Source organism: Phacochoerus africanus, chromosome 4, assembly GCF_016906955.1.
Source record: "Phacochoerus africanus isolate WHEZ1 chromosome 4, ROS_Pafr_v1, whole genome shotgun sequence".
Taxonomy (NCBI): domain Eukaryota; kingdom Metazoa; phylum Chordata; class Mammalia; order Artiodactyla; family Suidae; genus Phacochoerus; species Phacochoerus africanus.
Window position 1 is genome coordinate 51,135,267 of NC_062547.1, and position 288,358 is coordinate 51,423,624.

The 288,358-nt window shown below is 42.1% G+C and overlaps 2 protein-coding genes, 1 non-coding gene and 5 pseudogenes across 8 annotated transcripts; 3 read left to right on the top strand and 5 right to left on the bottom strand.

Annotated features, from left to right (window-relative positions):
- Positions 1-6,630: 6,630 nt before the first annotated feature.
- On the bottom strand, positions 6,631-141,642 carry SWAP70 (switching B cell complex subunit SWAP70). Of its 4 annotated transcripts, XM_047776313.1 has the most exons (14): positions 141,454-141,642; positions 126,912-127,050; positions 90,087-90,277; positions 64,745-64,885; positions 47,574-47,747; positions 33,183-33,410; positions 31,249-31,395; positions 29,364-29,472; positions 25,708-25,889; positions 18,567-18,674; positions 16,229-16,395; positions 9,702-9,900; positions 8,347-8,443; positions 6,631-7,808 (listed from the first exon to the last, which is right to left on the bottom strand). In XM_047776313.1, the coding sequence occupies exons 4-14, from the start codon at positions 64,775-64,777 to the stop codon at positions 7,702-7,704; spliced, it is 1,551 nt and encodes a 516-aa protein (XP_047632269.1). In that variant the 5' UTR covers positions 64,778-64,885; positions 90,087-90,277; positions 126,912-127,050; positions 141,454-141,642; the 3' UTR covers positions 6,631-7,701. The 4 variants fall into 4 exon arrangements, with proteins under 4 accessions (XP_047632269.1, XP_047632271.1, XP_047632270.1 ...); XM_047776315.1 differs by lacking the exon at positions 90,087-90,277; XM_047776314.1 differs by lacking the exons at positions 126,912-127,050; positions 141,454-141,642 and adding an exon at positions 91,845-91,965.
- On the top strand, positions 51,100-51,206 carry LOC125126646 (U6 spliceosomal RNA). The gene has a single exon (XR_007134741.1). It is a non-coding gene; the product is annotated as a U6 spliceosomal RNA (small nuclear RNA).
- LOC125125384 (40S ribosomal protein S4, X isoform-like) lies at positions 98,971-99,704 on the bottom strand (annotated as a pseudogene).
- Positions 141,643-165,018: 23,376 nt separating the features above from the next.
- Positions 165,019-179,074, bottom strand: WEE1 (WEE1 G2 checkpoint kinase). Of its 3 annotated transcripts, none has more exons than XM_047776316.1 (11): positions 178,216-179,074; positions 176,577-176,782; positions 176,051-176,114; positions 175,698-175,870; positions 175,098-175,219; positions 170,775-170,921; positions 169,052-169,147; positions 168,868-168,953; positions 167,608-167,778; positions 167,370-167,515; positions 165,019-166,331 (listed from the first exon to the last, which is right to left on the bottom strand). In XM_047776316.1, exons 1-11 carry the CDS (start codon positions 178,789-178,791, stop codon positions 166,178-166,180), a joined length of 1,941 nt encoding a protein of 646 aa, XP_047632272.1. In that variant the 5' UTR covers positions 178,792-179,074; the 3' UTR covers positions 165,019-166,177. The 3 variants fall into 3 exon arrangements, with proteins under 3 accessions (XP_047632272.1, XP_047632274.1, XP_047632273.1); XM_047776318.1 differs by lacking the exon at positions 178,216-179,074 and adding an exon at positions 177,555-177,988; XM_047776317.1 differs by lacking the exon at positions 178,216-179,074 and adding an exon at positions 176,959-177,083.
- A 72,726-nt stretch (positions 179,075-251,800) lies between these two features.
- LOC125124137 (ferritin heavy chain-like) lies at positions 251,801-252,677 on the top strand (annotated as a pseudogene).
- Positions 252,678-255,795: 3,118 nt separating this feature from the next.
- Positions 255,796-256,769, top strand: LOC125124138 (olfactory receptor 5T1-like; annotated as a pseudogene).
- Positions 256,770-265,043: 8,274 nt separating this feature from the next.
- Positions 265,044-266,312, bottom strand: LOC125124512 (olfactory receptor 10AG1-like; annotated as a pseudogene).
- A 1,230-nt stretch (positions 266,313-267,542) lies between these two features.
- LOC125124513 (olfactory receptor 5F1-like) lies at positions 267,543-277,575 on the bottom strand (annotated as a pseudogene).
- Between the last annotated feature and the right edge of the window lie 10,783 nt (positions 277,576-288,358).

Genomic DNA, 288,358 nt, shown 5'->3' on the forward strand with positions numbered 1-288,358 from the left:
CTTAAATGAGAAAGAGAAAGACAAATTCCTTATGATATCACTTATACATGGAATCGAAAATATGACACAAACTTATTTACAAAACAGAAACATACTCATATATATAGAAAACAAACTTATGGTTACCAAAAGGGAAAGGAAGTTGAGGAGGGATAAATTAGGGAGTTTGGAATTAGCAGATACAAGCTTATATATAAAAGAGATAAACAATAGGGTCTTAACGTATAACACAGGGGACTACATTCAATATCCTAGATTAAACCATAATGGAAAAGAAAGTGAAAAAGAACGTATGTATAACTGAATCACTTTGTTGTACACCAGAAAGTAACACACTAGAAATTAATTACACTTCAAGTCTAAAAGATTTTTTTTTTTTTTTAAATGTTACTAGAGCTCTTCCAAGTCCTTGCCCAGAAACTTCTAACCCCTACTTCTACCAGGAGTGAACAGAGATCTTAAGTTAAAGGGTCCAAAGATAAGAAAGGAAGCTACCAAAACCAAAATAAATAAAACTCACACACACACACACGACACCTCAGATGGAACCAGCTGGGACCAAGATGGAGATGAACCTGACCGGCGACAGCTGAGCCTCATTATACATTTTTTTACTCTATTAGCATATTGGATAACACTTACCAACGACCATGAACAGACATTAAGGATGAATAAGGGATAAAAAGGGGGTGGTACCCCACTCCCAGGAAAAGGCCCTGCCGCTTCCCCAGCAGACTGATGTATAAGCTTCCCCATCATTAACCTCACTCTTCCTCCCTTTGTCTTTACTCTTTAAAATCTAACCCCTCTTGCCGAGTGGGTGAGAAGTTGACTGTGAAACTCCCGCTTTTCCTTTCTTTGGCCATTGAAAAAAGCTTGTGCTGTGTCAATCTCAGCTTTGGTTTCATTACTGGCTGCCCCAACCAGAACAGACAAAGAACCTCCCCCTGCCAAGACAGAGAGCCTCAGCCACCAAGCGGGGGCCATATGACTTAATTTGGTAACAGAAGGAACCACAACACAATGGGTCTGAGGAGGGGAGCCATGATTTAATCAAACCCCATACCTCCCAGATGGACAACCCACAAACTGGAGAATAATTGTATTGCAAAGATTCTCCCACAGGAGTAAGAGTTCTGAGCCCCACATCAGGCTCCCCAGCCCGGGGGTCCGGCCCTGCGAATATAAGCCTCCAAAGCATTTGGCTTTGAAGGCCCTGAGCGGGGTGGGGGCGGTAACTGCAGGAGCTGCACAGGCCTGGGGGAAACAGAGACTCCACTCTTAACAGGCGCACAAAATCCCACACGCAGCAGGACCCAGGACAAAGCAGTAATCTGAAAGAAGCGTGGGCCAGACCTACCTGCTGGTCTTGGAGAGTCTCCTGGAGAGGCCGCTCTGGCTTGCCCTGGGGACACAGCAGTGGCAGCAGCCTTTCCTATGAGCTGCTTCTACAGCCTGGACGTGAATCCAGGGCTGGCGGGCGCCATTTTGAAAATCTCCCTCCAGCTCATTAGCCCAACAGCCTGCAGGTGCTGGGATGCTTCAGGCCAAACAACTAAGTGGGTGGGGACACTGGCCCAGCCTTCGGCAGGCAGGCTGCCTAACAGCCTCTAGAGCCCACAGTTGCCTCTAGACAAAGCCTATACAGGGCCCTACCCACCAGAGAGCCAGGACTGAGCTCTACCCACCAGGAGGCAGGCACCAGCCTTTCCCACCAGGGAGCCTGCACAGGTTTCTAGACCAGCCTCAGCCACCGATGGGTAGATACCAGCCACTGAGCCCACCGCTGGCAAGATAGGCCCTACCCTGGGACAGCTGGGCCCTGGCCCTGCCCACTAGCAGGCCAATGCAAACTTTGGGATACCCAGGATCCTATCTCCATCTGCCAGGAACTGGTACCCATCTCCCCCCTCCACCCCCCGCACCAATCTAAAACAAGCTCTGAGATCCCTGGGTCCTGCAGCCAGACTCCAGGAGCCAGCTCTGCCTGCCAGTAGCCCAGCACTAGCCCCAGAATATTCAGGACCCTGGCTCCACCCACCAGTGAGCCAGCACCAGCCCCAAGGTCCCCAGAATTCCAAAACAGCCATGTTATAACCAGGCCCCACTATACAGCAGCCAGCAGCATCCACACAAGGCAGAGCATGGCAACCAAACAGACCAGGCACCCACCAAGCCTGCCAGACCACCCACATGGTCAGCCTGCTACAATGGAAGGACCCACGCCACCCTCTTAGGGGGATTCCCTACAGCATATAGCTTAGGTGACAAGAGGGGAGTGCACCATTGGGACACATAGGACACCTCCTACAGAGGCTACTTCTCCAAGATCAGGAAACATAACTAACCTGCCACAGACGTAAAAAATACAAATAGCAACGGAGACAGAACGAGGGGGCTAAGGAACATGTTCCACATGAAGGAACAAGATAAAGCTCCAGAAGAACTAACTGAAGTGGAGACTGGCAATCTACCCCAAAGAGTTCAGAGTAATGATTGTAAAGATGATCAAAGAACTCAGGAGGAGAACAGATGCAGAGAGTGAGGAGTTAGAAGTTTTTAACAAAGAGTTAGAAAATAAAAGAGAACAGAGATGGAGAATACAAATCTGAAATTAAAAAAAAATACACTAGAAGAAATCAAAAGTAAACTAAGTGATTGAGAAGAATGGACAAATAAGCTGGAAGACAGACCCATGGAAATCATTGCCAAGGAATAGAAGAAAAAAAAAAAGAATGAAAAGAGGACTTCCTGCTGTGGTGTACTGAGTTAATGACCCAGCTTGTCTCTGTGGCGGTGCAGGTTCCATCCCCAGCCTGGCTGGTTTAAGGATCTGGCATGGCTGCAGCTGTGCCTTAGGTCACAGCTATGGCTCAGCTTCGATCCCTGGCCCAGGAACTTCCATATGCCATGAGTGCAGCAGCAACAACAACAACCAAAAAAAAAAAAAAAAAAAGAAATGAGGACAATTTGACATCTGAGATATCAAATGCACTACTATTCATGTTATAGGGGTCCCAGAAGGAGAAGAGAAAGGGCCTGAGAAACTATTTAAAGAAATAATAGCAGAAAACATTCCTAACCTGGGAAAGGGAATAGTCACCTAAGTCCAGGAAGTGCAGTGTTCACACAGGATGAACCCACAGAGGAACACACGGAGACACACAGTAATCAAGAGATCCATCGTGGGCTGTTTGCTGGTCAAAGCAGAGAGTGTTGGCGGAGGGGAAGGGGTGGGGGCAGGAAATGAGAGATTCAGATGGGGAGGAGGGACAGGCTGCTGGGCTCAGAGTTGTACAGAAAGGGAGCTGCTAGACAAAGCCCCCCTCTCCCCACTGCTCACATCCTGCTGGCCCTCAGCCAGGCCCTGAGGACTGCCGTTGAGGAGGTGGACAGAAACAGGGAGGAAGGCTGTCATTCCTGTGGGTGCACTCGTGTAAGTGCCGTGTCTATGTGGCAGGCATGGAAAAGAGTCTGAGGCTAGCCCTGGAGGAAATTTAGAGTCCGCCACAGATGTGCCCACTGCCCAAGCCCAAAAACTCATCAACCTCAGGAAGGTCAGCGGAAGCTGAGCACAGGACTAGATGGAGTCAAGGCTCCCCCCTCCCCACAGGGTGAAGCAAGGACATGCGACCCCCTGGGTGTTGGGACATGGCAACATGATGAGGTAAAAACATGTGACCTCAAATACAAAGGACCCATGAGGAGGACAGTTCTGCTGGCACAACCACGTCCCAGAAGAGGGTCAGGTGTTCCTGAGTAGATGTGGCTCAACCCTTTCCAGGTCCTTCTCTGCAAAGTGAAGGCTTAGTACCAGTGGGCCCCCAGGGACAGGGCAGTCCATAGTTCTAGAGGCACAAGTTACAAACAGCAAACTGTACACATTTTGAGTGTAAAGTTGATATATTTTACTTATGTAACCACTGCCCACTTCCGGGATCTGAGAAAGTTCCCTTGTTTCCAGTCAATCACCACCCTTCCCACCCTGAGGTCACCACAAGCCTGACTTCGAAACCCACAGATTAGCTTTGCGGGTTCTGGAAATTAATATCAATGGTATCACAGAGTATGGTCTGTGGCTCCTTTGCTCAACATCCTATCTGTGAGATTCATCCATGATGCTGCCTCTCTCAGGGACTGTATTTTTAATTAAAAGTATAGTATCCGGAGTTCCCGTCGTGGCGCAGTGGTTAACGAATCCGACTAGGAACCATGAGGTTGCGGGTTCGATCCCTGGCCTTGCTCAGTGGGTTAACGATCCGGCGTTGCCGTGAGCTGTGGTGTAGGTTGCAGATGCGGCTCAGATCCTGCGTTGCTGTGGCTGTGGCGTAGGCCGGTGGCTACAGCTCCGATTAGACCCCTAGCCTGGGAACCTACATATGCCGCAAGAGCGACCCAAGAAATAGCAAAAAGACAAAAAAAAAAAAAAAAGTACAGTATCCTTGGTCTGAATATTCCACATTCATTGATCTATTCTCTGCTGAGAACTTGGGGTGTTGCTGGCTGGGGCCATCCTGAACAAAGCTGCTGTGAACCTCCTTGCAGGGTCTTCTGGTGGCCAGGTGCCTCATTTCCCCAGGGGGAACTGCTGCCCCGTAGGGTCTTTAGCCTGAGGAGCTATCATCATATAGCTTCCTAAAGTTGAGGGGGGACTTTACAAGTCTCAAAATGAATATAAAAGCAGAGAAAGAAGTAGAGAGAGAGCAAGAGGAAAGAAACAGATCTTAAAGTATTCACGAGACTGATTCTTTTACAGAGTCCCTACTATGAAGCAGCAAAAGCTAGGCCATGCCTCTTGTCCATCTCTCTGAGGCCTGAGGTCACCTGATCTCTGCTCCAGGAGGGCAGCTGTGCCTCGCTGGCATGACCCCCAAGGCATGAAGGAGGCTTTGCCAAGTGGGACAAGGCACCAGAGCTCCACGAAGCACATCCCAGCAGGGCCATAAATCTAAGCGCTCCTTCCTCACCAGCTGCCGAATGGTTCCAGCGGCCCCTCCCTGAGCTGAGCCACTCGTGGGAAGAAATCAAGGTCACGGCAGCTTTCCATTTCATGCCTCAGAAACCTGCATCCCAGGAGGATGTTAAAGCACATCCAAAGCAATTCCCTTCGCACCTATGTCAAAAAGGCACTTAAGAGAGTTTCTTTTTTTTTTTGTCTTTTGTATTTTCAGGGCTGTGCCCAAGGCATATGGAGGTTCCCATATGCATAGGGGTCCAATTGGAGCTATAGCTGCCAGCCTACAGCACAGCCACAGCCACACGGGATCTGAGCCTCGTCTGTGACCTACATCACAGCTCACGGTAACGCTGGGTCCTTAACCCACCGAGCAAGTCCAGGGATCGAACATGCATCCTCATGGCTATTAGCTGGGTCCGTTAACCACTGAGCCATGAGGGGAACTCCTAGAGAGTTTCATAAGCACAAGGCCCCACACAGGGTGAGCCAGGGCTCCTCCCACTTGTGCCCCATTTATACCAAAGAGGTCAACTCCTGGTGCTGCTCCAGGGAAAACCCTGATTCCAAGAGCCTACTGCTTTCTGGACCTAGAACTTGCCTTTCTGCAGAGGCGGCTTTCTCAGCCTGGGCACTATCCACATCTCAGGCCAGATGATTCTTTGTTGCAGGGACTATCTCATGAATTGTAGGATATTTAGCAGCATCTCTGGCCCCCACCCTCCAGGTGACAAAATCACTCCCTTTAGTGACAACCAAAAATGTCTCCGAACACCGCCCTTCCAGACATCTGCTAGGGCGAAGGAAAGGCAAAACCATCTCTGGTTGAGAACTACCACATGAGAGAAACAAGTTAGCAAAACACCAACCGATGCGTTCTCTCCTCTAGAAGGAAAAGATCAGCTTTCCAAGACACAATCAGGCTGGACTGAGTGGGCCTGCTTGGTCCACAAGAGGCATTATAATCTTGGCAACTGTATAAAACCCAAACAAAAAAAACCGCACTGTTTACTCTGGGAAAAACCAAAAGAACAATCAAAAGGAATAAAAAGAAGATTCGGGGAAAAGCAGAGGTAAGAGGATTTGGAGGTAAGAGCAACAATGAGGGAGAAGTCATTTGTAAGTTCCCGTTTGTGAGCTGACACATCCGCCATGGTTTCCCACAGGAGTGACTCAAACACCAAACTTGAGGCCATAACTAACGGCGTGATGGCCTTGGTTTGGGGGTCCGAACTGCAAACCCAGTGTTTTCAGGAAGTGTCCCTAAACCCAAGTCCATCTCATTATGTGAAAATATGCACACAAACACACACACTTATCCTCCTGTTCTATTAAATCAGGTTTTGTGGGGTTTTTTGTTCTTTTGTCTTTTTAGAGACACATAGGGGTCGAATCGGAGCTATAGCTGCTCACCTACACTACAGCCACAGCAATGCCAGATCCAGGCCACGTCTGCAACCTACACCACAGATCATGACAATGCCGGATCCCACTGAGTGAGGCCAGGGATCAAACCTGTGTCCTCATAAATGCTAGTTGCGTTCATTAACCACTGAGCCACAATGGGAACTCCTCCTATTAAATCTGTTCAAAATGTATGCTCTCTGGTATTTTTTTTCTTCTTCTTGAGTTCATTTTGCTAAAAAAGAAGAAAAAAAAAGCAAAAACAAAACAAAACCCATACAAAAGATTTTTAATATATCTTAGAAAATGAGCCAAAAAATTAAGGAAGTTCAGCATATTACATTGTACAATATTTAGGTAGAAATGTTTGAAAAATTATAAATACTTGTTCCCTCTCAACACAGCATGTCACAAAAATACATTTTAAAACTTTTCATGTGTAATTCCTAGAAATGATCAAATCCCTATTTATGAAGGAAAAGGCCTGATGAGGACCAGCGCTCACACACTCCTGAAACGTTCTGTACAGTAACTACAAAACTAAAATCAAAGGGTCTGCCAGCCTCCTGACAGTTGACACCACTTTAAATATTAGGAAGAATTCGGTTAGTATCAAAACATCGTTCCAAAGGGGATTTACTTCGTTCACCTCTGTGTCCTTTGATTCCTAAGTATCTATCTCAGCCAAAGCACTATTTAAAAGACTTCTGCCTCTTTGAGATAGTGCTGCTGGAGCCAGGATGCCAATCAGTCACACTGCACTAGAGAGAAACCTGCACAACCAAACACACAGATTGCAACCACTCAGAGCAGGCTCCACGTGTTGGAGAAGGCGCTTCTCCAGCCGAGCAGCAATGGTCCGAGGCATTCCAGGTCAACCGTGGCCATGGCAGGCAAACCGGCCTCTTTAGAAACAATCACTCGGAGGAGGAAACAGCTGCCAAAAAAGCAACTGCCCCAGCCTGCAGGGGTTCTGATACCCAGGGACCGGAGCACCTCCCCGCTCCTGGCTACACGCTGCGACGGACGGATGGATGCGGGCACCACTGTACTGTCTGTGTGCTGCCTCCTTCCGACAAGAATCTGCAGGAGCTAAGGGGCATCTTCAGAAGCTGAAGTTTTCAGAGAGAGAGGAAAGAAAGAGCTTGCCGAGGTTGCCTTTTTTGTTCTTTTCAGGTAAGCCCTTATTTGCAGGCAGATAAATAAAAAGCCTTCTTTACTATACTGAGCCCATAGGAGGCGCTGGAGGAAGAAGAGTTAGAAGCAGCAAAGCCAGGTCCTCTTGCCTTTAGCGTAAAGCTTTCCAGCTACACTGGAACCTACATAAGTGACGTGACTTCTGCTCACTCCGTGGTCTTCTTTCCTTTCCAGCTCTTCTCTCTCTCTTCAAGCTCTGCCTGAGTGAAAGCTGCAGGGCCCCAGTTAGTGATCAGGTGAGGGTTTTTTGAACCTAAGAGGCAAACATGCATTAGACACAGGAAGAATTATATTCTTCAGTGAACATTACTATTTTCTCACAGACAAAAGATTACTTTTTTTGTCTTTTTTTTTTTTTGTCTTTTTAGGGCCATACCCAAGGCATATGGAGGTTCGCAGGCTAGGGTTCAAATCAGAGCTACAGCTGCCAGCCTACACCCGAGCCACAGCAATGCCAGATCCGAGCCACGTCTGCAACCTACACCACAGCTCACGGCAATGCCGGATCCTTAACCCACTGAGCGAGGCCAGGGATCGAACCTGCAATCTCATGGTTCCCAGTCGGATTCATTTCCATTGTGCCAGGACTGGAACTCCCCCAAAAGATTAACTTTATGACTTTTTTTTCTTCTCTATGAAACACCCATAAAGGTCATGCAACTTAAGATGTATACAACTGAAGATGTATACAACTGAAGATGTATACAAAGGAGATTAACCAGGCCTCCTTATCTATCAGAGGGCAGGTTTTTCAAGAAAAACTTATCCAAGTGCTTCCAAGAGTGTGTTACCTGGTTCTATCAATCGAATTAATCCTTCATGCTGGGCCACTTTGTCCTTCCAGCTCTTGGTTTTATTTGTCGCCAACTCAAGCTTCTTTTTAACCCCCTGGAACAAAAGCAGCTTTTAGGTTAGGCAAATGCACAAGCAGTTTAAGACCCAAGTTATAATGTCTGGGCACTTCCCATATACACTTGGGGATTATCTCATTAAATCGTCACTGCCACAAGAAGCAGGAACTATTGTTACCCCCAACTGACAGATGTGGAAGCTAGGGCTCAGAGCAGTTAAGTAAACTCCCCCCCCCCACCCCCGGTCACTCAGAGGACCTAATTCACACAAACTGTAGATGAATGTGTAAGATCCCTGTGTGCTAGTTACGGTTTACTGCCTCTCAACTCCCAATCCACTCTTGGCTGTCCTGCCTGTGACGCCAGGACAGCTCTCCCTTGCCAGCTGGCACCATTTAGGCTTCACCGGTGGAGGGGCTGGCAGGACCCTGGAGGAGGCAGGGGCTTTGCCCCTGGGTTCCACGGTGCTCTTTGCGGCAGCTCCTGTGACACACGGGACACCTGTGGTACCCACTCCAGTGGGTTTTCTCAGCACCACCCCTGTGGGGAGCTTCCATCAGTGCCCCAGGGGGTGGATTCTGCGTCAATGGCACCTCGCTGAGCTTTTCTGCCATTCCCTAGGCCAAGGCCATACCCTCTGCAAGGAAGACTGGATCACAGAGCTGGACCTAAGGGGCGCAGAGCCAGGGGGACCCTCTTCCAGAGGCGTTTCTTCCCCGGGTACTTGGCCTCAGCCCTCCAGGCAGTGGCAGCCTCCTGGGCCTGCCCTCCCTGCATTCTTAGTTTTCTTTGCTGCTTAGCAGGTAATTCCCTGTGGTAGTGAACTGTTGTTTAGATTAAACGTTCCCTGTTTAAATGACCATGTGGTTTCAGTCTCCTGGATTGGACTCTGACACCTCAATGCCTGTAAAAACTTCTTACTTAGAGCTAAGCAAAATTCTTACACAGCTTCTTACAGCAAACCAAACATTCCTCTGTTTTAAAACATGTGCGTTGGAGTTCCCTTCGTGTCTCAGCAGTTAATGAATCCGATTAGAATCCATGAGGATATGGGTTCAATCCCTTGCCTCACTCAGTGGGCCAAGGATCTGGCATTGCTGTCAGTGGCTGTGCAGGTCGCAGACGCAGCTCGGATCCCGCGTTGCTGTGGCTGTGGTGTAGGCTGGTAGCTGTAGCAATTCGACCCCCAGCCTGGGAACTTCCATATGTCTCAGGTGTGGCCCTAAAAAGCAGAAAAAAAAAAAAGTTTGCGTTAAGAATTTCCATGTACAGGTTTGCAGGGACTGGTTAATGACCTCGTACTGCTCCAGTGCTTGTTTCCGCTCCAGCTCGAGCTGCTGCAGCTGCTCCATGGCTTCCTGAAGGGCCTGCTCTTTGATGACGCGCTGGTTCTCCAGCTCCTGCTTCTCTGCTTCCGTTGTCCGAATGGCCTGCTGCTGCTCCAAGTGCCACTTCTCCAGTTCAGCCCTCTTGGACGACTCTTCCTCCAGCAACCTGCAATGCAGAGAGATCAGGACCAGACCCACCCAGTCACCACACCTGGCCAGCAGGTGACAAAGCCAGTCAGAGCAGCAGAGAAGGCTGTAGGTCATCTAACCCACTTCTCATTTTTTTTTCCCCTTTTTTGATCACCCCTAAGGCATATGGAGCTCCAAGGCCAGGGATCAAATCCAAGCCACAGTTGCAACCTAAGCCACAGCTCTGACAACACCAGATCCTTAACCTGCATTGCTGGGCAGGGGACTGAACCTGCGTCCCAGCATTCTCACAATGCCTCCAATCCTATTATGGGAACTCCCCACCTTTCATTTTACAGGAAGGAAACTAGGAGCTGGAGAGGCCCATATTCACAAAGCAGGCAAGGTTCCACTCTATATTCTGTTTCACCCTTTATTGGAAAAAAAAATTATAAACATAACATTTATGGATGCCTTAATGGGCCCAGAGCAAAGTGTATTTTCTCCATTAATCCTTAAGTACTATGATTATTATTGTTGTTATTATTTTTGTCTTTTTAGGGCTGCACCCATGGTATATGGAGGTTCTCAGGCTAGGGGGCAAATCAGAGCTATAGCTGTTGGTTTACACCACAGCCACAGCAACTAGGGATCTGAGCTGCATCTGCAACCTACACCTCAGCTCACGGCAATGCCAGATCCTTAACCCACTGAATGAAGCCAGGGATTGAACCCACAACCTCATGGATACTAGTCAGGTTTGTTAACCACTGAACCATGATGGGAGCTCCTCCTTAAGTACTATTATTATTATTATTATTATTATTATTTTGTCTTTTCTGGGGCCACACCAGGGCATATGTAGGTTCCCAGGCCAGGGGTCCAATCGAAACTGTAGCTGCTGGCCTGTGTCAGAACCACAGCAATGCCAGATGCAAGCCAAGTCTGCAACCTACACCACAGCTCACTGCAGTGCTGAATCCTTAACCCACCGAGCAAGGCCAGGGATTGAACCCGCAACCTCATGGTTCCTAGTCGGATTCATTAACCACTGAGCCACGACAGGAACTCCTTAAGCACTATTATTATTCAGTTGAGAGGTGGAGAAAGTGAGGCACAAAGGTTAAGTGACCTGGACTAGGTCATTCTCCTGACAGGCACTTCAAAAGGGCCACTTTTGAAGTTTGCCTGGCTGCTACAACATTGAAACATTTTTCATCTAGTAAAAACCTATTACCAAAGAAAAAGCTGACAATTTAACTACAGTGAGAGAAGAAGGAGCTGATAAGAGATAGAATAAAACCAGACACCATTTACTGACCAAGTACCGCATATCAGGCTGTATATCTTCATTAGCGCTAACCTCTCACTATTCTGCAAGGTATTATTATCCTTACACAGATGAAGTCCAAGGGTTTAAAAGTATGACGCACAGGTAATAGCGGATTTCAACCTAGGCTTGTGTGACTTCAACATACTATCTTTAATAACAAGCTACCTATCTGAGAATATCTAGCTATGCAGGTATTAAAAAAACTAACATGCAGCCCAAGTTGTACCCAAAGTATAGACAACCCCCCCCCCACCGCCCCCTGCTCAGGACAGGACATATCTCTGCTGGCTTGACAGTCAGAACTACAGTGACAAACCAGTTACCACTACCCAAGAGCATTTGCATTTCTAAAACCAACACCCAGAGAAGTTAAGCACCAGACTCTACAACCTCTATTTGACTCCCTCAACTCCCCACCACTATAAAAATCCCCTCTGCAGCATCCTGCAGGGTGGTTCTCCAACTCTGTGCGATGGGCTACTGCTTCACAAACCAGGCTGGTTTTATTTCTGGGAAGGCTTGATCCTTACAAAGTTCTTCCTCAGCTAAGATGCACTCTCCCTCCCTTTATCCTGAGCTCCACAAAGGGCCAGTCTGCTCCCTTGGAGACATCTCTCGGAGCGTGACATCCACAGTGAACACGACTCTGCCAGCACAGGCTGACCAGCACACAGGGCATTCACTCACTCAGTGTGTAAATAATCTGTACCTTTCATGTGCTTTTCTTTTTTTTCTTTTTTTGCCTTTTAGGGCTGCACTCACGGCATGTGGCAGTTCCCAGGCTAGGAGTCGGAATCAGAGCTGCAGCTGCCAGCCTACACCACAGCTAGAGCAACACAGGATCTGAGCAGTGTCTGCGACCTACACCTCAGCTCCTGGCAATGCCAGATCCTTAACCCACTGAAAGAGTCCAGGGATTGAACCTGAATCCTCATGGATCCTAGTCGGGTTTGCTAACCGCTGAGCCATGAAGGGAGCTCCCCCGTGTGCTTTTCTACACTGAACAGAGACTGGAAGGACCCCTGTTTCTGGAAGTCTGAAGGGCAGTGGACATTTGCAGGAGGTTAGGCTGCCCAGCACTGAACCCCCCTTCATGTGTCTGGGGACTCTGCCACCAGTGGGAGTCTTGATGGAAAGTAGTGCCCATCTCCCACCCCAAAAGCCAGAGGCCAGGAGTTCCCATTGTGGCTCAGTGAGTTAAGGACCCAACATAGTGTCTTGAGGATGTGGGTTCAATCCCTGGCCTTGCTCAGTGGGTTAAGGACCCAGCATTGCCGTGAGCTGTGGTGCAGGTCACAGAGGCAGCTTGGATCCCGCATTGCTATGGCTGTGGTATAGGCTGGCAGCTGTAGTTCTGATTTGACCCCTAGCCTGGCAACTTCCATATGCCACAGGTGCGGCCCTAAAACAAAGAAAAACAAAACAAAACCACAGGCCAGACCCCTGCCCTCCTGCCCCAGGCAGTCAGGGTGTGTGGAAGTCTGAGCTAGGCTTGGCTAAGCAGGTGTCCTTCCTGGAACTTAGAGTCCAAAGCAATCAACACAAAGCAGCAGAGACAGTGGAGAATTAATCTTGCTGGCGTCAGCAACATCTAGTGCCAAGTGATGGCAGGAATGACCAGCCGACTGCTGGTGCCCAGCATTAGTGGCACCCTGGCTGGACTCCTCCTTGTGCCCTGGTTTGGGCTGCTCAGCTCCCTTGGCTTCTGCCTGTGTTCAAGGCCTGGCCACCTGCCTTTCTGAGGAACTGGCAAACTTCTCAAGAACCATCCAACAAATTCTTTTATTGCTTTAGCTAACCCAGCTAATCCAGTTTCTGTGGCTGGCAAACAAGACCCCTGACTAAAGACTTGAACCTCTCTGCCTCAGTTCCTCATTTATGGTAAAGGAACGAGGGACTATGACCACCATCAAAGGTTTACTGATCCATTAAATGTGATGATGCACATAAAGTACTTAGAAAAATGCCTAAAATGTTGTAAGTGCTGAACAATATCAGCTGGTATTATTATAGGGGTATTATTACCGCCTTTGCTCTGGATATTTCATGAAGGCTGCTTGAGAGTATATGAGGATGGATAAGCAATGAGATCCTGCTGTGTAGCACTGGGAACTATATCTAGTCACCTGTAATGGAGCATGATGGAGGATCATGTGAGACAAAGAATACATATATGTATGTATGACTGGGTCACTTTGCTGTACAGTAGAAAATTGACAGGACACTGTAAACCAGCAATAATGAAAAAAAAAATCATTTAAAAGAATGACCGCTAGAGGGGGCACATCTCCATTTCAAGTTCCAAACACTAGGCGGAAAGAAAAACAATTTAAAGTACTAAAATTCATAAAATGGCCTTACTGCACCAAGAAAAAGTAGTTCGTTTTCGTGCAGTAATTTCAGCTTATTGGAGCAGAGCTGTATGTAGTAATTACACTTGCATTCAAAAGGTTGACACCACTTTGCCATTTACTTAAATTGGTGCACAAAATAATTAGCCAGAGCTTTTTAAATGACAATACTCACGCCTGGACTCCTACCCACAGATATTTTGATTCAGCAAATTTGTGACAGGCCCTACCTATGTATTTTTTTTAAAGCTTTATAGGTGATTCTGATATTTACCACTGGTTAAAAACTATTGGTGTCAATTATCCAAAACTGTCTTACTCAAAACATCACTCAGGAGTTCCTGCTATGGCACAGGGGGTTAAAAATCTGACTGCAGCGGCTCAGATCTCTGTGGAGGCATGGGTTCAACTGCCAGCCTGGTGTAGTGGGTTACAGGATCCAGCACTGCCATAGCTGCAGCTCATATTCAATCCCTGCCCTGGGAACTTCCACATACCACAGGTGTGGCCATTAAAAAAATTTTTTTTTAATAAATAAGTGCAGTGGTATATGTATACAGTCCATTATTATTAAAAAATTCAGTCATTCTGTGAACAGGAGATACTAAAAGTTTAATCCAATTTCTACAGTTAATTGGTTCTCGCTGTGATCTAATTTCTGCTGTCATAATTAATCTCCCTCAAAACTTCAGAGAAGTAAATATATATAGTGAATTCTGTGAATTCCCTGCATAATGGCCATCTATAAACTCTTGACATGGAGTTCCGGTCATGGCACAGCGGTTAACGAATCCAAATAGGATCCATGAGGACGAGGGTTCGATCCCTGGCCTCGCTCAGTGGGTTGGGGATCCAGTGTTACCGTGAGCTGTGATGTAGGCCGGTGTAGGCCGGAGGCTACAGCCCTGGTTTGACCCTTAGCCTGGGAACCTCCATATGCCTTGGGTGTGGCCCTAAAAAGACAAAATAAATGAACTCTTTACACATCACAGATGATGAGAAGGCTCAAAACCATCTAGTGCCCCTCGGAATGTCTCTCTTTAGAAGTCACATGGGATCAAACTCTCCTGGGCAAAGGATGATGTGTGAACATCGCTGCCCAGGAATGACTGGGTGGTGGTGCCCAACCACGGTTTAACACCACAGGACAGAAAACGCACACTCGTGGGACCCATAAGTGCCAGGCAACAGGCCAAGCATTTAATTTTCTACCTAGAAGATCATTTTTTCCTTAATAGAATAAAATTAAAATGTTCAAAACCTAGGTGATTTATTTTTGAAGTCATTTTTGGCAACATATGTAATGAAGAAACCTTCTTCCTCCTTCCCACCTAAAGATTCAAAGAACATTTTTTGCTGCTCCCTGTGTGGAACTGCAGCCACGGAAAATCTACCCCAGGTCATCCCATAGCTGGTCCCCAAACAGGGGGCACAGCTCAAAGCCTAAGCTGTGTCTGCACTGACAGCTGCTGCCTAGGGGACACAGCTTTTAGTGCTGCCTCCCTTGACCAGATGTCTGGAAAAAAGCAAGTGGGGAAGCACATTAACTGGGAGAGGGGGGAGTTCCCGCTGTGGCTGGTGGGTTAAGAACCCAACTAGTATTCATGAGGATGTGGGTTCAAGCCCTGGCTTCGCTCAGTGGGTTAAGGATCTGGCGTTGCCATGAGCCATGGTGTAGGTTGCAGATGTGGCTCGGATTCCATGTTGCTGTGTTTGTGGTCAGGCCGGCAGTTGCAGCTCCAATTGGACCCCTAGCCTGGGAGCTTCTGTACGCCACGAGTTTGGCCTGAAAAAAAAAAACTGGGAGAGGGGAGATCAAATTTGTTCTTTGGGGAGTTCCCATCGTGGTGCAGTGGTTAACGAATCTGACTAGGAACCATTAGGCTGCAGGTTCGATCCCTGGCCTTGCTCAGTGGGTTAAGGATCTGGCGTTGCCGTGAGCTGTGGTGTAGTTGCAGATGTGGCTCGGATTCCGTGTTGCTGTGGCTCTGGCATAGGCCGGTGGCTACAGCTCTGATTCGACCCCTAGCCTGGGAACCTCCATATGCCGCAGGAGTGGCCCTAGAAAAGGCAAAAAGACAAACAAATAAATAAATATTTAAAAAAAAATTTGTTCTTTGGGGTCTTCTTTCTACTTTTTCCTCCCTGCTGCGCCAAAGGCCAAACACTGGGTCTGCTCATCTGAGATCATGACTATTACATAGTACACCTGACTTTAAAAGCTCTAAGGAAAAAAAGAACCTCTTTCAAGGAATAATTATTTAAGGCATGTCACCAATCCTGAAACACCAAATGGAAACTGATTAGTTCTTCCTTATCCCGCACAGTGGCTGCAGCTCTGGCCTAAAGAGGGCCCTACCTCCACACAAGGGCCTTCTGGGGCCTGGAACGTGTGGAAGAAAGCAGGTTCTCACCAGGGCTGAGCCTGGGTCCACGGACATTCTAGAATATGACTAAGGGTAACCCACCAAACATCCATCTGACTGCTCTGAAATAGATTAGAGGCCTTTCTTTAGCCCAGAAGTAACGGAGTGGGAATAAATAACCCAGCCAGCCCAGCCTCCGGGATCTCTCCAATCTGGCAGAGCTGCCCCTCCCTCTCCAGCAGAGTCAGTCAATCTGAGAAAGTGTAGGAGCCCAGGCAAAGCACACAAAGCACAGCAGACGGGCTGATCCGGCACCTGGCCTGAAGCTTTCGCACAGTCTCTTCATCTTGCCGGGCCTGCCTCTCATCTTCGAGGGCCTCCTGCAGCTTGAGGTACATGTCTTCCAGCTCCCGGACCCGCTGCAAATACTGTTCCAGTTCAGAGGATTTCTGGGCAACCTGCTCTTCCATCTGCTGCCTGATCTGATGGTATAAAAGGGTTTGATGTTTAAGCTGGGGTTGACTTTGCCCTCAGGGAAAGCCTCCCGCTCCACCACCGTCCATCATCCAGAGTAAGGCCACAGCCCAGAGCTCCAGCCCATCAGGGTGGGCTGGGCCCTGCCCTTCACTCCTGGAAGCTGAAGGAAGCGAGAGCATCATACCTAAGACCCAAGACCACAACCAAAGAGTCTGGCCACATAAACCACAACCCATACGCTGTTCTCCTGCCCTGGTCTCCCTCTCATCCCCTTCATTCCACATTTCAGACTCAAGAAACAAGTATTTCCCTGTGTAATTTCTCTTTAGTGTCCATCCTGCCTTAAAGCCACAATCTCTTTGCCAGCAGAGTCTTCTCTAAAAGGAATGAAACATTTCCCAGTCAGAACAGTCAACGGGTTAAAACAGAGGGGAAAGGAAAGACTGGCTGGGCTGTAGTGAGTCCCCCTACACTTAGCTGGCTGCCTGACACCCCGTTTTCCCTCCCTAAGGCACCTCCAGCCCTGAGGGACCTCAAGCATGTAACTAGTGTTCGAACAAGTTTATGGTTCCTCCATCTGGATTACGGAGTTCTGAATCTCTGCCTTAAAAGTTAAAAGCCAAAGTAGTTCCTGTTGTGGCTCAGCAGTTAATGAATCCGACTAGCATCCATGAGGACGCAGATCTGATCCCTGGCCTCGCTCAGTGGGTTAAGGATCTGGCATTGCTGTGAGCTGTGGAGTAGGTCACAGACACGGCTTGGATCCTGTGTTGGTGTGGCTGTGGCATAGGCTCCATTTCAACCTCTAGCCTGGGAACCTCCATATGCCGCGGGTGTGGCGCTAAAAAGACAAAAAGGCAAAAAAGAAAAAAAAAAGTTAAAAGCCAACGACATCCTAAAGGTAGTATCATACACAATGTCATATGTCTCACTTGCATTAGCGTACTTTACCCTCATAAGCGACACAAGTAGCCACATGATCATGAGAGATCATGTGGCTACTACCCCCCTCCAATGTGAAAAAGAGAAACTCACGCCCATGAGAAGCAGTGAGGACACGAACCCAGATCTTCTGGCCACACAGCGAGGACCCTCTCCCCATCACATGCAGCTTCCTCTCTCAACATAAACGCCCCTACTTCAAGCCTAAGCAGCACAAAGTTGCTGAAGGAACTGTCACGGCCCCTGCTTAACAGGCCCTGGGCTCAGCCCTCTCCCACACGCTGAACTCAGTGTGAGGCAACCTGGGTTCCAATTGACCAGCTCACCACCCGAAGCAGCCTGGCCCTTGGGTCTCTTGGTGATGAGAACACCTCGGATGAGTTAGAGCTGCCAGCAGCAGCAGTCCCGCTGCATGTGTTCTCATGACTTCAGAACCCCCTCTCTGGCTTATCACAGAGGAGAACTGTCATGGAACTTAGCTTGCTTTTTCCAGAGCTATTGCTTTTCCAAGCCTGGACTCTGAGGGATGAAAGGGATGCTATTAATAATTATACCAGGATGGGAGTTCCCATCATGGCTCAGTGGTTAACGAACCTGACTAGCATCCATGAGGATGCAGGTGCGATTCCTGGCCCCGCTCAGTGAGTTAAGGATCCAGCGCTGCCATGAGCTGTGGTGTAGGTCACAGATGTGGCCCGGATCCAGCATTGCTATGGCTGTGGCAAAGGCTGGTGGCTATAGCTCCAAATGGACTCCTAGCCTGGGAACCTCCCTATGCTGCGGTGTGGCCCTAAAAAGACAAAAAAGACAAAAAAGACAAAAAAAACAGAAAATTATACCAGGATGGCAGGGACGGCCCCAGATAAACCAGGACATATGGTTTCCCTACCCCCATCACATATCACCCCATTCGGTAAATGTCTACTTGGGAGTCTCGAGAGCAAGGTTTACCTTTGCATCCTTTGCAGAATGCCTAGCACACAGCAGGTGCTCGATAAACTGGTAGTGAATGCATAACAAACGTAACTTCCCCAACAGCCCACTGCCAGCCAGCAGCAGATCCAAGCTAGCAACACGGCCTCACTCCAGACTCCCAGGTCTTTACCCTCCCCCAATTCAGACTGGTTTTGGGTGGCTGGCCCCTTCACCCCCACAGGCTGGCCTCTGACCCTCTGCCAACCTGGCTGGCTCTGCGAGTTAAAGCAGCAAGTGTCCCCTGGCGTGTGGTACTCACAAGCTTCTCCCGCTCCAGCTCCGTGCTGAATCTGGCCTGAAGTTCCACTTGAGTCTGAAGGCGTTTCTTTTCTTCTTCTGCTGCCCGAGATGCTGCTTCTTCCAGTTTCTATCCAAAAACCCATCCAAAGAAAAGCAGGAAATGTTACAGAGGAAATGTGTCTGGAGAGAAATGATCACACCTTAAACATTATGGGGGAAACCAGACATTCTCAAGGTTCAATAAAGAGGGAATTAAAAACAGGCGGATCCATTGGAATTCCACTGCAACAATTTCCCCAGTCAACACGCGAAACAAACTGGGTAACTGAATGACTCCTAATAGGTCTGAACATTTTTCAGGGAAAATTTTAGTCATTTAGTACAGTTATTAAGTTACATTCACTTGCAAATCATTTGTAAGGTCGAATCTACTGCTTGAGCTGGTCCTAAACAATTCTGTCATCTTCCGATTACTCCTTAAAACTGTTCCCAGAGCTTGACTTTCCAAAGGGTGGCAAAACAACCGCTTAAAGTTTCTGGGAATTATCTGAACAAGAACATTTTTTGCAAGAAAATCAACTAGATCTCAGCAAGAACAGTAAAAGTCTGTGTCACCTGAGCCACACTGCAGCTCCATCTCTGCCCCTCCCACGTCAGTGAGAAGGAGGCGCCACCCCATGGCCACAGAACCAAGGACACAGGGCTCCCTCTCTCCTCAGTTCTCAGTCTAGGGCTATGGTATCTCGAGGAGGGTGCAGGCAGAAAAATGTTGCCTTCCATCAAGCCACCGGCCACTGTAGCTGCCCCAGTGGCACATGCATCCTGAGGGGAATTTAGGATGGAGAAAAAGAGGATACCAGCCCTAAGTAGTTAAGATGCATACCTAAGAAATAATCTTAATGAGCCCAGATCTGTATCTTCCCAAATACAGAAAAGCACTCAGATCATTAACTCGAAATATCTTCTATGTGATCAGCAGTAACTATTCTTTTTTCCCCAACCAAAACCTCCTATATATCCGGGCTCTCTCCTTACTTCTTTGGAACCAACCATTCCTGGGGGCTGAGGCTGTCTCCCAGACCAGAGTCCTCAGTAAGGTCCCCAAATAAATATAACCCTCAACTTTCACGTTGTGTATATATATTTTTTTTCCATTGACAAAACCAACAAACTAAACCACAGCCCAGCTAGAAGTTTTGACAGGGGAAACCAAGGGAAGGCAGCAAAGAAGAGGCCCCAAGTAGAAACAAGTCTCAAAGACAGTCCTCCAGGACTGCGGGTGGGCCAGAATTTAAATACTATTCTGTGGGGCAAGTTTAGGCTCCAGGGCATTGTCAAAAACAAAAGAGCAATCACTGCGCAATCACTGCAAGATGCACAGCAGGGTGTGATACCAACAAAGGCAGCCAGCTTAACCAAGAGGTCCCAGACAGAGCCCTGCTGCCATGCACAAAAATAAACTCAAACTGGATTAAAGACTGAAATCCAAGACCAGATACTATAAAACACCTAGAGGAAAACATAGGCAGGACACTCTTTGACATAAACCACAGAAACATTTTTTTGGCTTCATCTCTCAGAGTAAAGGCAATAAAAAATTAATAAATGAGGAGTGCCCTTTGTGGCTCAGTGGTTAACAAACCAGACTAGGAACCATAAGGATGTGGGTTTGATCCCTGGCCTTGCTCAGTGGGTTAAGGATCTGGCAGCGTTGCTGTGAGCTCTAGCTGATGCGGCTCGGATCCCGTGCTGTGGTGGCTGTGCCATAGACCAGCGGCTGGAGCTCTGATTTGACCCCTAGCCTGGGAACCTCCACATGCTTCAAGTGTGACCTGAAAAAAACAAAAAAATAAATAAATAAACAAATGGGACCTAATTAAACTTAAAAGCTTTTACACAGCAAAGAAAACCATTGACAAAATGAAAAGACAACCTACTGAATGAGAGAAAATATTTGCAAATGATACGACCAATAAGGGATTGAAGCCAACATTATACAAACAGCTCATGGAACTCAATATCAAAAAACCAAACCAAACCCTTGTACACAGTAAATTGATGAATGTAAGTTGGTGGGAATGTAAATTCGTGAAGCCACTTTGCAAAGCAGTATGGAAGTTTCTCGGAAAACGAAAAACAGAACTATCATATGAACCAGCAATTCCACTCCTGGATACATACCCAAGAAAAACAAAAATACTAATGCATTCCAATGTTCATAGCAGCATTATTTACAACTGCCACGATATGGAAGCAACCTAAGGTGTCTATCAACAGAAGACTGGATAATGAAGATAGGGTGTACACACACACACACACACACACACACACACACACACCAGAATACTACTTAATACACTGTATGATATCACTTTGATGTGGAATCTAAAACATACAACTAGTGAATATAACAGAAAAGAGGAAGGCTCACAGATATACTGAACAAACTCACAGTTACCAGTGGGGAGACAGAAGGAGGGGCAATATAGGGGTGATGGAGTGGGAAATAACAAATTACTGGATGTAAGATAGGCTTAGGGATGTACTGTACAACACAGGGAATATAGCCAATATTCTGTAATAACTGTAAATGGAGTGTAACCTTTAAAAACTGTACTTAAGAATATAAGAAAAACATGGAAACAACCTAAATGTCCATCAACAGATGATTGGATTAAGAAGTTGCAGCAACATGGATGGAACTAGAAACTCTCATACTAAGTGAAGTAAGTCAGAAAGAGAAAGACAAATACCATATGATATCGCTTATATCTGGAATCTAATATACAGCACAAATGAACCTTTCCATAGAAAAGAAAATCATGGACTTAGAGAACAGACTTGTGGTTGCCAAGGGAGAGGGGGAAGGAGTGGGATGGATTGGGAATTTGGGGTTAATAGACACAAACTACTGCTTTTGGAGTGAATAGGCAATGAGATCCTGCAGTATAGCACTGGGAACTGTATCTAATCCCTTATGATGGAGCATGATAATGTGAGAAAAAAGAATGTATACATGTATGTTTGACTGGGTCACCTTGCTATACAGTAGAAAATTGACAGAAAACTATACACTAGTGTTGGAAAAAATAAAAATCATTATAAAAATTTTAAAAAGGAAGAAAAAATCATTTTAAAATCATTATAAAATTAAAAGAAAAGACTATGCAAAAACAAAAACAAAAAGCCCTGCTGACACCTTGGCCATCCCACGGCATTGTGTACATGCCTGAGATTGGACTTCAGAGGACAGACAGAGGCTACATACCATGAGGAGAACAGACTTCCCTGAAAGAGCCCAGCCAAGTCACTAAACAAATGAGCAAATAATGACAACCCCTTTGGGGAGGGAAGGACGCTATGAGTCGCTACAATATACCATCTAAAATGTCCAGTTTTGGAGTTCCAGTTGTGGCACAGCGGAAATAAGTATAACTAGGAACCATGAGGTTGTGGGTTCGATCCCTGGCCTTGTTCAGTGGGTTAAAGATCCAGTGTTGCCGTGAGCCGAGGTGTAGGTCCCGGAGGTGGCTCGGATCTGGTGTTGGTATGGCTATGGTATAGGCCGGCAGCTACAGCTCCGATTAGACCTCTAGCCTAGGAACCTCCATATGCCTCGGGTGCAGCCCTAAAAAAAAAGACAAAAAAATTAAAATATCCAGTTTTCAGAGTTCCTGCAGTTGTCATAGCTGCGGCTCGTATTCATTCTCTGGCCCAGAAACTTCCATGTGCTAAGGGCATGGCCATAAAATTAAAAAAAAAAAAGTCCAGTTTTCAACAAGAACTTTTGAGATGTGCAAAGCAAAAGAAAAGTGACTCATACACAAGGGAAAAAAAGCAAGCAATATAAAATGCCTTTTTTGGAGGGCCGCGCCCATGGCATGAGGAAGTTCCCTGCACCACAGCAATAACCAGAGCTGCAGCAGTAGCAATGCTGAGTCCTTAACCCACTGAGCCACCAAGGAACTCCTAGAAACCGCCTTTGATGGGGCCCAGATGCTGAATTGAGTAAAGACTTCAAAGAAGTTATTATATGTTCAAAGAGCTTAAGAAACCATTCTTAAGGAAGGCATAGTTGACATGATGATATCCCATCAAACAGATGACACAGCAGTAAAAAAAAAAAAAAAAAACAAAACAAAACAAACACATTTTAAAACACACCAAATGGAAATTCTGGAGATAAAAAGTAATTGAAATGAAAAATTCACTAGAGGTCCTCACCCATACATTTGGGCTATAAGAATCAAAGACAGGAGTTTCTGTTGTGGCTCAACAAACCTGACTAGGATCCATGAGGATGAGGGTTAGATCCCTGGCCTCGCTCAGTGGGTTAAGGATCTGGTGCTGCCCTGTGTGGTGTAGGTCACAGACACAACTCGGATCCCTCGTTGCTGTGGCTGTGGTGTATGCCAGCAGGTGTAGCTCCGATTTGACCCCTAACTTGGGAACCTCCATATGCCACACCTGTGGCCCTTAAAAAAATAAAAAAATAAAAAAAACTAAAAAAGAATCAATCAAAGATAGAGTGGTAGAAATTATGTATTCTCAAGAACAGAGAAGAAAGTTCCCTCAGAAAAATGTGGGACACTGTTAAGGACACCAACATTCACGTAACAGGAGTATCTAAAGGAGAAGAAAGAGGGAAAAGAGTAGGAAAAATATTGGAAGAAATAACGACTGAATACTTTTCCAATTTGATTGAAAACATTACCCTACAAAACTGGCAGACAGGATCAGAACTGAGTTCAATTCCCTGACACCCGGCTAGTGTCTGGGGCACCCCCCCACAAACACACATGTTGGAATTGGTACTATGGCCAATTTATATACATAAACCATGAATCTTACTGTTTGTACTGTCTGTACTGATTTTTTTTTTTTTTTTTTTTTGCTATTTCTTTGGGCCGCTCCCACGGCATATAGAGGTTCCCAGGCTAGGGGTCAAATCGGAGCTGTAGCCCCCAGCCTAAGCCAGAGCCACAGCAACGCAGGATCCGAGCCGCGTCTGCGACCTATGCTATACCACAGCTCATGGCAACGCCAGATTGTTAACCCACTGAGCAAGGGCAGGGACCGAACCCGCAACCTCATGGTTCCTAGTCGGATTTGTTAACCACTGCGCCACGACGGGAACTCCCTGATTTTTTTTTTTTTAATTAAAAAGAAAGAAAGAGGAGTTCCTGTCATAGCTCAGTGGTTAATGAACCCGAGTACTATCCATGAGGATGCAGGATGGATCCCTGGCCTCCCTCGCTCAGTGGGTTAAGAATCTGGCAGTTGCTGTGAGCTGTGATGTAGGTTGCAGACTCGGCTCAGATCCCGAGTTGTTGTGGCTGTGGCTGTGGCGCAGGCCAGCACTACAGCTCTGATTCAACCCCTAGACTGGGAACCTCCATATGCTGCAGGTATAGCCCTAAAAACACAAAAGAAAGAAAGACAAAAAGGGGTACCAGAGCTTCTAAAACACTGGCAATAGTCTATTTAACCTGGATTAGACGTTTCAGGGGTCTTCACTTGATAATTATTTGTATATGCAATTTGTATATGTATATTTCATCCTCTCCTCTGTTATGACCTACTTCCTAATTTTTCAAAATCACAAAAGAAGGACACCAAGCCCAGCTCCCCATCCCACTCCTCTCCATAACACTTCTGCTGTATGCACAGTGGATGGAGGAGGCGTGTTTATCCCAGCCCATTAAGGGAGTTTTTAAAGAAAATGTAAGGCAGTGCAAAGAGGCAAGGTGAAAGAGGGGGGAGAGCACAAGACCTGGGAGATGTTTTTAGAAAGTAGGTGTGCTAGACAGGAACCACCGTTTCTAAGATTGTACATCCACATGGCTCCTAAGGCTGTAAAACTAGTAGAAAAATCTCTTTTTGGCCACACCTGTGGCATATAGAAGTTCCCAGGCCAGGGATCAAATCTGAGCCACAACTGCAACCTATGCTGCAGCTGTAGCAATGCAGATTCTTAACCCACTATGCCATGTCAGGGTTCAAACCCATGTTGTGGCAGAAATGCCAGATCCTTAACCCACTGTGTTACAGCAGGACCTTCAGAAAAAGCTTTATTTTCTGGAGGTCCTGCTGTGATCAGCAGTGTTGCAATTTCAGGGGCTGCAAAGGGAGAACCCCACCAGGAATGTGGGGTCTTAAACTATGAGGAATCCCCACATCCCAGGGCACAGGCGCTACACAGGAAGACATAAGAGCATACCTGAGCTTGTGGTTAGCAGGTGCACACTAATTCAAGGCAGACAGGCTCAACCTAAAGGTGCCCCACATAAAGACCATGCCCAGAACCATGACATACACAAGCAAGAACAAGATTTCCCAGTGAATGTCAACTATCCCACACACCCGGTGGTACCTGGCCTACTAGCCCTGAGATGGAAGAAGAAGCTGACCCAGAAAGTATCTCTGACTCCAAATAATAAGTAAAACCCATTATTTCTTCCTTCCTTTTTTTTTTTTTTTTTTGTCTTTTTAGAGCCGTGAGCAAGTCACCGAACCTCTTCTTTTGTTTTGTCTTATGTCTTTTAAGGGCCACAACCATGGCATATGGAAGTTTCCAGGCTAGGGGTGGAATCGGAGCTATAGCCTCTGGCCTATGCCACAGTCACAGCAACACCAGATCCGAGCCGCGTCTGCGACCTACACCACAGCTCACAGCAACGCCAGATCCTTAACCCACTGAGCAAGGCCAGGGATCGAGCCTGCATTCTCATGGATGTTAGTTCCTGCTGAGCCACGACAGGAACTCCAAAACCCACAATTCCAACACTAAGGGTCTTCCAAGATCCTCATGAGTCAAGATGGGAGCTAAGGGGGAAAACTGAAAAAAGCAATCAATCCTGTCCAGTTCACCAAAAGGGATCTTGACATCCTGAGGGGATTATAACTCCTCGTCTTTCTCTGACAAAATTCATATACTGTCTTTTCTGATCAATGAAAGGCTGCCCTGAGACCCTCATACTCTCAAGGGCTGAGAAACCAGTGCGTCCCAATAGTGGTCTAGATACACTTCCTGCGAGCACAGTTTACTCAAAACATCTCCCTACCGCTGTATTAACTAGTCTTGGCAGAACCAAAGCTGGTAGATAAGGCAGCTGTGGCTCCAGCAGTGAAGTGAGAGCCCGGCTGAGGTCCACCCCTACCTTCCTCACTGCCTCCAATTCCTGCTGCTTGTTTTCGTTTGCCACCTGGAGCTCCTTCATTTGTCGCTCCAGCTCCTCCTGCTCAGCCAGCAGCTTCTTCCGGAGTTCTTTTCGACGCTGGCGGGCTTCTTTGTGTGGTGGGGGGCTGCCCAGCTTCAGCAGCTGGATGGTAGACTGGATGGCTGTGAAAGATGTAGAAGAAAAAAGAGGAGGACCCCTTAGTCTCTGTAAGCCTAACAATAAACGGCATAGTGGGAAGAAAATCAAAGCCCCAGGATAGATTCTGATCTAGCCACTGAGCAGTGGTATGGCTGTGAGCAAGTCACAGAACCTCTTTTTTTTTTTTTTTTTTTGGCATATGTCTTTTTAGGGCCGCAACCGTGGCAGATGGAGGTTCCCAGGCTAGGGGTTGAATCAGAACTGTAGCTCAGGCCTACACCACAGCCACAGCAACTCAGGATCCGAGCTGCGTCTGTGACCTACACCACAGCTCATGACAATGCCAGGTCCTTAACCCACTGAGCAAGGCCAGGGATCCAACCCGCATCCTCAAGGATCCTAGTCAGGATCATTAAGCACTGAGCCATGACGGGAACTCCCAAGTCACAGAACTTCTTAACAGAATTGGCTTCTCATCTCTAAAATCAGAGAGATCATCTCTGAGGTCCCTCGTGGCTCCAGGGTTTCATAACTGCCTGTCTGTGCTTAAACCGTTGTTTGATTTGAGAAAATCTGACATACATGTGAGGAACTTAAAACAATACTTTCAACTCCCTTCTCTCAACTTCCCAAAAGGCCAAATAAGAACAAGACGTAGAAAGGACTAGGATTCAGAGTTCCTGGTATCTGATTTGCTACCTGTTGTGTTTACCTGCTTCTCTTCAAAGCCTTATGAAACCATCTGCCTCTACACTCCCTCCTTGAGGTGATAATGATACCTGCAGTTACCATTAGCACTTGCTATCGCCATTCTTCTCCTATCCCCCAGTACTGGGCTCCCCATTCCACAACTAACGCTAAAAATTTCTTGTGTATCTTTCCTGAGATATTTAAGGGCTATACAAAAATGTATACATACACACACACCCCCCCTTTATATGCATTATTTAATTTCTAATGGCCACACCTGTGGCATATGGAAATTCCCGGGCTAGAGGCTGAATCAGAGTTGCAGCTGAGGGCTACACCACAGCCAGGCAACACTGGATCTGAACCACATCTGCAACCTATGCTGCAGCTTGCTGCAACACCGGATCCTTAACCTACTGAGCGAGGCCAGGGATGGCACCCACATCCTCACGGATACTATGCCAGGTTCCTAACTCAGTGAGCCACACTGGGATCTCCTGCATTATCTAATCCTCATACAAAGTCTGATTTCTTTCCTGCTTGTTTCAATTTCTTTTTTTTTTTTTCTTTCCAGTTGTGCCTGAGGCATGCAGAAGGTCCCAAGCCAGGGATCAAATCCGTGCCACAGCAGTGACCCAAGCTGCAGCAGTGACAACACTGGATCCTTAACCTGCTGAGCCACCAAGAAACCCTTCAATTATTTATTTATTTATTTATTATTATTTTTTGTCTTTTTTGCTATTTCTTTGGGCCGCTCTCGCGGCACATGGAGGTTCCCGGGCTAGGGGTCGAATCGGAGCTATAGCCACCAGCCTACGCCAGAGGCACAGCAACGCTGGATCTGAGCCGCGTCTGCAACCTACACCACAGCTCACGGCAACGCTGGATCCTTAACCCACTGAGCAAGGACAGGGACCGAACCTGCAACCTCATGGTTCCTAGTCGGATTCGCTAACCACTGCGCCATGATGGGAACTCCCCTTCAATTATTTAAATAGGGAATAATTTCACACTCTGAATTCAAATTTAAAAACTTGAAGGGACATAGATGAAGTCTCCATTCTACTATCCCCAAGGACTGAACTCCCCACTCCACAACTAATGCTAAAAATTTCTTGTGTATCTTTCCTGAGGTATTTAAAGGCTATATAAATAAACATATGCATATGCCCTCCACCTTCTGTGGACACATATGTTGGCATAACACACCCTCAGACCTTTGCTTTGCCCACTTACTTTATCTTGGAGAGCTGTCCATATCAGCACATACAGCACTAGACATAAAGTACTATGCCTTTCTCCACTGTGTAGCTGTACGAGAAACTGTTCAACCACTCCCCAATTAAGGGACATTTAAGTTATTTGCACTCTATTACAAACATTTTTGCAATGCTGTGTCATTTTTTAAAGATATGCAAGCATATCTTCATTGTCGAATTACTAACCTTCACAACAACCCTAAGAGGTAGCTCCTGTTATTAGCCCCATTCCACAGAGGAGGAAGGCTGCCACAGAAGTCCCAACTCACCCACAGCAACACAGAAAAGAGGATTCAGAACCAGGTAGATTTGCCTTAAACTCTGAAACCACATCAAAATGACCACAATTTTTCAATAGAACAATTTTATCTATGTTCAAGAATATAATATTCAGACTCCCCTTCCATGATGAAAAAAGAAAACCACAAATGCAAAGTTTCATTCTTCTCTAATTTTGGAGTGGTACTTTAGTTTAAAAATCATGAAATCAGGAGTTCCCGTCGTGGCGCAGTGGTTAACGAATCCGACTAGGAACCATGAGGTTGCAGGTTTGATCCCTGGCCTTGCTCAGTGGGTTAACGATCCAGCATTGCCGTGAGCTGTGGTGTAGGTTGCAGACGCGGCTCAGATCCAGCGTTGCTGTGACTCTGGCATAGGCCGGTGGCTGCAGCTCCAATTCAACCCCTAGCCTGGGAACCTCCATATGCCGCGGGAGCGGCCCAAGAAATAGCTAAAAAGACAAAAATAATAATAATAATAATAAAAATAAAAATCATGAAATCAAAAGAGTTTATGTTGATTTGGTTCAATTATTTGAAAAAAAAATTGTTCAATTATTTGAAATAAAAGTTTAGGTAAAAGTTGAATTATTTGAAACTAGTGATTTCTTTTGAAAGCAACAGATCTTGAAAAGTACTTGAAGTAGGTCAAAAGCTACTGCATAATTCCTCTTTTGTTTTACATAATTACTAAATACTCAAAAGGGCCATTTTAAAATTCTTTATGGTCTTTAAAAGGGCAAATTCCGGGAGTTCCCGTCGTGGCGCAGTGGTTAACCAATACGACTAGGAACCATGAGGTTCCGGGTTTGATCCCCTGCCTTGCTCAGCAGGTTAACGATCCGGCGTTGCCGTGAGCTGTGGTATAGGTTGCAGACTCGGCTCGGATCCAGCGTTGCTGTGGCTGTGGTGTAGGCCGGTGGCTGCAGCTCCGATTAGACCCCTAGCCTAGGAACCTCCATATGCCGCGGGAACAGCACTAGAAAAGGCAAAAAAAGACAAAAAAAAGGGCAAATTCCATATTCTTTAAATAGTAAGAGTAAATAAAACCTAAAATGTCCATTTTATAACTTCTCCACAAGTTCATTAGACAAACGATATCGACGAAAAATTTGAGAACTCCTCTCAATTTTTTTTTTTTTTAGCTACTACGTTTCACATAGAAATAACTATAGACAATGAGGAAACAATGCCACATATCTTTAATGAGATTCAAAACCAAGTCAGAGCTCTCAAGTTATATCATGACAAATAATAAAAATTACCTTACCCTGAATCCACTCTTGCTTTTTCTTCTTATCCGAAGCACTGATTTCGAAGGTCTTATCAAGACATTTTATGAGAAAAAGGCACTTCTTTCCATCTCTGTCAGGCAAGGACTAAAATAGAAAGCAAGATGAGTCTTTAGAATTTTTTTCAGGAGTTCCCATAGTGGCTCAGCAGTTAATGAACCCGACTAGTATCCATGAGGACGTGGGTTGGATCCCTGGCTTTGCTCAGTGGATTAAGCATCTGGCGATGCCATGAGCTGTAGTGTAGGTTGCACATGCGGCTCAGATCCCCGCGTTGCTGTGGCTGTGGTGTAGGCTGGCAGCGGTAGCTCTGATTCGATCCCTAGCCTGGGAACTTCCATATGCTTCAAGTGCAGTGCTAAAAAGACCAAAAAAAAAAAAAAAATATATATATATATATATATTAGATTAATTTCAGTCTTGATTATTTACACAAGAAGCACCTAGAAAGGAGTTATTACTGATTTACTACTGCTGCCCCCAGTACATTATTTATAATAAAAATGTCCCCTGGTTAGTATATTACATCTAGACTGGGAGAATCAGCAACACCTGATGGGCCAGGCTTTGGGCCTTCCTGAGTGCAACAACCTTCGTACCTGAGCACACCTCTTACAAGAACCCTGGAGGATACACCCATGTACCTGTCACAGTAGGTACTGACTCCCATGAGAAATGAGGCTTCTAACCCAGGGTGATTCCCACACCTTCCAGATGCATCTCTCCTATCCTTGCACCAGGGCTCCCATGCCATATCCTTATAAGCAGACTGGTACGGCTTACGGTAATCTTGTATGAGTCTCCATGTTTAGCTGAATCTAAGAAGACCCCTGACTGGGCACTGCACACCCTATGACGTTAATACAGAACCACTTCATCCACCAAAATATCTTATCATTTATGAATGGGATCTTAGGTATTTCAAATGTTTTTCAACAAATACAGATGTGGTCATAGATCAGACATAAATTAAAAACTCGGAGTTCCCTTGTGCAGGAGGTTAAGGATCCAGTGTTGTCACTGCAGCAGCTTGGGTTGCTGCTACGGGCGAGGGTTCAATCCCTGGCCCAGGAACTTCCATAAGCCATGGCAGGGCCAAATAAATAAACAAAAATAAAAATTCTAAACTTTATGTTCTTGAGGACTTCACTTCTTTACAGAATTAGCCCCTGCGAATAAAGTATCCTAAAGTCACTCTAACCATTCGAAGGCAACGCTCACATCTTCTTTTATTCTATTTTACACTCAAAAATGGTCCAGATTTTCTGGCATATTCATGATTTCAAATACTGTCTTACTAAAATTTTTCTTTCTTTCTTTCTTTCTTTTTTTTGCTTTTTAGGGCCATACCTGCGGCATATGGAGGTTCCCGGGCTAGGGGTCTAATTAGGGGTCACATCTGCAGCAACACAGGAACCAAGCCACGTCTGCAACCTACACCACAGCTCAAGGCAACACCAGATCCTTAATCCACTGAGTGAGGCCAGGGATCAAACCTGAAACCTCATGGTTCTTAGATTCGTTTCCGCTGCACCACAACGGGAACTCCTGAAATTTTTTTCTTTACTTCCTTTTTTATGACTCCATTTATTCAATAAATGATTCCTTAAATGTACAAATAAATGAGATTAATCACTATACCTTGTCCTCAAGTATAGGACAAAAAAATAAATTCACATTAGAAAAAAAGTTTTTGTCAGGTATCTTTAAGTTTTGGTTCAGAAATTATAGCAACCGTAAGCATATATTATTTTGGAAATGCAAATTTTAAGATTACTTTTAAGGCTCTAGCGTCTAGAAGAAGGAAGATAAACTACTTGAACAGCAGGGGGCAGCACTGGACAGAGGTAACAGTTGACTCACCTCCACACAGCAGTTCTCATCCAAGAGAATGTCTCCCTTCTTATCTTTCAGATCCTCACTCACATAGTAAGAAATTATGTTGGGTTTTAGTACAAACCAGCGTTCGGTCCAGTTTTTCCGTCTATGGCCTTTTTTCATCATGTAACCCTATGAAAGATTAAATCTGATATGAATGCCTGTCCTTTTATTTATAAGAGCTAATACCTCTTCCTTGATATTCTTGCCTACTCCATGATCTGATGTAGGGTCACCAATACATGAATATCAATGGTTCTTACCCTTTGCAGATCATAAACCCTTTGAGGAGCTATGAAGGCAGGGCACTGCACTCAAATTCATGCAAGCACATGCAGAGGCAAACTACTGCATTTGGAGTGGATAAGCAATGAGGTTCTGCTGTATAGCACAGGGAAATGTATCTAGTCACTTGTGATGGAGCATGATGGAGGATAATGTGAGAAAAAGAATATGTGTGTGTATATACATACACACATATATATGACTCGGTCACTTTATTGTATAGCTGAAATTGGCAGGGCATTATAAATCAACTTATAATGAAAAAATAAAAATCTTTAAAGAAAAAAAAAGTTTACAGGAGTTCCCGTCGTGGCTTAGCAGAAACGAATCCAACTAGGAACCATGAGGTCTCGGGTTCAATTCCTGGCCTCGCTCAGTGGGTAAAGGATCCGGCATTGTGTGAGCTGTGGTATAAGTCATAGACTTGGCTAGATCCTGCATTGCTGTGGCTCTGGCGTAGGCTGGCAGCAACAGCTCCGATTAGACCCCTAGCCTGGAAACCTCCATATGCTTCAGGTGCAGCCCTAAAAAGACAAAAAGACCAAAAAAAAAAGAAAAGAAAAGAAAAGAAAGAAAAAAGACAAAAAAAGGTTTACAGAGACTTTTCGACACTCTGAGATAGCCACTCCCCACTTCCCCACCAAAAGCTATACAAAGATAAGAGACTCAGGACTCCGAACATTAATAGCACTGTGAGGGTTTTTTAATTCCTTATCATTTAGGGATACCTACTGGAATATTTATAGATAAAATAAAATGCCTGGGATTTGTTCCAAGATAATAACAGGAGGCAAAAGTAGGTGGGGAGGATTAACTGGGTGTGGCAAAAAACCTCCAAAAAAAAAAAAATGCAACTTTACTATATAAAGGTATTTTTTCCCAAAAGTAAAGGGTACTTTTCTGATTTTACAAAAATAATATATAGCAGTTCCCGTTGTGACTCAGCAGAAACGAATTTGACTAGCAACCATGAGGATGCAGGTTTGATCCTTGGCCTCACTCAGTGGGTTAAGGATCCAGTGTTGCTGTGACCTGTGGTGTAGGCTGCAGACATGACTTGGATCCCACGTTGCTGTGGCTGTGGTATAGGCCAGCAATTATAGCTTCGATTCGACCCCTAGCCTGGGAACCTCCATATGCCACAGAGGTGGCCCTAAAAAGATGAAATAATAATAATAATAAATAAATAAAAATAATATATAATAATTATAACACAATAATACTTTGGCACTCATCCTCTGGGCAGCACTATACACAAGTCACTCCATAAAAGGGGCCACAAGACACTTCCTGCTCCATCTGTTTTTTTCACTCAACAACAACACACTATGGGATCTTTAAGGTGAATGAGTATGGATATACACATGAAATCAAAGTACTTTTAGAAATGCGATCATTTAAGCAGGTCTTTCAAAAGACGAACTTCTCAAAGTTAACTGTACTTGAAAACGGCATTAGTGATTCTTCACAAAGAGAGCCTAACACAAGACAAGGAAAATAAGAAGCTTTATTCCTGTCCTAAATCAGTATAAAAGCATAAGTGACTTATACTCATCTTTGTGATGAAAAATTTGTTTTATTTCAAACATGTCAAAGTCGAAAGGTGAGGAGAAACGGTGTTACAGGACTCTTACCTGTTTCAAAACGTCTAATATAAGCTCATTAAAAACTTCATTAATTGCCATGGACACCGTCTGCCGATCCATGCCTTTGCTAAACTGTCCATTTCCAATGAGCTCAATCAGTTCCCATGCAGAAAGGCCATCTTTACTGTCATCAAAGTTGATTTTATAATGTTCAAATTGTTCTTGTTGCCAACCTCCTCCCATAGCTTCTGTAAGTTTCTTAAGCAGGTATTCAATCTATATAAAGATTAAAAAAGTATTATTTCCTAGCCAAAAAAATTGTTTTAACTTAGGTATGTATCTTTATTATTTATACTGATATGGTGAATTCAGGAAATATTCTTTTATAATTCCAAAATATGTGTCTTTAAAGAATGATGATACTACCAGGGAGAAGGATATGGAAAAAATGCCACTGATTTCTGTATTAACCTCAAGTAAAGGAATTTTTAAAAAGGAGGACCCCTTTAACAGTACCATGTATTGGTATATAGAACTAAAGCAAACCACACACATACACTATCATACATAAACTGATGTGATCTGATTACCCTCTGCTGAATTTCAACTTATCAGAATATTACTTTTACTGAACCAATATTTGTCTTTTGTGTTTTTAGAGCCACACCGCGGTATATGGAAGTTCCCAGGCTAGGGGTCAAATCAGAGCTGTAGCTGTCGGCCTACACCACATCCACAGCAATGCTCAATCTGAGCTGTATTTGCAATCTACACTACAGCTCATGGCAACACTGGATCTTTAACCCACTGAACAAGGCCAGGATTGAACCCTTGTCCTCATGGATACTAGTCGGGTTCATTAACCACTGAGCCACAAAAGGAACTCCCCTGAACCAATATTAACACACTAAAATAAATAAGCATCTCAAAGCAGTATGTACAAGTTAGTCCTCAAATTACAACTTTTTGAAATTCATGTTGCTTCTTCCCACTAGAACACCGACAATGTTGTAAAGAAGGAGGAATTACTAGCCTGGGTTGGAAAGGCTTATTAAATCCCGAAACACACAGCTGTGTACAGTAAAATAGTAGAAAATACTGCTATTGAGGAGTTCCCATCGTGGTGCAGTGGTTAACAAATCCGACTAGGAACCATGAGGTTGCGGGTTCGATCCCTGGCCTTGCTCAGTGGGTTAAGGATCCAGCGTTGCCGTGAGCTGTGGTGTGGGTCACAGATGCGGCTCAGATCCTGCGTTGCTGTGGCTGTGGTGTAGGCCGGTGGCTACAGCTCTGATTAGACCCCTAGCCTGGGAACCTCCATATGCCGTGGGAGTGGCTCAAGAAAAGGCAAAAAGACCAAAAAAAAAAGACAAAAAAAAGAGAAAATACTGCTATTGAAATAATAATAGAGAAAACAGTGAGGCAATAATACTGAAAAGAACTAATTTTCTGAAAAGCCTGGGGTAGTCTACATTGTTCTCTCAAACTCAACATGTCCAAAATTGAAAAAATCATCTCTACCTTCCAAATGGCTTGTCCTATTATTGATTTCAATTGGGAGTAACATGATTCATCCATGCCAGGATCCTTTTCCCCAATCCCTTAAATCAAATCAGTGACAAAAAGCCTCCTGTTTTGACTTCCCCTTCATAAACCCCGCCCTGGTTCCCTACCGCCTAAGGGGCACAGGTCAAGCTTCTGTGTCCTCTGGTCCCTGATGGGCATCCCCTGCCTACTACGTCTAGCATGTTTCTGGCCAAGTTCCACTGTAGATTTCACATTCCCATACCACCATTACCACAGATCCCAAGCATGCTCTGTAAGGGGCTGGCTAGAAAACAGTTAAGCCTGAGGAGTTCCTGTTGTGGCGCAGTGGAAGTGAACCTGAATAGTATCCATGAGGATGCTGGTTTGATCCTTGGCCTTGCTCTCAGTGGGTTAAGGATCTGGTGTTGCTGTGAGCTGTGGTGTAGGTCTCAGATGTGGCTCAGATCCCACATTGCTGTGGCTGTGACGTAGGTCAGCAGCTGCAGCTCAGATTCGACCCCTAGCCTGGGAACTTCCATATGCCGCAGGTGCAGCCCCCCAAAAAAAACAAAAGAAAGAAAGAAAAGAAAATAGTTAAGCCTGTGTGCATCGCTGGTACATGTTCTTCATTTAGGGGTGTTGTTTGTTTGTTTGTTTTAACAACCCTTTAAATGTGTAAGAACTATTCTTAACATGTGGGCTATCGAGAAACAGGCTATGGGCTGCATTCAGCCAGCAAGCTGTAGTTCGCCAATACCTGCTACAGATTAAAGTACTTTACCCATTTAACACACTTTCTTATGTTTCTGTGCCTTTCCCCAAGCTGTCCTGAATGTCTAGATTACCTTTCCCCATTTCTCTACCTGACTAACTGGTTTTTGTTCAAATCCTACATCATCTAGAATATTCCCCCTCAAAGTGGTCCAAAATGTGGAACAGCAGCATTAGCATCACCTGGAAGGCTGTTGGAAATGAAGGATTTCACACTCCCCCAAAGACCCCAAAATGAGAATCTGCATTTTAACAGGAATCCCACGTATTTCCAGATGCACATTTAAGTTGCAGAAGCTCTGTTCTGGTAAAACTGCTCTGACCTAGGTCAGGTGTTCCTTTTCTATGTCACTGCACTCAGCATACTGTATCAAAGTTACTGCTACACTTACATACTGGCCGCTGGCTAATTTTTCCGAATTCCTTTATAGGAGGGATGATGTCCCATTCATTTCTGAATCTCCAGAACTCAGCATTGTACAGAGAATGCAGTGGAGCTCAATTAATGAAACAGAAATAAACTAAGCTAAGCCTCAGTTTTCTCATCTATCAAATGAGCATAACACTCATATAGAACTACTATGGGAATAAAATAGGACAAATACTGAACATTGTGCACAATGTCTGGCCTACTAGGTACTCCATCAATGTTACTTCTTTCTTTCTGGACATTTAAAAGGAGTTCACTCTGTGACAGTGGGCTAAGAATCTGACTACAGTGGTTTGGGTTGCTGTGGAGGTGAGGGTTCAATCACTGGCCCGGTGTGGTGGGTTGAAGGATCCAGCATTGCTGCAGCTGTGGCGTAGGTAGCAGATGCTGCTCAGATCCAGTGTTGCCATGGCTGTGGCGAAGACCTCAGCTGCAGCTCCGATTCAGCCCCTACCCCGGGAACTTCCATATGCTACAGGTACAGCCATAAGAAGAAAAAAGAAAGAAAGGGAAGAGGGGAGAATGGGACAGAAAAGAGAAGACGGTAAAAAAGAAACAGAGAAAAAAGAAAGTCAGTTACATAAATGACCAAAGCAAAACACCTTAGAGGGAGTTCCATCGTGGCGCAGTGGTTAACGAATCCGACTAGGAACCATGAGGTTGCGGGTTTGGTCCCTGCCCTTGCTCAGCAGGTTAACGATCCGGCGTTGCCGCGAGCTGTGGTGTAGGTTGCAGATGCGGCTCGGATCCCGTGTTGCTGTGGCTCTGGCGTAGGCCGGTGGCTACAGCTCCGATTCGACCCCTAGCCTGGGAACCTCCATATGCCGTGGGAGTGGCCCAAGAAATAGCAACAACAACAACAAAAGACAAAACAAACAAACAAACAAACAAAAAAACACCTTAGAGGCATTATGATGCACAGAAGTTCAGTCTCGCAAGGGCCAAAAAGAAGGCCCATGCTGCCTGATCAATAACCTGGAATAAAGGTTGTATAGGCACTACTAGAAGTTTTAGTAGTGAGATCAGGGGTGTGACCGCATGGAAGGACAGGATGACAACAAGTAGGCGTGACAAGCTGTTGCATTCAACCGACCATTAGCAGTAGTTCAAGTCAGGAAATAGCTTTGACTTTTCCTCACCCACCCCTGGGAATGAACTCAGGCCCCTCACACTCAGAGCTTCAATTCCTCGTGGTTTTTCACAAAGTTTCCTGGTAGAAGCAAGCTCAGCTATAGAGGCAGCTTCCCAGGCTCATCCTGAACCTTCTGAAGGTGCTCTCCCCAACCCTTCAGAATCTACCACCAGCACCCAGCATCTGCTCAGCATTCCCAAGGACTGCTGAGCAACTAATCGAGATTCACTTCCTGTTGACTTCAAACACAATCATATACTTATCATAACCAAATAACTTAAGGACCTCTTAGTTCATTCTCTTGGGCCAAGGGGAGACAAACATTCCCATTCTCAACTATTGGAGTATACTAAATAATAAACCACGTGCTGCTGTGTTGGTCTGAGTGGGCTGCATCAATTCTAAGAGCTCATTCAGTTTCAGGAAGCAGCTTACTTCCTCCTTCCAAGGCTAGTTGAACCAAAAATAACAAAGAATAAACTTTGGAGCTGCATGTGGTTTTTCAGCCTCTGGCTCCAAAATTAACTTGTTAAAAGTTCTTTCCCTGTAATGATGAAAGAAGGCCTTTAATGACTAATAACAGTTTGGACTTTATTATACTAAAGATCGCCTAAAACTATTTCAGGTTTTGATATTTAATTGCATAAAGGCAATTCTTCCAAATAAGCAACAGTCACATCCTGTTTTGTTCTTGGCACTGTAGGAAATGTATACTCATGTAAAAACTACACTTCACAGACACGCATTTTCAGGAATATCATTTGACAAAAATTACATAACCATCTCAAATGGTGACATGCTATTTCTTGACATTTGTATAGGAAGTCACTTTATTTATTCATTATTTTTGATACTACTTTCTAGGTGGTGGGAAACTGAATCAAAAGCAAACTTATTTATACCACCTATGTTATTCACATAACTACCACCTATATCTTCCATAGTATTAATTAAAGTTGGAGGATAAAGTCTGAAGTAATGAAAAAAATTAATAAAAATTTATAAAAGAGAAGCACTTTGGACTTAAAATGCAAATGATTATTATGATAAATGACTGAAAACCTAAAAATTGCTTTAAATTAACAAAACCTAAAAATTTTTAGTAATAGGACAAAACAAACTCATGTCAAGTTGAGACATACTTCAAAATTTATTTTTAAATGTATCTGTTTTCATACCAACTTTCATTAAAATCTGTAAGTCTAAAACTAGTTCAAAATACCGTTTTTTTTTTAAATGCTATTAAAGTATTTAGGAAGGAAGCAAAATCTAAGAAAGAATGGATACCTTAAAGAAACACTCTAGTGTTTTTTACAAAATGTGTGACTTTGAATTTTCAGTGATGAGCAAAGGCCAGGAGATGTGCTAAGAGCTCAATAAATACAAGGCCATGTTTTAAACCTTAGGAGGCTGGTTCAACAGCCAGACAAAGCAATTCCACATAAACCTGTTTGTATAATCCCTTCTTTCCTCACAGAAGTACTCCTGAATAATCTCTACAACTCACTCTAATTCCACTTTTTTTTTTTTTTTTTTTTTTTTTTGCTATTTCTTGGGCCACTCCTCCGGCATGTGGAGGTTCCCAGGCTAGGGGTCGAATCGGAGCTGTAGCCACCGGCCTAGGCCAGAGCCACAGCAACGCTGGATCCGAGCCACGTCTGCAACCTACACCATAGCTCATGGCAACGCCGGGGATCGTTAACCCACTGAGCAAGGGCAGGGACCGAACCCTCAACCTCATGGTTCCCAGTCGGATTTGTTAACCACTGCGCCATGACGGGAACTCCTAATTCCACTTCTAATCAGAAGAAATGCTGAAGGAGTTAAGGACTTCAAAACAACAGAATAGGGAGTTCCTGTTGTGGCTCAGTGGGTTACGAACCTGACTAGTATCGATGAGGATGTGGGTTTGATCCCTGGCCTTGCTTAGTGGGTTAAGGATCTGGCATTGCCACAAGATGCAGCTCAAATCCCGAGTTGCTGTGGTTGTGGTGTAGGCCAGCAGCTGTAGCTCCAATTCCACTCCTAGCCCGAGAACTTCCGCATGCTGAGGGTGTGGCCTAAAAAAGAAAAACAAACAAACAAACACAGTAACTCCAAACAATGACATGACAAGGTATGCTCCCCGGCTATCCTGACTAGTCAAAAAGAGGCTATTCCTTTCTCAAATGAGATTAACTTGTTTAGGAGAGGACCAGAAATTCCTGATAGCCTGAAAAGACAAAGGCAAGCAAGCTTGGAGCCTTGGCTTGGGCTCTAGGTGGGAACATAAAGTCATGGCCCACATCAAGTCTCATGTGGGTCTCAGTTTTGCAGGTCACCTGGAGCAGCAATGTTTCGAGTGTCTTAAGCACAGGAGTCAGGAAGCTGATACTGACTGGCTCTCTCCACAGCCTGTGACCAAGTGATGATGTAAAATCAAAGACAAGGAGTTCCCTTGTGGTGTGGTAGATTAAGGATCAGGTGTGGTCACTGCAGTGGCTCAGGCTGCTACTGTGGCATGGGTTTGATCTCTGGCACAGGAACTTCCACAAGACACAGGGGCAGTCAATAAATAAATAAGTAAATAAAGCCAGTGACAAGACCTTCACGTCAAGTAAGGGCTGCTTCAAGGAATAAGGTAAGTCTCCTTGCTCACTAATTTCTAATTCTGAAATCAGGACAAAGTCACTTTCAAGTCCACCATGAATATTTTAGTGATGGAAAGAACCAAAAGATGACAAGAGACCCACCCCATCTCCAGTTCCAAAGAAAACACAAATTTTGAACACTGGGTGTAATTACAAAATGCCTTTAAAAATGGAGTTCCCCTAGAGGTTCAGCAGAAACAAATCTGACTAGTATCCGTGACGATCCAGTTCAAACCCTGGCCTCGCTCAATGGGTTAAGGATCTGGTGCTGCTATGAGCTGCGGCGTTGGTCACAGATGCGGCTCGAATCTGGCATTGCTATGGCTGTGGCATAGGCCGGTGGCAGGGGCTCCAATCTGACCCCTAGCCCAGGAACCTCCATATACCTCAAGTGCAACCCTAAAAAGACCAAAAAAATAAGTCTTAAAAAAAAGACACTAGCAATTTTACTAACGAATTCTTCCAACAGCAGCTAGGTTTTTAAAATACCACTGGTATATCTTTTTCGACATCTAGCAATATTCTATTCCCTTCTACTTCTTTTTTCTTTTTTTCCACTGTACAGCATGGGGACCAAGTTACATATACATGTATACATAATTTTCCTCCCATTGTCGTGTTGCGATGTAAGTATCTAGACATAGTTCTCAGTGCTACACAGCAGGATCTCGTTGTAAATCCATTCCGAGAGCAATAGTTTGCATCTGTTAACCCCAAGCTCCCGATCCCTCCCACTCCTTCCCTCTCCCCCGGGGCAGCCACAAGTCTATTCTCCAAGTCCATGATTTTCTTTTCTGTGGAAAGGTTCATTTGTGCCCTGTATTAGATTCCAGTTATAAAGGATATCATATGGTATTTGTCTTTCTCTTTCTGACTTATTTCACTCAGTATGAGAGTCTTTAGTTCCATCCATGTTGCTGCAAATGGCATTTTGTCATTCTTTTTTATGGCTGAGTAGTATTCCACTGTGTATATATACCATTTCTTCCTAATCCAATTGTCTTTTAATGGACATTTGTGTTGATTTAATGTCTTGGCTACTGTGAATAGAGCTGCAATGAACAGGCCGGTGCATGTGTCTTTTTTAAGGAAAGTTTTGTCCGGATATATGTCCAAGAGTGGGACTGCTGGGTCATATGGTAGTTCTATGTACAGATTTCTAAGGTACCTTCATACTGTTCTCCATAGTGGCTGTACCAGCTTACATTCCCAACAACAGTGCAGGAGGGCTCCCTTTTCTCCACAACCCCTCCAGCACTTCTTATTTGTGGACATATTAATGATGGCCATTCTGACTGGTGCGCAGTGGTATCTCATGGTAGTTTTGATTTGCATTTCTCTAATAATCAGGGATGTTGAGCAGTTTTTCATGTGCTTGTTGGCCATCTGTATATCTTCCTTGGAGAAATGTCTATTCAGGTCTTTTGCCCATTTTTCCACTGGGTGGTTGGCTTTTTTGCTGTTGAGTTGTATAAGTTGCTTATATATTCTAGAGATTAAGCCCTTGAGCGTTGCATCATTTGAAACTATTTTCTCCCATTCTGTAAGTTGTCTTTTTGGTTTCTTTTGCTGTGCAAAAGCTTGTCAGTTTGATTAGGTCCCATTGGTTTATTTTTGCTTTTATTTTTGTTGCTTTGGGAGACTGACCTAAGAAAATATTCATGAGGTTGATATCAGAGAATGTTTTGCCTCTGTTCTCTTCCAGAAGTTTGATGGTGTCTTGCTTTACCTGATGAGTGAGGCCAGGGATCGAACCCACAACCTCATGGTTCCTAGTCGGATTCATTTCCGCTACACCACAACGGGAACTCCTGGCACCTAGGTTTTTAAAATACCGCTGGTATATCTTTTTCTACATCTAGCAATATTCTATTCCCTTCTATACACCTCCGTATTAAATAAGGCAATTTTCAAGAACAAAAATTCCATAGCATATTTTATTTTTTATTTCCCCTTTAACGTAAGTGCATAATTACATCATCATTATTATTAAGCACTAAGAAAACTGTTCTTACCACAGTAGTGAAACTGCCTTCTCCTTGATTGCCAATGACCACCTTACTGTTTGATCTAAGTGCAACTTCTCACTCGCTAATTTTTCTATAGCATCTAATGCCTGTAGCTACTTTTCTGCTTCTTAGAACTATTTCTTTCTTTGGCACCTGTGACTCAACACTCTCCCACCTCAGGCTATTCGATTCAGCTTCCTTTACCAAATTGACTTCCTTCCTCTGTTACAGAAACGGGCCCAAGATTCTGTCCTCAGCTCTCGCTTCTCCCAAATCCATTGCATCCAACCTACTCCCATGGCTTCCCTGCCTCTGTCTCTAGCCCTGGTCCCTCACACCTCTAGACATGCTCTTCCGGTTGAAACTGGGCAGCTCCACTCAAAATCCCAAAGGTACCAAACCCATCAGCATACAGCATATCCCCAAACTGCTCATCACCCTGCCGTTCATTCACATCCACAGACACACACCGTTAGTAACCATTTATCATGAGGCCAGACACTAAGTTAAATGCTTCACATACATCAACTATTTTAGTCCTCACAAGAGTCCAAGGAAGGAAGTGGTTATCCCCAATTTCCATAGGGGGAAACCCAAACAGAGAGATAAAGTAATCTGTTCAAGGTCATGGAACTGAAAAGTGGTTGAGGAGGGATTGAAACTTGGCAGTCTGATTTCAAAGACCATGCTTTAGACAACTATACTACATCAGGGCATCCCACTCACCCAGATCTGAAACATGTCTCTTCTGCACAGCCATCATGTTCTAGTTAGAAGGGACATGCATCCTTCTTTTTTTTTTTTTTTGGTTTTTAGGACCACACTCATGGCATATGGAGGTTCCCAGGCTAGGGGTCTAACTGAAGCTACAGATGCCGGCCTACACCACAGCCACAGCAACGTAGGATCCGAGCCACATCTGCAACCTACACCACAGCTCATGGCAATGCCGGATCCTTAACTCACTGAGCAAGGACAGGGATGGAACCCGAAACCTCATGGTTACTGGTCAGATTCATTTCCGCTGCACCACAATGAGAACTCCTGTCCTTCTTTTTGACTGCTCAGCATCTAACCCCCTTCTCATGTCTGGGGAATTCCCAATGTGGAAGCTAAAAACACAAATAGATTCTTTCCAGGCCTCCTTAGCAGCCAGCTCATGGCACCTAACCTGGGGCATAAAAATTAGATGCACCAGGCCCTGTGACTGAGAAGCAGGCATAGAAAACGATCTGTGGCACCAAGAACAGTTGCAGAAGATCTGAGTTCCTGGGCAGCACCGGTGTGCGAGGCCAGAGGTACAAGTACAGGGTCCATGGTACAAGCATAACATCCATTTTCCCTGTGATTCCTCACTGGAGTCATTCCAGGCTGCACAGCCTCCACACCTGGTTTTTCAGCCATCTTAGCCATTCTGTAAGCTACCCAGTATCTTTTTTTTTTTTTTTTTTTTTTTTTGCGTGTTAGGGCTACACCCCCAGCATATGGAGGTTCACAGGCTAGGGGTCAAATTGGAGCTACAGCTGCTGTCCTACACCACAGCTCACAGTAATGCCGGATCCTTAACCCACTGAACAAGGCCAGGGATCAAATCTGCAACCTCATGGTTCCTAGTCAGATTCATTTCCGCTGTGCCACGACGGGAATTCCTACCCACTATCTTCTTTAAAAAAAATCCTTTTTTGAGTTCCCGTCGTGGCGCAGTGGTTAATGAATCTGACTAGGAACCATGAGGCTGCGGGTTCGATCCCTGCCCTTGCTCAGTGGGTTAACGATCCGGCGTTGCCGTGAGCTGTGGTATAGGTCGCAGACACGGCTCGGATCCCGCGTTGCTGTGCCTCTGGCGTAGGCCGGTGGCTACAGCTCCGATTCGACCCCTAGCCTGGGAACCTCCATATGCCTCGGGAGCGGCCCAAGAAATGGCAAAAAGACAAAAAAAAAAAAAAAAAAAAAAAAAATCCGGAGTTCCCGTCGTGGCGCAGTGGTTAGCGAATCCGACTAGGAACCATGAGGTTGCGGGTTCGATCCCTGCCCTTGCTCAGTGGGTTAACGATCCGGCATTGCCGTGAGCTGTGGTGTAGGTTGCAGACGCGGCTCGGATCCCGCGTTGCTGTGCCTCTGGTGTAGGCCGGCAGCTACAGCTCCGATTCGACCCCTAGCCTGGGAACCTCCATATGCCGTGGGAGCGGCCCAAACAAATAGCAAAAAGACAAAAAAAAAAAATCCTTTTTGGCTTAAATCAGTCAGTCCAGCTGTTTCCAAGATGGGCAATTCAGTCAAGCTGGATACCTCACTCATCTCAGGTATGAGCTCGCTTTGCTTTCCTGCCACATAAAACCTTGCCCACTGTTCCTTCCACCCAGAAATCTTCTCCTCTGCCTTCTCCATTAGTCAAAGTTATTCCCATCCCTTAAAGCCTAGGATAAGTGCTATCTTCCCCTAAATATAACAGCTGACACTTAATGAGCACTTTCTAAGGTCAGGCATTCTTCTCATTTGATCTTCACAAACACAGTAGGAGAGAGACACTATCATTAGCCTTATTTCACAGCTGAGGAAAACTGCAGCAAAAACTAATTAAGTAAATTGCCCAAGGTCACACAGCTAGTAGAATTATGGAGCCAAAATTCAAACCCAAGAAACCTGACTCCATACTCTTACTCTTAATTAGGAAATTCCAAATTACAGCCCATGAGTCAAATCCAGCCCAGCAGCCAAATCTGGCTCTTAGCCTATTTTTATACACCATGCTCTAAGGATAATTTCTACATTTATTTATTTTGTCTTTTTAGGGCCACACCCACGGCATATGGAGGTCAGGCTAGGGGTCGAATCGGAGCTGTAGCGGCTGGCCTACACCACAGCCATAGCAAGGCCAAATTTGAGCTGCATCTACAACATATACCACAGCTCATGGCAACACCGGATCCTTAATACACTGAGCAAGGCCAGGGATCAAACCTGAGTCCTCATGGATAGGAGCCAGATTCATTTCTGCTGAGCCACAGTGGGAACTCTTTATTTATTTTTTGATATGTTTTTTATTTTTTTCGATTATAGTTGACTTACGGTGTTCTGTCAATTTCTACTATCCAGCAAGGTGACCCAGTCGTACATAGATAGATATTCTTTTTCTCACATTATCCTCTATTATGTTCCATAACAAGTGACTAGATATAGTTCCCTGTGCTATACAGCAGGATAGCTTTTACATTTTTAAGTGGTTGGGTGATGGGAGGAGAATCAAAAGAACAATACTTCACAGTCCATGAAAATTATACAAAATTCAAACTTCAACATCCATAAATAAAAATCCTATTAAAGTACAACAATATACTGTGGCCTATAGCTGCTTTCACTCTAGTAATAGCAGAGCTGAGTGTCTGTGTCTGCAATAGACACAATATGGCCCAGAAAGCCCACAAAGTCTCAAAAATTTACCGGCTGGCCCTTTACAGAAAAAGGTTAGGACCCTGCTTTTAACCACTACACTATATTGCCTCTCTCTTTTTTTTTGTCTTTTTTTACTATTTCTTGGGCCGCTCCCGCGGCATGTGGAGGTTCCCAGGCTAGGGGTCGAATCGGAGCTGTAGCCACCCGCCTACGCCAGAGGCACAGCAACGCGGGATCCGAGCCGCGTCTGCAACGGAGCTGTAGCCACCGGCCTACGCCAGAGGCACAGCAACGCGGGATCCGAGCCGCGTCTGCAACCTACACCACAGCTCACGGCAACGCCGGATCGTTAACCCACTGAGCAAGGGCAGGGACCGAACCCGCAACCTCATGGTTCCTAGTCGGATTCGCTAACCACTGCGCCACGACGGGAACTCCTATATTGCCTCTCTTAAAAAGCCTTCCCTGATCCCTGACTTTTCCCCAAGCTGGAATAAAGCCTTCCCTTCTCGGTATCTGCATGGTAGTTCATTTTGCTTTGAAGGACACGACTTTTTTCTTTTCCTTGAGCAGACTGCAGATTCCTTGAGGGCAGGATGTCATCTCTTTCACTTTGTATTCCTCTTGCCTCATTTACTCTTGCTAGTCAATAAATGCTTGCTAATTTGAAATAAAATGCTGCAGTGTGAACTTTTAAATGGATTTTCCTAACCTGGACATGAATCGCAGACCGATTATTGGCAGGATCGGTAATAAAAGGCATCCTCAATCACTGCTCACAGGTGCATAAGTTGGTACAGTCTTTCTGAAGGGCAATGCTGCCTCGTTCATCTCTTACCTTGTAAGTGTGCATTTCTTAAGACTTAGAATTCCATTGTTAGAAATTTATCCTACAGAAATGAGCAGATCAGTATACAAAAATGTATACAATAATATCATAGGAGCTAAGTATATATTACCTGCCAGGAACTAAGCTAAATTCTTCATTTATTTTTTCCCCTCGTCACAATTTTATTTAATTATTATTTTTTTAAAATTTCAGATTTCATATTGAGGCAACACTGGTTTATAATATTATATAAGTTTCGTGTATACAACATTGTATTTCTACTTCTGTATACACTAGAGTGTGTTCACCAAAAATTTAGATTCATCATCACCATACAGCTGACCTCTACCCATTTCCCCCTCCCCACCCCCACTTCCCATCTGGTAACCACTACTCTGTTCCCTGTAGCTACATGTTTTTGTTTGGCTTGTTCAGTTATTTTATTTGTTCCACATATGAATGAAATCATATGGTATTCATCTTTCTCTGACTTACTTCACTTACTGAGTCCTATAAATGCAGAGCCCCACAATCCTTAAACACTGTTATGAGCCCTATCTACTTTTTTTGGCCACACCCGTGGTGTGTGAAAGTTCCCAGGCCTGGGATCGAACCATACCACTGCAGCAACCTGAGCCGCTGCAAGGACAACACCAGATCCTTAACCTATGGTGCCACAGGTGAACTCCAGGAGCGCTATTTCTTTTTTTTTTGTCTTTTTTTGCTATTTCTTTGGGCTGCTCTCACGGCATATGGAGGTTCCCAGGCTAGGGATCTAATTGGAGCTGTAGCCACTGGCCTATGCCAGAGCCACATCAACACGGGATCCGAGCCACGTCTGCAACCTACACCACAGCTCACGGCAACGCCGGATCGTTAACCCACTAAGCAAGGACAGGGATCGAACCCGCAACCTCATGGTTCCTAGTCGGATTCGTTAACCACTGCGCCACGATGGGAACTCCCAGGAGCGCTATTTTATGGAGGAGAAAATTAAAACTCAAGAGGTTAAATAATCTGTCCAAGGTTAGGGGATTACAGATGACTTTTTTAAGGGGAGGACTACAGCTGATTAATCTGTATATTATAGTCTTTTCTAAACTTACTACTGTAATAAGCATGTATTAAATGTATCATTTTTTAGCACAGGAAGGGCACAGAAACTTTACTCCTTTATTTTTTTTTTCCTCCTTTGGAAGCTCAGGGAAAATAACCCAGAACAAAATAAGCAAATGTCCTTTTTGCATTTACTTTGGGAAGTATTTTTAAAAAGTCTTCATCCTAGAATTTGAAACAAGGGTAGTATTTCCTCTTGTAAAGCAGCTTTGGGGACAGCATTTTGGATCCTATGTGTTTCCTATGTAGCTTGACTCAGCCAGCTCTTGTGGTTTTGCCAATATGTAAGTCGACAGAAAATTATGTCGTCTTTTATGCTGAATAAAGACTCCTTGAGCATGACTATGGATTCATCCATAATTATAGACATTTAGAAAGGAAGAGTCCCGCCCTGTCTGCAATCTCGAGGGTTACTGGGTTATTGCATGACCCCAAATCACTAACTTTTGGACTTTTTTGGATTTAAGCTATTTTCCCCTTGATCCCAAAACACTAGTACAGGATTTCCTTCCATAACTACAGTGAATTAACACAAATACTTCGAAGTGAGATCTACTGAATGCTAAGATGGCCATGATAAACTTCCCAAAGTCACATCTTACCTCTTCTGGCACAATCACTAGTGGATATTTGTCTTCAGATAAAAAGTTGAAAATAACCCATATTTTAAATGCATCATCTTCTGTAATGAGCAGGGGACTCTTCGTGAGGTTTTTTTTGACACAGAGGGTCCAACACATCCTATTGAATTCAATCTTGTCAAAATTGTCTTGGACCTAAAAAGGAATGAGGAAAAATTCCAATGAACCAGTCCCGAATAAGCAGTATATAAACCAAGCAAAACAAAAAGACAAAACCAACTACAGGCTTCCATTTAAATCAATCCGATCAACCAATAACCTAGTTGCTTAGGAAATTCCACTTCCAAAGGCTGTGTGGTTAACGAATCTGACTAGGAACCATGAGGTTTCGGGTTCAATCCCCCGCCTTGCTCAGTGGGTTAAGGATCCAGTGTTGCCGTGAGCTGTGGTGTAGGTTGCAGACGTGGCTTGGATCCCGCGTTGCTGTGGCTCTGGCGTAGGCCATCGGCTACAGCTCCAATTAGACCCCTAGCCTGGGAACCTCCATATGCCGAGGGAGCAGCCCTAGGAAAGACAAAAAAAAAGACAAAAAGAAAAAAGAATGTTATATTTAGGAGTTCCCATCGTGGCTCAGCGGTAACAAACCCAACTAGCAACCATGAGGACACAGGTTTGATCCCTGGCCTTGCTCAGTGGGTTAAGGATCCGGCGTTGCCTTGAGCTGTGATGTAGGTCTCAGATGTGGCTTGGATCCCATGTTGCTGTGGCAGTGACGTAGGTTAGCAGCTGCAGCTCCCATTTGACCCCTAGTCTGGGAACTTCCATGTGCTGCGGGTACAGTCTTAAAAAGCCAAAAAAAAAAAATGCTATATTTAGTCTAACACTGAAGCAACAGCTGCCCATATTACTCATCTGGCACATATTTACTGGCTTGTGAAATAGGTATTTTTTTCATGCATAAACATTATCTTCTAAAGAGATCACCAATTCTAGCACAGAGGAGTTGAGAATGTCAATTACTCAATATCAGCCACATGCAGACATCTCATCATTACCTATATGGTAAAGAAGATACCACATATCTTCCCCAAGGAAGATATTTACTTTGGGGAAGAGCTGTTTAACTGAAATTCTAAAAAGACAGCTCTGCCACTCAGTCATTCAATCGTGCATACAACATTCCCTCAACATCAATTATGAGCCAAATAAATCTTGCTACAAATTAAGGCTATATAGATGAAGAAGAACTGATCCCTACTCTTAGAACATTCAGAGTTCATTAGGAAAAACAGACGTGCAAATAGACAAATATTAATATAACAGTGTATAATTCAATAGTTTTCCACTCATTCAGCAGATAACATTTAGACAGTAATTATTATCTACCAGGGACAAAGCAAAGACATTTAATATACTGCTAGCCCACATCACCAAGGAATGTCAGGACAATTACAATATAGTGTGATAAGTATTATAATAGAGGCAAGCAGAGGATTCTGTGGGAACACTGAGGAGCTAACCAAATCTTAAGAATTTGGGGAGGATTTGCAGAAAAAGTGACATAACAGAGCGAAGTCCTAAAGGACCATAAAGAATCAAAACAGTTTGAGAATGGGGTAAAGAACCTTCCAGGTAGAACCGAATAAGAGAAAGCTCATAGGTGGAAGCTCATGGATGGTTTGGAAGAACTGCAGAAAGATTAATGTGAATGGGGCACTTGGTACTGCAGGGCGGTATGACTCAAGGCTCTAAGTGCAAATAATCGAAACTGAAGGTCAACAGAATCTTGAGTTCCTTTAAACAGATAAGGAATTTATTGAAAGAGCAATGGGCGACCTCAAAGATCCAACACCAGGGCTGAAAAATCTAGACTCTGAAACTAAGCCATTATTACCAATCCAGGCTAGGAAGTTGGCACTGCCATTGAAACCACTCATGGGATCAGCGGGGGGGAGGCGCCACTGCCAATATAACACAGTATAATACTGATGCCTCTGACCCAGTCCTTGATCCTCTGTGTCCTCTGTGTCGCTCACTGGAGATTCAAAGTCCCACTGGCTAAGACTGGGTCACATTCCTATGCCCTAGTTGCCAGGGAGCAGGGAGAATGGGTATCTAAACTTTTCAATATCTGAGATGTGAGACAGGTCCTGTCCTCTAACAAGACACTGTGGAATTTCCCAAACACAAGAAAAGAGTTTGGATCCTGGACAGACCCAAAAAATGACAAACGTCCACTGCATGGGGCACAGTGACAAACTGGGTTAGAGAAGTAGGTGAAGACCAGATCATGAAGAGCTTTATAATTCATATTCAGGAGTTAGGATTTCTCTCTACTGAAAGAGTAGAAGGGAGAAACATACACAACCTACACTTTAAAAGCCATATTGAGAGAGTTTCCATTGTGGTGCAGTGGAATCAAATCTGACCAGGAACCATGAGGTTGCAGGTTCAATACCTGGCCTTGCTTAGTGGGTAAAGGATCTGGTGTTGCCTCGAGGTGTGGTGTAGGTCACAGAAGTGACTCGGATCTGACATTGCTGCAGCTGTGGTGTACGTCGGCAGCTGTAGCTCCGATTTAACCCCTAGCCTAGGAACCTCTATATGCTGCAGGCACAACTCTAAAAAGCAAAAAAAAATTAAAAATAAAAAACAAAAGCGACATTGAGGATAATATGGAAAATGTACAGGAGGAGGCAGAGGGGGCGACAGGTCAACATGAGCAAAGCAGTTTCTTTTGAGAGAGAGATGAATAAGGTGTGTGTGTACTATAAGGAAATCACTAGTTGGCTGCAAGAAGTAGTTTCTCTCATTCTCTAGGTAGAATTGGTGGTTGGCAAGCCAGTTCCCTTGGAGAGGAAGCTATCTTTTGTGCTCTGCCTGACACCATTTCCCACGCCACCTTCATACACAAATGACCCCATGAAGATAAAGTAAGCTGCTGCTGCTGCTTTTCTTTTTTCTTTTCTCTTCATTTCCTTTTTTAAAATTAAACATTTTTTTTAATTAAAAGATTTTTAAAATTTTTTTTAATTGTTTTGCTTTTTAGGGCCGCACCCACCGCACATCAAAGTTCTCAGGCTAGAAGTCCCATCAGAGCTACAGCTGCCAGCCTACACCACAGCCACAGCCACAGCCACAGTCACACAAGATACGAGCTGCATCTGTGACCTACACCACAACTCACCTCAACACTGGATCCTTAACCCACTGAGCGAGGCCAGGGATCAAACCCACAACCCCATGGTTACTAGTCGAATTCTTTTCCACTGCGCCATAACGGGATCTCCTACAGGACTAGTTTCAAAAGCCACCATCTTCAACTCTATCCACCCACACTCCTAAGATGCATTAAGTGGAGGACAGGCTACTCTGGGGAAATGACATGTGCACAAAAGCATACAGTCTTGTCCTGAGGAAGAAGTGATTCTATGTGGATTATGTGGTAAATTTTAGAGTTCCTGAGGGGGAGTGGCTGGCTTTATGTCTAGAAAAGCAAACAGATGAAATCACAGAGTTTTATAATTTTAAAAAAATGGCCTGGAGGGTACTCACTTGGCCAGCACATATACTAAAACTGGAACCATACAGAGAAAATTAGCATGGTCCCTGGGCAAGGATGACATTAACATTTGTGAAGCATTCCATATTTAAAAAAAAAAAAATAATAGGAGTTCCCTTTGTGGCTTAGCAGAAACGAATCTGACTAGCATCCATGAGGACGCAGGTTTGATCTCTGGCCGTGCTCAGTGGGTTAAGGATCCAGTGTTGCCATGACCTGTGGTGTAGGTCGCAGGTAAGGCTCAGATCCCTCATAGCTGTGGCTGTGGTATAGGCCAGCAGCTACAGCTCCAACTCCCTAGCCTGGGAACTTCCATATGCCTCAGGTGCAGCCCTAAAAAGACAATCAATCAATCAATATAAAAAATAAAAGAAATATAGCCTGTAGGAAACCCTCAATTTTATTTTATTAAGAATTTATTTTTTGGAGTTCCCGTTGTGGCACAGTGGTTAACGAATCCGACTAGGATTCTGGTGTAGGCTGGTGGCTACAGCTGACTGGACCCCTAACCTAGGAACCTCCATATGCTGCAGGAGCGGCCCTAGAAAAGGGCAAAAAGAAAAAAAAAAAGAATTTATTTTTTAAAATTACTTAATGGGGAGTTCCCGTCGTGGCGCAGTGGTTAATGAATCCGACTAGGAACCATGAGGTTGCGGGTTCGGTCCCTGCCCTTGCTCAGTGGGTTAAGGATCCGGCGTTGCTGTGAGCTGTGGTGTAGGTTGCAGATGCAGCTCGGATCCAGCGTTGCTGTGGCCCTGGTGTAGGCCAGCGGCTTCAGCTCCGATGAGACCCCTAGCCTGGGAACTTCCATATGCCGAGGGAGCGGCCCAAGAAATGGCAAAAAGACAAAAAAAAATAAAATAAAAATAAAAAATAAAAAAAAATTACTTAATGAATTTTATTACATTTATAGGTGTATATAACAATCATCACAACCCAATTTTATAGCATTTCCATCCCAAACCCTGAGTGCATTCTCCCACCCCACAACCTGTCTCATTTAGAAACTACAGGTTTTTCAAGGTCTGTGAGTCAGTATATGTTCTGCAAAGAAATTCATTGTGTCCTTATTTTAGATTCCACATGTAAGTGATAGCATTTGAAGTCAGTCTCATTGTCTGACTGACTTCACTTAGCATGATAGTTTCTAGGTCCATCCATGTTGCTGCAAATGCCATTATTTATTTCCTTTTAATGGCTGAGTAATATTCCATTGTGCATATCTACCACATCTTCTTGGTCGACTCTCTGTTGATGGACATTTAGGTTGTTTCCATGTCTTGGCTATTGCATGTAGTGCTGCAATGCTCAATTTTAGAACAAAGAACAAACAGATCATCTGCAGCCCAGATTAGTACTTTGAAGAAAAGATGGCATTTGAAGCAGACCTTGAAGTATATTGAAGAATACAAGGACAACTATTCCGAAGGATAGGAAAGGAAATGGCATGAGCCAAAGCACAGGAAGAGCAGCATACCAACCACGTTTAGGGAACAGCCACTGGAGGAAGAGGACAAAAAACAAGGGAGAAAGAAAGCTCAGGTGTTCAGTTATGTGAATCTTCAAGCTGTAGTTCTGCTAAGACACAGAGATGGAGGCGTCCAGAGATCATCTGTAACCTAAGAGGAGAGGCAGATTTGTGAATCAGCTACATGACTGAAGCCACGATGGTCAATGAGATCACCGAGAGAAAACATAAAATGAGAAAAGAAATGGAATCAAAAACAGAACCTCAAGGGATTGGCATACTGACAAAGAAGAGAAGGAGGAAGAGGAATTATGAAGACTGGAAAAACAGTCAGAGTGGTAGGAGAACCGCAAAGCCTGAAAACTGAGTGAGGAAACAGTAAGGGGAAGGTTTGATCAACCCAATAGTGTCCACTTATCCATGAGTGGTAAGTTCCAAGACCCCAGTGGACGCCTGAAATCGCAGGTAATTACGAACCCTATACATCCATGTTTTTTCCTGTACATACACATCTAGGATAAAGTTTAATTTATAAATTAGGCCCAGTAAGAGATGAGGGCAATAATCAATAATGAAACAGAACAATTATAAACAATGTAATAAAATTTATGTGCATGTGGTCTCTCTCTCATTATACAAATTTAATGCCTCTTCCATCCTTAAGCACTTATCCATGTGGCCATAACTTCTGCAGTCTCAAGTGCAACAGCAAAACCAGCAGAATTTCCTTTTCCTTCTTCACAACTTTATGGATAGAAGAATCATTCTTACCATAGACATTAGCAATCTCAGCATACAATGTTTTTTCTTTCCTTATGAAGTGGAAGAGTTTGACTTTTCACTTAAAGGAAGCACTTTACAGCTTCCCCTTGGTCTATCCAAATTGGTGGCATTGCTACTCTTGTGCTTTAGGTCCATTTTTAGGTAAAATAAGAGTTACTTGAACACAAGGACTGCAATCCCATGACAGTCAATCTGATAATCCAAGTGGCTGATAATTAAGTGACTAATGGGTGGGAGACACTGAACAAAGGGACAATTCATGTCCTAGGCCTGATGAAACAGAAAGGTACAAGGTTTCCTCACACTACTCAGAATACACAATTAAAAGTTTTATGAATTCTTTATTTCTGGAATTTTCTATTTAATATTTTTAGACCACGGTTGACCACAGGTAACTGAACCCATGGAAAGAGAAACTACGAATAAGGAAGGGTTAATGAAGTGCCAAGTGCTACAGAGACATTAAGAAAATCTTTTAAATGTTTTAAAACATTTAAACAGGTGGCACAGTGGGTTTTAAAACATTTAAACAGGTGGCACAGTGGGTTAAGGATCCAGCATTGTCACTGCTATAGCTTAGGTTCATTCCCTAGCTCCAGAACTTCCACATGCTATAGGCACAGCCAAAAAGAAAAGAAAAGGAAAAGACTGTTGGTGTTGTAATTCAGTGGTCATTAGTTAGTTACCTTCAAGACAGCCAAGAAGTCTGGGTATAAGTCAGACTGCAATGGGATCCAAACTGCAAATTCTCCATAAGCTAGTTTTCCCAAGAAATAGGTAGTGGCTTTTTGATCTAAGTTTTGTCTTACTTGATTTTAATAAGTTGTCTATTCCACTTGTTCTCCAAATTCTAATCTTCTATTCCTTAGTTTAATCATACTCAAAGGTAAAAGCATATTAAATGATGACATTTATACCTTTTAAAAAAAGTACAGGAGTTCCCGTCGTGGTGCAGGGGAAACGAAGTTGACTGATATCCATGAGGATGTGGGTTCGTTCCCTGGCTTTACTCAGTGGGTCAGGGATCCAGAGCTGCCATGAGCTGTGGTGTAGGTCACAGACGAGGACTGGATCCTGATTTGCTGTGGCTGTGGCATAGGCTGGCAGCTATAGCTCCAATTCAACCCCTAGCTTGGGAACATCCATATGCCACAGGTGCAGCCCTAAAAAGCAAAACAAAAACAAACAAACAAACAAAAAACAAAAAAAAACTCCAAAATCAGATCATATATGAAAAGTCCACAACTAACACAACTAATATTATACTCAACAGAGGGAAACTGAAAGCTTTTCTTCTAAGACCAGGAATAATACAAGGATGCTCACTCTCACCATTTCTATTTAATACGGCTCTGAAAGTCCTAGCCAGAGTAACTAGGCAAGAAAAAGAAATAAAGTCATCCAAATTGGAAAGAAAGAAAGAAGTAAAATTAACTACAGATAAAATATTCTTTCTCATGTAGAAAACTCGAGAGATTCCACTAAAAAAACCACCCCCCCAAAAAAAACCTATTACAACTAATAAATTCAGAAAACCTGTAGGATACAAAATCAACACTCAAAAACCAGTGTTTCTATATGCTAACAATGACATTCTGAAAAGAATATTAAGAAAATAATCCCATTTGCAATAGCATCAAAAAGAATAAAATAGTAAGTTCCCTGGTGGCCTAGTGGTTAGGATTCATCACTTTCACTGCTACGGCCCAGATTCAATCCATGGTCTGGGAACTGAGATCCCACATTAAGCCACTGTACACCACGGACAAAATAAATAAATAAATAAATAAATAAATAAATAAATAAATAAATAAAATTTTTTTAAAATTTTATTTAGTTGTTGTTGTTGTTGTTACTATTTCTTGGGCCGCTCCCGCGGCATATGGAGGTTCCCAGGCTAGGGGTTGAATCGGAGCTGTAGCCACCGGCCTATGCCAGAGCCACAGCAACGCAGGATCCGAGCCGCGTCTGCAACCTACACCACAGCTCACGGCAATGCCGGATCCTTAACCCACTGAGCAAGGGCAGGGACCGAACCCGCAACCTCATGGTTCCTAGTCGGATTCGTTAACCACTGCGCCACGACGGGAACTCCCTAAATAAATTTTTAAAAAGAATAAAATACTCAGGAATAAACTTAACCAAGGAGGCAAAACTCATTCATTAAAAACTACAAACCATTACTCAAAGAAATTAAAGACAACACAAATAAATGGAAAGACATCCTATGTTCACAGAGTGGAAGGCTTAATATTATTAAAATGTTCATACTACACAAAGCAATTTACAGATTCAGTGGAACCCCTGTCAAAATCCCAATGACATTTTTTTCTGCAGAAACAAAACAGCTCATCCTAAAATTCACATGGAATTTCAAAGATCCATAATAGTCAAAATAATCTTGAGAAGTATGAGGTTGGAGGTCTCATACTTCTTGATTTCAAAACTTATTACAAAGATACAGTAATCAAAACAGTATGTCACTGGACTAGAGAAAGACATATAGGCCAATGAAACAGAATAAAGAGCAGAGAAATAAACCCTCATGTACACAGTTAAATGATGTTTAAGAAGGGTGCCAAGACCACGCAATGATAAAAGGAGAGTCTCTTCAACAAATTGTGTTGGGAATCCTGAGTATCTACATGCAACAGAATGAAGATGGACCCTTATCTTATACCATATACAAAAATTAAGTCAAAATGGAATAAAGATCTAAATGTACAACCTGAAAGCATAAAACTCCTAGAAAAAAATATGGGGGGGGGAATTCATGACATTAGAATGGACAATGACTTCTTAGATATGATACTAAAAGCATAAGCAACAGAAGCAAAAATAAACAAAACTACATCAAACCTAAAAACTTCTGCACATGAAGGAATAAAAATCAACAGAGTTAGACAGTGGTAAACCAGTTCTTCTCATCACAGAACTCACACTCCTGGGGGATAAGATACAAAACAATACCGCAGTAACACAATCACCTATACGATGAAAATTGTGGTAAGAAGGCAAAGTGTGAAAGGTTGTAAGCATACATTACAGGAAAGCTGGTTAGGTCTGGAATGGGTGGGGTGCTGTGTGGAGAAACCTCCCTGAGAAGTGACAATCAAAACGATACCTAAAGGATGAACAGGAATTAGCTGCATGTTAAAGGTGGGGGAAACTTAACAGCAGAGGAAGAGCATGTCTGAAGGCTGTGCAGCAGGAAGGGTCTTGGTAATCTGAGGAAGGCCAAGGTAGTCTCACTGAAGTAAACAAGAAGGTGAGAGGAAGAAGAAGAAGCTAGAGGTTGCAAAAGCCAAATTGAATATGGCCTTCTGTGCCCTGATAACAAGGGGAGAGGAAGAAGAGGAGGCTAGAGAGGTTGCAGAGGCCAAACTGAACAGGGGCTTCTGTACCCTGATAAGGATGCTGGACTTACTTAAAAACAATAGCAAGCCATTGAAGGGTGCAAATTCAATATTTAATGCTACCTCAATTAAAATAAATCTGTAAATTGAAATGGTCTCCAGGTCCATTCTAACTATAAAAGGTCTAGAAATCCATGATTCCATTCTGCACCTCATCTACAATTACAAACAGTGCTCCGACTTAAAATTCCAGTTTATTTCACACCTATTAAGTCAACAGTCTCATATCTATTAATATTGGCTGCTAGTAGTTTCAATGTATCCAGAAGGAAGATAATTTCCTAGAAAGAAATTCGTCGAGTTGTTTTTATTTTTAACATATAATTACTTGACCTCAAAATCATACATATGAAGAGTAAGATACCACCTCAACTTCGACTCAAAGTACTAAAAGTTTTTACAAAACTAAATTCATTTGTGTCTCTAAAACTAGACATTTCAAGACACAGAGATAATTCTCAGAAGACAGGGAAATTGGCCAATTTGATGCTTTAGAAATTGATTACAGATTTTTTCCCTTAGAAATTATGAATTAATTCTACTTCAAATCATCTATGCTAACAAGAGAATCGGAGTTAAAGATTTACCTAACATACCTGCTATTATTTATAAGAGTGGGGAAAAAATTAAAAGTCCACCAAAAAGGGAATGGTTATAAAGTCATGGTACAAAGCTATTATACAGTCACTGAATACCACTTAGTAGCTGGGTGACCTTAAGAAAGCAAATTAACCCATGATCCATCTCTTCATCTTTAAAATGGTGGTAATGATAATATTTAACTTACAGAGTTGACATAAAGTAGTAAACCAATCTTGCCTCCCAAGGATTTTACTGTACTTGATTGTGATATATTATCATTTTACACATTGTTAGATTCACTGACCTAATAGTTGTTGTGTATTTTTAAATCTATGTTCATGAGGAATATTGTTCTGTATTTTTGGTAATGGCTCATCTCATATTTTCATATCAGGGTTATGCTGGCCTTATGAAACAAATCTGGAATTGTTCACTTTTCCTCGTTTTCTGATGGAGTTTGTGTGAGATAGGTGTCATTTCTTCCTTAAATGACTTAGAGTATTCACCAGTGAAACCATCTGGACTTGGAGTTTTCTTTGCATGAATGTTTTGATAATTAATTTATTTAATAGACATAGGGTTATGCAGGTTTTATATTCTGTCCTGTGTCAACTCTGGTAAATTCTGTTTCTCAAGTAATTTGTCTATCTCATTTAAGTTCTCAAACTGTTGGCATAAATTTGTCCACAGCATTCTCTTACTATCCTTTTAATATCTGTTAGACCTTTAGGGATGAGCCCACTCTAGAAAAGAGACATTATACTGAAAAAAAAAAAAAGTTTCTGTGCTTTTCTTTCGAGTGTGTATATGTATGTTCCCCCCATCAACAAAAAAGCAAAAAGAAAAAAAAAGATTATGTTAGAAAGCAGTGGATTCCCCAATTAGGACTTGGTACTGCCAACAGATTTTTGGTTTTTAATCATATAGCTCAGGCCAACCTTTAATGTGTAGAATCAGGGAAAAGAACTGACAGTGCTTTGGACCAAAAAAGCCTACTAGGCTATTAAATCTCCTGAAAGACTAAGACTGCCTCACAAACATGCAAAAGCATAACAAGTTTTTTATGTAGCCTATTTGGGCTCAACAGCAAAAAGGTAACAATATACCACTTTCCTCAATTATTCATTCTCAGATAATCCAGACATAGTGGGTTTTTTTGCTCAAAAGGAGGTGGGAAAAGCTCACGAAAAAATTCTTCATGGATATTTACAGAATTCCATTCTTTACTAAAGAAGGAATTTAACAGACAAGCAACAAAAAAAGTTAACAATCAGCGGTCAAAATATTTGATACAAAAACTGACATGTTTATCATCTGACATCTCAGGAAAGCCAAAAATAATTCTGTCAATGTGAAGAACAAGAGGAATTATTCTCTGTGAAGAAGCAAATATAGAAACCAAAAGGGAAAATTTACTTTTTGCAAAGCAAGTTTCACTATAATTTTGCTCTTAGTCTCAACCCCTTCAAAGTAATTCTCCTAGGCAAAGGCAGATAACCTTTCAAATAACCTGGGGAAAAAATGACTAAAATAAACACTAAGGAATACCAGGTACTAATTAAGAGGAAAAAAAAAATCATCTTAAAACACTGGAAGTGAGTTCCTGTTGTGGTGCAGCGGAAACAAATCCGACTAGGAACCATGAGGTTGTGGGTTTGATCCCTGGCTTTGCTCAGTGGGTTAAGGATCTGGCGTTGCCGAGAGCTGTGAGGCAGGTCGCAGACTCGGCTTGGATCTGGCGTGGCTGTGGCTGTGGCTCAGTCTAGCAGGTACAGCTCCGATTAGACCCCTAGCCTGGGAACCTCCATATGCCACGAGTGTGGCCCTCAAAAGACAAAAGAGGCAACAAACAAACAAATAAAAAACACTGGAGGAAAAAACTTAGAGAACCAGACAGAAACTCAGATAGTTTGAGATGATCGGAACGGCTCTTAAACCATTCCACCCCTGCCGACACATCCAGGAAAAAAAATATTAATTCTGGAAGGGAGTAACCTAATCCCTCAATAGTACATAGAGTTAAATGAACACTAGGCTAGAAGGTAAATGGCTCAGGTTCAAAATCTATCTGCCCCTTATTAGCTAGGTAACCTTATGCTCTATTTCCTCCTGAGTTAAATGGGGATAAGAATTCCAGTTATGCATCATAGAATTACCATGAGGCTCAAATGAAACACTGTATATATGAAAGCACCTCTTGTAAGTGTTTGATCATTATTTCATATTTTCTTTGCATAACTGATGACAATCACTAAGTTTTATGCTAACATTCTTCAGTTACTCTTGGCATTTTTTTCAACCAAGTTTCAAAACAAGGCAGTAATCTTTGCTCATTTTAAACCCACACCATGGAAACCTTGGCTGCTTTATTTGGATTGAAGGTCTGGCAAAATTCCACTCCAGGTGGCTAAGCAATAATAAACAAGGGCTCACTGTTTGAGCACATCCTTACTCACTCTGTGAATAAGTTTTCCTCCAAATTTAGTGACTAATTTTGGATTTGTTAAATATTGCTATATTTCCCCCCAGTTACAGAACTTTTAAATACCTAAATACTGAAACAAAAGATACTCTAAAACTTTAAAATTCAAGATGTTTAAAGAAAGTGACATCAAGGAGAACAAAATGCGGTATCAGGGTACAGCACTGCGATATATTAAACCATGTTTCTCTGTTCACCAGCCAATACAAATTCTAGCACTGAAAAACAAGCAATTTCTAGACTTCTGAGAAGTTCCCGGGATGTTCCATATATTTTAATAGCAGGTATAATTCTACTTATTGTCCTTAAATTTCTTTTTTTTTTTTTTCTTTTGAGGGCGCACCCGAGGCACATGGAAGTTCTTGGGCCAGGGGCTAAGTGGAGCTGCAGCTGAGGCCCACGCCACAGCCACAGCAACACCAGATCAGAGCCATATCATGACCTACACCGCAGCTCACAGCAACACTGTATCCTTAACCCACTTGGCCAGGGACCAAACCCAGGTCCTCACGCAGACCATGTTGGGTCCCTAAACTGCTGAGCCTAATGGGGACATCAATTTTCAAGATTAAATACATGCAAACAGTAGATCATCAAATAGTTGCTGAATATAAGACATATTTACTGAGTGAACTGATTTTGGTTTTGATTTTAGTTTAAATAAACTGAAGTTTTTTTTAAAAAAAGTAAAAATACAATGAGGTCATAGTATATGTTTTAAATATGTTTTTATATTTTAAAAAGTAGGGAAGACAACAAGTTTTTGTTTTTATTTATTTAAAGTCCATGATGCCAGCATGCTAATACATACCTTAAGGGGAAAAAATTAGGGAAGATGTTATTTATCCTAAAGACAGAGAGAAAAGGAGTCCCTGGGTTTGACACTCCATTGTAGACCGTCTTGTTTCTAGGTCATAGGGTCTAAATTTGATTAAAATAGGTATTGAGAGAAAAAAAAATGGGGATATACCTACTTTTGACCCCTTCTGTGGGATCTTGGCATACATCATGCATTAACCACTTGTCTTAAGGGTTGTTAATAGAGTTTAAATGTTCTCACCACTATGATTGTATTCAAAACTTCTAGGCTTCTATTTAAATTAATGGAGAAATATCAGATGGTATACTCAAGAATTCTGAAGCTGTTATAACTAATCATGTTTAAAAGAATTTCTTTAAGATAAAGACAAATACTATATATTCTCAGTTACATGTAGAATGTATAAAAAAATGAAAGAAATGTGAGAGTAGAATGGTGGTGGTTGTCAGGGGCTGATGAGTAGGGGAAATGGGGAGATGCTGGTCAAAGGGTACAAGTTCTAGCCTTTTTTTTTTTGCTTTTTAGGCCACACCCGCAGCATATGGAAGTTCCCAGGCTAGGGGTCCAATCGGAGCTACAGCTGCCGGCCTATACCACAGCCAGTGCAATATGGGGTCTGACCTGCATCTGCGACCCACACCACAGCTCATGGCAATGCCAGATCCATATCCCACTGAGCAAGGCCAGGGATCAAACCAGCATCCTCACGGTTCCTAGTTGGATTTGTTTCTACTACACCACAACAGGAACTCCAAGTTCCAGCTTTAAGATGAGTAAGTTTTGGAGTTCCTGTTGTGGCACAGTGGAAACAAATCCAACTAGGAACCATGAGGTTGCAGGTTTGATCCCTGGGCTTACTCAGTGGGTTAAGGATCTAGGGCGTTGCCATGAGATGTGGTGTAGGTCACAGACATGGCTCAGATCTGGCGTTGCTATGGCTGTGGTGTAGGCTGGCAGTTATAGCTCAGACTCAACTCCTAGCCTGAGAACCTCCATATGCCGCGGATGTGGCTCTAAAAAGACAAAAGACAAAACAAAAAAGATGAGAAAATTTTAGGGATCTAGTGCACAGCATTGTTACGATAGTTAACAATATTGTATTACATACTTGCACGTTGTAAGAGAGTAGATCTTAAAAGTTATCACCAGTGGAGAAAAATGTGATTAATGGGAGGCAATTTAACACAACTAACTTTAATGTGGTAATCACTTCAGAATACATACATGTATCAAATCATCACATTGTATATCTTATACTTGCATACATACATTGTGTCAATAATATCTCAATAAAGCTGGGGAACACTTTGCTAAATAAAAAGAATTTCTTCACAAACATAATAAAGATGTATTTACTTATAATGCAACCATAGAACACAAATGAGCTACCTAACAATAAACAGCAGCCCAAAGAAGCTCCAAAAAATAGTACAGCATCATGAAACTTTGAAATCTCACACATCAGTATTTTTATAATTTAAGGGTTTTTTTTTACCATGATACAATTCATATACTATAAAGTTCACCCTTAAAGTGTACAATTTAGCAGTTTTTAGTACATTCACAAGATTTTGCAACCATAGTCACTAACGCTAGAACATTTTCATCACCCCTAAAAGAAATCCCAAAGCCATGAGTCATCGCTCACCATTCCCACTTTCTCTCAGCCTCTGAAAACTATGTGTTTGCCTATTTTATGTGAACATGTCACATAAAATGGATCACACAGTATGTGGCTTTTGTGAGTTTGATTAAGCCTTACATTTCATTATGGTGTGGTTTCTCCCTCTGCAATCTATTCTAATTAAAGCATGACCAAGGCAATCTCTGCAGAGGAAATACTTAAAAATATATGTTATACATATGTATGTGTATATATATATATATGTATGACATACATACATACAAAACACACACACACAGACACAAAGAATAATAAAATGTACTGTGAGGCTGATATGGAATAAAAGACCAAGAATACTATCTAAGGGAACGCACTGTAATTTTGATAATCTTTGCTGCAAATTTTCTGAAAAATATAATGTGATTTTTTAAAAAGAATGCTGACCAGGAGTTCCCATCGTGGCTCAGTGGTTAACAAATCTGACTAGGAACCATGAGGTTGTGGGTTTGATCCCTGGCTTGCTCAGTGAGTTAAGGATCTGGCATTGCTGTGAGCTGTGGTGTAGGTTGCAGAGGCGGCTCGGATCCTGTGTTGCTGTGGCTCTGGTTAGGCCGGCGGCTACAGCTCTGATTAGACCCCTAGCCTGGGAACCTCCATATGCTGTGGGAGTGGCCCCAGAAATGGCAAAAAGACAAAAAAAAAATGCTGACCAAATTTTGGCATTTTCCAAACCACTACCTTAAATTATTACTATAAAGTTTAATGACTGTACTTTGCTATTACAAAAAGACAATAAATTATAAAAAGACTTATACGAGTTCCCGCTGTGACGCAGCAGGTTAAGGACCCAATATTGTCTCTGCAGTGGCACAGATTCAATCCCCAGTCTGGCACAGTGGGTTAAGGATCCAGTGTGGCCACAGCTGTGGTGTAAGTTGCAGAAGCAGCTCAGATTCAATCCCTGGCCCAGGAATCTCTATATGCCGCAGGTGCAGGAAAAAGAAACAAACAAACAAAACATATAAATAGCTACAAAAATCCCCAAAAAGATATAGGAAAAAAAAGTCAATAGTTACAGTATTTAGGTGATGGAAAAATAGGCACTTTTTTTTTTTTTTTTTGGCTGCAGTATGCAGCAACTTGATGTGGGATCTCAGTTCCCAGACCAGGGACAGAACACAGGCCACAGTGGTGAAAGTGCTAAATTCTAACCACCTGACCACCAGGCAACTCCTGAAAATAAGCTTTTTTAGTTGTTTTGTTTTATTTTGGCTGCACCCATGGCATACAAAAGTTCCCAGGACATGGATGAAACTCACACCACAGCAGTAACCATGGCCACAGCAGTGACATCACCAGATCCTTAACCTGCTGAGCCACCAGGAAAAAATTAAAATATATTTTATTTTTAATTTTAAAGTATCATCACTGTCGCTTTTTGAAAGCCATTTTTGACAAATATCCAGTACTTCATGCTTGGTGTTACAAATAAGCAAAAGCAGGAATTCCCAACCCTTCACGTCTATCTATGATGACTTTCATATCTAAACTAAATGTACAGGATATGGAAAGATGACACTGATATATCATTCAGTTAAAAAAAATAAGTTGAACTATATGTAGCATGATCCTAATCACACAGAAACAAAATACTATGTATTGTATAGGTATGAGTTTGCATGTATATAAAAAGGTCAGCAAATATATTCATCAAATGGTTAACAGTGGTTACTTCTGGAGAGTCAGACTAAAAAGAGTAAAGACTTTTTCTTTCATATATTTCTGTATTAATTTCCTATTTAGTAACAAGCTACCTTTGGTAATTTTTTCACCACCAATGTTTGTAATTAAATGTACCATCAATTTAGATAAGTTCCTTTAAAAAATAAAAGAACATTAAATTCAACACTTTAATGTGTCAGTTTCTAATTATCCAAACCAAGAAGAAAACTGAACCCAGCAGAAAATGCCAATAGGTTATATTTGACTTCCAAACACATAAGAGGTCTCTGAAGCATCTTTAAATATACCCCAGAGGAAAATCCCAGTGGTACCTGGAAAAGTCTAGGATAAAAACTTTGCTGTATAATATCTATATAAAGACATCACACTTTACCCCATCACAGCTTTAACAATCACTGCCAGTACAGGTGGAACTAGAAATTAAAAAGAAACAAAAGGTCCCTGAGAAAAGAAAGATACAGATTAATACAAAACACAGTTCTATATTTCAAAATATGAGCCAAAGTGCAAAAATGTCAAACCACATTTTAGAAGACACTGGAGAGGGAACTGGGAAGCACTGTCAGTCTCTCATTCTTTCTTTCCTTTCTGATTTATCCTGTGATGCTTTACACCCAAACTGCTTAGTGAACTCACCGACAAGGGGCCATGGGGCCCACTTGAAATGGGCAAATCGAACAACGCTGGAAGCAGGAAGAGTTTCGAAGCATACCTTTTCCAAAATGAACTTGTTTAAATATGGCATGTAGCCCTGATTGGAGACGGGCCCCTCATCATCATCCCTGAAGTGCTCTTCAAGGGCAACGGGGTCATGCGGAACCTTCAGCACCGTGCACAGGTTATGGGAGAGGACCTAAGAGGGAAAGAGAGTAGGTTAGAGGCATCCACTAACCAGCACTAGGCACCGACACTGTCCGAACACAACTGGCTGCTCCCTACTGGGAGAGAGAAAGATGGAGAATGAACTAGCAAACATGGGGAGAGCACTGCTCAGCTGCCAGCTTCCTACTTGTTAGCCACAGTGTCTGTCCTTCCCTCCCCAGTTCTGGTTGACTTCAAACGAGTCTCTCTTACATGCCTACAATGAGCCAGGCTCCATGCAAGACCTGGGACTATCACACTCCTTGTAGTCTTTTATTAATTGGCCCACACTGGAAAGAAAAAGGGAGGAGAGAGCAAGAGAATGTGTTTAAAATTAAATTTCCCCTCAGAGCAGTGTCAGGTGATTAGAGCTGTTAGAGAAAAGAGCTACAGCCAGGGCTTCTGGACAAGTGGCTGACCTGAGCCAGCTACCAGCTCTCTGGGCTTCAGCTTCCTCTTCTTGTTGAATATAAAGAGCCAAGTTAATATAAAAATATATCAAATATTAATTAGGACTCTCTAAACGTCCAAACATCTCTACAATTCTATGACACCAGGTTAGTTTTCAGAATGAGTATAAAAGAGTATAAATATAAAAAGAGAAAGAAATCAAGGGCCCAGTTTAGAACTATGAGAAAAATCAATAGCAGAAATATGTCAGGAGTCACCAAAGTGGCTGAAAACATTCTGCAGAAAATTTGCATTCTTGTATTTCATAAGCCGAGTGCATACTTCAACATGCAGGCAGCCGAGTGTGAGCAGCCTGGGCTATTTCAGGACTAGTCTTGTTTCACGTGAAGTGAAAATTAAAAAATAAAACTTAAATCCCTTCCATTTCATGTGTGCATTCTAAATAGGTCAAATTACATAGCTAAGGCTATACTTCCTCTAACTGAGAATCTTTGTTAAATCCCTATTCAATATTTTGTTAAATCCCTACTCAATATTTCATTAAATCCCTAGGTTAAAAGATTCCCTATTTTTCTTAGCCCTAGTCATTTAAATCGCTTAAGGAGCTACATTCATCTTAATGAACACTTTGAATTCCATTAAGCAAGTCACTTTTTTCTGTACACACACATTTCGGTTAGAGTTTTTTAAGATGAAAAAATAATCTATAAAAAGAACATTTGCATATCTTCATTCTCCATTTGTTTCTCAAAGCTTCATTTATGTAGAGATCTTTTTCTACATGCTCTACTGGTTTTAAGGAAGTAAGTAAAGTGAAGGAAGTAAACTCACAAATGGTTACAAATGAAGTAATGAAGACTTTTATCAGCCCCTACAAAGCCGGCTGTGTTTCTCAAGAAAACCCTCCATTTGCGAATAGTAGAGCACAGGAAAAGGGCACTTGTATTGAATCTTGCACCAGAATCAGCAAAATCCTAAACAGGTATCTCCTTTCTCTATTTAAACTTACAGAGTAAATATCTGCCCCCAAAAGTTTTGTGAGGATCGACTTCGAGAACGTCAAGTGTTTAAAGACTGCAACATACTATAGAAATATAAGTTTTTAGAGAAATGAGGAAATACAGAGCATAGTCTTCAGATAAGGCTCAAAGGCCATTCAAATTTTAAAATTATTTGGGACTTTACCCACATAAAAATTCCCAACCATTGGTTAACCTATGGTACCTCCATAAAACATGAAGAGCAACGAGGAACTCGCTGTGTTGTGATAGAAAAAGATCTCCAAGATAAATTAAGTGAAAAAAGCAATGTCGCCAAGACTGAATAGAGTATCTCAACTTTTATGTAAAAGAAAAGGGAAGAATAAATAGAAGGATATATAAGAAATGAATAACTGGCAGGAAAAGCTAGTTTGAAAAACAGAAGGATATATAAGAAATGAATAACTGGCAGGAAAAGCTAGTTTGAAAAACAGAAGGATATATAAGAAATGAATAACTGGCAGGAAAAGCTAGTTTGATTGCAGGCCCGGAGCAAAAGATTTCTCACTGAGCCTCCCTTTTTATTAAGTTTTTGAAAAACAATTTACCTATGCAAAACATATAATACCTATTTAAAAAACTGAATATATATACATATTTTTTAAATGGCCAGCTCAAGATCACACAGCTAAATCTACTTATCCTCCAACTCCATATTCTTTCGGCTACATGAACTTACTCCCTAAAGATTTAGGTATAAAAGGAAGACTTAGTCCACAGCAAAGTAACATGATTAACAGAGGAGTAAGATGTAAAGGCAATAAATGAGTCCAGAAAGAATCGTGTTGCTACAGTGACTTCGCAGAGGAAGTGAAGTATAACCTAGGCCTTAAAATAAGGAGAACTTTTGGACAGGAAAAGGGCAATGGGAAGGCTCTCCATATAGAGGAAAAACATGAGGAAAGTAATTGATTAATACAAAATCCTCAGGGTACAAAAGGCAGACACCAATCTCTACACCCACCCTCTTTCTCTTTGAGTATCTTAGATCCTCAACTAAAAACATAGTGTTATTCTTCTTAGCCTCACAGATGGTGAGTACTGGCTCAAAGAGATTAAATTGGTTTTTCTCGACTAAGGTTACTTCACAGAACTGAGATTAGAACTCAGGTTTTGTAATCTTTGGCCCAATACTCTCCAGTAGTAAGGAGCATTATGTTTCTAGTTTTCTAAAGTCAACATTGTGATAAGTGCTTTAGTTCAATCTGGTGATCCCAATGCGGACTGAAACTCCAGACTTTAGCCTTGAACAGTTCAACAGCATTTTTTAAAAATTATTTTTATTTTTTCCATTATAGCTGTTTTACAGTGTTCTGTCAATTTTCGACTGTACAGCAAGGTGACCCAGTCTCTCTCTCACACACGCATTCTTTTTCTCACATTATCCTCTACCATGCTCCATCACAAATGACTAGATATAGTTCCCAGTGCTATGCAGCAGGATCTCATTGTTTATCCACTCCAAATGCAACAGTTTGCATCTATTGACCCCAGATTCCCAGTCCATCCCCCACCCCAGCAACCACAAGTTTCTTCTCCAAGTCCATGAGTTTCTTTTCCTAAATAGCACTTTTGTTAAATACAGGGGTAACTGAATTCAGTGATCATTTCCTTAACCACCTTTAGTTAGTTGAGCAAATTGTGAGGAAGGCAGCAGATTATAGTAAAGGACCCTCAAGGAGAAGACCTGAGTACCAGCCCTATTTATGTGGTCTGTTCCTGTGCAGTGGTCTGCCATTTCCCTTTTTATTTTTTTTATTTTTTGTTTTTGTCCTTTCTGTTGTTGTTGTTGTTGTTGTTGTTGCTATTTCATGGGCCGCTCCCGCGGCATATGGAGGTTCCCAGGCCAGGGGTCGAATCGGAGCTGTAGCCACCGGCCTACGCCAGAGCCACAGCAACGTGGGATCCGAGCCGCGTCTGCAACCTACACCACAGCTCACGGCAACGCCGGATCCTTAACCCACTGAGCAAGGGCAGGGACCGAACCCGCAACCTCATGGTTCCTAGTCGGATTCGTTAACCACTGCGCCACGACGGGAACTCCCCATTTCCCTTTTTAAAATACTGGAATATGTCACTCCTTACTGGCTTAGTCTCCGTATCCTCAGTGTAAAATGAAGAGTTGGGGATTTGTCTCTAAAAAAAAAGTTTTTAAGCCCAATCCTTAACTGTCAACCCAAACTCATTTCATGAATTCAGCAGAAAGAACTACAGCTCAGATCAGAAATTCAGCCTTTTTCATCGTTAGTAAGACCTAGAACAAGGAAGTCTTCTTCAAACAAAATAACAACTGAATAACAGCTAATTGGAAAAGGTTTGTAACTAAAAGAGAAAAGAAAAAAAAAACAAAAAAAAACCAACAACTGTGTGCTATCTATAAACACTTTAAACAAAAATTATCATAAATTTTTTAAAAAGCCTAGACAGAATCTTAACTTTTTTTCAAAAAGTAGAGGAGTTCCCTTTGTGGCACAGCAGAAACAAATCTGACTAGGAACCATGAGGCTGCAGGTTCAATCCCTGGCCTTGCTCAGGGGGTTAAGAATCGGGCACTGCTGTGAGCTGTGGTGTCAGCTGCAGACGAGGCTCGGATCTGGTGGCTGTGGTGTAGGCCAGCAGCTACAGCTCTGATTCGACCCCTAGCCTGGAAACCTCCATATGCTGCTGGTGAGGCCCTAAAAAGACAAAAAAAGACGACCAAAAAAAAAAAAAGTAAAGTTGGAATTTCCACTGTGGGTCAGTGGGTTAAAGACCCAACATAGTGTCGGTGAGGATTCGGGTTCCATCCCTGGCCTCACTCAGTGGATTAAGGATCCATGTTGCTGCAAGCTGAGGCACAGGTCACAGATGTGGCCTGGATCCCGAGTTGCTGTGGCTGTGGCTGTGGCCTGCAGCTGCAGCTCCGATTCAATCCCTAGCCTGGGAACTTCCATATGCCGCAAGTGCGGCCGTAAAAAAAAAAAAAAAAAAAAAGTAAAATGTATGAAGAAAAAAATCCTTGAAGCCCAGAATATAAACCAATAACAAGAAGTCAAAGCTCCATAAGCTTATATAGTAGTTTGTGTTTTTTAAAGTAGACTCACATCACCCATTAGTTGGTAGGGTCTCGCCCCTGGAGAGTAGCTATCACTGCTGCTTTATAGATGGTGCGGTTGAGTCAGAGATGAGGTGATGTCCCCCAGTCACAGGGTTTTATGTGCAGTGAAACCAGGAGTAGAACCCAAACCTTGTACTTTGGTGCCCTTTCCATGCCCTGCCACCTTCCTTCTCCTTCTGGAAAAAGAGCCCTGCCCATACAAAAGTGACTGGCCAATCATGCATGTTGCTGCTGAGGTGCAGTGATGGGCTGGCGTCCCCCAGCTCACACAGTCAGCTCTCCAGCACCCAACAAGATGGCTGGAGCTCTTCAGTGGAGCCAAATTCAATCAGTGGTGAAGAACTACTCTGCCTAGAAATCTGGGACCATTCACTTTCTGGAAGCCCTCACCTCCCAGCAGCCACCTTTGGGCGAAACTGTTCCAAGAAACGCACTGGTCTTCTCCCCAGATGAGGATGCTGGAAAGCAGATGAGGAGCAAAGAGGACCTCAAGTTCTTGATTTGTCCAAGGACTGCGCCTGAATCACTCTAATCAGTGTTCACAAGTTTCTTGAGAAAGTTGAATTTATCCCACTTCAAATGCCTGCTCCTCCTCCAAAGGCCATTCTTTTGGCGCCTACATAATTGCTAGGCAACTTTGCTCTCATTCCCCGATTTGAAGAATAAACTATTGTTACTTTAATAAAAGATCCATGTCCATGCCAGACCCTCATTGCTCCAGTTCCTTCACAGCTGTCTGCTACTGCCTTTGCAGGGCCCCCACTGACAAGAGATGACTAATTAACCGCTCGTGTGGTCTGTTCCTGTTCCGTGGTTTGCCATTTACCCTTTTTTAAGCATTTCGCTCCAACTATCGTGAAAAGAAATCAAGGATGATGAACGACTAAACAGTGTTTGAACACATGTGAGTGCATGATGCTTAACCTCCTCCCTCCCAAAGATGTAGAGATTACAAAAGTTTTCTGACATGAGCCCTCCTCCCCAGTCACACGCTGTTTCCCTTTACAGGATGTGCGTAATGGTTAAAACTCAACACTGAGAAAAAGGGGGTGGGGATCTCTATTCCAACGAGCTTATCTGAACCAACACAATTACAGAACTATAATTCATAATGGGCGATGTTTTCTTAAAACGTGAAAATTCCTGTTGGATTCATAAAATTTCAAGCTAATGGCGAATTACCAGAAAACTCTTCCCAACAATGAACCAGAATGACCAATTTCCTACCAGCGCTATGCCCTGCCTTAAGAGCATTGTCTTCATAGAAGTCCCGCCCCTCATCACAGGACTCCTTTTCCCCTTCCCGACAAACGACAAATGCCCTTGTCCTGTCACCACCTAAGGCTTGCCTTCTCTTATGTTATCTTTATTGTATTCAGCCTCAGAAATCTCAAAGTCATCTTTGACTCAGTCCTTGAATGCAGTCACCATCCTAGACACTTTTACCAAATTAATCTGCAAGCATGGCTAACCTATCACCTTGTCTAAGTCATTAGAAGTCTACAGAAGGAAAAACCAAGAAGGTTGAGTTCCCTTCGTGGTTCAGCAGTTAGCAAACCCAACTAGCATCCATGGGGACATGGGTTCGATCCCTGGCCTCCCTTGGATTCCAAGTTGCTGTGGCGGTGGTGTAGGCCGGAGGCTTCAGCTCTGATTTGACCCCTAGCCTGGGAACCTCCACATGCTGTGGCTGTGGCCCTAAAAAGACAAAAAGACAAAAACAAAGAAGCAAAAAACCAAGATGGTATTAATCTCCGCTCTGGAGTTAAGTCACTTGGCAAGCCAGCCCCACTTTACCTTTCTAGCCTTATTTTTTCCTTCTGTCCCTACTGTACAAATCCAGCCCAACTAGTGTATTCACTGCACCCCAAATAAGCCCTGTACCACCCTTCTGCCCCTTCCAAAGCTCTGCTCCAATAAGCCCTACCGTTTCTACCTAATATAAATGCCATCCTTTTCTGACCACCACTCAAAATCAAGATAGTCTGCGTTTCCCAAAAAACACTGTGTTTCAGGTTTTACACCAGCATACAAGATTTTTTTTCTCCCATTAGGACTATAAATTTCTAAAAAGCCCATGGCTTACCTACCTTTGCATTCCCACAGCACCTAGCATGCTACTCAGAATGCAGAAAGCTTTCAATACATGCTGAACAAATTCTTTCTAAAAATTCTCTTTTAACAGTAAAACCATAATATGTTAATAATGACAACAATCTGAGGTAATATCCTACTCCTATCTTCTTATTTCACAGATAAAAGGACTGGGGCCTGAGACTTGCTTCAGGCCCACACTGATAAGTAACAAATCAGAAGCAAGAGCCCAAATCTCCTAACTGCCCAGCCCACAACCTGGCCCTGTGCTTGGAAACATTCTCTTTTGCCTGGAGTCACATCCTTCAAGTCTGGGTCATTCTGCATAAACTCCAGGAAATCTTTATCACCCTCTCTGTCCACTGAATTCCTATTCAACACTTAAGTGAATTCTGTTTCATGTACTAGTAATAGCTCAAATAACTAACTGCAGCTCAGTGAGGAAGGAAGCCCTGCCTAATGCTTTTTTTCCATATCCTTCACAGTGACTAGCATATGGCTAAGAAAAGACTCAGGACCATAACAGTTATAGACACATTAAGGCAGGATATCTAACTTGAAACCATCTGCTGTGGGGAGTTCTCCTGTGGCACAGCCGGTTAAGGATCCAGCATTGTCACAGCAGTGGCTCAGGTCGCTACTGTGGTATGGGTTCAGTCCTTGGTCTGAGAACTTTCACAAGCGGTGGGTGCAGCAAAACAAAACAAAAACCTATCTGCTGTGATGCTATCCACAGAAGAGATGCCACTAAACTACCCTATATGCCACTGGATTACATTTTAAATAGACCACCTTTAATAAGTTATTTTGGATGATTCTCTAATTTAGCCCTCTTTAGGAATCAAAAAGAAAAAAACTGGTAAATTTGACCACATAAAAATTCTTAAATTTCCCTTTAAAAAGAGACACCTTTGGAGTTCCCATCATGGTGCAGTGGTTAACGAATCTGACTAGGAACCATGAGGTTGCAGGTTCAATCCCTGGCCTTGCTCAGCAGGTTAAGGATCCGGCGTTGTTGTGAGCTGTGGTGTAGGTTGCAGATGCGGCTCAGATCCCGAGTTGCTGTGGCTCTGGTATAGGCCGGTGGCTGCAGCTCTGATTCAACCGCCAGCCTGGGAACCTCCATATGCTGCGGGAGTGGCCCTAGAAAAGACAAAAAAAAAAAAAAAAGAGAGAGAGAGAGACACCATAGGGAGTTCCCATGTGGCTCAACAGGTTCAATATCCAGCATTGTTACTACAGGGGCTTGAGTCACTGCTGTGGCAAGGGTTCGATCCCTGGCCCAGGAACTTCTAGATTCCATGGGCATGGCCAAAAAATAAATAAAAAGAGACACCATAGAAAAACAAACAAAAAAGACTAAGAGCTCAAATATTCAAATTATTCCTAGGATAAAAATAAAAGATGAACACCTGATTTTAAAAATGGACAAGAGGAGTTCCCGTAGTGGCTCAGTGGTTAACAAATCCGACTAGGAACCATGAGGTTGCAGGTTCAATCCCTGGCCTTGCTCAGTAGGTTAAGGATCCAGTGTTGCCATGAGCTGTGGTGTAGGTTACAGACGCGGCTCGGATTCCACGTTGCTGTGGCTCTGGTGTAGGCCTGTGGCTACAGCTCTGATTGGCCCTCTAGCCTGGGACCCTCCATATACTGCAGGAGTGGCCCTAGAAATGGCAAAAGAAAAAAAAAAGACAAATAAAATAAATTAAAAAAAATGGACAAGAGATGTGAATAGAAAATTTCACAAAAGAAGCTAATGACTAATAGATATAGGAAAAGATGCTTAACCTCACTAGTAATTAACATAATGTAAATTAAAATAGCTACTTTCTTTTTTTTTTGTCTGTACCCACAGCAAATGGAAGTTTTGGGGCCAGGGGTCAAATCTGAGCCACAGCTGCAACCTATGCCACAACTGCCACCTATGTCACAGTTGCAGCAATGCCAGATCCTTAACACGCTGTGCTGCAGTGGGAACCCCAAAGCTACTACTTTTTGTATGAGAAACAATACCTGGTATTTGAGCAGATATAGGGGAGTTAAAATTGCCAAACCCCCAACACTGGAGAAGGTATAGAGCAGGTTTTCTTCATCACTACTGACATTTTAGGCCAAGTAATTCTTTGTTTGGGAAACTGGGGTGGTGTCCTACCCACTGTAGGAAGTTTAGCAGCAACCCTGGCTGAAAACATCAAAACATCTCAAATATCCGAGAATAGGCAAGTACTTAAATAAAGCATGATTCATCAACACACTGAAATAGCTCTCAGCCGTTATAAAGGATGACGGTGTCTGTATCCATGGGCATTAATATGGAAACATGACCCTAACACTGTTTAAGCGAAGAGGTTACAAAGGCAGATGAAACAGCACCCCATTTACACAAAAGGATATATATCTATGTGTATATACACATGTGTGCATGCATGTGTACGCATGGAGGCAGCAAGGGAGATAAAGGAAAGAGAGGAAGAAAGGATGGGGAAGGAGTGAGAGAAAGATGTTAGCAAGATAATCACTGCAAAGTTAACTGCATCTGCTGTTGGTGGCTGAATTTCAGGTGATAGAATTTATCTTTGTCTCTACACTTTAAAGCGTTGTTTGACTATCCTATGCATTATCTTTACAACTGGAAAAAGTGACGGTTTTATATTTATGAAAAAAAAATGTTTTTGTCTTTTTTTTAGGGCCACCCCTGTGGCATACCAAGGTTCCCAGGCTAGGGGTCGAATTGGAGCTGTAGCTGCCGGCCTATGCCACACTTAACAGCAACGTCAGATCCGAGCCGCATCTGTTACCTACACCACAGCTCACCGCAATGCCGGATCCTCAACCCACTGAGCGAGGCCAGGGATCAAACCCATAATCTCATGGTTCCTAGTCAGATTCGTTTCCGCTGTGCCACGACGGGAACTCCAAGAAGATTTAACTCCAGTAAGCTTCTGTATCTCTTTCTCCCACCATTCTATAAGATGTCTCGTTAGTTAACACTACCAGAACTAGCAGGCATAACTCATTTGACTTGAGATCTAGTAAAGCCGTCCAGTTTCTCAAGATCCCAGTAAAGATTTTTGAGGAAAGGACTCAAGATGAATAACAAGTATATGAGAGAGAATTCTACAGTAGAAGATGGAGAAATTAGGTGGTTTAATTAAGTACACTTTTCTCCAAAAGAAGATGTGAAGCCACAGTGTACACCCAAGGTGATAATAAAGATCACAAGCCTGAGATCTACTTCTGCTGCCCCATCCTCTGACCACTGCCCCCTCGTCCCCTTCCAGTCACTATACCATGGCTGCTTGTTATCCCTATAAATCTCACGAAATTGCCTTTTGAAAAGATTCTGTGGCAGACACAGAGCTGTGCCATTCAAGAAAGGAACTGCTGCCCAGCTATGGGGACGGTTAGCTGAGAACCTCCAGCTGTTGGTACCTTTAGGGTCCACCACAGCCAATGCCTGAGCAAGGTGGTGGTGCCATTTCTCCCCAACACGGGCTTCCTCTAACAGGCCATCTTCCCTCCAGAGCTCCAGGTTTAGTCAAGTCTGCATTACGGTTTGACAGCTCCTTTTCCCAATGCTGCTTCCTCTCTCTTTTTTTCACTTCTTTTTGACCCTTTGGCACTCCCAACTCTATCTCAGCATCTGCTTCCTGGAGAACACAATGTGGGACAAATACCTTCTAAACAAGTCACTCTCCCAAGTCTCCGGCCCTTGGCACTTGGATCATCCCCTCCTCTTAAGACCTTTTTTGGTCCCATGGCATATTATTTTCTAAATACTACAAAGAACTCTGTTCTGCTCCATGAAGGTACCTTTACGGGGTCACCAATGTTAACCTTCATTCTCCCAATCTGGACATTTTCCAAAGCCCAATTTCCAGCCCCTAGTTCTTTCCCCTTATTCATCTTAAAAAGTGTTATAACTCCGGCAATGTTTGATTACCTCTATTCTAATGACTCTCTGGTCTTGACCTTCCAAATGAGCTCTGGTTTACATCACTGAGACTAAAGATTTCTATGCTAAATTTGCCTCACATCCAAAAAATCCAAAGGAGAATCATTACTTTTCTCCCTGAAACAGGTCTTCCACCTGGATTCTCACTTTGGTACCATCATTCCCTTAACAACAAAACTAGGGACTCTCCTCTTCTTGTATTTTTTTAACTTTTAGTTTGTCCTATTTCTGGACCCGATTTCTCTCTCCACTGAGTGAGCTTCTCTGTTTGTGTAAGGCTAACCAGAGAGCATGAGGCTGGGGAAACCAGAGCTCCCTGCCCTCAGCAGTGATCCCATTCTCCCTCCTGAGTCCCTGTATAACAAGCACTCACCAACAGGACCGTCGTAAACACAGCAAGCCAACAAAGTTAAATCAGAAGGCTAAGCCCTGAAGATCTCGCTCCCCCATCTTTCACAAATGAGGAAAATGAGAGAGTTCCCATCATGGCTCAGCTGTAACGAACCCAACTAATATCCATGAGGACATGGGTTCGATCCTTGGCCTCGCTCAGTTGGTTAAGGATCCGGCATTGCCGTGAGCTGTGGGGTGGGTGGCAGATGCGAGTTGGATCTGGGGTTGCTGTGGCTGTGGTGTACGCTGGCAGCTACAGCTCCCATTCGACCCCAGGCCTGGGAACTTCCATATGCCACAGGTGCAGCTCAAAAAAAGACAAAAAAAAAAGGAAAATGAAACCCAGCCAGGAGAAGAAACTGCCCAGGGCCACACAACTAACAGAGCCGAGACTAGTCTCCTGACTCTAACCAGTGCTCTCTCTCCTGACACTTTCCTGTTCCGCCAAGGGATTTACTTTCCAAATCTTTCTTCATAGATGTTCCTAGAGAGGAGCTTCACACACACACAAAAGTCACTGGCAGATGTCCACTCCCGTAAAAGCATTCTCTGACCTAACTCCTCCAATCCTCATCACAGACTAGGTAGGCTCCCTTCTTCTGTGCTCCCCAGCACTGTACACTTTCTTTATCTCACTATATTTGAATTGTTGGTTCGCTGACCTATATTTTCTTTCCTTCTTTCCTTCTTTCTTTTTCTTTCTGTCTGTCTCTCTCTCTCTCTCTCTCTCCCTCCCTCCCTCCTTCCTTCCTTCATCTTTGTTGTCTTTTCAACAAAAGGAGGTTCCCAGGCTAGGGGTCAAATCCAAGTTACAGCTGCCGATCTGCACCACAGCCACAGCAACACCAGATGTCAGCTGCGTCTGCGACCTACACCACAGCTCACGGCAACACCAGATCCTTAACCCACTGAGCGAGGACAGGGATTGAACCTGCAACCTCATGGTTCCTAGTCAGATTCATTTCTGCTGTGCTACAATGGGAACTCTCGCTGGTCTCTATTGCTCACAAGACGTCAAGCTCCATGAGAGTAGGGAGCATATGGGTTTTGATTCCTGCTGCCACCATCCCAGCCTAGCAATCATCAACCTTCACAGCAACCTCCCATTTGGTCTCTCCATCGCCAGCCTCTTACCCACGTCATCAGAATAATCTCAGAGGAGCTCCCACTGTGGCTCAGCAGTAATGAACCCGACTAGTATCCATGAGGAGATCCCTGACCCTGCTCTGTGAGTTAAGTATCCCGAGTTGCCATGAGCTGTGGCGTAGGTTGCAGACATGGCTCGGATCCCACGTTGCTGTGGCTGTGGTGTAGGCTAGCAACTGCAGCTCTGATTTGACCCCTAGCCTGGGGTGTGGCCCTAAACACACACACACACACACACACACACACACACACACACACACACACGCACAGAATAGGAGTTCCTTTGTGGTTCAGTGGAAACGAACCCAACTAATATCCATGAGGACAAGGGCTGGATCCCTGGCCTTGCTCAGTGGGTCAGGGATCCATTGTTGCCATGAGCTGTGGTGTAGGTCACAGGTGGGGCTTGTGGCTGCAGTGTAGACCAGCAGTTCCAGCTCTGGTTTGATCCCTAGCCTGGGGACTTCAATATGCTGCACCTACAGCCCTAAAAAGCAAAAAGCAAACAAACAACAAAAAGAATAATCTCAGAACTCTACCTTTGTCATACATCTACCCAAAAAGTTTTAATAACTTCCCCTCTTTACAAGATCAGTTCTAAACTATTCCTTTTAACATTGTCAACAAATACATATTAATCATCTATTCTGTACAAGCATGAATCCATCTAAAAGGTAACCATATTCCTTTAATTCCCAATTTTCCACCACGCCTCAAAACACTCTGCTCTAGTAACATTTCCAGCTCACAGATACTCTAAGCTTCAGCTCTTGCTCTTACCTACAACACCACCACCACATCTGCCACCCTCTGAGACTGTACCGAACAACACCTGCCCATTCCCTCCAGAAGCAGCAGATTTCTATCTCCTCCAGGAAACATTTTTCTCCTTCCCTCCCTCCCTTCCTTCTTTTTCATTTTTTATTTTTTTGCCACACCTGCATGTAGGAGTTTCTGGCCCAGGGATCAAACCCACACCACAGCTGTAACCAGAGCCACAGCAGTGACAACACCAGATCCTTAACCTGCTGAGCCACAAGGGAACTCCATGAAATAGTTCTTTTTAAAATTTTTTTATTATAGTTTATTTACAATGTCTGTCAATTTCCACTGCACAGCAAAGTGACCCAGTCACACACACACACATACACACATACATTCTTTTTCTCACATTATCCTCCATCATGCTTCATCACAAGTGAGTAGATACAGTTCCCTGTGCCACATAGCAGGATCTCATTACTTATCCACTCCGAATGCAGCAGTTTGCATCCTACATCCCCAAACTCCTAGTCCATCCCATTCCCTCCCCCTTGGCAACCACAAGTCTGTTCTCCATGTCCATGAGTTTGTTTCTTTTCTATAAATAGGTTCATTTGCGCCATATATTAGATTCCAGATATAAGTGATACCACGTGGTATTTGTTTTTCTCTTTCTGGCTTACGTCACTTAGTATGAAAGTCTCTAGTTCCATTTGTCCTGCTGCAAATGGCATTATTTTGTTCTTTTTTATGCCTGAGTAATATTCCATTGTTTATATGTAACCACATCTTGTTAATCCATTCCTCTGTCAATGGACATTTAGGTTGTTTCCATGTCTTGGCTGTTGTGAATAGTGCTGCAATGAACATACAGGTGCATGTAGCTTTTTGAATGAAAGTTTTGTCCGAATATATGCCCAGGAGTGGGACTGCCAGGTCGTGTCATGAAATATTTCTTGTCTACAACTGTATGCATCTTATTCTCTATTCCTTTTAAACTTCTACAGCAGCTCCATCCAATAGAATTATAATGGAAACTACATATGGAATTAAAGAATTTTAATAGCCACTTTTTAAAAAAGTAAAAACAGGTGAAAATTATGTTTACTAATATATCCAAAATATTATAACTACAACATATAACCAATATTTTTAAATTAAAAAGATATCCTACTTTCTTTTCTCATACTAAGTCTCTGAAATCCGTTTATTTTATATTTATACACATCTCAATTTGGGCTGGCCACTTTTCAATGCTCAATAGCCAAATGTGCTTAATGGCTAATGTACTGGACAATGTGGCCTGCAGCACTCATTTTCCACACTTTCTTGAACTTGCTTATACGTTACCTTGTAGTCATTTCATGTCTTAGCTTCTTTACTAAACCATATTCTCCTCAAAGTAAGGGACAATATTATATATTTTTCACTTTCCCATGGTCCCTAACAAAAGGTATAGGTTAAAACCTTCACATTTTTGCACTGTTTTGTAGATCAATTTTCTTCAACATTCAGTGTTTGTAAGAAATAGGTGGCTAATAATTGTCTTGTTGTCACACATAAAGGTTGTAAGCTCCATCCATTCAAGCAAGCATGTTGTTAACATGTCTTATTATTTTCCCACTTAACAGATAATCTTCAACTACAAGAAGCAAAGCAAATTCCCCAAAGTCACCCAAATGAAGAACTTCAGAATTCCAACCTAGTTCAACCTACTAACAGCCTGATTACCTACAAGCCTTTTCTCAAACCATCGCTAAGGAAGTCACTTGAGAGTTACGTCAGCTGCCCACCAGTTCCTGCTCTCAACTCCAATGTAACAGCACATGGCTGAGACAACCAACATCCAGTGAATTAAAAGAACTGGAGTTCTTGGAGTTCCCGTTGTGGCTCAGCAGCAATAAACCCGACTAGGATCCATGAGGATGCAGGTTCAATCCCTGAACTTGTTCAGTGGGTTAAGGATCCAGCATTGCTAGGAGCTGTGATATAGGTTGCAGACATGGCTTGGATCTGGCATTGCTGTGGCTGTGGCTGGGATGTGTAGCTCAGATTTGACCCCTAGCCTGGGAACTTCCATATGCCATGGGTGTGGCCGCAAAAAAAAAATGAAAAATAAAAATAAATAAAAGAACTGGAGTTCCTGATGTGGCACAGCAATGTAATGATCCGGCATTGTCTCTGTGGCAGCGTGGGTTCCGTCCCCAGCCTGGTGCAGCAGTTTTAAGGATCCATCATTGCTGCAGCTGTTGCACAGGTCACAGTTGCGGCTTAGATTCAATCCCTAGCCCAGGAACTTCCATATGCTGTGGGTGCGCTCAAAAAAGAAAAGAAAAGAAAAAAAAAGAACTCATGAGGATGTGCTGCCTCATTACACAGACAGTGCTCCATCCTCCCAGAGCTGCAGTGAAATATGATACCTTCAACACTGTCCATCCAACAGAACAACTTTTATCCTAACTGCTGTCATTTCTGGTTGGCATACCATGGTGACTGTAAAGCCAATTATTCCTAAAGAAGTAAATGGTAGAGAAGGCACGGAAGAATCTGAAGATGAAAAGATTAGTTCTTCCAATATTGCAAAAATCACTTCTTGCTTGAAAGACCGCCTTGGAGTTCCCATCATGGCTCAACAGAAACGAATCCGACTAGCATCCGTGAGAACACAGGTTCGATCTCTGGCCTCACTCAGTGGGTTAAGTATCCTGTGTTGCTGTTAGCAGTAGTGTAGGTCACAGATGCGGCTGAGATCTGGCATTGCTGTGGCCGTGGCGCAGGCTGGCAGCTACAGCTCCAATTCGACCGCTAGCCTGGGAACTTCCATATGCTACAGGTGTGGCCCTAAAAGGACAACAACAACAACAAAAATCTCCTTATATGAAATTTGACTACATGCAGATTTACTCCTAAATATCTTTCCGCAATTAAAAAATGAATCAATTTCTGAGAAGCACAGTTTCAAGCAGACACAGATTTGGGGTTAAAAAAAAAAAAAAGGAATCCAAAGGTAGAATAAAAAGGAAATACAGCAAAAGCAGAGAAGAAAAACAGATTTGTAAAATGAAGCTTTGGGGAACATAAAGGAAGCTGAGGCAAAGGCAACCCTAGACTTAAGTTGCAGGAAGGAAAAAGGACACACATCAGAGGGACTGAGGAGATAAGAGTTCCTAGAGTTCTAACAAGCTAATAATCAGTGAGGGGGGTGGAATAACCCTCCTGTGGGGGGAGGGGGCCGAGAAATACCTACTCTGTGAGGGCAAAGTGAGTAAGTGAGAAAAGGTCATTCAAAGCTTCTTCTGTTTCTAGCTTCCAGCCACTATGTCCCTCTGGGACTGCCAGTAAGACCCCAAAGGAAATACAAAATGGGGATCAGGAAGGTTAAGAGCCTCTGAATCATAGGATGAGAAATGTACTGGCTATTAAGATGGAAGGCCACACACATAAAAGTGCCTCACAGATTGCATATTATCTTCAATAAAGCACAAGTTCACATGCATTCAAAAAACAAAAACAAACAAAAAAATCCGAGCTATCTCATCGAAAAGTTTCTAGCCAGTAAGAAATGGAAAAAGGAAACAATCCAGAATCCATTATTACCATGTTAAGATTTTTTAATGTCTCTTCTACACATTTTATTGGGAGAGCTCTCATTATTGTTTCATTTTGGTGGAATATACAAAATATTTACAGAGAACTTCACAGGCTCACTCATGAGTCATGCTTTGATACTCTAAATGGGGATGTTTTTCAATTAGATTTTTAGAACAGAAACAATTTTAACCACAGGGGTTAACAGAAACATAACACCAAAGATTAGGGAGGGAATACTACACACGCCAAGTTTACAAGAATTAACCAAATCTTTTACATTATGCTTCACACAATAAAAGCCCTTCACTGCACCTGCTTCCTTTTTATGTTCAACAGACCTGGCTCAATTACTTTTCTAGCTAGCAAAGTGAAAAAATTGTTTAGGCTAAATGCCTATATGGGAATAGAACACATGACGTTATTCACAAGATATGTAAACCACCTGCAGGGCAAAAAAAATCAAAAACATTTAGTTGAAAATCTATCATTGAGAAATGAATCAAGAGTCAAACTACTTGTGTTGTTCCTCAAAATTTTTTCATTTAGATCCTCGCTAGTTGTAAGCACTTTTCAAAAGAGCACAATTTAGGGGGTTCTCATGTGGCTCAGGGTGTAAAGATCAGGTGTTGCCACTGCAGCAGCTCAGGTCACTGCTATGGTGCAGGTTTGATCCCTGGCCAGGAAAGGTCTGCATGTTGCAGGCACAGCCAGAAAAAAAGAGCACATTTTTTGTTTTTTGTTTTACTACATTCAAGACATTCAGAAGCTCCTGGACCAGGAATCAAACCCAAGCCACAGCAGTGACAATGTCAGCTCCTTTACCCACGGAGTCACCAGGAAACTCCCAAAAGGGCACAATTTAAAATAGAGGAGTTCCTGCTGTGGCCCAATGGGATTGGTGGTGTCTTGGGAGAGCTGGGACGCATGTTCAAGCCCAGCAGAGTGGGCCAAGGATCCAGTGTTGCCACAACTGCACCTTAGGCTCCATCTGTGGCTCAGATCTGATCCCTGGCCCAGGAACTCCATATGCCACTGGGTGGCCAAAAAAGAAAAAGAAATAAATGAATTAATAAAATAAAATAAAACCGAACAAATCCCTGTCTTTCTTAAAACAACAGGATAAAAGTGCAAAGCCAGTAAGTTTATTTCAAGACATATCTAACACTGACATGTAATTCCCACTGTAACCATAGTTATAAGTTTATAACAGGTTACAAAAATATCACTATATTTTGCTATATTTAATAAGACAACACTTACTGCAACAATAAGAGTTTTAATTTTAAGGTACATTTTGATTTCTGGAGGGAATGTAAAAAAACTAATAATATGGTTTCCTCCAGGGCAGGTAAATAGCGTGAGCCAGGAGTTAGAGGAAACTTACTTTTCACTTTTGTAAATGCCCTTTTGAACTTTATAAAATTTATACCATGTATATATATGAACTTTTCAAAGGGTTTCTTTTACTTTTGTTCAAAAGTAAAAGAATTGCATGTATTTCTAAGTAACACTGGAGATTTAGTCTTTCATCTTTTCATCTTCTTAGAATTGCATGTATTTCTAAGTAACACTGGAGATTTAGTATCTTTCTGCAAAACCATTTAAATTCTAAATAATCTGAATATAATTTTTAAACATCAGTGGAGGATTTCCCACTGTGGCACAGTGGGTTAAGAATCCGACTGCAGCAGCTCAGGTCACTGCAGAGGCACAGATTTGATCCCTGGTCCACACAGTATGTTAAAGGATCCAGCGTTGCTGCAGCTGTGGCATGGGTCCCTGGCCTGAGGACCTCCATATGCCATGGATGTGGCCATTAAAAAACAAACAAAAAACATATAATTGTGTTAAAAAAAAAAAATCAGTGGCGAAGAAAGTAAATGTTGCCTCTCCTTCAAATAACACACGCCCAATACCTTTTTCACTTAGGACTTTTGCAAATTTACATCATAACCTACAAGTAACAATGTATGTTTCACATGGCATATTAATAAAATTTCTTAAATACAAACTCCACAGACAAATGCCCCTCATTAAAAGAAGGAAAAATACAAACAAAAGAAGGGCACAAACATCAAAACCAAGGCGAAAAGTTGGTGAAAAAAACTTCTATCATTAAGCTCAATGATATTTATTACATAGTACTTTCCTATAGATATAAAGAAAAATTTCCATTAAAATCTCTCTTAATAGTTTTTAATCTCTCAACAGCTACTGTAGAGTATACTAAAATTGCATTCAAAATGAATATAGTCTTAAGCTATACAGTTTGTTCTAAGGAAGGAAGGACTATTCAGGAAAACAAGTTTAAAAGCAAGTAAAGAATGTGTCTAAAGATTTCTTTCCCCACCTTTAGCCTATTGCTGTCTACTTCAGCAGCTGAAAAGTAGGTCTCTGCCTACACAATTTGAAAAAGCTTAACTTAAAATACTTAATGTAGTAACTAACCTTCTACATTCCAGGCTGAAAAAAAAAAGTGACAGCAAATCAAAATGACAATTAAAAAAATGAGGAGTTCCCTGGTGTTCTTGCGGATAAAGACTTGGTGTTGTCACCACTGTGGCCCAAGTTTGATCCCTGACTTGGGAACTTCTACATGCTGAGGGCACCCAAAAAAAAAAAAAAAAGAGTTACCTTCTAACAATCCTATTACAAATTAATATAGCTGATGACTTCTACGGGGGTGACTTCTATGACTGTGGCAGTGAAGACCTAAACAGCTGCAATTCAGGTGGGGAGCCTGAAATGCTACAACTGAAGCCAAAGAGACTGAGGACCCCTGGAGAGGGTGCGCAGATTGCCAGGAAGAAGCTCAAGGAGATCACAGGTAATGTGGCTGGAAGAGGGAGAAAGAAACAAGGTCAGGAAATGGGGTAGAGGTAGTTTCCTGTTTTTTGGAGGGCATGAAGGTGGGGTAGGGGCACTTTAATAAAGATTAAGATACTGACCTGCAATGACCTTAAGCCTAGTTGTTCTGACAAGGAAACATCTCTGTGACTACAGGAAAACTCAACAATTGCTTCTATAGTAGCTTATGTAATAAGTCACAAGCAATTTTTAAATTCTGTGCTCTGTATTTTTATCTTTTTTTTTGGCCACACGCAAGGCATGTGTAAGTTCCCAGGCCAAGGATCAAATCCGCACCACGGCAGTGAGCTGAGCCATAGCAGTGACAGCAGCAGGTTCTTAACCACTAGGCCACCAGGGAACTCCTATATTTTTATCTTATTAAGTTTAATGAAAGTCTGTTTGCAACGAATCCTTCCTACATTAATTTTGTCTTTGTATTTTAAGTCTCAAAATTTACACATGTAGTAATTTTTGTTTTATTCAAAATATGCTATTAGTCAAAAACAAAATTTAGGTATAAAAATTAAGCTTTTTGTACTAAACAGAGGGGCCTCAAGGAAAACATTTACTAATTATAGTAGTGACCCAGACACATTTATCTAAATGAGTACTATACTACAAAGTAATCTGTTTAAGAGCAAAAAATAAATTTACTCCCAAGACAATGCTAACACACTAAACTTTTCACATCTTTTTAGAAAAGAAGAAATAGTTTATGAGCTAAGCAGGGAAGAACCATTACTTTACAATCTCCAATTTAATAACAATATTAAATTAACTCTAAAGATAAGAGACCATGTCTTCCTTGAGAATCTCTTCTTCCTCAGCGCCACTGTTGCTCCAAAGTGGTTCTTATCTCTCTTTTCTGGTCCCCTGGGCTCCCACTCTTCCCTTCACCCCCTACTCCAGCCATTCCCCAAGGCCATCATCAAACCTCTTCTTTTTCCAAGCTTCAACTACCAGATCCTGTACCAACAGCTCACATTAACTAAAGGACATTTTCTGCAGCTAAACATCCATCCATCAAGGACCTCACACATCCACCCATCAAGGACCTCAAAAATTCTTTCTTATATATATATACACAAACACATTGATATCCTACACTCCAATCAAAATATAAGCTCCAAAGAAGTCCATATAAATGCCTGCCTAATTCCTGTTGCCTGCAATAGTTCAGAGGGATCCCAGAGAGCTAAGAACAGTCAATAAACATCCACTGAAAGAAAGAATGAATGAATGAATGAAGAGAAGGGGCTTACTCCTATTTCCACATAACCACATCCTAGTTTTCTTCAGAGGTCATGTCAAAGCTTTTTTGCATGAAGTAGTTCCACCAGTAAGAAGTCTGGTCTCATGGCCTCTTACCTTCTGTCACATGCAACATCTTCCTTCCAATAGTATTTCTGTAGTTCTTATCTCTCCCACCAGATCTTACATTTTTAAAGGATGGGGTAATGGTCTGAGTAATATAATCTACATGTATACACAGAGAGAGAGAGAGACAGGGACAGAGAAAAAGAGAAACAGACAGAGAGAGGGACTTCTCTAATGGTTACCTATTCTTTTAGTTTACCTACCAAAATTTAAACCATTTAAAGGCAAAAATTTGTGTTTCCCCCCCAATCCTCACTACCAAATCTGCCTTAAAATTAGGCATAGTGTCAAACACATGAAGAGTCACCACTCACTGCATCAAAAATTATGAAGGAAACTTAAAAAAGACAAGTGTCAAGAGTATTTTAGAATACCCATATAGTTTTACAAAATGCTGGGGTTTTTTTCTTTTTGGCTATACCCGCAGAAGTTCTGGGTCCAGGGATCGAACCACCCCACAACAGTGACCCATGCTGCTACGGTGACAATGCCAGATTCTTAACCCACTGGGCCACCAGGGGAACTCCCCAAGGCAACAATTCTTTTTCTTTCTTTTTTTTTTTTTTTTTTTAATTTTCTTTTTAGGCCCACACCCATGACATCTGGAAGTTCCCAGGCTAGGGGCTGAATAAGAGCTGCAGCTGCCGGCCTAAACCAGAGCCAGAGCAATGCTGTATCCGAGCTGTACCTGTGACCTACACTGCAGCTCATGGTATTGCCGGATCCTTAACCCACTGAATGAGGCCAGGGATCAAACCCACATCCTCATGAATATTAGTTGGGTTCATTACCTGCTGAGCCACAATGAGAATTCCCCCCAAAGCAACAAATTATAACCTCATTTTGGATGTGTAATTTTTAGTTAGCTATTTAATAAATCAGTTATATGATATATTCTCCAAAGAGATATTAACTCTCAAGAGCCTAAAAAATACTAATCTTTTGATAAAATTGCATGGTACCTCACACAGAGCAGACACAAAAGTTTATTTGTGAACAAACAAGTGAATGAACAAATTAAGGCAAAAACTCCACTCCTAGCCAATGGTCAAGGAACACGGACCTTTAGAGACAAACTCTAAAAAGGAGAGAAGTAAATAGAAACTTTTTAATATTTCCAATTCCAGAAATACTGGCAAGATAACCCAAACTGAACTCCAAATCTCTCAGTTAAGCAGACACAGACACAAAACACAACTGCACACTTGCATTATTAACATCTTGTGGGTAAAAGCTATGGATGGGAGTTTAAATACTTCCTCCCAAACCTGCAGTAAAGAATTCTCTGGACACTTTTTCTATATATAGCCACAAAGATGACCTGTACAACAAAAGTAATAGGAAACATTTCGTTTATGTCATTAATTGGAGGAGGAAAAAAATGAAAAAATAGAGAAAATAAACAGAAACCAAATAGTAAAACAGTAGCCTTAACCACAGCAATAATTAAATGCAATTGGTCTAAAACAAACCAATTAAAAGACAGATTGTCAGAATTAATTAAAAAAATAAGACCCAAGCAGGGAGGCGGGCTCTGCTGCTTTCACCACCTCGGACTGTGTGATCTTGGGCTGCTTGTTTAACATCTCTGAGCCAAGGTTAATAAATGAAATATTATTTGTGAAAGGTCAAGGTCTTGCAAGACCCTGAGGGGGTTTGGGTGGAAGAAGACCCAAATACATGCCATCTACAAGAAACTGACTTTAAACACAGTAGTATAGGTCAATCAAAAGTAAAAAAAGTAAAGAGTAAAATGCAACTCTATTCATAATCATCAAAAACTGGCAACACAAATGTTCTTCAAGGGTGAATGGATTAAATATGGCACATCCAAATTGAATACTGCTTCACAATAAAAAGAATTACTGATACACACAACATAGGTGACTCCTAAAGCACTGGGCTGAGTAAAAGAAGCCAGTGTCAAAAGATAACATTGTGTATGCCTCCATTTCAATAACATCCTGGAAAGGACAAAACTACAGCAATTAAGAAGAGGTCACTGATCTGGCATTGCTATAGCTATGGCATAGGTCAAAGCTGCAGTTTAGACTGAATCCCTAGCCTGGGAACTTTCATATGCTCCAGGTTTGGCCACTGGGGGAAAAAAAAAAAAAGAACAGATCATTGATTTTCAGCAGTTGAGGAAGAGGGGGCAGCATGAGGAACTTTAGGGGATGATGGAGCTGATGGAACCCTGATTTGACAGTAGTTATACAAATCCATATATGTTAAAATTCATGGAACCATCCACCAAGTCAACTTTATGTTGATTTAAAAAAAAATAAGTCAAATGAAGATTAAGTGGATGATCTCCATGCATCCTTCCAGACTATAATTTTATGAATGAGAAAAAGAGAGGAGAGTGAAAGACAGGCAGAATGCTAAATCCTACCGCCATAAAAGCCACTAGTCTTAAGAACCTCCTGATTACTGCACAAAATAAAGCAAATTCAATCCTCAGAAATTCACTCCCAGAAGAGGCTAAGAAAACCAGACAGTCAGATCCAAAACGTGTATATTTAAAAATGCCTATGAATGGCTCTACTTGTTCGTTTCCATATTTTACACTTTCAAGAAGGTGCCAATTTCTCCTGGCTAAGTGCCACTTGCCCTGCTTGGGGTTACTCAACTTACAAGCATTTCTTTATTTATACCTTATACTCTCACTTAATGATAAGGTCCCTTTGGCAATCACAGTAAAGGCTCTACAAAAGCAGTTGCTTTTGCAGGGTGCTGAACGGATCAGAGCTCCTCACCCGGAACTAGGGTCCCTGACGGACGCGACACACCCTTCACTCGTTCCAGACATGAGGACGCTAGGTCTTCCTCATTAGTCGGAAAGCGTCCCCCACCGCCAACGCGCCCCAAAAGAGGCGGCCGCTGGGGGCCGAGCTCTGGGGCACTTCTCCCTTCTCGGAACTGCGTGGCTGCCTGGGGTGCAGCTGACCAATTTGAGGACTGCCCCGGGGCGGAACGTGCGCCTTCGAAGGTTCTGCACGGTCTCCTTGGGTAAGTCCCTTCTTCTCCCAGAGTAAGAAGAAAACTCTGGATGGGTTTCCTAAGGGAGCTTCCTACTGCTCTGAGTCTGAAACTTTTCGGGCCTCCCGCTCCAAAAGGCAGCCCGGCTCGGCCTCAGAGCCCTCACCCCCGCAGTGCCTTGCTCATGGGGAGCCCTGAAAGGACTAACGCACCGGCTGGAGCGCACAGCACGAAAGCCAGGAGGGACACACACACACACACACACACACACACACACACACACACACACACACACACACACACACACACACACACACACACACACACACACACACACACACACACACACACACACACACACGTCAAATCCCGGTCTCTTCTCCCTCCACCTCGAGCAGGCCACTCGGCCGCATTCCGGCCTGCCACTCCCTGTGGTCACGCCAGCCTGTCGGCTTCCACCCGGGGGTAGTGGAGCGCGTCGGGGAGGGGCGCATAGGGGACAGGAGGGGGGCGGCACCCACCTTGAGTTGGGACTTGGAAACCTTGCCACTGTGGTCCAGGTCGAGTGCGGTGAAAGCGTGCCAGATGGCCTTGAGCAGCTCGTCCTTCAAACCCCCCATGGCCAAGACCCTGCAATCCCGGCTGCCGCAACTGCCCCGCCAGCCACTTAGTGCGTCTGACGCCCCTCGGCCTCTGCCGCCACCGCCCGCCGCGCAGTCACCTGACCGCGGCAGGCCTTGCCCCCGCCAGGCTCCGCCCTCTGGGCGCCCGCGGGGAACAGCGCTTAGCAGTGTGAGCTCGGGGTCCGGTGCTCTACCTATCCCTGAACCCTGGGAACGCCTGGCCTTCTTTCCCAGCCAGGACGGCAAACGCCACTATGCAACGCTTCAGGGTTCCCAAGACCAGATCAGGCCATTTTCGGAGCTTGCATGCTCCCCAACAAGAGCTCTTACCCCGAGGAAAAATATGAGTCGGGGTAAGCAGCTTCAGCTGGCTTCCAGAAGTGACAAAGAGAGCCCTGGGCCCTCCCCGGAGACGGAGTCACTGTCTGAGAAGACCAGACAAGAACCCCAGAAGCCCCCAGAGAAGGGCTCAAATGCAAGCACAGTCTCTAGTGGGAGGGGAGGGAGGAGGGGAAGCAGGGAAGGGCCTCGAGGGAAGTTGGTTCATTAGTTTCGCAAACATTTCATGATGCCTACTGTGTAGTGGACTCCGGTGACACAGACAAGGTTTAAGGTGGGTTTAGAAGTCAGAGGGTCAGGCAACCTGTTCTTCGTAACCCTCAGCTGTTGAGGGTCTGTTGACAATTTAAGAAGGGTTTGACGTGGATAGTGCTGCTCTTTCCTGGTGTTTTCTGTGCTTGCATAATAGCAGATCTGGAAGGACCCCAGGAAATCACTCCACCCATCTTACTAATCAGAATGGGTGAACCTTTTAAAAGAGCCTATCTATGCCTAGAAGAGCATCCTCCTCATTTTAATGTTCACTTAAATACCTGTTAACAATGATCGCTTGAGCTCTTTAGGCTTCAAATTCTCCCTCCACGTATGAAATGAGCATGGTGCTTTAGATGTTCTGGAAGGTTTCTCCTAGGGCTCACATCCTAGGATATAACTATTGCTGGCTGACTCCAGTCTGATTAAATCACCAGACACAGTGCCTTGCATCTCCAATCCAAGACCAAATCTGGAAAAAATGGAGAGAAGAACAAATACGGAAAGTTTTCAAAACGGGCTGGTTCTCAGATGAACTTTGGTTTTGTTTTACTCTTTTATGTTCCTAAATGCACATATATGCACTATATTAAAAGGAAAAGAGCATCAAAAGAAAGAGTGATATGAAAAGAGCAGAAACGGAAGGAGCTGCTTCAGTGAGCTTGAGGCCAAAGGGAACTTGATGGGGCAAAGAAAAAGGGTGACCCAGTTAAGGGGAAGGGGCAGATGCAAAGGGACATGGGTCTCTCACTGTGAGAGTCCTAGAGGCCCTTCCCACTTCACGATTTGTCAGGGCTTTTCTTGCTCTGCCAGAATCCAATTTCTATCATCGTTCTTCCCCAACTCCAGCTCAAGTCTGCCAGTCAACAAAAACACATGATTTAACCTCTAATTTCTTCATGCCAGTTCAGCTTTCTCTGGGTAGTGACAAAAAAAGAAACCCTCCTAATTCTCAAGTTTCAGGTTAACCACTAGATGACACTCCTCCTTTTCTCTCAGTTTCTGGAAGGATCAAAAAGGTATTTCAAAGCTTTTGGGCAGGGGGAGAGTGTCACATGACCAGTACATTGGGAACTTTCAAATTCCTGCTTCTTTCACAATGCCCATTCTCATAATCTGAGCAACTGTTAAAGCAAAATGATGGAAGGAAATGCTTTGAAACCTAATGGATTCTATCAATTATCTATTGCTGCATAACCAATTAACCCAAAATTTAGGAGCTGAAAAAAATAACATTATCTCATACTTTCTGTAGGTCCAGAATTTAAAAGCCACTTAGCCATATGGTTCTGGCTTGAGAGCTCTTGAGAGGTTTCAATCCAGATATGGGTCTGTAGTCATCTGAAGGAGAGGCTGGTACTATAGAAATCATTTGGAAAAGGCCTCCGCTCCTCCCTATATGAGTCTGCGCACAGGCAACTTGGATGTTTTTATAACATGTCAGCTGGTTTTCCCAGAGCAAGTGGTCCAAGAAAGAGAAAAGGGAAAGCTACAACATCTTTTATGATCCTGCCTCAAAAGTCATTTATCATTATTTCTGCAATATTCTACTTATTACTCAGGTCAGCCCTATTTAAGGTAGGAGGGGAACTACAAAAGAGCAAGAATATCAGAAGGCAAGAATCACTAAGGGCCCATCTTGAAAGCTGGCTACCACACAGATGTAGGGCAGAATCCAAGCTCCAGCACTTGCTTACCTACGAGAAAATATGAGGCTTCGTTTCTTCCTCTGCAAAATAAGGATGCTAATATTTATCCTGCAAAACCGCTGCGAGGCTTAAAAGAGACACTACTCTATATGAGACACAGCATCATGGTACCTAGCAACTGCTGATAGTTGGTTCATACAGTGGTTTTGTGCTGTGTCAATTTAACTAAACTGAAATTCAGTTCCCCATGTTTCCCTCCCCAGTCTGCTTCCAGGATATGATTGGTCATAAGAGAAATTTGTGTAAGATTTGAAAAGAGTAAGTGAAGAAGCTGCTGTTGGGACCTGAAGCTGCTGGATACCAGCTGTGGACTGTAAACTTGTTACTGACCTGCTAGCACACTATTGGGGTAGAGCAGCAACTGGTCCCAGCTCCTCCAGCTCCCACTGCATCTTCTATTTCAGCTTTCCCAAGCCTCTGGGGCAAGGCACATGGGTAGTTCTGTGGAAAAGGCATCAACTTCTCCTGCAGACCACCCGCATCATCAACATGAGAGATAACTATGGATTGCACTTTGTCCCATAAGTTCCAGTTTGTCCTTGTGGATTCCAATTTATCCTCACTTTTCCCCAAGTCAACCCAAGTTGTCTTCCCGACTGCTAGACGTGATGACCTATCAGTTTCAGGCCCATTTCTGGATGTAGAGGCTAGAGCCTTCCATAGACTTTTAACCAGCTTTTCTTTGTATTTTATGGCTGCACCTGAAGCATATGGAAGTTCCCAGGCTAGGGGCCGAATCGGAGCTGAAGCTGCCTGCCTAAGCCACAGCCATGGCAATACCAGATCCAAGCTGTATCTGTGACCCACACTATAGCTTGCAGCAACGCTGCATCCTTAACCCACTGAGCAAGGCCAGAGATGGAACTGGCATCCTCATAGAGACAACATGGGGTCCTTAACCTGCTGAGCTACAACAGGAACTCCCACCAGCTTTCCTTTGTAATCCCTTGTTAGTGATTTTTCTGTTATCCTCTAGCCATCTCCTTCTAGACTTTTTCTTCCTAGCTTTTCCTGCAATTGTGTTGTATCTAATCCCTATGATAAATCCTGTATTCATTAGTGTTGTTGCTTCTCTGAGCAGCCCCTAACTGATATCGACATTTGTGAAGTTAGATACTGCTAAGAAAAAACATGTGCCATTGGCTTTGACCAAAGGGTAGCAGGAGCTAAAAGGATCTCAAGCAAAGGTTTTAAACGACAGTGAGGGACTTGTTATGGGAGGCTGGTGCTTTGAGTTGAACTGTGTCTCCTCAAAATTCATATGTTCAAATCCTAATCCCTAGTACCTCAGAATGTGATCTTTTTATTTTTATTTTATTTTACTCATTCATTTATTTATTTTTTGCTTTTTAGGGCCGCACTCGCAGCATATGGAGATTCCTAGGCTAGTAGGGGTCAAATCAGAGCTACAGCTGCCATCCTACACCACAGCCACAGCAACGCCAGATCCCAGGCACATCTGTGACCTACACCACGCAGCTCGAGGCAATGCCAGATCCTTAACCCACTGAGCGAGGCCAGGGATTGAACCCAAAACCTCATGGTTCCTAGTCAGATTCTTTTCTGCTGTGCCATGACGGGAACTCCAGAATGTGATCTTATTTAGAGATGGAGTTTGTATAGAGGCAAGCCAGTTAAAATGAGGTCATTAGGGTGGGTCCTAATCCAATATGACTGATGTCCTTATAAAAAGAGAAAATTTGGATACAAGCAAACAGGGACAATGACATGAGAATATGAAGATAGAAATTAGGATGATGAGTCTACAAGCCAAGAAACACAAGAGAGAGTCAGCAAATCACCAGAAGCTAGAGGACAGGCATGGAAGAGAATCTTCCCCATAGCTCTTAGACGGGACCAACCCTGCTGGTAGCTTAATTTTGTATTTCTAGCCTCCAGAACCATGAGAAATACATTTCTATTGTTTAGTCCATCTAATTTGTGGTATCTTATCATGGCATCCCTAACAAACTAATAGAGTTGAACAAAAGGTTATAGATGGTAAAAAGTTTGGCGGGACTGTTGCCTGAGCTAATGTAGAAAAATAGAAAGCGTATCTATCTTATGAAAAGTAATAAGGATACTTAATGATCTTGTAGATATAGCTAAGGATATTTCCTTTTTTTTTTTTTTGGTCTTTTTGAAGGCCACACCTAGGAGGTTCCCAGGCTAGGGGTCTAATCGGAGCTGTTGCTGCCAGCCTATGCCAGATCCAAGCCATGTCTATGACCTACGCCACAGCTCATGGCAACGCCAGATCCTTAACCCACTGAGGGGGGCCAGGGCTTCCTAGTCATTCCTAGTCAGATTTGTTTCCGCTGCGCCATGACAGGAACTCCGCTAAGGATATCCCCAATCATAATGTTGAAATTGCCAACTGACTTATTCAATTTGTCCAAGACAAAAATACAAGAATGGAGTTGAACTAAAGATAGAATTGTTCAGTTTTCAAGCAAAATTTAGAAGGACTGTAAAGGAGCCAAGATATGCTCAAAAATAAAAATAAATTAAAAAAAATAAAACTGTTCAAAAATAAACTGTTTTGGAGTTCCCACTGTGGCACAGTGGGTTAAGAATCCGACTGCAGTGGCTCAGATCACTGTGGAGGTGCAGGTTTGATCCCCAGCCTGGCGTAAATGTGTTGAAGGATCTGGTCTTGCAACAGCTGTGGCAGTTGTGGCTCACACTCAGTCCCTGGACTGGGAACTTTCATATGACATGGGTGCAGCCATAAAACTAAACAAATAAAGTAAAATTAAATGTTTAAAAAAATTTGTTTTTAGTTCCCAGTCTCTCCTGATAAAAGATCCTCAAAGCAGGAAATAGCCTAAAAGCAAAGATTAAATCCAGTAACTTCAAGTAAGTATGGGTAAAAATCATCTCAGGATTTTTTTTTTTCAGCTTTGGAAACAGATACAAGATTGAAAGGTATGCTTCATAGACACTCCCAATTAGACAAAAAAAGCTTTAATACTTTTAAGAGCATTATCTTAGAGTGTCTTGATTCCCAAAGAAGAGAGGAGGTTGGCTTTAAAAGACTTTAAGATGTGGCCCAATGCAATTACTAGAAACCCACAATGTTGTTAAGAAAATTGTGTTGGTAAAAACACTATCAACTTGGACTGAAAAGAACAGAGATAGTGCAAAATGAAAAGAGGCGTCATGAATCCCAGATTTATATGCGTGGGAAGCTGGCTGAGAGAGCAATTTGTTTGCAAACACAAGCTATTTCTATTTTCCTATATAAAAGGAAAAATGACTAAGTGCAGAGCCAAAAGCCCAGAGGGAAGAGCCAAGAATCACAGAGAAACATTTATGTGAAGCAGGACTAGGTCTTAATCAAGGAACTAAAACATGTGCCTGGATGGATTTCAGAATTGCTATGGATCAGTGACTCCTACATGCCTCTTCCCTCCATTTTTTTGAATGGGACTGTTTGTGGTAGTTATTCTGTCCCTATATTACTATCACATGTTGGCGAGTATGCAAAAAGAGTTAACAGAGCAGACCTGACTGTTTAACATAAGAAAAATCTGCTTATAATGTTTGCCTTTGGCTTCTAAGTGGGAACATAGATTTCGGGAAGGTTCCTACCATTAATTTAATAGAGTGACTATCTATGCCTAAATTGTTTATACAAACAATAGGGTTTATGTTGAAATCTGTCTTCCTTCTGGGTATAATTTAGGTACAGGACAGACAGAGGCTGCCTACTTGACTAGCTCTCAATAAATCCTGGGCCTTGGGTCTCTAATGAATTTCCCTGGTTGGCAACATTCCACAAGCATCTTTACAATGCCTTTCTGGGGAAATGAAGGACATCTTGTGTGACTCCACCAGAAGAGAACTCTGAAAGTTGTCTCTGGTTTAATCTGGACATTTCCCCATCTGCTTTTTCCCTTTCTGTATTCTTCTGTTGTAATAAATCTTAGCCATGAGTATTACTATATGCGGAGTCCCATGAGTCCTCCTAGTGAATTATCAAAACTGGGGGTGGTCTTGGGAAATCCCCAACACAGGAAGTGATGGGACAAATAACTTTTCTCTCGAATTCACAGTTCTTCAGAGGCAGAAGAGTTGCAGTCACCCTGATTTTTATGATATCCTGGACTTCAAACCAATTCCATCAAAGATACATGAGTTGTGGTGGCTGGGATGAGGTGAAGATTCTGGTGGATGGTCTCCAAGATGATTGCCATTAACACCATCCCTCCCTATAGATGCATATGCTCCTCATAGCAAGAGGTAAAGTCTAATTCCCCTCTACTTGGATATGGGCTGGACTTATGACTTGTTTGACCTATAAGTAGAAGTGACAGCCTGGGACTTCTGAGATCAGAAGTTAATACAGTTAACAATACTGTACTGTATACTTGACATTTGCTTAGAGGCTTAGATCTTAAGTGTTCTCACCACCAAAAAGAAAAAAGAAAAATAAAGTATTTGAGGTGATGGATATATTAATTAATTTGACTGTGGAAATTATTTCACAATATATAAATATATCAAAAGATCCAGTCATACCCCTTAAATATATGCTCTTTTCATTTGTCAATTATACCTCAATAAAGATGGAAGAAAAATCAGCAATGTAAACAAAACAAAACAAAACAAAAAACCTTCATTCTTCACTATCTTCTTTCCTCCTCCATGCCTTCCTTTCTTTCCTTCTACCAATAAGTATCTTGAGCATCTTCTCTGTATCAGGTATTGTGCCAGGCACTGGGAATCCAACAGTGAACATGCAGGCTGACCCCTCTGTTCATGGACTCTGAGTTGGCTGGAGGTCCTGTCCTTTCTTCCGATGAGCTCAGGAGGCCATGCCACATGGACGCTGCTGAGGACCATTCCAAAAGTGGGCAACAGTATCCTCAGAGTAGCTGCCTGCTCCTTCTCAAATTTCCAGTCTTTCTCCATCTCTCCCTTCCTCTAACCTTTGAAATATTAGTAGAATCATCCAAAGATTTTACTTCCAAGAATTCAAAGGATTGAGACTGTGGAGTCAGCTTACTGTCTTTATAATGTCTGACTGAGGCACCATCTTGTAACACATTATCAGACCCCCTTTTTACGTGATTATTATGTGATCATCAGGTTGATCATTTTTTCCTGTACTTAGGACAATTTTTGCTTTTTACATAGTTCTTTGGCTTATTTCTGTTTCCTGTATATATTCTTCCCTCATTATACTGAGAGAAATAGATACTTATACTTTATGCTCTTGGGGAAGGGGAAATTCCTCCCTTTGCCCCTCTTGAATTCCTGTGGGACTAATGATAAAATTGACACAAAACAGGTTAACAGGCAAAAAAAATAAATTTTAAATCATACACATGGAGGTCCCATAGGAATGGGATCTAAGAAGTGGCCAAAGCAGGCAACTTTTATACATTTTAGATGAAACCAAATAAATTTGAGAGGAATTGACAGGTCAAAGAAACTTGGTTTGGGATGCTCAGTTAGTGAAGAATCTAATTGGTCTTGGAGTAGTCAATTAAAGAAGTAACTAGGTTTGTTTATATAACCTTCCTGGTCTGAATGCTTCACCGCTGGTAATAAGGGTGTCCTTCTACCTCCAGAGGCAGGAAGTGTACCTATCACATAGGAGATTTAGTTTCTCCTTTAGGGGGACAGAGGGGAGGATCAGAGTGTCCCTCTTTACATTGGCTCATCCTTAAGTAACTTTACTTCAAAATCATCTACATGCCCTTGAGGCACATTTTGGGGTAGCTTGCCCTGAACCCCAGAAATGCACAAAATATACTTACTACAAGAAACAAAGCAGCCAAAAATACTAAAACTTAACTTCGAAAAATTTAAAAGAATTTAAAAATTTTTTTATATTTAGCCTCCTTTTGTGTTATAATTACCTTTTTATGTAGTTTTTAAAAATGTTTCACTTTGACTCATGGACTTTACAAATGTTATAATTAACTGTTATTACTGGAGTTCCTGTCATGGCTCAGGGGTTAATGAACCTGACTGGCATCCATGAGGACTCGGGTGCGATCCCTGGCCTTGCTCAGTGGGTTAAGGATCCGGTGTTGCCATGAGCTGTGGTGTAGGTCGCAGACATGGCTTGGATCTGGCGTTGCTGTGGCTGTGGCGTAGGCTGATGGCTACAGCTCCAACTGGACCTCTAGCCTGGGAACCTCCACGTGCCCCAGGTGTGGCGCTAAAAGACCAAAAAAACAACAAACAAACAAACCTGTTATTATTATTATTATTCTGCTTTTTTGTCTCACCCTTGGCATATGGAAGTTCCCAGATCAGAGATCAATTCTGAGCTTCAGCTGTGACCTATGCCTTAGCTGTGGCAACACCAAATCCTTCGCCTACTGCACCAGGCTGGGAATAACATCCTCATCTCAGCAGTGACCTGAGCCACCACTCAACCCTGAACTGAAGCAGGAACTCCTCTTATACTTTTTTGATGTTCAAAAGAATCACAAGATGGCCAGTGAGAATCCTGTTTATATTGGCTTCATTGTCCAATCAGCATTATTTCAAATATTTTTGGAGGCATCCCTTTCTTGGATGTTACAAGCCTCTCCTCGTTTTTTGCTGCTCCAATACTTGAAATTGGTACACTTTATTGGGTTTTTTTGGGGGGAGAGGTTCTTTTTTTTTTTTTTTTTTTTTTTTTAGGGCTGAACCCTCTGCATATGGAAATTCCTGGGCTGGGGTCAAATCAGAGCTGCAGGTGCCAGCATATACCACAGCCATAGCAAGGCCAGATCTGAGCCATGTCTGACCTACACCACAGCTCAGGACAAAGCCGGATCTTTAACCCACTGAGTGAGGCCTCATCCTCATGGATACTAGTCAGGTTCTTAACCCGAGAGCCACAATGGGAATTCCTGGAATTGGTTATACTTTAAAAAGACTTTTTTTTTTTTTTTTTTAAAAGGAGCTTAGTAGAATCCAAAATCTAGATGTTGGGTGTACAGATCAATTAGGTAGTGAACGAAGTTGTTTCCACAAGTGACAAACCTGAAGAATATTTTTCTAAGTCCCCATCAGTTTTCTTTCTAAGTCCCCATTAAATCCTTTCTTTTTTACCCAACTCTAAATTAGTCTAATGTAAAAACATAGTTATTTAATATGCCATATACTTCCTTAAATTTTTTTTAATGTAGTAATTTTTTTTCTTTTTGTCTTTTTGCCTTTTCTAGGGCTGCACCTATGGCATGTGGAGGTTCAGTCGGAGCTATAGCCACCAGACTACGCCACAGCCACAGCAGCACCAGATCCGATCCAAGTCTGCGACCTACACCACAGCTCAAGGCAACGTTGGATCCTTAACCTACTGAGAGAAGCCAGGGATCAAACCTGCGACCTCATGGTTCCTATTTGGATTCGTTAAACACTGAGCCATGACAGGAACTCCATAATGCAATAATCTTTCATTAACTAAGTATAAAGACTTTTCCAATCATGTCACCTACAGATCATTTTATCCACTGCTCTATTTGGCTGCCAGTCTCTTGTCTCTCTCCTCATCAATGGTAAGGCGGATACCCTTTCACGGGGAAGAGAGATCCATGGTTTGTTGCCTTTGCTGATAACGAAAATGTTGGAGAGCTGGGTGGCGAAGCTGTTGCCATTGGCATCTTTCACATGGACTACATCGAAAGAACCAGGATGTCTCTCCCTGTTGGTGATCACACCAATTCTTCCCAGGTTAGCACCTCCAGTCACCATGCACAGGGTACCAGTATCAAATTTGATGAAATCAGTCATCTTGCCAGTCTCCAATTTGAATGGTGTCATTCACCTTGATGAGGGGATCAGGGTAGTGGATGGTATGGGTGACCAGGTGAGGGATTCCTTTTGTGCCCACAAACATCCTTCTCACTTTGCATTAACTTGTACTTGGCCTCCTCAGGTGTAATACGATGAATGGCAAAACGACCCTTGGTGTCACAGATCAGATGGAAATTCTCTCCAGTCTTCTCAATGCTGATGATATCCCTAAAACCAGCAGGGTAGGTTATATCAGTGTGGACCTTGCGTTTATCTTAATGAAACGCTGCATGCAGATCTTCTTTACTTCATCTCCTGTAAGGGCATACTTAAGTCTGTTCCTTAGGAAAATAATGAGGGGGAGACATTCCCTCAGCTTGTGGGGACCGATGGATGGGGAGCAAACACACCAGTCAGTTTATCCAGCATCCAATGCTTTGGAGCTGCTACTAGCTCCAGATGTTTCTTGGGACAAGATGTTTCTTGGAACCACAAGCTATGGTTGCGCTAGGTACAAAAAGAGCTACTTCCTTAATTTTTTACCCCCTCACCAAATCTATGATTACAACCTCTTCTCTTTTATAATCTTTATTTTAATCATCTATCACCATTCAGAAGTCTCTTCACTGATGCAAACTTGTTTGCATTCTTTTTTTGGCCCAAAAAACTGTAAAAAGATTTCCTTTCTCTTTTTTTTTCTTTCTTTTTACAGCCTCACCTGCAGCATATGGAAGTTCCTGGGCTAGGGGTTGAATCGGCGCTACAGCTGAAGCCTATGCCTCAGCCATAGCCACAGCCAAGATGCATCTGTGACCTATACTGGAACTTGTGGCAACTCCGGATCCTTAACCCACTGAGTGAGGCCAGGGATGGAACCTGCATCCTCATGGAGACAATGTCGAGACTCCAGGAAAGCTTTTTTTATCCGTTAATATCTATAGCTTGGCTATTTATAAATGACCTGTGTTTTGCTTCAATTTTAACCTTTTGGGGGGAAGATTCTAAGTATAAATATGAGACAAATGAATAGTTTAGTGTAATAAGCAAATAAAACTTGGTAACAAAATTTCCTGGTGGCTCAGGGGGTTAAGAACCTGGCATTGTCACTGCAGCAGCTCAGATTGCTGCTGTGGCGCTGGTCTGATCCCTGGCCCGGGAACTTCCGCATGCTGTGAGCAAGGCCAACAACAATAACAAAAACTGGGTAACAAAGCAAATCTGATATATGAGTTGTTATTGTGATAGTAAGATAATTAAGCACATATGGAGAAGTTTTCATAAACAGTTTTAATTATATACCTGAAGATAGTATGTCAATGGTTTGTTGGTAGGAGAGATGAGGAAAGACTGGAAATGTGAGAAGGAGCAAGAAGCTACTCTGAGAACCCACTGAACAGTTCTGGAGTGGTCCTCAGCAGCGCCCACATGGCATGACCTCCTTAAGTCATCAGGAGGAAGGGCAACCTCCACCCAACTCAGAGTCCACGAGGGGAAGAGCCCACTTGCATGATCATTATTAGATTCTCAGTGCCTGACACAATACTTGATTCAGAGAAGATGCTCAACACTTATTTGCAGAAGGAAGAAAGGAAGAAGGAAAGGAAGGAATGGAGGAAGAAAGGAAGGGAGCAAATCCTTAATATATAAGGCACGTTTATATTTCCAATCATTCCAAAGGCAGTACAACCAAGCATATAATACAAGCATACCTCAGAGATACTGTGGGTTGGGTTCCAGATCACCACAATAAAGAATATATTGCAATAAATATGGCAGCAAAGTGAGTCGCATGAATGTTTTGGTTTCCCAGTGCGTAGAAAAGTGATGTAGACACTATACTGTAGTCTATTAAGTGTGCAACATTCTTATGTCTAAAAAACATACTTGCATTGACTGCAAAATTCTTTATCGCTAAGAATTGCTAACCATCCCTCGAGACTTCAGTGAGGCATAATCTTTCTTCAATGGTGATATCAAAGATCACTGTTCACAGATCATCATGCAAATATAATAATAATGAAAAAATTTGAAGTATTGTGAGGATCATTGAAATGTGACACAGAGACATGAAGTAAGCAAATGCTGCGGGGAAAATGGTGCCGATAGACTCGCTCAACACAAGGTTGCCACAGACCTTGAACTTGTAAAAAGTGCAATATCAGTGAAGCGCAGACAAAGCAAAGTACAATAAGATGAGGTATATCTGTACTAAGCACAACTTTAAAATACATAATTTCAGGAAATCCCCTGTAAAATGTATAGGCATGACAAGTGCCACTGATGGAGAGAATACGTTTAATGATTAAAAGTGTCTCAGTCTCCACATAGCGTATCATTCCATTTGTATGAAACGTCCAGAACAGGCAAATCCTTAGAAACAGAAAACAGACTGGTGTTGCCTGGGGCTTGGAGGAGGGGGGGAGATAGGGAGTGACTCCTAGTGGGTTCCCTAGTGGAATGATGAAAATGCTCTAATTTTTTTTTTTTTTTGTATTTTTAGGGCTGCACCTGAGGCATATGGAGGTTCCCAGGCTGGGGTCTAATTGGAGCTTTAGCTGCTGGCCTAAGCCACAGCCACAGCAATGCCAAATCCAAGCCGCATCTGCGACCTACACCACAGCTCACAGCAATACCGGATCCTTAACCCACTGAGCGAGGGCCAGGGATGGAACCTGCGACCTCATGGTTCCTAGTTGGATTCATTTCCACTGTGCCACGATGGGAACTCCAAAATGCTCTAAAATTTATTGTGGTGATGGTAGCCCAACTCTGAGTAAACTAAAAGCTATTGAATTACATCCTTTAAATGATGAACAGTATGGTATGTCAATATTATCTCAAAGGTGTTATAAAAGATGGGAGGACTGCCTGATGCACATCAGCTCAGATTTATAAGGTGCCACCAAATCTTCTGCTCCAGCCAAGAAGCAATTATAAGTAACCCCAACCTATATAAATTACCTACAACCTCGGCCAGTATGAAATAGCGTTATTTTAATTTGGAGTCTAGAAAAGCTACAGTAACCCTAGAAAAGTATTCAAGTAAATATTACTTCTTAGTAGAGAGGTAATGAAAAAGAAATTAAATCCTTGGTTTTAATATTTTAATGGACTTAATGTAATGATTTTATCTTCGGGTTTCTGTCTGCTATTTGGTACGCTGGGATGTTTGAAATGTGTGAGGAATCAGTCTTATTGGATTTGTGATTATAGTTTGGATTGTTTATGGGAACTTAAGTAAGTCATGTGGGAGTTCCCATCATGGCTCAGCAGTTAACGAACCGGATTAGCATCCATGAAGACATGGGTTCAATCCCTGGCCTCGCTCAGTGGGTTAAGGATCTGGCATTTCTGTGAGCTGTGGTGTAGGTCACAGATGCGGCTCCACTCTGGCATTGCTGTGGCTCTGGCATAGGCTGACGACTATAGGCCCAATTCAACCCCTAGCATGGGAACCTCCATATGCTTGGGTGCGGCCCTGAAAGACACACAAAAATTTTTTTAAAAAAGTAAGTAATGTGATCATCATAATGGCACATTGCACTCTGAAATAATTAGTCAAAGCCAACTGGTGGTCCCATTCTCCTTGCCAGTGATGGGCTTAGGAATAGGCACATGACACAACTCTGGCCAATGAGATGGGAGTTGAAGCCTACTCTGGGGCTTGGGGGAGAGGTTTCCACAGTCCCCCCAAAGAGAAACAAGAGTCCTACTTCCTCTGAATTTTTGCATCTGGATATGATAATATCAATGCAGCAGCGACAGTGCGACAAGCCTGAGGGTGCTGCTGGTACCGCAGAATCAAGAGAATCAGCCCACGTCAGGGCTTCATGTTATGTAAGATAATACATTTCCTTACTGTTTAAGCCATTTTGAGTCAGGGCTTTCTGTTATTTTTACTCCCAAAGAAACAATTTATAACAGGATTGAAATGTAAAACTGCAGTTTAAGAAAACCTTTTTAATGTATTAGTTTTGTTTTTGTTTTTTTGTCTTTTTTGCCATTTCTTGGGCCGCTCCCATGGCATATGGAGGTTCCCAGGCTAGGGGTCTAACTGGAGCTGTAGCCACCGGTCTACACCAGAGCCACAGCAAGGCGGTGGTGTGATCTACACTACAGCTCACGGCAACGCTGGATCCTTAACCCACTGAGCAAGGCCAGAGATCGAACCAGCAACCTCATGGTTCCCAGTCGATTTATTAACCACTGAGCCACAACGGGAACTCCTTAATGTATTAGTTTTTTGATGAGGCATATCAATTGGATGAGCATCTAGTGAAGTCAGCCATACAATGAGACACCAACATCAAATGCTTTCACTGACATGTGGAATCTGAAAAAAGGACAGACTGAACTTCTTTGCAGAACAGATGCTGACTCACAGACATTGAAAAACTTATGGTCCTTCAGAGGAGACAGTTTGGGAAGGTGGAGGGGATGTGCTTGGGTTGTGGGATGGAAATCCTGTGAAATTGGATTGTGATGATCATTATACAACTACAGATGTGATAAATTCATTTGAGTAATAAAAATAATAAATAAATAAATTGGATGAGCATCGGTTAGACTGGAAGTTGTAGAGAATGTTCCTCTGCACAGACAAAAGCCCTCCTGGACTTTGAGGAACCTAGAAACAGAGTGGTGAGGTGAATTTCAAAGAGAGGTTCATACTCTTAACTTCATGTGAGAGCCCACCTGTAACATGATATTTGTCATCACCTGTGGCATTTATTACAAAGTCAGGAAAGACATACCTGTAGGAATCATAAACATTGGCTTCTGCTGGAGAAAGAGAGCTAGAGTGCTCCAAGGAACAGATCATCAGCAGCTGTGCTCTCTATCAATGACCAAAGGGGACTTTATAAGCCAGGAGCCCCCAGTTCAAATGCCTTCAGAACCCAGACAGGGTCCACACATAAAGGAAACTGAAGGGGAGTGAAGCAGGAGGAAATGGTGGTCCATCTACAGGGACCCACAGAGACCAGGTGATGACACTATGAAGAAATGAAGCTTAAGTGTTGCCAGATCTTCCCTCTTTCAAGAAGAGCCAGAAACCTGGATCAGGTAAATCATGTGATGCTGTAGATTAGGGTAACCTACTCAACTTAAACAAAACAACAGGGGGCCAAAGAGAATACATCTACAGGCTGTCTGTGGTCTGCAGGCTGCCAGTTTGCAACCTCAGTGCATAGGTTAGAGCACATCCAGAGAGTGGACATTTGTCAAGTTTGCAAACCTTTCCCTCCTACAGGTGCTTCTTAGACACTTAGATTTGGGGCCACATAGCTGAAAAGATGTAATTCATAGCAATAGCCCAGCAAGAAGGATTAGCTGCCAAATGCACACACAGAGTTTAACAAAATAATCAGTTGTATGGGACTGGTTAGTGTCATCTGCTTAAATGGCAATGATAGATGTGCAATTTTCATTTCAGTCCTTGCTATTAGAGCCAAGTTGCCTGTATGTCATTGGCTACCAACATGATCAGTTCTACTAAATTCTTTTGCCATGTTCCCAGGCTTTATACATTAGGATCAATTATTCATTTGCAACCGAAAAATTAAAAGCGAGGGAGAGAGACTGAGATCACTGGTCCAAACAAGACATGGGTCTCCAGAGATCTTGCCAAACCTCTTTGAAGCTTCCCAGGAGAGCCTGGTCTTTGGGAGTCCCACAACAAATATCCCCTGGTTTCTTAAAGATAAGAGTAAAACCCGAGACCTGTGGATGTTTCTGACTCATAGAAAAATCTGCTCATTTTCATGGGTTTCTTTGTGTGTTATTTTTAAATGATTGTGATATGACACATGGCAGCAGGAGGAACTTAGGCTAGATATTAAGAACAATTTCCTGACTCACAGACTGTGAAACATTAGGGCAGGTTACAAATGAGGAAGTAGAAGCTCCCTCTATGCAGGACTTTTCCGCTACGGTAAACGCCTGATTCTGTTGGTCAGATGCTATCACTGGTGAGGTGGAAGGTGGCGTTTGTGTAATGTGTCTACCTCACCCTGCTCTGCACTCTTCATAACAGCTGCCATTTAAAAGGGTCAACCTGGGAGTTCCCGTCGTGGCGCAGTGGTTAACGAATCCGACTAGGAACCATGAGGTTGCGGGTTCGGTCCCTGCCCTTGCTCAGTGGCTTAACGATCCGGCGTTGCCGTGAGCTGTGGTGTAGGTTGCAGACGCGGCTCGGATCCCACGTTGCTGTGGCTCTCGCGTAGGCCGGTGGCTACAGCTCCGATTAGACCCCTAGCCTGGGAACCTCCATATGCCGTGGGAGTGGCCCAAGAAATAGCAACAACAACAACAACTACAACAACAAAAGACAAAAAAGACAAAAAAAAAAAGAAGCTGAAGAGATGATTAAAAAATAAATAAATAAATAAAAGGGTCAACTTGATCACTATCCTCGGTCCTTCTTCTTATCAAATCCTCAGGGAAACCCAATAAGATAAACTATCCCCATTTTACAGATGAGGAAACCGAATGTCAGAGAAATGAAATAACTCGCTCAAGTGCATGCCGTTAATAAATGGCAGAACTAGGATTAGAAGCCACCTCTGTGTAGCTGCCAAGACCAGGCCCTTTCCCTAAGGTCATGCTGCTGCAGGTGGCTGGGCAGAGCACCTGTGGCTACCTGTGGGGAAGAGAGGCCAAACAGCAGGTTCAGGCAAGGAGAGCATTATGCTAAAAAGTTATTGAGAACATGGCTGAGCCCTGAAGAGGAAGCCAGTGTCAGGAAGAGAGAAGAAATGCCAACTGGGGAAGTGACAGAGACACAAAGGGGAGGTCAGGTAAAGGGATATCCTTCCAGAAATGAATGTGCACTGACTTGGATAGTCCAGGAAGTGCAAATAGTGAATAGGGAGTTCCTTTTAAGCCACACCCAGCTCGGACTGTCAGGCTTGCCAAGGAGCAGGCTGGAGGCTCCTGACCCGCCCAGCTCAGATTTTCCTGTAGTGACTCCTGACCTAACTGTGCCCTTGGACAATTTTCTTTCCCTCTCCCTCACTGGCCCCCCAGCAATTTTCTGTGATATACAGGAGCGGAAACACTGTTTCCGACAACACTGAAATTAGGTCCAGTGCTTATGTCCATGTTCAGAATACCTGTAATCATGTAACTTTCCTTCTCTAAAAAACATATTCCTGTTGTTTCTCCCCTGCTAGTGCCCAGGTTCCTGGATTAGCATCATTGCTACAACAAAAGAGAGTGGAGGTGGAAAATTAGTGGGCCTCTACAGCCTCCATATATTATGTGTTAAGCCACATCACCTTGCCTACTTAACACTCATGGCTGAAAAGAGTTAGTGTCTTTATTACAAAATCAGCCAAAAAGCAGGTCCAGGCCAACTCTGGGGCAGGGGTCACCTGTAGACTATTTCAAGAGGTGTTCTGTATCCTCCATCCCCTCTTTTTTTTAGTGTCACGCCCATGGTATGCTGAAGTTCCTGGGCCAGGTATCGAACCTGAATCACAGCAGCAACTCAAGCTACAGCAAAGACAACACCGGATCCTTAACCTGCTGCAACACCAGGGAACTCCCATCCTCTTTTTTAAGAATTTATTTCCTAAACTCCAGTATGGCCTCAGTAGCTCCAGTCTCTGTGTTCAGATAGGAAATCTAAGGAAATGAATACAACCTTGGAGATACAGGAGACCAGATTCGCTTTCATTAAACTCAAAGCTTCTTGGAACTTCAGGCCTCAAGAAGTGAGAGGGCACACTTTACTGAAGCCCAATCCCCCATAGTGAAGGCAGGAAGAGAAAAATAAACCAGAAATCAAATAAGTAAATAAATAAACAAACCAGAAGGACTTTTCTCTAGAGAGCCTTAGGTTGACCAGGTCAACAAATAATGCAAGGACAAACCTTCCTGAAATTATTTCTCACCCCACCCCCCACCATGAAAAAAAGGTAGGGCTGACTTACCTATGACTGCAGCAAAAGGGTAAAGTTCTCCCAAGCTTTCAAGAGTTTAGCCTAGGGATTAGCACAATTCTGGGGAATGCTTTATATTTTAGGCTCATTCAGTTATTCCACAGTCATTTATTGAGTACTTTCTATTTTCTGGGTGCTGAGTTGGAAGTATTAAAATGTTGCATAGATGACTAGGACTCAGACGCTGCTCTCTATTGAGCACTTCAAAAGAAAAAAAACCATCATGAAAGCCAAAGAAGCAGGTCTTCAAAGAACCTAGATGCCAAAATCCCACTTGCACAAAGTGGGAAGCAGACAAAAGGAAGCTCTGTCTGTGGTATGAAGGCACGGAGCCGCTGTGAGGGGGACCCAGAAGCAGTGCGGGTAGACGGCTCATGGCAATAGTGGAGATAAAGCATGAACTTGATGACTGTAATAAAATAGTGGAGATAAAGCATGAACTTGATGACTGTAATAAAATAAAGTGCTACATGCCACAAGAAAGATAAAACCAAAGAATAATCATCATTTGTATTTGAATGGGACTTTCTGAAGTCACTTTCCCTATATCATTTGATTGTTAGCACATTTGTGGTGGACATCTGCTGTTATCATCAGCATCATTTCCCCCTTCTGATAAGTGTATCCTAACTTCTCATTGAAGAACCTCCACCCACCCACTCCGATCCCATGTGCTGTCAGGGCTGCACCCCAGGGTCTGCAGTAGAATAGTTTCCTGGGCTCTAGCCAATCCAAGCATCAATTTCTCCTGGCCGTAGTGACCACCTCAGGGATGGAAACATGACCTGCTGAAAGCAATGAGAATTTAGTTGGGACTTCTGAGAAAGAGATTCTCAAGTTTGTTTGCTGAATTTGATACACAAAGACTATGAGTCCTGGGATTCCTGCCAGTCATCATGCCACTCTTTGAACCTGAGCTGAAGCACAACAGAGCAAAAGGCAGAGCTGAAAGGAGAAGAAATATAGAGTCTTGATTATACATTGTTTTACTCATTTATTTATTATCTTTTTAGGGCTGCACCCACAGCATATGTAAGTTCCGAGGCTAAGGGTTAAATCAGAGCTGCAGCTGACAGCCTACACCATAGCCACAGCAATGCCAGATCTGAGCCGCATCTGTGACCTACACCACAGCTTGAGGCACTGCCAGATCCTTAACCCACTGAGCAAGGCCAGGGATCAACCCACATCCTCATGGATACTAGTTGGGTTCATTACTGTTGGGCCACAACAGAAACTCCTTGATTATATCATTTAAGCTTTGACTTCGCCCATGCCTGAAGCCATCTCTGCCTCTAGACTTTTCACCTATAAGAACCAATAAATGCCATCTGATAATAGAAGCCAATTTGGGTTGGGTTTTCTGTCACTCAAAAACAAAGGAGTCCTGGAGTTCCCTGCTGGCTAAGTAGATTAAGGATCCAGCATTGTCACTGGTGTGAGGTGGGTTTGATCCCTGACCTGGGAACTTCCACATGCTACAGATGCCAAGAAAAAAAAAAAAAAAGCAAAAGAGTCATAAAAGAAACTTTAGCTCCATGGGGTAGATATTTCCATCTCTGTTTTATATAAGCAAAACTGAGGCTCAGAAAGGTAAAAAGAGATAGCTAAGGAGTAGCAGAGCCAGGTTCTGATATCAATTCAGTCCTTTATACCACAGATGCCTCCCTTAGTGACAGAAATCCAGAGGAAGGACAGATAACTTTAGGCTAAAGATTAGCCAGTTCTTTGTAGGAGCACCACTTGAGCTAGACTTTGAAAGACAGGTCGGGCCCTGAATAGCCAAAGCAATCCTGAGGAAAAAAACAGAGCTAGAGGAATCAGGCTCCCTCCCTGACTTTAGATCATACTACAAAGCTACAGTCATCAAAACACTATGATACTGGCACAAATACAGAAATGAAAGACCAATGGAAAAGGATAGAAAGCCCAGAGATAAACCCAGGCACCTATGGTTAATTAATCCATAACAAAGGAGACCAAAATATGCAATAGAAAAAAAAGACAGTCTCTTCAATAAGTGGTGCTGGGAAAACTGGACAGCTACATGTAAAAGAATGAAATTAGAATATTCTCTAAGAGTCCCCATTAGTTAAGAACCCAACTAGTATCCATGAGGATGCGGATTCAATCCTTGGCCTTGTTCAGTGGGTTAAGGATCTGGCATGGCTACAAGCTATGGGATAGGTCACGAATGTGGCTCAGATCTGGGTGGCTGTGGCATAGGCTGGCAGCTGAAGCTCCAATTTGACCCCTAGCCTGGGAAATTCCATATGCTGCAGGTTCAGCCCTAAAAAGAAGGGGGGGGGTGGGGGGGGAGGGAACATTTTCTAAGACCATGTACACAAATAAACTCAAAATGGATTGAAAACCCAAATGTAAGGCCAGATACTGTAAAACTCTTGGAGGAAAACATAGGCAGAACACTCTCTGATATAAAGAGCAGCAATATCTTTTTGGATCCACCTCCTAGAGTAATAAAAATAAAAACAAAAATAAGAAAATAGGACCTAATTAAACTTAAAAGCTTTTGAACAGCAAAGGAAACCATAAACATGGGATAGAACATGATGAAAGATGAAAGAATGTATATGTATGTATGACTGGGTCGCTTTGCTGTACCACAGAAATTGGCACAATATTGTAAATCAACTATAGCTCAATAAAATTTTTTTAAAGAAATAAAAAAGGATAACAGGAAACAGAGTTAGGAATGTATTTAGGATCAGAATGTTTGAGGAATAATCTGTAAAGATACAGAATTACTATGCTAAACACCCAAAACTGGAGCTCCCATAGAGGCTCAGCAGTAACGAACCTGACTAGTATCCATGAGGATGTGAGTCTGATCCCTGGCCTAGCTGAGTGGTTAAGGATCTGGCATTGCTATGAGCTGTGGTGTAGGTTGCAGATGTGGCTTGGATCTGGCTTTGCTGTGGCTGTGGTGTATCTCTGTATCTCTGATTTGACCCCTAGCCTGGGAACTTCCACAAGCCTTGGGTTCAGCCCTAAAAAGAAGAAAAACAGAAACAAAAAACACCTGAAACTAACATAATATTGTAAATCAACTATACTTCAATTTTTAAAGAAAGAATGTTTGGGGAACTTGAACTTATCCTAAAGGTCAGAAATTCCCAAACCCCACTGTACTAAACATTGGCTTCAATTGACTGAAGGTCAATTTGGGCCAACTTAGTGGTACCAGATCTTGGAGATGAGGTTTATTTATTTATTTTTTAAAATTTTTTTTTGTCTTTTTGCCAATTCTTGGGCCGCTCCCGCAGCATATGGGAGGTTCCCAGGCTAGGGGTCTAATCAGAGCTGTAGCCGCCGGCCTACGCCAGAGCCACAGCAACACAGGATCCGAGCCGCGTCTGCAACCTACACCACAGCTCACGGCAACGCCAGATCCTTAACCCACTGAGCAAGGCCAGGGATTGAACCCGCAACCTCATGGTTCCTAGTTGGATTCGTTAACCACTGCACCACGACGGGAACTCCCCCGGAGATGAGGTTTATTGACACAGGTAAGTCAACCCAAAAGAACCCAGTGAGGAGTTCCCACTGTGGTGCAGTAGGTTAAAGATCCAGATTATCTTGGTGCAGGCACCGCTTTGATCCCCAGCCTGGCACAGTGGGTTAAAGTATCCAGCGCCACTGCTGCTGTGGTGTAGGTCACAGCTCCAGCTTGGATTAGATCCCTGGCCCAGGTATTTCCATATGCTGCAGATGCAGCTGAAAAAGAAAAAGAAAAAAAAGAAAAAGAACTAGTGAGGAGAAAGAGTCAAATTCTTGGCTTTGAGTTCCAAAACAGTGTCTTGAGACCAAGACAAGCTGACAGAACTGAGGCAGGACTCACTGTTTACACAAAGAAAAATGCAGGATCATTTTTTCTCAAGATGCACCTGAGAGTGAGAGCAAGAAAGGGGAATTCCCAGATGCTAGAAATGAAAAGGGAACCCAAAGTTAACATGGCAAATAGAATGTAAAGTTCAGGCAGGACATGTCTTAGAGATCAAGGACGGGATTTTTTTTTTTTTTTTACTTTTTTAAATTTTCTTGGTCTTTTCAGAGCCATACCCACAGCAAATGGAAGTTCCCAGGCTAGGGGGTGATTCAGAGCTATAGCTGCTGGCCACAGCCACAGTCACAGTCACGCCAGATCTGAGCTGTGTCTGCAACCTATACCACAGCTCCCAGCAATGCTGGATCCTTAACCCACTGAGTGAGGCCAGGGATCAAACCTGCATCCCCATGGATACTACTTGGGTTTATTACCTCTGAGACATGTCGAGAACTCCAAAGATGGGATTTTAATGTTGTTGTGACAACAGAAAATGAGGCCTTAAGTCCTGACAAGAGCTGGAATTGGAATAGAGGTATTACCTACTCTCCACAGGAAGACAGAACAACTCTGCTTACCAGCCTGGGGAAGGAGCAAGAAAGTCTGCCATTGGCAGAAAAAAAAGAAGAATCATTGATGATAAACTGAAACCCCAAGCTTGTCCTTGGTGTGGGACTTGAATTCACACTATCCATCAGGTGTGGGTCACAAAATATAAATAAATTCATAATATAATAAAATCAAAATATAAATAAATTCATACCTAGACATCATGGTAAATTGGAAAACATCAAACATAAGAAAAAAAACAAACAAACTGGAGTTCCCCCATGGCTCAGCAGGTTAAGGATCCAGTGTTGTCACTCCTGTGGCTCTGGTTATAGCTGTGGTGCAAGTGTAAGAGTTCGATTCTTGGCCTGTTAACTTCCACATGCCAGAGATGTGGCCAAAACAAAATAAAAATCTTAGGAGTTCCCATAGTGGCTCAGTGGTTAATGAAACCAACCAGCATTCATGAGATTTCGTGTTCAATCCCTGGCCTCGCTCAGTGTGTTAAGGATCCCAAGCTGCTGTGGCTGTGGCTCTGGCTCTGGCATAGGCCAGTGGCTACAGCTCTGATAGGACTCCTAGCTGGGACCCTCCATGTACCTCAGGTGCAGCTCTAAAAAAAGACAAAATGACAAAAAACAAAGCAAAACAAACGAAGCAAAAATCTTAAAAGCAACCTATGGAAAAAGAGAGACTACTTACAAAAGATGAATAGGCTTTAGCAAGCCATCATCAACAGCAATAAATGCTGGAAGACAAAAGTATCTTAAAACTGTGGATCTTCTGAGCTACAAAGGACAATGAAAAGGGGAATTGGTAGAATTCCGGGTAGCCAAAAGAGGGTTTTGAAAACAGAGCAGGCAGTTGTGTCAAAAGCTGCCAAAGAGCCAAGTATGATTAGGACAGAGAAACATCCACTGGATGTGGCAACCTGGACATCATCAGTGGCTTTGACTTTGTGGTTTTAGTAGAGGTGTGGGGGACAGAAAGCAGGTGTGAGGAGACTGATGTCAATACAAGGAAGTGAGTGTTTATCTCCAAAAACCCCTTCACTTCAACCATACAGCCAGCCATGACATTTAAAATATAAAAATGATTCTTTAAAAAGATATAGCTGGGAGTTCCCGTCGTGGCTCAGCAGTAAATGAATCCGACAGTATCCATGAGGATGTGGATTTGATCCCTGGCCTCGCTCAGTGGGTTAGTGATCTGGCGCTGCCATGAGCTGTGGTGTAGGTTCCAGATGCAGCTCGGATCCCAAGTTGTTGTGGCTGTGGCAGAGGCCGGTGGCTGTAGCTCCGATTCGACCCCTAGCCTGGGAACTTCCATATGCCGCAGGTGCGATCCTAAAAAAAAAAAGGTATACCTGGACTCTTACATATTTTCATGAGCCAGAAATGAAACAGAAACACAGTAAGATCAGTGGGGCCAGTGTCTCGCACGTGTGGGCTCCAAGTCTGGAAGCTAGACCTTGGTAGCTGGGTGAGCATCTAGCTCCTTATAGGCATAAAGTACTCACCTCAGTGTGGGAGACTGAAACTCACAGCTTGCTCTCAGAGGCTGATGCAGGCTCCACTGCTTGTGAAAAGAAGCTGAAGAAAACAGCTGTCAATCTGTGGATTCTTAATCAGAACCTGAGGAGATGAGGACACCTTGCTACCAGGAATTGGCAAGTTGTCTACTGGTCCATGACTAGATACACCATATTCCTTATATGTGGAGATGGAGGACTGTAATCCACAGCCCTGACTCTTGGGTGAGATCCAGAGGGCCAGAGGGTAGCATACAGAGAAGGAATGAGAGAAAGTAGAAGAGAAATCAAACAAAAATCTTCTGAATGGATGCATCTTTATGTATAACTGAATCACTCTGTTGTACAGCCGAAATTACTACAACGTTGTGTATCAACTATACTTCAATAAAACTTAAACAAAAATTTTTTTTTCTCACTCAAAAAGAGCTTGCAGGAGTTCTCACTGTGGCACAGTGGGTGAAGAACCGGAGTGGCTTGGGTAGTTACAGAGGCTCAGGTTTGATCCCCAGCCAGGCACAGTGGGTTAAAGGAATTGGCACCACAGCAGCTGCTGTGGCTCAGATGCAGTCCCTGGCCCAGGAACTTCCATACGCCTGAATGTGGTCATTAAGAAACAAAACAAAACAAAAACAAACAAACAAGAAACAGTGGGGGGGGGCTTGCAAACCGTAATGCCAAACCATATGAAAGAACCTACTCTGTGAGAAAGATGGCTTTTGAAATTAACAATCAGATCAGAAATTTTCTCAAATTTCCACTGGAAATTCGTAAAAGAGTATAGAAAGACTTTAAAATAGGATATTGAAAATGTTCATAGATGAATGCACACCTCCCATTTCAAAAGGAAATTAGTAAGCAAAAATAGAGTGACACAAAACAATAACCAAGTAGAAATCCTTGAAATGAAAAATACCCTAATTGAAATCTAAAAGGCTGTAACAGAAGAAACTTCAGACTGAAAACGCTCAAAGAGTAAATTAGAATTGGAAGAGAGAACTCAGGAGCTCACATAGAGCCTGGGATAAACAGAAAGAAACAGTAGTTAAAACATGGAGAACAGATTAAAAAGTTTATATAATAGGTGTTCCTGAGAAAGAAATGGCAGGAAAGAAATGGCAGAAAAAGCAATATATGAAAAGTGTTGGGGAGTTCCTGTCGTGGCTTAGCAGAAACAAATCCGACTAGGAACCATGAGGTTGTGGGTTCGATCCCTGGCCTCGCTCAGTGGGTTAAGGATCCAGCATTGCCATGAGCTGTGGTGTAGGTCGCAGACACGATTCCGATCTGGCGTTGCTGTGGCTGTGGCTTAGGCTGGCAGCTACAGCTCCAATTAGACCCCTAGCCTGGGAACCTCCATATGCTGCAGGTGTGGCCCTAAAAGGACAACAGACATTAAAAAAGGAAGGAAGGAAGGAAGGAAGGAAGGAAGAAAGAAAGAAAGGAGAGAGAAAGAAAGAAAAAAAGAAAGAAAGGAAGGAAGGAAGGAAGGAAAAAAGTACTGGGGTTCTTTTTTCTCCAGAACTGAAGAAAAAGCCTTAGGAATGAAAGAAACTTAGACTTAGTCAAATTAGTATTCAAGTGTTAGGGAAGGTAAAATCTCAGAATGTTAAAAACTAAGACATTCTTACCACTCACAGGCCCTTCCTAATGAACAACTGGATTTTGATTCTAACAGGTACATTTGGTCACATTTTAACAATTCAGAGACTTTATCTCTGAAATCATGATGCATATTATAATCAATTGGCAATTTTTAATTTTAGCTTTGTTTTCTCTTTTTTAAAAATGCCTAGTTTTTTGTTTGTTTGTTTGTTTGTTTGCTTTTTAACTTTAGGGCCACACCTGCAGCATATGGAGGTTCCCAGGCTAGGGGTCAAATTGGAGCTGTAGCTGCTAGCCTATGCCACAGCCACAGCAACGCAAGATCCAAGCCATGCCTGTGACCTACACCACAGCTCACGGCAACACTGGATCCTTAACCTACTGAGCAAGGTCAGGGGTTGAACCTGTGTCCTCCTGGATACTAGTCAGATTCATTTCCACTGAGCCAAGACAAGAACTCCAAAAGTCTAAAATTTTATTTGCTTAGTTGTCTATGTCCTTACCCTGACGTGTCTTCAAGCGTTCCATCAATTGTGTAAATCTTCTCTCAAGCGTAGTTTAGGCAGGCTATCTATCGGATCTCCTTGAACTTTCCCCCGGAGCCTTCTGACTTCTTCCAGAATGAGCTGGCTGTCCTCTAAGCCTGCAGAATCATTTTAATCTTGGATCCTCCACCATCATCTTAGGGATTTCCTTCACCTCTCGTGATGAAGACCAGATCTTGTGGTTCCCATTCATCCTCCCTCGTGTTTTATGCCCTTGTTTTAGTGGAGCAGATTCTCCTGTTGTGTCCCAAGAGTACAATGGAAGTAACATTTTTTTGACTTGGCATGTCTAAAAATATTTTTTCTACCTTCTTTTGATAGCTTGGTAGGGTTAGAATTCTAAGTTGAAAATTATTTTTTCTCAGTAATTTGAAGGCATTCTTCTATTACCTCCTGGCTTCCCATAAGAAAGGTGAGAATTCAGATGCCTTCTGATTTTTTTTTTTTTGGCTTTTCAGGGCCTCACCCATGGCATATGGAAGTTCCCAGGCTAGGGACTGAATTGGAGCTGCAGCTGCCAGCCTACACCACAGCCACAGCAACTTGGGACCTGAGCCACCTCTGCAGCCTACACTACAGCTCACGGCAACACCAGATCCTTAACCCAGTGAGTGAGGCCAGGGATCGAACCCGAATCCTCATGGATACTAGTTGGTTCATTTACCACTGAGCCATAATGCAAATTCCTAGATGACTTCTGATTTTTTGAGGCTTGTAGAAAACTGTTCTTTCTCTCTGAAAAGTTTTAGGTATTTCCTTGTCCACACTGCTGTGAAATTTGTCCATAGAGTACTAATTTTTATTGACTCTGCTAAACTTTTAGTGGGCTCTTTCATACTTTATGATGGGACCTTCATTCCAGCTCAAAGTCCAAAGCCTCATCTCCTGTTGCCATAACAACATTAACATTCGCATCTTGGTACCTGAAACCTATCCTGTCCCAGCTTTGTTGTTGGTTGTCGTTGTTGTTGTTGTTGTTGTTGTTGTTTTTTTTTTGTCTTTTTGCCTTTTCTAGGGCTGTTACCATGGCATATGGAGGTTCCCAGGCTAGGGTCGAATCAGAGCTGTAGCCAACAGTCTACACCAGCGCCACAGCAATGTGGGATCCAAGCTGCATCTGCAACCTACACTACAGCTCACAGCAACGCCAGATCCTTAACCCACTGAGAAAGCACAGGGATTAAACCCGAAATCTCATGGTTCCCAGTCAGATTCGTTAACCACTGAGCCACGACAGGAACTCCTCCTGTCCCAGCTTTGAATTCTGCTCACCATACTAGCATTGGGCTCCTTTTTGATTTCTGCCTCCTGGAAATGTCCCTTTCTTGCTTTTAAGCTACCTTGATGATATCATCCTGTCTCATAGCCTTAAATACAATCTATACACTGACTTAAAAATTATATATCCACACCAGGCCTCTCCAAACCCATATATTGAACTGCTCCTTGATATCTCACTCGTATATTCAATAGAAGTCTCAAATTCAAAAATGACAGGTTGGAACTCCTGACAATCTCTTTAACCCTGCCCCTCCCTCAGTCTTCTCAGTAAAAGGCATCCTTCCAATTGCTCAACCTGAAAACCTCAGAGTGACACTCCATTCTTTCTCACACTTGCATACAATGTCATCAAATCCTCTCACAACATATCCACAAACCAGGAGTTCCCGCGTGCCTCAGCAGGTTAAGAACCAGACATAGTCTCTGTGAGGATGTCGGTTCCATGGCATTGCCACAAGCTGCAGCATAGGTCGCAGGCATGGCTTGGATCTGGGGTTGCTGTGGCTGTGGTGTAGGTTGGCAGCTGCAGCTCTGATTCGATCCCTAGCCCAGGGAACTTCCATATGCTTCAGGTGGGCCATAAAAAGAAAGAAAAAAAAAAAACATACCCAGAAGCCAGTGAATTCTTACCATCTCCATTGCTAACACATGTCTTACTTTCTGTTCAGTGTTGCTGGTCCATCCTTTTGGGACCTTTAGGGAACTAGAGCTCCTATATGCATGTCCTTGAATGGCTTCTCCCCTTGAATCTTTCAATAGGAGAACATGGCACAGTGGATGCCAGTGTTGAGCCTAACCTTTCAGAAGGCCTGCCAACTTTTGCTTCTACATTTTCTTTTTTTTTGTCTTTTTTAGGGCCACACCCACGGCATATGCAGGTTCCCAGGCTAGGGGTCTAATTGGAGCTGTAGCCGAGGCCCTATGCCACAGCCACAGCAACTCGGGATCCGAGCCATGTCTGCAACCCACACCACATCTCACAGCAATGCTAGATCCTTAACCCACTGAGCAAGGCCAGGGATCGAGCCTGAAACCTCATGGTTCCTAATTGGATTCGTTAACCACTGAGCCACAAAGGGAACTCCTGCTTCTATAATTTTGGAAACCCTTCCCTGCCATGTAAGAAGTCTGGCTACTCTGTTAGACAGGCCACATGAAGAGGGAGAGGCTATAAGACCACCTGGAGGTGAATCAAGAAATCCAGCCAACAGCAAGAGCCAAGCTGCCAGGTGTATGACCCCAGCGTGGCTGTTGCAGCCGGACTCTGGCTATTTGTGAACACATGTGAGTGAAGGAGCCATATGGGACATTCAAGGCCCAGAAGAGACTGTTAGCCCTGCTATGCTTTGTCCAAACCCCCGACCCACAGAAGATGAGTAACAATAAAAGTTTGTTGTTTAAGCCTTTAAGTTATATGGTAGTTTATTTTGCCCCATTATAACCTAAATTCTCATGTCCCTGATTCCTCTGTCACACACAACACCCCTCCCTGCCTCATCAGCCTATTGGCCACACAACAGGAGGAGAGATTTTTCTCAAAATCTAAAAGAGGCCCATGAATTCCCTTGTGGAGTAGCAGGTTAAGTGTCTAGGAGAGTTGCTGCAGTGGTCTGGGTCTGTGGCACAGGTTTGATCCCTGGCCCGGGAACTTGCACATGTCGCAGGGACAGCCAAAATAAAATTGAATGTAAATAAATAAATGGGGAGTTCCCATTGTGGCTCAGCAGAAATGAACTTGACTAACATCCATGAGGACACAGGTTTGATCCCTGGCCTCGCTCAGTGGGTTAAGGATCTGGCGTTGCCGTGAGCTGTGGTGTAGGTCACAGTTGCAGCTTGGCTCTGGCGTTGCTGTGGCTCTGGCGTAGGCTGGCAGCTACAGCTCTGATTAGATCCCTAGCGTGCTGTGGGTGCGGCCCTAGAAAAGACCAAAAAAAAAAAAAAGGGGGGGGGGGAGTTCCTGTTGTGGCAAAAATGAATCTGACTAGTATCCATGAGGATGCAGGTTCCATCCCTGGCCTCACCCAGTGGTGAAGGATCTGGCGTTGCCATGAGCTGCTGTGTGGATCACAGATGCAGCTCGGATGCCGTGTTTCTGTGGCTGTGGTTGGCAGCTGCAGCTTCAGTTCAACCCCTAGCCTGGAAACTTACATATGCCACAGGTGCGGCCCTAAAAAAGCAAAAAAAAAAAAAAAAAGTTTTAAAGGAAGAATAGGTATCAGAGACCATGGGTGGCCTGCAAAGCTTAAAATATTCTCTATCTGGTACTTTATAGAAAAGTTTACCAAATTCTGTCCTTCACAATTTGGCTCCTTGATGACTCTTGGTCATTCCCTTTGCTCACCTAGCTCCAGGCCAACTCCTTTTCATTCTTTGCAGTTTCTTGCAGTTACTTCAACCAGCCAGGCATGCTCACGCCCCGAGGCCTTTGCTCCTACTATTTTCTCTGCCTGGAATGTCCTTTCCCGGATATTTGCCCAGCGAGCTCCTCTCTCTCCCTCAGGTCTTCACTCAAATAACCTTCTCAGTGGGGTCTTATCTAACCATCTTATTTGCAATTACAACCCTCCTGGATACATTCCCTAACTCTCTCTGCTTTATTTTTCCTTATATCACGTATCATTTATAGATATATATATTTTTTTCTTTTTTCTTTTTAGGCTGCACTTGTGGCATATGGAAGTGCCAGGCTAGGGGTCAAACTGGAGCTGCAGCTGGGCCCATGCCACAGCCATAGCAATGCTGGATCTGAACTGTGTCTGCTAGCTATGCCGCACCTTGTGGCAATGCCAGATCCTTAACCCACTGAGTGAGGTCAGAGATCGAACCCACATCTTTACGAAGATTCCATTGAGTCCTTAACCAGCTCAACTACAATGGGAGCAGCTCCCATTATATACATTTTTTCCTTCTTATTGTCCTTGTTTATTTTCTATATTCTCCAGCTAGAATGTAAACTCCATGTGGAAAGGAACTTTAGCTTTTTCCCTGATGTATCCTCAGTTCCTGATGCACTATAGGTGCTCAATATGTACTTATTGAATGTCCTTATGAGTCATGAAAACCACCACTTTGCTTTTTTTTTTTTTGTATAGCTCTTGTCACTAGCTCTAAATGCCATGTTTAGGGATTTGTCCATGAACTCATGAGAATGGGGACCACCAAGTAACACTCAACAGATATCAAGTATGCAATGTAATAGTCAGTCAACAAACAAATACATTTCCTATGCATCTTTTCAAAAAGTGAATGGGAAGTGAGGAAGAAGAAACACTTACTATGGTTTCTTTTACTTACAAAACTTCTGCTGTGAATGGGAGAGGAGAAATGTGATAGTGGCCAGGAGACATACAGGATCAAGGGAGGGCTAAAAATGGAGATTAGGAGAGGCGTTCCCATTGTGGCTCAGCAGGTTAAGAACCTGACTAGTATCCACAAGGATGCAGGTTCCATCCCTGAACTTGCTCCGTAGGTTAATGATCCAGTGTTGCTACAAACTGCAGCACAAGTCACAGATGTGGTTAGGATCTGGTGTTGCTGTGGTCGCGGCATAGGCCTGCAGCTGCAGCTTCAATCTGACCCCCTGCCTGGGAACTTCCACAGCCTGCAGGTGCAGCCCGAAGAAAGAAAATGAAAAATAAAAAAAATAAAAATGGGGATACAGGGAAACACCAGATTGACACAATCCGTAGCATAGGGAAAAGGAGGAGATTAAAGAAGCAGAGGTCTTGGAGAGGTGAGGGCAAGAGGATGCTGAGTAGGAGAGGTTTGCTGGTGATAGGTGGAGACCTATCTTTCTATAGAAGAGAAGAGAAGAAGCAGCCTCCATCAGAGTTAGAGCTTTATTAGTGGGAAGATGAGGGAGTTCCCATCTCCTGGCTTCTACTTCCTCAATGAAGTATAAAAGGTTGAGGTTATCTGTTGAAACTAAGGGATGAGGGCATATTGGAGGATTGAGAAGAGAGGAAAGTTAGAGACCTTCTTAGGGAAATGTGAAAGGACAGCCAGACAGTTGTTAAGAGCCCATTGGGCATCTGTAACCACAGATTTAAGGTAAAGCAGTAAGTCCAGATGGTGATTTCTCTCTTCAGCAACATACAGCTACTTGGTTGCAGGTGCAGAAAAGAGGGTTGAGTTCAATCAGGGAGATCATAGCAAAGCCATGTTTCTCAATGTGTGGTCTCCAGACCAGCAGCAACAGAATCACTAAAAACTGGCAAGAAATGTAAAGTCTCGGGCCTCATGGCAGACCTCTTGAATCAGAAACTCTGCAGGTAGGGCCCAGGTGTCTGCGTTTTAACAGACCCTTCAGGTGACCGTTAGGCTACGCCCAGTCAAATCTGAGCAGTACCACAACAGAGGGAAAGAACAAGAGAGCTGAGAGTGCTTCTAAGGGAATAAATATAATGGCAGACCAAAGAGTCTAAACTGGAAAAGACAGGAAGTAAAGACATGAGAGACTGACCCATAATGACAAAGTGGTGGGGATCAATGTCTTTGAATATAATGTAAATCATTGTAGTACAATGTATTCATTTTCTATTGTTGCCATAACAAATCACCACAAACTTGAAACAACTTGAAACAACACCCATTGATTATCTCACAGTTCTGTAGGTCAAAAGTACAGGTACAGTGGGGCTCAACTGGGTCTTCTGCTTAGAGTCTCCTAAAGGCTGAAATCCATGACTGTGTTCCTTTCAGGAAAGTCTAGGGATAAATCTTCTGAGACCATCAGGTTGTTAACCAAATTCAGGTAGGAGGTGTGGATGGCTAAGGAGGAAAATGCTGAGCTCAATCCCACCCACAGGCACACAACTGTTGACAGAGCAATGAGCTGAAGACAAGTAGAAAAGATTTTCCACAACTAAAGATATAAAGGAGGAACTACAATGAGATGGGTGGGGAGGGTGGAGACACAGTGTAGCAAGACCCATGCTCCCAGGGAGGAGACCCACAAATGACAGGATCATCACAAATGCAGACATTCTCCCTAAGGAGTGAAAGGTCTGAGCCACACGTCGGGGTCCCCAGCCCAGAGGTCCTGTACTGGAAGATGAGCCTTTAGAACATCTGGCCTTGAAGGCCAGCAAGGCTTGGGTACAGAGAGCCAGAGGGATGTAGGAAACAGAGATTCCACTCTTAAAGGACACGTGCAAAATCTCACATGCAGTACTTTTAAAGGATCCTGGGTCAGACTACTTGCCAACCTTGAAGAGCCTCCTGGAGAAGCAGGAAGCAAATGGAACTTCCCCTGGGGACACAGATGCTGGCCACAATCAATTTGGGGAGCTTGTTCTATCTCAAGGACACTGGTTCTGGCAGGTGACTATTTGGAGTCCCCTCTCTATCTTATTAGCCCTATGAACTTTCCTGCCCACTAGCTGGCCAGGACCAGTCCTGGAACCCCTGAGCCTCAGAGCCTGCCCCACCAGGGCTGGTCTGCCAACCAGCAGGCTGTCACCAGTCACACAAGGACCCATCCCCTCCTACCAGTATGCTGACACAGCTCACACAGGGGGCACCCCTAGAGCATATAACTTTGGTGACCAGAGGGTAGTGTGCTACTGGGTCCCATAAAACATCTCCAACAAAAGGCCACTTCTCCAAGATTGAGAAATGTACCAACCTACCTACAACATAGAAATAAACACAGAGAATTAGGCAAAATGAGGAGACAGAAGAGTATGTTCCAAGCTAAGGAATAAGACAAAATTCCAGAACTACTAACTGAAACTGAGATAAGCAATCTGGGTAGATAAAGAGTTCAAGGTAATTACAATAAAGATGCTCAATGGAAGTTCCCGTCGTGGCTCAGTGATTAATGAATCCAGCTAGGAACCGTGAGGTTGCGGGTTTGATCCCTGGCCTCGTTCAGTGGGTTAAGGATTGAGCGTTGCCATGAGCCATGGTATAGGTCGAAGACGTGGCTGCGGCATGGATCCTGCGTTGCTGTGGCTGTGGCTAGGCCAGAGGCTATAGCTCTGATTAGACCCCTAGCCTGGGAACCTCCATATGCTGCGGGTGTGGCCCTAGAAAAGCCAAAAAAAAAAAAAAAAAAACCAAAACAAAACAAAACAAAAAAAAAGATGCTCAGTGAACTTGGAGAAGAGTGGATGAACACAATGAGAAGTTTAACAAAGACTTAGAAAATATAAAGAAGATGTAGGCTGGCAGCTACAGCTCCAATTCGACTCGCAGTCTGGGAACCTCCAAATGCTATGAGTGTGGCCCTAAAAAGAAAATATAAAGAAGAAACAAACAGAGCTGAAGAATATAATAACTGAAAAATTTAAAATACACTAGAAAAAAAATCAACACAGATTAGATGACACAGAGAAATGGATCAGCAATGGAAGAGTAGTAAAGATCACCCAAGCTGAACAGAAAAAAAAAAAATTTTTTTTAAATGAGGATAGTTTAAGAAACCTCTGAGATAACATCAAGTGTATCAAGTGTACTGACGTTTGTATTTAAGGGTACCAGAAAGAGAAGAGAGAAAGAAAGGGGCAGAGAACTTATTTGAAGACATAATAGCTGAAAATTTTCCTAACCCGGGGAAGAAAACAGATCCAGAAAACAGAGAGAGTCTCAAATAAGATGAACCCTAGGAGGTTTACACCAAGACACATTACAGTTAAAACGGCAAAAATTAAAGATAAAGAAAGAAAAAAAAGATAAAGCAAGAATCTTTTTTTTTTTGTCTTTTTGCTATTTCTTGGGCCGCTCCCGCGGCATATGGAGGTTCCCAGGCTAGGGGTCGAGTCGGAGCTGTAGCCACCAGCCTATGTCAGAGCCACAGCAGCAGGGGATCCGAGCCACGTCTGCAACCTACCCCACAGCTCACGGCAATGCCAGATCATTAACTCACTGAACAAGGTAAGGGACCGAACCCGAAACCTCATGGTTCCTAATCGGATTCGTTAACCACTGCGCCATTACGGGAACTCCAAGCAAGAATCTTAAAGGGAGTAATAGAAAAGTAACTAGTTATCTAAAAAGAACTCCCATAAAGCTTTCAGCTGACTTTTCAGCAGAAACTCTGCAGGCCAGGAGGGAGCTGCTTCATATATTCAAAGTGATGAAAGATAAAAACTACAAGAATACTCTACTGGGTAAGGTTATCATTCAGATTTGAAGCAGAGATAAAGAATTTTACAGACAAGCAAAAGCTAAGAGTTCAGCACCACTAAACTGGCTTTACAAGAAATATGAAAGGGACTTCTCTCAGTGGGAAAAAAAAAGATCACAAACAGAATTATGAAAATTGTAAAAAGAAAACCTCATATAGTAAAAGTAGTAGATCAACCACTTATAAAGCTAGTAGGAAGAGTAAAAGACAAAAGTAGTAAAATCACCTACATCCACAAATTATAATTAAAAGATATGCAAAAGAAAAAGACGTAAAATATGTTGAAAACATTAAACATAGGAGATGTGTGTAAAAATGCAGGGTTGTTAAAATGTGTTCACACATAGATTATTAACGTTAAATAATCACATATATTCATAGGTCATTATATATGAACCTCATGGTAACCACAAACCAAAAGCCTATAATAGATACACATACAGAAAAAAAGAAAGGAATCCAAATATGACACTAAAGAAAGTCATCAAATCACAAGGGAAGAGAGCAAAAGAAGAAGGAACAGAAAAGAGCTACAAATACAGTCAGAAAACAATTAATAAAATGTACAAGTACATACCTATCAATAATTACTTTAAATGTAAATAGACTACACTCCAATCAAAAGACACAGAGTGGCTGAATAGATAAAAACACATATATACTGCTTATAAGATACTCACTTTGGATCTAGAGGTATGTGCAGACTAAAATCAAAGTGACTGGGAAAAGGTATTCCATGCAAATGAAAAGAAACAAAAAAAAATGCTAGGGTAGCAACACTTATATCAGACAAAATAAACTTTAAAACAAAGACTGTAAGGAGAGACAAGGAAGGACATGACATTATGATAAAGAGACAGATCCAATAAGATGTAACCATTGTAAATATATATGTGCCCAACATAGGAGCACCAAATACATACAGCAAAAATTGGGAGAATATAAGGAAAAACTGACAGTAAAACAATACTAATAAGAGACTTTAACACCCCCACTTACATCAATGGACAGATTATCCAGACAGAAAATCAATAAGGAAACTGTCACTGTTTATAGATGATATAATACTATATATAGAAAACCCTAGATTCCACCAAAAAAAAAAAACCTGTTAGAGCTAATAAATGAATTCAGTAAAATAGCAATTCATCTACAACAAAGGAGGTAAGGGTATTCAATGGGAAAAGACAGTCTCTTCAATATGTGGTGCTGGGGAAACTGGACAGCTACATGCAAAAGCATCAAACTAGACTACTCTCTCATACCATGCACAAAAATAAATTCAAAATAAAGGCTTAAATGTAAGAACTGAAACTTTTGTAAAACTGAAAAGAAAACATAGTCAGTAGTTTCTTTGATATAAATTGTAGCAATTTTTTTGGCTATATCCCCTCAGGCAAGAGAAACTAAAGCAAAAATAAACTAAAGCAAACAAGACTACATCAAACTAGGAATTCCTGTTGTAGCTCAGCAGTAACAAACCTGACTAGTATCCATGAGGACATGGGTTTGATCCTTGGCCCTGCTCAGTGGGTTAAGGATCTGGTGTTGCTGTGAGCTGGGGTGTAGGTCTCAGACACAGCTGGGATCCCAAGTTTCTATGGCTGTGGTATAGGCTGGCAGCTGCAGCTCCGATTCAACCCCTAGCCTGGGAATGTCTATATGCCCAGGTATGGCCCTAAAAAGACAAAAAAAAAAAAAAAAAAAGACTACATCAAACAAAAAAGCTGTGCACAGTGAAGGAAACTATAAGCAAAATGAAAAGACAGACTTGAATGGCAGAGGATACCTGCAAATGATATATCCTCTAAGGGGTTAATATCTAAAATATATAATAGGTATTCCCTTCATGGCTCAATGGTTAACCAACTCGACTGGGATCCATGAGAATTCAAGTTCGATCCCTGGCCTCACTCAGTGGGTTGGGGATCCGGCATTGCCGTGAGCTGTAGTGTGGGTCTCGGACACTGCTGGATCCTGCATTGCTGTTGCTGTGGTGTAGGCCAGTGGCTGTAGCTCCCATTTGATCCCTGGCCTGGGAACTTCCATATGCTGCAAGTGCAGGTCTAGAAAACAGAAATAAAATAAAATAAAATATATAACAAACTCCTACAACTCAATATTTTTTTAAAATCCAGTTAAAAAATGGTTGGATCTAGAGGCACGTACAGACATTTTCCCAAAGAAGACATATAGGTGGCCAAAAGACACGTAAAGACGCTCAACATCACTGATCATCAGGAAAATGCAAATCAAAACCACAAGAAGATATCACTTCACACCTGTCAGAATGGCTATTATCAAAAAGATAACAGATAACAGGTGTTGGTAAGGATACTGAGAAAAGGGAACACTTGTGCATTGTTGGTGGGAATATAAAATGGTATAGCCCTATGGAAAACAGTATGAAGTTTCCTCAAAAAAATTAAAAATAGAACTACTGGAGTTCCCTTCGTGGCTCAGTGGTTAACAAACCCTGACTAGGATCCACGAGGATTCGGGTTCAATTCCTGGCCTCGCTCGGTGGGTGGAAGGATCTGGTGTTGCCGAGAGCTGTGGTGTTGGTCACAGATGTGACTTGGATCCCTCATTGCTGTGGCTGTGGCACAGGCCAGCAGCTGTAGTAGCTCTGATTCAACCCCTAGCCAGGGAACTTCCAAAAAAAAAAAAAAAAAAGAATAGAACTACCATGTACTCCAGCAATTCCATTTCTAAGTATTTTTTCAAAGAAAACAAAAACACTAATTTGAAAAGATATATGCACCCCTATGTTCTCTGCAGCATCATTTACAATAGGCAATATAATGTGAGCCACTTGTGTCCATTAATAGGTAAGTAGATAAATGAGGTGTGATATATACATATATGTGTGTGTCCCTCTCTCTATATATATAATATAAATATATAGAGAAGCAGCAATAGGATTGCTTTATGGTAGCCCAATGTAATTGCTACAATTGCTTCACAGTAGTCTAGCTTATACAGTAATGAATGAATCACTATAAAGTTTCTATGGCAGAGCGTATTACAGTCACATTCATAATACAGTACTGGAAACATTGTTACTTAAAAAAAAACCCACTTACGTAGGATGGTATGCTGATATCCAGGTTCTACAATTATGAGAGAGACACACTATACAGGGAAATGACTCTTTGAAAGCAGCTATAAAACAGTAAGAAAACTAACACCTTATGACTTTTATATGAAATGTCACTCACCTTATGCCTACGTAAGGACAGGCTGTCCTCTTCAGTACTGGTCTTGCCCACAATGTTCTATGGGATGGACACATAGGCGATGAGGACGATGACACAAAAAAATCTCCAACGGTTCTTGCTGTGCAGCTTTTAGATTTTCCTACAAAGACACACATACACAACAGATAGTGCTTATTAACTGTACAGCATGATGATTATTTACTATTCATTAAGTGGAAGCAGATCATCATAAAGGTTTTCATCGTCTTCCCATTGAGTCGGCCGAGGAGGAGGAGGAAGAGAAGGGGTTGGTTTTGCTGCCTCAGGGGTGGAAGAAGTGGAGGAGGTAGAGGAAGTAGAAGAGGTGGAAGGGGAGGCAGGCACTCCGTGTAACTTTATGGAAATACAATGTATTTGTCTGATATTTTTGTTTTTTCATTTCTCTAAAAATGTTTCTATATGGTACCAATCCTTTTTTCACCAGTTGCTCTAGTTTCAGGCTTCTGTCATACAAGGGTCAAAAAAAGAAGTCAGAAGCAGTCAATTAATCAGAACCCTTCTGCCAGATTATCTAACGTCAATTTGTTTTCTGGCACTGCTTGTTCTATTTTGTCTTCACACCATCTGATGCTGGTTTAGAAACAATCTCCATCAAGTCATCTTCTATCAGTTCCTCTAGTGTGATGTCTATTAGGTCCATTTTTTTTTTTTTTCTTTTTAGGGCTGCACCCACAGCATATGGAAGTTCTCAGGCTAGGGGTCGAATCGAAGCTACACATGCTGGCCTACACCACAGCCACAGCAACTGTGGGATCCCAGCCACATCTGTGATCTACACCACAGCTCATGGCAATGCCAGATCCTTAACCCACTGAGCAAGGGCAGCGATCAAACCTGCATTCTCTTGGATCCTAGCCGAGTTCGTTAACCTCTGAGCCACGAAGAGAATTCCCTCTATTAGCTCTTGAATTTCTCCAAGATCCATAACCTGATACCCTTCACTCCTCCCCCACCCTTTTTTTGCCATATCCACAATCTCTTTCATGATTTCCTTGATTGGCCCTGTCATAAATCTGTGAAGTCATACACAACATCTGGGCATAGTTTTCTCCAGCAAAAATTTATTGTTTCAAGCTTTGATGGCTTTCACAGTTTTTTCTATAATAACAACGGCATCTTCAATGGTATAATCCTTCCAGACTTTTATGATGTTCTACTTGGGTTTTCTTCCATAGTGTCAACAATCCTTCCCACAGAGCATCATGCATAATGAGCCTCAAAGGTCTTTCTGGACCCTTGATCTAGAGGCTGAATTAGACACGCTGTGTTTGAGAGCAAGTAGACTGCTTTGATGCCTTCCACGAGTGTTGAACTCATGGAGTTTTGGGTGGCCTGGGGCATTGTCCAATATCAAGATAACTTGAAAAGGCAATCCCTTACTGGCAAGATACTTCCTGACTTCAGAGACAAGGCATCAATGGAACCAATTCAGAAAAGGTGTTCTCATCCAGATTTTGTTGTACAAGCAAACAACTGACAGCTGGTGTTTATCTTTTCCCTTCAAAGCTCAGGGAGTAGTATCACCATAGATAATGGCTGTCCTGGTTATAATCCTCACTGCATTTGCACAAAAGAGACAGGCTCAAGAGTCAGCCTGTCTCTTCCTGCCTTAAATTCTGGTGCTCACTTCTATTCCTTACTAACAGTCCTTTGTGGTATCCTGCGCACCCCCACCCCCCACCAGAATAGGGCAATTTCATCTGCATTAAAAAACTGTTCACCTCCAACACAGCTGGTAGGAAGGTAAATTGGTGCAGCCACATGGAGAGCAGTATGGAGTTTCCTTTAAAAACTAAAAATAGGAGTTCCCATCGTGGCTCAGTGGAAAGGAATCTGACTAGTATCCATGAGGACACAGGTTTGATCCCTAGCCTCTCTCGGTGGGTTAAGGATCTGGCATTGCCGTGACCTGTGGTGTAGGTCACAGATGTGGCTTGGATCTGGTGTTGCTGTGGCTGTGGTGTAGGCCAGCAGCTGCAGCTCTGATTCGACCCTTAGCCTGGGAATTTCCACGTGCTGTAGGCATGACCCTAACATGCCAAAAAAAGAAAAGCAAAACATCTAAAAATAAATCTCCCATGTGATTTAGCAATCCCACTCCTGGGCAGCTATCTGGAAAAGGCAAATACGTTAATTTGAAAAGATACATGCACCCCAATATTCATAGCAGCACTGTTTACAATAGCCAAAACATGAAAGCAACTTAAATGTCCATCGACAGAGCAATGGATAAAGAAGATGTGGTTTATATTACAATGGAATATTACTGAACTATAAAAAGGATGAAATAATGCCTATGGACAGGAATATGGATGGACCTAAGGATTATCATACTAAGTGAAGAAAGACAGATAAAGACAAATATCATATGATATCACTTATATGTGGAATCTAAAAAAGTGATACAAATGAACTTAATTACAAAACAGGATAGAGTCACAGACATAGAAAACAAACTTATGGTTACCAAAGGGGACAGAGGTAAAATTGGAATTTTGGGATTAACAGATTCACACTACTGCATATAAAATAGATAGATAACAAGGACCTACTTTATAGCACGGGAACTATAACTAGTATCTTCTAATAACCTACATTGGAAGAGAATTGGAAAAAGAAGATAAATACATAAAACTGAATCACTTTGCTGTATACTTGAAACATTGTAAATCAACTATTTTTAAAAATAAAACAAACCTGTTTCTCATGGATATCCTTTTTCCTCAGTGATTTTCTTAATGCATCTGGGAATTCATCTGCTGCCTCTTGTTGCCAGAAGATGCTTCTCCTGATGTCTTGGCATTTTTAAAGCCAGATAGCTTTCTACATTTATCAAACCATCCTCTGCTGGCTTTAAATTCTCCAGCCTTGGATCCTTCACCTTCCATTTGCTTTATTTATTTATTTCTTGTCTTTTGTCTTTTAGGGCTGCCCCTGCAGCATATGGAGGTTCCCAGGCTAGGGGTCTAATCAGAGCTGTAGCTGCCGGCCTACACCATAGCCACAGCATTCTGGACCCAAGCCTCGTCTGGGATATATACCACAGCTCACAACAACACCGGGTCTTTAACCCACTGAGCGAGGCCAGGGATTGAACCTGCAACCTCATGGTTCCTAGTCAGATTTATTTCCTCTGCGCCATGATGGGAACTCCTCCTTTTGCTTTAAATTGTCATGTAATGACTGCTTTTTCTTGAATCATATTTGAGTTTTTAGGTATGATTTTCTTATAGTAATCTTGCACCCATGTAAGAGCTGCATCTTTAATACAAGATAAAACCTTGCAAAAAGTGCAAGGTTTTTGCTCCTACTGGAGTCATTGCAGTGATGAGCTTCACAGAAAAGAAATCGCTTTTTTTTTTTTTCTTACAACGGTCCTTACACAAGATTCATTTGTCTTGAAATGGCGGGCAACTGCAGCTGCAGACCTCAATCTATGGTATGTTTCAAGAAATTCAACTTTTTATTGTGATGTCATGACTTTGCTTCTTGAGAGCACTTCCAGCATCACAGCATACTTTGTATGAGTCCTATGCTGTTACTCAAGCTTCACTTTGCACTAAACTCAATGAAAAACATGTGATTAGCCTCACAAAGCTTTTAAGCAGATACAACTCTTGAGCTCCCTGCAACAGCAACAGGATGTGGCTACAAAATTATTACAGTAGTGCAGTGTGTACTATGATTAATTTTATGCAGTTATGACTTTTTTTTTTTTTGGCCTTTTAGGGTCCCATTCGCTGCACATGGAGGTTCCCAGGTTAGAGGTCGAATCAGAGCTACAGCTGCCAGCCTACACCACAGCTACAGCAATGCTGGATCCAAGTTAAGTCTGTGACCTACACCGCAGTTCACGGCAATGCCAGATCCTTAACCCACTGAGCAAGGCCAGAGATCGAACCCATAACCTCATGGTTCCTAGTTGGATTCGTTTCTGTTGCACCACAACAGGAACTTCCAGTTGTGATTTAATACTGCATCTTTACATTTGTTACATTTCTCTGGACTGTGCGTGGTGCCAGGTATGGTCTGTAAGGGTTTATGGACCTAAGTTTTGATAAATTGTAACTAGTTATAACAGACTTGTATAAATTTTATGGTAATAAATGGTAAAATAGACTAGTACCTACATATCTTTTATGCATTCATGACATAGCTATCTTTTGAAAAATGTTTCAATATTTCTAGACTATGCGGTTTGAGACATTTTTCAAATTTTCTCATAACTCCAAAAATGTTTGCAAATATTTATTGAAAAAATCTGCATGTAAGAGGACCCACACAATTCAAAGACGTTGTTCAAGAGTGATCTGCAGCAATGAGGCCCTGCTGTGTAGCACTGGGAACTATGTCTAGTCACTTATGATGGAGCATGATGATGTGAGAAAAAAGAATGTATACATGTTTGTGTAACTGGGTCACCATGCTGTACAGCAGAAAATTGACAGAACACTGTAAACCAGGTATAATGGAAAAAAACTCATTATATTAAAAAAATAAAACAGAGATTTTGAAAAAAAAAAGAGTGAGCTGTTTTGGCAAGGTATATTAAAGTTAATATTTTTATTTGGCCACATCGGTGGAAGTTCATGGGCCAGGGATCAAGCCCATGACACAACAGTGACAATACCAGATCTTTAACACATCGAGCTCTAGGGAACTTAAAAATTAATATTTTTATGTTCCTAATTCTTTTTGAGTACACTGGGTTAAATAAGTGGCCCCTATCTGACAGAATACAAGATATAAGTACTATTAATTTGTTAAGTCTTGATAAAGCCTTTCTTGGTATGCTTCCCAGAAATTGAAAAGTGAATGCTAGTGCTGCCTCTAGCTTGTGAAGCTCCAGCGCAAGGACAAGGCAGGTAAGTAGGGAGGTTTCTATACCCTGGCTTGTGCAAAGCAGACTGTCCACAAATCAAAGGGTGGTAAAGCCCTAAGGAAGCCGCTGGCCACAAAAGCCACTTGCAAGAGTGCGCCCTCTCCTGGAGGGGTGAAGAAACCTCATCATTACAGACGTAGTATGGTGAAATTACACATCGTCAGCAGTCCACTGAACTTCTGATTTGCAAACTTTTCTTTGAGGGTTTGGTGCCAGAAATTGCTCAGGACTTCAAAACAAATCTGTGCTTCCAGAGTGCAACTACTGGTGCTTTACAGGAGGCAAGAAAGACCTATTTGGCTGGCCTTGGTAAAGACAACAACCTGTGTGCTATCCATACCAAATGAGAAATGACTATGCCAAAAGCCACCCAGCTAGCATGCTGCATAGGTCAGGAATGTGCTTAAGAATCCACTGTAGGAGTTCCTGTTATGGCTCAGCGGTTAACAAACCCAACTAGTATCTGTGAAGCCTCAGGTTCAATCCCTGGGCTCACTCAGTGGGTTAAGGATCCAGTGTTGCTGTGAGCTGTGGTGTAGGTTGAAGATGAGGCTGGGATCCTGAGTTGCTGTGGCTGTGGTGCAGGCCAGCAGCTACAGCTACAATTTTACCCCTAGCCTGGGAACTTCCTTAGGCTAAAGTTGTGGCCCTAAAAAGAAGAAAAAAAAATTGTCACAGGAGTTTCCTTGTGGTGCAGCTGGTTAAGGATCCAGTGTTCTGACTGAAGCAGCTTGGGTCCCTACTGTGTATCAGACTGAAGCCCTGGTCCAGGAATTTCCACATGCCTGGTATTGGCAGTGTTTTCCATTTTCATTTATGTGGGAATTTTTATTCTTTATTTTATTTTTTTCTTTTTAGGGCCATACCCATGGCATATGAAAGTTTCTAGGCTAGGGGTCAAATCAAATCAGAGCTACAGCTGCCAGCCTACACCACAGCCACACGGGATCTGAGCCATGTCTGTGACCTCCACCACAGCTCATGGCAATGCCAGATCCCCAAACCAATAACTGAGGCCAGAGAGCAAACCTGCATTCTCATGGATACCAGTTGGATTCGTTTCCACTGAGCCACAACAGGAACTCCCTGTGTGGGAATTTTTAATATAAATATGGGGACATAAAGAATTAATAAAGTAAAAATGTTTCGGTGAACAAGTTTCAGCAGTTCAACGCTATAAAAATTATGTATAAACCTGTTAAAATTTTCTGGACAATGCCAAATGTTGGATTGATTGATTGATTGGTTGATTTTGCTTTTTAGAGCCACACCTGTGGCATAGCAATATTCCCAGGCTAGGGTTCCCATTGGAGATGCAGCTGCCAGCCCATGCCACAGCCACAGCAACACAGGATCTGAGCTGTGTCTGCAACCTACACCAAGGTTCACGGCAACACCAGATCCTTAACCCACTGAGCGAGGCTAGGGATCAAACCTGCATCCTCGTGGATGCTAGTCGGGTTCATAATCCACTGATCCACAATGGACACTCCTCAGATTTTTTTAAAGCAAGTAAATTTCTCGTTGACTGCAAAAAATAAAAATAAATAAAATAAAACATAGGCCCAATTATCTCATTAAAACATTTTCATCATGGCTCAGTGGAAACGAATCTGACTAGTATCCATGAGGACACAGGTTCAATTCCTGACCTTGCTCAGTAGGTTAAGGTTCTGGCATTGCTGTGCCTGTGGCATAAGCCAGTGGCTACAGCTCCGATTCAACCCCTAGCCTGGGAATCTTCATGTGTTGTGGGTGCGTCCCTAAAAAGCCAAAAAAAAAAAAATTTTTTTTACTAAGGAATTCCCACTGTGGTACAATGGGATCAGCGGCCTTCTTAGGAGTGCTGGGACATGGGTTCGATCCCTAGCCTGGCACAGTGGGTTAAGGATCCGGTGTTGCCATGGCTGCAACTTGGGTCATGACTATGGCTTGGCTCTGATCCCTGGCCCAGGAACTCCATATGCCATGGGTCAGCCAAAAGCGAAAAAAAATTTTCTTACTAAATTTTTTCATGTATAATAATTGTCATAATTTATAACATTTATATTGTTTTGACTATGTGCTACTAATAATTATAATAATTCAGTCCAAAAGAAATTTAACATCTATAATCTGATAATCATAGGAAATATTTTTTAAATTTAAATTCATATATATTTTTTGGTTGCAGAAAAGAATAATAAGGTAATTAATAAAAGACTTTCAAGGATAAAAATATGTTATATCAGGATAAAGTTCCTTGAGGAGAAATGCAACAGATTTTACAAATTAAAAAGATGAAGACACAAGATAAAATTCCAGCTTTAAAGAAGATCTTGTTTGGAGTTCCTGCTGTGATGCAATGGGATCAGTGGCTTCTTTGCAGAAGTAGGATGCAGGTTCGATTCCCAGCCTGGCACAGTGGCTTAAAGAATCTGGTGTTGCTGCAGCTCTGGTGTAGGTCCCAACTGCAGCTCAGCTCTGACCCATGGCCTAGGAACTCCATATGTTTTGGGATAGCCAAAAAAAAAATAGAAAAAGGTGAGGAAAAAAAAAGACCTCGCCTATTTTTTTTTTAATGAATAATGGTGGGCATCAAAATGATTCTATTAATACATTTTTAAAGGTTTTATACCAGTTTAACTGTCAATACATGTAATAAGCCAGAAATGATATCATTTGAAGTTATTTCAACTTATAATACAAATTCTAAAAATGATTGTGGGGAATATGGATGCTCAAAAGTTTGAAGACTGCTGGCCGAAGACAACAGCAGGAATTGTCTGCCCATAGTATGGGTATCAATGAATCTTTGCTAAATTTAATTAGCTGCAAATCTAAGGCTAGAGGCAGGGAGACCAAGAGGAGATTGTGGCCAAAGTCCATTCCCTTTTTTTTTTCCCACCATGCCTGAGGCATGCAGAAGTTCCTGGGCCAGAGCAGCGGATCTCCACAGCAGTCACTTGAACCAAAGCAGTGACAACACCAGATTCTTAATCTGCTGAGCCACCAGAAAACTCCACATAGCTTCCTTTTTAAAAAAATAAAACTTCGGAGTTCCCACTGTGGCACAGTGGGTTAAGAAACTGACTGCAGCAGATCAGGTTTCTGCTGAGGTTCAGGTTGGATCCCCACCCAGCACAGTGGGTTAAAGGACCTAGTGCTGCCACAGCTGCAGCAATCAGTCACAGGTGAAGCTTGGATTTGATCCCTGACCAGGGAAATTCCATATGTTTCGGGTGTGTCCATAAAAATAAATAAATATAAGTAACTTGCTAAAAGTCTAAGTCCAAATACTAAGGACTCAATTACAGGGCTTCCTTGCCTCACCCGTGGCATATGGAGGTCCCCAGGCTAGGTGTACAATTGGAGCTGTAGCCATCAGTGACTTTATTACCCAGGCCACAGCCACCACCAACACTTTTTAAATAACAAAAATGACTCATTTTAAGAATTCAGCTAACACTAAGGTGTAAAAGTGAAAAGTGAGCCTCTCCGTCCGATTCAATCTCATTTCCATAAAGCAACTGCTTTTTATGATACCAGATCCCCAAGTGGGAGAAGACATGGACAGGAGTCAAAGGTGAGGGTGCCAGACTCCTGCATCACGCTGGCCAGGATCCAGCTCTTTGCTTACCTTGAAGGTCTGAAGTAACGTGACAAGTTATGCAAACACACATACACTCAGGACTGTAAAGGATGAAACTGCACATGTCCAGCTGCCTCTAGACTCCAGGGTCCTGTGAATTTGCCTGCATGTAGCCCCTGTGGGCAGATTCCCCGGCCTGGGGTTCTGCTAATCCCAGTTCCCATTCATCCCAGTTTCCATTCATCTCAGTCCTTTCAGTGATTTGCTGGTTAACTGAGATGCTTCTCAAAATTATCTAATTGGTTGGTCTTTCCATCACTCCCTCCACTGCCCCAGGAGTTGACCGCCGTAGACAGTTCATAGCAGTAAGGGAGAGAGTGGGTTAGTAAGCAGGGTCTCAGCCTACACAGCTTCCCAATACAGCTATCTGGGAAGATTTATTATTTTGTCTTTTTAGGGTCACGCCCATGGCATATGGAGGTTCCCTGGCTAGGGGTCCTATTGGAGCTGTAGCCACCGGTCTACGCCACAGCCACAGCAACGCAGGATCCAAGCTGAGTCTGCAACCTACACCACAGCTCAGGACAATGCTGGATGCTTAACCCACTGAGCGAGGCAGGGATTGAACCCGAGTCTTCAGGGATACTAGTCGAGTTCGTTAACCACTGAGCCATGATGGGAACTCCTATCTGGGAAGCTTTAGGGCTCCGTTCCAAATTTGTGCCTCCTTGACCAGAGGCAAACCCAGAGACCCTGAGTAGCAAAAGAGCAAGTGGATTTGCCAGAGAAGTACCAGCCAATTCAGTACCCTCTGCTTTCATTTTTCCCACCTATGAGATGCTTGGCAGCTCATGTACTGGGTGAATAACCCTGTGAGGCCGAGACAAATACTCTGCTCAAGAAATATACTACCTCGTTCATCCACTTGGACACTTTACCTCAACTCAGGAAGGCTCTGACTGGATACAGCGTTGATATTTCTCATATTTTCTATATTGTAGGAACAGAGAAAACATTTGATGAATGACCGAGTAAATGAATGAATGAACAAATAACTATGTGGTTTCTGTAACTTCCATTTTTTCATGTGTGTGTCTTTTTAGGGCCCCACTCGCTGCATATGGAGGTTCCCAGGCTAGGGGTCCAATCAGAGCTGTAGCTGCTGGCCTACACCACAGCCACGTCAGATCCAAGCCGCATCTGCACCACAGCTCACGCCAACACTGGATCCTTAACCCACAGATCAAGGCCAGGAATTGAACCCGAATCGTTATGGATGCTAGTCGGGTTCATTAACCACTGAACCACAAAAGGAACTCATGTAACTTCCAGTTTTTCAGACTGTCGCTTTTTAAATATGCTTCTGTGGTCTAAGACTGTAAATGAACTATACTTTAAAATACACACATACACACACACACACACACACACACACACAAACACACACTTCTACTCCCTGTCTTGGTTCAGGTCCTCATAATCTTTTATCTGTGCCCTTTACCCAGCCCAGAAGGAGTCTCAGCATTATACCTATACCTCCTCTTGACATCCTCCATCACTCCCACATTCCAGCTTCACCATCACAATCTGCCTTGGAGGCCATCAGACTCATATCATTACACTCTACATTCAATCACTGATTCATTCAACAAACATGTATTGAGCATCTGCCTTGTTCCAGGCACTGTTCTGGGAACTCTGGGACACAGCGGCAAATAAAAAAAGACAAAGATTCCCGCTCTGCAAGGGCTCATATTTGAATAAATACATTAAGTCATATGTTATAAGGTAAAAAGTTAGATGAAAAAAGAAAAAGAGCAGGGAAAGCAGGATCAGAGGGCAGGGTGAAAGACGCTTGCTGAGAAAGTGAAGCAAGCAAAAATCTTAAGAAGGTGAGGGAGGAGTTCCCTTCATGGCTCAGAGGTTAATGAACCTGACTAGGATTCCCAAGGATGCGGGTTCGATCCCTGGCCTCGCTCAGTGGGTTAAGGATTTGGTGTTGCCATGAACTATTGTGTAGGTTGCAGACACAGCTCGGATCCCGCATTGCTGTGGCTGTGGTATAGGCTGGTGGCTGTAGCTCTGATTGGACCTCTAGCCTGGGAACTTCCACATGCCTCGGGTGTGGCTCTAAAAAAGCAAAAAAAAAAAAAAAAAACTGCAAAAAAAAAAAAGAAGAAGGTAAGGGAACAAGTCAAGTGTAGCTGACAGAAGAGCGTTCTGAGTAGAGAGAAGTGAGGTGGGAGTGTGTCAGGCATATTGGCGACACAATAAGGAACCCTGTGTTGCTGGAGCAAAATGAATGATGAGGAGAACAGGAGAGACAGGGGCACTCCTTGGGGTCAGGTCACACAGGGCCTCGAGGGTTATTATAAGCACTTTTTGGAGGGTTTTGACCAGAGGAGGGACTTGCTCTGACATGTTTTAAAAGACTCCCTTGGGATCCTGTGCTGAGAACAGCCTGCTGGGGCTGGGGCTGGGTGTGGAGCAGAGGAAATTGTAGGAGGCTACGGCTGTAACCCAGGCAAGAAATAACTAAGTGGTTCGGACCAGGATGGTAGCCGTGCAGGTGGTGAGAAGTTTTTGGAATCGATCCTGGATAGACTTGGAAGTCAGAGCCAACAGGATTTCCTGATGGGCTGCATGTGGGAGGTGAAAGAAAAAAAAAGTAAAAGTTCAGGCTTTAGTCTGAGCAATGAAGAATGGCATCCTCATGGACGAGACAAAGGAGGCTGCGGGTAGACCAGTTTAGCAGGTAAGATCAGATGTCTTTGTATGGACACACTGACCTTGGGTTGTCTCTTAGACTTTTTTTTTTTTTTTTGGTTGTGCCCTTGGCATGCGGAAGTTCCCGGGCTGGGGAGTCAACCTGTGCCACTATAGCAACACAAGTCACTGCTGCAGTGACAATGCCGGATCCTTAACCTGCTGCACCACAAGGGAACTCTTATCTTTTAGACATTTAAATGGAGATGTCAAGGATACACCTGGATAAAAGGTTGGGGAGAGAAGTCTGGGCTGAAGGCTTCTTCTGCTTTAAATATTATGAGTTCACTGACATCTCCAAAATCAGCTCTGACTCCTCCCCTAAGCGGCAAGCTCTTATATTCAACTTGACTTATTCATTTAGCTTTGTAACAGACATCTCAAATTTCACAGGTCCAAAACTAAGTTCCCAATTCCCTGCCTCCCTCTACAAAAGACAAACAAATGAATAAACAACAAAACGAAACAAAAAAACTGGCAATTCCATTCTTGCTAAAACTTTAAGTCATCACTGACTCCTCTTTTAAACTTCACGTTCAAACCATCATCAAATCCTGTTGGATCCATCCCCAGGCTATCGGTATCGCCTTTACCACTGCAGCCTTGGTCCAAAGCACTGTATCATCCCGGACTTCCCTTGTGGCTCACAACAAAGCACTGGATCATCTCTTGCCTGGATTAACAACCTCCAAAGGCTGATAGTCTGTTCTCCACAACTACCAAATTGATTCTTTTAAATGGTAAATTAAAGCACCTCATGCCTCTGGCCAAAATCCTCTAATGGCTCCATTATTCTCACAGAATATGGTCTCCTACAGGTACAATCCAACTCTCTGCTCACATCCTCTTTCATTCTTCCTAATCCGTTTCCATCACAGTGACCTCCCTCAACTGCCAAGCACATGCCTCTGCCTCAGGACCTTTGCACTTGTGTTTTTTCTGCCTAGAAACTCATTACTGGATGTGCAAAAGGACTGCTCCTTCATATCTCTGCTCAAATGTTACTTTATCAAAAAAAAAAAATCTGTCCTAATTACTCCCCCCAAAAGAATACATCTGATCTCCCTTACCTGACTTCATTTCTCTCTGTTGCACTTATGATTAATTTGACAATATTTATATATAATGCTGAATATTTAATATGTATATTTATGGAGTTCCCGTCGTGGCTCAGCGGAAATGAATCTGACTAGCATCTATGAGGATGTAGGTTTGATCCCTGGCCTCGCTCAGTGGGTTAAGGATCCGGTATTGCTGTGAGCAGTGGTGTAGGTCCCAGACGTGGCTTGGATCTGGCATTGCTGTGGCCAGCGGCTACAGCTCCTGATTCGACCCCTAGCCTGGGAACCTCCATATGTCGAGGGAACAGCCCTAAACACACACACACACACACACACACACACACACACACACACACACACACAGTATGTTTATTGTCTATTTCCTCTAACTAGAATATGAGTTCCATGGTAGCACTGGCTGGGGTCCAATGAGAGCTGTAGCCGCCAGCCTACACCATAGCCATGGCAATGCCAGATCCCCAAGCCACGTCTGTGACCTACACCACAGCTCATGGCAACGCTGGATCCTTAATCCACTGAGCAAGCCCAGGGATCGAACCCACAACCTCATGGTTCCTAGTGGGATTCATTAACCACTGAGCCATGTTGGGAACTCCCAGACTTTGTTTTGTTTACTTCTCTATTCCTCAGTGATTGGACCAGTGCCTAGCATGTAATAGACATCCACTAAATATTTTCCGGATGAAGGAAGGAGGGAGGGAAGAAAAGAAGGAGGGAAGGATGGTTTCTTTGGAGCTTAAGGGTTCATCAAGACACCATAAAAAGGGCTGGAGAAAAAAGACCTCAGCATGAACTCTCTGAACAAAAGTTCATGGCATAACCACCCTGCCCCAATAAACTGAAACCCACAAAAACATACAACAAAGGGATATGATGAAATGTACCTGTGGGGTGGAAAAGTATAGAGCCATTAAAAACACTAATTATGAAGATAGTAAAATGTTAATTAATGTATGTTAAAGGAAAATAGTAGACTGTGAAACAGAGCAGCTCTCAATATGTAATTACTGTGTTGCCATAATCACGGCAATGCAAAATGTGTGCACATTAAGTGAGCCGACATTTAAAGCAAAACAAATTATTATTAGGCCTAGTAGTGGGATTATGGGTGGTTTTGCGATCTTTTTTTTTTTTTCTTCACAATTAAAAAAAAAATCTTGTATACTTTTTTCCTTAAAAGGAACACTGTGTTAACTCCCTGGCCACATTGCCTGAGGAAAATCCCAGCAGAGTGAGGTCAGCACCCAAGTTCCCCCAGACACTCCTATGCAGAGGCAGAGGGGTCCCAGGCCCGCCTGTGCAGAGGGCTGCCCCAGAGGCTGAAACCCAGTGGTAAGTGATGCATAGAGCGTTTGCATGACTAACTGGGGGAAAAAACCCACCAGAGAAATATTTCTATTTAAGCGAAGAGAAATGCAGAAGTAAATCTGCTTGAACCTAACTTCGCCTTAAAATGAAACCAACTGTGCCCCAAAGGGTTTTTTTTTGGGGGGGGGATAAGGGGCTTGTATTAAGGAGAGTCAAGTCCAGGCTCGAATGACCAACTCTTCCATGGGGGAGTCCAGATTCATGGGTCTCTGGCCTCCTGTTAGTACCAGGACTTCTCAATCTAGAAACCCACCTGAATGTTAACTTTAGACCAGCTTTTCTTAATCAAACTAAGATTACAAACAACGGGAATCATAAAAGCTAAGGAACTTACCACCAGAAAAAAAGGCACATCAGCCCCCCAAGTGGAAACAATTTCAAGGTTTTCATGGACCCCTAAGTCCTAGACAACCCTACCTGGCCCTGAACCCCTAGATTAAGAACCCCTGCTGGACCTGAATAAATACAATGCCTTACATACCAGATGGACAACGTGGATGCTGTTTTTCATCTGCTTACAGGTTTGTGATAAATAAATACAAACTAATTTAAAAGAAATACTAATCCAAAGACTTGTTGTTCTGTATATTCTCTAGAGAGTCGGTAAATGCCCTGCCGGTCCAGGAGCACGTGAAAAGGGGTCTTATGTCCCAGGGGTCCCCTATAACTGCAGCAAGGCTGTCCCCCAAGTGGCTACAAAGGAGTGGGCCCTGCTGCCTCTCCCCCTGCCCCAGGGCCCATGCACTGGGGGGCGCAGGGCTCCGGACCGGGAAGCCCACCCCTGCTTTTCGGGGGGGTTTCTCACGGAAATGTTGCAACCGCTGCTTGGCTCACCTGTATTTAAGTTTTATTCTTCAGTTATCGCCGGGTTTTCCGGACGTGGACTGTCAGCCCGTGACTAAAGAATAACGGGGGCGGGCCCGAGCGCGCGGCGAAGCCCTTGAGGTCTCTCAGGGTGAGCGCCCCTGGGTGGAGTTCCGAGGGGCCCGGGCGTAGGCGGCCGTCACCGCCGCGGCGAGCCGCGGAATGTCCTGCCTGTGAGCTCCCTCGCCTGGACGCGATGGAAGCCTGGCGGGGACCGGGGACCGCGCCGTCTTCCTGCCCGGGGGCGGGTGGGCGTAGTACCCGGCGCCGCGATGGCGGTGGCGCTGTCGGGTCGCGCTCTCAACCCGCCCCGGGCTCCGGCGGTGTGGCGCCAGGCTGGAGGCCGTGCGATTCCCCGACACCCTCCCCTTCCACAGTGGCTGGAGGATTGAAGCCGAGACACTGGGGAGAGGGGCGCACAGCCCAGCCCACTCCCCATCCCTGACGACTCCAGGACGATCCCCTTCCCGGCTCCTTATTCATTCCCTGAGATGCTCAAAGACCTGATTTCCACTTTAGCATCCAAACTTGGTGGGTTCTAGGAGGCCCGGGCTGGCTCAGCCCAGGGGCTGTTGACTCATATGACAACAGTATCTGGCACACAGTAGGTATGTGTGCATCTGTTGAATAAATATATTATTTTTCACGTTTGAACTGTGTCTGCTTCAACAATACTTCAATAGTGAGCTTGTTAGGAGTGGGTACAGTCACTGATGTGCTGAGAAGGATGGGGGGACGGTCGGGGAAGTGGGGGATGGGGGGAATACGTGGGCCCAGCGAGCAGCTTCTGAGTGAGCTGGAAAGTCAGCGCCCAGAAACGACCCGGGCACAGTGCCTGGGTGCCGCCGAATTCCTCGCAGGAGGCCAGAACCACGGGTCATGGGCCATGGGTCACGTAATTGGGAAGAGAGACGCTAAAGGGAGAACCCGAAGGAGACTGTCTCTACGTGACAGCTGCATAAAGGCTCAGCTCTAATGGGTACTAGAGACATGCGATCCCGGAAGCCGGAAGCCTCAGGAGACCTGGACAGAAGGAAGCCGGTCAAAAGGGTCCCAAATCCTCCTGCAAAGACAGAGCGACACATCCATTCCAGCTCTCTCCCTAGAATCCGGCTTAGTGTTAGGTAGCGAGCGCCCCTCCGCCCTGCCGCTGGCTTTCCTGGTCCTGTGAGACCACTGGCAGCCTGCAGGGGGCGAAATGTCTTTGTACTATTAGGGCTTCGGCTGAAACCAGAGCCAAAAATAGAAGCTGAGGTCAACTGAAAGGAATGAAGCTGAACAAATATACGTATGCCCCTAAAATCCTGATGGGACACACAGTAAAGTAGTATTTCCAAACACAGGTTTAAGGTAGGATTACTTAGTAAGGAATGCTTGGATAAATGAATGAAAATTTGGAGGGAAAAATGTAAATTCCACTTATACATCAAAATAAACTCCATGTGGATTAAAATTCTACATATTTTAAAGAACAGTCATAGAAACACTATATTAATACGTACAAGAGAGATTTATGGCTAAATGTCAACATTCGCAAAGCTTTGAAACAATAGAAGACACTGCAGAGAAGACTAACATTCAAAAATGTAAAAACTGGACAAGATTTTAAGAAGGAAAATGCACCAAATAACAAGCAGAAAATACTTCAAACATATAAAAGCTTGTTTGAATACATAAAAACAAGCAAGAGGAGTTCCCTCAAGGCGCAGTGGGTTAAGAATCCAACTGCAGCAGCTTGGGTCTTTGTTGAGGTGTGGGTTCCATCGCTGGCTTGTGTGCTGTGGGTTAAAGGATCCCGGGCGTTGCCATGGTTGCTGCGTAAGTCACAGCTGTGGCTCAGATTCAGTCACTGGCCAGGGAATTTCCATATGTTGGGGGGTGGCCATAAAATTTTTTAAAATTTAAAATTAAAACAAGTAAGATGCTAACAGCTAAATAGACAAAGAAGTTAAGTATGCAACTCACAAGGAGAAAAAAATTAGTACATGAGTACATGGCGAAATGTTTATTGTCTCTTTCAGTAATGAAACTTTTTAAAACAACCTTGAAAAATATTGAATCGGTATGTGTACATCTGAAATTAATATACTAGTGTAAATCAATTATACTTTAATTAAAAAAAAAAACCTTGACATAGCACCTCATGTCTACTAAAGTTGCAAAACCGTTTTAAAATTGTAATGCATGACTGGGAATTTGGGGTTAATAGATGCCTTTGGAATGGATAAGCAATGGGATCCTGCTGTATAGCACTGGGTCACTTGTATGGTTACTTGCTTTTTTTTTTTTTTTTCCGGTCTTTTTGTCTTTTTAGGGCCGCATATAGAGGTTTCCAGGATAGGGATCTAATCAGAGCTGTAGCCGCCGGCCTACACCACAGCTCACAGCAATGCCAGATCTTTAACTCACTGAGCGAGGCCAGGGATCGAACCTGCAACCTCATGGTTCCTAGTCAGATTCGTTAACCACTGAGCCATGACAGGAACTCCTGTATGGTTACTTGTGATGTCTGGTCACTTGTGATGGAGCATGATAATATGAGAAAAGAGAATACGTACATGTATGTGTGGCTGGGTCACCTTGCTGTGCAATGGAAAACTGACAGAACACTGTAAGCCAGTTATAATGGAAAAAATAAAAATCATTATAAAAAATAAAATCGTAATGCGTAATGTTACCAAATCAATAAAATAATAGTCACTATCGCTTCATACAACTTTCCAACAGGAATATTATGATCTTCATTCCTTCCACAAATAGCTATTGAGTTTATTGTAATGCAGAGGAGCAGATAATAAACAGATATACACAGTACAAGATGCTAAAAGGAAAAATAAATAGAGCAGGAAATGATGGGATGTGCTATTTACATTTGGTTAGTGTCTTCCTCTCTAATAAGAAAACACCTGAGCAGAGAGACATGAACAAATCTTGTTCATATCTGTGGGAGACTGCTCCAGTTTAAATGGAACAGAAAGTAAGGTGACCCTGAGGCAAAAGCATGTGGGGAGGGGAGTAACACTTGATTCCTTTTCTCCCATACCATAATATTTTGAATATTTTATTTTTTTATTTTTATTTTTTTGTCTTTTTGCCTTTTCTAGGGCCGCTTCCCGTGGCATATGGAGGTTCCCAGATTGGGGCCTAATCGGAGCTACAGCCGCCAGCCTACTCCAGAACCACAGCAGCGCGGGAAACAAGCTGCATCTGTAACCTACACCACAGCTCATGGCAATGCTGGATCCTTAACCCACTGAGCAAGGCCAGGGCCTGAACCTGCAACCTCATGGTTCCTAGTCGGATTCGTTAACCACTGCACCACGACGGGAACTCCAACATTTTGAATATTTTTAAAATGATTTATTTTATATATATATATTAATACAATGATAAACTAAGCTAAAGTGATCTAGTCAAATGTATGCTATTTTTTTCTTTAGTAAACCAACAAAACCTTAACTTCTATGGATGGTGACATTGCAAAGACTGCTTCACCCCATCCTTCTCCCAGAGCTGGAGTTAACCAGACATAAAATGCCACTTCTTCATTTTCAGTACATTCAATTGGTTTCAAAATAAAATATTTCTTTTTCTTTCTTTCTTTTTTTTTTGTCTTTTGTCTTTTTAGGGCCTGCTGCATATGGGGGTTCTCAGGCTAGGGGTCCAATCGGAGCTGTAGCTGCCGGCCTACGCCACAGCCACAGCAACGCTGGATCTTTAACCCACTGAGCGAGGCCAGGGATCAAACCTGCAACCTCATGGTTACTAGTCGGGTTCGTTAACTACTGAACCATGACGGGAACTTCCAAAATAAAATATTTCAAGATACAAATTAAAGTACTGCCACACTTTGTGGAAAGGATCTTCAAAGTACAAGCAAAATAGGGTCTTGAGAGAGTTTTTCCAGGCTTGTGGTTTTAAATACCATCACTGCAATGATTCTCAAACAGATCCCTAACCTGAACCTCTGCCCTGAGCTCCAGACTCAAACATTTGTCTGTCCATCTGACCAGTGCAAAGGGATGGCAAATAGAAAAGTCCAGGTGTTTCTGCTGTGGTGCAGGATAAGGTGTGGGTTAAGGATCAAACTGTAGTGGCTTGGATTGCTGGGGAAGCTGCTGATCCCCAGTCAGGGCAGTGGGTGAAAGATCCAGCGTTGCCACAGCTGTCGCACAGGACACAGCCAAGATTTAGATTCAGTCCCTGGCCAGGGAACTTCCACATGCGTTGGGTGCGGCCAAACCCCCCCCCCCGCAAAACAAAAAACAAATGTAAATGTCCAACACTGACCAACTGTTCCCCCACCCAAAACAAAAAACAAATGTAAATGTCCAACACTGACCAACTGTTCTCCCCCCCAAACACACACACACACACACACACACACACACACACACACACCCCATGCACAAAGTAGTTTCTCTAACAGACACCATCTCAGTTAATAAACAAGTTAATTCTTCTGTTTGCTCAAGCCCCAAACTTGGAGTCACACTTGAATCCTCTCTTTTCTTTAAAAACCGAGTCAAGCTACATCAGTCCTCTACTTAAAACCTGCCCTTGTTTCAGAAAGAGAAAGATAAATACCATATGATATCCCTTATATCTGGAATCCAATATGCAGCACAAACGAATCTTTCCACAGAAAAGAAACTCAAGGACTTGGAGAACAGGCTTGCGGTTGCCAAGAGGAAGGAAGAGGGAGTGGGATGGACTGGGAGTCTGGGGTTAATAGATGCAGACTATGGCATTTGGAGTGGATAAGCCATGAGATCCTGCTGTATAGCACAGAACTATATCCAGTCACTTGCGATGGGAACATGATGGAGGATAATGTGTGTATATATGTGTGACTGGGTCACTTTGCTGTACAGCAGAAATTGACAGAACGTTGTAAATCAACAATATGGAAAAAATATAAAAATCATGGAAAAAAAAACAAAACCTACCCTTGTCTCTCCACCTATCATCAGCTATAAAAGCTGAAGTAATTGCCATCCCCTAAAGACCCCAGCACTTCTCTGATCTTTTATTTATCTTTTTTTTTTTTTTTTTTGCTTTTTAGGGACACACCTGTGGCATATGGAGGTTCCCAGGCTAGAGGGATCTGACCTGAGTCTGCGGCCTATACCACGGTTCACCGCAACGCAGGATCCTTAACCCCCTGAGCCAGGCCCAGGAGCGAACCCACAACCTCATGGTTGCTAGTCGGATTCGTTTCTGTTGCACCGCGGGAACTCCCTGCTCTGCCTTTCCATCACTCCTCTTGGTCAGGCTGGCCTCCTTGCTGTTCCTCAAACACACCAGGCACATGCGCACCTGAAGGACCAGTTTCCTCGTCCTGGAATGTTTTCCCCTCTGTACTCACATGTAGTACATGCCTCACGTCTGTCAGATCTTTACTCAGAAGCCAAAACAACTTTCCCAGGCAAACACACCAAAAATTCCCTGCTTTGGATTTTCTACTTTAAGCGCTATTTAGATCTAGATCTCTGTATTTCTTTCATTTGTGTGTTTTGTTTACTATCTATATTTCCTTAGAATGTAAGCCTCTGAGGGCAGAGGTAGTCGTTTTGTTCACGGACTTATCCCCAGTGCCAGGAACAGTGCCTGCCACCTGGATCCGGTGGCAGTGGGTAAATATTCACTGAATAAACAGGGAGAATTGGAAGGAAAAGCAGGTAATACAATGTGGTAACGATCAGAGGTAGGAGGAAACAGTCTCATTAACAGAAAACTAGCTTAGGGACATGGTTAAGAATACAGGTGTGGGATGGAGTTCCCGCCGTGGCGCAGCAGAAAGGAATCTGGCTAGGAGCCATGAGGTTGTGGGTTCTATCCCTGGCCTTGCTCAGTGGGTTGGATCTGGTGTTGCCGTGAGCTGTGGTGTGGGTCACAGATGCGGCTCGGATCCTGTGTTTCTGTGGCTGTGGCATAGGCTGGTGGCTGTAGCATAGGCTGGTGGCTGTAGCTCTGGTTGGACTCCTGGCCTGGGAATCTCCATATGCCATGGGTGTGGCCCTAAAAAAGCAAAAAAAAAAAAAAAAAAAAAGAATACAGGTGTGGGAGTGTCTGCTGTGGTGCAATGGGATTGGGGTTGTCTCTGGAGCACAGGGACCAGGGTTCAATCCCCAGCCTGGCCTGGGATCTGATTTGACCCCAGGCCTGGGAACTCCATATGCTACAGGCAGCCAAAAAAGAAAAAATCATTCACACACACACAAAATAAAAAAAAATAAATTTAAAAAAGGAATACAGGTGGAACAGTGCAACATGTTCTACAAAGTATAAATAGGTGTTTAAGTTACCAAGATAGAAGCTGGAGGCCAAATATTCTCTGACAAAGAAGACTGGCCCCCTCTCTGGTTTGTAGTTGACATCAGGCTCCATCTTAGAATCACAAGCCCCTGAAGGGAAAGAATGCCAGAACCTGCACCATGCCCTGCCCACAGACACACCTTGGCCCTGGAAGGTGGCATGGAGGAGCTGATGGGACAAAGGGATGCCTGAGATAGGTTTCTCTCAGTTGGAATGCTCTCAGGCAAGATGAGGAAACAGAAAACTCAACTCAAACTGGTTTAAATAATTAAAAAATATCTTGCAGTTCCCACTGTGGCACAGCAGGTTAAGGATCTGAAGCTGTGGCATAGGTTGCATCTGCAGTTCCAGTTTGATCTCTGGCCTGGGAACTTCCAGAAAGAAAGGAAATTCTCTTTGTGGCTCAGTGGGTTAAGAACCCAACATAGTGTCTGTGAGGATGTGGGTTCAATTCCTGGCCTCGATCAGTGGGATAAGTATCTGGTGTTGCTGTGGCTGTGGTGTAGGCCGACAGCTGTGGTTCCGATTCAAGCCCTAGCCTGGGAACTTCCGTATGCCACAGCTGCAGCCCTAGAAAGAAAGAAAGAAAGAAAGAAAGAAAGAAACGAGGAAAAAAGAAAGACATCAATACAAAATAAAGAAAGCAATACTGAAAGAACGAAAGAAAGAACCATTTACGTACTGAACTGACGGAAGGAAGGAAGTACGTACAGAAGAAAAAAACTCCCGGCCAGACACTACCATCACAGCAAGCACCTCCACACTCAATCACAGCAATGACTCCTTCCTGACGTAACTTTACTAATAAATCCCGTCATTCTTCTTCACGCAGAAGCAATGAAAATTTGACCAACTATTCCATCTAGAAGTTCTCAGCAGTTTCAGGGGCTGGTTTCTCTGCACTTCCCTCTCAGCTCTGCCCTCCTCTGTGCGTTGGTTTTATTCTTAGGTAGTTTCCCCTCGAAGGAGCAGGAATGGCTCCGGTATTTTCAGACTGTACATCCTGTCACCATTCATACAGGTTCCCAGGCTTCAGGCTGTTTGGGCCAATGTCTGTCATATGCCCACCCCAAAACAACCCCTATGGCCAGAGAAGCCAACATGTAGAGTAAGGAAGAGTCAGCTTAGGTCCCTCCCTGAGCCAGTCAGGGGGATGGGCTTTCTCTAACTGCTTGAGGACACAGTGCTGGGGTGGAATGAAATCAATCCCATTTAAAGAGCATGGCTCCTCCATCAAGAAGTGAGAGCAGCATGGATGGGGGACCAGCCCTTAGAATCCATGACAAAGGCATATCCACTGAGGCTGGGGTGCAGGAGACCACTGCCTACTTCTATCCTCATGCAGGTCTAATCACCCATCCCTTCCCCAGGGCCAGGTCCTGCAGAGGCTCCTGAACAACATCGTCAATTTGTTTGTTTGTTTTTTCCTGTCATATGGAGGTTCCCAGGCTAGGATTCAAATCAGAGCTACAGCTGAGGGTCTACGCCACAGCCATAGCAAGTGGGATCCCAGCTGGGTCTGTGACTTACCCCACAGCTCACGGCAATGCTGGATCCTTAACCCACTGAGGGAGGCCAAGGATTCAACCTGAATCCTCATGGTTCCTAGTCGGATTCATTTCCTCTGCTGCGACAGGAACTCCAAACATCACCAGATTTTTTCTTGCAACAAAAAACCTTTTGCAAAGCCCTAAATTGCACCTCAGGTTGTCTAGGGCCTTGGTCTGTACAGCCTGGAGGCCACTTCAATCATGGTGTCCTTTGGCCCTGGTCAATCAGTCCCAGTGTGGCCCTCCCTCCCCTGTCATCCAGGCTAACTCCCAAAGCACAAGTCAGTCCAGTTACCTGGCCCCTCCTGTAATCTTGATTGGTGCTGCCCACTGTCCTTTCTGTCGTGACTCTCAGCCTGCTGAGCCAGTATCACCTGCAACCTTTGTTCACCTAAAACAAAGAAAACCTAGAAAACTAGAAAAACCTAGAAAAACCTAAAAAAGAGCTCCTGATTGGAATTTCCATTGTGACACAGTGGAAACAAATCCAATAAGAACCAGGTTTCAGGTTCGATCCCTGGCCTCGCTCAGTGGGTTAAGAATCTGGTGTTGCCCTGAGCTGTGGTGTAGGTGGCAGACACCACTGAGATCCTGTGTTGATGTGGTGTAGGCTGGCAGCGGTAGCTCTGATTCAATCCCTAGCCTGGAAACTTCATATGCCATGGCTGCAGCCCTAAAAAATAATAATAATAAAATAAAACAGAAAGAAAAGAGCTCCCTCCATTTTCTGCCTTTACTGCAGTCTGGCTGAGGACCTGGCTTCCCTCGATGGTCTCTTGAGAGATGCCAACTCATTCCCAGCTGTCACCCAGCTACCATGAGACAAGGAGGAGGGTGGTCAGCAGCTTTTCACATCCCCTGCCTCTTGTGGACCATTACACTGCTTTGAGTCTCCCTTCACTGGCATTTTCATCTTCCCACCTCCCAGTATTCACTGAGGACCTGGGCCCCTGACTCACAGGTTTCCCAGGGGAGATGTTGTCATCATCCTGGATAACATGTGCTGCATCTTAATCTTAAGGTCTCTGACTCCCTTTGTCTCCAATGACCTTTGCCCTTCTTGCCACTTGGGCCACTGTCCCCTTGACCATCCTCCGAGCCTTGGCATCACTGAGAAGTGCAACGCTCTCTGACAAAGTCCCATTCTCTAAACGTAACTGTACTCACAGCTCTGCTTTCCTTACCTCGCCACTTCCTTTGTCTCCTTAACCTTTCACCTTCTTGTCAACACCTACGGCTAAGCAGTAGCGGGTAAATTCCATTCCCCTGTGGACTGAGGCCAGGTCGCCAGTCCCCTGACATCTGGATTCTCTGCTGCACCTCTGGAGCTGCTCTCTCCAACGTCGCCATTGACGTCAGTCCTTATCATCTTAGGTCCATTCTCTATGTTGACCACTTCCTCATTCTTGAACTTCTCTTCTCCTGGGGCCACTGAGGTACCAGTCACCCCTCATTTTCTTCTGTCTCCTTGGATGCTCTTTCTCCATCTGTCAAATTCCATTTCCCGCATCAACCCCAAATGGTGTTCCCTGGGTTTACTTCTCTTTTCATTCTACAAATTCTTCTCAGATTCTCTCTCTCAGGCCCAAGCTTTCAATGACCACTCCAGCACCAGTGATGCCCAAATCTAAGACTTAGGTGTGGTAATTCCTGTTGTGGCACAGCAGAAACGAATCCAACTAGTATCCATGAGGATGCGGGTTTGATCCCTGGCCTTGCCCAGTGGGTTGGGAATCCAGTGTTGCTGTGAGCTATGGTGTAGGTCAAAGACGCATCTTGGATCCTGTGTAGCTGTGGCTGTGGCCAGCAGCTGCAGCTTGATTTGATCTCCCTAGCTGGGGAACTTTGATATGCTGCAGGTGTGGCCCTAAAAAGCAAAAATAAATAAATAAATAAATTAAATTAAATTAAAATTAAAAAGAAAAAAACTTGGTCATGGGTATATAGCTGACTGCTCATTGGCTATTGCCACTGTGGTGCCCCTCAAGGACCTTGAACTCAACATGCCCAAAACTGAACTTTCTGTTCTGTAACCTGAAGGCCTCTTTCTCTTCACTAAAACATTATCCTCTGGAGTTCCTGTTGTGGCTCAGTGGTTAACGAATCTGACTAGGAACCATGAGATTGCAGGTTCGATCTCTGGCCTTGCTCAGTGGGTTAAGGCTCCGGCGTTGTCATGAGCTGTGGTGTAGGTCACAGATGCGGCTTGGCTCTGGCGTTGTTGTGGCTGTGGTGTAGGCCGGTGACTTCAGCTCCGATTCAACCCCTAGCCTGGGAACATCTATATACCACAGGTGTGGCCCTAGAAAAGCCAAAAATTAAAAAAATATATAAAAATAAAATAAAATAAAACATTATCTTCTGTGTGAAACAGCAGAGTTTAAATTAAGACCAGTAGAAGTTCCTGTCTTGGTGCAGTGGAAATGAATCCAACTAGTATCCATGAGGATTCAGGTTCCATCCCTGGCCTTGCTCAGTAGGTTAAGGATCTGGCATTGCCATGCGCTGTGGTGTAGGTCGCAGACGGGGCTCTGATCCCTTGTGGCTGTGGCTGTGGTGTAGGCCAGCAGCTGTAGCTCCAATTCGACTGCTAGCCTGGGAACTTCCATATGCCACAGGCATGGCCCTAAAAAGCAAAAAATAATCATCATAATCAAAATAAATAAATAAATACCAGCAGCTGCTGCCTCTCCCCTGGACAGAAAAGGAAACTTGAATAATATTCAGTCTTACCAATTTAAATGCATTCAAATGTCCAAAACATTCTTTTATTCAGCCCATTGGTGAATATAAATACACATATAATCCTATTTTCCTCTTCAAGTCCTGAGTTGCTGAACTGTGAGTTCTTGTCCCACAGATGATTTAAGGGGGAAATACTGTGCCTTGGCCAGTTGCTCGTCTTGGGTTGACAGGTGACATGAGTCACGGAGTACGGAGCAGGGCCTAGATGCTCAGGTACAGTGCATTTGTCTGCAAGGGTAGAAACAAATTTTGCTTTATTGCAGATATTCAACTTTCTACAAGAAGAGGCCAGGTCACATAGACATTTAAAAACAGATGTCCTCTGAGGATGCTCCAGAAAAGTGCCTAGGTTTCTGGATCTCATATTGTCTCATGATCTGTGGTCTCTTGGAGGCAGGTCCCAGGTCTTATGTAAGGTGACTGAGAGTTTCTTAGAAAAGAAGATGCAAGCTCTGATAAGGGAGCTTTCAAAACTGGCTGAGAGCAAAGCAGTCCTTACTGACACACCTCCTCTTGGGTACCACTGTGACTGAGGGATAAAGAGAAATCTGAGATCTGGGAATGAAGAAACCTTTGGATAATATTAATTTAACCTACTCAATTTGTCATCTGTGTAAGAGAGAACTTTAGGTATACAATGCAAGAAACCAAAAACTAACCAACCGGAGTTCCCACTGTGGCACAGCAGGTTAAGGATCTGGCCTTGCTGCAGGTGTGGCGTAGGTCACCCCTGTGGCTTGGCTTCAGTCCTTGGCAGGGGAACTTCTATATGCCATGGATGAGGCCAGAAAAAAGAAAAGAAAAGAAAAGAAAAACATTTACTTTGAGAAAGAAAAATGGGGGAGGGGGGTTTTTACTGGGAGGAAATAGATTGTTTCAAGTAGCAACTAAACTAAAGGGATGGTTGGAGTTCTCGTTGTGGCACAGTGGTTAATGACTCCAACTAGGAACCATGAGGCTGCGGGTTCAATCCCTGCCCTTGCTCAGTGGGTTAACGATCTGGCATTGCCGTGAGCTGTGGTGTAGGTTGCAGATGCAGCTCGGATCCCGTGTTGCTGTGGCTCTGGTGTAGGCCGGTGGCTGCAGCTCCGATTCGACCCCTAGCCTGGGAACCTCCATGTGCCCAAGGAATGGCAAAAAAAAAAAAAAAAAAAAAGACAAATAAATAAATAAATAAATAAATAAATAAATAAATAAACTAAAGGGATGGGAGGGAAACCCTGAGTTTGGGCCTCGGCCAGATGTAACTGGGACCAAGGATTCAAAGTTGATTCTCTCTGAGTGCTGGTTTCAACTCTCCCCACTGTAGACCAAGCTCCTTAGAGTGGCTGAGTACCAATAGCTCTCTGACCTCTCACACTCCATCTGCCCCCTGCAGCAAGGAATTGGCTTATTCTCGCTCTGCTCTCAGAGGGACTCTGGTCTGGCTTAGGCTGGGGACTGACCCTCATACTGAAACTGAGTGGCGGGGGAAGGGGGGCATGTAGGGGCCTTTCCGGTGACAGACAGATCCCTCTGTGTCCCTGCTTATTGTTGATTGGGAAAAGAGGCTATGGAAATATACTACAACCTCCTAGGGCCTCCATGTGGAACAAAGAGCAGGTCCCAGCAGTTAATGTTTAGGGAGGTAAAGAATGTAGAAACAAAGGGCAGACGGCAGGAGAATAGCTATAACTTAAACCATAAATCAGCTACAAGGACCCTGGTTCTGTTTCAAAGGTAAAGATAAGTTTGATGCACATTCCTAAGTTGTTTTGCAGATACTGAAATCCCCATCACGTGAAGGAAATTGACTGCTTGCTGACTACCAGCACGTAGCCCCCAGACCGGTTGGACCCAGAAAGTTGATAGTGTTGACTCGTGAAGTTACCATGTTACCTCACCAGCAGCCAGTCAGAAGGATGTTTACAAGCTGATCACTCACCTGCCAGTCCCTCCCTCACTCTGCCTTTGAAAACACTTCCAAAAAAAAAAAAAAAGAAAGAAAAAAGGAGTTCCTATTGTTGCTCAGTGGTTAACGAGCCGCACTAATATCCATGAGGATGCGGGTTCAATCCCTGGCCTCACTCAGTGGGTTAAGGAGCTGGCATTGCCGTGAGCTGTGCTGTAGGTCGAAGATGTGGCTCAGACCCCGAATTGCTGTGGCTGTGGCCTAAGCTGGCAGCTATAGCTCTGATTCGAACCCTAGCTTGGGAACTTCCATATGCTGCAAGTGTGGCCCTAAAAAGCAAAAAAAAAAAAAAAAAGGAGAGAGAGAGAGAAAAAAAACACTTTCCCCAAACCATCCATGAGTCTAGGACTTTTGAGCATACACTGCACTTTCTCCTTGCTTAGCACCTGCAAAAAATGCCACAGTTGCCTTCACCAAGACCTGGTGCTAGTGGATTGGCTGGGCTGCATGGAGGGCAAGCAGACCTAAGTTTGCTCTGATAACAACACCACCAATGGCTGGGCTGTGAATAGATCTGAGAGCCCTCTTGTGTCAAGTGTCTGTCACAGGACCAATCAGGTTTGCCAAGGAGACAGACTTTCAAAGTACAGACCTACTCACTGGGCACCCACTCCATGTCATAAAGACATTTCCCAGGGCAGAAGAAAGCATAACAGCATTATAATTATGGAGTTCCCATTGCCATCTGGTTAAGAATCCAACTAGTATTCATGAGGATATGGGTTCAATCCCTGGCTTTGCTCAGTGGTTTAAGGATCTGGCATTCCTGTGGTTGTGGTGTAAACTGGCAGCTGTAGTTTTTTTTTTTTTTTTTTTTTTTGCTATTTCTTGGGCCGCTCCCGCAGCATATGGAGGTTCCCAGGCTAGGGGTCCAATCAGAGCTGTAGTCTCCAGCCTACGCCAGAGCCACAGCAACGTGGGATCCGAGCCGCGTCTGCAACCTATACCACAGCTCACGGCAACGCCGGATCGTTAACCCACAGATCAAGCGCAGGGACCGAACCCACAACCTCATGGTTCCTAGTCGGATTCGTTAACCACTGCGCCACAACGGGAACTCCTGTAGTTCTGATTCAACGCCTGGCCTGGGAATTTTCATCTGCCATGCAGCCCTAAAAGGAAAAAAAAAAAAAAGATGTTATAATGATAACACTATAATTAGGAGTTCCCTCTGTGCTGCAGTAGGTTAAGGATCTGACTGCAGCAGCTCGGTACATTGCAGAGGCAATGCGTTTCATCCCTGGCCTGGTGCAATGGGTTAAAGGATCCAGCATTGCCACAGCTTGCAGCCATGGCTCAGATTTAATCCCCGACTTGGGAATTTCCATATGCCATGGTATGTCCATAAAATTTAAAAAACAAACAAAACTATAGTTAGAATATAGGCAGCCACCCCCAGTAAAGATTACTACTAATCATTGCTAAATAAATGTTTTTCAATCCTCACCCGAAACACAGTCAAACAGCCTTAACACATTGCCCAAGCTCAGTTCAGGGGTTAAAGCACATGGGAATATGGCTGAGCCTTCTCTCCTTGCTCAGTCATCACTCTCAGGCCCATCAGCTGCCCTCGCTCTGCTACACTTCTAAGGCCTCAGCCCCTCTCATCTCTCCCAAGTTGTCTCTTCACGTTTTCCCTCTCACTCACCCTCTTACCTCTGAGTTGCTCTCTTTTTATTATGCCCAAAGGGAGAGCCTTGAAGTTGCCTCCTTGAGAAAGGAAAATGCAAACAGATGTAACTTGGATTGTGCTCCAGTTTCACAGAAGGAGCCTGGTGGTGGAGGAGGAATTTCCTTCCAAGACCAAGTGCAGGAGAAAGGATCAGCAGAGGGTGAAGGAGCATTCATACCGCAGATAGCCCCAGTGGGTCTGGGTCTTTCCTCGGATGAAGCTGGGGATTTTCTGGCTTCCAGATGTGTGAGCCAGTGCGTTTGTGAACTCATGCAGCCAGCGTAACACACTAATCACACACACTGACCACCAGTGAAGTGGCAGATGGGATTGTGCTGCTTCCTCCTCATTGGGGATCTGAGCCGGGAGCCAAACCTCCCGCCTCTGGCTTGCAGTAGAATCTGGTTTTCTCCACTGACCCTTGTGGCACCCTGAGACTGAGCTCTTACTCACCCTCTAGCCACTTTTGGTTAGGATCTGCCCCTCGAATTTCAGTCTTTACATAGAAACCCCACTCCAGCCTGCTTGGCAAGCATTCCAGCCAAGATCATAACAGCAATACCGTGGGGGCTCAATAGCAGACATGCATCCAACATTAGATGGGGAGGCTGCTAGGTCCTTCCTGGTCCTCTCTGGACACCAAGGAGTAAGAAAGGAAGTGAAACAGCTGCCCCTGCCAAAGGGGAAGAGATGCTTAGCTCCAAAGCACAGATCTGTCCACCACCACCTGCCCCACAATCTGTCTCTGCTGGGGCTGCTCAGTATTCAGGAGCCAGGAGCTAGGAGGGGGAATGGGGGTGGCAATGACCAAGGATCAGGCAGAGGGGCCTGGGCCCAGAGGAGGCAGCACCAGGAACAATGGAGGCAAGAGGATGGTATAGGGATAGGAGGAACAATGTCTAGAACTGACCTGCTAAAGGAGCAGTCAGCAGGACGGATATTGCCTTAGGAGCAAACTCTGGGCCCCTCCCAGAAGATGGGGCTCAGAAGAGGTGATGGTAGTTGAAGCTCTTCTCTCCTTTTTCTCCCAGAGTTGATGAGGCTCATAGTCCTTGACTGATAATGCCTAGGATCTATTATACACCTTTCTTTCTCTGTTCATTCATTATTATTTTCAACACTTCCCTGAACAAGAATAAACAGAAGTCCATATTCCTCAGCATTTTATCACAGAACTGAAACCCAGAAATGGAAAACATAAACCTGACAAAGCGAAGCTGGGTTCCCAGTGCAATTGTGCAGAATAAGCTTGCTTCCTCTCCTCTTAGACACACAATATGCCCTCCCCATCCCAATACCCCCACGTAGTTTCGTTCCTCTGTGTTCTATTTATGTTAATTCCTCTAAGAAATCTTTCTACCTTACCCACTTGCATATTCTTACTCATCTTTCTTCAGCAAGGCCAAAGATTGGACCCATATCCTCACAGAGACAACATTGGGTCCTTAACCCACTGAGCCACAATGAGAACTTCCAACTCTTGTTTTTTTTTTGGGGGGCAGGGGTGCTGCACCTGTGGCATGTGGAAGTCCCCAGGGTAGGGGTTGAACTGGAGCTGCAGCTGCTGGCCCATGCCACAGCCATAGCAACGCCAGATCCAAGCTGCATCTGTGACCTATGCTGCAGCTTGTAACAACGCCCGATCCTTAGCCCACAGAGCGAGGCCAGGGATCAAACCACATCCTTGTGGATACTAGTCAGGTTCATAACCTGCTGAGCCACAATGGGAACCCCCAACAACTTTTTTTTTTTAACCAAACATTAGTGTCATCACTCCATATCCTATACATTTGATTTAGATATGAAAGTTATCAGATATGCACATGAATGTTTGGGAATTCCTGCTTTTGCTTTCATGAAGCATGAGATTTTTGGATATATGTCGAAAACGGCTTTCAAAAAGTGACAGAGATAATACTTTTAAATTAAAAATAAAATACATTTTGGAGTTCCTATTGTGGCTCAGAGGTAATGAATCCCACAGGTATCCATGAGGACTCGGGTTCAATTGCTGGCCTCGCTCAGTGGGTTAAGGATCTGGTGTTGCCGTGAGCTGTGGTGTAGGTTGCAGATGCAGCTCGGATCTGGCATTGCTGTGGCTGTGGCATAGGCCGGCAGCTGCAGCTCCAATTTGATCCCTAGCCTAAGAACCTCCACACGCTGTGGATGCGGCCATTAAAAATGGGAGGTGGGGGTGGGGAGAAAAACAAAAGAATAGCATCTTTGACATAAGAGCGACATCACAGCAATAGTGTGTGGCAGACAGGAAAAAAAAAATTGTGCTTATCCAAATCACCTGACAGCGAAAGTGTCTTTAATAGAACTGTGTGGTATCTAATCCTGTTCACAGTCTAGGTCTATCAGCACAATTCTTTCTGCGACTGCTGTGCATGGGGTTTTGTACAAAGTAACCACTAGAAAATTGATGCTGTAACCACATGTAACCAGGAAAACACCGGGTAAGGGGGTGGCTGGGCAGGAGATACTGCTGTCACAGCAGGGGCCTCAACAAAGGGATTAATTAGGAACCCTAGGATCATTGGCCACATTTCTCAGCCATACAATGTCTAGAGTATTTAATTCATGATTGTCAGTTTGGAGAAACATGTTGTGCCGGTCAAGCTCTTTTAATTGTAAGCAACAGAAACTCCCCTATATACAGTTTAGGACAAAAGGAGAAATGTATATAGTAATGGAACCAAACTAAGATTGGCTTCAAGGACAGATAAGTCCGTCAGACCATGTGCTCCTCTTTTCTCAGTTCTGCTTCTGTGCTGGTTCATTCTCTCCTTTGGCAGACGGGTTTTTTTCCAAGCAGTGGGAAGACTGGCTTCCCCATCTTTGCCAACATAGCAATTAGAATACCTATAGAGTTCCAGGAAAAACTCTTTTGGTCCAGCCCAGATCACATATGTACCCCTTGTATTCAAGGGAGTGATCTCACTATCAGAAATTTTGGGGCACAGAGGCATGATACCCGCAAACCAGTTAAATTACCCATTTTGTAGTGATTGTAGATAAGTTCAAATATTTTTTCCTTACTTTTTTTTTTGTCTGTGCCTGTGGCATGCAGGAATTCCCGGGCCAGGGATTGAACCTACAGCACAGCAGTGACAACGCTGGATCCTTAACCCGCTGAGCCACCAGGGAACACCCAAGTTCCTTTTCTTTCTTTCTTTCTTTCTTTTTTTTTTTTTGGCTGCCCTGCATATAGAGTTCCTGGGCCGGGGATAAGGTCCGAGCCACAGTTGTGACCTATGCCGCAGCTATAGCAATTCGGGATCCTTTAACCCACCATGACAGGCCGGGGATAAAACCTGCACCCTGGTGCTGCAGAGACTCTGCCAATCCCATTGCACCATATTGGAACCCCTCAAACATTTTTAAAGAGTATTTTTTTTTTTCTGATTACAAAATAAAGGCTCATTTTTTAAAATACAGAAAGTTCAGAAAGGAAAAAGGAAAGATCCCATAATCCCACCACTCAAATAACAGTCATTGTGGAATTCTCTTGTGGCTCAGTGGGTTAAGGATCCGGTGTTGTCACTGCATGGAGTGGGTTGGATCCCTGGCCCAGGAAATTCCATATGCCATGGGTGTAGCCAAAAAAAAAAAAAAAAAAAAAAAAAAGTTACAGTCATTGTTAGCCCTCCAATCTCTGGTTTAACGCTAAAAAAAAAAAAAAAAAAAATTCCTTAGGAGTTCCTGTCATGGCACAGCGGAAACGAATCCAACTAGAGACCATGAGGTTGCAGGTTCGATTCCTGGCCTTGCTCAGTGGGTTAAGGATCTGGCGTTGCCATGAGCTGTGGTGTAGGTCGCAGATGCGGCTCCGATCCGGTGTTACTGTGGCTGTGGTGTAGGCCGGTGGCTACAGCTCCGATTAGACCCCTAGCCTGGGAATCTCCATATGCCACAGGAGCGGCCCTAGAAAAGGCAAAAAAACAAAAACAAATAAAAAATTTTAAAAATCCCTTATATGAAATTTTGCTTTCTGATTTTTTCAGTATAACAGTATATTACATACATTTCCCCAAGTCATAAAACTCCTTGAAATCTTGCTCCAAATAGCTACACAGTGCACTCTTTCTATATATTTCTCTCATTCAGAAGGAAAAGAATGCAGTGGAGTGAGACAGCATTCCTCCCCCATATTATGAGGATCTGTCCACAGGCGCTTTCAGTTCATGTGATTTGATAAGAGGCCTCAGCCTGGGGAGGGGGAGTTCTCCTCCCCCACTTCCTGCATTCCCCCCAGACACTTCTAAGTTGTCTCATCCACACTCATTCTTCCTCTGCTCCAGGCTCAAAGGATGGGCTCTGCATTTGGCTAGCTGTTCAGCCAAATGCTTTAGGTATGAATGCTGAATGAAGCTTTGTAGCCATGACATCTGGACTATTTCTTTTACTTCTCTAAACATCATATGTAAAATGGGGATTTTGGGTAGAGTTCTTATGAGGATTAATGACATTATGTATGTAAAATATTTAGCACATAATAAGTGATCAATAAATGATAGCACGATAAGACCCAAAGATTCCTCTCTAGCCATATGGCCCTTTCCCCCCTTACCCTGCTTTTTCAGCCATGTTTCTTTTTTTTCTGTGTGTCTTTTTAGCGCCACACCTACGGCATATGGAGTTTCCCAGGCTAGGGGTCGAATCAGAACTACAGCTGCTACAGCAACACCAGATTCGAGCCTCGTCTGCAACCTATACCACAGTTCATGGCAACGCCAGATCCTTAACCCACTGAGCAAGGCCAGGGATTGAACCTCTCCTCATGGATGCTGGTCAGATTCGTTTCCGCTGAGCCACAACAGGAACTCCCAACCATATTTCTTAAAAATAGTTTATACTTGCTATCTCTACTTGTTCATCCCCCATTTACACCAGCTCACTGTAATCTGGCTTTTGTTCCCCCCCTACTGACACTGCTTGCCAAAGATGTAATGAACTTTAGATGAATTCATGGAGTTTTGAGTCATTTCTTAATCTTTCCCATATAGAGTCACAGTTAACCAATTTCCCCTGCAAACTTCTCTTGGTCTCCATGACACCAGAGTCTTCCCAGTTTCCTCATTCTCAGACTGCTCTTTCCTATTCTCCTTTGCTGCCTCACTCTGCCGTTTAATTGATGCTGCCTTCAACATTCAGGTGTCTGGAAAAAAGCATGATTTTTTGCTATGAGATCTGAGTAGGAATTCTAGCTCTTCTACTTACCAAATTGAGTTCCTAAGTTACTTAACTCATTGAGCCTCCACACGCCATATTCCATACTCTAAACTGTGGAAAGGTTGAAATTACCTGTCATGGCTCAGTGGACATGAATCTGACTAGCATCCATGAGGACTCAGGTTCGATCCCTGACCTCCATCAGTGGGTTAAGGATCCAGCATTGCCGTGAGCTGTGGTGTAGTTTGCAGATGCGACTCAGATCCCGTGTTGCTATGGCTGTGGTATAGGCCAGCAGTGACAGCTCTGATTCAACCCCTAGCCTGGGAACCTCCATGGGCCTAGGGAGTGGCCCTAAAAAGACCAAAAAAAAAAAAAAAAGAATTAAATTGAAAAAAACCAAAAAACTGCGGAAAGGTGACTCCTCTCCTGGATAACCACCCTAAATGGAGCCATGGTACACTGAACTTGCATTTCCTACTGGGCTAATGGAGTAGTAGGCATAAACTGGATCCCAGGCCTGGAAACTCATTTCATAGCTTTAAGAAGTCAAAACTGGAGTTCCTGCTGTTGTGCAGTGGGTTAATGACCAGGCTTGTCTCTGGTTGCTGCTTTGATCCCCGACCCAGTGTAGTGGGTTAAAGGATTCTGCATTGCCGCAAGTGTGGCATAGGTCATGGCCGCAGCTCCAATTCAGTCCCTAGCCAGAGGGTTTCCATATGCCACAGGTGTAGCTGAGAAAAAGAATGTCAAAACTCAAAACAAAGAATATGCTCTTAGAAATATTTATTAACCATATAAAGCTTAACAATATGAACTATGATATAAATATTCCTTTGAGGCATTTTTCTTCATGGGCTGGACTGGCCGAGGTTTCTTAGACTCTTAGTTTAATGAAGTTTGGACAGAACATGCCATCTTTTCCTGGTAACTCTTCCTAGAGCATACATAGATAATTTCCTTACTCCAGAGACCTTTCAACTGCATTGAAAATTAGGGTCATCTGCCACAAAGAAAAAGAAAGTTCAATGATGTTCAGATGAATGCCTCTCAAAGTTTTTGAACGTTAATGTTGGGAGAGGGACAGTTTCAATGAGGTCTTACTCTTCCATATGTATAAAAGTCTACTTGCTGAACTTCTGAGAAATGTCTAACAATACAACCAAGTTTGCAGGAGAAATTTCTAAATCCACTCACTCTGTAATGCCAGTCAGTTTCAGTGATGCTTTTTACAGTTATACAAATGCCTTCAAAATACTGAGGCAGTTTCCTCCAAATTCCTAGGTCCAGGCTTCGCTTATGATTATCACAATATCCAAAACACTTCCAAAATTCTTTTTTAATCCATCCTCTTTGTTGACTGCTTTAATTGGCCTTTAAAATTTTCACAAATAAAAACACCTTAAGGATGCCACCACTTATTTGACTTGGCTAAAGTCAGTGAGATGCTTTGTGCAGGTGAATTGGGAAGGAAGAAAAGCTAATGTCAGGATACTGCTGCTTAAGAATCAGGAGACATCCTGAAGCATAACACAAATCCAGCTGTTATCAAGTTTTTAAAGTAACATTTCTTGCCCTGGAACAAAGTAGAGTGAAAATCAAAGAACTGCCTCTTCATAAAACATTAGTTCATTAATTAAAGGGGAGTGTCTTGGATTCTTGGCAAGATTAAGTTAAAGGTAAGGCAATAGTTTCACTTTGTAGGCAACTGCAGTATTGTGATTCTTCCTACCCAACTGCAGTCACTATTTTAAAATTTTCTTCCTTACTAAAATTGGCTTTCAAAAAAGTAGTTTTTATCAATGTCAAATATCTGTCCCAAACATTAATAGGTCTTTGCATTTTAATAAATTTTTCTGGGAAATTCTTCAATGCTTCCCTTTTAGCACTTGCAGCTTTGCCCAACACTGATGTTTTGGTAATAAATTCTCATTTGGAAATTTATGAAAATTCTCATACGAAAATTTTTATGAAAAGACAAAAACTGTTCAACACGAAGTATTCCCATCTAATGAAATACCATCCCCTTTTTTCCATCCATAGTGGCCTAGTTTGGGCCCTCCATACTTTTAACTTTAATCTAGTACTGCAATGGCTTTGAAACTAATCTAAACATAACTCCCAGGATCCATTCTCTAACCTGCCACCAGCATCTTCCCAAAGTATGCAATTGTCCTTTGAGCCATCCCTCCAACATAGCACTTACTACATTTTATTGTCACTGTATGTTTACATGAGTCTCCTTTATTTTATCCCGAGACTATTTTTAATAGTAAAGACTATTTCTTTGGTCTATCAGTTAGCACATAAAAGGCACTTAACGTAAGTATTCTATGTTGAATATGAACCCAACTCTCATATCAGCTTTCAGGTAGCTTAAAAATTTCCTCTTTGAAAAATAAAAAAAAATTTTTTCTACTCAATTGACTATTCTTAAACAATATGTGAAGCATTTACTGCAAACTTCATGAAAAACACCTGATTTGTTTTCTTTGAAGCTAGTGCACTAGAAAAATTTACCTTAATGACTTGGTGAGTGATGCTAATAAACACCAATTATTATATTTTTTAAGAGCACTGTCCTTAGAGGCTGAAATATATTATCTGCTCCAGCCTATGCAGCTTGTTTAGTTTTACTGTCTCGGCTGTAACAGCTTTTGCTATATCAGTTTTTCTTTTTTTCTTTTTTTTTTTTTTTTTTAAGGGCAACACTTGTGGCAAGTGGAGGTTCCCAGGCTAGGGGTCTAATTGAAGCTAGAGCTAGCTGCCAGCCTATGCCAGAGCCACAGCAACATCAGATCCGAGCTGCATCTGTGGCCTACACCATAGCTCATGGCAACGCCGGATGCTTAAACCACTGAGGGGGGCCAGGGATCAAACCCGCAACCTCGGGATTCCTAGTCAGATTCGTTTCTGATGTGCCATGATGGGAACTCCTATATTAGCTTTTAAATCCATGTTTGCATCAATTCCTCTTGCACCTCTAAATTATGCTTTTTAACATGCCATGGGCGTAAAAGCTAAAATAATCAAGCTTGTTAGAAATGTTAATAGCAGAAATAGACCCTAATCAAGAGAAACGATGTACCCATGATCAAAAAAGCACAAGAATCTTGCAACATCCATTTTTACTTGCTAAAAGGCCTTCAGTGCTTACTCTTTGGTTTTAATATACATCAGAAAAAGATGTCATATAGAATTAGCACTGTCGATCACTTAAAATTTGCACTCTTAATGCTAAAATCCAGCCCAGTTTAGTGAGTTTAAACCCTCCCCACTTCAAAGCTTTCTTCTGTGACTCAGTTCAAATTAGATAGTTAGGAGTCATAGCCATTATACTAACTTAATAATCTAAAGCTATTTTAAACTGCATCTTACATTTCTGCAGATCAAATGAATAAAATGCAATGTGGCAGTTCCTGCTATGGCACAACAGGGTCATGGCTTCTCTGCAGGGCCAGGACACAGGTATGATTCCCATCCAGGCAGAATAAGTTAAAGGATCCAGTGTTGCTACAGCTGTGACATAGGTCACAACTGTGGCTGAGATCTAATCCCTGGCCTGGGAACTCCATATGCTGTGGGGCTGTCAAAAAACCAAAGAAAAATAAAAGGCAAAGTGATGTAAAAATACTACTTATAATGACAAAATACATTAAAGGTTGATAGGTAAATTTTTCTTAAATCTCAAAATGTAACTAATGTGGACTAAATCATTGTTTCAGGAGTTTCCTTGTGGTACTGGGTTAAGGATCTGGCAGGCTATATCTCTGGCCCAGGAAATTCTACATGCCATGGGTGCAACCAAAAAAAAAAAAAAAAAACCCCCAAAAACCCCCAATGTTTCATATTCTATCAAAAATGTGCCCTCTGCTTTTAGTACTTTAGATACATACATCATACTCTATATTTTATTTTAGTTTTGGCTGCTCCTGGCAACATGTGGAAGTTCCTAGGCTAGGGATTGAAGCTATGCCACAGCAGCGACCCAAGCTCCTAAAGTGACAACACAAAATCCTCAACCTATTGAGTCACAAGAGAACCCGTATATTTACATTTTAAAATGCAGTGATAATGGAGATAAAATAGAAAAACAGGTACCACAAAAATTTAGACAATTAAGATAAGCTCAGAGTGACTTTTAATATGCCAATCAATGTTAATAAAACACAAGTCAAACAGACAAGTGCAAACGTTTTAAACCAAAATTAATAGGAAAACAGACAAATTTTTTTTTGCAACATCTGTTAGCCAGTATTATTAGTCAAATGGCTAATCACATATAAAATATATTTTGTGAAAAGCTTGGAATAGTCAGAAGTCATTCTGGCATTTCAAAGAGCTATGTACAGTATCACCAAGATTAGTTTATATACACAAACATTGAAGAGAAACCAGGCAAAACATTTAAAAACAGACTAACAATACAATCAAGTACAAAACTTGGGTGGAGGGAGAAAACATTTTTTTTAAAAGAGTCAGGGGAGGGTATTATCAGGAAAAATTACAAAACCAGGAATAATTATACTACATCAATACAGCATTCCAAAGGGGGAGGGAGGTGCATTTCTCCAATGCACTAGCTTCAAAGTTCAAAGAAAAAAAAGGCAAATAGCCGCTTTTCAAGAGCAGCTATACATTTCACATAATTGTTTTAAAAAGAGAGCCTATTAACAACAATGATTGTTTAATGCTACAATTTTACAGCAAAGACAAAACTAAAATAGCAGCAAATTCACAAGGCAATACTTCCACAGAATTCTCATTCCATGGTTCAGGAAATGCCTAAAAAGTGCTCCCAGTTGGATATACAAGTATAATTCACAATTAAAAAAAAGAAATATAAGATTGACACACAGGTACATTGAAGGCTGAGGAGTACTGAGTCTCTTACACTTCCCTTTTCAAAGGGAAAATATGTTTGTAACAAAGCCCTTGCATCCTTTTTACAGGTCACTACAGGGAAAGATACCTTTTACTACAATGCAATAGCGAACTATAAGCAGCACACCACCACAGTGGTTAACCCTGGAAAGGCTGGTGTAACATCCGACAGTGACTGACATCCTACAGAAGACAGACTGGTAAGACTAGATGAAAGCCTGATACAGCACTGGTCAAAATATAGTTTTCAACTGTAACTCACAAGTACAAGTCCTAAAAGGTTTCTCAGTAAAACTACTGACACCGATTGAGAAAGTAATTTGCAAACTGGATTTTAGCAGTGATTTCAACCTAGCTTCCTCTTGTCACAGTTTCTGGGGGAGGTGGGAAATGAGTAGTTCAGTATATGGTAAGGCTGACAGAGCGGTTCATTTTCTTTCCAATAAGTCGAGATGTTCTATTACTCTGGGTGGTGGACCTGGTGGCCATCCGGTCAGTGAAGAGTGCCCTTTCCTCAGCTGCAGCTTTTGCCATCTGGGCTTTCTTGAGTTCTCTAAGAACATAAAAATAGAAAACAAGACTTTTTACCTACTGTATTAATCCTGGGAAGGGGTCCTAAAGGGACAAATAAAAGCGACATTATCAGTTGAGAGATCTTTGCATGCTATCATTACTCTAAGATGTAACCCAGGAAAGAAAAAATACAGCATGAAACTTTAGCTTCTGCTCAAACAAATTTATGAAATTATTTTATTGTATACTTTCAGGATTAAAATACCATAAACACTTGAACATAAATAATAAAGATGCTAGTAATGACTTTGGGTCTTAATAAAAAATGATTTCAAATAGAACTCTAATTCCTATTGTGAAAATATCTACATAATAGAGACAAGGGAGTTCCCTGGTGGCCTAGCAGGTTAAGGATCCAGGATTGTCACTGCTGTGCTGTGGGTTTGATCTCTAGCTCTGGAGCTTCTGTATGCTGTGGGCATGGCCAAAAAAAAAAGACAACGGAAAATTCTACTTCTTTATATAAATTACGATGGCTATCAAACTAAAAACAAATAAATCTTTAAATATTTCAAGTAGGTTTTATTAGGTTAGAATCAAAATGGTAGCAAAAAAGCAAATGAATTAGAATTATCATTGCAATCAATTTTAAAAAAATATCAAAGGTCATTCAGATCAAATATGAGAATCATGTACTAACCTAACTGACATTATTAAAATATCATAAAAATAAGTAGAATAGAATGTTCCCAGGAAATGCTAATATTCAATAAGAGTTTGGAGGGAAAAAAGTAATACCTGCTCATTTTGCCTTGTGCTGCAATATGAGGCTTTGGGATTATCATCACTTGCAAATATATGCTAGTCTTAAAATTTTTTAAGCCCATAATTTCGAAGTTTAGAAACAATGCAAATTTATAGGTCAAATACCAATATAAGGCATTAAGTCCCCAAACTTTAACTATGTAACATGACAAGCCAGTGTATACTTTCCTAATGGAAAACCGAAATCATTACTCATTAAAATTTGAGAATTAAAAAAAAGAAAAACCAAAACAAACAAAAACCCCTCACTTACTTCTGCAAAAGTGAGTTTTTGAACTTTTCAGCATTCAATTCTATTCGTAATTGTTCTGCACTCTTCCTAGAAGCAGATAGCAATACTGAATGCTTTACCAGTGCCATTGCTGAAGGTCTTCTCTCTGGATCTGGATGAATCATAACCTTAAAAAGAGAGGTAAAATTAAGGTAAAGATATGCAATTTAATAACACATTGAATTGTGTCAATAAAGTTCTTCCTATATAAAACGCTCACTTTTAGCAACTCTGTAAATTCTTGAGAGAGCACTTGTGGAATCCGAGGTAATCTCCCCTGCCTGATTTCATGCCATTGATCTCCATTTCTGGGAAGAGGCTCAGCACCAGCAGCACATACCACTGTGAGGGCAAGGGCAAAAATATCCGCTTTTGGTAGATGAGTATAGTTCTGTAAAATTAAAAAAAATGTTTAAGGGAATATAAAAGTGGCTAAAATAAAGTAAGATTATGCCTTAGTGATGATCTAGGTGAGAAGACTAAATTAAAATGTCCAATGTCACATTTAAGTTTAGGACCTATTCAGAGAACAAGCTAAATTTGAAGAGATAGTTATTTTTTTAAATTGCAAAGTAATATATACTCTGGGATGGGATGGTAAATACATTCCTAAAAGTACTTAAGATTTCTAAAAGGCTTCCTCTTTACCACTAGCCCAATTCAACTCTCAGAAGAAACTCCTATTCTTCTGGGGGCATTTATATGAAAATACAGAACACACATACATCAGAGTCAGAAATATGCGTAAACATATAAGACACAAATATACACATAAAAAAACATTTATTCTACTTGTCCTATTTGTATTCAAAATCCTTACCAAGAAATATTTTGTTAACACTTTTTATTTGTATATGAATATTTCTATAGGAGAGACTCCTAGAAATGGAAATTCTGGGTAAAAGAGTACATGATTTTAAAATGTTAATAGACCCTAGCACTTTGATCTCCTAAAAGGCAATGCCATTTTATTTATTTAATTTTATTTTTTGTCTTTTTAGGGCCGCCACTTGCAACACATGGAAGTTTCCAGGCTAGGGGTTGAATCAGAGTTGCAGCTGCCAGTCTATACCACAGCCACAGCCATGCCAAATCTGAGCTGCATCTGTGACCTACACCACATTGCTCACAACAATGCCAGATCATTAACACACTGCGTGAGGCCAGGGATTGAACCTGCATCCTCATGGATACCAGTTGGATTTGTTACCACCAAGCCACAATGGGAAGTCCCGGCAATGCCATATTAAAGTTTCACAAGTAGTGTTTGGAAACTTCTCTTTTACCACAGCTCCACCAACTATTGAATATTATAAATCTTTGCCTGTACTGCCTTTTGCTAGGTTAAATACCCCCACAGCTAACAGTTTAGACTTTGTATTTTGTATTACCTTTTTACTAGTTATTAGCTTAAAATTTCAGTGTATCTGCATTTAGTCTTCTATAAACTGGTAAGTGCTACAAAGCAAATGGCTTTTACCTCCTGCAAAACTTCATTTGCAAGAAAACGGCTATCACCCTCTTCAACTTGTGGACTAGAGATTCTTGTTACATGCCCAAGGTCACCTAGAAGTATTAAAAAAAAAAACAACAAAAAACGGTCAAGAGTTAAAACAGCCTCTCCTTTATTTTAAGAAAATAATCTGGTTATCTTTCCTTCTTACCTATTTTAAACATAACTTTGTTGGATGCCCAGTCATCTTCATCTCCTTCTTCAGAGGCAGCATTTGGGATTGAAGTTCGAGATATGAAAATATTACCTGTCAAGGAGTTATTTAGTTAAACCACACTAAAAATGGTAGAACCAAAGTCACAAAGACATACAACAGAATCATCAAGAAAGGCTTTAAGAAGTTCTCCATGGGGAGTTCCCGTTGTGGCGCAGTGGTTAACGAATCCGACTAGGAACCATGAGGTTGCCGGTTCGGTCCCTGCCCTTGCTCAGTGGGTTAAGGATCCGGCGTTGCCGTGAGCTGTGGTGTAGGTTGCAGACGCGGCTCGGATCCTGCGTTGCTGTGTCTCTGGCGTAGGCCGGTCGGTGGCTACAGCTCCGATTCAACCCCTAGCCTGGGAACCTCCATATGCCGCGGCCCAAAGAAATAGCAAAAAAGAGAAAAAAAAAAAAAAAAGAAGTTCTCCTGTGGTGCAGCTGGTTGAGGATCCAGTATGGCTTGGGCTGGTGCTATGGTGTGGGTTTCATTCCTAGCATGGGAACTCTTGTATGCTTTGGATTAGGCCAAAAAAAAAAAAAAGACAAAAAAACCCCCAGAAACAAAAACCCACTACAGAAAGCTTTTAAATGCATAGATGTTCATGTGCTCTACACTAAACCCAGTGAGAATGAGAATCTCAGGGGATAAGAACTGGGCTATATTTTCTGGCAGTGTATTTTTTGGCATAGCACTGATCCTTGAAGAAACCACTGCATTAGAACCTTGTCAGCTACACATTGATCTTTAGCAGTTTTAATTACTTAGAAATAATACAATAGGCAATTTACATACTAATTTGTGATGCTGTCAAAGCATAAATTTTAATCTAATGCTACAAGGCTCATGTGAAAAGAACAAGTCATGGTGCTAATGAGTTTGCAACCCTTTTTATACATTTATAATCAAAATACCTGTGTCATTCTGCCTCTTTTCTGGGTTATACAGTAACAATTTTATTATTTATTTACTTATTTTTACAGCCACCCTTGTGGCATATGGAAGTTCCTAGGCTACGCGTCAAATCTGAAGAAGCTAATGCCTACACCACAACCACGGACAACACTGGATCCGAACCGCATTTGCCACCTATGCTGCAGCTAGCAGTAACACTTCATCCTTAACCCACTGAGCAAGGCCAGGGAACGAATCCTAATTCTCACAGAGGCTGTGTTGGGTCCTTAACCTGCTGAGCCACAATGGAAACTCCCTATACAGTAACAATTTTATTATTTCTTTTACAGACCAGAAATACCACCAGGTTTGTATAGTTAGTACCAAAGTTTTTGAAACATTTTAACATTTCTCATTTTATTCTAATAACCCTGTTTGCAGGACCAACATTAGTTTGTAATTATGGTTCTACAGCCCAGTATAAGAGGGGCTTTAAACACAGGTTCTTAGTCTTCCTATCAGAGTCCTACTCCAAGGCTATGTGGTTCCCATAAAACAAAGAAAATTTTTCCAGTTTTTAATAAAAATGAGTTACTATTCAAATCTTTTGGGATAACGAGGGAAGAGATGATGGGAAATAAAACAATACTAACAAGTAGACCAAAAAGTCTTAAAACTAACAATGAAAAAACAGTAAGATGTATATGTTTTCATATTGCTTTAACAAAGTCATTTATTCTCTATAAGCCTAGACAACACAGGTCAGATAATCTATAATACTTACTAGGCTTTATATCCATGTGAACCAAAGACATTGAATGAATATACCTCAAGCCCCGGCCAACTTGCAAAAGGAGATCTTTCAACTCAGCTTCTGTAAAGTAACTCATTCTTCTGTAGTTTTCACTTATGGCATCAGCTAAACTTCCACCTAGAAACACAAGAACAATCAGCGTTTTCTTCTTCCTGAAACACTTTTCTTCCTTCCACCTTTACTGTATGACCACATGCAACCAAGAAAGTGATATTTAATAGGACCTATTCCCTTCAACCTGCTTGTAAAATCAAATATTTATTCTTTCAATAGGTAATATACCGACATGGGTTCAAAATATAATGCAAAGTCTCTAGGAGTTACCCTTATGGCTCAGTGGTTAACAAATCCAACTAGGAACCATGAGGTTGCAGGTTTGATCCCTGGCCTTGCTCAGTGGGTTAAGGATCCGGTGTTGCCGTGAGCTGTGGTGTAGATTGCAGACGAGGCTCGGATCTGGCATTGCGGTGGCTCTGGTGTAGGCCAGTGGCTACAGCTCCGATTAGACCCCTAGCCTGGGAATCTCCATATGCTGTGGGAGTGGCCCTAGAAAAAGCAAAAAGACAAAAAGACAAAAACAAAACAAAACAAAACAAAAAAAACAAACGCAAAGTCTCTGTCTTTGGTATATACCCCAGCAACCCATCTGGGTCTCTTTCTTAGAGCAAATCAATGTTATCAGTTTCTTACATATTCTTTTCAACTCCTTTTTACACAAACAATAACATATTCTCATTATCTTAAAGATTGTTCTTTACCAATGTACAAAGCCTCCCCCTTTCTTGTGTCTACAGAATTCCACTGTATAGTTGAATGGAAGTACCCCTAATGTCCCCTGATTGATGGACATTTTAAAAGAATTTCCAGGCCTTTAATAGTATATACTGTGGCCTCAAGAATAACTCTGTACATTGGTCATTTCACACATATTTAGCATATCTTCCAGAAACAAATTCCTGGGCCAAAGGGTATGTACAATGTAATATACACATGCATATTTTGCATGTGAGGTACTATTTTATCACATATAGAATAGATTTCTGTAGCTGAGAGGGCCATTTCTGTTTAACCCTCTGTGAGAGAGCTTACGGTTGGTATTCATACCATCAGTGCCAAGACTTGATTGCCTCTGAAAATGCACATAAAATAACACTGCATTAAGTTTTTGATTTCAAAATGGCTAATACTTAAACTCTGCTAGCATATGCAAATGTAAATCTGGGGATTTGGAAGACAAATCTGGGGCAGTTACACACACACACACACACACACACACACACACACACACACACACACACGCAGTCCCCCTTAGAGAAAGGCTGTATCAATTCATACTCATATCACTAATGCATAAGAATACCTGTTTTCACAAACCCTGACAACACAGCCTACAAATTTTATAAGTAAAAATCAGTATCTTAGTAATTTTAACTTATACTACTCTTACTATAGGAACATAACCTTTTATAGGATCAGTCAAACCAATCAGCTAATCTGTTTATACTTTTAAAAAACTACATTTATACTTTGTAAGTTTTATTAAAAACTTTTTTTAACTTTTTTTTATTTTTGGCCATGCCTGTGGAAGTTCCTGGGCCAGGGACTGAACTGACACCACAGCAGTGACCTGAGCCTTTGCAGTGACAGCACTGGATCCCTAACCTGATGTGCTGAAAGAGAACTCATAAAAACTTTATTTTTATACTGTCTCAGAGGAAATGAGGAATTATGTTTAAAAATAAATAAAATAAACCACTTTTGCTTAAAGCTCAGTTAGAAATAATAAAATCAAAGCCAAAGTAATAAAATCAATGTCAATGATATACTATTAAGAAAAGGAGGTTCTACAATTTGAATAAGACTGAATAACAAAATGTCAAATGTGTTTTAAAAGTAAAAATAAATCACACACCTGGATCACCTGGATATCTTAGGCTTAAGCATGTTTTCCATATTTGTATAAATATTGAACTGCAGGAAAAAGAGGGCTCAAGAAGGGAGGAGGTCAATAAGCCTGTCAGACAGATGAACTTGAAGTTCTAGATCAAGTTTACCAAGAAATAATATGGCTGCTTTCTAGAGGTTCTAGCAACTATTGCTGGGCCAGTTCCTTCTATCTTGCTGAAAGGGCAAGAGGGGTGAGAAGAGAAGACCACACATCTGACTATCTCGGGTTCTCCTCCCCTATTCAGCAACATTTTTCTACACTCTGTTTATCTCGAGTAGAAATTCAGTCTATCACCAAACCAAGAAAAAAAGGCTCAAAATGCAAACTGTTTAAGATAAGGAAACTCAGTTAAGATAACATCCAAATGAATGATAACAGAACCCTTTCCTGTGAAACTGTAAAAAGGATTAAAGATCAGGCCTATTAGGACATTTAAGGGTTTCTGTGGAGAATGGTGGAAAAGGGAAACAAAAGAAGAGCTTACAAATGCATCTAGATAGCATCATATCCTTTCACCTAAGCAAAATAAACAAACATATTAAGAGGCCCTCTTCTACACAGGTCTATTTATTTTTTTAAGATCTATATTCCTTAAGTGTTTTATACTGCTCCAAAATAATAAACTATTTCAAAAGATTATTTTGTTATCTAACTTTATTGAATAAGATCTTTGTAATGCGAGAGGGTAACAAGATGGCTCATTCTCTCCCCACCAACTCATAGGCCTGAGTTTTCTCAAAATCTTCTGAATGACACAACCATGAATTTGGTTTGTTGTTACAAATTTGTGATCCCTGAACTACGGCTGAAATACTTGTTAAGAGTCAGCCACATCAATAAGGTTAGAGGGAGGGAGTTCCTGTTGTGGCTCAGTGGTAAGGAACCCAAGTAGTATCCATGAGGGTGCAGGTTCAATCCCTGTCCCTGCTCAGTGGTGCAGATCACAGATGTGGCTCAGATCTGATGTTGCTGCTGCTGTGGCTGTGGTGTAGGCCTGGCAGCTGTAGCTCCGATTTGAACCATAGCCTGGGAACTTCCATATGCCGTGGGTGAGGCCCTAAAAAGACAAAAAGAAAAGAAAGAAGGAAAAAAGGTGAGAGGGAGAAAGAAACTAAAAGGAGATGACATCTAGTAAATACGGAGGGGAGAAGGTATTATGGTCAAGTTGTACTACAGTAAATGCAATAACTAAAAAAATGGAGGTTAAGAAATAGAATAGTCCATAAGGTCATGGGTGATAGCTACATAAATGTTTTAATGATATGAATAGAAACATTTCAAGAGATGTGTGAAACAAACTAGCAGCAACACTGTATTCTGAGCACTTCTTCCAAGTATAGAGAATAAAATGACAACTCAATGGAAATAAAGAAATGGATCTTTTACTTCTGTTTTGTTCACTGTTTTCAAATACAGATAAACCTTAATCTACTACCTATACCACTTACCTATTCACGAGCTATGAAATAGCTGGTCTTGTTTAAGAAAAAAGTAAATATCAACAAAAATAGTCTTTGTCCCTCAAGTGTTCATTAAATCTAAATTTGATAATACTCACCAAAGATATACAGAAATAGAAATCCATCATATAAATATATATTTGGGTATGTAATAACAGATGTCTGTAAGAATCAGAATTGAGAGTAGGACTTTGGTAAAGGTTTAATGAAAAAGGAAGTACTCATGTTGATTGCTGAAGGACTTGCTAAAATTCAAAGTTATACAAAGATCCAAAGTTAGACCTCTATAGATGCATGTTTTGGGGGGGATGGGGGGAAGAAGGCATAGCTAAGGAACTCAAACAGCGTAACTCCTACACTATAAAAACATTTCTATGGATTCTGGTGTTAAACTAGGTTGGATAGATGGGAGTTGGGAGCAAGACTGAAAAAATGGCTGATTTTCTATCAATGGAAGGTCCCTGTCATTTTATGAGTAACCAATATCAGTTTTAGAATCACACAAAATGAAATGGAAAGGGAAGGCTAAATGCAGGGAGCCTGCGTTATTAACTACTATATCCCACACACACCATGTAAAGTGCTAGGAATACCAAGTATATACAAGGTTGCTGTCCTCTCAAGAAGATAAGTTTAATTTGAGTTACAGGCACATAAGTAATATGAACAGTTCTACTATCCAGGCAGAAGGAACCAGGTTTTCCATCTTAACTTCCACGTAATGATTACTTGCAATTGAAATTCATGTTAGGCTTCTGATCTTTAATTTACAAGAGTTATAAAAGACATAGAGCATTTGAGCAAGACTTTAGGTGACAATAAATATCTCTTCGGTATACGTTTTCTCCAGCTTACAAGTTTACAGGGAACCATTACATTACTCACCATTACAATATTCATTCTGTATAAGCATATGATCATCTTCTGCCCAGGCAGAGAAATATCGAACTACATGAGAATGTTGTCCAAGCACTGCATGAGCATATACTTCTCTCAAAGCGTTCTGCCTAGGAGAAATTTGAGATTAACAGGATGGTAAATCATTTTTATTCAAGACTAAACTGATTTAATTTAACCGATAATTCATAAAAGAATCTTGACTTTTGCATCTATCATTATGCCAAAGGATAACTTGCTTAAGACAGAGGAGGTTAAGACTCTACCAGATTTTTTCAAAGACTTCCATTAAGAAGACTCTGAGAAAGAAGGAACCTTCCTGGCCCTAGGATTCAGGAAAACTGAAACTCCCAATTTACTGTGAATTCATGGATGACACCAGAAATAAGAAACTTAAATTTGGCTCCAAAATCAAACTCTTTATATCTACAAGTCTAATAAGAACTAATGCACAAAATGGATCTGATTAAATCATTATAACTTCTCAAATGTTAAGAGAATAAATTAAGTGCTTGACGACCTAAAACTTTAATATTTGTAACACCATACTGAACAAAAAAGCAAAAGACAAAAATATTTAACACATACTCGTCAACAGAGCCAGCCAATGGCTTTTTTGATCGCTTAATGGCATAAATGCATCCATCCAGCCTCTTCACACATTTAAACACAGAACCAAATTCTCCAGAGCCAATCTTCTCTAGCTCATGAAATTCTGTTGTATACCGTGACTTCATATTGCTTTCAGTAATTGTAATTCTCTGTAATAAAAAATATATCCATGTGCACAAAAGCATGAAAATGATTTTTTCACTGTGTGTGAAATTTAAAAATCATTGTATCTTGTTTTAATGCTTACTTAATATGTATGCATATATGGTAGCTTGTTAAGAAGTAGAAAATCAAGTTTCAAAAACAATACAAAGGAAAAAGCTATTTACTTTAGCAGGTCTGGTTTCATCTTCAAACTCATAATCACTGGCTTCCATGTCTTCACCACAGGAACTGAAAAATAATTATTTTTTCCATCAACCTATCTGATAAATATATCGACTAGAGATCCAAAACTATCTGATATAGTGAAGTTAAATTTTAATAAATGAAAACAAAAGAAAGCATTTAATTCTGTAATCACAAGAATACAGCTCAGCTGATGAAAACGTTGCTCTTGCTAAGATATGCCAAGACCACTACACGTCAAAATTAAAGCCTTTCTAAGTCAACTCTGCCTGCCTCACTTTCACACCAGTAGATTTCTAGACTCTATCTAGGCTTTTTTATTCCTTTCTTTTCCACGTCATTCCTTTCCCACAGCTGATGACTTCCCACCATTCTCTCTTTAGAATCGCTGGTAGTAGAGAAGTGCATAAACTTCCAAGTCATTCAGTTGAAATTAAATTTTGATAAGTATACCAAACCAATCTTGGGTGGGTGAGGAACCAAACTGTTCAATAATAAATAACTTACTCGTTCCAGTATGTCCTCTTTCTTCTACGACACTGTCCTGAGGAATGAAGCAATACCGAATCTGGAGTAAAAGGATTAATATTCACTTGTGGAGTCTGTCGAACATCAAATTCCCTTTTTCCTGATTTTTCTGTATCCATGAATAGAGAACCACCACGGAGTTTAACAGAGCTGGAATCAATTCCTCGAGCTTTAGAGAGCAAACTCTAGGAGAGGAAAAAAAAATGTTTAGGACCCAAGTGCTACAGAGGCCTTCTCAACCTAACTTTCAAAACGCCTTTCACATGGCCGAATGTGTAGGTCAAAGCAACACACGAGCCTCTGTTATCTTTCAAGCAAAATAAACAGTGGTTAACTTAGGAGTTTGAAGCTCGATACTAACCACCTTTTCTGAAAAGGCCAAGTAAAATAGGTCTCTAACCCTAAAAAGAACATGAACGCAGACCAAAATTAAGTTCATTCTGGAGGCTAAAAGTTAACAAATCCTTTCAATCCATCTAAAAATGGAAAGCAGTCAGGGAGCCCCATAAAAGCTCCCCTCCCCCATCCAAGTAAGGCTTCGAGAGCCACCTCGATAGGACTCCTCCCCTCACTTCCAGAGGGATCTTGCCTTGAGCAAGTCGGCTAATAAACAGTAAGGCACAAAAGCACACATCTTCCAGAGGTTTATGACTAACGGTACTGAAGCTGACTCACTTAGGTACTTTTTCCACATCAATCTCATAAATGCCATACTTGTCTTAATTTCGGGAAGTGTCCGTTTTAAAACCTGCTGTTACTTTTACAGTTCTCACTTGTCAATAGCCAAACAGGTACTGAATACCTATTTCTTTAAGATACCTTATCGACCATAGGAAAGCCTGAGGGTCCAGGCAACAATACCAACGCTGGTTTTTAACAGTTGGGTGTTCCTAATCAGGACACTTAGGCTGACCAAACTTGGGCACTCCAAACTCGAGAGTGTAAAGAAACGCTTACCCAATAAATATTCTGTCCGTAAAGAGGCTTAAAGGCTACCCTGAGTTATTTACGAGTCTTTAAGACTGTAAACGCTTGAAGGCCAGCCTTTTCTCCCAAGTCGAAGTGCAGTCTCCCTCCGTATCTCAAACTTTCCCCCATAAGACCACCTGACACAAAATGATAAGCGCATTAATTTTTTTTTTTTCAACCGAACTCCTGCGTGCGCCGCCCAAATTACAGGACCGATCACTGCGTTTAAAAGACACCAGATGGCTGCGGCGCTCGGGAGTGTCAGGTGGCCGGGCCAGCACCACTCGAGCATCCTTCCAAACCACGTTATCGGTGCCACACTCCCGGCTGCCGTGCTCGGGGCGGCCCCGACTGCGGGCGTTAAATCGTCAGCCACCTGGACGGCGCCGATCACCCCTTTGAAAGATGAAGAAGTTCCAGACGAGGGCCATTGTTCAGTTACATAATCTTTAACGGACAACTGCTGGGCAGGGCCCCAAAGAGGGGCTGCCAACTTTTTTGTTGCGGCGCAGGAGAGAGAGCGGGGGTGCGGCCAGGCGGTTATGTAACCGAACCCGGGCAGTGCCGCGCTCGGCTCCCAGCGCCGCGGCCTTTTTAAGAGGCTGGGCCGGCGCGGGCTCGGGCTGCTCGGGCCGCCGCGTCCTCTCACCTTGGGGGTATGCGGCGTGTCGAAAAGCCGCAGCTTGCGGAAGGTCTTGTGCGGCGGGGTGCCCGGGTGGTCGGGCAGCGGCGAGCAGGGCCCCTCGGCCGCCCTGCGCGCCGCGCAGCCCCGCGGGGACGCATTCCCCGGGCCGCCACAGCGCACGGGCGAGAACGAGCTGCCCAGAAAGTAGGCGGCCGCCGGGGACTTGACCGGCGACGAAGAGCCGAAGCCCTCCTCCTCCCATGAGTCGCCCTCAGCCCCGCCGCCCGCCGCGTCGGCGCCGGAGCAGGCGCCCCGCAGCAGCAGGTCCTCCTCCAGCTCCCCGGGGCTGCCGGGGGCCGGGCCGGGCGAGCGGCGGCGCTCGGGGCCGGCCTCTGTGGGGCTCCGCGCAGGCGGCAGTGGCGAGTCGGGCTCCTGAAAGGCCGAGTCCTCCCCTGTGCTGTGGCCGCTGCCTTCTTCCTCCTCTTCTTCCTCCTCCTCCTCACAGTCGCTGCAGGGCGAGAAGATCAGTTTCTGCCGCAAGGTGCAGGAGGCCCCAGCGCGGCGGGGCGGCGGCGGCTGCTGCCGGCTCAGGAAGCTCATCGCGCCCCTAGGGCCGGGGCGAAGGACCGGAGAATCGGGGCCCGCGGAGTCCAGGACACTGCCGGCCCAGGGGGCGGGTCCGCCACGTGCGACTGGGCGCGCCTAGTGGCTTCGGCGGCGGGCCTGCGCGGCGGCGGCGACGGCCTGCGGCTCCGGGACGCTCGGGACGGCGGATGGTGGGGGCGGCAGCGGCGCGAACTGTCCAGCAGAGGAGGGGCGGCCCGGGCGCCGAGGCTGGGGTCTCCGCAGGTCCAGCCACAGGTTCGGGCTCCGCGGCTTCCCGCGACCGTTAACCACGTGAGTGCCCAGCCCACCAATCCCCGCCCAGCTCAGGGTTTGAAAAAAATGGAGGGCGCGACGTACCCCGCGGGGGAGGGATCGGCTACGCGATTTTGGCGCGAACTCGCTGGCTCCGCCCACCCTGCTCGGCGCCCAGCCAGGCCTGGGCGGGCGTGGCGCCGCGGGCCTATGAGCGAGCGGGATCGCTCGAGCCGTGGGTCCGGAGCCGCCCGGACCGGGCCAAGGTGGAGCCGAGGCCGCCCTCTGGGTGGGACCAAGGGTGAGCGCTTAGTTAGGTTGAGCCCAGCGCGGCCCTGGACGCGTTCGCCACCCGGACGGCTTCCGCGAGTCTGGAACCGGACGGGCGGCGAGAGAGCGCCTCTGGGTCCCGGCAGGTCTGGGCGAGCGGGGGACTGCAGTGGCCCTCGGGCGCTGTCCCTGGATACCAGCCTACTGCCCCGCGTCCCTTTGGTGCCGGCCCCTGAGGCAGTGTGGGCGTGGCTGTGGGAAGTCACGTTCCCGGGTCGAGGTCTCTCAGGACAGTTCTGAACTGTAAACAAATTGGTTAGGGGGACACCAAAGTCAGCAGGAAGGCGGACACTCGACTTCTCCAGGCGAGGTCACCAGCTGCGGGGCAGCCTCTGAGCCTCAGCTTCCACCCCAGAGTGGCTGATAGGGTCCAGTGTGTCCATAGGGAATTGAGCGCCCCCAGGCTGTGGTCCCCTCAGATGTCCCGGCTCCCGCAAATTGTCCACAGTAAATAAAGCCGCCCCAAGTTCGGCCGTAAGCACAAAACCGAGCGCCCACCACCAAGCCACGCTGTTTATATTTGTTTGCCAGCACATGGGCAAGTGTTGGCAAAACAGACTGGCTCAGCTCGCTGCAAACTTCAAAGGGACTTGAGAAAATTTCTCTAGCACCACGTTAAATTGTGATTTACTCCATCCCTACTGTCACACAGAGAAGATTCCAACAATCTTTTACTTGTCAATAACCCCATAAAGAATATTCTTCCTCCTTGTGTTGTTTTTTTTTTTTTCCTGTGTTTTATTTTGCCATTTTTATTCTTTAGGACTGCTGGGTCAAAGATATAAACTGCCACACCGCTCTTCAGAGAGAAAAAAATTACGTTCTCACTAGTATTGGCTTAGAGTACACCCTTTGTGAATTCTGGACATCAGTGGATAACATTCGGTAACGTGGGTTTTTTTTTTTTTTTTTTATGGCCACCACACCCACGGCATATGGAAGTTCAGGCGTCAAGGATTGAATCCCAGCCACAGCCAAGACAGTTGTGGCAAAGCTGATCCTTTAACCTACTGTGCCTGGTGGGGGATGGAACCTGCACCTCCTCCACAAGCAGAGCTGCTGAAGTCAGATTCTTCACCCACTGCACCACTACAGGACCTAATGTTTGTTAATGTAGTTTTGCTGTTTTGATTCATATCACTGGACGGTTTTCATGGGCCTAATAGCTGTTTACATTCATTTCTATGAATATTAACACGTGGACATATACATTATTCTAACACATTTCAAAGGTAAAGTTCAAGCTGGATTTGTAATGGAAACACATTTTTTTTTTCTCCCTTTTGGGCCACACCCTCAGTATTCTGGGCCAGGGATCAAACTGGGGCCACAGCAGCAACCCAAGCCGCTGCAGTGACAACGAGGGATTCTTAACCTGTCGTGCCGTAAGAGAGTTCTGGAAACACATTTTAGCACTTATCACGTCGGGAATTCCCTGAGTTTATATAACTGAAGATGTAATGAAGTTTAAACAGCTGTCTCTCCAGTTAACGGATGTATAAATGTGTCGTCTTTTTTGTGTACTAATCCAAACTTAATTTTAAGCTCTTGGAAGACAGGAACTCTACCCTTTTGTATGTTTCAAGGAGAGGCATTCTCTGATCCATGCTGACCAAAGCCAAGGAGTTTTTTTTTTCTTTCCTTTTTAGGGCCATACCTGCGGGATATGGAGGTTCCCAGGCCAGGGTTGAATTGGAGCTGTAGCTGCCGGCCTACACCACAGCCACAAAAAAACTCCAGATCCAAGCCTCATCTGTGACCTACACCACAGCTCACGGCAATGCCAGATCTTAACTCGCTGAGTGAATTCAGGGATTGAATCCGCAACCTCATGGTTACTAGTCAAATTCGTTTCTGCAGCGCCACAACTCAAACTCCCAGGAGTGGTTTTTAGCACCTTCCCTCCAACACCTCCTCTCTCCCAATGAGAAATAAAATTCTTCAGTATGAATAGTTGATATTTTCTCAATTTCACGTGAAGTGTAAATAAAAATAACTTTAGAAAACTTCTACTCTTTATTGATCTGTTAGCATGAGTTGTATCCAAAAATAGCGTGCTGGGAATTCCCATTGTGATGCAGTGGAAACCAATCTGACCAGTATCCATGAGGTTTCGGGTTCCATCCCTAGCCTCCCTCAGTGGGTTGGAGATCTGGCATTGCCCTGACCTGTGGTGTAGGTCACAGCTTGGATCCTGGGTAGCTGTGGCTGTGGTGTAGGCCGGCAGCTGTAGCTCCAATTCCACCCCTAGCCCATGAACTTCCATATGCCGTGGATGAGGCCCTAAAAAAACAGGCAAAAATAAATAAATAAATAAAAATAGTGGGATTCCTAGGTAAGTGGGAACTTTAAAGCCGAGTATACACCTTTCCCCAACGAGATTTTTGCTCCTAAGCCCTCCTATATAGGAATTCTGCATCCCCCATTGCCTCCCTACCCTCCCTTCACTCTTTCGCACCATGCTGCTTTATTTCCTTAACAGGCTTATATCTACTTCAAAGTGTGTTGATTGTCTTCCTACTATTCCCACCTATAAAACGAGGTTCTTGAATATAAGGACTTATTCCATTTGTTTACTGAGGTATTCTGATGTGGCGTAGGTGAGCATTATCTTCTGAGCAATAATAGAGCTCTAACTTAAATATTTGTTGATTAGGTTATTTTTTTCCTCTCAATATTATTATTATTTTTTGTCTTTTATCTTTTTAGGGCGGCACCCACGCCATATGGAGGTTCCCAGGCTAGGGGTCTAATCAGAGCTGTTGCTGCCAGCCTACACCACAGCCACAGCAATGCCAGATCCGAGCTGTGTCTGCGACTACACCACAGCTCACGGGCAACGCTGGATCCTTAACCCACTGAGTGAGGCCAGGGATCAAATCCGCAACCTCAAGGTTCCTAGTTGGATTCATTTCCGCTGCTCCACGATGGGTACTCCTCTCTCAATATTATTCATTCAAATGGTACCAAAGTATTTCACTTACTCTTGCAACCCCCAGCCCAAGTCCCCTTCCTGTAGGTAAAGACTCTTCTAACATTTTTCTTGCTTTTGTCAACTCTTAACTTTACTACCTGTCTGCTTCTCTAAACTGGGAGTTCCTTAAGATTGGCTGAGGCAAAAGGGCTTGGGTTCTGGATGGGAAGGGAAGAGTGGTTCACACTCAGGTCCTCCCACAGAATGAGAGAGGTAAATTTCCAGCAAATATGTAGAACGACTAGGGGAAAGAAGGAATTTTTTAAAAGTAGTGTGGTAAACAGTACAAAGTGCAAGAACCGTTTGGCTTTCTGCAATTCCATGTAAAACAGAAATTCCATGCTCCAGGTTTTCCATTGCACTGAACCTGCCCAATCTCTGTAACACTCTTTGTTTACTTGTCTGGCTTCTCTCCCAGCCAGGGCTGAGATCAAGTTTTATTTGTCTTGAGAGCTCCAGCAACCAGCAATGTGCCTTAGCCCCAGAGAAGGTGCTTCATCAATGTTTCTGGAATAATTAAATAAAAATATAGTGTTCTGTAAAACAAAAGTGTCCTGCCTCCGCCCACTGAGAATATGGCACAATGTTATGGTTTAACTGCAGCAATGTCCTAACTGAATTTTAAATGATTGTTCTGATGATTTTTAAAATTTCATGCTCTTCTCAGAGTACAGCACTCACTGTACTGAGAGACGGGTTACGCCCACCTGCCCCAGGGCATATCTAATTCAGATTTCCTGTTCCTTCCCTACTCTGTGCTGTTTCTTACTGTAATGTTGCTAGGCAACTTTTGCAGAATCCACAGGCTTGTGGTAATGTTGCAATAACTGAGTAAAAATCTTGCCCCCAGGTATTAGGAGAACAAACCTGTTTATTCCCTTTAGACTGACAATTTAGCAAGTGAAGTCTTTAATGCCACTGTCGTCAGCCCATTCACATTCCTTAGCAGCAAAATAAGCAAGGTTCCTGCTCTGAAGATTTATAATTGATATTCCTAAATCACTCTCTCAAATACTTTTAATATATATAGCACATAAATATATGTGCATATTCTCATTAACATAAGCCCTGGACTTTTTTTTTTCCGGCTGTGCCCGAGCATGTGGAAGATCCGGAGCTAGGGATTGAACCCTGGCCACAGCAGTGACGACACCAGATCCTTAACCCCACTGAGCCAACAGGGAACCTGATTTTTGCTCCTAAGCCCCTCCTATATGGGAATTTTACTATCCATGCAAGTCCCACTGCCTCCCACTCACCACCCCCCAGCCCCTTCACTCTTTTGAATGAATAAAGCCCTGCACTTTTGAATAAAAGGTCCTTCAGAACTAGGAACTAATTTTCACAGTGGTGTACCCTAGGAATGTTTCTTAAGACTAGCCAGATTTTACCCAAAGCTGAATCCTTTCCAAGTTATGCTTTTGATTCTAGAGAAGTAACTTTTTTCTAAACATGAGCCTATGCTGATAGATTTTTAGTTAAAAAAACAAACATGTTAGTCAAATCTGTTTTTTACTTAAAAACCAAATGATACACTTTAAAAGTTCAACTGGGTTTTGCTTTGGCTCAGTGGGATCCTGTGGACTCTCAGGAGCACTGGGAGGCAGTTCAATCCCTGGCCTGGAACAGGGGGTTAAGGATTCAGTGTTGCTGAACCTGCAGCAGGAATCTGATTCCTGGCCCAGGAACACCATGTGCTGCAGGGCGACCAAAAAGAAAAAAAAAAAAGTTCAACTGTATTCATCTTCCTTGTTATCTTTACTTTTTCCCTTCTCTCAGCAAGCCTCACCTCGCTTCAACCCAGCTCAAACTTACCAACTGCCACTTGGCTCCAGGAATCCAGTTCTCAGGCTAGAATGTGGAAACTCCTACCACTGCTCCTGTTTGACTTTTCAGGTACAGATAAATTTCTCTACTTTGTCACTTGCCTTAATATCTCTGATGAATGACATTGTTGGACTGTTTCACCACATATTCATCAGCCCACTCTGTGAATACAGAATAATCAAAGGCAGTTCCTCCTTAGTTGTTCAGCACATTAAATGTGAGACTAGCATTGTCCCTTACAAATAGTATTCAGTAAATGTTATGTGTGCTTTTAATTACAGCAATGTTATTCGAGAATGCTCATTCTCGTTAATGGCTTTATAATCAGTAACTGAAACATGATTCCTGATGTCTCCAAAATAAGTTTGCACAATTAACGTGGATAAATAAGTTTGTGTACAACCAGCAAGGATAATCAAATCAGGACAGAGGTATTAGTGATAAAATAAGAACTTGAAAATCATAGCTAGGGAATAGTGACCAGTTGAAAATGTGTATTTTAATGAGCAGAACATTAGTTATTGTCATGCCTTTTTTTTTTTTGCCGTGCCCATGGCACACAGAAGCCCCTGGTCCAGGGATCCAACCTGAGCCACAGAAGTGACAATGCCAAATCCCTAACCACTAGGCCACCAGGAAACTCCTACTGCCCTAATTAATCTTTAAGGATTACTAACATTTTTATTTGCCCTTCTAACATTTATATAAGATCAGGGGTAGATTCCATTATACACAATTACTGCTGAGCCACGACAGGAACTCCTCATTCAGTTTTTCCTTGAGAGCTTCAGCTCTGAGGGACCATGCAATAATATTAAAAGTTGTATACACCCAAAACCTTGACCCTAACCAGTCTTATTAGTGAAAGAAGTCTCTGGGTCTGCTCATAATTATCTCAGCCTTTACATAGGCCCCCTAATCTTCAGAGATTGATAGTCCAAGGCAGTCAGTAAGGCCTGTGGCAATGATACTAACTTTAAGACTTTTCCCAAGAGAAAATACTGACCACTGGCCCTATCATTCCTAGATAAGAGAAAAGATCTCAACTAACATTTAAAATTATTGCTCTGTGAGGCATTTGGCCGAAACATCATGCTTCCTATTTATGGCTTTAAAACTTCTCTCTATTGGAATAAATCTTTTCTCCAATATTACTTTTTTTTTTTTCTCTTTATAGGAGGGCAAAGAGCTGCTCTTCTCTGTACTCTGGGCGAGTTTCAACAACTAAAAAGGCCACTTCACAGAAATGTTATAAACAGGAGGAATCTTAAGTGAGCGCCCAACATAAGGCCGGTGCTACATACACAGTCAGATAATTGATTAATTGCCTCTCCTCCTGGGTTAGTGACATACACAGGAAATGACCTGGATGACCACAAGGACTGCCAGTTGTCTGCTGGCCACACTGTGATTATCTAAATCAGCTTTGTTCAGATTACTGCAACACAAAAGATGTGATGACTCCTGTGCAGTGAGTCAAGGGGCCCTGTCTCAGTAGGAGAGGGAAAGGAGATAAGGCAGACATCCCATGCTGATCTTTTGTGTAGCAACAGGAGTGTGTTTGGGTATCGCTATGTTTTGATGACTCAGTGGTGAGTCAGTTTTAAAGTTCTGTAAAAGGCCTTGTTGAGTTCAGACAGGACTGAGAGATGAACTCACACAGCAGCCAGCTGGGGAGAGAGTGCCCAGCAGGGTATGAGCAGCTGATGGGTGGTGTAACTATGTACATGGAAAAAAACATTCCAGTGAAGATGAACTCGTTCCTAAAGGCAGAAATCGACTCAATCTGGCATCTTCCCAGATTAGGTTAAATGCTTTTATCACACATAGCCTGTGCCTGCTATGTTCAAGCACCATCCACATGCCACCTACTGCCCCTTCCCTTTCTACAGGTCAGAGTAAATGTCCCAAGTGCCATGAAAATCTGGATTGCTTTGGAGGGAGCTGGGAAAGCTATAGTGCCCGCTAGCTATATGGTAGGCACCGAGCCAAATGCTTTACATATTTATGTTACTTAATCTTTTAGGAACCCTCTGAGAGAGAGATTTTTATTTGCCTTTTACATATGAAGAAAATGAAACCCAGATAGATTATTTGTTTATTTATTTTAATTTTTTTGGGGGGGGGAGTCGCACCCGTGGCACATGGAGGTTCCCAGGGGTTGAATCGAAGCTGCAGCTGCCGGCCTACACCACAGCCACAGCAACGCCAGATCGGAGCTGAGTCTTCGATCTACACCACAGCTCATGGCAATGCCATATCCTTAACCCACTGAGCAAGGCCGGGGATGGAACCCGCATTCTCATGGATCCTAGTCGGGTTTGTTAACCGCTGAGCCACAAAGGGAACTCCTGAAACCCAGTTAGGTTAAATGCTTTTATCACACAGCAATAGAGCCAGTATTACTGAGACAGCACTACCGCTGACTTAAAGACTAGCTGTTTCTACCCCAGCAAGAATTGGGTAAGGTGAGGGTGAAAACTAACTGGGAGACTTGATGAAGAAGACAGGGTCACAGATGGGGTCTTACTTACTGTACAGCACAGGGAACTATGTCGAATCTCTTGGGTTAGGACCTCTTGGGAGATAATATGAAAAAAAAAGAATGCACATAAATGTATGACTGGATCAATTTGCTGTACAGCAGAAATTGAAGGAAAATTGTAAACCATTTATACTTAAAAAAAATAAAAGACAGGGTCATAGGACCCAGCTGGTAGGCCAGGTTAGTTATGTGGTGAGCTGCTGGACAGCAGGGCACAGGTCTTGCATGGTATGTTTGAAGGCAGTAGGAGGCAGAGACAGTCAGATTTGGTACCTCTACTTTTTTGTTATACCATAAAATCCACATGGATTTTAAATTCTAAAATTAAGAGGAGGAGTTCCCTTGTGGCTCAGCAGGTTAAGGATCCAGCATTGTCACTACAGTGGCTCTATTTACTGCAGCGCTGTGTGTTCCATCCCTGGCCTGGGAACTTCTGCATGCCACAATTGTGACAAAAAAAAAAAAAAAAAATCAGGTAGTGATAAGGCTCTAAGAGAAAGGGAAGGTGTCAAGCATTAAGAAATGGTAGAGAGCTGGAGAAAAGTACAAATTTTTTTTGGCTGCACCCCCAGGGTGTAAATCTAAGCTGCAGCTGCAACGTATACCACAAAATGCTGGATCCTTAACCCACTGTGCCAGCTGGGGATGGCACCTGTGCTTCAGCAATGACCCTCATGCCACTGTGCCACAGAGGAAACTCTGAGGTGCTATTTTAAATAGGTGGTCTAGGAAGGTCTTTCTGTGGAGGCAGTGTTTGAGCAGGTGTCTTGATGAAGTGAGGGCATCTGCCGAATGGAGATCTGGAGGAACTGTGTTGTAGGCATTATTATTATTATTATTATGTGTTTTTGCCTTTTCTAGGGCCACACCTGCGGCATATGGAGGTTCCCAGGCTAGGGGTCCAATTGGAGTTGTAGCTGCCGGTCTTTGCCAGAGCCACAGCAACTCGGGATCCGAGCCACGTCTGCTAACTACACCACAGCTCAGTGCAACGCCGGATCCTTAACCCACTAAGCAAGGCCAGGGATTGAACCTGCAACCTCATGGTTCCTAGTCGGATTTGTTAACCACTGTGCCACCATGGGAACTCCGGCATTATTTATAATACCCAAAATTGAAAGCTACCTGAACGTCCATGAACTAAGTAACCATACCTGGCAAAATAATGAGATAGAGCTATCTGTACAACATGAAAAGATATAGAAAATATAATGAAAAAAGGTTTCAAAACTACATAATGATTCCTTTTGGAAAATTTTTTTAAAAATTTGGGAGTTCCCTGGTGGTCTAGTGGTTAGGATTCAGCGCTTTTATCACTGTGGGCTGGATTCAATCCCTGGTCTGAGAACCGAGATTCCCACATCAAGTCACTTTGCACCACAGCCCTAAAAAATTAACCCAGAGTAATTATATTTACTGCAGGAAGACCTCTGGAGAAATATACAAGATAATAAAAAAATCTCACTTCTAAGGGTTGCTATCTGGACTGAAAGAGCGGACAAAGCAAAGTGCCTAGTTATCAGCTAAAGAGAGAACTGGAAGAAAGGCAGTGTCATTGCTCTAAAACAGGATGGAGCAGGTGGCAAATGGCACAAGTCCTGGAAACCCATACATACCCTGCATTTTCTGACACACTGGAAATCTCCTCTCTTTCCAGTCACGGATGCCTGGGCACTCTTTCCCTTTCCTTACTTTCCCACCTCACCTTCTCTCACCTCCAGCTTTGCTCTCGGGAAAAGAGGCTGTGCTCCTTTTTTCTTAGCCTGCTTACACCATCTGGGCTGGTCTTCCTGCTGGTCTCAGAGCAGCAGCTCTGTGCTCTGACCGCAGTCCATGATGAGGTGCTGATCAGGAAGGGGCTTCCAGGATCCTTCTGATTTATTACAGGCTCACTTCCAAGTGCAGAATGAAAGGCTTCATCCCTGCTTACCAATTTTCAGAATATTAACTGAGCCAGGAGCTCAGTTTGGGGCATAGGATCGCTTACACACACTTCTGCCAGTGCTGACTGGAACAACTGCCTCACCTTTGAGGTTTTTGAAGCAGCCAAGCCTTCTGTTTGATGCTTACCCCCTAGTCCCACCCACCACTACCAAACTCTGCTGACATCCAGGGCCCTGTGTGTCTCTGTATGCTTGTCAGGCAGTTGTTAGAAACAAGAGCACAGGAAAAGGGTGAGGATAAGATAAACACTCAAAACATGTTCTGTGCTCCTGTATTGTTTCTAACAATTTTTCAGTTGATTGATTGATTTTTTGTCTTTTTTAGGGCAGCACCCGCCGCATATGGAAGTTCCCAGGCTAGGGGTCAAATTGGAGCTGTAGCTGCTGGCATACACCACAGCCACAGCAATGCAGGATCCTTAACCACTGAGTGAGGCCAGGGATCGAACCCACATCCTCACGGATACTAGTTGGGTTGATTACCACTGAGCCATGACAGGAACTCCCTTTAGTTGATTATTTTGGATTTCTAGATAGACTATCATATAATTGATCAATATTTCCTTCTTCCTGGTATTTATGACTCTTGCTTTGTTTTATTGTTTAACTGCATTAACTAGCACTTCCAGAACAACATTAAATAAGAGAGTAAGTATTCAATGGCTGGTTAGCTCATTTGGTTAGAGCATGATGCTAATTATAGGAGAGGAAGTAAACATCCTTTTCCTGTCCCGTATTTTAATGGGAATATTCAGAATAATAATTGACTGGTAAGATGTGTATATGTGTATGTGTGCATGTGGACATGATCTATATCTCATGTTATACTAGAGACATAATCACATAATCTTTCCTTTTGTCAGAATATTTATGAGGGATAAATATTCAATTATATCACATTTTTAGTATTTCTCTGAATTGCTCTGCTTTTTTTCTCTTTTTAATTATTTATGTGGTGAATTCAAATTCAATTAATGAATTTCCTTTTTTTTTTTTTTTTTGGTCAGTCTAGCTGCATGTGCTGCATGTACTCCATGCAGAAGTTCCTGGGCCAGGGATTGAACCCATGCCACAGCAGCAACCTGAGCCACATCAGTGACAACACTGGATCCTTAACACACTGTGCTACCAGGGAACCTCTGGATTTCCTTATATAATGCCACTCTATCCTTCCTGGCATAAACTATATTCATGTTGTTTTCAAAATCATGTTTGCATATTTCACTGAAGTATTTTGCTTCTGTATTTATAAATGAAAATGGTCCATCGTTTTTCTGTTGTACAATCTTTATGAGATTTTGGCTTCATGAAACACTGGCATGTTTGCCTCTTTCTCTGTGTTTTGGAACAGCTAATAGTATGAGAATGGTTGATTCTCTGAAAGTTTGAAAGAATTGCTCTGTCTAGGTTCAGCGTTTTTTGTTTGTTTGTTTTTCCATGGTATGGCTTTTCACAGCTTTTTCCATGATTATCTATCTGTTTATATTTTACCTCCACTCCCACCAAGGGTATCCAGTGTCCTGACAGAAGAATAGTTTGGTCTGTCCTCTTTTGCATCCAGCTTCTTTTGTTCGGCATTGTTTTTATGAGGATCATTCATACTTTTACATGTAGTCGAAGATCATACGTTCTCATTGCTCCATGGTTAAAACTAGCCTATAATTCAGTTTGGGTTTGTCACTGATTGAAGACCTGTTTAGGAAAATTTGAAAAATTCTCCTAGTGGTTAGTGCCTTCGGCTGACTGAATTCTAACTTCATAGTTTCGGAGGTGGAGCTAGAAACAGGCTCTTCTGCCTCTGAATGAGCAAGTCTTTAGTCACAGCACATATGGTATGAGTAAGAAATGGTGAGCTTTGGAATCAAATGGTCCTCCTCGTCTTCTTCTGATACCCAATGAGGAAGAAAGAAGAAGAAAGCTAGCCAAAGAGGGTGGTTAAAGGCAACAGTTTTTTTCTGAACTTCTCCAGAATAGTGGCACATTCTGATTATAGAAAAGGGGCTGAAGTTGTCTCATTAGCCTATGGGTTCCCAAGGAAAATGGAAGGAAATTAGGTCCTTCTTTGTTAAGGTCAGGGATCTGAACAAGAGGTAAGGTCCCTTGCCCATGCACGTCCATTACCTCAGGCTGTCCCTGAAGTGATCAGTGAATGACTCTCTCTAATAATGGGGACAGCTGGGGCAGTCATACATGGAGGATGGCTGGATATTCAGGGATAAGTAGCCCAGATGAGTAGTCCACCAGTCATTAGGGAATGAAGCTATTGCTAAAAGTCAATTATACTCTTACGTTTCAACCTAATGTTGAAGCCTAAATTCAGACTATTATAATCAGCCAGTCTTATGTTTAATGACTATAGCTTAAATTTGATGACCAAAAATAGAAAATCTTTTAATGAAGTACTATTTGCTTGAGATAGAGGACGTGTCATTGAGATTCTCTCCTTAAAACAGATAATAATTTAATTTATTTAAACTAGATAATAAAAAGCTTACAATACCAAGCTCCAAGGCAAAAACAGAAGAAAAAACAAACAAACAAACAACAACAACAAAAAAAAACAAAACAGTCCGGTTGTGGTTCAGGGGGTGACAAAGCAGTGAGTTGCCATGAGCTGTGGTGTAGGTGCCTGACACGGCTCTGGTGTTGCTGAGGCTGTGGTGTAAGCTGTCAGCTGCAGCTCCGATTCCACCCCTAGCCTGGGAATTCCCATATGCCACAAGAGCAGCCCTAAAAAGCAAAAAAGCGAAAAAGAAAAAAAAGAGAGAGAGAGAGAGAGAATTATAGCTAAGTTGGAGAAGATGAGCAGACATCTGTTCTCTCCCTCCATAAGACAACTGTCATAATAAACCATAGCTATGGACTTCCCTGAGAGAAGTGCCAAGTAGAAAGCAGGTGACCACTCCCACGTTTCTTAACACACCATCTGGAACAAGCCTTTACCCTTCATCTGGCTGATGGTCACCAGGGCTGATCAGAGAGTGTGTATCTTGTTCTTCCCATAACCCATGGCAAGCGTTTATACCTGCATGTAATAGATGGCAGCAGAAGGACACACGCTGGAGAGAACAGATGGTGGCAGCACCATCATATGGTCCAGGATGTGAAAATGTTATTGGATGGTCCATTGCTGTGGGTCTGTATTTCTTTGCACCTTCCCTCAAAATAGAGACCTAGGTGGAGTTCTCTTGTGGTGCAGCCGGTTAAGGATCCAGCATTGTCCCTGCAGCAGCTTCGGTTTCTGCTGTGAGGTGGATTTGATCCCTGGCCTGGGAACTTCCACATACCCAAGGTGCAGCCCAAAAAAGAAAAGAAAACAGAAGCCTAGGGGAGGAGGGAGGAAGAGCTTTTGTGCCTTCTCCACTGTGCTGGCTATCAGCAGGGTATCTGCACTCCCACACTGTCAAGGGAGAAGGTGCATCTGCAGGAGGAATCTGGCATTGTCACTGTTGTGGCTTGGCTTGCTGCCATGGCACGGGTTTGATCCTTGGCCCTGGAACTTCCACCATGGGCATGGCCAAAAAAAAAAAAAAACAAAAAAACAAAAAAAACAAAAACAAAAAACCCAGACAAATTTACTCTATTACACTTTCGCAGGTCAGAAGTCAGAAATTTGTTTTACTGGGTTAAAGTCAAGCTGTTAACAGGGCTGGTTCCTTCTGGAAGCTCTGAGGGGAAAATCTGTTTTCTTTGCCTTTTTTATTTTTAAGTGGCCACCTGTATTCCTTGGCTTGTGGCCCCTTCATCTTTGAGGTATGTCATTCCAATCACTGCTTCTCTCACCACAGCGTCTTCTCCTCTGACTGTATCTTCCAGGATCCCTCTTATGAGGACCACACCAGGTCCATCCAGATAATCCAGAATAATCAAACTATTGCCTTTGGAATGGATTAGCAATGAGATCCTGCTGTGTAGCAATGGGAACTATGTCTAGTCACTTATGATGTAGCATGATAATGTGGGAAAAAAGAGTGTATACATGTATGTGTAACTGGGTCACCATGCTGTACAGTAGAAAAAAAAATTGTATTGGGGAAATAACAATTTAAAAAAAGATCCTTAATAGTCATACCTGTGAAGTCCCTTTAACCTTAAGAAATAGCATTCCTGTTGTGGTTCAGCGGGTTAAGTACCAACGTTATCTCTTTGAGGATTGTGGGTTCAATCCCTGGCCTTCCTCAGTGGGTTAAGGATCTGGCATTACTGCAAGCTGCAGTGTAGGTCAAAGATATGGCTTGGATCTGGTGTTGCCATGGTTGTGGCATAGGCCAGCTGCAGCTCTGATCCAATCCCTGGCCCAAGAACTTCCATATGCTGTTGGTGTGGCTGTTTAAAAAAAAAAGTTCACAGATTCTGGGGATTAGGACGTGGCCATATTTGCGGGGACATTATTCAGCCTAGAATATCATATGATTAGTCCATCCAAGGACTCCCCAGAGCATCCCACAAGAACCCTCCCACACAATTGCTGAGGCCTAGAGGAGCCTGAGGCAGTAGAACTGTCCCACACTTTATGCCATTAGGCTGTTTTCAGACTTTTGCTATTATGAGCAATGCTGCAATGAGTATTCTTTTTTCCCCCCCAAATAAATAGAGCTTTTATTGTATCTTTAAATGTCACAAATGAATCTGACATCTTGCTGATCCTATAGCCGGACAATTTAGATTTTACTCATCGGCCTGCTTAACTCTTCCTTTTTCAGAAATATAGACACTATCCAAAATTTTTATGATATCTTTAACTGTTGTGACTTGCTGAATCAAAGCAGCTGAATTCAAATTCAATGTTATCTCCTTCAAGAATTAACTTATTTTTCTGGGTTTGAGATAACCCAACCAGCAATACCTGGCCTTAGCTTGTCAACTGCTCCCTGAACCTAAGTAGCACTCCTGCTGGTGGCTGACCCCAAAGCTCACCAGAGTGCCTTTCATTCCTTAACTAAATCCTTACTCACAAGGTTTCATCAGCTTCAGAGTAGTGAAGATCACCTTTACAGAAAAAAAATGACCCAGTTTTCTGTTGATCATGATTTTTCTGTTACAAAGAACAGTAATTAATTTCAGGATGTTCGAAAAGCTCAAAGAGAAGTTCCCGTTGTGGCTCAATGAAAAGGAATATGACTAGCATCCATGAGGATGCAGGTTCTATCCATGGCCTCACTCAGTGGGTAAACGATTTGGTGTTGCCATGACCATGAGCTGTGATGTAGGTTGCAGATGTGGCTCAGATCCCAAGTTGCTGTGACAGTGGTATAGGCTGGTGGCTACAGCTCCTCTTCTACCCCTGGGAACTTCCACATGCTTTGGGTGGGACCCTAAAAAAGGCAAAGAACAAAAAAGAAAAACTCAAAGACAGTGGGAAAACTGCTTGGCTGATCAGTTGTCTTTGGGTAAAAGGTCTGGCGAGTGTAAGAACTGCTCCCAGATGGTCTCTATAGCCCTCCAAAAGTTTGGCACAAATGTTCTGTCCTATGCTATACAGAAAACATAGTCAAACTTATTAGTTCTTTAGGTGAGTACCTTTTATAACTAGAGCCAAGCACCTTTTGGCAGTGTGTTCTCAAGTGAGGGAAATAGTGTTTGAATAAGAAAACCTGAAGTTTGTTGGTTAAGTCATGTCAGAGTACTCAAAACAGATGAACAGCCTAGCCTGCTTAGGATCTGTGTTTCCACTTTGGTTTTTTTTTTTTTAATTCTAGAGGAAATTTTATTTTTTTTAACTTAATGAATTTTATTACATTTAGAGGTATACAAAAATCATCACAACCAAATTTTACAGCATGTGTTTCCATTTTGAATAAGAGGTGGCAGTCTTGTTCCCAGAGAATACTTCTGGAAGGAGCTTCCTACCCAAGGGCTCAAGAGGACAGGATTTCTTTCTTAGGTTTTAATTCCTAGTGCAGGCATATTCTTGCTGTTTGAGCTCCTCAGTATGAATAACTGAATGTTATTGAATGCTGTGAACTTTTTCACCCTTATACAATGTATTTATTACCAGAGAAACCAGAAACTGTTTCCAGTATCTTCATAAATCAGTTTATCCAACAGTGTTCTTCTATGAAGGGAAGTGCTATACCTGGTCTGTGTTGTCTGGAGTGATAGGTAAAATCTGGCGGCCTGCTCGCTTTCGTACTTGGCATGCGATATGGAGCGATACTCAGAGAGCATGGCATTTGAAAGGTTCACTTCACAAATAGCTTAATCAAATGTGCTATTTCTTTCAGGGATGAGGCAAAAATTTTCAGTGAGAGCAATCTACCCATATGCCTTGTGTTCTTCCAATGAGTGAAATAGAGGTTTGTACAAGGAAGCTTGAAGTTTGTTAAGACATGTCACAGTACCGAAAGCAATTGAATGGCTTAGCCTGTATAAGATCTGTATTTCCTCTGTGAATAAGATAGGGCAATATTCCCCCAGAGAATGCTTCCTCTGGAAACAACTTCCTCCCCAAAATTCAAGTGGGTAGGGTTACTATCTTAAGTTTTAATTCCTACTGCAGGTATATTCTTGCTGGCTGCTGTCTTCAACGTCAATACCTAAATATTAAGAACTATGAAGTTTATCACCCTTATACAACAAATATTGAACAAAAGAATCCAAGAGCCCTGTTGGGGTAGTTCTCAAATGAGTTTCTTTAACAGTGTGCTTCTATGAATATGAGTAGTATACCTGGGGTGTCAGGTCTGGAGTGTTGGTAAAATCTGACAGTCCTGCTCACTTTTGGACTTGGCCTGTGATATGGAGCTAAACTCAGAGTGTTCGGCATTTGAAAAGTTCACTTTACAGAAAGCATAATCAATCGTGTTACTTCTTTAGGTAAGTGGCAAACCTTTATAGCAGAGCAAAGATAGAGTGAGTAAAATAGTTTTGAATAGTTTCTTGTTTTGAAGAAGCAAGCCTGAAGTTGGCTGTTTAAGTCATGTCACAGTCCTCAAAGCAGATGAATGGCCTCGCCTCAGAAGATCTGTGTTTCCACTTTGAATAAGAGATGGCAATCTTGCTTCCAGAGAATATTTTTTTTCTAGAAGGAGCTTCCTACCAAGGTTCAAGCGGACTGGATTTCTTTCTCAGGTTTTACTTCCTCGTGCAGGCATATTCTTGCTGTTTGCTCCCCTCAATGCCAATAACTAAGTAATATTAAAAGCTGTGAACTTTTTCACTTTTGTACAATGTATACATTCCAGAAGAAACCAGAAACTGTTTCTAATCTGTTCCTATATCACTTTATCCAAGAGTATTCCTCTGTGAAGGCAAGTGTTATCCCTGGTCTGAGATATCTGGAGTGATTGGTAAAATCTGTCAGGACTGCTTTCTTTTGTATGTTATATGGAACAATATTCAGCACACTTGTTATCCAAAAAGATTCACTTTACTGAAGGCATAATCAAACTTGATAGCTCTTTTAGGTAAGAGGAAAACCTGTTCAGATCAATCCATCCTTAGGCCATGTGTTTTTCTATGAGTGAAATAGAGGTTTGAACAAGGAACCCTGAGGTTTGTTGTTTAAGACATGTCATAGTACCAAAGCAGATGAATGGCTTAGCCAGCTTAGGTTCTGTGTTTCCTCTGTGAATAAGGACAATATTTTGCCCAGAGTATACTTCTAGAAAAAGCCTACTACACATGGTTCAAGTGGGCAGGATTACTATCTCAGGTTTTAATTCCTCATGCAGACATATTCTTGCTGGCTGCTCTCCTCAATACCAATACCTAAATATTAAGAACTGTGAAGTTTTTCACCCTTATACAACAAATACTTAGCAAGAGAATTCAATACCGTGTTGAGTTAGCTCTCAAATGCGTTTCTCTAACAGTGTGTTTCTGTGAAGTGAAGTGGTATATGAGGTCTGGAGTGATTGGTAATATTTGACAGGCCTGCTCGCTTTTGGATATGCCTTGTGATATAGAGCTAAATTCAGAGAGCTCATCATTTGAACAATTCCCCTTAAAAAAATAAAGATAAGTAAAGATAAGTTGTGCTACTTATCTAGAGATAAGTGGCATAACTTTATACGCATAGCAAAGCACACTTAGAGTATTCTTGAGTGAGTGAAATAGTATTTTGAACAGGAGAGCCAGAATTTGTTGTTTAAGACATGTCACAGTACTCAAAGTAGACGTATGGCCTAGCCAGCTTAAGATCAGTCTTCCACTTTGCATGTCAGGCAGAAATCTTACTCCCAGAAAATACTTCTTCCGGAAGGAGCTTCCTACTCAAGGATCAAGGGGGAAGGATTTCTTTCGCAGATTTTAATTCCTAGTGCAGGCATATTCTTGCTGTTTGCTCTCCTCAATACCAATAACTACATAATATTAAAACCTGTGAACCTTTTCACCTTTATACAATATATACATTCCTAGAGAAACCAGAAACAGTTTCCAGTCTGCTTCTAAATCAGTTTATCCAACAATGTTTTTCTGTGAAGGGGAGTGCTATTCCTGGTCTGAGATATTTGATGTGATTGATTGGTAAAATCTGGCAGGCCTGCTCGCTTTCGTACATGGCATATGCTGTGGAGAGATACGCAGTGCCAGGCATCTGAAAGTTTTGCTTTATAGAGAGAATAATCAAACTTGTTAATTCTTTTAGGTATGTGGCAAACCTATTCATTGAGATCAATCAACCTTTACGCCGTGTATATTCTTCCAGTAAGTGAAATAGAATTTTGGAAGAGGAAGCCTGAAGTTTGTTGTTTAAGACATGTCACAGAACTGAAAGCAGATAAATGGCTTAGCCAGCTTAATATCTGTATTTCCTCTGTGAATAAGTTAGAGCAATACTGACCCCAGAGAATACTTCTGGGAAGAGCTTCCTACCCAAGGTTCAAGTGGGCATGATTACTATCTCAGGTTTTAATTCCTACTGCAAGCATATTCTTGCTGGCTAATGTCCTCAACAACAAAACCTAAATAATAAGATCTGTGATGTTTTTCACCCTTATACAACAAATACTGAACAAGAGAATCCAAGAGCCTTGCTGAGTTTGTTCTCAAATGAATTTCTCTAACAGTGTGCTTCTGTGAAAGGAAGTGCTATACCTGGTGGTTGAAATCTGGAGTTATTGGTAAAATCTGACAGGGCTGTTTGCTTTTGAACATGGCTTGTGCTATGGAGCTAAACTCAGATTGCTTGGCATTTGAAAAGTTGCTTTACAGAAAGCATAATCAATCTTGTTACTTCTTTACGTAAGTAGCAAAACTTTATTTCTAGAGCAAAGCACCCTTAGGAAGTTTGTCCTTGAGTAAGTGAAATAGTGTTTTGAAGAAGCAAGCCTGAAGTTTGTTGTTCGTCATGTCACAGTACTCAGAGATGTTGAATGGCCTAGCCTGCTTAAAATCTGTGTTTCCACTTTGAGTAAGGGCCAGTAATCTTGCTTCCAGGGAATATTTCTTCTGGAAGGAGCTTCCTTCCCAAGGCTCAAGCGAGCAGGCATATTCTTGCTATATGCTCTCCTCAATACCAATAACTGCATAATATTAAAGCCTGTGAAATTTTTTTCACATTTATACAATGTATAATTTCCTAGAGAAATCAGAAACTTTTTCCAGTCTGTTCCTAAATCAGTTTATCCAACATTGTTCTTCTATGAAGGGAAAATATCTGGTCTGAGATATCTGGAGTGATTGGTAAAATCTGTCAAGCCTGCTTGCTTTTGTACATGTGATAATGGAGCTAAACTCAGAGTGCTCAGCATCTGAAATTTTCACTTTATAGAAAGCTAATCAAACTTGCTAGTCATTTAGGTACATTACAGATGTTTTCAGCAAGAGCAATCCCCCCCTGATGTTGTGTGTTCTTTAAGTGAGTGAAATAGAGTTTTGAACAAAGAAGCCTGAGGTTTGTTATTTAAGACATTTTGTTGACTTTGAGGTCTCTCAGTCTCGGCTGATCTGTATGACTGGGTCACTTTGCTACACAGTAGAAATTGACAGAACACTGTAAGTCAAGTATAATGGAAAAAATAAAAAACTTAAAAAAAAAGGACATTTCGCATTACTGAAAGCATATGAACTGCCTATCCTGTTTAGAATTTGTATTTCCTCTGTGAATAAGAGAGGGCAATCTTGAGCCCAGAGAATACTTCTGTGTTGGAGACCACTGAACAGCTGAACTCTGCAGAAGGCAAATATCTGTGGATGCAGAGTTCTAAAGTACGGGTCCCTTTTAAAGATGAAGATATTCATGTTATTCTATAAACAACTGCATTATGTCCTAAGGGTACCCCTTTGATATCACTAAGAAGATAACTTCGGGGAGTTCCCGTCGTGGCGCAGTGGTTAACGAATCCGACTAGGAACCATGAGGTTGCGGGTTCGGTCCCTGCCCTTGCTCAGTGGGTTAAGGATCCGGCATTGCCGTGAGCTGTGGTGTAGGTTGCAGACGTGGCTCGGATCCCGCGTTGCTGTGGCTCTGGCGTAGGCCGGCGGCTACAGCTCCGATTCAACCCCTAGCCTGGGAACCTCCATATGCCGAGGGAGTGGCCCAAGAAATAGCAACAACAACAAAAGACAAAAACAAAAACAAACAAAAAACAAACAAACAAACAAAAAGAAGATAACTTCATCACTGCCTATGCCTGTTCTTGCCCACTAATCTTGTCACTTTCCTTAATCCCACTAATACTAATCTCATCACCTTCCTCAGTAATCCCATCACCTTCCTTATAAAAGTCAGGTAGGCTAAAGCCTAGGCACCTTTGATTCTGGAGAAGAGAGAGCCTCCTGGTCCCCCACTTTCTAAAAGTAAAGTAGTCTTATGTGTTTTGTTATACTGCGCTGTCTCCCTTCCACGATTCTCCATTGCCCTGCAGAGCTGGATGCAGCACTTCTGGAAAGTTCTTCTCACCCAGGGTTTAAGCAGGAAGGATTACTATCTCAGGTTTTAATTCTTACTGTAGGCATATGCTTTCTGGATGCTATCCTCAATACCAATACCTAAAGGATAAAAAGAAGTGTGAACTTTTTCACCTTGTACAACAAATACCACAAGATTCCAATAGCCCATTCGACTCAACTCTCAAAAGAGTTTCTCTAACATTGTTCTTTTATTAAGGGATGTGCCATACAGTATGTGATGTCCAGAATTACTGGTAAAATCTTGCAAGCCTGCTCACTTTTGGACATGGCTTGTGATATTGAGCAATACTCAAAGTGCTCAGCATCTGAAAAGTTTGCTTCATAGAAAGCATAATTGAAGTTGTTAGTCCTTTTGGTTGGTGGCAAACATTTATAACTAGAGCAAAAGCATCCTTAGGCAGTGTATTCCTGAGTGAGTGTTTTGAATAAGGAAGCTCAAAGTTTGTTGTTTAAGACATGTCACAGGAGTTCCTGTCGTGGCACAGTGGAAACGAATCTGACTAGGAACCATGAAGTTGCAGGTTTGATCCCTGGCCTTGCTCAGTGGATTAAGGATCTGGTGTTGCCATGAGCTCTGGTGTAGGTTGTAGATGTGGCTCGGATCTGGCGTTGCTGTGGCTGTGGAATTGTCCAGCAGCTATAGCTCCGATTAGACTCCTAGCCTGGGAACCTCCATATACCGCATGTGCAGCCCTAAAAAGACAAAAAAAAAAAAAAAAAAAGTCACAGTACTCAAAGCACATGAAAGACCTAGCCAGCTTAAGGTCTGTGTTTCTGCTTTGAATGAGAGGCAGAAATCTTGCCCCCAGATGATACTTCTTCTGGAAGGGGCTTCCTACCCAAGGCTCAAGTGGGCAGGATTTCTTTCTCAGGTTTTGATTCCTAGTGCAGGCATATTCTTGCTCTTTGTTGTCCTCAGTACCAATGACTTAGTAATATTCAAAGCTGTGAACTTTTTTACTTATATACAATGTATACATTCCAGGAGAAACCAGAAACCATTTCCAGTCTGTTCCAAAATCAGTTTATCCAACAGCTTTCTTCTATTAAGAGAAGTGCTATACCTGGTCTGTGATGTCTCTAGTGATTGGTAAAATCTGGCAGGCCTTTTGGATGTGGCTTGTGACATGGAGCCATACTCAGTGTGATTGGCCTTTGAAAAGTTCTCTTTACAGAAAGCACAATCAAAGTTGTCAGTTATTTAGGTAAGTGGCAAACCTTTATAGCTAGAGCAAAACTCCCTTATGCAGTATGTCCTTGAGTGAGTGAAAGTGTTTTGAATAAGAAAGCCTGAAGTTTGTTGTTTAAGACTTGTCACAGTACTCAAAGCAGATGATCAGCCAAGCCTGTGTTTCCACTGTGAATAAGAGGGCAATCTTTTGCCTACAGAGTACTTGTTCTAGAAGGAGCCTCCTTCCCAAGGCTCAAGTGGGTAGGATTTCTTTCTCAGGTTTTATTTCCTAGTGCCGGCATATTCTTGCTGGTTGCTGTCCTCACTGCCAAAAATTATATTGAGAGCTGTGAACTTTTTCATACTTATGCAGTGAATACATTCTAAGAGAAAACAGAAACTCTTTTGAGTCAGATGCCAAGTCGGTTTATCTAACAGCATTCATGTAGGAATGGAAGTGCTATGCCTGATCTGTGAGGTCTGGAGTGGTAAGTAAAATCTGGCAGGCCTGCTTGCTGTTGTACATGGTGTGTGATTTGGAGCTAAACTCAGGGTGCTTGACATCTGAAAGGTTTGCTTTTTTTTTTTTTATCTTAATGATTTTTATTTTTTTCCATTATAGCTGGTTTACAGTGTTCTGTCAATTTTCTACTGTACAACAAGGTGACCCAGTCATACATACATATATACATTCTTTTTCTCACATCATCATGCTCCATCACAAGTGACTAGATACAGTTCCCAGTGCTATACAGCAGGATCTCATTGCTTATCCATTGAAAGGTTTTCTTTACAGGAAGCATAATCAAACTTGTCAGTTCTTTTAGGTAAGTGCAACACTTTCAGGGAGAGCAAGCAGCCTTATGCTGTGTGTTCTTTGAACTAGGGCTTTGAACAAGAAAGCATGGAGTTTGTTGTTTAAGGCATGAAACAGGACTCAGAGCATGGGAATAGCCTAGCCTGCTCAAGATCTGTGTTTCCACTGTGAATAATATTGTGGCCAGATATCCTCCTAAATCTTGAGCAGGTAGGATTTTCTCTCGGATTTTATTCTGCAGGGTGGGCATATTTCACTGGTGGCTGTCCGCCATAAATATGCCTAACTCTTGTTGGGAGCCGAGGAGATTTTCACCCTTATACAACCAATACTTTCCTGAAGAAAGCAGAAGCCCTTTCGAGTCAGCTCTCAAAACGATTTTTCTAACTGTGTTCTTCTATGAAGGGAAGTGCTACCCATGGCATGTGATAGCTGGAGTGATTGGTCAAATCTAGCAGTCATGCTCACATTTGTACACGGCATGCAATATAGAGCTAAATTCAGAGTGCTAGGCATTTGAAAGATTATATTTACAGAAAACATAATCAAACCTGTTAGTTTCTTTAGGAAAGTGGCAGACATTTTCAGCCAGAGCAAAGCATCCTTATGCCATGTGTTCTTTGAGTGAATGAAATAGAACTTTGAATAAGGAAGCATGAAGTTTGTTAAGTCATGTCACAGTATTCAAAGTGGACAGATGGCTTAGCCCAGTTAAGATCTGTGTTTTCACTGTGAATTAGAGATGCCACTCTTACAACCCAGACAAAACTTCCTAAGGAAGCTGCTTTCTACCCAGGGCTCAAGTGGGCAGGATTTCTTTCTCAGGTTTTAATCTTTAGTGCGGGCATATTCCTGCTGGCTTCTGCGTCAATAAAAATACCAAAATGTAATTGCTAGTGGAGAGCTTTTTCACCCTTAAACCAATATTATTTTCCAAGAGAAACTAGAAGCCTTTTTGAGTCATCTCTCAAAACAGTTTTTCTTTCTTCTTTTTTTGGTCTTTTTAGGGCTGCACCTGCAGCATATAGAGGTTCTCAGGCTAGGGGTCCAATTGGAGCTATAGCTGATGGCTTATGCCACATCAATGCCGGATCTGAGCTGTGTCTGTGACCTACAGCACTGCTCACAGCAACACAGGATCCTTACCCACTGAGTGAGGCCAGGGATTGAACCCGCAACCTCATGGTCCCTGGTCGGATTCTTTTTAACTACGCCACGTTGAGAACTCCAAAGTTTTTAAAGACATATCACAATACTTAGAGCTAATGAACAGCCTAGCCTAGTTATGCCAATTTTTAAACTGTGAATAAGAAAAAGTATGATAAAGGTGCTCTTGCACCCAGACAATAGGTCCTCAGGAAGGAGATATTTACCACAGGCTCAAGTCAGGACAACTTCTTTCTCAGGTTTGGAACCCTAGTGCATGCATATTCTAGATGCCTGCTGTTCTCAATATTAATACCTAACTGATATTGGGAGTATTGCAAGCCAACTTCTCTTCCAACTTTATACCACCCATACTGTGCAAGATAAATAAGAAGCCCTTTTGGGTGAGCTTGCAATACAGTTATTCTAACCATGTTCCTCAATGAAGGAAAGTGCTCTACCTGATGCGTGATGTATAGAATGATCGGTAAAATCTGCCAGGCATGCTCACTTTTGTACCAGACATGTGATATTGAGCTAACTCAGAGTGCTGGGCTTTTGAATGGTTAGCTTTACGGAATGCATAATCAATGCGTTAGTTCTCTTAGTAAAAAGTGGCATCCATTTTTAGCCAGCATAAAGGATCATCATGCCTAGTGTTCTTTGAGTGCGTGAAATAGAGCTTTGAATGAAAAAAAAAAAAAAAAAAAAAGAGTTCCCTTCATGGCTCAGTGGTTAAGGAACCCTACTAGGAATGATGAGGATGCAGGTTCCATCTCCGGCCTCGCTCAGGGGGTTAAGGATCCAGCACTGCCATGAACTGTGGTGTAGGTTGCAGACATGGCTCAGATCTGGTGTTGCTGATGAATGATATATGAAATCAGAAATTTTGAAAGTTAAAAAAGAAAAAAGAAATGCCATGATGATATAGTTATGAGATGTATATCATCAGAATAACAGGAAAGGCCTAAAGCACAAGAGAATAAGGAATATGCAACCCCGAGAAGGTCAACCATATTAAACCTTTGTAAAGTGTCTACTTTGTGAAATGTTTTGAGATGTCACATTGCCTAAACACATGATTCCTGTGGCTATTGTGAAGAATGTTCAGTTCTACAGGCCAGGCTGGCATCTGCTGTAGCTACATTTATGAGGGAAATCCATAATTCTAAGAAAAGAGCATGCTGTTACCCTGAGGAGTATAAACTCCTCTTAGCCTGAGAGGATGGCAAATAGATTGAGGATCTTGGGATTGAAGAAGAGATGTTCTGTGTAGTCACATCAATAAGATATGTACTTCGCAGTCCAAAACAACACTCCTCATATTTTATTTTTTTTTGTTTTTTTTTGCTTTTTAGGGTTGCACTTGTGGCATATGGAGGTTCCTAGGCTAGGGGTCTAATCAGAGCTACAGCTGCCAGCCTACACCACAGTCACAGCAATGCCAGATCCGAGCCACGTCTGTGACCTACTCCATAGGTCCTTAACCCACTGAGTGAGGCCAGGGATGGAACCTGCAACCTCATGGTTCCTAGATGGATTAGTTTCCACTGCACCACAGCAGAAACAATATAATTTATCTCTTTTGTTTATTTATTGTCAGTGCCTTCCACTAAAATATAAGTTCCATGAAGGCCGGGAGCTTTGTTCTGTTTTCTGCTCTATCCTCTGTGCCTTGGCACCTAGTTCCTGGAAGGTTTGTGTATGTAATGGATGAGCTAAGAACAAAGGGTGAAAATATGAGAAGGCATACTTTGACTCAATGCAACGACTCTTTAAAGTAACTATGTGCTTGAACACTGTCTGCAGGCTGTGTGGTCTTCACCAGGAAGTGGTGCCTTCTCCAGAGCTCCAGCTAAATCCAGATGACTGTTTGCCCAGGATGTATTTGAGGATGACACATTGGAGCTGTAAGGCCAGCAAATTAACTTCTAGCCTTGTGCTTCTAAGGATGGGCCTGTGCCAAAGAAATTATGACGGAGGAGAGTTCCCATCATGGCTCAGTGGTTAACGAACCCAACTAGTATCTATGAGGATGAGGGTTCATCCGTGACCTCGCTCGGTGGGTTAAGGATCCAGCGTTGCCACGAGCTGTGGTGTAGGTTGCAGACACAGCTCAGATCTGATGTTGCTGTGGGTGTGGTGTAGGCCAGCAGCCACAGCTCCAGTTAGACCCCTAGACTGGGAACCTCCATACGCCAAGGGTGCAGCCCTTAAAAGACAAAAGACATACACACACACACAAAAAGAAATTATGATGGAGGGAACCCAAGGCAGTCATGTTGTATTTGTTGTTTCGTATGTTTGTTTTAGCCACTCTGCTGCATATGGAGTTCCTGGGCCAGGGATCAGATCTTCGCCACAGCTGCAGCTGTGCTGGGTGGGGGAATGAACCTGCATCCCAGTGCTCCAGAGACACCACTGATCCCACTGAGCCACAGTGGGAATGCCAGACATGTTCTGTTGCTAATGATGACAAGTAGCTGAACTTGGGATTTGAGAGGTAAGAAGTCAGGGCTGGCATTGAGACACCCAGCCTAGAGATCCTAGTGCTATTATTGAAGGGAAAAAACTGTAGTTCAACAGAAATGCTGGTTTGTACCAAAACAGACATACAGACCAATGGAACAGAATAGAGAATCCAGAAATAAACCCAGACTTCTACAGTCAGTTAATTTTTTACAAAGGAGGCAAGAATATAAAATGGGAAAAAGACAGTCTTTTCAGCAAGTGTAGTTGGGAAAACTGGACAGCTGCATGTAAATCAGTGAAACTGGAACACACCCTCGCACCACACACAAAAATAAACTCAAAATGGCTTAAAGACTTCAACGCAAGACAAGACACCATCAAACTCCTAGAAGAGAACATAGACAAAACGTTCTCTGACATCAGCCCTACAAATGTTTTCTTAAGTCAGTCTGTCAAGGCAACAGAAATAAAAGCAAAAGAAATGCTTGTTTGTAGGCAAACTTTAAATAATGGTTAGATATTCTGAGTTTAATATGTTAGTGGATTTTGTAGGAGACATCCAGAAGGTGATATTCAGGCAGATATGGAGCTCAGGAGAGGCTGTGTTAGATCACACCTATTTGTTAGAAAAATCCACACCCCCCTCTATGGGGAGGTCGAGATATTCAAGAAAAGCATTGCTTAGCTCTTCTTTAAAAGTTTATATACACCCATCTTTACTAAGTAATTAGCCCCAGTATTTAAAACCATAGGAAGCAGAGGAATTCCCGTTGTGATACAGGGGAAATGAATCTGACTAGTATCCATGAGGATGTGGGTTCAATCCCTGGCCTCACTCAGTGGGTCAGGGATCCAGTGTTGCCGTGAGTTGTGGTGTAGTTTGAAGATATGGCTGAGATCCCATGTTGTTGTGGCTGTGGCATAGCCTGGGAACTTCCATGTGTCTTTTGTGTGGCCCTAAAAAGCAAAAGCAAACGACAACAACCAAACCAAACCAAATAACCCCCCCCCCCCGCAAAGAACCCAGAAAGCACAATTCTCAGGGTGTTACATCAAGAATGTTCCTTGAAAGTTGTAATCTTCGTTTTGTTTGAAGGTCCTATAGTGGATTTTGAAAGGTTTTCTTTAGACTCCATAGTACCTTAATATGTGTGCATTAATAAAACTGAATGGTGTTTAATGTATTTAAAAAGTCATGCTTAAATGATGACATATGCGAATAGTCCATTCAGCTATATAATTTCATATTAATTTTGTAGAATGTATGTATTATAGCTTCATTTTGCAGATGAGAAAACAGAGGCCCAGAGTGACTTTATTGCTTATACAGAGCAGAGCTCAAACTCGAATCCCTGCCTTCAGAGCTTGAGTGTAAAGCTCTTTCTCCAGTGTTCTGCTTCAGGGAGCTGTGAGGCACCAGACTGAGACTCTGCCTTACCCTGGGATTGATCAGTTGGCTGCTCATTGGCAGTGAAAGTGTCTACCACTTGTCCTCAACTCAACTGTGGGCCCCCAAATCCAGTCCCAGTGCTTACTTCCTGCTACCAGGGAGCCTCACAGTAAGACTCCAAGTGAGTGATGGCTTCTGTAAAATGTGTGCATGGCTGCCCGGTGAACCCCAGGGGAACTCAGGAAAGAAACAAAGAATACCTGCTACTTAGCAGCCATCACACTGCAGCCACTCCTAACAGGGAGCCCTGAAGAAACTCAGGCTACAAAACTACAGGAAGCTGAGGTGTATATCAAAGGCATGATTTCAGTGAGCCTAGACCTTTGCATCTTCCCATAAATAAAAAAGCACAAAATTCCTTAACTTGAGATATCTAGTTTTTTGGCAGTAATGTTTTGTTCCTACTACCTGCCCTTTGTTGCAAAACATCTCTATATCCTGGCTCCCCCCCTCACCTCCTTGGAGCAGTTTTCTCAGGGCTACTTGAGCTGCTGCCTCTTGGACTTAAGCTCTCATTTTGCCCCAAATAAAACTTAACAATCAACTTTTAGGTTTTGTGTGTGTGTGTGTGTGTGTGTGTGTGTTTAAGTCCCCAATCAGCATCTCTCTGTGGTAGTCAGAGGGAGAGCGCTCTCCCTCCATCCAGCAGCACTGCCATCAGGCAGAGGACCACAGGGACACTGACCCACGTGTACAATCCCTACTCCTTTGCCCCAGCAGCATCAGTCTTTCACCCCACTGCATCCAAACAGGAGACAGGCTCACACTGGATGAGTCAGGAGCTGCTTTTACCACACACATTCAAGGAGCGATTTGCTTGGATCACTTATATATACATTAAAGAACCACCATTAAGTGCTGGTATTATGAACTGGAGTTTGGCACTTGTATCACTTGCCATCTGCCTCTCCATGGATTTAATTATATGCCACTGCAGCTGCTGACACGCATCACCCCCTGAGCAGAGCTCAGGGTGGAAATCAGGAATGAGGCACTCTCTGCTCTCAGAAAACTGGAAGACCAGGTCTTCTGATAGATATTTTTTAGGAGAAGATTTTATGTGCCCCATTCTTGCAACTCCTCATATCTAGAAAAACACTAAAATCCTTCACGGTGATGTCTGTTCCTTGTGACTGGTAGTAACCTTCATGAGACCAGCAACAGACTCCTCCTCACCTTTATCATATATACACTGATATTATTTCCCCCTGAAATACCAACTTCCCAGGCTGTACTTAAGTGGACAGTGGACATAACGAAGGATGTCACAGTCATCTGAGAATGCAGCCATCTCCAAAGGTGAGCTGTTGAGCCCCAAGGGCTATGAAAACTCAGGATTCTGGCCCAGATGGCTGAGGAGCATATCAAAGGAACGTTTCAGTAAGGCCAGGCCTCTTTTGTTCCTGCTACCTGTTTTGTTGCAAAAACTCCTATATATCCTAGCCGCCCCCCCCACCCCAGAGTTTCTCAGGGCCACCTGAGATGCTGTCCCCTGGGCTTAAGTCCTAATTTTGCCCTAAATTAAATTTCTCTCTCAACTCTTAGATTATGTATTTTTTTAAGTCGACGGTGGGAGGCCCTTCTCTGCCTGAAGCCCAGCCCCTGGCCCGCACACAGTACCTGATGGCTGCCATTGCTCTCCTGAAGCCTGTTCCCCTAGGGGTCCCTGAGCATCTCTCATTTCACATCTCCCCCTTCAAGCACAACTCAGAGGGTTGGCAGGCAGTGCTTTTTTTTTTTTTTTTTTGGCTTTTTGCTATTTCTTTGGGTCGCTCCCGCGGCATATGGAGGTTCCCAGGCTAGGGGTCGAATCGGAGCTGTGGCCACCGGCCTACGCCAGAGCCACAGCAAGGCAGGATCCGAGCCGCGTCTGCAACCTACACCACAGCTCACGGCAACGCCGGATCCTTAACCCACTGATCAAAGTCAGGGACCGAACCGGTAACCTCATGGTTCCTAGTCGGATTCGCTAACCACTGCGCCACGACGGGAACTCCAGGAAGTGCTTTTGAATCTTCTACAGCTTGTGGGGTTGCCTCAGCCGCAGGGCAGACAGTACCTGCCCCAGGAGTCCAGGATCTCTTGACCCAGGCTGGTGGCACCTGTGGCACAGCTCCCTGGAGTTTGACTCTCGGGCGGAGTCGCTGGCACCGAGCCACAGCGGGGGAGCGAGGGGAGCCCAGCTGCTGGCCCTCCACGCTGCGCTTCTATTGGTCTCTCTCAGACAGTGCTGGCTGAGGCTCGGCTGCGGACTGGCTGAAGAACAGGTGCACCTTGCCAACCGGAGTCTTGGAGCAGCCGCAGAGGATCATAGCGCGGAGAGCCAGGCAAGATGCAGCGGCCAGGCCAGATTTCCCCCCCCCCCCCGCCCCGTATGGTAAAGAGGCTCTCTGGCGCCCGGAACTTTGCTGCTGGCCCCTCAGCATGGCTCCTAAAGGCAGTGAAAGGCCCAGTGCCGGGCGGGCAGCCGGGAAAGCGCGCCAGGAGCAGTGCGGGGAGGATGCCAGAGCGGCTGGAGCGCTTGCAGGCGGTGGGGGCAGCAGCTGCGGAGGATGATCATGATGAGGGTCCCCAGCGCACAGGAGGCCGCCTGGCAGGCTGCGCCCCGCCTCTCCCGGACCAGCCGACCAGCCAGTGGCTCTGGGAGCTGCCTCACTCCTCTTCTGCTCTCCTCCCCGCCCCCTCCTGGAGGCCTGCATCTCCTCCTTCGCTCGTCTCCTCCCCGTCCCCGCTGCCTGCCTCTGTGCGGAGGGGCGTGGGGGCAGAGAGCGGATTTGCAGGATTTGCATGCGGCCTGCGGGGCGCCAGGGCCAGTGAGACCCCAGGCCTGCGCGAGGCCTCCAGGCACCGCCCTAAAGGTGGGGGCGGTGGTGGTGAAGATGCAGACCAACTCTTCGGATGGGAGAAGGGGCCACGCTGACTCCCCACCTGGAGCCGCTTCTGCAGCCGCCGCCTCCGTGGAGGAGGGCATGGGGCAGCGGCTTAGGTGGCATGGCGGCAGGGACCAAGGGAAGGCCAAGCCTGCTTCCCCACCCCCCTTGTTAAACCTAGTAACTGTGTGCTGTGGAACCGGCTGCACAGGTGGCTGTGCGTGGCCATGCCTTGGTGATCTGAGCACCCCCTATGGTGTCCTATATGCCACTGGGAGACCCGAGACTCATGACAGAGCGGAAGCTACTCTGGGCAAAACTTGGAGGACCTAAGCTCTCAAACTGGTCCACCACTCAATGACATTAGTAAAACTTTATCTCTGACCAATTCAACTTAGAATCTCTCAAACCAAAAAACGAGGGGTATCAGGAAGCCAGCCTAAGCCACGTTTACAAGAGAAAATTTTGCCCTAAAAATAGCCAAAGTGAGCTATTTTATTGCATATACAATTGTTAGAGAAGGCTAGCTTGAAAAAGAAATTTTTTTTTTTTTTTTTTTTTTTCAGAATTCTGACCTGGGGGATTAAAATCTTGCTAGGAGAACTTGCTTCCTGTCTTTGAGACCAGGGCTCTCAGGAATGCTTATCTTACCCAGACAATCTCTAATTCCTGGAGCTGAAGGAAAACAATGGGGAGAGAAGTCTTTTTAAACTTATTCCAACAGTTATTTTTAATTTATCTTTTGTGTTTTTAGGGCTGCATCAGCAGCATATGGAGGCTCTCAGGCTAGGGGTTGAATTGGAGCTGTACAGCAACACAGGCTCTGAGCCGTGTCTGTCACCCCCCCCTCCCCCAACGCTGGATCCCTACCCCTGTGATTGAGGCCAGGGATCCAACTTGCATCCTCATGGATCCTAGTAGGGTTTCCAATGGTTATTTTAAACTAGTGAGTTTTATTTGTGATATCTGACTCATGACTAAGCTTAGTGAATTTATAAGATCTCTGGTTGTGTCTGTATGTTTGTATATGAGTTATGTATGTCAACCTTTGGGTGGTATTATCCAAAAATAATTGGAAAATGAGCTCTAATTAATTGGCTTAAAGGCAATTAAGTGCTTATATAAATTCTCAAAATACAGAAAGTACTTGGCCAGAATTAATTTTAGATTCATTGTGAACTTGGAAGTATTCAATGTTAATATCTGGTATTGAGATAGGAGGGATGGGCCCCTGGGCTGAGAACAGCTGGGACTTGTTAGGCTGAGTAAACTGGGCCTTGTTTTTCCGACACCTCAAGGAGAAAGTTAATGGCAGGAGCTGAGCTCTGCTGGAGTAGAAAGATAAGAGGACCACTTCAATCACGCCTGGGGTCAAGGAAATCTCCCCAATCACACATGCACAGTAAGACTCCAGGGGCTTAAAAAGGGAGGGCACACCAGGCCATAAGTTCTGGAATCCATCTTTGTCAAAAGATGCGGGAGGGGCCTGTGTCCAGACAAATAAAGCAAGATATTTGGCTAAAGGTAAACAAAGACTCAGAAAAATTGTGCTATATAAAAGAATTAGATCACCTCTCTGGTGCGCTCCTCACTCAAGGGGACGCCTGCTCCTGCAGTCCTCTTTAGTGTGTGTATTACTTCTTTGCTTCTGACTGAAATAAACAAACTGCTTCTCTGTGTGCTCTCCCACATGCTGTAGTGTGACTCTAACAATAAACTTTATACCCGGTTTTACAGTCTTTGCCTCCCTGAAACAGTCTTGCTTTCAACAGGGGGCAAGAATCAGGGCAATTATGCTTTTAGCCTCCAGTTTGTCTAGTGGCTAGGATTCCTGGTTTTCAAGCAGGTTGCCCAGGTTCAATTCCCGAGCTCCAAGCCATCACTCACTGCTGTCTCTCTGAGATCAGTGTTAATGTTAGTTTGTTGATGTAATTAATATAGACATATCTTGAGAGTCACCAACATTAAGTATAATGCCTTTATTGTACCTAGGTTTAATAGAAGTTAAATAAGACTTTGTTATATCTGTTGCAAAATTATCAGCAGGAAAAATAACTTGGTATGATGAAATTTTTATAAGTAAATTAAATGCAAGTGAAATAAGAGCTTCTGGATGACCTTTTAGGAATAATTATATCTTAAAATATCTACTTAAGAATGATCTCTCCAGATATTGATAATGTAAAAATTTAGAGTTTTGCTAAATAATTAAATGATAGAAGTTTTTTTTTTTTTAATAACTGGATCATTCCCAAATAAAATAGGAAACATCAATTACTAAATAGAGAAACTGAAGGTATTAAGAGCTACTAACATGTTTTGGTGCCACCCTGAGATGTTCTCTACAAAAAAACAAACAAACATGTTTTTTAGAAATTGTTGGTATTTTTGGATACAGAAGTTGATGAAAGGTTTGTGGAAAGTGAACCCTGATAAAAGTTTTGTGCATAGTTAGGACTGACAAGTTTATAATAAATTTAATTGAGTAAATTAGTTTTAAAAGTAAACTGGTGCAAAACTTGAATTTGGCTTCGCTCTCAGTTAAGAGAACAAAGTTTCCTTGGAATGCAACATTGATAACAGATTATATAAAGTTCTTTGCCTTTAAATAATCTGCTGTAGGAGTTCCTGTCATGATTCAGTGGTTAACAAATCTGACTAGGAACAATGAGGTTTCGGGTTTGATCCCTGGCCTTGCTCAGTGGGTTGAGGATCTGGCATTGCTGTGAGCTGTGGTGTAGGTCACAGACGTGGCTTGGATCTGACGTTGCTGTGGCTATGGTGTAGGCTGGTGGCTACAGCTCTGATTACACCCCTAGCTTGGGAAGATCCATATGCTGCAGATACAGCTCTAAAAGACAAAAGACAAAAAAAAAATCTTCAGTTCTCTTGTAATTTTGGTTAAGGGAAAAGTACTGTCCACAGTGACAAGATTCTATCTGACCAATTTTTGTGTTTTTTTGCATTTTTAAATTACTCAAAGAATTTTATTATATTTATAGTTGTACAACAATCATCACAACCCGATTTTATAGCATTTCCATCCCAACCCCCAGCACATCCCCCCACCACCCAACCTGTCTCCTTTGGAAATCATAAATTTTTCAAAATCTGTGAGTCAGTATCTGTTCTGTAAAGAAGTTCATTGTGTCCTTTTTTTTAGATTCCACATGTAAGTAATTTTGTAAGTGATTCCATAGCATATGATTTTGGTGTCTCACTGTCTGGCTAACATCACTTAGCATGATAATTTCTAGGTCTGTCAATGTTGCTGCAAATGCCCTTATTTCTTTTTTTTTTTTTTTTTAATTTTCCCACTGTACAGCAAGGGGGTCAGGTTATCCTTACATGAATACATTACAATTACATTTTTCCCCCAGCCTTTCTTCTGTTGCAACATGAGTATCTAGACAAAGTTCTCAATGCTATTCAGCAGGATCTCCTTGTAAATCTATTCTAAGTTGTGTCTGATAAGCCCAAGCTCCCGATCCCTCCCACTCCCGCCCCCTCCCATCAGGCAGCCACAAGTCTCTTGTCCAAGTCCATGATTTTCTTTTCTGAGGAGATGTTCATTTGTGCTGGATATTAGATTCCAGTTGTAAGTGATATCATATGGTATTTGTCTTTGTCTTCCTGGCTCATTTCACTCAGGATGAGATTCTCTAGTTCCATCCATGTTGCTGCAAATGGCATTATGTCATTCTTTTTTATGGCTGCGTAGTATTCCATTGTGTATATATACCACTTCTTCCGAATCCAATCATCTGTCGATGGACATTTGGGTTGTTTCCATGTCTTGGCTATTGTGAATAGTGCTGCAATGAACATGCGGGTGCACGTGTCTCTTTTAAGTAGAGTTTTGTCCGGATAGATGCCCAAGAGTGGGATTGCAGGGTCGATATGGAAGTTCTATGTATAGATTTCTAAGGTATCTCCAAACTGTTCTCCATAGTGGCTGTACCAGTTTACATTCCCACCAACAGTGCAGGAGGGTTCCCTTTTCTCCACAGCCCCTCCAGCATTTGTTATTTGTGGATTTATTAATGATGGCCATTCTGACTGGTGTGAGGTGATATCTCATGGTAGTTTTGATTTGCATTTCTCTTATAACCAGCGATGTTGAGCATTTTTTCATGTGTTTGCTGGCCATCTGTATATCTTCTTTGGAGAACAGTCTATTCAGGTCTTTTGCCCATTTTTCCATTGATTGATTGGTTTTTTTGCTGTTGGGTTGTATAAGTTGTTTATATATTCTAGAGATTAAGCCCTTGTCGGTTGCATCATTTGAAAGTATTTTCTTCCATTCTGTAAGTTGTCTTTTTGTTGTCTTTTGGGTTTCCTTTGCTGTGCAAAAGCTTTTCAGTTTGATGAGGTCCCATGGGTTTATTTTTGCTCTAATTTCTATTGCTTTGGGAGACTGACCTGAGAAAATATTCATGATGTTGATGTCAGAGAATGTTTTGCCTGTTTTCTTCTAGGAGTTTGATGGTGTCCTGTCGTATATTTAAGTCTTTCAGCCATTTTGAGTGTATTTTTGTGCATGGTGTGAGGGTGTGTTCTAGTTTCATTGATTTGCATGCAACTGTCCAGGTTTCCCAGCATATTTCTTTCCTTTTAATTGCTGAGGAATATTCCATTGTGTATATGTACCACCTCTTCTTGATCTACTCTTCTGTCAGTGGACAATTAGGTTGTTTCCAAGCCTTGGCTATTGAAAATAGTGCTGCAATGAACATCGGAGTACAGGTGTCTTTGCGAGTTGTGGTTTTCTCTGGATAGATGCCCAAGAGTGGGATCACTGTATCAAATGGTAGTTCTATTTTTAGTTTTCTGAGGAATCTCCATTCTGTTTTACACAGTGGTTGCACCAATTTACATTCCCACCAACAGTGTAATAGGGTTCCCTTTTCTCCACACCTTCTCTAGCACTTATTGTTTGTAGACTTTGATGATGGCCATTCTGGCCGGTTTAAGGTAGCATCTCATAGTGGTTTTGATTTGTATGTCTCTAATAATTAGTCATGTTGAACATCTTTTCATGTTTTTTGGCCATCTGTATGTCTTCTTTGGAGAATTGTCTGTTTAGATCTTGTGCCCATTTTTTGATGTTTTTTTGTTTTTGTTTTTGTTTTTTTTTGGTATTGAGCTGCAAAAGATGTTTATAAATTTTAGAGATTAATCCCTTGTCAGTTGATTCACTTGCAAAGATTTTCTCCCATTCTGTGGGTTGACTTTTTGTTTTGTTTAGGGTTTCCTTTGCTGTGCAAAAACTTTTAAGTTTGATTAGGTACCATTTGCTTATTTTTGTTTTTACTGTCAGTACTCTAAGAGGTGGATCTGAGAAGATGTTGTTGTCATTTATGTCAGAGAGTGTTTGGCCTATGTTTTCCTCTAAGAGTTTTATAGTATCTAGGTCTTTAACACATTTGGAGTTTATTTTTGTGTATGGTGTTAGGAAGTGTTCTAATTTCATTCTTGTCCATGTGGCTGTCCAGTTTTCCCAGCACCACTTATTGAACAGGCTGTCATTTCTCCATTGTATGTTCTTGATTCCTTTGTCATAGATTAGTTTGCTATAGGTGCTTGGGTTTAATTCTGGGCTTTCTATCCTGTTCCACTGATCTATATTTCTGCCTTTGTGCCAGTACCATACAGTTTTGATGACTGTAGCTTTGTAGTATAGTCAGGGAGCCTGATTCCTCCAGCTCCATTTTTCTTTTTCAGGATGTCTTTGGCTATTATGGGTCTTTTGTGCTTCCAAACACACTTTAAAACATTTTGTTCAAGTTCTGTGAAAAATGTCCTTGGTAGTTTGATGGGGATTGCATTGAATCTGTAGATTGCCTTGGGTAGTAGAGTCACTTTGATAATTCTGACTCTTCCAATCCAAGAGCATGGTATGTATTTCCATCTGTTGTGTCATCTTTGATTTCTTTCATCAGTGGCTTATAGTTTTCAGAGTACAGGTCTTTTGTCTCTGAGGTAGGTTTATTCCTAAGTATTTTATTCTTTTTGAGGGGATGGTTAATGGGAATGTTTCCTTAATTTCTCTTTCTGATCTTTCGTTGTTAGTATATAGAAATGCAGTTGATTTCCCTGTATTAATTTTGTATCCTGCAAATTTGCCAAATTCATTGATGAGCTCTAATAGATTTCTGGTAGCGTCTTTAGGATTTGTCTAGGTATAGTATCATGTCATCTGCAAATAATGATAGTTTTACTTCTTCCTTTCCAATTTGGATTCCTTTTATTTCTTTTACTTCTCTGATTGCCATGACTGGACTTCCAAAACTATGTTGAATAGTGGTGGTGAGAACAGACATCCTTGTCTTGTTCCTGATCTCAGTGGGAATTCTTTCAGCTTTTCACCATTGAGAATGATGTTAGCGATGGCTGTGTCATATATGGCCTTTATTATGTTGAGGGAGGTTCCCTCTATGCCCACTTTCTGAAGGTTTTTTTTTTTTTTTGATCAGAAATGGGTGTTGGATTTTGTCAAAGGCTTTTTCTGCATCTACCAAGAGGATCATATGGTTTTTATTCTTCAGTTAATGTGGTGTAGCACACTGATGGATTTGTGGATATTGAAGAACACTTGCATCCCTGGGATAAATTCCTCTTTATGGTGTACAGTCCTTTTTAACATATTGCTGGATTCTGTTTGCTAGTATTTTGTTGAGGTTTTTTGCATCTACGTTCATCAGTGAAATTGGCCTGTAGTTTTCTTTTTTTGTGGTATCTTTGTCTGGTTTTGGTATCAGGGTGATGGTGGCCTCATAGAATGAGATTGGGAGTGTCCCTTCCTCTGCAATTTTTTGGAATAGTTTCAGAAGGAGAGGTGTTAATTCTTCTCTAAATGTTTGATAGAATTCTCCTGTGAAGCCATCTGGTCCTGGACTTTTGTTTGTTGAAAGTTTGTTAACTACAGTTTCAATTTCAGTTCTTGTGATTGGTCCATTCATCTTTTCTATTTCATCTTGGTTTAGTCTTGGAAGATTGTACCTTTCTAAGAATTTGTCCATTTCTTCTAGGTTGTCTATTTTATTGGTATATAGTTGCATGTAGTAGTCTCTGGTGATCCTTTGTATATCTGTGATGTCTGTTGTAACTTCTTTTTCATTTCTAATTTGATTGATTTGAGTCCTCTCTTTTTTTCTTGATAAATCTGGCTAAGGGTTTATCAATTTTGTTGATCTTCTTAAAGAAACATCTTTTAGCTTCATTGATCTTTTTTATGGTTTTCTTCATTTCTATTTCATTGATTTCTGCTCTGATCTTTATGATTTCTTTCCCTCTGCTAACTTTAGGTCTTGTCTGTTCTTCTCTCTTGAGCTGCTTTAGATGTAAAGTTAGCTTGTTTATTTGAGCTTTTTCTTGTTTCCTGAGGTGGGCTTGTATTGCTATAAACTTTCCTCTTAGAACAGCTTTTGCTGCATCCCATAGATTTTGGAGTGTCATATCTTTGTTGTCATTTGCTTCTGGGTATTTTTTAATTTCCTTTTTGATTTCTTCAGTGAGCCATTGGTTGTTTCATAGCATGTTGTTTAGTCTCCACATGTTTGTGTTTTTTGAAGTTTTTTCCTTGTTGATTTCCAGTCACATAGTGTTGTGGTCAGAAAAGATGCTTGATATGATTTCAATTTTCCTAAAGTTACCAAGGCTTGATTTGTGGCCCAGAATGTGATCAATCCTAGAGAATGTTCTATGTGCACTTGAGAAGAATGTGTATTCTGTTGCTTTTGGATGGAATGTCCTATAAATATCTATTAAATCCATCTAGTCTAATGCTTCATTCAGAGCCTGTGTTTCCTTGTTGATTTTCTGTCTGGATGATCTGTCCATTGCTGTAAGTGGGGTGTTAAAGTCCCCCACTGTTATTGTGTTATTGTCAATTTCTCCTTTAAGGTTGTTAGCAGTTGCCTTATATATTGAGGTGATCCTATATTGGGTGCATATCTATTTACAATTTTTCCATCTTCTTCTTGGATTGATCCTTTGATCATTAGGTAATGTCTTTCCTTGTCTCTTATAATATTCTTTATTTTAAGGTCTATTTTGTCTGATATGAATTATTGCTACTCCAGTGTTCTTTTGATTCCCATTTGTATGGAATATTTTCTTCCATCCTCTCACTTTCAATTTGTCTGTGTCCCTATAAGTAAAGTGGGTCTCTTGAAGACAGTATAAATATGGATCTTGTTTTTGTATCCATTCAGCCAGTCTATATCTTTTGGTTGGGACATTTAGTCCATTCTCATTTAAGGTAGGTAATTATTGATATGTATGTTCTTCTTGCCATTTTATTAACTGTTTTGGATTTGTTTTTGCTGGTCTTTTTTCTTTCCTTCTTCTCTTGTTCTCTCCTCTTCTGGTTTGATGACTATCTTTAGTGTGTATTTGAGTTGATTTTCTTATTTGTTTGTGTATCAGTTGTAGATTTTTGGTTTGCAGTTACCCTGAAGTTTTGATATAGAAGTCTATATATAGATGAAATTGTTTTACTTTGTTGGTCTCTTAACTGCCCTTGCATCTCCAGTGTCTTGAGATGACCTTCCTCTTCTCATGATTTTTGACTTTGCTAGTATATTTGTGTGTAGATGATTTCCTACCTTTACTGTATATATGCCTTTAATGGTGAGCCTTGTCATTTGTGGTATTTTTGTTTCTAGTTGTAGCTTTTTCTTTTCTGTCTAAAGAAGTTCCTTTAGCATTTGTTGTAAATCTGGTTTAGTAGTGCTGAATTCTCTTAGCTTTTGCTTATCTGTAAAGCTTTTGATTTCTCTTTCAAATCTGAATGAGAGCCTTGCTGGGTAAATTAATCTTGGTTGGAGGTTTTTTCCTTTCATCACTTTAAGTATATTGTGCCACTCCCTTCTGGCCTGCTGAGTTCTACCTGAAAAATCTGCCAATAACCTTATTGGGGTTTCCTTGTATGTTGTTTGTTTTTTTTTCCCTAGATGCTTTCAGTATTTTCTCTTTGTCTTTAATTTTGGTTAGTTTGATTAATATGTGTCTTGGGGTATTCCTCCTTGCATTTATTTTATATGGTACTCGTTGTGCTTCCTGGATTTGAGCAAGTGGTTCCTTTCCCATGTTAGGGAAGTTTTCGGCTATTATCACTTGGAATATTCTTTCTGTTCCATTCTTTCTCTCCTCTCCTTCAGCACCCCTATAATATGGATGTTTGTGCATTTAACGTTGTCCCAGAGTTCTCTGAGACTCTCTTCATTTGTTTTCAATCTTTTTTCTCTTTTCTGTTCTGCATCTGTAATTTCTACTAGTCTGTTCTCCACCTCACTTATTCATTCTTCTGCCTCCTGTGTTCTGCTGTTGGTTGCTTCTAATGAATTTTTTATTTCAGATATTGTACCTTGCATCCCTGCTTAAGTTTAATATCTTATATCTCTTTGGTGTTTCTTATAAATTATCCCTCTTTGCCTCCAGTTTATTTCTAATGTCTTGCATCATCTTTAACATCATCAATCTAAAGTCTTTTTCCTGGAGGCTGATAATCTCCAGATCACTTAGCTCTTTTTGTTTTTTGTTTTTTTTTTCTTTCTCCCTTATCTCTGTTATAGTTCTCTGCCTTTTCATTTTTATAGGTTTTTGGTGTGGTCTCCTTTTTGCAGACAATAGAGTTGTAGCCTCTCTTACTTCTGGTGTCTGCCCCCCTTGTGGCTTAAGTTGGTATGGGGGCTTCCTGATGGGAGGGACTGGTAGCCTGCCCACTGGTAGGTGGGACTGATTCCTATCCCTTTGGTGGTTGGGGCTTTGTTTCTGGGTGAAATTAGAGGCAGCTGTGTGCCTGGGGGCTCTTTAGGCAGCCTGTTTACTGATGGGTGGGGCTGTGATCCCACCTAGATTATTGTTTGGCCTGGGGCTTCTCAGCACTGATGGGTGTGGCCAGATTTTCCCCAGATGGCCACCTCTAGAGGAACACAGGCTGATGAATATTCCTGAGAACTTTGCCTTCAATATCCTTCCCCCACAATAAACCACAGTCACCTGCCACCCTATTTTCCCAGGATATCCTTCAAGAACTGCAGTCAGGTCTGACCCAGATTCCTATGGAGCCTCTGCTTTGCCCTGGGACATAGTGTATATGAAAGCCAGTTGGTGTCTTTCAAGAATGGGGTCTGTTGGAGTTCCTGTTGTGGCTCAGTGGTTACCTAATCTGACTAGGAAACATAAGGTTCCGGGTTCGACCCCTGGCCTTACTCCATTAAGGATCTGGTGTTGGATCTGTTGGGTTAAGGATCTGGTGTTGCCATGAGCTGTAGCATAGGTCTCAGATGTGGCTTGGATCCCATGTTGCTGTGGCTCTAGCTGGTTGCTATAGCTCTGATTAGACCCCTAGCCTGGTAACCTCCATACGATGCATGTGCAGCCCTAGAAAATACAAAAAAAAAAAAGAATGGTGTCTCCATTTCCCCCAGCCCATGGAGCTCCTGTGCACAAGCCCCATTGGCCTTCAATGCCAGATGCTCTTGGGGCTCTTTCTCCCAATGCTAGCCCCACGTCAGGAATGGGGACCTGACATGGGGCTCAGAACTCTCACCCTTGTAGGTGAGTCTCTGTGATACAGTTACTTTCCAGTCTGTGGGCTGCCCAGCTGGCATGAACAGGGTTGCTTATATTGCATAATCACCCCTCCTACTATCTTGATGTGGCCTCCTCTTTGTCTTCTGGAGTAGTGTTAACTTTTTGAAAGTTTCTAGTCCATTTGGCTGATGGTTGTTCAGCATTCGGTTGTATTTCTGCTGTTTTTATGAGAGAAGGTGAGCTCCAGTCCTTCTGTTCCACCATCTTAATCCCATATCTTACCAAATTTTTTTTTAACAACTGGAATATTTGATATACTTCCTGATAATTAAAGTTATATTGACTTCAGCTAACTTTGGGATGCTTCAGTGGGCCCTGAGGCATCCCAATGAGGAAAAAGAAAAGGGTTAAATTAACTAGGTGGCACATTAAAGTTCATGGTGAGCATTATCAAATGTGTGATAAGCCTCCTCAGATTATACAGATGAAAAAATGTTTTTAATATAGGCATTCTAGAATTTATAGTTTTTGAAATTTGCATATGTCCTGGTTGTATGTTATAATTCTAGTTATTATTTGAGAATATTATATGTCATAATAGTAACTAAGTTTCTTTGTCAATTTTCATTTTAATCAGATTCTAAATGTACCTTCTTAAGTCTTTTGTCACTATGTAAACAGTTAATGGCTCTACTCTGATGCCTTTGCAAAAAATGCAAAAATGCTTCTTCTTCAAGGAAGGTCCTATTGAAAGGAACTTTTTATTTTATTTATTTATTTATTTCTTGTCTTTTTTTTTGCCATTTCTTGGGCTGCTCCCGTGGCATATGGAGTTTCCCAGACTAGGGGTCTAATCGGAGCTGTAGCTGCCAGCCTATGCCAGAGCCACAACAACGCGGGATCCGAGCCACATCTGCAACCTACACCACAGCTCATGGCAACGCCGGATTGTTAACCCACCTAGCAAGGACAGGGATCGAACCCGCAACCTCATGGTTCCTAGTCGGATTCGTTAACCACTGCGCCACGACAGGAACTCCTGAGAGGAACTTTTAAAAAAAATTTCTAGAAATACAAATAAATCTGACTTCTAGACCATAATGCCAAACTCTGTCAGAAATTAAAGAATTCCAAAGGGAAATCTGATAGCTTCATATACTGTTAACAAAAAGGATTAGGTACACTTAGTGAGTGAACTGGTAAATGTGGTTATTATTTTATGGTTTCTATTTGAAATAGCACTAGATTTTAATCTGTGTTTTCCGGGTATAAATAAACTCTCCCCCTCAAGCTAGTTATGCCTTACATCAATTTGGTGAATTATACATTTTTAAGCAGAATTGAAACATTTCTCTCTTCTCTCTATGTGATCCTTGCAAAGACCGAAAAATCTTAGGTTCCCAGCAGCTTTGTCGGATAAATTAGGAAGGCCCCATGAAGGCCTGAGAAAATCTTAAGATATTTCAGCAACTTGAAAAAGGAGGAATTCACCTAAATATGTAAGGTAAAATTTCTGACAAGCCCTTGTCATGATTTTCCTAGCCCTGAGGTGCCTTTAAGGCTTCATCTGAGATTCCTTACAAAAGTTCGAGCAAAGTGTTTTTTCTTTTTCTTTCTTTTTTTTTTAGAAAATCATATGTGATCAATTATATTTATATAAAGCAACAGGCCAAGTTTGTTGAGGCCAGACTCATTGGCAAATAATAGTCTTAGTTTGGCTATATTTGATAAAAATGAGTAATTTTAGAGAGAAAGAGATGTTTCAATGTACACCTGTTAAATGTTAACTTAATTCCGTTAATTGTGGTCTGTATTCAACAAGACTTCCCAGATAGTTCTTTGCTATTATGCTATATTGTTGCAAAATTTAATTGAGCTTCTTAGAGTTCCCGTCGTGGCTCAGTGGTTAATGAATCTGACTAGGAACCATGAGGTTGTATGTTCGATCCCTGGCCTTGCTCAGTGGGTTAAAGATCTGGTGTTGCCCTGAGCTGTGGTGTAGGTCACAGATGCAGCTTTGATCCTGCGTTGCTGTGGCTCTGGTTTAGGCTGGCGGCTACAGCTCCTATTAGACTCCTATCCTGGGAACCTCCACATGCCGTGGGAGTGGCCCAAGAAATGGCAAAAAGACCAAAAAAAAAAAAAAATTAAAAAAAATTTAATTGAGCTCCTAAAAGGACATTCTAAGCTTGTTTCTAAAATTTATCACAGTGATCTATTTTTGGATGAAGATCAGATGCCCCAGAACTTGCAACAGTGAACTATGCATACTGGAAAAGACATAATTTAAAAGAGTATTTCCAAGCCAGGTGGAAAGGTTCTACCTCACCAGGTACTCTGAACTAGCTCATGTACAGCAAAACTAAAAGGAATTGACTCTTAGATTCATATTTTCACATTAAAAAAAAGAAAGGCCCCTGCACAAGCCTGGTTTATAGGGAGGACTGCTGTCCTCAAAATCATCTTAAAACAATGCTCACATGGAGGAGAAACTATATCAGGATGAAAAGAAGATGACATCAGAAGTGGACAGCTGGCCCAAAATGCTGGACCTTGACTTGTATGATGATTATGTTTTCTTGATTTCTTGAACTTTTGCATATGAATCAAATGTTTTTCCATCAGGAGCAGGATGATAGGCTAATTTTAAGAACCAGTGCAATTGTTGGGTTTGTGGCCAATTACCTGTGTCTTGTACGTCTGGTTTACATTGGTGGATCTTCCCCTCCATGTTTCTAATTGGATAGCCCTTAGGAAATGTATTTTATTACTAGGTGGGATTTTCTCACCAAACCAATTAATAATACCTGCTCCTACCCTGACCATAAATATAAATTTTCTTTTAGGGTCACTCAGAACAATAAGCTAAGTCTCAATTAAAACTGTAATCTCAGAGTTCCCATCATGGCGCAGTGGTTAACGAATCCGACTAGGAACCATGAGGTTGCGGGTTCGATCCCTGACCTTGCTCAGTGGGTTAACGATCTGGCGTTGCCGTGAGCTGTGGTGTAGGTTGCAGACACAGCTCAGATCCTGCGTTGTTGTGGCTCTGGTGTAGGCTGGCAGCTACAGCTCCAATTTGACCCCTAGCCTGGGAACCTCCATATCCCATGAGAGTGGCCCAAGAAATGGCAAAAAAAAAAAAAAAAAAAAGACAAAAAACAAAACAAAACAAAACAAAAACCAAAGCCCCTGTAATCTCCTGTTTATTAAAAGAAAACCTCTGCAATTGTGGTTGGATTTATATGGTAAACACCAGGCTATGACCATTTAAGTTTAATGGCTCCTCTGTTGGAAACAATTAAATCATACAAAGAATGATCAACCTGGCCTAGTAACATTAGGAAATCAGGCTGGGTGCCTTATAAGTAATGCCTACATATTATTAACTTTAGAGTTAGTGGCTGGTATGGAACAGACTGGGTCAGCCATCAGAAGATTCACTGGGTTGGACCTAGTAAAACTCAATGGATTGTGGTACTAATTTATGGCCTTGGCTTCCACCATGAAGGATAGAAAGATGTATTCTAGGATTCAAGGTCATGAACAATCTAAAGATGAACCCAACCAATCTAGCATTGGTAGGAGCTCAATAGGTCAAGAGATCTGTATTTGGCTAGTACGATAATTTAACACCCATTTTTGTACTTTCAATAGGATTGGAACATGTACATCAGCTATATAGATGCCTTCATGAAATCACTCAACAGATTTTAAATGATAGTAATCCGACTATTAGCCTACTAAATTTTGAGGTCTCTGTGATGCTTTATGTGACCCACTCCCAAGTTTTTATAGCATTGTCAAAAGCCTGTTTGATATAAGAAGTTCTTGAATCTTCTGTGGCTTGGGGTTCCCTCAGCAACCCACCAGCCGGTTGGACAGCACCTGCTCTTGGAGCCCCGCACGTCCCTGCCGCCTGACTAGCAGCACTACAGCACAGTCCTCCTTGCGCTCTGATGGGTCTCTCCTAGACACTGCTGGCAGAGGCTTGGCTGAAGAATAGGTGCACCTTGACCCCCCACTGGCCTCCTGGAGCAGCTGTCTAGGGGCACCGGGCAGAGAAAAGTGCAGTGGCTAGGCCAGACTCCCTGTGTTCGCTGCCGGTGGCTGGCCCCTGAGGTCAGCGCCAGGCCTAGTGGCAGCGAGAGGTGAGCAGGTGCCCCAAGGATGCCTGAGCAGCTAGAGCGCTTGTAGGCAGTGCGTGTGGGTGGCAGCAGAGGCGGCAGCAGCAGCAAAAGAGCAAGGTGGCCCCTGGGCACCAGGCTGCTTGGAGGTAGCAGACACATCACACCGCCTTTTCCACATGCACATATGCTGCAGGAGCAGTGCTAAAAAGAAAAAAAGAAAGAAAGAAAGAAAGAAAGAAAGAAGAAAGAAAGAAGAAAGAAAGAAAGAAAGAAAGAAAGAAAGAAATGACAACAGAAGGGAATAACCTCAGGGTTCTACATCAGTGAAGGGCTAAATCACTGTGGTAACCATTTCCCTTCTGGAATATTGTGTAGCCCAGTGAGACCTCACTCCTGATCTCCTGGGGCCATGGGGGACGTGTTTCTGGGGACAGCAAGTTGCAGAGCAACAGACACACTACCATAAGCCCCATGCCATTTGGGGTAAAAACATCCCTTACTGATCATGATGGTCATGATGTTACGACTTGTAAAAGGTGTGGAAAGATTGTTAGGCAAATGGCAACTGCCTGGGGATAAGAGTTGAAACCAGAAAATCTCTAGAAAAATGCCAAAATACTCTTGACAAAATGTGAGGCAAAATCACATAAAAATCACTTTTCTGAAAGTCCTACAAATATGTGGACAGTGGCTTTGTATCTGGTCAAGTCAGGGGCTGGGAAGTGGGGACCCAGAGTCCTTTGGGCTCAGGACACAAGGAGGGAGCCCACCAGAGCAGCAGGGCATCCTGGCCCTCCTTGGCTGGATCAGCACCGTCGGTGTTGAGTCTCCTCAGCCCCTGCCTACATCCTGAGTCAGCAGTGAACTCTGGTGGTGGCATGGACCACCTGCCCCTCCTGGCGGGAGATGGTTAAAGCATCCCAAATCAGCTCCTGTCCCATCTCCTGTGTAGGGCTCTGTAAAGACCATGCCCAGCAGCCAGATGGAAATCCTCAGAGCCCTGTCTGGCTGCCTTTGCTGGTTCTCACACCTGTGTGACTCTTTCCACTCCAGACACACACCACAGCCTACAGAGACCTCTACGAAGGAGGAAAAACTGAAGATAGCCTGTCAGCTCTGTCCTGGGGTGTGAACATGACAAGACAAGTAGGTGAACATCACCCACCTACCTGTTCCTGACCAGGGCAGGGGCCCTCCCGTTGTGTCTCTCTTCCCTCTCCCTGAAGAAGAAGGAGTGGGTGCTTCCCAGGCAGTACTCACAGGGTGATCAGGCCTGACTGGGCCTGTAGAGGCCACCTTGTGTTACCTTAGGGGGCTTCCTGGCAAATGACCAGAGATGTCAGAGGTGAGTGAAGAGCCTCTGTAAGTTGTGATCTAGCAGGAGAACGTCTTTCACTATCAAGTATCTCTGGCCAGGTGAGCTGGGTATGGGGCTGTCATTAGAATGTGTGACTGGCTATAGGGGTTCCAAGTTCTGTGGGGGTCTATTGTCAGGGAAGCAACTTCACTTCCTGGGATCATCTTACTTGAGTCCCCTCCTTGGAAACACCTATCCCAGTGTCCTCAGGTCTGCTGACTGCTCTTTGCCAACACATGCCTCGAACAGTTTCCTGGGAAGGTCTGGGTGCAGCCAGGGTCTCAGCTTTGAGGTGACAGAATTGAGTTCAGGCTCAGCTCCTCATTTTTCTCTGTTTCTTGATGCCAGATAGGTCATTTTGCCTCTCTGGGCTGGTCTGTTTCTGGCCGGCACAAGGGGGATTATTCTAGCATATACTCCCTAGGGATGTCCTCAGGAAAATGTAGGATAAAACCTATAAAATTGGAGGAGTGGAGCAGGTAAAGCCTCCAACCTCTTTTTTTTTTTTTTTCACTTGTCATTTCTCCTGTGCCTCCCCCTCTTCCCGACGCTCCCCCATCATTCTTTTATCTAAAAATTGTGTGTGTTTACATTTGCCAGGGCTTCAAAAGAAAGCCCTGGATGCTTAGAAGAAAAAGGCCATACATCGGGAGAGAGCAGCAAGAGCTTCCAAAAATCTTAGGATTTCTAATGTCCAAAGCAGACCTGAAGGGAGGAGTTCTAGCCTTGGCTTAGAAAGTCAGAACACACTCTTACCTCTGGACTCTGCCTATCTTGTGCCCTGAGCTCCTGCCTCTCTGCAGGCCTCATTTCCCCAATTAGCCAATGAAGGATGGATTCTGAACCGCATACATGTAAGCTTAGTATAAAAGTGGCCCTGGCTCTCTCACCCCTGGGTAGGGTATGGATAGGGTACACCCAAGGGGTTCCCTTGACCTGACCAAATGTCCATCTTGCCCTCAGGCTATATCCACATCTGTACACAGTTGTACCAACACAGCCTTTGCCAGTGGCCCCCCACCCCCACCCCGAGAAAGCCCGGGTGCAGACAGGGCCCCAACTTTGAGAATGCAAAGCTGGGTTCATAACTGGCTCCCCCTTTCAACCATCTGTAATTCTTGGCAAGGCATTGACCCTCTTGAGGTCTTCCCCTTCTCTGCTCAGTGACTCCCACGAGCCCCACCTCTTGGTGTCCCTACTCTTGCATAATTCTTTCCCATTGGGGATGACCTGGACTTAGTGACTCTGTAGAAGATGCCAAAAGGATCCAAAGTCAGTTCCAAGATCTGGTTATGAAAAGGCATTACCTAATCACTTCCTCACTCTGATGTGTGTTCTCTGTCTGTGTCTCTGTGTCTCTCTCTCTTTCAGGTCCCTCTCTCTCTCTTTCAGGTCCCTCACTCTCTCTTTCAGGTCCCTCACTCTGGGGAACACATGAGTTGTGATATAGAGAGGCCTACATGGCCTAGCACTGAGGGAGCCCAATGGACAGCCAGGAACTCAATCCTTCAGTCCAAACTGAATTCTGCCAATACCCCTGAGTGAGTTCAGATCCTGAGTGAAATAGACCTTGCCTCAATTGAGCTAGCAGCCACCACCTCCTGAAAGACTCTAGCCAAACACCCATGCTGAATTCCTGGTCCTTAGAGACTGTGAGGTGATGGATATTTGTTGGTTAAGACACTAGTTTTGAGGTAGTAACACAAAGAAATAGATATAGATCATTGATATTGTCTTCCTTCATCAGGCCCTGGCCTTGACCTCCCCGCTCCCTCCCCTCCTCTTCTCCCCAGCTCTCTCCAGCCACATTGGCCTCCTTTCTACCCTCCTCTCTGGCCAAACTCACTTCTGCCTCCAAGTGTCTGCACTGTTGTGCTCTGCCAGGCTCAGCATAATCTGGATATTGGCAGGGCTGGCTCCTTCTTGCCCTCCTGCTGGATAGATAAATGCCACCTTTTCAGAGTCCCTTCCTCACCCAGCTCTCCATTCTGGAGTCTTGCTTCCCTGCTTTGTTTCCATATGGTATTTGCTTTTTTCTCTTCTTTTCTTTTTCTTTTCCTTTTGGCAGCCCCTGTGACATGTGGAAATTCCTGGGCCAGAGACCAAATCCATGCCACAGCAGAGACTCAGGACACTGCAGCGATGACACTAAATACTCTACCCCCTGTGCCACCAGGGAACTCCCTAGCATTTTCTCTATTCATTTGCATGGTTTTGTCCTCCTTCTTCCCCTCTAGACTATGAGGTCCTAGAAGGCAGAGACCTTGTTGGATTTTTATTTTGGCACAGGTATTACTTGATTGCTCAGGAAACAGACACTGAGTGAATAACTTCAGCAGCTATCCCACCACTCATCTGCTCAATTTTAAGGGCTAATTGACTTTTTTTAATTTTTTTAAATTTTATTTTATTTATTTATTTTTTATTTTTTTAAATTACTCAAATGAATTTATCACATCTGCAGTTGTATAATGAGACTTTTTTTTTTTTTTTCTTTTTAAGGCCACACCTGTGGCATGGGGAAGTTCCCATGCTAGGGGTTGAATTGGTGCTGCAGCTGCCAGACTAATCCAAAGCCACAGCAATGCCAGATCCAAGCAGCATCTGCAAACTACAGCACAACCTCCTCATGTCAATGCCAGGTACTATAACCTATTGAGCAAGCCCAGGAATTGAACCCACATCCTCATGGATACCACTCAGTTTTTTAACCCGCTGAGCCATGATGAGAACTCCTTGACTTTGTCATTTTATTTTTTGAAAATTTTAAAATGTTTTTTTCAGAAGTATGTTCACTAAATTCTTTTTCTTCTTTTAAAATTTTGTATTATAGTTGATTTACAATGTTCTGTCAATTTCTGCTATACAGCAAAGTGACCCAGTTATACATATACATATATCTGTTTCTCACATTATTCTCCATCATGTTCCATTACAAGTGATTGGACATAGTTCCCTGTGCTACACAGCAGGACCTCATCGCTTATCTACTCCAAAAGTAATAGTTTGCATCTACCAATCCCAACCTCCCATTCCACCCCATTCCCTCCCCCTCCCCCTTGGCAACCACAAGTCTATTCTCAATATCCATGAGTTTGTTTCTATTCTGTAGATAGGTTCATTTCTGCAATATATCAGATTTCAGATATAAGTGATATCATGAGGTATTTGTCTTTCTAACTTATATGAGAATCTCTATTTCCACCCATGTTACTGCAAATGGCATTGTTTGTTTTTTTTAATGACTAAGTAGTATTCCATTGTGTATATACACCACATCTTATTAATCCATTCATCTGTCAAGGGAAATTTAGATTGTTTCTAGATCTTGGCAATGAACATAGGGGTGCATGTGTCTTTTAGAATGAAAGTTTTATTGGGATTTATGCCCAGGAATGGGAAGCTGGATCATATGGTAGTTCTATATTGAGTTTTCTGAGGAATATCCACACTGTTTTCCATAGTGGTTTTACCAATTTACATTCAGGAGAGTTCTTTTTTCTCCACACACTATCCAGCATTTGTTATTTTCAGTCTTATTAATGGTAGCCATTAATGGTGTGAGGTGGTAACTCACTGGGGTTTTGATTTGCATTTCTCTAATAATTACTGATGTTCAGAATTTTTTTCATGTGCCTGTTGGTCATACTTATGTCTTCTTTGGTGAAATGTATATTGAGGTCTTTGGCCAATTTATCAATTGGATTGTTTGCTTTCTTGCTGTTGACTTGTATAACTTGTTTGTATATTTTGGAAATTAAGCCCTTTTCAGTTTCATGGTTTGGAACTATTTTCTCCCATTACGTATGTTGTATTTTTTTTTTTTTAATAGTTGCCTTCCCAGTGAAAAAGCTTGTAAGTTTGATGAGGCCCCATTCATTTATTTTTGTTTTTATTTTTATTGCCTTGGGGGACTAACTTAAGAACATATTTGTATGGTTGAAGTTAGAGAATGTTTTGCCTATACTCTCTTCTAGGGGTTTTATGGTGTCGTGTCTTATATTTAAGCCTTTAAGCCATTTTGAGTTTATTTTTGGGCATGGTATGAGGGTATGTTCTAGTTTCATTGATTTACATGCAGCTGTCCAGTTTTCTCAGCACCACTTGCTGAAGAGACTTTTTTCCATTGTATATTCTTGTCTCCTTTGTTGAAGATTAACTGGCCAGAGGTGTCTGAGTTTATTTCTGTGTTCTCTATTTTGTTCCATTGGTCTGTGTGTCTGTGCATTTGTACTAGTACCATTCTGTCTTGATTACTGTAGCCTTGTAATATTGTCTGAAGTCTGGGAGACTAATGCCTCCTGCTTGCTTTTTGTTCCTTGGGATTGCTTTTGGCAATTCTGGGTCTTTTGTGGTTCCATATAAATTTTTGGATTGTTTGTTCTAGTTCTGTGAAAAATATCCTGGGTAACTTGACAGGGATTGCATCAAATCTATAAATTGCTTTGGGTAGTACAGCCATTTTAATGATATTCATTCTTCCAATCAGGAGCATGGGAAGATATCTTTCCATTTCTTTGAATCCTCTTTAATTTCTTTGATGCGTGCTTTATATAGTTCTCTGCATGTAAGTCTTTCACCTGTTTGGTCAGGTTTATTCTTAAGTATTTTTTTGGGGGGGAGTGCAATTTGAAAAAGTATTGTATTTTTTATATTCCTTTTCTAATATTTCTTTGTTAGTACTGAGAAATGTAACTGATTTCTGAATGTTAATCTTGTAGCCTGCTACTTTGCTGAATTTTTTGATCAGAGATAGTAGTTTTTGTGTGGAGTCCTTAGGATTTTCTATATAGAGTATCATATCATCTGCAAAGAGTGATAATTTTATCTCTTCTCTTCCATTTTGGATGCCTTTTATTTCTTTTTCTTGTCTGATTGCTGTGGCTAGGACTTCCCATACTATGTTGAATAAAAGTGGTGAGAGTGGGTGTCCTTGTCTTGTTCCAGATTTTTTGTGGGAAGGCATTCAGCTTTACTCCATTGAGTTTTATGTTGGTAATATATTGGCTGTTTGTTTGTCATAAGTGGATTTTATTATGTAGAGATATATCCCCTCTATACCCACTTGGGTAAGAGTTTTTGTCATGAGTGGATGTTGGATTTCATCATATTCTTTTTCTGCCTTTATTGAGATGATCATGTGCTTTTTTTGTCTTTTCTTTTAATATGGTGTATGACATTGCTTGATTTGTGTATGTTGAACCATCCTTGTGAACTTGGGATGAATCCCACTTGGTTGTGCTGTATGATGTTTTTTGATGTGTTGTTGGATTTGCTTGGCTGAATTTTTGTTGAGAATTTTTGTGTCTATATTCATCAAGGTTATTGATCTATAATTTTCTTTTTTTGGTAGTATCTTTGTCTGTTTTTGGAGTTAGGGTTATGATGGCTTCATAGAAAGTCCTTAGGATTATTTCTTCTTCTTCAACCTTTTGGAAAACTTTAAGAAGGATGGGTATAAGTTCTTTGTATGTTTGGTAGAATTTGCCTGTGGAGTCATCGGGTCCTGGACTTTTGTTTGTAGAGGGTGTTTTTATTACATATTTCATTTCATCTCTAGTCATGGGTCTATTTAAATGATACATGTCTTCAAGATTCAGTTTTGGTGGGCTCTATGTCTCTAGAAAGTTGTCCAGTTCTTATAGGTTATCAAATCTGTTGGCATATAATTGTTCATAGTAACTTTGGTCATATGAGATGTTGTAGGTTGTTACTATTTAAATTAATCCTGCAATCTAAACCTTTTGCAGGTATATTATTTATGATGAATTACCAAATAACCCCTAAATTTTAGTAGCATGTCACGGTATATGTTTTCCCCATAACAGTGCTGGGGGAGGCACTTAAGTTGGAAAGACTGCACTCCTTGATGTGGTCATTCAGGAACCCAACGTTCCTCCATTACATGCCTTGTCCAACTCCAGGACTTCATCCACATTTGCCCTGAATGACAAAAAGAAAGGCATGAGAAGGGATTTTATCAGTCAGCTTAGAATGTCATACATCAGTCCTTTCCTCTTCCATTGGCAAGCACATGGTCATATGCTCCAAGTGCTGCCAGGTAATGGAGCCCAGCTGTGTGCTCCCAGGAAGGGGAGAATGGATTTTTGCAGACAGTTCTCTGCAAAAAGATGAGTAACTCATATTTATTGTTTTAAACATCATTGTTATTATCTTTGTTGAGTTTACCACATGCCAAGCATGGTACTAATAGCTGGATGGAGAACTGATTGAGCAGCATCTTGGCCTGGGAGTAGCTTCCAATATAAAGAAGGAGACTAGACTTTAAGTGCCTGCCATCCTGAGAGAAATGGATAAAGTGAAAATGCTCTGGAAGTTCAGCAAATAACCCTACATTTGGAAGCTACCTGGAGCTCATAGCCACTGAACTTCATTTTCAGACACAATCAAGATATGGTTGCAGGAGGAGGATGACCTCAGGATGTCTAGAAATAGATTAAGGTTATGTATGTGCAAGATACAATAAAGAACACTGTGCACCCATTAAAACCCTATAGTCCAACATATTTGAGGACGGGGATAATTATTCATACCAAATAAGAAGTGAATCAGAATATATGATGATCCCTTTTTGGAATAACTTCAGATCTAAATGTAAATGATGGTACATAAATATGCTGATTAATAGTTTTCCAATTTTCAATAACACAAGAGGTTGTTTAGTCAGAAAGATGCCATAAATATGCTTGATTTTGATATACTATTTTCTTTAAACCAGATATACAATGCTGTGATGTAGATCAGTTATCCTAATACCTCCCTATCCCCCACCCTGTGTGGCAGTGACCTCCCTATCTTGGAACCTGACTCAGATTCTTAATAAATACTTCCTGAAATATTGCACTTGTAAAGGGACCTATTTTTTTCATACTGCAAAATGACTATGAGAAAATGAATTCCACTAGAAGTCACCCCACATGCATCAGATCTTACAGGCTTTATTTCGTTCTAACAGTAAGCTTAGGAAGAGAGCTGACGTCAGCAATACCTGACAGAACCTGGGAGCCTTGGTGCACTCATGCATTTCTCTTTGAGCCACAAGAGGGCACTGTGTAGCTGTTTATGACAATGACATTGTAGCACATCCAAGATTTTGTAAATTGGCTTTCTTCAAGTCATAGTTTATAATCTTATAGGATTTCATTAAGAAATGTTTGTTTAATTTCATTCTCCCAGTTTATTTGAAATCTAATAAAAATCCCCTAAAATAAATAGAGGGTAAGTCACTGACAGAAAATTATTCTTTGTGTGCACTGGAGTCTGGCACTTACCACCTGCCTCTACATGGATTAAATTGTGGGCCACTGAAGCTGCCGACCCACAACATCCCCTGAGTGGAGCTCAGGTTGGAGACCAGGAGTGAGGCATTCTGTGCTTTGGGAAAACTGGCCTAACAGGTCTATAGCTAGTTAGATATTTTTAGGAGATTTTATGAGCCCAATCCTTGCATCACCTCATATATAGAAAAACAGTAAAATCTTTCATAATGATGTCTGCTCCTTGTGACCAGTAGAAACCTTCATGAGACCAAAGAAAACCTGTGAACTTGTGTGCATGGCTGCATGCACCTCCCCCTTCACCTTGATTACAGATACACTGATATTATTTCTCCCTGCCTCTTTGAAGCTCTATTTCAGAGCTATCTGAAAAATAGCCTGGCCATTTAAAAAACAAAACAAAAGCAAAGGATGTCCCAGTCATCAGTGCCTGCAGCCACTTCCAAGTGTGAGCAGGTGAGCCCTGAGGGGTCTCAGGAAGGAAACAAAGAATACCTGCCCTCTAGCAGCCATCACACAGCAGCCACTCCTAACACTTTCCCTGAGGAAACCCTGGCCCCAGATAACTGTCAAAAGAATGATTTCAGGGAGCCCAGACCTTTGCATCTTCCCAGGGAAAAGTGCTCAATTCCTTGAGATATCTGGTTTTCTGTTATTAGTAGTAAGTTTTTCTTCCTACTGCCTGCCCTTGGTTGCAAAAACTCCACATAACCTAACTCCTTCCTCACCTCCTCTGAGCAGGTTTGTCAGGGTTACTTGACATGCTTGCTGCCTTCCAGGCTTAAGTCCTCATTTTGCCCCAATTAAAACAACTCTCCACTTTTAGGTTGTACTTTAGTTTTGTTTGAAGTCGACATCCAGACTCTCTCAGAAAGAGGGAAAGGGCTCTCCATCCAGCAGCCCTCACAGTCAGGCAGAGGAGCTCTGGATCACCCTCCCACCATACACTGCAGCCTGCAGTGTCTCTGACCCCTCACCCCTGCTTCTGCATGGGAGACTGGCTCAGGGGCTCACACTCAGTGGGTGCGGAGCTGCTTTTGCCACACACTTCCAAGCAGGAGTTTGCTTGGATCATTTATATATTTTGTATGCATTAGAAAATCACCATTAGGAAGTTCCCATTGTGGCTCAGTGGTAACCAGCCCAACTAGTGTCCAGGAGTATGCAGTTCCATCCCTGGACTGGCGCAGTGGGTTAAAGGATCCAGCATTGCCCTGAGCTGTGGTGTAGGTCACAGATGCCCCTCACATCCCAAGTTCCTGTGGCTGTGGCTCCCATTCAACCCCTAGCCAGGTAACTTCCATATGCTGCAGGCATGGCCCTAATAAAGGGAGGGAGGTGAAGAAAAACAAACAAACAAGGAAAGAAAACTACCATTAGGTGTTGGTGGGAGGCGCTACTGAGCCTGAAGCCCAGCCTGTGGTGGCTAGGAGCACACCACACCCACTGGCTCCCCTATCACCTGGAGCCACCTACCACCCCAGGGTCCCTGTTCCCTGGGATCCCCAACAGAGGGCTGTCCTTTCATATCTCCCCTTCAAGCCCAAAGGAGCAGAGGCGCCAGGCAGTGCTTTGGAATCTTCTGTGGCTGTTGGGGTACCCTCAGTGGCAATCGGTTAGCCTGGCCTTGGGCGCAGGGCTGGTCCCTGCCCTCGACCTGCGGCGCCAGGCGGCGCTGTTCACAGGAGGTTGAGTTGGACCAGGACCCAGTGTGGAGGCTGAAGCGGGGTAGTGAGCGCAGTCCTGCCTATTTCCTCCGAGCTCGGATTGCTCTCTCCCAGACAGTGCAGACCGAAGCTTGGCGGCAGGCGGATGGAGGACCGGTGCAACTTGCCGGGGACTCACGGAGCAGCACCTAATGTCCCCGTTGCAGCGGCACAGCCTGCCGCCCCCGGCTTCTGTATGGGAATGACTCTCTCCTGCGCGACGGTTCGCAGCCAGCCGGCTTGGCCTGGGAGGAGGCTCAATACCCAGGCCGACGTAGACAGGCTTCCGCGGATGTGGGTCTGGCTCGGCGCCCCTAGGATGCTGGAGAGGCTGGAGAGCTTGCAGGCAGCGGGTTCGGTGGCGGCATCATCAGCAACAGCAGCAGTCGCGGGCCGGCGGGCAAGAGGCTTCTTAGCTGGCTGCAGAAGCGCCCCACGGCTCCCCGACCTACTGGCTGGCCTCCCCTCTTCCACACCACTCACCAACCCTCCCTGGCCCGTGTCCCCTCCACCACCCATCTCCTAACTGCCCGCGGACCACCTCTCTTGGGGAGGGGTGTGAGGGCAGGGAGTCGATTTGCAGGCGGCCGCAGTGGGCGCTGCCTGAGCCCGAGGCCGCCCACCCGCCTGGGAGCTCGTGATGGCGGGAGAGGGGCGAAAGGAGACGATGGTGGGGCAGCCTAGCCCTCACAGGCGTTATGCCCTTATGCTGCAGCGACTGCATTGTGTGAAACCCGCAGCAGATGTGGCCTCGGTTTGTTGGCTTCATCAGCCTCAGGCTCATCAAATGGCTCATGGTGGAGTCCACTATGGTATAGGTGCCCACGGACCTGGTGGACTCCAAGGGGATGGGCCAGCATCCCTTCTTCCTCTCCAAGCCCAGCTCCTTCCCCATAGTCATGGAGGCCACCATGATTACCTTTCCACCTCGCCCCCCTGCCACCTCCTCCTTTGGTGGTGCCACTTCTTCCAGGATACGCAACTGGATTAGCCCCATGCCACCACCATCACAAAGGTGACCACTCGCTTCCCAGGACACTCCATCACAGCACTGAATGCTGCTGAGTCTGCCTACCCAGGGTCCTGTCAACTCAGACCCTTTCTTCATTAGCAGCACTCCAGACTCTGGAACCCCATTTCCCAGGCCATGCCCTCCTGGCCACTGCTGCAAATGCTACCTCTTCCTCCCTTCATGATTCTATTACTTCCTCATCCTGTCTCTCTTTCCAGATGCTGTCTCCTCCCGATCTTCCTCCTCCTCTACCACCATCATGCCAGCACTGGCCCCAAATTTCGAAAGTAAACACTGTGTCTGAATTCTTTTTTTTTTTGGTCTTTTTGCCATTTTCTTGGGCCGTTCTCACGGCATATGGAGGTTCCCAGGCTAGGGGTTGAATCGGAGCTGTAGCCACCAGCCTACACCAGAGCCACAGCAACAAGGGATCGGAGCCGCGTCTGCAACCTACACCACAGCTCATGGCAACGCTGGATCGTTAACCCACTGAGCAAGGGCAAGAATCGAACCCGCAACCTCATGGTTCCTAGTCGGATTCGTTAACCACTGCGCCACGACGGGAACTCCTGAACTCTAATTTACTACTGAGTATCCTTTTTGCCTTCTTGCTGTCATTTTCACTCGCCACCTGTCTCCCGGAATCCTTCAGCCCCCACCCACTGCAGATTTGGCACACAGAGTGGGAGAAGTAAAAGTGGCCACAGGGATGAAAAAAAGGTGCCAGCCTGGCCTTTTTCCTTGTGTAAGGTAGGGATGATGTCAAGTGGAGGGAGATTATCGGTCAGGCTCCATGGGTCCCAAATGAGAACTAACTCCCTTCAAAGGGTCAAAGCCAGTGCAGTCTGTCCTCACTGCAGACCTGCTGGGTCGCTAAGGGATCTGTCTCCTGATAAGAGCTGGGGAGGAAGGGAGGGCCTTCCCAAAGGTACTGAGCAAATCCACCTAGATTATACCACGAAGGGAACTTGTGTCCCCCTGGGGCTGGGCTGCCATGGGGTGTGTGTGTGTGATGCTTTGATGGAGATGTTGGTACAGTGAAGCTGGAGACACTTCCAGTGACCCTGACCCGGGCAGGGACCAGGAAAGTTTAATTAGAAGCCATTGTGGGAGGTGGGGAAAGGAAGCCATCCATGGTTATGGGCTAAACTGATCACCCCCTACCCTGCCCCTGGCCATTCCAAGCCACTCTGTGGCTGCCCAGAGTGAGCTGAAGAGAGGGAATTATGAAGGGAGCCCTGCAGAGCTGTTGCCTCTAGGTTCTTGACTGAGGAGGACTTTTTTCAGCTCTGCCAAGCACTTGCTTTGTTCATTTTCCAAAGGTGGGGTATGGACGTTGTCTCCCCTCCCCATATGCCTGAGAAATTAGGAAGTAGGACAGAGTTTTCTGCACTGGAGGCTGAGAAAATCCAACTCTTTGAATCTAGCTCCTTCGACTTGGGCTCTGTTGCTGCCACTACTGGCCAGTTTCCCCAAGCATACTAGTTTTCTCTCTGTCTAGGAGGTGTAAGTTTTCTCTATAAATGTTATAAATGTTTTAGAGGACTAACTGATCTCCTAACACCCCACTGTGTTCTTACACTAAGGGAATCTTAGGAAGCTTCTTAATCTGACTGTCAGGATCAGAGAACAGCTTGTACAACCTGTGAAGGTTATTTAGGACACCCCCTGCCCAGCCTGCCAGTTCAAGTTCAGTGTAATGCTCTGCCTGGTTAGGTCTTCTTAATGATGTATTTCTGTTTTGAGCCCTAATATCTGGAGGAGAAGGAAGAGTGCCCATCATTTTGCAGGAAAACCAAGACTTCAGTCATCTGGGAATTTCTATTTCCCTGGCCTGCAATCTTATTTGGGGTGCTACTTAACCTTTTTTTTTTTGTCGTTGTGGTTGTCTTTTGTCTTTTCAGGGCCACACCTGCGGCATACGGAGGTTCCCAGGCTAGGGGTCAAATCGGACCTGCTGCCGCCAGCCTACGCCACAGCCACAGCCACAGCAACATCAGGTCCGAGCCGAGTGTGCGACCTACACCACAGCTCATGGCAACACAGGATACTTAACCCCTGAGCAAGGCTGGGGGGATTGAACCGGCAACCTCATGGTTCCTAAGTTGGATTTGTTTCCACTGCACCATGACAGGAACTCCCTATTTAACCTTTAAAACTATTGTTGTTGTATTTGTGGGTAGACATTTCTTATGCTTTTACTCTGCTTCAGGAAAAAATAGGCTCAATGATAAATTGTGAGACCAGGAGAAGAGGGAGAGGGAGGGAATATGGCACAGGCCAGCATGGCACTCAAAGCAGTCATTGCTGCTTCTCTCTCCTGTGGTTGAAGCAGTCATTTTTGAGGGCACATTTTCTCAGGATGTGTGTAGAAGTTTCTCACAACAAATCTAGCTGCTTGAGTTTTGTGGAGCGATAAGGGTGGGCAAGTGTATGTGTGAACACAGTCAGTGGATTGAAAGCATGTGCACCCCAAATTCTTGAAGACCCCAAATTCCTAATGTTTTCTTGTGATACACTTGATATGAATAATGGAGTGTGGGTGTATTTCTCAGCCGTGTGTGTGTGTGTGTATGTGGGGGGTTTGCACATGGGATAGTTCATGTTCTTTCTCAATTGATTTCCTTGCTTTCCACTCCACTGGTCTTTATTTTATTATTATTATTATTTTTTAAATGAGAGTTGCAACATTTATTTTGTTTTTGTTTTTGGTATTTTTTTTTCTTTTTCTCTTTTTTGCCACACAGGCAGTATGTGGGAATTCCTGGGCCAGGGATTGAACCTATGCCACACAGTAGCAACCAGAGCCACAGCGGCGAGAATGCAGGAGCCTCAACATGCTAGGCCATCAGAGAACTCCCCAGTGGTCTTTAAATAAAAGCCCAAGGTAATTATTTCTCCCCCTCCATGCTCCCTTCCTACATTCTGTGGATGGGAATGGCAGCCTGTTTAATAAGTCATGATTATTGACAGGGTTCTCAGCCCCAAGGAAAAGGGGAGGAGAATCTGTAAATGGTGTCAGTGTTCACTTAGACATATTAGCAGTATTTGTTTTATGTGTAGCTGAGGTCAGCTCTTGTTTTGTAAACCTTCAACAAAGAGTTGAATTATGGGATAAAACACAAGTATGCAAATCCAGCAGAAACTGAGCTGGTTTGCTGACATCAACAAGGGAAATTTTAATGAAAGGGAGATTATGTATTTTCCATAAAGGATGAGTTTAAATAGGTAGGTTGTATGATAATTTAAAAAAATAGCTCAATTTTTTTTTGGTCTGAGATTGCAGAATGATTAACAAAAGGAATAAAATTTTTATTTGAGGGATCATCAGAACTGCTGAAGAATGGCCTGGATAGCTTGAATTTTTTATTCATTTTTTTTGTTTCATTTTTTTTTTTGGTTTCATTTTTGTTTTTGGTTTTTTTTTGGGTGTTTTTGTTTCTTTTTTGTTTCACTTGTTTTGATAGTGTCACCAATGTTCCCAGGAAAGAAATTCTCCTTTTTTTTTTTTTTTCCTGTCTCCTACCTTTAGACTTCAGTAGGTTTTTTTTTCTTTTTCTTTTTTTTCCTTCTTAAATGAAAGGATAGATTATGTTGTAGCACCTGAGGACAGCTAAGAATGACATTTTGGAGACTAACCCACTCATTCTGTAATTGCCAGGATCTTGCTTTTGAATTGAACACAAAGCTTATAGAATGAATGTCTTTGTGTTCATCTTAGGTCTGTCAGAAGGATCCTGTCTGTGAAGGCTGCACAGCTCTTTGGAGTGGAAGAGGCTGGTTCACTCCTAGAACAAATACGCTTGTCAATAGATAATGGGATATTTGCAAGCAAAAGCTGTATTTGCTCTGGGGAATCCCAGTTAAGGGACTGCTTGTTTCTAATGTTCTGTAGGATCAAAGGCAAAGAAAGACTGAACTTGAACACAGAAGGAGGAGAAGGGCTTGGGAGTTGATTCTTATACTCCAATCTAAAAAACATTTGTGAGCCGACCAAAACTTCATGTGTCATTGGGATCTTTTGGGTACGGAGGGCTCCAAACAAGTTGAATTGAAACAGGCCCCCACCAAGACATAATAAAAATGGCAAAAGTTAAAGAGAGGATTCTACAGACAGCAAGAGAAAAACAGAGTTAATTATAAAGGAAACTCCATAAGGCTATCAACTGATTTCTCTACAGAAACATTACAGGCCAGAAGAGCATGGCACGATAGATTAAATGTTCTAATAGGGAAAAATCTGCAGCCTAAAATAATCTACCCAGCAGGCATAATATTTAAAATAGACAATGAAAAAAGAGTTTCTCCAACTAAGAAAAACTAAAAGAACACAGCAACACTAAATTCATTCTATAAGAGATACTGGAAGAGTTCCTCTACCAAAAAAAAAAAAAAAAAGAAGTAAGAAGAAATAGGATGGAGGAAATCATAATTGGAAAATAATAACTCAAATAAGCCAGTATAGAGATCTAAAAGAGGAAAAAAAACCCCGTCAACTAGTGTAAAAGCAATGATAAACACAAGGAACAGCAAAAGGATAAACATGAAGACATTAAAAAATGACATCATGGAGTTCCCATCGTGGCACAGCAGAAACAGATCCTACCAGGAAACATGAGGTTGTGGGTTTGATCCCTGGCCTCGCTTAGTGGGTTGAGGATCCAGCATTGCCATGAGCTGTCATGTAGGTCACAGACGCAGCTTGGATCTGATATTGCTGTGGCTGTGGTGTAGGCCAGCAGCTGTAGCTTCAATTCAAACCCTAGCCTGGGAACCTCCATATGCTGCAGATGCGGCCCTAAAAAAAAACAAAAAACAAAACATCAAAATCATAAAATGTAGGGAAGGAAAGAAAGGAAAAGAAAATCTAACATTTTTTTTTTTTTAAAATGTGGTTGGGCGCATATGACTATCAAGCTAAAGCAAATAGATATAGTTAACATACTTGAAAAACAGGGCAAACACAACTCAAAACCAAACAATAATTCACAAAACTAAAAAGAAGAGTACACAAGGAGTTCCTGTTGTGGCTCAGTGGTGACAAATCTGACTAGAATCCATGAGGATACAGGTTTGATCCTTGGCCTCACTCAGCGGGTTAAAGGATCTGGCATTGCCACGAGCTGTGGTGTAGACTGTAGATGCAACTCAGATCTGGTGTTGCTGTGGTTGTGGCATAGGCTGGCAGCTACAGCTCTGATTTGACCTCTGGCCCAGGAACTTCCATATGCTGTGGTGGGGCCTTGAAAAAAAAAAGAGGACACAAGCAGAAAATAAAAGGAAATCATCAAATCACACACACACACACACACACACAAGGAAAGGAGAAACATAGAATCAACTGGAAAACAAGGCTTAAAATGGCAATAAATACATATTTGTCCATAATTACCTTAAATGGACTGAATGCTCCAGTCAAAAGGCATAGAGTGGCAGACTGGATTAAAAAACAAGAGCCTACAATACGCTGTCTACAGGAGACACACCTTAGGGTGAAGGACACATATAAATTGAAAGTGAGGGGATTGAAAAAGATATTTAATGTGAATGGAAAAGACAGAAAAGCAGGAGTTTCAATACTCACATCAGGCAAAACAGACTTTAAAACAAATGCTGTAAAGAAAGACAAAGAAGGATACTATTTAATGAAAAAAGGATCAATTCAAGAAGAGGACATTACACTCATTGATATATATGCCCCTAATATTGGAGCATGCAAATATAATAGATGTAAAACAACAAACACTAATAGATATAAAAGGAGAAATGGATGGGAATATGACAATAATAGGAGATTTTAACACCTCACTCACATCAATGGACAGATCCACTAGAGAGAAAATCAATAAGGCAACAGAGATCCTAATGACACAATTGAAAGTTAGAATTAATTGATATTTCCAGGATATTATATACAAAACAATCAGAATATACATTATTTTCAAGTGCACATGGTACATTCTCAAGGACCGACCACTACTGGAGCACACAATTAACCTCAAAAAATTAAAAGGCATAGAAAAGAAATTCAACTATCTTCTACGACAACAATGGCATGAAACTAGAAATCAACCACAGGAAAAGAAATGAGAAAAAACTGTCTACATGGAGACTGAAAAACATGCTACTAAAAAACCAACGGGTCAAAGAGGAAATCAAAAGGCAAATTTAAAAAACACCTCAAAACATATAATGAAAACACAACCGTTCAAAATCTATGGGATGCCGCAAAAGCAGTGCATAGAGGGAAGTTCATAGTGATATAGGCCTTAATCATAAAAGAAGAAAATTCTCAAATCAACGACTTAACCTACCTCCTAAAATAATTAGAAAAAGAAGAACAAATAAAACCTAAAGTCAGCAGAAGGAAATCATAAAGATTAGAGAGAAAATCAATAAAACAGAGATTCAAAAACTATAGAAAAAATAAATGAAACCAGAGCTGGTTCTTGAAAGGGTAAACAAAATTGACAAACCCCTGCCCAGACTCACCAAGAAGAGGAGAGAAAGAACTCAAATAAATATAATAAAAAATGAAAAAGAGAAATATCAATGGATAGATAACCCAGAAATACAACAACAACAAAAAACTATAATAGAACACTCTGAACAGTTATATGCTAACAAATTTGATAACCCAGATGAAATGAACCAACTTTCTAGAGACATACAGCCCGACAAAACTAAATCACAAAGAAATAGATCATTTAAACATATCCATGGCTAGAAATGAAATTGAATATGTAATAAAATTCTCCCCACAAATGAACATCCAGGACCAGATGGCTTCACAGAAAAATTCTACCAAATATACAAAGAAGAACTTATACCCATTCTCCTTCAACTTTCCAAAAGGTTGAAGAAGGTATAATCCCAAAGACATTCTATGAAACCACAATCACCCTAATACCAAACCCAGACAAAGATCCTGCAAAAAAAGTTACAGGCCAATATATATGATAACTATAGAGGCAAAAATTCTCAACAAAATTTTAGCCAACTGAATCCAACAACATATAAATAGATCACATACCACGACCAGGTGAGATTCATTCCAAATCACAAGGATAGTTCAACATAGGGAAATAAATCAACAACACACACCACATTAAAAAAAGACAAGTCAAAAACCACACAATCATCTCAATAGATGCAGAAAAAGTATTTGACATATACCAGCATGTATTCATGATTAAAAACTTTTACCAAAGTGGGTATCAGGGAACATATCTTCATATAGCAAAAGCCATTTATGACAAACCCACAGCCAATATAATGCTCAAAGAGAAAAGCTGAAAGCCTTCCCTCTAAAATCTGGAATAAGACAAAGGATGCCCATTCTCACCACTTTTATTCAACAAAGTATGAGAAGTCCTAGCTGCAGCAATCAGAAAAGCAAAAGAAATAAAAGGTATCTAAACTGGAAAGGAAGAGGGAAAATTGTCACTCTCTGTAGATGACAGGATACTATATATAGAAAACCCTGAAGACACCATATAAAAACTGCTATTTCGGATCAATGAATTCAACAAAGTAGCAGGATACAAGACTAACACTCAGAAATCAGTTGCATCTCTGTATACTAACAGAAAACAAATTAAAATTAGAAAACAAATATAAAAATATGATACCTTTTAAAATCACACCTCCCCAAAATACCTAGGAATAAACCTGACCAAAGAGGTGAAAGACTTACATGCTGAGAGCTATATAAAATATTTATCAAGGAAGTTAAAGAGGATTCAAAGAAATGGTAAAATATCCCATGTTCCTGGGTTAGAAGAGTTAATATCATTAAAATGGCCATGCTACCCAAAGCAATGGACAGATTCGATGCAATCCCTACTAAGTTACCCATGAGATTTTTCACAGAACTAAAAACTTCCAAAAATTTATATGGAACCACAAAGGACCCTGAATTGCCAAAGAAATCCTGAGGAATAAAAACCAAGCAAGTGGCATTAGCTTCCCAGAAGTCAGCTACAGTAATCAAGACAGTGTGGTACTGGTACAAAAATAGACACACAGACCAATGGAACAGAATAGAGAGCTCAGAAATAAACCCAGACACTTATGGTCAATTAATCTTCAGACAAAGGGGAGAAGAATATAAAATGGGAAAAAGTCTCTTCAGCAAATGGTGCTGGGAAAACTGGACAGCTGCATGTAAATCAATGAAACAAGAACATAACCTCACACCATGCACAAAAATAAACTTGAATTGGCTTAAAGACTTAAATATAAGACAAGACACCCTAAAACTTCTAGAAGAGAACACAGGTAAAACATTCTCTGACTTCAACTATAGGCATGTTTTCTTAGGTGGTGGCCTCCATGGCTTTGCGAAAGAAGCTGGGCTTGGAGAGGAAGAAGGGTTCCTGGCCCAACCCCTTGGAGTCCACCAGGTCGGTGGCCATGTATATACCTGTGGTGGAGCCCACCACAGCCTCAGGCTGCTCAAACCAACAAACAGAGGCACAGCACATAGCAAACCAGTCTGCTGAGGTTTCACACAACGCAGTCAATACAGCATCAGGGCACACCATCCCCGCGCCCCAGAAGGGCTAGACTGCCTCTCCACCGCCGCCAAATGGCCCCTGCCAGCCAGTGCTAGCTCCTGGGCCGCCTTGGGCTCAGCCCACCACCGCCTCCTGCAAATCAGCTCCCTGCCCTCACGCCCCCCGCTGGGAGAGGTGGTCTGCGGGCGGAGCGGTGTAGGGGACTGGAGCAAAGGAGTGGGTGGTGAGTGGCGCGGAAGAGGGGCGGGTCCGCCAGCGGGTCAGGGAGCCGAGGGGCGCTTCTGCAGCCGGCTAAGCGGCCTCCTGCCCGCTGGCCCCGCGGCTGCTGCTGCCATCACCGACCCCCGCTGACTGCAAGTGCTCCAGCCTCGCCTGCATTCTTGGGGCGGTCAGCCAGGCCCACGTCTCAGGCGTCTGCCTGCACCCCCCAGGGCCTTGCTCCACCTTCCAGGCCAAGCCTGCATGCAGGCTGCGAACAGCCACTCAGGACAGCCGCGTTATCAAGGGGAGTGGGGGGTGGGGTTGCAGCTAAGTCCTAAGGTGCTGCTCTGAGAGTCCCTGGCAAGGTGCACCGGTTCTCCATCCCCTTGCAGCCAAGCCTTGGCCAGCACTGCCTGGTAGAGAGCAATCTGAGCGGACACAAAACTTTTATTTCTAATCAAGGAATTCAGCAAAGTAGCAAGATACAAGATTAACATTCAGAAATCAATTGCATTTATGTATACTAACAATGAAATATTAGAAAATGTATATAAAAATATGATACCTTTTAAAATACAACCCCCCGAAAATATGTTACCATTTTCCAACATATGAAATATGAAAACGCAGAGACACCAAAGATAAGATCAAATCTGAAAACTAAATCCTGGCACCAAACTGCATCACAAATATATGCCAACAAGAATTTAGGGCTGTGGCAACTAGAGAATGTCACTGATGTATTGTGTTAAAGACTGCAGTTCCAGCAATTAGATGCTAACAGTGTCCCATGTGATATCTAGCCTGTACATTATTTTCCTAAAGTCTTAGGGCATTTGTATAATCAGCTCCAGTCATTTAGTCTTAAGAAAAATAGGCAAGACTACATATCTGGACATAAGACATATAAATATATAAGGGAAAACCATCTATATGACAATATTCTAGAGAGAGCTTTTATTAATCCAAGTTTAATTTACTTATCTATTTTCTTATGAGGGTATGTATATGTATGCTCTTATGTTTCCAAACATAGAAGGGTCAAAAGAAAGGGTCTCTTTGAACCTTTCACAGACTTTGTCCTATGTATCTCTTACTTTGGGTAGGATACTGATCTGCATGCTTATCCCATGATAAATTATAATTGCTAGTGTAGTTTTTGGTAAACTGCTTGAACCCTTTTAACAAATTAGCAAATTAGGTTTTGTGAATTCTTCAGACTTGAAATTTATATCTGAAGTGAGTGCAGTATTAGGTATTGTGCTCTTAAACCTCAAAGCATATCTAACTCCAGGTACTCAGAAATTCCACTCCTAGGTATATACCAACTAGAATTGATGACAGGTATTCAAATAAATACACACAGCTCAATGTTCATAGCAGCACTAATTACAATAGCCATAAAGAAAAATGGCCCAAATGTCCTTCAAAATATCAATGGCTACATTAAATATGGTATATACAGTGAAATATTACTCAACTATAAAAACAAAGTACTAGTATGTGGTGTAATGTGGATGAGCCTTGAAAACATTATGCTAATTGAAAGAAGCCAAGCACAAAAATCCCATACTTTATGATTCATTTTATATGGAGTATACAAAATGGGTAAACATTACATATAAACACAGAGAAGACTGGTCATTATCAGGACTTGGGGGCAGAAGAAAGCGAAAAATTCCTTAATAGGTACAGCACTTTTTTTGAGGTGATGGAAATATTTTGGAGGTAAATACAGGTGTGGTTGCACAGTATGGTTTAAATCTACTGACCTTTTTTTCTTTTATAATGGTTAATTTTATATTATGAGAATTTGCTTCAATTAAAGCCAGCTACAAAAGGAAATGAGACTTGATCCTAATTTTTATCTTTATTCCTCAGTCTCTGAAGTAATTCATTCAAATTTTTCTAAGGAAAAAAGCTTTCCTCCTTCTAACTAAAATTCTAGGGCTTCCAAGTTCCATGCTATTGATAATTAACCAAAAACAAGTCAGTTAATTCTTCATTTTAACCTTCTATCCCTAGTTTGTTGAGCATTTTTATAAATATTTGCTTAATATCATTAACTATTCCCCGCATCTGTTGAGGTGACTGGTATTTCTACTTTATTAATGTGGTGAAATATATTGATAAAATAGAAATGATATACCAAACTTGCATTTTGTTCATTTTTGAATTGCTTTACTTTATTACTGTTACACCATTTATACAATTACATACAATTTCAGTGTATCCATTGCACATATTTTGCTGTTCTTTTCTTTTTTTTTCCAGCTAATTTCAGAGGGGAGAACATTAAGTGAGAGTGACTATTGATCACATGGCTCTATATGCTGATAATCTAGAGGATTAATAGAAGAAAACCTACAAAGAAATTTGGTTTTGTAATAATTATGGCCTGGATCTATTTCAGTTTTCCCTTGCTGTATAGAAATTAGCTTAGAATAACATTGTTTTGTAAATCTCATAGATGCATGGATCAGGAATTCAGGCAAGGCATAGCTATGTGATCATTTTGTTTCATGGGCATTGACTGTAGTCACTCAAGGGTATTCAGGTAATGACTGCTCTAGCCTAGAACATAAGAAATGACTTCATATTTTTAAATGATATGGTTACAATAGTATATGAGAGAAAAAAAAATCCAGCTTTGTTTAATTTATATCCTATTGGGGGAGATATAAAACATTTTTTCAATAATTTATATCTACCTAGTAGAACTAGTTGGACACATTAAGGCTATGTTAAAAATAGTTTTTACAATGATTTTTAAAGAAGAGATGATTTTTTAAGAAGCCTCATTCATCATTTACCAGTCCAATTTGATTGAAAATGAATCTAAATGAGTTGACAGTGTTTTCATGGAAAACATCTGAAGGAAAGAAAAGACTTGGTTTTCTTAACAATAACTTCTTGCTCTTTGTTTAGGCCCTAAAATGACTCTTGCTTTTCAAGTGTCATCTTGCTCAATCAGAAAGACTTGGAAAAAATAATGCAACAAATTTTCCAAGTACATTGATTTTAACTTGACATTTCTTCAACTAAAAAATTTATAGTTAAGTCTAGAAATCTTGGTTAACTAAGTGATTCTATATTGGAGCAAAATAGTTAAAAAAAAAAGTTAAATCCACAGCATATTATTTCTTTTAAAAAGCAAGGATACATTCATATATTTCACTTTAATAAATTATAAAGTGTAAAACTCTGGAGATGTCACTAATATGTTACTGCCATATATTCAAAGCATTTCTACAGAGAATTAGGTTAATAGGTCAAAAAGCAGAACAGAAAAATGCAAAAAAAGAAGAAAAGACATGACCTTTTTCAGGTGGTTAGATCCAGTTCTAAGGGTATATTAATTTCTGCTAGCTTAGAATTTGAGGGGGAGGAAACATTTAAAAGATTCATTATCACACCCAAAATCATACAATATATTTCTGTAAAGATTCATTGCTAATTTTTATTTAAATTAATTTTTATTTATTTTGTCTTTCGTCCTTTTAGGGCCACACCGGCAGCATACAGAGGTTGAATCGGAGCTGTTGCAGCCGGCCTATGCCAGAGCCACAGCAACATCAGATCTGAGCCGCCACATCCGTGACCTAGAACACAGCTCAGAGCAATGCCAGATCCTCAACCCGCTGAGCAAGGCCAGGGATTGAATCTGCAACCTCATGGTTCCTAGTCGGATTTGTTTCCACTGCGCCACGCCACGACAGGACCTCCCTAGATTAAGTTAATTTTTAAATCTGAAAAAGTAACATCAATGTGTGGAATGGGTAAAATTTCTAAAGATATAAGCCAAAGTCATTCAGAAATTATTCTCCAATGGCTTCGTATACAGTAAATTCATTAGCTGATGACCTTCTGAAAAAAAAAAAAAAGTGTAATAGCTAAGTAAGTAGGGAAAGGAACAAGGATATTCACAATGACTTTTAAGGTGGTATTATTGTGACATCAATCATTAAATAAGCCATTCTTAATCATAGACTTGGAGAAAAGACTTGTGGCTGCCTGATGGGAGGGGGAGGGAGTTGGAGGGATTGGGAGATTGGGTTTATCAGACACAATTTAGAATAGATTTACAAGGAGATCCTGCTGATAGCATTGAGAACTTTGTCTAGATACTCATGTTGCAACAGAAAAAAGGGTGGGGAAAAAATGTCATTGTAATGTATACCTGTAAGGATAACCTGACCCCCTTGCTGTACAGTGGGAAAATAAAAATAAATAAATAAATAAATAAATAAATAAATAAATAAGCCATTCTTTATTTTCAGTAAATTGGGTCCTAATCATGAGTGGATTTGTTTGGGGCAATAGAATAATCTGCTAAATATGAGACGATGAAAAATTTGTTTCTTATTGTCAGCATGACACTGCGGATGTGCCAGAAATTCCATCAAAAAGCAATATGCTCAAGAATGAGTAAAGGTAGTGGACACACACAGTTTATGCACTAAATAGTTGATGAACATTTGGATTTTTTCAGCCTAGTATCACCCTTTCTTTTTCTTTCTTTCTTTCCTTCCTTCCTTCCTTCTTTCCTTCTTTCTTTATTTCCTCCTTTCTTTCTTTCACTTTCTTTCCCTTCCTTCCTTCTTTGCAACTCTGGGTGTAGAACCTCAACACTTGTATACATTTCACAATCCTTAAAAGAGTTTCTTTTAGTACGAGACCAGGTAATAATCCATAAATTCATATGTGGGATCTGTAAGACAACACAAGACAACTTAAGTTTTTTATCTTTATCCCTGGAAGATCTCAGTTATTCTAGTTATTTACTACATAAAATATGATGGTTATTTGTATACTATGTATGAATTTATATATCTCTGGTATTAAACTCTCAACAAGCTTATATTTATCTCATACCACTTAGAAGTGTAGCACTTTAAAGTTAAATATCTTCAGTAATCTTTAATGATAATGAGGCCTGACTTGGTTATACTTTCTTATTATTTCATTATATAAATATTCGTAAAATTCCAAAAAAATAAGACGAAACTAGATTTCAGAGAAATTAAATTATCAACCCATTAGCATAGCTATTAATACCTGAGCTAGGTCTATGTCCTATATCATTAGCTCTCTTTTCTAGTTCTATGCACATCCTTCTTCCCCTGAGAGATCATTTTACTACAGATGTGGCCAAAGTGCATTCATATAATCATTTTTACCATGTAGTTCAGCACATGTAGAATCATGCAAGGTTTTTGGTTTTTTTGTGTTTTTTTTAATTGAAGAAAAAAGGAGGAGTTCCCGTCGTGGTGCAGTGGTTAACGAATCTGACTAGAAACCATGAGGTTGCGGGTTCGGTCCCTGTCCTTGCTCAGTGGGTTAACGATCCGGCGTTGCGGTGAGCTGTGGTGTAGGTTACAGATGCGGCTAGGATCCCGCGTTGCTGTGGCTCTGGCGTAGGCCGGAGGCTACAGCTCTGATTCGACCCCTAGCATGGGAACCTCCATATGCCGTGGGAGCGGCCCAAGAAATAGCAAAAAAGAGACAAAAAAAAAAAGGAAATCATCTTTTCTATCTCAGAAGAGAATTTGTGTCTCTTGTCCTTGAAGCATCCCTGAGGACTTCAAGAAGAATCAGATAACCTGATATGAGTCCAAATGATTAATATTCATCGCAAACTGAGTAAGTAGTCAATTTCCACAGGTAAAAGGAAAGATTTTTCATCACTTACAAAATATTTTAGAAGCTAAAACTTTAATCTCAAACTAGGTTCTATGTTTTAATATTTAACTCTGAGATAGGTATTCCTAGCTAACACAGAATTAAAGACTGAATTAGGAAATTTAAGGGAACCAATAGGGGAAATAGGGAAGACTCTCTACATATTTAGCTCAATATAGCTATAAATTTGAAAATCATTTTAATTTCCTTAATATGAAATTAAAGAGAGATAATAGTCAGTATAGTAGTAGAAATCAGTAAGGTAGTAGAAATCAATGGCTGTATATAAACTTTAGGAACGTTGTTAAGTGGAAAGAAAATTATCAACCAGCTATTGATTATATACCATCCGATGACCATTATTTGTTTCTCATGGGGGGACATAAATAAATTTAAAATTAATTTCGCTATTTAGCTGATTGATCTAGAAACTACATCAAAGTTTCTGTTTTGTTTGATTTATTTTAATTTCCTAGTCTACTTAGCTTGATTAAAAAATTCATATTTTATGAATTCATATTATATATTTATAAGCATTAAAAATTCATATTATATATTTATAAGCATGTTATTTTGTATTGTTTATAAGACACAGCAGTTCCAAAATTATGGATGTCACAATTAGCCTGCGATGTGGTCAATGGAAATAGCTCAGCGCATTATGTAACAACAGAGAAATTTTTGCTTTAATATTCCTGGCACTGCTAGCAACTTACTGTGTGAGGTTGCTCAGTTCATAGGTCTAGCTGGTCCTCAATTGTCTCATCTATAAAAGAATAATGAGTTCTTTAGTTTGCAGGTTGCTATATGTAGATTAGATAAAATAATGTATATACACTTTACAACCTCTTGTAGCCATTTCATGATTTGTGGTATCTGTTATCACAGCTTTCTTTTTCTCAAGCTTAATGCTTGTGATATTGTTCTCATGTCTACTACTGTAGGTTCCCCAGCTCTTTGAGAGTTGAGGAATTCATTTGATCTTAGTTTTACAGATTAATAATATTATGTTTCAAACATGGTATCCATCTTTCTAGCCTCTTTCTCTCACAGTGAAATCAGTTAAATAATTTAAAAATTTGTTTTAATTTTATTAAATATTAGTTGAAAGAAGTCCCTGCTTCAAGGCATCTTGGATAAAGTAAATTAACTCTCTATATTTTGTCTGCCATTCCTCCAGTTCCCCACATAAATTAGATAGTTGCTCTAATTGAACATGATTTGCAATAAAATACATCTTCATTCAATGTCTTGCATTATGAAATCAGAAATATCAAGTGTTATGAGAAAATTATTATGGACAAAATTATCAGAGAGATTTAAGTTTTATTGACATGTCCCACATCAGGATGCAATGAAAAAGATTCATTTTTAAGATGCTGTACATCAAAAAACAAAAGATGCTGTATATCATTAAATATTGGAATTTACTGGGTTTAATCACATAAAATGATAGTTTAATGTATATTGTTTCATATAACGAGTATAACTAAAAGAAGAGATATATCAAGTTAACTATCAAGTATAGTTAACAAGTATTCATTGCTCAAATCTTTGATAAAAATTTGATTTCATATTTATTTTGTTGGACTTAAAAAATTGAAAAAAATTAAAAAGTCATATTTCATTTGTGAGCATCTTTTGCATAAAATTAACACTTTAATAAAACATTTTAATGCATCTCATAAATTAGAATTATGTAGTCTGACCATGTTTATGTAGTTGAACAAGACATGCAGAGAAATCTTAGTTATCCTTTGATCTGAAGGATAAAATTTCTTAACCTAGGTCACAATAGGTGGTAAATCTGAGATTTAGATGTAAGGTTTTAAAATTCAAATATAATTATTTTAACTTCCACAATTGTGCTACTTCAAACACATGAGTTAAATAAAGATTAGAGTCAGGTAGTCTTCTGCTTCAACAGTGCTTGGTCAGGCACAATCCAGCGCTTATCCCCTGCCCTGGCTGGCAGCTCAGAGCCAGCCTTGGTGCCCCTCTAACCTCCCCAGGGGCACCCCAGCTGCTATGCACTGCCACCACTTTTCCTCGGCCTCCATAACGACTTCGTCCTCTTCACAGGTGCACCAGAACTACCACCCAGGACAGGAGGTGGCCATCAACCTTCAGAGCAACCTTGAGCTCTACGCCTCCTGCATCTACCTGTCCATGTCATACTATTTTGACCACATTGACATAGCTTTGAAGAACTTGGCCAAATACTTTTTCACCTACCTCCTGAGGAGAGAGAACATGCTTAGAAACTGATGAAGCTGCAGAACCAATGAGATGGCTGACTCTTCCTTCAGGATATCAAGAAACCAGACCATGATGAAATGGAGAATGTGCACTACACTTGGAAAAAAGTGTGAATCAGTCACTACTAGAACTGCACAAACTGGCCACTGACAAAAATGATCCCCATTTGTGTGACTGCCTTGACTCCTTACCTGACTGAGCAAGTGAAATCCATCAAAGAATTGGATGGGGTCTTGCACAAGATGGGGTCCCTGAATGTGGCATGGCAGAATATCTCTTTGACAAGCACATCCTGGGAAACAGTGATAATGATAGCTAATCCTTAGGTTGCTTCCTATAGCCACGGGAGGAGGGGGGGCTGTGACTTCCCTGGTCACCAAAGCAGTGCATGCATGTTTGGGTTACCTGTAACTTTCCTATAAGTCCTACCAAAACACCTACTTAAGTTCTTTCCTTAGTAGCATTCCTTCACATAAAGTAATTTGGTACTCCCCCCCCAAAAAAAAGATTAGAATCAAAATAAAGCTAAATTTTCCCAAAATGTATGTCAATTAACATGTATATTTTAGTGCATTCCTTTAGTAGACCACCTATTGGTGCACTTTTCAAAATTTGCTTGTGTATTTTTATTTATTTTGTGTCTTTCTATCACCGAAGTTATATTTTATGTCTTATTCTCATCAGTAAATATTTTGTATGCAATATATGGATTCTTGAAAAAAAGAATGAAAACAAGTATTATTATTCATTTATTTATTTATTGGCTGCTCCTGAGGCATGTGGAAATTCCTAGGCTAGGTCTGGATCACAGCAGCGACCCAAGCTGCTGCAGTGGCAAAGCTGGATCCTTAACCTATTGTACCACGAGAACTCCAAAGTTTTTAAAACATAAATGTATTTTTAATGCTCAAATAATACCTTAATGCATTTTAATGCTAATAATTAATTGTTTTATAAGGTGTATTACTAATATAACCATTCAAACTAAACTAGAATTTTTATAATACATTTGACTATGTATGTACGTTTTCATGAGTAATGTGTCAGTGGTCTGAATTAACAAAGAAATCAGTATTTGGCTTAATTATATATTTGTACTGTAAAGAGTACTGTACTTTAAGGAGTAAATGAGTCTTTAGGGGGTTTTTTTGGGTAGCTCCACATTTAAAAAGCTATTTATTCTATGTATTAAGAAAATTTTTACATGAATCTGGGAGGAAATTTCTGGGAAAAGAAAAATATGTGACTTTCTTTTCCTTCTTAATGTAGTTTTAAGCTGATTTGCTCATCCTCTGTTTGATGTATGGATGCCTCAAAGTGACAAAAATATAGGTGTTTCATGTTAGGAAATAATTGGTAGGTCATTGGATTCAACTTAGACCTATGTACAATAGATTTTTCACTCTTTGTTTTAATCTATAACAGCCAGAGGAAAAACAAGAGTCAGCATGCTGAAATCTTGCTTCTAAATACAATAGATACAATATTTAATTGTTTCAATGATAGAGGCTTTAGATACAGATAGTGGTGAATCCAACATTTCGATTGTTATGCATTATTTTTTTTCTTCATACTCCAGTGAATAAGCAATGATCTGAAAGCTTAGGGAAATACAGTAATGATAAAACTCTACATTGCGGCTTATAGAGTGATTTGCTTCTTTTAGCAAGCCTTTTCTTTTTGTCTTTTTGCCTTTTCTAGGGTCTCGGATCCCGAGCCGTATCTGCGACCTACACCACAACTCACGGCAACGCCAGATCCTTAACCCGCTGAGCAAGGCCAGGGATCGAACCTGCAACCTCATGGTTCCTAGTCAGATTCCTTAACCACTGCGCCACCACGGGAACGCCAAGACTTTTTATAAGTAGTTTTATTATCTATTATCAAGAAATATTTAGGAGTTCCCATCGTGGCGCAGTGGTTAACGAATCCAGCTGGAAACCATGAGGTTGCGGGTTCGATCCCTGCCCTTGTTAGTGGGTTAAGGATCCGGCGTTGCCATGAGCTGTGGTGTAGGTCGCAGACGCGGCTCGGATCCCGCGTTGCTGTGGCTCTGGCATAGGCCGGTGGCTACGGCTCCGATTCGACCCCTAGCCTGGGAACCTCCATATGCTGCGAGAGCGGCCCAAGAAATGGCAAACACACACACACACACACAACTATTTACAGTCAGCCCTTTGGGTACAAAAATTCTACTTTCTTGGATTCCATCAATTGTAGGTCAAAATTATTGGGAAAATAGTAATTTCCAGATTTCTAAAAAGTAAAAGTTTGATTTGCAGTGCACCAGCAACTATTTACATAACATTTACATTGCATTGATAATTTAAAATACATGAGAAGGGGTTCCTGTCGTGACTCATTGGTAATGAACCTGTCTAGTATCCATGAGGATGCAGATTCAATCCCTGGCCTCCCTCAGTGTGTTTAGGCTCCCACATTGCCGTGAGCTGTGGTGAAGGTCACAGATGTGGCTTGGATCCCACATTGCTGTGGCTGTGGTATAGACTGGCAGCTGCCAGCTCTGATTCAGCCTCTAGCCTGGGAACCTCCATATGCCACAGGTGCAGCCCAAAAAAGGAAAAAAAAACATAAATATATGGGAAGATGTGTGTAGGTTATATGTAGTATTACCCCATTTTATATAAGAAACTTGAGTATCCTCTCATTTGGCTGAGGGAGGGGGATTCTGGAACCACTTCACCTCACTGAGGGACAGCTGTGTTTAATAGTTATTACAGAGACTTCATAAGCAACTATTGGAATAACCATAAATTATTTTTGACAGAAATATGTCTTATAATATACCAGATATTTTGTAGGAATAATTAGTATATTTATAGTCAAAAATTGAATCGGCATTAAGTTAAAATTTAACAACCAATAACATTAAAATAAACTGAAAATGTCAAAAGTTTATAACTTACTTTTATCTGTTTCAAGAAAAAAAACTATAAAACAAAATGACAACCAAAAACCCCAGTAATCTCTATTTGTTTCAAAACTTGGTACATTTATCTCCAGAATAAAGTCTGTTCATCACATCCGGAAACACTAATGAAATTATATCATTACCAGAAAAGAGAACATAAAATGATTTGTTTGGAAATGTTCATCTCATGTAACATGATGAAAAGTAAATCCTAATAATCTGGGGACATTTTAAAGTTAAGTAATTTTTACATTGATTACATTCAATACAATCTTGTGATGTAAGTGTATTTGTTCCCATTTTACCAAATGTAAACATCATGCAGGTTGTAGAAAATCCAGGATTACCATTCAGATGTGTACTTTCTATTTTAATGTTTTTGGATTAAAAATTCCTATATTCTTTTTTTGTGCATTTTAAGGTGATTTGATATGAAACCTAAAGGCAGTAAATTTAACAGAGGATATACTGGAAATTAAATCCAATGCACGTAAACTGACACAATTTTTAACGTGATATATCTAACCAATAACAAAAAGAAATTATTTAATTTATTTATACAGGATAATGTATCCTCTTGGATTCAAATTTATCAAAACCGACTATTCCTTCACTGCAGAGAATGTCAATATACTCTTCGAAGAAACAAACATGAGGTTATAATTGGTTGGACTCTATTTTCACCAGATATTGCCTTTAGCATTTAAAAATAAAAACTGAAATGTCAGGGTTGCCATCAGATGCAGATTTATACAGGATTCAGATGAAAAGTATGACTGAAGTCACCATGTTTATAATGATAGGATTTACAAATGATTTTGAGCTGAAAGTTTTCATATTTTTCTACTTCTAGCAATCTATTTTTTTTTTTTTTTACCCTGATAGGAAATTTTGGATTGGTTTTATAGGTCATCATTGATTCTTGACCCACAACCCTATGTACTATTTTCTCCGTGCCTTATCATTCTTGGATGCTTGCTTTTCCTCAGTTATCACCCCCAAAATGTTGGTCAATTACCTGTCATTGAATAAAACTATTTCATTTCTTGGATGTGCAGCATACATGTTCGTCTTTATCACTTCTGACACCATAGAATTCTTTATCTTTGGTGCCTTGGCATATGATAACTATGAAGCCATCTACAAGCCCCTCCTATATTCAATTAGAATGTCACCTAGAGTCTATGTGCCACTTATAATCTTCCACTACATTGTTGGCATCTTGCATGGTACTTTACACACAGTGGCTACTTTTAGCATATCCTTCTGGGCATCTTCTGTCACATCCCCTCACTCCTTTCTCTTTCTCTCCCTGACACACACACAAACCAGCTTCCTGTCTCCTACTTTTGGGGCTATATTGAGATATCCACTATACTGATTATCCTAATCTCTTATGATTTCATTCCGCAGGCCATTCTGAGGAAGCATTCTGCTGAAAAGAGAAGAAAAGCCTTCTCTACACGTGACTCTCATCTAACTGGAGTGTTAATTTTTCATGGTACTGTTCTTTTCATGTATGTGAGACCAACTTCCAGCTATGCCTTGGACCATGACATGATGGTGTCTATGTTTTACACCATTGTGACTCCCATGCTGAATCCTATCATCTATAGTTTGAGGAACAAGGATGTAAAAGAGGCAGTAAAGAGTGTTTGGGAAAAATTGATTTGCAAATAAAATATATTTTTCACATTAAACATAAAATTGAAAGAAATTGAGATATTTATTGTCTCTATATCAAAAAGTTATAATTAAAGTGTTATCTTTTAGTTTATTAGTGTCTTCCTGTCATTCTTATATATTCTAAAATAAAGATCACAGTCAACCTACTTCTTATGCAGTTTTTGTTTTTGTTGTTTGGTTGCATCTGCAGCATATGGAAATTCCTGAGCCAGGGATCAAACCCAAGCAGTAACTGCAACCTACATAGCAGTGGTGACAACGTTGGATCCTTTAACCCATTGTGCTGGGTCAGGAACCCAACCCACACCTCTGCAGTGACCAGAGCCACTGAATGGGATCCTTAACCCACTACGCCAGAGTGGGAACTCTTGTGCATATATATTTATACATACATATGTATATATAAAGACTGTATATGTGTATAAAGACACATACATACATATGTAAAAAATATACACACACACATTTATATGCTGATACTGGTGGTTTAAATTTGTTAGGGTTTACATAACAAATTACCATAGACTGGTTGTTTAAAGAAAAGAAATTTAGGAGTTCCCATTGTGGTTCAGGGGAAACCAAATCTGACTAGTATCCATGAGGAGGCAAGTTTGATCCCTGCCTTGCACAGTGGGTTCAGGATCCAGCGTTGCTGTGAGCTGTGGTGTAGGTTGTAGAAGAAACTTGGATCTGGCATTGCTGTGGCTGTGGCATAGGCCAGCAGCTGTAGCTCCTATTTGACCTGTAGCCTTGGAACCTCCATATGCTACAGGTGTGGCTCTAGACACAAACAAAACAAAAATCAACAAAAACAAACAAAAATCAGAAATTTATTTTCCCACTGTCTTGGAGTCTAGATGTCTGGAGTCAGTGTAATGGCAGGATTGATTTCTTCTGATGCCTCTTTTCTTCATTTATAGATGGCAACCTTATGCTTTATCATCAAGTTATCACTTGTTCTTTAAATTTCAGTGCCCAAAACTCTTCTTACAAGGTCAAAATTATATTGCATAAGACCCATCCTAAAGCCATCATTTTCAGTTAATTGCTTCTTCAAAGACTGTATCTCCATTTACAGTTACATTCTGAGTTATCAGGGCTTAAGACTTTATCCTGCAATTATTGGATTTATTCGTATACAAACACACACACAAACATTTTCGTGTGCATGCACACGACACGCACAGAGGCATATGCACATATAATCTTCACTTTAAATGTATAATGTTATCTTTCATATCCATATAACTCCAATTAGATAGGCTCCAATTGCAATTGTAAGTTACTTTACAATTATATCTGACAAGTCTGAGAAATTACCATCTCATGTATAGCAAAATCACAGCTCATGTATTCCCAACCGACTTTGCATGGAGTCATTGGCCTCTGACTCCAGAATAAATCACTCTGCTTCTTCCTTACATCTACACATTTGCAGCAAATGAATCCCAGCCTTGAATTCAGAGATCACAGAGTCTGTGTTCAAATTCCTGGTATCGTGACCATATTGTTTGAGAGGATACATTTCTTTTAATTTTATTTTTTTATTTTTTTTAAGTTTTTGTTCTCTCTTTACACTTTCTTTGTAAAGATTTTTTTCCATTATAGTTGGTATACAGTGTTCTGTCAACTTCTACTGCACAGCAAAGAGACCCAGTCATATATATTTTTTTCTTACATATATATATATATATATTTCTTACATTATTCTCCATTTCATGTTCCATCAAAAGTAACTAGATATTGTTCCCTGTGATAGACAGCAGAATCTCATTGCTTACCCACTCCAAATGCAATTGTTTGCATCTATTAACCCCAGACTCCAGTCCAACCCACTCCCTTGTCCACCCCCTTGGCAACCCAACATCTATGCTCCATGGCCATGAGTTTCTTTTCTATGGAAAGTTTCACTTGTGCCATATATTAGATTCCATATATAAGTGGAAATATATGGTATATGTCTTTCTCTTTCTGACTTACTTCACCTAGTATGAGAGTCTCTGCTTCCATCCATGTTGCTGCAAATGGCATTATTTTGTTCTTTTTACGGCTGAGTAGTATTCCATTATATATATATATATATATATATATATATATATATATATATATATATATTTCACATCTTCTTAAACCATTCATCTGTTGATGGCATTTAGGTTGTTTCCATGTCTTGGCTATTGTCAGTTGTGCTGCAATGAACATGTGGGTGCATTTATCTTTTTCAAGGGAATTTTTTTTTCTGAATATATATCCAAGAGTGGGATTGCTGGGCAATATGGTAGTTCTATATTTAGTTTTCTGAGGTACCTCCATACTGTTTTCCATAGTGGTTGTACCAATTTACATTCCCACCAGCAGTGCAAGGAGGATTCCTTTTTCTCCACACCCTCTCCAGCATTTATTTGTGGACTTGCTAATGATGGCCATTCTGACAGGTGAGAGGTGGTACCTCATAGTAGTTTTGATTTGAATTTCTCTAATAATTAGTGATGTTAACAATTTTTATATGTGCTTATTGGCCATCTGTACATCTTCTTTGGAGAAATGCCTTTTCAGGCCTTTTGCCCATTTTTCAATTCTTTTTTTTTTTTTTTTTTGCTGTGGAGTTGTGTATATTTTAGAGATTAAGCCTTTGTCAGTTGCTTCATTTGAAACTATATTCTCCCATTCCATAGGTTGTCTTTTTTTATGGTTTCCTTTGCTATGCAAAAGCTTGTCATTTTGATTAGGTCCCATTCATTTATTTTTGCTTTTATTTCTTTTGCCTTGGGAGACTGACCTAGGAAAACATTTGCATAGTTTTTATCAGAGAATATTTTGCCTATGTTCTCTTCTGGGAGTTTGATGGCATCTTGTCTTATGTTTAAGCCTTTAAGCCATTTTTAGTTTATTTTTGTGCCTGGTGTGAGGGTGTGCTCCAGTTTCATTGATTTACATGTTGCTCTACAGTTTTCCCAGCACCACTCTCTTTTTTCCCATTTTATATTCTTGGCTCCTTTATGGAAGATTACTTGACTGGAGGTGTCTGAATTTATTTCTGGGTGCTCTATTCTCTTCCATCAGTCTATATGTCTGTTTTCAGTACCACACTGTCTTGATTACTGTGGCTTTGTAATATTGCCTGAAGTCTGGGAGCATTATGCCTCCTGCTTGGTTTTTGTTCCTCTGGATTGCTATGGCAATTCAGGTCTTTTATGGTTCCATATAAATTTTTGGATTGTTTGTTCTATTTCTGTGAAAATTGCATGGGTAACTTGATATGAATTGCACTGAATCTGTAGATAGCTTTGGGTAGTATGACCATTTTTTTATTTTAATTATTATTATTTTTTTACCTTTTTTTTTCTACTGTTCAGCATGGTGACCCAGTTGCACATACATTCTTTTTTCTTATATTATCATGTTCCATCATAAGTGACTAGACATATCCCAATGCTACACAGCAGGATCTCATTGTTAATCCATTTTTTTTTTTTATCTTTTCTAGGGCCGCTCCCACGGCATATGGAGCTTCCTAGGCCAGGGGTCCAATTGGAGCTGTTGCTGCCGGCCTATGCCAGAGCCACAGCAGCACGGGATCCAAGCCACATCTGCAACCTACACCACAGCTCACGGCAACTCTGGATCCTTAACCCACTGAGCAAGGCCAGGGATAGAACCTGCAAACTAGTTCCTAGTCAGATTCGTTATCCACTGCACCACAACAGGAACTCCTGTTAATCCATTTTTAAGATATTAATTCTTCCAAACCAGGATCATAGAATATCTTTCCCTTTCTTTGCATCCTTTTTAATTTCCTTGATTAATGTTTTATAGTTCTCAGCATATAAGTCTTTCACTTCCTTGGTCACATTTTTTCCCAGGCATTTAGTTTTTGTGAGTGCCATTTTAAGAAGTATTTTATTTTTGCATTCCTTTTCTAATATTTCATTGTGAGTATATAGAAATTCCACTGATTTCTGAATGTTAATCTTGAAAAAACTAAATAATCAAAATAAGAAATGCAAAAGGAGAAATCTCAATGTGTACTATAGAAATACAGAAAACCATAAAAGAATACTATGAGCAATTACATGCCAAAAAATTTGATAACCTAGAAGAAATGGACAACTTTCTAGAGACTTACAGCCTGCCACAATTGAGTCAAGAAGAAACAGATCAACTGAACAGACCAATCACTAGAAATGAAATTAAATATGTAATAAAAACACTCCCTACAAATAAAAGCCCAGGACCAGGTGGCTTCATAGGTGAATTCTACCAAACATACAAAAAAGAACTTACACCATATTTCTTAAACTTTTCCAAAATACTGAAGAAAGAACACCCCCAAAGACATTCTATGAAGTTGTCATCACCCTAATAGGAAAAGCAGATAAATTTACTACCAAAAGAGAAAAATATAGCCCAATATCTTTGATGAATATAAAAGCAAAAATTCTCAACAATATTTTAGCCAACTGAATTTAACAACATATAAAAAATTTCATAAACCATGACAAAGTGGGATTCATTCCAGGTGCACAAGGATGGTTCAACATACACAATCAATCAATGTGATACACCATATTAACAAAAGAAAAATCAAAAACCACAATCTCAATACATTCAGAAAAAGAATTTGACAAAATCCATTATTCATTAGTGATAAAAACTCTTACCCAAGCAGGTATAGAGGGCACATACCTTAACAAACTAGAGCCTATTTATGACAAACCCACAACAAATATTGGAGAAAAGCTGAAAGACTTCCCTCTAAAATCTGGAACAAGACAAGGATGCCCACTCTTACCACTTTGATTCAACATAGTATTGGAAATTCTAGTCACCACAATCAGGCAAACAAAAAAAATAAAAGGTATACAAATTGGGAGAGAAGAGGTAAAATTGTCACTGTATGCAGATGACATGATACTATATATAGAAAACCCTAAGGACTCCACACAATAATTACTTGAAATGATCAACAAATTCAGCATAGTGGCAGGATACAAGATTAACATTCAGAAACCATTTGCTTTTATTTTTTCAATCAAAGATTGGACACTAAACCCATTCTGTATTTCTTCACTGCAGACAGAGACTAAGCTTTAGCATTTATCAAGATAATATTTAAATTTGAGAATGACAAGTCCAATCATCACGGGTTTTCCTTCTGGTTCCGACTCATCTTTGGCTCACTTTTATTGGTTCTGCTTTTCTTGAGAACCCTGACTAATGCAGACTTTGCTGCTGAGAATAGCTCTAGAGAATCAGAATTTTAAGGATTAATCATCTAAACGTGTTCTGGCATCTCTGGTACTGGCTGCCTAAGATGATTAAACATTAGTATTATCTAAAGACACTAATGATTATTTCTAGTAATATTCTAATAGTCTTCACTGATAGTCTGTGGCATGGTTTGACAATAGAGACATGCAATTATTAAAATTGGCTTCTCAAAATAAAGTATAAGGAGCAAGGATCTGGGTGGCTAGGTATATGATATTTTCACACTTTTTTAATCTGGATAATGAATATAATGAAGTTGACCTACTGCCTCTAGTATCATTGGGCAAATTAGGGAATGGAAAGGATAAACTAATGGATTCAAATTCCCAAATTGTGAGCCACATAAATGGCTTCAAAGTTGCATTGCCTGCCCTTATTTCCAGTAGCTGCAGAAATGAGTTTTCTGAAAACACAACCCAGAATCTCCAGTCCTCACAGAATGTCTTCACAGAGTGTCTATCATTAAAATGAGGGCACTGATTGTAGGGGGAGAAAATGTAATCCTTAAAACTGTAACAAGAACATGTGAGAAGTCTCTGATGAAGTTAGGACATTGATCCTCTAAATTTTGCTAAGTCTATGTGGCCAAGAGAAGTAGTTTTGCCATTCTGATCACTTTGTTGCAGATAACTCGGTGCAGACTGGCTGAGGGAAGTGTTATGGCCTCTTCTGAGGCTGTCATTGTGCAATTCAATGCAGATTCTCATCAAGACCCACCCACTCCCACTCCACCTTTCTTTACTTCTGGACCTATGACTAGATAGGAGTCCCACAATCCATAAAGGTGAGGTAGGAAGAATGACCCATGTGGAGGTACACTACACTCTGAAATAACTGATTTTTCTAATTTATATAGACAAATATTGGGAACATGTGTGGCTATTAAGGGTGAGGGACAGTGGTGGAATGAATATAATGTTAGATCAGACCAAATTTATTGCTAGGGGCCTATTAAGCCAAGATTCTTCTTTCATGTCACAGATGGCAGAGTTAAAAAGAATTCTAACAGGTTTGATTGGTTAGTCTGCTAAAACATGGAGTAAAAATGTGAGCTAATTTTTAATGGAGAACCTGCTTTGGCTTAATGTTGGGAAAGTGATTCAAAGTCCTAGGGAGATTGCACTGTTAGAGAGGGTTTCTCATTTAATATATATTCACTCACACTGGGATTGTGTAAAAGACATATCTTTCACCAGCAAGTTGAGAAATACATTTGTGAAGGGAGCTCCAGCAGTCTGAAGATATCCATGATTAGTCTTCTCTATTGGCCAGATCTTACAAAATTTGAGGCTGTTAAACTGGGAATTCTAAATGCAGTGATGTGAATTGGATCCCAGAGTGGCAGGAGCCAACTGGCAAAACTCAACTCTCAAATTTCGGTGGTCATTGGAGTTCCCTTGTGGCTTAGCAGGCTAAGGATTCAGTGTTGTCACCACTGTTGCTCTGGTTACCACTGTGGCATGAGTTCCATTCCTGACCTGGGAATTTCCACATGCCACAGGTGCAGCCCCCCCAAAAGAAGTGAGGTGGTCCTAGTTACTGCAATGGATGGCAGAGTCAGAATAATTTGATTCATATATACCTATGACATTGGCTAGTTTATCATGACTTTTTAGAAGTAAAATAGGAAACCTATTAAATTCTTACTTGATCTGCATAAGCAGACAAGATTAGATCAAGTGAACCAAAGTCTAACTAAAGCCATTAAAACAGATAGTCACAGCTGTTTAATTCCCAGACTGGATCCAGTTTACAGACACAGAATCCTTTCAAGGAAGTGTTTCCCTTAAGGAAGCACCTAGTAAAAACCCAGAATTTATATTCGTAATATTTACCCCAACCCTTCCCAAAGTGACCTAAATATTTTTCCAGGGATCTGCACTGGGTAAAGGAAATAGTCACAATTTTCTGGAACTACTGAACACTGATGTTGAACTGGCATTGATTCCAATTGAGACCCAAAATATCACTATGGCCTTCCAGTCAGACTAGAACTTTATGGAAGGCAAGTGATCAACAGAGTTTTAGCTCAAGTCCATCTCACAGTGAGTCCAGTGGATCCCTGAACCCATCCTGAACTTGTTTTCCCAGTTCCAGAATGCATAATTGGAATGGATATACTTAGCGGTTCACAGACTCCCCACACTGGATCACTGAACTGTGGAGTGAGGACTATTATGGTGGGAAAGTACAAATGGAAACCATCAGAACTGATATAGCGATAGAAAGATTTCCATTGTTGCAGATGACAAGTTGGAATGGTAAAGTGCTATTCATGTGTATTAATGTTCCCTTGGCCAAAGGTAATCACATAAATAGATCAAGAGTCAGTCTAGGAAGGATAACAAAAAAATGGATATAAGAAATGTTTTATTGGAGGCCATTGTCATATAGATATAACATGATTTATTAATGACTCCATAATTTTCTATTACATTTATACATAATATTTATTAAAATATTTCTCAATATGAGCTTCATTTTCCTTAAAATATAGTGCTGTTATAAACATTATGATACTCATAAATTATTTGTATGACTACTTTTTACACTTACATCCTTACATATTTAGCCTTTTTGTTTTTTGTTTGTTTGTTTGTTTGTTTTGCCTATGAGGGGAATCACTAAATAATGACTCTGTGGCATCTAAGAGTGTTTTGTTTCTTTAATAATGTTAGGGTAGTGTCTAGAAAGGCACTAATAAAATAGGAAAATGACATAATTTCAATCATAGAACATACTGCATTTCACATCTTCTAATTTAGTTACACATATCTATTCATTAGTTTATAGTGAGGGGGAAAACTGATCTTTAAAATTTAAAACATTGCTAAATAAATGAACACATCTGCCTTAGATCTGAAGACATAAGGATCTACTAGAAGGAAATTATATCATTATATTAAAATTTTTAAAACATTACTGAAAAGTAGATTTTGATTAAGTATACATACAAATTAAATACATGAAAGAATAAATTGTATTATTTCAAATGTCTCACAATGTTGACAATTTGAGAAGAAATTTTCTCATTGTCTTTCTAACATCTTTGTTCTGCAGACTGTATATCATAGGATTAAACATCAGGGTGAAAATTCTATAAAAAAGAGCAGTTTGTCTACTCCTTCATACTGATTGGATTTGGGGGGGGTTGTTTTGTTTTGTTGGGGTTTTTTTTGTCTTTTTGTCTTTTGAGGGCCGCACCTGTAGCATATGGAGGTTCTCAGGCTAGAGGTCTAATCGGAGCTGTAGCCACAGGCCTACACCAGAGCCACAGCAACATGGGATCCGAGCCATGTCTGTGACCTACACCACAGCTCACAGCAACACCAGATCCTTAACCTACTGAGCAAGGCCAGGGATTGAACCTGAAACCTCATGGTTCCTAGTTGGATTCATTTCTGCTGTGCCACAACGGAAACTCCGGTTTTAGGTTTTAAATAGGTGACAGTGGCTGATCCATAGAATAAAAGTACAACTACGATATGGGAAGAGAAAGTGGAAAAGGCTTTGGTTCACCCTGTTTTTGATGGCAACTTCAAGATGGTGTTCATTTATTTAGCAAGATTCTGATATATATCAGAATTATATAGAACTCAGGAATCAACATAAAAGGAAGAGTGACAAATAATACACCAAATATATAGACCACCAGCTCATTCACAAAGATGTTTTCTCAATCAAGCTTCAATAATGGGGGGACATCACAGAAGAAGTGATTGATTTGGTTAAAACCACAAAAGGGCAGAGAGAAAATCTGGCATGTTTGTCCTATCTCGACTGGAGTTCCATTGATCCAGGAGGCAACCACCAGCTGGACACAAACCTTGGGGTTCATGACTAGAGGGTAGTGTAGAGGGTTAAAAATGGCCACATAGCAGTCATAGGCCATCACAGCCAGAAGGAAACATTCTGTTCCTCCCAGCATAAGGAAGAAACACATTTATGTAGCACAGGTAAAAACAGAAATAGTTCTTTTCTGGGTCCAAAGGTCCATGAGCATCCTGGGAAGAGGGACAGATATATAACAGATTTCTAGGAAGGAAAAAATTCTGAGGGAAAAATACTTGGGGGTCTGAAGAGTGGCATCTACTTTTGTTATTAGAATAATGATGACATTCCCCAATAGGATAATCATTTGATGACTAAGAAAACCCCAAAAAGAAATGAGTGAAATTGGGGAATATCAGCAAAGTCCAAGAGAACAAATTCCATCATTATAGTAAGATTTGTTTCTACAATTTTCAAATGATTTTCTCTCTGTGGATTTACATTTCTTGACTGCATTTTCTTCTTTTATACTTGGATTGAGACATGGGCTTTGGTTGTAATAAATTCTTAGTTACTTTGTCACACTTGTTTTCTGCGATTCTGGGAGATTTGATGTGAAATGAGGAGATAAACCCTCATCTGCAGAAAAAAATCAATTCAATATATATATATATATTGCTAAAATTACATTCCATGTTAGATCTGCATTTAGTTATACAAATATGAGCCATATGCATAGATATTTTCACTTAAATTATGGTATGAGAGGGAGTATGTAGATAGCTTATTTATTTTGGTCAAAACTCAAACATTACTTGACCACTTCCATGATTTTCATTCCCACCTAATCTGGTCCATAACATAATATCTGTCCTAAAACATCTAATGCAATGTTCCACTGACTATTTACATAGCTTTTCTACCCTTGACATTAAATGCAATAATTCAACCTGTAAAGAACAGAGCACAAGGCTCTGCCCCAATACGTTACTACATAGGTGCTTCTGAATTAAATTAAAAATAGAAATTACAATTAAATTTAGAAGTGAGAAAGGGTTATTATAACTATAAGAATATAAAAGCCATTTTTTTATTTTAACTCCCTATAATTTTCCAGCAATGCTCGTTCTAATTTTTTGAATTAAACTAGATCTCATTGCTTAAAAAAAAAACACAACTTTTGGCCTTTAACTAATTTTAATACTAATAATATTTGGGAATAGTGCTTTATTTCAAGCCAAAATTAAATGTTCCTAGGGAAAAGTAAAATCAATAAATAAGAAATTCACCAGGGAGTTCCCATTGTGGCTCAGTGGTTAAAGAACCCAACTAGTAACCATGAGATTGTGGGTTCCATCCCTGATCTTGCTCAGTGGGTTAAAGATCTGGCATTGCAGTGAGCTGTAGTGTAGGTCACAGACATTGCTTAGATCCTGCCTGCTGTGGCTGTGGCACAGGCCAGTAGCTACAGCTCCGACTAGGCCCCTAGCCTGAGAACTTCCTGCTGCAGGTGCAGCCCTCAAAAGACCAAAAAAAAAAAAAAAAAATTCACCAAAGTAGTCCAACACCTTCCCTGTTTATGATCCAATTTGATTGGGTACCATAATCAGTATTAGAACATGGGCTACAAAAGTCGAAGCAAATATTCTTTTGCAGGAGATTATAATTTGAAAAAAATAAATGCTTCACAATATCCCCAGCAGAAGGAAACTCACTAATAAGAGGTCATTCCTTCTCATAGAAATCCTTTACCTGTAATGGCAACATTTACTTTATTATTAACATAGTAAAATCTTTAACATGAATGCAATACTTCTTCTTTGATTATAGTTCTCTTAATGGCTTTTTTCATAAAATGTATAAATTTAACATCATTATCCTTATTAACAACAAATTAGAAATGTATATATTTTAAATGCTTCAAACTAACTTTTTAATCAAAAAGTCACAAATCTACCTCAAATACTGCTATCTTCAATAATGAATACATTTCTGGCCTACATATATCCATGATTTTAGTTGTTTGATATTATTTACTGAATCTTGATCATTAAATTAATAAAATTATCCTGAATTTAATAAGAATATCAAAATATTTACCATTTTCAATTTGACTGATGCAGCTTTTCTCTTACTGAATAAGTATTTATAATATTTTAAAGTATTAAGTAGTTTTTGATCTATAAGGTTTTTAAACAAGAAGTGCACTTGCTTTTAAAGAGCAAGTACTCTTATGAGGAAACAGTCACTTCTTCCTCCTGGGAATATCTCTTTTCCCTCTTTACATCTAATTGGTAGTTAAGTGTTCTTATTTGCAGTTAAATTAGTGTATTTTTGGAAACAATTCTTCCATGATAGAAAAGACTTTCCAGCAGACTCTCCACAGAATATAATTGCATGCACTCTCCAGTCTCGAAACAGGGTCAGAAGGGCATGGATGTCCTAGGGGAAAAAAAAAAATACTCACAATGGTCCAACATTACCTGCAGGAAAATATTCAAATTCTTTATCAGTTGATTTCTTACCTGTGCTAGTTGATTTTCTACAAATCAAATAGATCTTTTCAGCAGATCATGCATTGTTAGTTATCTGGTCACATTCTACTTATTTTTGCAAGTTTAAGGGGCAGTAGTTTTCTTTGAAGAGGGACATGTTTGTGGTTGTGGGATAAATTTTGTGAAGACAGAGGCAATTCTGTGTTATCAAAATTAAGATTACTTTATACAAATTATGATTTTCTCTTAGACACCATGGGAATCCCTGAATAGACACTCTCAGCTCATTAACAAACAATATAAAAAAGGATTAAGAAAAACTATTACCTATAAATTTTTTTCTAATGAAAAACCCCTGTCTCTCATTGCAACATTGAGCAATTTAACATTTCTCAATTTCAGACCTCCTCAAAAGGCTTATGGGGAGAAACACTTCAAGCATGATCCTAATTATTTCTAGCCCTATTGTTGCCAATACTTGGCCTCTGTTCACCTGTGCCAAATAGAAATGTGGAGACAGAGTTTTGGGCAAAGGAGAAAAAATAGCTTTATTGCTTTGTGAGGCAAAGGAAGGTCACAGCAGGCTAATGCCTTAAAAACTGTGGTTCCCCCCCCCCCCCCCCCCGCTTCAGAGTGATTGGGAGGTGGTTTTATAGTTTGGGGAATGAAAAATAGGGCCACAGATAAGGATCAGGGTAGAGGTGGGCTTGCCTTGTTTCAAAGCTGGTGTTCAGCGGTCTGGTCTTCTTTCCAGAATAAAGAATTCTTCACTAACATCTTCCATTTGGGGGGTTTACTTTTGTAGAAGAATTCAAAGATATTGTTATCTATATTCCTTGAGGAAGGACCAGGACCCTTCTCCAAAGCTGCATTGTTGTTTCTTGATTGCTCCTCTCCGGTCTCTGCGTCCCCTCACTTCCCTGATTAGAAATTTTTGAACTTACCCTCTGAAACCCAGGGAAGGTCATGGAGGCTGAAGTTTATTCCCCCAAAACAGAAATGGGGGATACAGAAAGGCTCACATGCCTAGGAGCCCATAGGACCCTGCCTGGTTTCACTATCTGACTGCTGTACATTTGATCAAGTTTTGTTATTGTTCCTGTAACATAGCCATTTTCCATGCCTGAGGCTCTTCTCATCTTTCCTATATAAGGAGAATGTTTCTTCCAACGTTGCTCCTCTCTCTTTCTCTCTCTTTCTCTTTCTCTCATATATATATACCAGCAGCTTATACTCCCTTTTAATTCTTTCACTACACTTGCATTCCATGGTGCTAAGTACTTTCTTTTTTATTTTGGTTAGAATATAGTTGATTTACAGTGTTGTATCAATTTCTGCTGTACAGTGATCCAGTCACCAGTCATATATACAAGACCTGGGAAGTTCTGTCCCCACCCCCCACCCCTGCCTCCCTGACATAGGGCTGTTCCCAAGCCAGGGATGGAATCCTGTAATCCCAGAAGGAGCTGTGACTTGCACCTTAGCTGTAGCAACACAGGATGCTTAACCCACTGTCAGAGGCAGGGTATTAAATGGGTGCCTGCACAGAGACAAACCATATCATTAACTCACTGTGCCACAGTGGGAACTCCAAAACCTGTGAAGTTTTAGATTCAAATAATCTCTTACAGATCATAAATGGTGAAAAGTCTATCAGAAAAAAATAAACTGACAATTATAAATATTCTACATGGTTAGTTTCATGAGCTATTGCTACTTTTGTCTCTAAATACTTAATCTTTTATTTCCCTAAACAAGATTAATTTATAAATAATCCCTATTTTTGAGAACCTAATGGGAATAAAGATTGATTGGATAAAACATCCATGTTCCTACATAAACTTGGTAATTTTTACCTAATTACATACTCATTCTTTTTTTGTTTTGTTTTGTTTTTTGCCTTTTTGCTATTTCTTGGGCCTCTCCCACGGCATATGGAGGTTCCCAGGCTAGAGGTCGAATCGGAGCTGTAGCCACCAGCCTACGCCAGAGCCACAGCAACTCGGAATCCAAGCCGCTTCTGCAGCCTACACCACAGCTCACAGCAACGCCAGATCGTTAACCCACTGAGCAAGGGCAGGGACCGAACCGCAACCTCATGGTTCCTAGTCAGATTCGTTAACCACTGCGCCATGGCGGGAACTCCTACATACTCATTCTTGAGTAATTTTAGAACATGATTCCTTAGAAAGTATCCTGATATATTCTAACTATAAACTTGATCTACCATTTGAAAGTTCACTAACTTCATTAATACACAATTTAGTTCAGTAAACTAACCAAACAGTAACAGAAATGAAGGACCCTTTTCCTAGTAATTACATTCCATAGGGCCTTCTTTACTCCCTTATATCTGAGGCTGTAGATCAGAGGGCTCAGCGTGGGGATCACCACTGTGTAGAACATGGAAGCTACCTTGTCCTGATTCAGGGAGTAGCTGGAAATAGGTCTCAGATAAGTATAGATGGCAGTGGAATAGAACAGAATGATAGCTATCAGGGGAGAGGCACAGGTTGAGAATGCCTTGTGCCCCCGCCTCCCCTCCCTTGAATGCATATGAAAGATGGAGAAGAGAATGTAAGAGTAGGAGGTGAGGATCACCAGCAGATTCCCAACCATACTCACATCAGCAAAAGTGGACAAGATGCTTTCATTAGGGTGTGTGTCAGAACATTAAAGTTTAAAAACTGGAGGGCTCGGAGTTCCCTTCATGGCACAGTGGTTAACGAATCCGACTAGGAACCATGAGGTTGTGGGTTCAATCCCTGGCCTTGCTCAGTGGGTTAAGGATCTGGTGTTGCTGTGACCTGTGGTGTAGGTTGCAGACACGGCTCGGATCCCGAGTTGCTGTAGCTCTGGTGTAGGCTGGTGGCTACAGCTCCAATTAGACTCCTAGCCTAGGAACCTCCATATGCCGTGAGAGTGGCCCAAGAAATGGCAAAAAAAAAAAGACCAAAAAATAAAAATAAAATAAAAATTGGAGGGCTGTCACAGAAGTAAAGGATGACATTGGCCCTGCAGAATAGCAAACTGCTTACATAACTTGTACTAACCATGGAGTTCAACTGTCCTGCAGTAAGAGCCCCTCCTTCCACTTCCTTTTTATGCAAACTATCCTGGACATATTCAGGGTATAAAGTAGAGGGTTGCATATGGCCACATAACAGTCATAGGCTACTCACTCCAAAATTATGCATTCAGTTGTGCCAAAGTCTATAAAGAAGAACATCTGCAGGAAGCACCTGGCAAAGGAGATGGTTTTCTTTTCAGATAATAAGTCTACCAGCATCTTTGGAGTAATGGTGGATGAGTAACAAGTGTCCACAAAGGACAGATTAGCCAGGAAGAAATACATGGGGTGTGTGAAGTCAGGAACCTATCCTAATTAATAGGACCATTCCAATATTCCCCAAAATTGTAAGTGCCTGAGTCACACACACACACACAAAGCATAATGAAGGTAATCTGTAGCTCCAGTGGGTCTGCTAATTTCAACAGTCAGCAAAGTATCATGTGTTCTGGCCTTTTATTACAAATATAGTGTGCTTAATCTTACATTGGGTGTAAATATTTTACAGGCTAACGTTCACAAGAAAGGTAGAAATGTTAATGAGGCTAATCACGTATTGAAAAAATGCTGGGATAATAGAACATAGTAAATAGAATGACTGCAGTAAGAATAAAATTAGTGGACAAACGAATAAGCATTGGGATTTATTAAGCAATAGTCTGTACTGATTCTGGGTTGTAGGAAGCTCAAATCACTGATGTAAGTCCACGTATTTCCCTTCCATGTCTGAAAATGCAACACACAAGTTCTATTCTTTCTCTTCCAGCTACATCCAAAATTCAAAGTAAAAGTATCCTTGAAATCTCTCTCATTCTCCCAACAGGTATGTGTATTTAACTCAAATGCATTTATTTTCCTCTTCAAGGCCATTCTCTATATTCCTCAACTCCAAAATCCATGCATTGCCACTCCAAAATCGAAAGCACCAAAAATAGCCCATTTCAAATAACTGATATTTTGACATCTGTCATGTTTTTCAGAATATTTTTGTAATGCTTTTAACAGTGAACCAAACAACTGATCTCATTACAAAATAAACTATCAAATTAATGTCACCGTAGCAATAGCAGACACTGTACCTGTGAAAGGCAGTGAATGACAGCACCAGATACTCAAAACTTCCTCCCAGGTCTTATTTGTGTAGGATTTTATTTTATTTTCTATTAGAATCACTGATAAATCAGTTGAAGTATAAAAAGAAAGAAGAAAATTTTCATCTTTTCAATGAAATGAAAGCACTGAAAAATCATTATATCTATCTCTTTGTAAAAACTTGAGACACCTTCTGAGTAAATACACATTGCTGCTTTTTATTTTGTTTTCCTTAAAGAAGATTGGTAAACCATGGGGACTAGATTATAGGTTTTAATTGAAGAGTCAATTCTCTAAAGATGAAAACTCCAGTCTCAAAAGGAAATAAGATATAATCACAGGCATTCAATGGAATCAAGCATTATGTGGGACTTGCACCATAAATAAGTTCTCCCCACCCCCCTACCCCCACTGTACAGGATGGAGATCAAGTTACTCTTACATGTATACATTTTTCCCCACTCTTTGTTCTGTTGCAACATGAGTATCTAGACATATTTCTCAATGCTACTCAACAGGATCTCCTTGTAAATCAATTCTAAATTGTATCTGATAACCCCAAGCTCCCAATCCCTCCCACTCCCTCCCCCTCCCATCAGGCAGCCACAAGTCTCTTCTCCAAGTCCATGATTTTCTTTTCTGTGGAAAGGTTCATTTGTGCCATATATTAGATTCCAGTTATAAGTGATATCATATGGTATTTGTCTTTGTCTTTCTGACTCATTTCACTCAGGATGAGATTCTCTAGTTCCATCCATGTTGCTGCAAATGGCATTATGCCATTCTTTTTTATGGCTGAGTAGCATTCCTTTGTGTATATATACCACATCTTCCTAATCCAATCACTCTTGATGGACATTTGGGTTGTTTCCATGTCCTGGCTATTGTGAATAGTGCTGCAATGAACATGAGGTGCACGTGTCTCTTTTAAAGAGTTTTGTCTGGATATATGCCCAGGAGTAGGACTGTGGGGTCATATGGAAGTTCTATGTATAGGTTTCTAAGGTATCTCCAAACTGTTCTCCATAGTGGCTGTACCAGTTGACATTCCCACCAACAGTGCAGGAGGGTTCCCTTTTCTCCACACCCCCTCCAGCACTTGTTATTTTTGGATTTATTAATGATGGCCATTCTGACTGGTGTGAGGTGGTATCTCATGGAGTTTTGATTTGCATTTCTGTTATAATCAGCAATGTTGAGCATTTTTTCATGTGTTTGCTGGCCATCTGTATGTCTTCCTTGGAGAACAGTCTATTTGTGTTATTTTAAGGATTTTGGCCAAAATTTTAAAAATAATAATTTCAATTGGCTATTTACTTGCATCTTTCTTTGTAATTTTATCTTGTTCCAAAAAGGTACATAGGCCACTACCAAGTTATTATTCTTCCCTATGTATGTGTGTGTGTGTGTGTGTTTGTGTGTTTGTGAGTACCCCTCCCTTGTCTGGGTAAATTTAACCTCTAATCCAGCTCTGTGCTTGAGTGAAATATGTGAGAAGGGGAGGCTAATTACATCTATTGTTTTTTAAAAAATTGATACCTTGAGCTAATCAGACAATATGTAAGAAAACCTAAGGTTTTTTTTTTCTTTATCATTTCAGAATTATGTTGAATATGTTGATAGAATTGTCTGTGATTCTATCTTACAAGGAAATGAAACTCCTTGTAACAGTGGGTGAAGGGAGCATTCCTAGAAAGGGGTCAGCACTGACAGAGGCTCACCCCATAAGTTTCAATGGTGTAGTCCTACTATACACATGATATGTGGAAATAGCAGTCCCTTAGGAGGAGAAGCGGGTCCAGACCCCTCCTGGGGCAGGAAAGGGATGACCACAAGAGCCATCATAGACTATGAGAAATGTTTCAAAAATGCCATCATCTTTAAGGGAGAACTGTCAGAATTCTGCTTTATGGGATTATTTATCCCTTTGGTAACGGTCCTGCCCTCTGTGATTGGAAATGTAACCCAAAAAGCAGAAGCTAATGTATCAGCCCTATGGTATTGGTAACATGCTTGAGGTGGAAAATTAAACCATGGGAGAAAGGTGACTATAGCAATCTATCCACATCTGAAATAATAGGATTATAAACTGCTATAATCTTGCTATTATAGGAAGAGTTAGCAAGAAATATTTGGGGTAAAATTAGGAATACATAGTGCTCTAGAGACTGTTCCTGGGACAGTAGCAGCAGCTTTCTGCCAGATTTAAGATATTTTGAAATCTATTTGGAAGATGCCAAATATACCATTCATAGAATGCTTTTTTAATAAATTCTATTGGAGTATAGTTGACTTACACAGAATTCTTAACTGAAGCACAACACTGCTGCTCAGACTTTTCGGAGGAACATGGAGACAAAGACTCAACCCAAATCTAATTAACTAAAGATAGTTGGCAATACTTTTTTTTTTTAAGTTGGGAATTTGTCATATCTGTGCACAAATAAGCTCAGCCAATGCCATGATAAATGTTCATATAAAGATCAATTCTCAAAATGTTTTCCTAAACAGGTAGGGGGACAAGCCACACAACACCAGCCCCTGCACAGATTAGGGCAACCTGATTAGTGATCATTTCTGTGCTTTCTAAAATCCTTTGGTTAATGTGGCACTTAGGCTATCCTGCCATTAGGTGGCACTCAATTCAAATAGTAGGCTAAGTCCAACTCCAAATTTCACCCAGAAATTTTGGAGATTTGCTTGTCTTCAGAAAGTTGACAAATCTCTGGCCACACTCACCAAGAAGAGGAGAGAAAAAAACAAAATAAAGAAAATGAAAAAGAGAAATCTCAATGGATACTGCAGAAATACAAAAAACCATAAGAGAATTCTATGAGCAATTATATGCCAACAAATTTGACAACCTAGAAGAAATGGACAACTTTCTAGAGATTTACAGTCTGCCAAAACTGAATCAATAAGAAATAGATCAACTGAACAGACCAATCACTAGAAATGAAATTAAATATGTCATAAAAACACTCCCTACAAACAAAAGTCCATGTCACAGGCAAATTTTACCAAACATAAAAAGAAGAACTTATACCCTTCTTCTTAAACTTTTTCAAAAGGTTGAAGAAGAAGGAACTCTCCCAAAGACATTCTATGAAGCCAGAAGCACCCTAATAACAAAACCAGACAAAGATACCACCAAAAAAGAAAATTATTGGCCAATATCTTTGATGAATATAGACACAAAAATTCTCAAAAAAATTTTAGCCAACTGAATCCAACATATAAAAAAGATTATACAACACGATCAAGTGGGATTCATCCCAGGTTCAAAAGGATGGTTCAACATATGCAAATCAATCATTGTCATACACCACATTAACAAAAGAAAAGTCAAAAACCACACGATCATCTCAATAGATGCAAAAAAAGCATCTGACAAAGTGCAACATCCATTCATCATAAAAACTCTTACCAAAGTGGGTATAGAGGGAAATACTTTAACATAGTAAAAGTCATTTATGACAAACCCACAGAAAATATAATACTCAAAGGAGAAAAGCTGAAAAAAATTCCCTCTAAAATCTGGAACAAGACAAGGATGCCCACTCGCACCACTTTTATTCAACATAGTATTGGAAGTCCTAGCCACAACAATTGAACAAAAGAAATAAATGGTATCCAAATTAGAAGAGAAGAGCTAAAATTGTCACTGTATGAAGATGGCATGATATGATATATAGAAAACCCTAAGGACTCCAAACAAAAAATACTCGAACTGATCAATGAATTCAGCAAAGTAGCAGGATACAAGATTAACATTCAGAAACCAGTTGCATTTCTGTATACTAACAATGAAATATTAGAAAAGGAATATACAAATACAATACCTTTTAAAATTTCACCCCCCAATAATTAAATACCTAGGGATAATCTTGAAAAAGGAGGTGAAAGACTTATATGCTGAGAACTATAAAACATTAATCAAGGAAATGAAAGAGAATTCAAAGAAATGGAAACAAATTAATTCTTGGTTGGAAGAATTAATATTGCAAAAATGGCCATACTACCCAAAGCGATCTACAGATTCAATGCAATTCCTATCAAGTTACCCATGACATTTTTCACAGAACTAGAACAAACAATGCAAAAATTTATATGGAATCACAAAAGACCCAGAATTGCCAAAGCATGCCTGAGGAACAAAACCTATGCAGGAAGCATAAGTCTCCTAGACTTTAGGCAATATTACAAAGCCACAGTAACCAAGACAGTGTGGTACTGGTACCAAAACAGACAGACCAATGGAACAGAATAGAGGACCCAGAAATAAACCCAAAAACCCTTTGTCAATTAATCCTGGACAAAGGAGACAAGAATATAAAATGGGAAAAAGACAGTCTCTTCAGCAGATGATGCTGGGAAAACTGGACAGCAGCCTGCAAATCAATGCAAGTGGAACACACCTTCACACCATGCACAAAAATTTAAAAAATGGCTTAAAGACTTACACATAAGCCAAGACACCATCAAACTCTTACAAGACAACATATTCTGCATTAATTCCCTGAAAAATTTTGTGTGCTGGCCATAACCAAACTTGGCTCTAGAGCCATGCCCAGATTGCTCCTCAGGCGTGGCTAGATTATCCTGGGCACCAGCTAGTTTCCTTGCTCCAAGTTGGCTGCTGTAGCTGCAGAGAGATCATTGACCTGAGGAGGGGAGTCATAGCCCCAATCCCAGGGAGTCTGAGTCTGGTTCCCAGGGAAAGTCAGAGTGAGTTTCCACTCTGCAAAAATGAGAGCGGGCACTCACTGGATGGCTGCCGGCAGAGGGATTATACACCACCTTGGGCTTGTGAGATTCGAAGGCCAAGCAGAAGGCCTTGGAGAGGGCGCCAAGGCACAGCCTCAGAGCATGGCATTAGGAGAGCGAAGGCAGGCCACTGAGACTGTGTAAACCTTCAAAGCCCCAGGCATACCAGGTCTGGGCTTGGGGGTACCCTGAGGCAACTAGTGCAAGCTCTGCAGGGCGCCACCTTCACTTCAGGCCAACTTCGTGGTAAGTTTGAGGGAAACCAACTTGAGGCTTGAGTGCGGTGAGCAAGGGGTAAGTGGTGCGCTCCGTGCCAATGCCCGGTGAAGCCCATGGCCACTGAGCCCACTGGACGGACCACTTGCTGTGGCAAGGTGGTGGGCTTTTGGCTCCCTAGGAACTTGCTTCTGCCCAGCCCTGGACTGAGCAGTGCAGGAGCTCTGGGAACAGGATGGAAAGAAAGTGCCCCACTGGACTTGTGGGGTGCGAGGCACTGACCCACTTGGAAAGTTCACGGCTGGCCTTGCATTCCAACAAGCTGGTAGGAAGAGATGGAGGGTGGGAGCGGATAATTCTCAGACCTGCTAAAATGGTCATTACTTACCCTAGAGCTGCAGCGAGGAGCGGGCAGCAGAGGCTGCCCAGGCCACACCAGATTTGGCCCCTGGAGCCATTGCTGGAAAGCAGAACTGTGGCTTCTGCGTGAGAACTTCTGCAGCGCTGAGTAGTTTGGAAACTTCACACGTGCACCTCGCTTTCTTCGGTAATAGGCGAATCTGCCAGACTCCACTGATCTGGCTCCACACTTAATTCTCCTGTTTGTGAGATATTCGCAGCATAGGTGTGATGTAAAGAGAGGCCAACTGCTAAGGGATAGTGTCTTCGCACAGGAGTCCATGAGTTTTCTTAATGTTTTGTGCCCTGAGGTGTGAGTTGTAACTGTTTTAATGTACTTGGAATAGGTGTGGTTGGTAAATCTCAGGGCTAAACATTTGCAACTGTGCTATCAGTTTATTTGTATCTTTCTTTGGAAGAGAAATTTGTAAGGTCTTTAAAAAAAGAGAGAGAGATCCTGGTTCTTTCAGTGCTTCTTCTTACTCGAAGTGCTTTCCTTTTAGAAGTTAACTTTCTGTTGTCTCTATAGGACTTTTTGTTCCCACTTAATATGAATTGTGAGGCTTTGAAAACAAGGACCAATTGTATCCATTAAGAAAGTAAACTCAGAGAGGACAAGATGGCGGAGGAGTAGGGGGACATGCTCGCCCTCTCCCACAAACACAACAAAAAAAGCACATCTACAGAATAAATGACTCACACAGAACAGCAACCAGTTGCTGGCAGAGGAACCAAAACTCTAATAATGGCAAGAAGTTCGTGACATTACTGGGCAGAATGGGAGAAAAGAGGAGAGTGAGAGAAGGAGAATCCGAGCGGGACGGGTGCTCCCGAAAGGGAACTGCGGAGGAGAAAGGGATCCCACACCCTGGAAAGTCACCTACATGGGGGAAAGATCAAATGAACCAGAGGAATCTCCAGATGCAGAGAAGAGTGTAGCAGTAAGTTGGAGTACAGAAAAGCCGATCAAGAACCGAACGGACCATCCGAACTACAGGCACAGTCACCAAAAATTGAGACGCCTGGGTGGGGGCTGGGCACCGAGACCTCGGCTCCAGAGGTTAGTCCCCAAGAATGGGCTGGGGGGGGGCGGGGCGGGGCGGAAACTGCTTGGGAGGTCTAGAAACCATTTGATGGGGCAGAGACTGCCTGGGAGACTAGAAAACAAAGCTGTTGCAGAGGAAGGAAGCAATACTCTAGGGGCGGGGAAGTGGAAAGCCGCATCCGAGGGAACATGGGAGAAGAGCCTGGTCTGTGCCCGTGCTGGGGAGGGGAGAGAAGAAGGGGTGGGTCCCCATAGAATACCCCCCATGCCACAGCAAGCTTACAGGCCCGCTAGCTAGCTGAAAGCTGTGTTTCCCAGTGCATCCCCTCCCCCCACCCCCACCACCCCCTACGCTCTCCCCGAACCTGGGGCTGCCTGCCATCCAGGAGGGCTGGCCTCAACAATTGCCTGAAGCCTACCACCGCAGGGGCTGTCCCCGCACAGGCCTGCTTGCCCTTTGGAGGGGCTACACTTCCACAGAGCACCACCAAACACCACCAGCCCCCGAGAAAAGGCCTGCAGCCCAGAAAAGCTAGCACAAGCCTAGCCAGGCCATGAATAGATCTGCCTAATTCTCGGACGGTTTTTCTGAGTCGGGCTGTGGCCCTGCTACCTGCCCAAGACCCCAGGGGGTGCCAAGCTCTAGCAGATCAGCTGCATAGGACTGTCAGCTCCAGGCAGGACCCCCTACAGCCCAGAAAAGCTGCAACAAGCCTGGCCGAGACGGGAAAAGAACTCAGACGGTTTTTCTGAGTCAGGCTTCCCTGGGGAGGAGCCTCTTGGATTTCCAACGGCCCTGCTACCCGCCCAAGCCCCCAGGGGGTGCCCCACTCCCACGGAATAGCTGCTCAGCACCACTAGCCCCCTGGAGGACCCCCTGCAGCCCAGAAAAGCTGCAACAAGCTTGGTCAAACAGTGAAAAGATCCGCCTACATTCGCAGGCCATCCTTCTGAGTGGGGCTGCCCTAGGGAAGAGCCTCTTAGGTTCCCAGTGACCCAGATAGCCGCTCCAGCCCCCAGGGGGTGCTGCACTCCTGAGGAACAGCTGCCCAACACTGCCAATCCCCTGCAAGAACCCCACAGCCTAAAAACACCAGAGCAAGCTCTGCATGACCAAGTGAAATCTGCTACCATCATGGTGTGGACCTCCCAGTCCTGTCTGCCCCCAGAGAGTCCTCCTTTGCTTCAAAGAAACACTGTTAGCCCCAGAAAAGCCACACTGCCTCAAAAAAGATTGACCAACAACGCCAGCCCTCAGGAAATATTCCACGGCAGTGACAAGGCAAACACTGCCCGATAACAGAGAGTACAACTACCTCAGGAAAAAGAAAACAATAAGCAAGATAAAGAAGCAGAGAACCCACCCCCAGCCAAACCAACAGGAGAACTCACCTTAAACAGTCAAAAATGAAGCAGATCTCTGCAGTCTGACAGACCTGGAGTTCAAAAGAGAAACAGTGAAAATACTGAAGGAATTAAGAGAAAATATGAACAGTAATGCAGATACCCTCAGAAAGGAACTAGAAAATATAAGGAGGAGCCAAGAAAAACTAGAACATTCATTTGCAGAGATGCAAACTGAACCAAGGGCAGTAAAAACCAGAATGAATAATGCAGAAGAACGAATCAGTGATATGGAAGATAGAATAATGGAAATCACTCAATCCAGTCAACAGACAGAAAACCGAATCAAAAAACTGGAAAGCAATATAAGAGACCTATGGGATAATATAAAGCGGGCCAATCTACGCATAATAGGAATTCCAGAAGGAGTAGAAAAAGATAAGGGGATGGAAAATATATTTGAAGAAATTATCGCTGGAAACTTCCCAAATCTAAAGGATGCTGGGTTCAAGATACAAGAAGCACAGAGGGCCCCAAACAAACTGAACCCAAATAGACCCACACCAAGACACATCATAATAAAAATGGCCAAAGTTAGTGATAAAGAGAGGATCCTAAAGGCAGCAAGAGAAAAACAGAATGTTACCTACAAGGGAACCCCCATAAGAATATCAGCTGATTTCTCTACAGAAACACTACAGGCCAGGAGGGAATGGCAAGAGATATTTAAAGTGCTAAAAGGAAAAAATATGCAACCTAGAGTACTCTATCCAGCAAGAATATCATTTAAAATAGAGGGGGAAATAAAATTTTTTTCCAACAAACAAAAACTTAAAGAATACAGCAACACAAAACCCAGGTTAAAGGAAATATTGAAAGGGCTTCTCTAAACCAAAAAGAAAGGAAGATAAGGGAAGAAAAAAGAAAAGAAAAAAAAGAAGAAGAAGAGGAAGAACTAGGACTGAGGAAACCGCAATCAGAGAGCAGTCACTCAAGTAAGCCAGCATACAGATTTAATCATGAACATGCTTCAAACAAAATAAAATTAAAAAGAAAAAAAGAAAAAAGAGTCATCAAAACCATAAAATGTGGGCAAGGGATGTTAGGAAGTAAATAACCCTTTTTGTTTGTTTGTTTGTATGTTTCTCTTCTTAATTTTAATATAGTAATGAAGTGTTTGAACTTACAGGACCATCAGGCTAAAACACACAATTATGGGAAGGGGTTAGCATACTTAAAAAACAGGGCAACCACAAGCCAAAACCAAATATTGCATTCGCAAAAAATGAAAAATAAAATACACTCAAGCAGATAATAACAGGAGATCATCCAACCAAAAAAAAAAAAAAAGAAAAAAGAATGGAGAACCATAGAATCAACTGGAACACGAGGTTCAAATGGCAATAAATAATCATCTATCAATTATCACCTTAAATGTCAATGGACTGAATGCCCCAATCAAAAGACACAGAGTGGCTGAGTGGATAAAAAGGCAAAAACCTTCAATATGCTACCTACAAGAAACTCACCTTAGGACAAAGGATACATAGAGATTGAAAGTGAAAGGGTGGGGAAAAATATTTCACGCCAATAGACATGACAGAAAAGCAGGAGTCGCAATGCTCATATCAGACAAAATAGACTTTAAAACAAAAGACATAAAGAAAGACAAAGAAGGACACTACTTAATGATTAAGGGATCCATCCAAGGAGAGGATGTTACTATCATCAACATATATGTCCCAAATACAGGAGCACCCAGATACATACAACAAATATCAACAGACATAAAGGGAGATATTGATGAGAATACAATCATAGTAGGAGACCTTAATACCCCCCCCCCACATCAATGGACAGATCCTCTAGACAGAAAACCAATAAAGCAACAGAGATCCTAAAGGAAACAACAGAAAAGTTAGACTTAATTGATATCTTCAGGACACTACATCCAAAAAAAGCAGAATACACATTCTTCTCAAATGCTCATGGAACATTCTCAAGAATTGACCACATATTGGGACACAAAGCAAATCTCAATAAATTTAGGAGCATAGAAATTATCTCAAGTATCTTCTCTGACCACAATGCCATGAAATTAGAAACCAACCACGGGAAAAGGAAAGAGAAAAAACCTACTACATGGAGACTAAACAACATGCTACTAAAAAACCAATGGGTCAGTGAGGAAATCAAGAAGGAAATTAAAAACTACCTTGAAACAAATGATAATGAAGACGCAACCTCTCAAAATCTATGGGATGCTGCGAAAGCAGTGCTCAGAGGGAAATTTATAGCAAATCAGGCCTTTCTCAAAAAAGAAGAAAGATCCCAAATGGACAACTTAACCCTCCACCTAAATGAATTAGAAAAAGAAGAACAAAAAAGGCCTAAAGTCAGCAGAAGGAAGGAAATTATAAAGATCAAAGAAGAAATCAATAAAATAGAGACTCAAAAAACAATAGAGAAAATGAATAAAACCAAGAGCTGGTTCTTTGAAAAGGTAAACAAAATTGACAAACCCCTGGCCAGACTCACTAAGAAGAGGAGAGAAAGAACCCAAATAACCAAAATTATAAATGAAAAAGGAGAAATCACAACGGATACAGCAGAAATACAAAAAGCCATAAGAGAATACTATGAACAACTATACGGCAACAAGTTTGACAATCTGGAAGAAATGGACAATTTTCTAGAATCTTACAGCCTGCCCAAACTGAATCAAGTAGAAACAGACCAACTCAACAGACCGATCACTAGAAATGAAATTGAAGAGGTCATAAAATCACTCCCTACAAATAAAAGTCCAGGACCAGATGGCTTCACAGGCAAATTCTATCAAGCATATAAAGAGGATCTGGTGCCCACCCTCCTTAAACTCTTTCAAAAGGTTGAAGAAGAAGGAATACTCCCAAAGACATTCTATGATGCCACCATCACCCTCATTCCAAAACCAGACAGAGATACCACCAAAAAAGAAAACTATCACCCAATATCATTGATGAATATAGATGCAAAATTTCTCAACAAAATCTTAGCCAACAGAATCCAACAACATACCAAAAAAAATTATACAACATGACCAGGTAGGGTTCATCCCAGGTTCACAAGGATAGTTCAACATACGCAAACCAATCAACATCATACACCACTTCAACAAAAGAAAAGTCAAAAATCATATGATCATCTCAATAGATGCAGAAAAAGCATTTGACATAGTCCAACATCCATTCATGATCAAGACCCTCGCCAAAGTGGGTATAGAGGGAACATTCCTGAACATAATCAAAGCCATTTATGACAAACCCACAGCAAATATAATACTCAATGGAAAAAATCTGAAAGCCTTCACACTCCAATCTGGAACAAGACAGGGATGCCCACTCTCACCACTGCTCTTCAACATAGTTTTGGAAGTCCTAGCCACAGCAATTAGACAAACAAAAGAAATAAAAGGCATCCATATAGGAAGAGAAGAGATAAAACTGTCACTGTATGCAGATGACCTGATACTATACATAGAAAACCCTGGAGTTCCCGTTGTGGCGCAGTGGTTAACGAATCCGACTAGGAACCATGAGGTTGCGGGTTCGGTCCCTGCCCTTGCTCAGCGGGTTAACGATCCGGCGTTGCCGTGAGCTGTGGTGTAGGTTGCAGACGCGGCTCGGATCCCGCGTTGCTGTGCCTCTGGCGTAGGCCGGTGGCTACAGCTCCAATTCAACCCCTAGCCTGGGAACCTCCATATGCCACGGGAGCAGCCCAAGAAATAGCAACAACAACAACAACAAAGACAAAAAGACAAAAAAAAAAAAAAGAAAACCCTAAGGACTCAACCCCAAACCTATTTGAACTGATTAATAAATTCAGCAAAGTAGCAGGATATAAGATTAACATTCAGAAGTCAGTTGCATTTCTGTATACCAGCAATGAACTATTAGAAAAGGAATACAAAAATACGATACCTTTTAAAATACCTCGGAATACACCTGACCAAGGAGGTAAAGGACCTGTATGCTGAGAACTATAAAACTTTAATCAAAGAAATCAAATAAGATGTAAAGAAATGGAAAGATATTCCATGTTCCTGGATTGGGAAAATCAATATTGTAAAAATGGCCATACTACCCAAAGCAATCTACAGATTCCATGCAATCCCTATCAAATCACCCCTGACATTTTTCACAGAACTAGAACAAACAATCCAAACATTTATACGAAACAACAAAAGACCCAGAATTGCCAAAGCAATCCTGAGAAACCAAAACCAAGCAGGAGGCATAACTCTCCCAGACTTCAAGAAATACTACAAAGCCACAGTCATCAAAACAGTGTGGTACTAGTATCAAAACAGACAGACAGACCAATGGAACAGAATAGAGAACCCGGAAATCAATCCTGACACCTATGGTCAATTCATATTTGACAAGGGAGGCAAGAACATCAAATGGGAAAAAGAAAGTCTATTCAGCAAGCATTGCTGGGAAACCTGGACAGCTGCATGCAAAGCAATGAAACGAGAACACACCCTCACACCATGCACAAAAATACACTCAAAATGGCTGAAAGACTTAAATATATGACAGGACACCATCAAACTCCTAGAAGAAAACATAGGCAAAACACTCTCTGACATCAACATCATGAATATTTTCTCAGGTCAGTCTCCCAAAGCAACAGAAATTAGAGCAAAAATAAACCCATGGGACCTCATCAAACTGAAAAGCTTTTGCACAGCAAAGGAAACCCAAAAGACAACAAAAAGACAACTTACAGAATGGAAGAAAATAGTTTCAAATGATGCAACTGACAAGGGCTTAATCTTTAGAATATATAAACAACTTATACAACCCAACAGCAAAAAAACCAATCAATCAATGGAAAAATGGGCAAAAGACCTGAATAGACTGTTCTCCAAAGAAGACATACAGATGGCCAACAAACACATGAAAAAATGCTCAACATCACAAATTATAAGAGAAATGCAAATCAAAACTACCATGAGATATCACCTCACACCAGTCAGAATGGCCATCATTAATAAATCCACAAATAACAAGTGCTGGAGGGGCTGTGGAGAAAAGGGAACCCTCCTGCACTGTTGGTGGGAATGTCAACTGGTACAGCCACTATGGAGAACAGTTTGGAGATACCTTAGAAATCTATACATAGAAACTTCCATATGACTCCACAATCCCACTCTTGGGCATCTATCCAGACAAAACTCTACTTAAAAGAGACACGTGCACCCGCATGTTCATTGCAGCACTATTCACAATAGCCAGGACATGGAAACAACCCAAATGTCCATCGACAGATGATTGGTTTTGGAAGAAGTGGTATATATACACAATGGAATACTACTCAGCCATAAAAAAGAATGACATAATGCCATTTGCAGCAACATGGATGGAACTAGAGAATCTCATCCTGAGTGAAATGAGCCAGAAAGACAAAGACCAATACCACATGATATCACTTATAACTGGAATCTAATATCCAGCACAAATGAACATCTCCTCAGAAAAGAAAATCATGGACTTGGAGAAGAGACTTGTGGCTGCCTGATGGGAGGGGGCGGGAGTGGGAGGGATCGGGAGCTTGGGCTTATCAGACACAACTTAGAATAGATTTACAAGGAGATCCTGCTGAATAGCATTGAGAACTTTGTCTAGATACTCATGTTGCAACAGAAGAAAGGCTGGGGGAAAAATGTAATTGTAATGTATTCATGTAAGGATAACCTGACCCCCTTGCTGTACAGTGGGAAAATAAAAAAATTATAGAAAAAAAAGAAATGAAATCCAGGGCTTAATTAACTTCCTTGAATTCACAGTGTTGGTTAGTGACAAAACCAGGGCCATCTCACAGGTTTTATGTCTCCCAGCTTGTTTTTGATTTGATTTCTTAGATGGCAAACTTGAGTGATTTGGAAAGTGGTGAAACTTCATGGATGTGGTAAAATACCACGTATTTCCAGGTTATTTTACAGTGGGGAGTGGGAGAAAACACTCTGTGTCTTTGGTCTGAAGGGATCTCAGGAGCAGTGTTTGTGGCACCTGAAGGAGGTTAAGGTGGGATGCGGGATTCTGCAGTGATCCTTTATGATTAGGGCATAGCGGATGAGATCTGTAAGGGTGATGGATGATACGTGCATGTCTCAAAAGAGTTGCAAGTGGAAATCTGCAGTGACAGACTTGAAGGTGAAAAAATCAGTGCAGAGTACACAAGAGTATTGAAGAGAATCAGGAAAACGTAGTGTTGTCCATCCTTCACACATTCTCTGTGGATTGCCTCTGTTTTAGGCAGTTTGTGGCAATATGAAGGACACACACTGGGAAGGAGAAGGAGTAGTGTCAAATGTGACATTAAGTCAAGGAAACTGAGTACTGAGAAAAGGTCATTTGATTTGACATTAGTGTTTGTCACCAGAAGGGTGGCTCTGAGGTCATGAAGAGTCCTTTAGGGTAGAAATGATGTCTTTAGAAAAGCAGGTTCTAAGGGACTCCAGGTGGCACTGAGAAACTGCTTTTTTGGAACTCTTTGCCAACATAGCAAAGAAATCAGGTGTTAGCTTATAGCTTCAAAGTGCAGCTTTGAGTGAAAGTAATTTTCAGTGGGAAGGAACCTGTGTATTTGTAGACTCTGCCAAAGTTGGAGGCAGCAAGGGGTCGCTTGAGGGTAAGGGACAACTTAGGGAAGAGGGGCAGGAGAAGCAGAGCTTTATGGCATCAAGGAAGGGTGTCTATATTTGTAGCTTGGCTGAGTCACATCTCTTTAGAATTTTGTAAAGTGAGCATTTTAAGGAGAGGAAATGGAGGGAATTTCTACTTGATGACTTCCATTTCCTTACTATACTGGGAACATTCACATCCCTGATCCCATATTTAGTGCAGTGCCTGGATTTGTACCTAAATACACCAGGGAGCATCATCATTTGGTCCCTAAGGAAAATGTACTAATTTGGGAGTGGAAGAGTGGCCAATATTTACTGCCTGCCCTGTGGAAATGTCACTTACGTGCCTTCTGCTTGTGGAGAAAAATATGTTAGGTAAAATAATCTTAAAGAGAGAGAGAGAACAAAAACCTCTTCAAAACAGCTTATGTATAAATTGCTATAAACCCTATAAATACTTTAAATTATTGGTTACTTAGTACATTTGAAAAAATGACCATTAGACAAAATGAACATTTTATTGCTGTATTTTTAGCAAAAAAGGTTTAGGATTCAGTGCTAGGCACTAAGGATGGAAACTAACCCAGTTACCAAGGAAGCCCCATTCTGTCTTCTTTTTTTTCCATTACCACTTGAATAAAGCCTTTAAATATCTCCTGTTTGAAAAAAATGATTTTTTTTCCCTTGTGAAGATCTATTGTCCATCATTTACACTTGTACTTAGCACTTTACATTGGCTCTCTTGGGCTCCATCCCACTTCCCTTCACTTCAGAAGGTTTGGAATGCTAACAGCCCTGTTTCCCATACTCTCTTGAGCTTGGTCTCTGGAAATAAATTAGATCCCTCCCTTTACATGCTCTCCTGAGGGATTTGGATGGTGATACTTCAGAGCTCTTGGCAACATATGCACAAAACAAGCCCAGAGGAAGTTGAATAATTTGCTTTATACCCAATGTTCCACAGATGGTAAGCACAGTTAAAGTATCCAATTCATACCTTTAAACCACACTTCACTGCTCTGTATACTAAAATATAGCTTTTTGAGTGTGCAAGATCATCTTTGTTAATCCAACTCAAATTACACCTCTACTCATTAAAATAGTTTGACTAATTAGTTCAAAAATGATGACTAAGTTGTTGCTGTACTTCATCCTCTGTAATTTTGGGCAATAATATTCCACCAGTAAAATGGCAAATTCCTGGCAAATCATCTGATAGTCCTGTTCTACCTGGGAACCTGGTATGCAACCGCAGTAATTCAAGGGTCAGCACCACATAAGGATTGAAAAAATACCATTTAATCCAGGGCATAAGCAAATATTTAAATAATATCAAACTCATGAATGGGAGTTTAATTGAAAGACAAGAGCTAAGTGCGGGATGTACTCAAATAGTTATGAATGAAAAATAAACAAGAAAAAATGGCAACAGCTGGCCTT

Excerpts from the sequence above, each read along its gene's own strand:
- SWAP70 (XM_047776312.1), bottom strand. The coding sequence starts at position 89,211 with ATGGGGGGTTTGAAGGACGAGCTGCTCAAGGCCATCTGGCACGCTTTC. Across the intron at positions 47,748-64,744 it reads ACAAGTTCATTTTGGAAAAG|GTCCAAGACAATTTTGACAA; the intron begins GTATGCTTCGAA and ends ATTCCTTTTTAG. Across the intron at positions 31,396-33,182 it reads TATTAGACGTTTTGAAACAG|GGTTACATGATGAAAAAAGG; the intron begins GTAAGAGTCCTG and ends AATCTTTCATAG.
- WEE1 (XM_047776316.1), bottom strand. The coding sequence starts at position 178,791 with ATGAGCTTCCTGAGCCGGCAGCAGCCGCCGCCGCCCCGCCGCGCTGGG. Across the intron at positions 170,922-175,097 it reads ACAGAATGAATATTGTAATG|GTGGAAGTTTAGCTGATGCC; the intron begins GTGAGTAATGTA and ends TTGTGTTTCTAG. Across the intron at positions 169,148-170,774 it reads TCACATGGATATAAAGCCTA|GTAATATTTTCATATCTCGA; the intron begins GTAAGTATTATA and ends ACTCCTTGACAG.